At 43.2% G+C, this 288,358-nt stretch overlaps 12 protein-coding genes across 20 annotated transcripts; 7 read left to right on the top strand and 5 right to left on the bottom strand.

Annotated features, from left to right (window-relative positions):
• The first annotated feature begins 73,638 nt into the window (after positions 1–73,638).
• runx1t1 (RUNX1 partner transcriptional co-repressor 1) lies at positions 73,639–137,893 on the top strand. Of its 6 annotated transcripts, none has more exons than XM_029122939.2 (11): positions 73,639–74,415; positions 112,044–112,181; positions 114,102–114,349; positions 116,957–117,046; positions 120,662–120,846; positions 124,205–124,485; positions 125,753–125,838; positions 128,040–128,232; positions 129,116–129,187; positions 132,434–132,621; positions 133,148–137,893. In XM_029122939.2, the coding sequence occupies exons 1-11, from the start codon at positions 74,388–74,390 to the stop codon at positions 133,457–133,459; spliced, it is 1,821 nt and encodes a 606-aa protein (XP_028978772.2). In that variant the 5' UTR covers positions 73,639–74,387; the 3' UTR covers positions 133,460–137,893. The 6 variants fall into 6 exon arrangements, with proteins under 6 accessions (XP_028978772.2, XP_028978771.2, XP_028978770.2 ...); XM_029122938.2 differs by having other exon boundaries at positions 132,431–132,621; XM_029122937.2 differs by having other exon boundaries at positions 125,753–125,847; positions 132,431–132,621.
• A 22,642-nt stretch (positions 137,894–160,535) lies between these two features.
• On the bottom strand, positions 160,536–164,261 carry lrrc69 (leucine rich repeat containing 69). The gene is made up of 8 exons (XM_020050146.2): positions 164,005–164,261; positions 163,722–163,848; positions 163,503–163,575; positions 162,928–163,123; positions 162,518–162,589; positions 162,251–162,352; positions 161,781–161,960; positions 160,536–161,076 (listed from the first exon to the last, which is right to left on the bottom strand). Exons 1-8 carry the CDS (start codon positions 164,179–164,181, stop codon positions 160,966–160,968), a joined length of 1,038 nt encoding a protein of 345 aa, XP_019905705.2. The 5' UTR covers positions 164,182–164,261; the 3' UTR covers positions 160,536–160,965.
• Positions 164,262–164,927: 666 nt separating this feature from the next.
• Positions 164,928–168,903, bottom strand: otud6b (OTU deubiquitinase 6B). 2 transcript variants are annotated; one of them, XM_029122797.2, is made up of 9 exons: positions 168,660–168,903; positions 168,269–168,367; positions 167,686–167,840; positions 167,413–167,517; positions 166,967–167,114; positions 166,166–166,330; positions 165,858–165,919; positions 165,595–165,701; positions 164,928–165,442 (listed from the first exon to the last, which is right to left on the bottom strand). In XM_029122797.2, the coding sequence occupies exons 2-9, from the start codon at positions 168,336–168,338 to the stop codon at positions 165,298–165,300; spliced, it is 957 nt and encodes a 318-aa protein (XP_028978630.2). In that variant the 5' UTR covers positions 168,339–168,367; positions 168,660–168,903; the 3' UTR covers positions 164,928–165,297. The 2 variants fall into 2 exon arrangements, with proteins under 2 accessions (XP_028978630.2, XP_028978629.2); XM_029122796.2 differs by lacking the exon at positions 168,660–168,903 and having other exon boundaries at positions 168,269–168,615.
• Positions 168,904–169,051: 148 nt separating this feature from the next.
• On the top strand, positions 169,052–187,965 carry pip4p2 (phosphatidylinositol-4,5-bisphosphate 4-phosphatase 2). Of its 3 annotated transcripts, XM_034294753.1 has the most exons (9): positions 169,052–169,302; positions 174,226–174,374; positions 180,033–180,139; positions 180,847–180,970; positions 182,392–182,466; positions 182,974–183,026; positions 184,371–184,461; positions 185,335–185,448; positions 186,232–187,965. In XM_034294753.1, exons 1-9 carry the CDS (start codon positions 169,194–169,196, stop codon positions 186,310–186,312), a joined length of 903 nt encoding a protein of 300 aa, XP_034150644.1. In that variant the 5' UTR covers positions 169,052–169,193; the 3' UTR covers positions 186,313–187,965. The 3 variants fall into 3 exon arrangements, with proteins under 3 accessions (XP_034150644.1, XP_034150645.1, XP_012990904.2); XM_034294754.1 differs by lacking the exon at positions 182,392–182,466 and having other exon boundaries at positions 169,071–169,302; XM_013135450.4 differs by lacking the exon at positions 182,392–182,466 and having other exon boundaries at positions 169,072–169,302; positions 185,335–187,965.
• Positions 187,966–190,122: 2,157 nt separating this feature from the next.
• Positions 190,123–227,757, bottom strand: necab1 (N-terminal EF-hand calcium binding protein 1). Its single transcript, XM_013135444.3, has 13 exons — positions 225,422–227,757; positions 222,785–222,809; positions 222,154–222,262; positions 217,371–217,396; positions 216,809–216,906; positions 214,178–214,314; positions 206,925–207,046; positions 205,387–205,463; positions 205,244–205,297; positions 202,237–202,349; positions 192,418–192,495; positions 191,761–191,852; positions 190,123–191,638 (listed from the first exon to the last, which is right to left on the bottom strand). Exons 1-13 carry the CDS (start codon positions 225,509–225,511, stop codon positions 191,610–191,612), a joined length of 1,050 nt encoding a protein of 349 aa, XP_012990898.1. The 5' UTR covers positions 225,512–227,757; the 3' UTR covers positions 190,123–191,609.
• LOC105008406 (intelectin) lies at positions 211,607–213,312 on the top strand. Its single transcript, XM_013135445.4, has one exon. It carries the CDS (start codon positions 211,762–211,764, stop codon positions 212,767–212,769), a length of 1,008 nt encoding a protein of 335 aa, XP_012990899.2. The 5' UTR covers positions 211,607–211,761; the 3' UTR covers positions 212,770–213,312.
• A 250-nt stretch (positions 227,758–228,007) lies between the features above and the next one.
• tmem64 (transmembrane protein 64) lies at positions 228,008–242,676 on the top strand. Its single transcript, XM_010867703.3, has 3 exons — positions 228,008–229,568; positions 240,266–240,421; positions 241,645–242,676. The coding sequence occupies exons 1-3, from the start codon at positions 228,852–228,854 to the stop codon at positions 241,831–241,833; spliced, it is 1,062 nt and encodes a 353-aa protein (XP_010866005.2). The 5' UTR covers positions 228,008–228,851; the 3' UTR covers positions 241,834–242,676.
• An 11,555-nt stretch (positions 242,677–254,231) lies between these two features.
• Positions 254,232–257,179, bottom strand: tdp2b (tyrosyl-DNA phosphodiesterase 2b). The gene is made up of 7 exons (XM_010867702.5): positions 256,838–257,179; positions 256,400–256,530; positions 255,931–256,137; positions 255,651–255,742; positions 255,321–255,439; positions 255,059–255,229; positions 254,232–254,965 (listed from the first exon to the last, which is right to left on the bottom strand). Exons 1-7 carry the CDS (start codon positions 256,970–256,972, stop codon positions 254,678–254,680), a joined length of 1,143 nt encoding a protein of 380 aa, XP_010866004.1. The 5' UTR covers positions 256,973–257,179; the 3' UTR covers positions 254,232–254,677.
• A 92-nt stretch (positions 257,180–257,271) lies between these two features.
• On the top strand, positions 257,272–260,466 carry acot13 (acyl-CoA thioesterase 13). The gene is made up of 3 exons (XM_010867700.4): positions 257,272–257,434; positions 258,784–258,968; positions 259,438–260,466. The coding sequence occupies exons 1-3, from the start codon at positions 257,351–257,353 to the stop codon at positions 259,592–259,594; spliced, it is 426 nt and encodes a 141-aa protein (XP_010866002.1). The 5' UTR covers positions 257,272–257,350; the 3' UTR covers positions 259,595–260,466.
• On the bottom strand, positions 259,970–265,111 carry c10h6orf62 (chromosome 10 C6orf62 homolog). The gene is made up of 5 exons (XM_010867701.4): positions 263,601–265,111; positions 263,246–263,422; positions 262,683–262,808; positions 262,098–262,232; positions 259,970–261,345 (listed from the first exon to the last, which is right to left on the bottom strand). The coding sequence occupies exons 1-5, from the start codon at positions 263,727–263,729 to the stop codon at positions 261,220–261,222; spliced, it is 693 nt and encodes a 230-aa protein (XP_010866003.1). The 5' UTR covers positions 263,730–265,111; the 3' UTR covers positions 259,970–261,219.
• Positions 265,112–265,224: 113 nt separating this feature from the next.
• LOC105008401 (zinc finger protein 436-like) lies at positions 265,225–269,472 on the top strand. Its single transcript, XM_013135440.4, has 3 exons — positions 265,225–265,526; positions 266,899–267,312; positions 267,614–269,472. Exons 1-3 carry the CDS (start codon positions 265,349–265,351, stop codon positions 268,945–268,947), a joined length of 1,926 nt encoding a protein of 641 aa, XP_012990894.2. The 5' UTR covers positions 265,225–265,348; the 3' UTR covers positions 268,948–269,472.
• A 380-nt stretch (positions 269,473–269,852) lies between these two features.
• LOC106024466 (gastrula zinc finger protein XlCGF57.1-like) lies at positions 269,853–272,340 on the top strand. The gene is made up of 2 exons (XM_013135441.3): positions 269,853–270,134; positions 270,407–272,340. Exons 1-2 carry the CDS (start codon positions 269,948–269,950, stop codon positions 271,744–271,746), a joined length of 1,527 nt encoding a protein of 508 aa, XP_012990895.2. The 5' UTR covers positions 269,853–269,947; the 3' UTR covers positions 271,747–272,340.
• Positions 272,341–288,358: the final 16,018 nt, after the last annotated feature.

Below are 288,358 nucleotides of genomic sequence, written 5' to 3'. Positions count from 1 at the left end.
TGCTAACAAGCTACAGTAACAGTAACCAGTGTTTACAGCTGTTTGAATTCGAGTCAATGAGAGAAGCTTGCAGTGCAGTGTATGCAGTGTTCTTTAGCTGGCAATGGGACAGTGTTCATGTCTACTGTCTGAAAGGCACTCAATGCTTGTAGCTAATGAGAAGTTGATCCAGTCAGTTTGTTTTATGTTTTTTGGTTTTATGAAACTGATAATGGCAGGCTCATGCAGCTTGTCATTTGATTTTAAATCTAAAATAAGTTACTTTTTGATTCGGATCAAAGTCAGGGCTGAGAGCCCGCCCACCACCGTTTTTTACGTACACTCACTGCAAAAAAGCTAGCCAGCTTCTGTAGCTAGGCTCAAACGTAAGAAAACAAGGCTCGCTATTGGCTTTGAATTAGTGGCGTATACCTAGGCCCTCTAGAGGGCCTTGAGGCATCATACAATTGTCCCACCTATTACAAGACAATTTGTGATTGGTTGATTCTACTGTCATTACAAAATGCTTCTCTAATTGAAGTCAATGTCAATGAGGGATCAGGTTATTTCATAATTATAAAATTATGTCAATTTAAGTGTAAAGATGAAATTGTTAGGCTAAGGTTTAATGTTAGAGCTTGGTTAGTGTTGTGATTAAAGTTTGTTTTATGGGTAAGAGTTATCATTGGGGTTAAAGGTAAACCATGTTCTAATTTATTCTTGAAGCATTCAACTGTTAAAAATTCAAGCACCAATCACATTAACTTGTGCCTTCCGGGCAGATTTACCCCCATGGCATGTTTGAGTAAGTAAAACCCATGTGGAACCGGTTCTTCATCCAAAAATGACTAGAATCTGTTCTTCATCCATCTGATGACTACAACCTGTTCTTCATCCATCTGATGACTAGAACCTATTCTTCATCCATCTAATGACTAGAACCTGTTCGTCATCCATATGATGACTAGAATCTGTTCTTCATCCATCTGATGAATAGAACCTGTTCTTCATCCATCTAATGACTATAACCTGTTCTTCATCCATATGATGACTAGAACCTGTTCTTCATCCATCTAATGACTAGAACCTGTTCTTCATCCATATGATGACTAGAACCTGTTCTTCATCCATCTGTTGACTGGAGCCTGTTCTTCATCCATCTAATGACTGGAGCCTGTTCTTCATCCATCTAATGACTAGAACCTGTTCTTCAACCATCTGATGACTAGAACCTGTTCTTCATCCATCACTACCTGTTCTTTGTCCATTTTATAACTCAAACCTGTTTATACAGTATAATGACTTCAACCTGTTTCTCATCCATGTAATGGCTGGACCCTGTTCTTCATTTTTCAGCCTCAGTTCTTCATTGGACAAATTATTTGAACCTGTTCTTGGTCTTTCAGATCCTGTTCTTCATCCATCTTTTAATTGAACCTGTTCTTTATCACCAGCAAACATTAGATGTAATGAAATAGACTAACAAAGAATAGCATAGAGAAAAACCAGAAAAAAACAAAAAGAGTAATTGACAGAATTTACCACAATCCAGTCCAATATTATATGACTTACATGTATGCCAATAGAGGAGGATGGTGGCAGAAGTTCATCTGTTGCCAGGTAACACATTTAATTTGGTAGAACACATCAGCCAGCTCCTGCCTTAAGTACTTCCTGAATTCACTGTAACAGCTGGTAGGTGTTTTTTAGTTCATTGAGGACACTTCTTTCAAAGTGCTGGTTTGCACCTTCTATATTATCACTGTGGTGGGCTTTAAGGAAATGACATGATGCCTGAGAAAACCCTTACGGTCGCCATGTGTACAAAGGTTTAAATGGCTTGCATTTATAGTACAATGGTTTATAAAGGAAAATGGCAAAACATCGCTTGCTAGGTTAGTGTTGTGATGCAGCCACTATCACACAGCAGGTCCCAGCAAACAGGGATTTTCCTCAATATTCTCCTGACATTCCAGTGATGTACTAAAAGAACATTCTGTTTAGCACGGCACACCTCAGACTCTGTATGTCTATGGCCATCTTGTATTGGTCACTTTTCAATCAATCAATCAAATGTATTTATAAAGCCCTTTTTACAACAGCAGTTGTCACAAAGTGCTTTACAGAGACACTCGGCCTTAAACCTCAAGGAGCAAACAACAGTAGTGTTGGATTTCAGTGGCTAGGAAAAACTCCCTAAGAAGGCCACATTTTAGGAAGAAACCTAGCAAGGACCCAGGCTCAGAGGGGTGACCAGTCCTCTTCTGGCTGTGCCGGGTGAGATATTAAGAGTCCAATTGGACTAATTTATACATTTCTCGGGGCTAAATCCAGAGTCTATTTGATTTTAGACTAGGTCAAAAGTATGACCAGGTGGACAAGGACAGGGACAGCAACGGGCCACCCAAACCAGGTACTCCGCAGGTTTGGACCAGGACCTCATCTCCTCCTAAAATTTTAAACTGGAGGAGACTGAGAAAAGTTAGAAAGTGAATTCCTCATATCCCCAAGCACAATAATACAGCAGCGTACTGAGACTTTTATGTCTTTCTAAAGGAAAATTACAGGTGAATCTGAAATAAATATAAATATTGTTGAAAGATTTTTCCGTAATTGAAATCAAAAAGTGACACCTTCATATATTCAAGATTTGTTACACATAAAGTGAAACATTTCAAGCCTTTTTTGTTTCAATCTTGATGATTACATCTTACAGCTCATGGAAATCAAAAATCCAGTATGCAAAGCTGATTCAAGAACAAGGAGTGGACTGAGGCTGGAGTCAGTTCATCAAGAGCCACCACGCACAGACGTGTCCAGGAAATGGGCTACAAGTGTCACATTCCTAGTGTCAAGCCACTCCTGAACTGGACTTTTTCACTTAGGGGTGTACTCACTTTTGTTGCCATCGGTTTAGACATGAATTGCTGTGTGTTGTGTTATTTTGAGGGGACAGCAAATTTACACTGTTATACAAGCTGTAAACTCACTACTTTACATTGTAGCAAAGTGTCATTTCTTCATTGTTGTCACATGAACAGATATAATCAAATATTTGCAAAAATGTGAGGGGTGTACTCACTTTTGTGAGATACCTTAGATAACAACTAGCTAGCATGGCAATCTAACTATCGATATATAATGAGGGCTTTGGAATTCCCATTGTTAAAGCCTGCCTGGCTGGTGTGTGTGTGTGCATTTGACTGTGTGTTTGTGCGTGTCTGTGTGCACATCTGCCTGTGCGTGTGCATTTCTTACAGTGTACTATAAGTATGTGTGTGTTGGTGTGTATGTGTGTGAGTCAGCGTGTATGTGTGTGTGTGTGGATGTATGTGTGTGTATGTCACGCTAATGTGTCTGCCCATAGCTGGTGTTCAGCTTGACCTTTGCTGTATTACAGTCGAAGCACTGAAGCAAGAGGTGGGCATTGTACCTCACTAACTTGAACTGGCTGGCTCATTAGTCTTGTATGTGTAGCATGTAATTACGCCTACACAGGTTCACCAATTGCCTCATTGACACACACTCACACACACACACACACACACAGCCCTTTCCTTGTGTTGTGTGGGCTTTCCCAGCCAGGCTTTCAATACACAATCCCACTCGTAGGAAAACATTCTTTGACATTAGTGGAGTACATCATATGCTGTGGTTGTTCAGAAATCATAGGCCAATAGGAACAAAATGTTTGTGTGTGTCGGTGTGTGTATTCTGCACAGACCAGTTGGACCAATCTGATTAGTTCCAGTCTTGGGTCATCTGACCATAGAGCCTTGGTCTTCTGAAGAACACATATATTGAGATTTTTACCCCAGTGTCCTGGTTAAATTTCTAGACATTTATCACAGCCACCTAATCATCTCCAGCTTCCAACCAGCTCATTCATTTCCTCTCCTCCTCTCTGTAACCATTCCCCAGGTCACTGATTGGTCTCCTCCCCTCTGTAACCATTTCCCAGGTCACTGATTGGTCTCCTCCTCTCTGTAACCATTCACCAGGTCACTGATTGGTCTCCCCTCTGTAACCATTTCCCAGGTCACTGATTGGTCTCCCCTTTGTAACCATTTCCCAGGACACTGATTGGTCTCCTCCTCTCTGTAACCATTTCCCAGGTCACTGATTGGTCTCCCCTCTGTAACCATTTCCCAGGTCATTATTGAAATTGTGTTTCCAGTCAACTTACCTGGTAAATCTGGGTTAAATTAAAATATAACAAAATTTAAGTCATGTTTTCCTTCCGAGTGCTTAAAGTATATTGTGAATTCCATCGGTTTTGTTTTCATTCCAAATCCACTAATGACACGAACGTCCACACTAATATGGGCTCCAGCTGATGCTTTGCCTCAGTCTGAAATGCTGGTTTTAAGTGTGAGCTAATGTCCCAAATGGCACCCTGCCATCTCCAATAGGCTCCGGTCAAAAGTAGTACACTATGTAGGGAGCCGGGCTCTATTTGGGCCATGACCTGTTAGTGTAGACGGCCTGTTCATTATGAAGGGAAAGCATGCTGTTGCTCTAATCACCAAGTCTACCTGCCGTGTGTGTGTGTGTGTCTGAGTATGTACACCGTGTGTGTTGTGTTTTTCAGGTCCGTGTGTTTCTGCTCTACCTGCACGTCTGTCTGTCTGTCTGTCTGTCTACCTGCACGTCTGTCTGTCTGTCTGTCTGTCTGTTTACCTGCACGTCTGTCTGTCTGTCTGTCTACCTGCACGTCTGTCTGTCTGTCTGTCTACCTGCACGTCTGCCTGTCTGTTTGTCTACCTGCACGTCTGTCTGCCTGTCTACCTGCACGTCTGTCTGTCTGTTTGTCTACCTGCACGTCTGTCTGTCTGTCTGTCTGTCTACCTGCACGTCTGTCTGTCTGTTTGTCTACCTGCACGTTTATCTGTCTGTCTGTCTAAATGCATGTCTGTCCGTCCATCTGTCTGTATGTCTGTCTACCTGCACGTCTGTCTGTCTGTCTATCTGCACGTCTGTCTGTCTGTCTAAATGCACGTCTGTCCGTCCATCTGTCTGTCTGTCTGTCTAGCTGCACGTCTATCTGTCTACCTGCACGTCTGTCCGTCCATCTGTCTGTCTGTCTGTCTGTCTACCTGCATGTCTGTCCGTCCATCTGTCTGTCTGTCTGTCTACCTGCATGTCTTTTCCGTCCATCTGTTCGTCTGTCTGTCTACCTTCACATCTGCCCGTCTGTCTGTCTACCTTCACGTCTGTCTGTCTGTCTGTCTACCTGCACGCCTGTCTGTTTGTCTCTCCATTTCCTTCACTCGGTCTCTTCAACCGAGGCAGATGATGGATGGTTCACCCACTGAACAGGATATTTCCTTTCTGACGCTCTCTCTTTCACTACTTCTCTATTTTCTGATAATGGGCTTGGCTCCTGGCAGCAACTCCAAGCGAGTTTGGGAGTCAAAGTTCCCTGACGTGTCTTACTCCGGACACCTGCTCACCTGTTCTGCTTCTTGTAATGTGGCTCAGTCAACCGGGAAGTGGATTGGAACCAACACACCTGGCGTCACTGGAGCAGGACGTGGCAAAGAAAACCTGTCCGACCAGCCCAAACCCAGATGGTACCGAGACCATCTGCATCTCTTTTAGCTGGACTTCCTAGCATGGTCAGTGGGTCTCGGCCAAGAGATGATCCAGGGTTGTAATAGCATGACCGCATCACTGTACAAGGGAGACCCATATTTTCACAGCTACTTCTCAGCTGGCATTTATGTACATGACAATATCTAACTGTGAATCTTCTAACTGTGAGAATTTCTCACGAAGCAACCATCTCAGTCTAGCTTTGGCAAATGTGTAGTGACAAATGTTGGCTCTCCAGACGTTATCTGATGGCTGTGTGGCATCAGTAGCCAAGACTTGCTTGTGTTCTGACCAATGAGTGAGAAGAATGGGGCCGGCAGAACACACATCTTCTGTCCTCCCTTCCATCTCGCCGGCACAATCAGCAACAGCATCATGTATTGTGAAATCATTACTAAATGCAACACTTATCAAGCAAAGCCATAGCAGTCGCAAGGCAATTCAGAAGTCATCCAAAACCCTGCCTCCCAATATATTTTCTCCAGTTAGTTTGTTTTCAAAGCAGCCCAATTCTGTAGCAGTACAGGGGCAATGGCTAAACTGAACTTTATTATTGTGCTACTTGATTGATAGCTCACAGCTGAACTGCATTTTAAGTAGGCTGTCCAATCTCACACTGGAGTCCAATCGGAACAGTTCATTTTGAATAAATGTCCCACCCCCCCATTGCCTTCGCACACATAGGACAAAAATAAATATATAAATAAAAAATAAATATAGAAATAAAAAAATAAAAAATATCTAAATAAATGCATGAATAAATATGTAAATAAATATATAAATTATTGCATTTAAATATTTATTTAAGGCTATGTGACATTTCGTTTTCTTAGACATCACGGTTTTTGTGAAGTTCAGTCAGGCTTTACCCTTCTTGGGTTAATTGTGCTTCAGATGGGGCACACAAAAAAATGGTTGTACTTCTGCCAGATGCTGAACTGCCCTTTAATAGACTTCCTTCTGTCACTTACAGAGACCAAGAACCAGCCTATCTTCTACTCAGCTATCAGGAGCCATGATGGTAGACAAACAGACACACACACACACACACACCTGAGCAGATCAAAGATAGAGGGTCTATGTGATGGTCCCACGGGAGTGTTCAGATGGCCATGAGAACGGACCCTGACAGAGAGGAAGGGCAAGGAGAAGACAAAGAAGTTAAGGAACTACTTCGCTCTGGAACGAGAGCAAAGTAATAAGGGGATAATTAATGGATCTGAAGACACTGGTCCCCACTATTCCTTCCTCCTCTCCCTCCTAATACTTCCACATGATTCCTAAGATGATCCTTGCCTTGATGCTCCCAGGTCTGTCCAGGCCCTGAGGGGAGAAAGTGACCCCACTAACAGACCTCTGTATTCACAGGGAACTTCCAGCCTCCGCTCTCATTCTCTGCTTTGTGTCCTGAACCAGAGGTCACCCAGTGCTCAGTAGAGGTCACAGAGAAAATGATTCACAGTGACTGAGGGAACCGTAAAAGGAAAATAGCGGCCCTTTATGTTTTCCAATTTCCATTCTTCCTGTCTTCTCCTGTCAATTTATAGGAAAACTGGAAAAGAGGCTGTTCTGGGAAAAGAAAAGTTGAACACGAAGTTTTTCTATTAATGCCCTGTAGTTATGCTGGTCCACCATCTACACACAGGGTTTAGTGGTATCTCTATGTAGTTTAGTGTTGTCTCTCTATGTAGTTTAGCGATGTCTCTATGTAGTTTAGTGTTGTCTCTCTATGTAGTTTAGGGGTGTCTCTCTATGTAGTTCAGTGATGTTTCTATATAGTTTAGTGTTGTCTCTCTAATGTAGTTTAGCGGTGTCTCTATGTAGTTTAGTGATGTCTCTATGTACTTTAGTGTTGTCTCTCTAATGTAGTTTAGCGGTGTCTCTATGTAGTTTAGGGGTGTTTCTCTATGTAGTTTAGTGATGTCTCAATGTAGTTTAGTGTTGTCTCTCTATGTAGATGAGGGGTGTCTATATGTAGTTTAAAGGGGTCTCTATGTAGTTTAGTGGTGTCTCAATGTAGTTTAGTGGTGTCTCTCTATGTAGTTTAGGGGTGTCTCTATGTAGTTTTGAGGCGTCTCTATGTAGTTTAGTGGTGTCTCTCTATGTAGTTTAATGGTGTCTCTGTGTAGTTTAGTGGTGTCTCTCTATTTAGTGTAGAGGTGTCTCTATGTAGCTTAGCAGTGTCTCTATATTTTAATGTGTCTTTGTTAATTCTGCCCTGTTTCCATGTGTGCTCTCTCTGTGGTGTCTCTTTTTATTTAATCCCAAAACCCTTTCCATACAGGGGCCCCAAAGCCTCCTGCCAGGCCAGAAGTTGTTCTTAATTGACTTGCTTGTTAAAATAAAGCAGAATTATAAATACATGTAAAAATAAATGAATTAGCTATTCTGAACAGAATCTACATTTTATAATATATTATCTCCTTGCAGATATACATTTCATGAACATTTGCTACAGCAATGGAGACATTAAAAAGGATCCAGTCAGAAAACAGAGATGTAGAGAGTGATAAATAGAGAGTGTGAGGAAGTTGGAAGGAGGTGGTGAGGAGGAGGTGGGCAGGAGGTGGGGTGGAGGAGGTGGAGAGGTGGAGTGGATCTCATGATGCTCTCCTGCACAGCACCAGTTAGTGAAATGCAAGGCCATGGTTCCCTACCACCTACAGATCGCTTGTCTCTGGAGGCAGAGAGAAGGGGATGAGAGGGTGGTGCTTGGAGTGTGTGTGTGTGTGTGTGTGTGTGTGTGCACCTGTTTGTACCTGTTTCTGTTCTTTGTTGGTGGTTATTGGGGGTTATAATATTACCATTACGATGAATACTACTACCACTACAACATTACCACTATGATGAATACTACTACCACTACAACATTACCACTATGATGAATACTACTACCACTACAACATTACCACTATGATGAATACTACTACCACTACAACATTACCACTATGATGAATACTACTACTACTACAACATTACCACTATGATGAATACTACTACCACTACAACATTACCACTATGATGAATACTACTACCACTACAACATTACCACTATGATGAATACTACTACCACTACAACATTACCACTATGATGAATACTACTACCACTACAACATTACCACTATGATGAATACTACTACCACTACAACATTACCACTATGATGAATACTACTACCACTACAACATTACCACTATGATGAATACTACTACCACTACAACATTACCACTATGATGAATACTACTACCACTACAACATTACCACTATGATGAATACTACTACCACTACAACATTACCATTACGATGAATACTACTACCACTACAGCATTACCACTACGATGAATACTACTACCACTACAACATTACCACTACGATGAATACTACTACCACTACAACATTACCACTATGATGAATACTACTACCACTACAACATTACCACTACGATGAATACTACTACCACTACAACATTACCACTACGATGAATACTACTACCACTACAACATTACCACTACGATGAATACTACTAACACTACAACATTACCACTATGATGAATAATACTACCACAGCAACATGACCACAACTATGAATACTACTACCACTACATTATTACCACTATGATGAATAATACTACCACAGCAACATTATCACTACTATGAATACTACTACCACTACAACATTACCACTATGATGAATAATACTACCACAGCAACATGACCACAACTATGAATACTACTACCACTACATTATTACCACTATGATGAATAATACTACCACAGCAACATTATCACTACTATGAATACTATTACCACTACATCAGTACCACTACAATGAATACTACTACCACTATATTGCCACTAGAACATTACCACTACGACGCATACTGCTACCACTACATTGCCACTTGAACATTACCACTACAATGAATACTACTAACACTACAACATTACCACTATGATGAATCCTACAACAACTACATTGCCACTACAACATTACCACTACAATGAATACTACTACCACTACAACATTTCCACTATGATGAATAGAACTGCCACTATAGCATTACCACTACGATGAACACTACTAACAGTACAACATTACCACTATGATGAATACTACTAACAGTACAACATTACCACTATGAAGAATACTACTACAACATTACTATTTACTATGATGCATACTCCTACCAGAAAGAGAGTGTGGGTGCTGCTCAATTCAACATGTCTTTCTGTAGCTCCAACTGGATAAACATGGAATATGTATTTTATCAGCCCTGTTCTCCCACCTCCTCTCCCTCTCCAGCATTTTAACGTAGAATTCAGGTTAACATGTAGCAGTCATAATGAACACAACCCACCATAAAAATATAAAGAAAATCAGTGAATATGTCACATGCCGCCTTTTAGAATAAAATTGGTATGAGGCAGCAGGCTCAACGGAATGAGATGGAGAAGAAAATGAGGGAGTGAGGGAAAGAGAGAGGGGGAGAGAGTGGGAGAGAGAGGGGGAGAGAGCACAGTGTGTCACCACATGTGTCTCATTCACCTGCCTGTAATTGTGATGATTATGCTGCCATAGTATCGTCCTTAGTAAAATGCGGAATACAAAGGTTTAACAACAGTTGGTTTCCATGGTTGAACTTCACAATACAACAACAAAACAGGTGAAAGCACCGATCCATGATTCACCAGCTACCTGAAAGGGCATTTATGCAACCAGATGTAATCCTGTGCTGCTTCACAACAGAATCCTTCTGTCACCTGATGGCACGCAATTTCCAAAACTACATTTCCTATTATCTGTTGATTCCATTCTGCAGCTTCCTTGATCTGATATTATCTACCAGTTGTAATTACATTCATTCATGAAGCAATAATTCCTCTCACATGTACATTCTAGGGTTTATGGCAGTAAAAGTTGGATGTGTTTATGGTGGATGTGTTTATGGATGTGTTTATGGTGCTGGAAGTGGTCCTGAACATGTTTATGTTACTAAAAGTGGTTTTGAACATGTTTATGTTACTAGAAGTTATCCTGAACATGTTTATGTTACTAGAAGTTGTTTTAAACATGTTTCTGTTACTAGAAGTGATCCTGAACATGTAAATGATACTAGAAGTGATCCTGAACATGTAAATGATACTAGAAGTGGTCCTGAACATGTAAATTATACTAGAAATGTTCCTGAACATGTTTATGTTACTAGAAGTTATCCTGAACATGTTTATGTTACTAGAAGTGGTTTTGAACATGTTTATGTTACTAGAAGTGATCCTGAACATGTAAATGATACTAGAAGTGATCCTGAAAATGTAAATGATACTAGAAGTGGTCCTGAACATGTAAATGATACTAGACATGTTCCTGAACTTGTTTATGTTACTTGAAGTGGTCCTGAACATGTTTATGTTACTAGAAGTGGTCCTTAACAGGTTTATGTTACTAGAAGTGGTCCTGAACATGTTAATGTTTCTAGCAGTGGTTCTGGGCATGTCTATGGTACCAGAAGTGGTTCTGTATATGTTTATGGTTCTGGATTTGTCAGGGACCTTGTTTGTCTCTTCTACTTATCTATGTTACACTGCCAGTCATGCTCTGTGGGAGGAGCATGTCTGTTTACACAGGGCCACTGTCCACACCATTAATACGCCCCAAAAGAGCATGTATGTAAATATACACAAAAACCATTGACATTTTGCATGAAATGATACACAATCCTGAGGTCTCCATCTGGGGAAATCACACAGAGCCAAATTCATCTTCTGCTTCCCAAATTCCACCCTATTCACTAATTAGTGCATGTCTTTTGGGCTCATAGTGTGCTATAGTGTTAGGGTGGAATTAGCAATCCACAGTGATACACAGACGGTTTTCCTCATATAGCCAACTACTCCTAAATACCAATTCAATACACTAACAAACAGATATCAGCATAGTTTATAACTCTGCACATCAAATTTCTCCATTATAATTTGATTTGTTCTAGGTAATATATTGTTGTTGGTAATATATTCTTGTAGAAAATATATTGATCTAGATAAGTATTGTGTGTATGTGTGTGTATTTATGCTAATTTGTGTGTGTGTGTGTGTTATGCTTGTGTGTGTGTGTGTGTGTTCTAGGCCATAAGGGCCAAGGAGGAGGTCTGCTCAGAAGGGCTAACGAGTCACCAGACCAGACCAGACCAGTGTACGGCGTACTGGCTCCCACTGATACTGCCCACCCACAAACACACGCTCCCCTGGCCCGTGGGGTCGCACAGCTCTGGCAGGCAGATGGCTCCCCTCGCACGGTTGCCAGGAAAGGCATGTGAATTAAAGGTTATACCCGGCAGGTCTGAAGCGCTGCCAGCCCCGGCCCGGGTTGGTGCTTGGCGTAGCAGCCGCGGCCCCACCTGCCAGTCAGCCTGGGGACATCTGGCTCCACCAGCGCGGAATGAGCCGGATGCTGGGAGGGATCAGTGTCATCTGGCCTGTTCAACAGAGGCTGAAAATACACTGTACTGTACTGAGTGTACTGTGTGTGTGTGTGTGTGTGTGTCTGAGTGTATTGTGTGTGTGTATGTCTGACTGTACTGTGTGTGTGTGTGTGTCTGACTGTACTGTGAGTGTGTGTGTGTGTGTGTGTGTGTGTGTGTGTGTCTGTGTGTACTGTGTGTGTGTGTGTGTGTGTGTGTCTGAGTGTACTGTGTGTGTTTGTGTGTGGGTGGGGGGGTCAAAATGTTGTCTCTTCGGGATCCTGATGACGCAGAGGTTCGTTTTGAGGAGCTCAGCCCGATGAAACATGCACCTAACATAGAGTGGGATAGAGGTCTGCTCCGGCGTGGTCAGCGCCGCGGGCCTCCTCTTTGACGTAGCAGTCCACTTCAGTATGGTTAACTGGCTCGTCCCTCCTCGTGAATCCCTCCAGGTGTAATCACATGACCAAGTTGGCCATCAGGAGGGATCGGCCAATGACGATTAGAAGTATCCGTCAGGTGATTGCATCAGAATGCCACACTCTCTAAATGGGGATGTCCATGCTAGAAGGTGTCTCCTCCTAGATATGTTCTCTAATCATTTCTGTGGAATTACATAGCAACAACACAGCTGTCCAAGATCACCGGCATCTTTGGAGTTTGGATTCGTCAAGGACAGCAAGAACCAGAACTGGGTCCGCTGCCAGGTCTATTCGAACGGAGTCTGTAGACGCTAAGTGAAACAGACAACATCGTGTTGAAGGCTTAACAACGCAGCGTGTCGGAGAGGAACTTAATTCCTTCACAATATGGTCCCAATGTTTGTTGAAACAGGAGGACTCCGGAGTGGGTTCACAGATGTTCCAACACATTTCTAAACTCGGTAGCTCTGCAATCCTTTTAATGAAGTAACAAGCCACTTAAACACGTCCATTTGTTTGGCGTGAACGACGGCAACATGTGATTGTGATAAATTACTACTATAATTCTGCTCAACGTGCGGAGGTGAAGATAGCACGCTCATTGCGGGCATGCAGCGTCCGTTGTAAAGTGGAAAAAACATATATATGTTTTAAATAGCCCACAACATTTTTTAATATAAAGTGCTTTTTGCTTTCGGTTCAATGTGATTATTAAAGCAATAGTAGTTGTTGAGCACTGTTGTTATAAACCTTAAAGGCGATAAAATAACGACATGGCATAGTGGTTTTTTGTGTCCATTACTGCAGTGCATATTAGTTAACCATCATTGGTTCACATTTACGTCAATACAGTATTTCACCATTGGGTCCCTTTGACCCTTTCCCCAGATTCGTTTTTACTGTGGTATTTAACGGTATCAATGAAGAGATACTACCTCAATGCCTTCCACATCTTCTGGTGCACCTAAAATGGGTTAAGAGAAACCCCCACTAGATCTTTAAGCCCTTATCAGTTAAAGAGCAATTTCTAACCATGCTTTTGCCTCATTGACTTTTGAAGCACTAAATGCTCTTGCACCCATGTGCAAGTCTGACATGTTTCTAAGAATGTATGCCCTTTGGGACTGGCCTTTCAGTTGTTCTAAAGGTCAATACCAACAGAACCAGCAACAATGGTCCAGGCCTTCAGAACAACTGGCTGATATATCCAATTGCCCTCAGAAACTATTGACATTTTCAAAAAGATCTCAAGACACTTTTTTTGCTGTGGTTTTTAAAGAAGTGCTTTGATGTCTAGGCCATACGTGTCCATTTTATGTATACTTGTTCTGTTGAGTTTGTTTTACTATATTATAAATATATATACAATATATTTTTATTGCTGAAGTAGATATATATAATTATTCTGAAAGTATATATTCACTGTTTTTATTTGAGTGTATTTCTATGGTTTGCACTGGGAGTTTGCATTGGAAGTGAAAAAAATTATCCACATCGTCCACTGAAATCACAGATGTTCTTGGTTAATAACTATATAAGAACTGTCTGTATTAGACCAAATTCAGAGGAATATGTTTCTAAAGGCCAACCGGGATGTTAATGTAGGCTTTTCTCTATTCATCTGTTAAAAATCTCTACGGTGTGGTGAAATGTTTTAAAACATATTGCTCTGGTGTAATAGCTTACTGTGAGCCCAAGGTTGTCCAAATCAAGGTTTACATGTTTTCAAACTCTTCAGTGACAGCCATGTTGACATATCTCTGCCACCCTCATATAGCATACATCAATGCACTATACTAATGGATCTGGTATTGAATATCAGACTGTTTCGTTATTGTTTTGCAATGTAGTGTATTCGACAAGTTTCTTTGAGTCTTTGCTAAAAGAGAAAATTCTTAATTTTGTTCTTTGTCTTGTTTGTGTTGCAGTTGACTTGAATAGGTTTGATGTAGTTGCCATGGCGACCACTGATGCTCAACCATCATTTCAGCTATGAATGCTAGTTTGCTAGCTTTTACCTCTTTTAGCAAGTTGATACTTTGAAACAACAAGTTAATACATGAATGCGTATGTACATATTCATATCAGGAGTGAGGCTGGCATATTTTTATTTTTCCCTTTCTGTCCCTCTCTATCTCTTGCTTTCTTCACTCTCTATTTCTATCTTTTGTCCCCATTCCCTTTCTCACCCTCTGTGTTATTTACTGTACTTCCATCCCAAAGAAAAGAGAAGCAAGACTCAGTTTTCATTTCAGAGTAATGTTTATACCCTTTTCTTATTAAAATGAAATATTTACGGTAGTCGGTTTAACAGTCAACGCGCTCAGCGTTGTTCAGCGTTTTAAATTAAAATGAAACCAAGCTGAAGTTCCAAATCAACCACCTATTTCCTAGAAGACCACTTGTCCAGAGTAGTGCACTTGTTTTGGCTAGGTGGTGATTTGTGACCGGGCCTAAGGGTACAGAGTCAGGGCATGTGAAATAGATTGAGTTGCCGTGGTGACGGCCAGCTGTGAGCTGCTGGTTGGATCTACAGCGCTCAATAAGAAACAGCTTGAGCTACGGGGCCCCAGTCAGACAGCGCATTGGGAAAGCAGCTGTAAGATGTCTTGGATTTTCTTCTGCTGACTTATCTCTGGGAACCCCAGGGGGGGGAGGAAAGGTTTTATTTCTTTAACACACCGTGGGACAGTTCATGTGATTTATTTTAATTTTATTTTTCTAGTAAATCCTCTGAGATAGGAGCAATGGTTTTCCTTTGAGAAAGAGCAGTTCAGGACAACAGCTACATTTTATTCCTCATCCTGTTTGTGCACTGGCACTCTTTTTTTTGCTTTTAAGTATTTTTATTAGTCATGAACTGCGGATCAAAAACAGGAATTCAGATTTACAAACTTACAATTAATTAACTTAATCATGAATTAATTGTGTTCTTCTAAGTTTAGTCTTGAACACTCTGTTTTGAAAAAAGAACAGTCCAATTTTGTCCCACCTATGGGCTGGTGCCCCGCTCATTATTCCCAGTAATAATTGTGTAATAATAACCTGTGGAGTCTCCCTCTGTTGTGTGGCCTCTGCTCACATCTTAAAGCACATGATTCATGAGGTGTTGTGGAGCAGCGATGTGTTGACTCCTGCCAGCAGAGTTGTGGAGTCTTCTGGAGTCAGCCACAGTATTACTGTTGCATCGCTCAGACGCCATCCCAAATCACACCCTGTTCACTTCACAGTGCTCTTTTTTTCTCTGCATCGCCCACGAGGCGTAGCTCACAATGAAGGGCATAGGGTGCCCTCTGGGGCGGACTTCAGATTCACACTAGCTTAATGGGATTGTTATTCCGGGTCACACGGAACTGTCACTCAGCTCACAGGTGAGGGCTAACCTTCCCTCCGATGGTCTCCAGGGGATAAAAGTCAAATAGTGGAAACATACGAAAGAGCAATTTAGAGTTGAAATATGGTACACGTCCTGGTAAACATGAGCAGTAAGGTATGAGGAGATGTAGTAGACGGAAAAACCCCAGAGACGCTTGTCATAAACTGGTTAGCAAGACAATTGGAACCATACAAATGTGTCATGTCATGCCTGTGGCATATGTAGGCAACAAGGAACCAGCGGGCGGGGTTTATGGCCAATATACCACGGCTAAGAGCTGATGTTAGGCACCTAGCATTGTGGACACATCCCTGGACACAGCTCTTAGCCGTGGTATATTGGCCATATATCACAAGCCCCTCAGAAGCCTTAACGCACTTAAACAATGGTTACCGATATAGCAAGAGGATCACAAAGTGATGTCATTTGGGGAAGACTTGGGTTTTAAAGAGGTCTCTGATGGTTACAGGGCACCGGTCCATTTGGGGAAGACTTGGGTTTTAAAGAGGTCTCTGTTGGTTCCAGGGCACCAGTCCATTTGGGGAAGACTTGGGTTTTAAAGAGGTCTCTGATGGTTACAGGGTACTGGTCCATTTGGGTAAGACTTATAGAGCTCTGGACTGGCTGCAAATTACATTGATGTCTGCCACAAAATGAGGGACAGTGTTTGACTAGGGTATAGAATTGGGTATAGGTCTTGACCATAGGACTAGGGCATATGAGATGGGTAGAGGACTAGATAATAGGACTAGGGCATATGAGATGGGTAGAGGACTAGATAATAGGACTAGGGGATAGGACTTCGGTATCAGACTTCGGTATCGGGCTACCAGGGAACCAGGCTTTGATCGATAGGACTAGAAAAGGCAGCCTGGGGACGGGTTATCAGACATGGTAGGCTTTGGTATGCCAGGGATTAAGGGGTTCTGATCAAAACCAGGGACGGGATGACAACAGAGGGTGAACTGGGGAGGGATAGTTGAGAGGGTAGAGTCAGGACATTGGGGGTGGTCGGGTGTTGTGTCTGTCTGTATGTGTGTAAATTAGCAGGGAGGTTATTTATTCTGCTATTAGCCCTCGGTCAACCAGGGACCAGGATGGAACTCTGTTCAGCTACAGCACACATACACACACAAAAAAAGACATGCACACAAATATACACTCACAACCCAAACACACATTAGAACACTTTCTCAGACACCTTGAGGAGAAATCCACACAGCAGGCCGTTCTCTAGAGAATGACTGCTGAAACAATATTCCACAAGAGACTGACAGTGAAACATGGATTTAATACACTGAGGACAGAATAATACCTTCTGATTTAACTGATGGTCTGTGCTGACCGTGAAATGTAATTCTGGACATATCCTAGCAACAAGTGCCTGCCAACAGCCAACTGCTGTGATTCTGCAGAGCAAGAGAGAGAATGACAGAGAGAAAGAGAATCACACACACACAGAGAGAGAGAATGACAGAGAGAGAATCACACACAGAGAGAGAGAGAGAGAGAGAATGACTGAGAGAGAGATAAAGAAAGAGGGAAATCTAGTCTCAAGCTAGGTAAATAATAACAGTGTATCTGTTTTATTTCTGAAGCAGTGGCGTGGTTGATGAGACATAGCCAGTGCATTGATAAGTCTGATACTGAGACCATCTCGCATTGTCTAGCCAGCTGGCTAGCTCTAGCAAGTACACGTTGGGTGTGTCTGTGATGTTGTACTGGTTAACTATTCTAGTTTCAAATAATGTTTTTTTACATTATTTTTATTTGTTGCTACAGTCACAGGGGCTGCTTTGGGGGCGATATGGCCTCTGCTAGGTCACTTTCTGTGGACAGCGAACCTTTTATACGTTTTGATTGGATGTTTTTTTGTGTGCATATTTGTTGTTTCATCTTTATTTTAATGTACAGTGGCATTTGGGAGATTTCATGGTTAAACCTTTACACTCAAACAAATCATCTTCAACTAAGATGGCTACTGTAAGGTCTCGGAGGTGTTGAAATGTGGTATTCCATGTCTTGTTTTTTCTCCATTCTAGTTTGATGTATTTCTTTGCTTGGTTTTATTTCCTTTAGTCTTGATTGTTTTCACCTGTCAGTCCTTTGGCACACTATTTAGTTCTGTTCAGTCTGTGTATGACCTGAGGTATTGTTTGTTTCGTATACATTACTGAGCTGGTTTTCCTCTGTGATTGTTAATGTAACTTACTTGGGTTTTGGATTCTGCTTTTTTGACCTAGATTCTTGGCTACTCCTTTTGTACTTTTGCTTTTCTCTCTGGATTTTTGGATTAATTTGAAAAAAAATTCACCTTTGGATATTCGATTCAGTATGACCCTAGACATCCCTACCCTACCCTAGACAACCCTGCCGTAGACACCCCTTCCCTACCCTAGACATCCCTTCCCTAGACACCCCTACCCTAGACACCCCTTCCCTACCCTAGACATTCTTACCCTAGACATCCCTACCCTAGACATCCTTACCCTAGACATCCCTACCCTAGACATCCTTACCCTAGACATCCCTACCCTACCCTAGACATCCCTACCCTAGACATCCCTACCCTAGACATCCCTACCCTAGACATCCTTACCCTAGACATCCCTACCCTACTCTTGACACAAACCACCTCATCTTCAGTGGGTTGATCAACGGTTTCATAGATTTTTCCTTATTTTGTCATGGTCATACTTGTTTTTTGGTAAATATGCCCTTGCTGACCATCTGCTAAAAAACAGTCAAAAGACTTTGTCTAACAAAGATTTCTCTGACTTCATGCCAACAGACATAGATGTTTTCAATTTAAAAAAATGACCCTTCCAATTCTCTTCTTTAGAACTTTCAAAGCGGTATTGTGAGGCAAGATGATTCATTACAATGCTAATTATGTCTAATTAATGCAAACTGAAATGTAATTTTTTTTAATGTGACAATAGACCCCAGTATCCAACTATATGCAACAATGCTGATCCTTATAGCTCAATTTAATGTGCTTTCCACAGATGTATCTGAGTTTATGTTGCTATAAAGGGGTCGTATCACATATATGCTGATAAGGCAACATTATGGATGACTTGCCAATTCCATTAAGTGATTTGGATATCTGGACAACCCTCTGCATCTAGATGAAATAACAAGAGGTCTAAAATGAATACAAAGTGGCAAGGACCCAACTCCTCATGGCTTATCTATTTATCACATTTATTTAGATACATTTGCCCCGTTACTATTACATAAGTCCACTGACTGATAATCGCAGGGGTAGCATATCATCAGCACTTATAAATGCTGATGTTACACTGTTAGCTGAGGTACTAGCATTTTGTCTAGAAATCTGCCTCCCCAATATCATATCTGATCATCAAATAGGTTTCATCAACTGTTTTCCAATACATGCAGATGCAGCCTTTTTATCATAATGCTCTATATCTCTGTATTGTTATATGTCTTTTCATCGGTTGGAGTGGGGTCATTTATTTAATGTTCTGGGAAAATGTTGTGGGTCCAATTTCATTACATGGATATGTCTGCTCTGTTTTGCTACTACTGTGAGATTACACACCAATACTCAACATTCAAAGAGCTCCCTGCTCTCCAGAGGGACTCGTCCGGGGTGCCCTATGTCCCCACTCCTCTTTCCATTGATGATAGAAACGCTCCCCTTGACCTTAACATCATCACCATCATTCAAGCTGCTGCAGAACACTGTGTATCTCTGTATACAGATGATCTGCTATTATATATCACCAATGTGTGTACAGGTGTGTAATGAAACGCTCTCTGTTTAATCTCCCTAAAGCTACAGTGGATATAAAAAGTATACGCACCCCTGGGAAAATCCCAGGTTTTTGTGATGTAAAAGAATGAGACAAAGATAAATCATGTCAGAATATTTATCACTTTTAATGTGACATATTATGTCCATCCATCCATCCATCATCTTCCACTTATTCGGGGCCGGGTCACGGGGGCAGCAGTCTAAGACCAGACTTCCCTCTCCCTAGACACTTCCTCCAGCTCTTCCGGCGTTCCCAGGCCAGCCGGGAGACATAGTCCCTCCAGCGTGTCCTAGGTCTTCCCCGGGGTCTCCTCCTGGTGGGACGGCCCGGAACACCTTCCCGGGAAGGCATTCAGGAGGCATCCGAAACAGATGCCCAAGCCACCTCAGCTGACCCCACTCGATGTGGAGGTGCAGCGGCTCTACTCTGAGCTCCTCCCGGGTGACCAAGCTTCTCACCCTATCTCTAAGGGATCGCCCAGCCACCCTGCGGAGAAAGCACATTTCGGCCGCCTGTATCCGGGATCTTGTCCTTTCGGTCTTGACCCAAAGCTCATGACCATAGGTGAGAGTAGGAACGTAGATTGACCGGTAAATCGAGAGTTTCGCATTGCGGCTCCACTCTTTCTTCACCACGGCAGACCGGTACATCGACCGCATTACTGCAGAAGCTGCACCGATCCGTCTGTAAATCTCCTTTCCATCCTTCCCTCACTCGTGAACAAGAACCCTAGATACTTAAACTCCTCCACTTGAGGCAAGAACTCTCCACCAACCTGAAGTGGGCAAGCCACCCTTTTCCGATTGAGGACCATGGCCTCGGATTTGGAGGTACTGATTTTCATCCTAACCGCTTCACACTCGGCTGCAAACCGTCCCAGTGCATGCTGAAGCTCCTGGTTTGGAGGGGCCAACACGACAACATCATCCGCAAAAAGCAGAGACGAAATCGTGTGGTCCCCACACCTGACACCCTCCGGCCCCTGGCTGCACCTAGAAATTCTGTCCATAAAAATTACGAACAGAACCAGCAACAAAGGGCAGCCCTGCCAGAGTCAAACATGCACCAGGAACAAGTCTGACTTACTGCCGGCAATGCGAACCAAGTCTGTCCAGCTTCTTCCCCGCCATTTGATCCATCAGGTGGTGATCAGTTGACAGCTCCGCCCCTCTCTTCACCTGAGTGTCCAAGACATACGGCCACAGGTCAGATGAAACGACAACAAAGTCGATCATCGACCTACGGCCTAGGGTGTCCTGGTGCCACGTGCACTGATGGACACCCTTATGCTTGAACATGGTGTTCGTTATGGACAAACTGTGACAATTACAGAAGTACAATAACTGAACACCACTCAGGTTCAGATCAGGGGGGCCGTTCCTCCCAATCACGCCCCTCCAAGTGTCACTGTCGTTGCCCACGTGGGCGTTGAAGTCCCCCAGTAGAACGATGGAGTCCCCAGTTGGAGCACTTTCCAGCACCCATCCCAGAGACTCCAAGAAGGTTGGGTACTCTGCGACATTAAAGGAGCTGCAGGAATTTCTGGCAAGTACTGGCTGTGTGCTACATGTGACAACATAATCCCGTATTCTTCATATTAATGGGCTATGGGGTAGGGTGACAAGCCTTTTCTTACAAAGAAAAACATCCAAGCCTGGCTGAAGTTTGGAAAAAACAAACATCAAGTCCCCCAAAAGCACATGGGAATATGTGTTATGGTCTGATGAAACAAAGGTTTAACTTTTTGGTAATAATTCCAAAAGGTATGTTTGGCGCAAAAACAGCACTGCACATCACCCAAAGAACACCATACCCACAGTGAAGCATGGTGGTGGCAGCATCATGCTTTGGGGCTGTTTTTCTTCACCTGGAACCGAGGCATAAGTCAGGGTGGAGGAAATTATGAGCAGTTCCAAAGCCTTCAGGCGTCCATTAGAAGGCTGAAGATCAAGAGGAAGTTTACCTTTCAGCACGACAACGACCCAAAGCACACATCCAAATCCACAAAAGCATGGCTTCAGCAGAAGAAGATTCATGTTTTGGAATGGCCCAGCCAGAGCCCAGACCTGAATCCAATTGAACATCTGTGGGGTGATCTGAAGAGGGCTGTGTACAGGAGATGTCCTCACAATCTGACAGATTTGGAGTGCTTTTGCAAAGAAGAGTGGTTAAATATTGCCACGTCAAGATGTCCCATGCTAATAGACTCCTACCCAAAAAGACTGTTGTAATAAAATCAAAAGGTGCTTCAACAAAGTATTAGTTTAAGGGTGTGCACATTAATGCAACCAGGTTGTTGTGAGTTTTTTATTTTTTATTTTCCCCCCTCAAAGATTTCAGTTTGTTTTTCAATTGAATTGTTCACATTATAGGTCACATTAAAGGTGGAAAAAGTTCTGACATGATTTATCTTTGTCTCATTCTTTTACATCAGAAGAACATAGCATTTTAACAGGGGTGTGTAGACTTTTTATATCCACTGTAACTCTGCACGATTGGTCATACGAGTTAGAGTTTTTCATAAATGCTATTGCACTAAAACTCTTTCTATGAGCATTTTACACACAGCTCTTGCTAAATCCTATTTTGTTGAATCCATGAGCACCATATTGACCGTTTTTCACACAAATCTCTGTTCTATTCCCACTTTTTTCTCTTTTCTGTTCGCAGAACAGAACAGTTTTTTTTTCCAAAACAGCAACCCTCTTTGTAATGTACAACTGTCTCCATGTTGTCATGTAGAAAATCCTGCAAATCAACAACCAAATTCAAATCATTGCAATTCTGACACTCCCAACACGCGGTCGTCGAGGTGTGAAAACTAACAAGCATAGAAAGTCCAAAAGCAATCAGACAACTCTGGCTGGCATCTACACAATCAGCCCAAGTCGGTTATTTTGATTATTTGATGGGAAATGCTCATCTGATTAGTGAAAAGACCAATTAGTGGATCAGATCTGGACTGCCTGTGTTAACATAGTCTCTTGGAAAAGTGAATCAACTGTTTTTCAGAACTGCTGCTACATTTCTCAAACCTACAAAAACACTTTGTGAAACGCACACCATATTGACCAAACCACGGAAATAAAACCATTGAAAATGGCTTGAAAATTTATTTTGCCCTCAAATGTCAAAGACAATGACACTGCTGAACACTGGTTAGAAGAAGTTCTATTAAATAACATCTAAATAATTATCAAAATGTGTTCCAGAAATCCGCTTATGGAATTTGCTCTTTGCATGAAGTTACAGACTGTTAACTATGTTTATACATCAAATGTTCATTTTGTTGGGAATTTTACTGAACACTTGAAAATATAGCCCAAGAAGAAAAGAGAAAGAAGTGTTTTTAGACATGTGTAGAGTGATATTAATAAAAACAATTATTTATTCTACCTCCACCTGACAGGCAATTTAACCCCTGACTATAACACAGCAAAACTTAATAAATTGATGCCAGACACAAATGGTACATGTTCTAGATGCTCAATCTCTCCAGAAGACAGATAGGTCCATGGTTTATTCATGTTCTACTATCTAAGTATTAGGAATTCTCTCTCTAAAATCCTAGATATTGACCTGCAGCCATGTTCTGTGATAGCTTTATTTGGAGTACCATCTGTGTTACCTGGTCTCATCACAAGTAAAGCAGATGCTGCATAGTTTGACCGATCCCACTCAACTGGAAATCATCCAATCTTCCCAGTGTATCAGCCTGGTTCAGAGATCTAATGTCTTTTCTGCATTTAGACAGAAATAACAAAAAACTCTGAGAGGTTGTACTCAGAACTTTTTCCAGAGATGGCAAAAAAAAATTTACAATGGCCTTGTATTGGTCAATCAACTTCTATTGATCCAGAGGGAGAAATGAAGCCAGTGACAGATATTGGAGGCAGTGGGAGGAAGTGTTTTTAGGGCAAAAAACCTTGTCAATTGTAATTTATTTGTATATATTTTTTCATGTGTGTGTGCTTTTGTTGCTGAGGGTCTTGTCGGAATAAAAATGGGGGGATAAATGTTGTTTCTGTAGCAAATATAAACTGTATTTCTTTACATGCCGAATAAAATGTGTTTATTCTACTTCAGCCCCCACATACACACATACACTTAAACACACACACACATACACTAAAACACACACACACATACACTTAAACACACACACACACATACACTTAAACACACACACACACATACACTTAAACACACACACACACATACACTTAAACACACACACATACACTTAAACACACACACACATACACTTAAACACACACACACATACACTTAAACACACACACACATACACTTAAACATGCACACATGAACACATAGTTTTCATTGTTTCCTCTGAAAAATGTCAGAAATTGTGTTTGTGTGTTTTTCCGTGTGTGTGCACGTGTGTTTGCGTGTATGTTTGTTTGTCTGTGTGTTTGTTTGTCTGTGTGTGTGTGTGTGTGTGTGTGTGTGTGTGTGTGTGTGTGTGTGTGTGTGTGTGTGAAGGGCGGGGGGCACCGGCGTACCTTCGATAGATGACCCGGCTTGACTCACAACAAAAACATGTTTACCAGCGCCGCCGTGTTGAGCCTGGGAGCCGAGGCAGGAGCCTTTCCACCCAACCAACTCTGGCTGCATTCCTCCCCTATCACTGTCTACCCCAGACAGCACAGCCCAGCTGGGGGTGGCTGGTCTTCGTCAAGGCCTTGTGACAAAGGCAGAGTCGGGGTCATAGAGAGAGAGACAGGAACATGAAGACAAGAGAGAGAGAGAGGCAGGAACATGAAGACAAGAGAGAGAGAGACAGGAAGATAGAGACATTCAGGTCTGATCTGGTGCTCCCTAACAGTCCTAATTTGCCGTCGAGCTGAACAGAGCAGGGGTCTGGTTTGTGTTCAAACCTGCTGTGATAAGATGCAGGTTCTTTCCTTTCCACTTCAACCAGTGAGTTCTCGGGTGCCCCTCCACCCTTCGCCATTATCCCAGCGAAACACAGAACGGAAGATAAACGACTTTGACGTGACGCCTGCTGCTCTTTGACAATTCCCACCCAGATAGCATTGTGTTAGATAGAGTGTGTGCTGGTGAGCCGTTCTGGTGCTGCCCGGTATCCTGCCACAGAACCAAACTACGGGGAACCTCGGGGGCTTGGAAAGGAATATCACAAGGCGCTGCCCGTGTCGTGTCGAAGACTGTAGTGAATGTATGAAAACGTATGCATTCCCTACTGTCAGCTCTGGAGGAATGCTTTTATTAACTGTCACAAATTAAAATGTAGTAAATGTTTTCATGTTGTATTTAGGGACAAGGTTGAATGTGATAGAGGAAATAGGGATTTCACATGTTATGGTAAACAGAGATTGATTACAAATACTAGTTATTACATGTTCCTTTCACATGTTCTTTTTCATGTGTTTTCATGAAAAAGAACCTTAAAAGGGTTGTATACTAGAATATTTACCTTTTCTGATTCTGGCAGGATAGGAAACAGTTCCAATCATAAAAGGCCAGATTGGCTGACACAGTCCAAAAGATGTCTAGACTAGTCTTAATATGTGTCCGCAGGATTGTCCCTATATGTACTATATTAAGTCCAGCGTGGTGAAAAGTGCTTTTCTTACTTTCCAAAGCATGCTGCTGTAAGTGCAACAACATTGCTACAACAAATTTGAGGTCTGTACATCTCCATATTAATCAAGCCCTTAATCATTGGCAGTGGAGAACAGATCTTTCACCTCTAGTGTTTTCTAATCGTGGTTGATGAACTGGACCAACTCTGTGAAACCCGGGAATCGTGTTTTCCTTGGCCAGATTGACTGACTCTGGCCTTCATGATGAATACCATGTGTAAAGCCACTACGGCCTGCGTCCAGAATGGCAGCCTACTCTACATACAGTGCATCAAGTTCTGGTTGAAAGTAGTGTGCTATGGAAGGAAAAGTGAGTGATTATGGACGCAATCCAATTCTCTCTCAATTCCATCCAGGTCAGTCTATTATTTTACCAGGCTCCCTTTGGAGCGACTGAGAATAAAAATGTTCTGGTCGCCCATCGTAAATTCTGTATTTTAGAAACCCCTTCTTTGTTTCAGACTATGCCAGGCTGTCGATGAGAAACACAGGTCGGGGGGGAAGCCGAGTTCAGAGAGTCTCTTTCTCTAACCTTAACTTTACCGTCCCTCGATGAGAAACGCAGGTTGGGGGGAAACTGAGTTCATTTTCTTTCATTTACCACGCTCATGTACCACTCTTCTACCACTGTTCGCTGTTCTTCTGGTAGTTTACCACTCTTCTACTGGTCTTCAATGTTCTTCTGGTAGGTTACAACTCTTCTATCTCTCTTCACTGTTTGTATTTTTCACCGCCCACGTCCCAAGATATACCATATTCCCTACAGAAGTGCCCTACTTTTGAACAGGGTATGTAGGAAGTAGGATGTCATTGGGGACAGGGCCTATCTCTCAGATGTCCTCTGATGTGACCTGAGAGGAGACTGATGCCTGTTTCAACTCCATGTCAACACGTGTATTAAAACCAAGGAGACAGACTGAAAGGCTCAACAGAAATATAAAAAGGGCAGGTGGAAAATGTGGAAAAAAAGTATCCAGTACATATTAAGACCATTTCTTCTACCCAAACCATCTGTCAATGGGCTCAGCCATGAATCCCTTTTTGGATTGGATTTTTACTGCCATTGCAGAGACTCGCTACAGTCTGTTGAAGAGACAAGAGCCGTGGCCCTCATCGCCGTTAGCCTTGTCTCTATACCGCCTTAGCTGTTGCCCATTACGGCATTACCTGTGTCCCTCTACAGTGTTACCTGTGTCCCACTATGGTGTTACCTGTGTCCCTCTACAGTGTTACCTGTGTCCCACTATGGTGTTACCGGTGTCCCTCTACAGTGTTACCTGTGTCCCTCTACGGTGTTACCGGTGTCCCTCTACAGTGTTACCTGTGTCCCTCTACGGTGTTACCTGTGTCCCTCTACAGTGTTACCTGTGTCCCACTATGGTGTTACCGGTGTCCCTCTACAGTGTTACCTGTGTCCCTCTACGGCGTTACCTGTGTCCCTCTACAGTGTTACCTGTGTCCCTCTACGGTGTTACCTGTGTCCCTCTACAGTGTTACCTGTGTCCCTCTACGGCGTTACCTGTGTCCCTCTACGGCGTTACCTGTGTCCCTCTACGGCGTTACCTGTGTCCCTCTACAGTGTTACCTGTGTCCCTCTACGGTGTTACCTGTGTCCCTCTACGGTGTTACCTGTGTCCCTCTACGGTGTTACCTGTGTCCCACTATGGTGTTACCTGTGTCCCTCTATAGTGTTACCTGTGTCCCTCTACGGTGTTACCGGTGTCCCTGTACGGCGTTAGCCATTCCTTTCTGCTTCGTTAGCCGTGTCCCTCTTCGGCGCTAGCTGTGTGATTCTACAGTTTTGCAGCTCTGTCCATTGGTACAGCGCACCGAATGGAGCCGTAATGCAGTGGTTTGTGCAAAAAGGAAAACACAGACATTGAGTTTAGCTGCTGCCTGCAGTCATTCAGAAACAGCTATATTTAGGGGCCAAAGCCCAAGCATCCCATCTGGTTTCATTCTGAATCTAGTTGGAGTCACACATAAAATTACACTTGGCTGTCCACATTTTATTACTCAGCTTTGATTTACGACCTTGAAAGTACAAAAAATAATTGGCAGACATAGGCAATCTCTTATAAGCTGTGTTCAGGGGCAACTCTGAAAAGAGCCGGGAAATGATTTGAAACAGAAGGAATGCGATGACGTGATGCTATCCTGAGAAGGAGCAGACGGAGCTGGTTGGGGTGTCATTGTGTGTTTTTGTAGCAGATGCCACCTCGGCCAGTCGGTTCTCAGAACGCTGACGTATTCATGTGTACACAACACCAAACCAGGCCGCAGAACTAAGTCTGGAAGGAGAACTTCATCTGAAACTATGTCATGGTTGGCAATCAGGGAATGTATGGACACTGTGAGGAAATGTTCAGCCACTTTAAAGAACTAGGCTGCTGCTTAAACTGTACAGTGGTTGAAAGTACTTGAAAGAAGCGCCCCATTGAAGGACTAAGGTGGCCTTCGGGAAACAGTCCCGGATAAACACCGCTGTGTTTCGACTCGGTGTGACGGACCACAGATTCAATCACGGGTTGAAACAGCCTTTCCTGGCTGCATGGTGACCCGATCCCCCAGAATAACTCTGGGTTCTGTTGACAGAGACCTGTTGTCTTTTTCACTGCAGCCAACCCTCCACTGTGCCCTAACGTGGAGGGACTCAAGCTGCGTTCATGAAACAGCAAACAGCTTGTAGACTCTCTGATAGGCACCATTACTCACACTGACACGGGCTAGCAGTTCCAGGCCAATCTCCGTTTCAGAAGGTCTGGACTAGTTGAATGTTCACATGCTAGGAGCTAGCTGTACTTAACGAGTTGTATCAAGACAATTGCTGCAGAAACATACAGATCCACTAGCTGAGCTATTCTGAGCTGTTCTCTAAACTCATCTCCTGGAAACAGACACATGTTCACTCCTACAAATAGGATCAATATCTCTACACTCCAGTTAGGAGGATATGTCAACATCAGCACCCTCAGATTAGGAGGATGTGTCAACATCAGCACTATCCGGTTAGGAGGATGTGTAATCATCAGGACTATCTGGTTAGGAGGATGTGTCAACATCAGCACTATCCGTTTAGGAGGATGTGTAATCATCAGGACTATCTGGTTAGGAGGATGTGTAATCATCAGTTCTATCCGGTTAGGAGGATGTGTAATCATCAGTTCTATCAGGTAAGGAGGATGTGTAATCATCAGGACTATCTGGTTAGGAGGATGTGTAATCATCAGTTCTATCCGGTTAGGAGGATGTGTAATCATCAGTTCTATCAGGTAAGGAGGATGTGTAATCATCAGTTCTATCCGGTTAGGAGGATGTGTAATCATCAGGACTGTCTGGTTAGGAGGATGTGTAATCATCAGGACTATCTGGTTAGGAGGATGTGTAATCATCAGGACTATCTGGTTAGGAGGATGTGTAATCATCAGGACTATCTGGTTAGGAGGATGTGTAATCATCAGGACTATCTGGTTAGGAGGATGTGTAATCATCAGGACTATCTGGTTAGGAGGATGTGTAATCATCAGGACTGTCTGGTTAGGAGGATGTGTAATCATCAGGACTATCTGGTTAGGAGGATGTGTAATCATCAGCACCCTCCACCCTCTGGCACAGTGGACTGTTGCTTTAAATGTGTGTCCTTCCCACACTTACCTTATTAAGATAACAATTAAAAAACCAATAGAAGGTAAAGTACATCAGACCATAACAAACTTTAAATCAGAGGTACTCACCCCAGTCCTCAGGGATCCCCAGCCATTCCATGTATCTGGTCTATTCCAGAGCTAGCACACCTGACTAGACTTGTCAGCTAATCATCAAGCCCTTAATTTGCAAATCAGTTATCCCTGTTCAGGGCTACAAACAAATTGTGAAATGTCAGGGGTACCACTAAAAACGTAGACAACCCGACATCTGGACACAACTATTTTTGTCCATTCTTCCAGGCAAAGTTGCTCAAGCTCCATTGGGTTAAGATCTGTGCTTTGTTTGAGCTACTCCAAGACATTGACCTTTTTGTTTTCAAGCCACATTGGTGTCATTGTCCTGGCCACATTGGTGTCATTGTCCTGCTAGCAGAGGACATCTCACGAGTCCCAGGTCTCTTGTATACTTCAAAAGGCTCTATTTTGGTCTCATCAGACCATATAATCTTTTTCCACTTAGCCTCAGAGTCTCACACATGCTTTCTGCTAAACTGTAGTCAAGATTTGATGTGAACTTTTTTCAACAATTGTTGTTTTTTTGACACTCTCCTATGAACACCATTTTTGTGAAGCCCCTGGGCTGTTGTGACAATGTGAACCGTGACTCCCAGGTCAGTTTTGGAAGACGGAAGCTCCTTCAGAGTTGCTGTAGGCCTCTTATTGGCCTCGCTGACTAGTGCCCTTCTTGTCTTGTCTGTCTGTTTTTCTTGATACTCAGTTTCTGAGGATGGACAATTCGATTAACTATTTCCAAATGTTATTTTCTTTATTTTTGGATTTTTTGACATTACAGAGTTTTTGTGTTCATCAGTAGCAGAAAAGCCTAGTTAAATACATTTTCTATTTCATGTTGTAACACAATTAAACGGGTAAATATATTTGACAGCCACTGTATGTAAGGGTAGTGGTTAACTGCTCTACAGATTAACAGTATGGTTTCTCTGTGTTTTCATTTGATTTCAATGAAGACACTGCAACAAACATTTTTGGGGGTAACTACAGTATTTTCTGGCAATAATCTCTTTGTCAGATTTTATTATGCCTTTAATATTTCACATTTTCTTTCATATCATGGTCATTTCAGCCGTTGGAACAAATCAAGTTCAAACTGAAGGTTAAATGAATGGAAAGGAATTCTGTTCACAACAAAATGGGTGGATGATAGAATTACATTACACCTGGTAGAGTGGGAGCAAAGGCAGCTGTACCAGCTGTTTGCTCGCAGTCTCTGTCTTTCTCTCTTTCTTCCCCATGTCTCTCAATCTCTTCCCTCTCTCTCTCTTTCTCTTTTGTTCTCTCCTTGTCCTTGGTTAACCTCTGCTCTCCATAACCAGCACTGCATTCAATCAATGACAAAAGAGAACAAAACAGAAACCGGAAGTACAGTAGAAGATGCACGAAACACTGACAGCCAGGAACTCAAGTGTTTGATTAAAGATCCTTGCGCACACAGAGCGAAAGATAAGCAAGAGAGAGAGTGAGACACACAGGGAGTTCAGAGTTGGGTATACCAAAAAATATCTAGACTTTTTGGGGGGTTTTGGAAGGCAGCCTAAAAATGTGCCTGTCGCAGATGTTCCGACAGAAGGTGTTCGCATGCTGTTGGTTGATTCAGCGCCATACGGGACGCAGTATGACCACCGCAGCCACCAGTAAGCTGCGCTCTCCTCGAGCATGGTTCTGAGCCAACCCCGCCTTCTGGTTTAGGTGAGAACGTGCACCCTACGGATTGAGACACACCTCTATGATACTCCTGCGCTTCTCTGCCCACCAATGGTGATGGGAATACTAATGGTCATAATAATAATATGGGGCAAGAGGGTGTGGGGGAAGGCTGCAGGACGTTATGGGGCGGAGAAGAGAGTAAATCTTGTAGAATCTAATGATGACAATTGACTATAGTTGGGGGAGTGGCTATGGGTGGGGGGGTGACTATTGATGGGGGAGTGGCTACTGATGGGATAGTGGCTATGGAAGGGGAGTGGCTATTGCTGTGGGAGTGGCTACTGGTGAGGGAGAGGCTATTGTTGGGGGAGTGGCTATTGTTGGGGGAGAAGCTATTGGTGGGTTAATGGCTATTGCTGTATGAGTGGCTGTGGTTTGGGGGGGGTGGTCCTAGAAGAGAAAACCACCGGGGGTAGGGAGGGCTATCATAATCCTACACAATGAGACATCACTACATCCTTACATCACTGCATCACTACATAACTGCATCACTGTATCACTGCATCACTGCATCACTACATAACTGCATAACTGCATCACTACATCACTACATCACATCAATGCATCACTACGTCACATTACTGCATCACTACATTACTACATCACTGCATTACTGCATCACCACATCACCGCATAACTGCATCACAACATCACTGCATCACTACATCACATCACTGCATCACTACATCACATCATAACATCACTGCATCACTACAACACTATATCACTGCATCACTACATCATCACATCACTACATCATTACATCACATCACTACATCACTACATCATCACATCACTACATCACTACATCACATTACTACATCACTACATCACTAGAGGTAGAGCTCTAACAACCCCGGGAATAGGATATCATTACATCACTAGTGGTAGAGTTAGAATATTCCTAGAGAATGGGACATCAACACATCACTAGTAGTGGAGCTCTAATAACACTAAAGAAATAGACATCACTTCATCACTAGAGGTAGAGCTCTAACAACCCCGGGAATAGGACATCATTACATCACTAGTGGTAGAGCTTTAATGGAACGCAGCATCTGTTAAAGGAAAGGCATCACATAAGGGATTACTTAGATGTAAAGCACTTACAAACTTAGGAGGGGGTTTTCATTAATCCATCTGATTCAATTAAAGCAGATGAGGTAAGCTTTCAGCTAGAATTCAGAATGAAACCCCATTCCCTTCACAGAGCACTCATTTCAACCAGAGTCCTATTGGACCCCGGTATTGAGTGGCATCCTAAATATTGAACAGACTGTCATGTGTGAGGTATATCTCTGACCTGTTTAGTGTACAGATGTCATGTGAGAGGTATATCTCTGACCTGTTTAGTATACAGATGTCATGTGAGAGGTATATCTCTGACTTGTTTAGTGTACAGATGTCATGTGAGAGGTATATCTCTGACTTGTTTAGTGTACAGATGCCATGTGTTCTTTGTTTACCTCACCATGTGTCTTCAACACAATGCCTCTTTTCATTTCTGAACTGACAACAGTGGACAGTATCCTGATGCTTAAATTATATTTATTTAATTTGGTTTTCAAATGACTGTACTTCAACAGATCTATCAAAACTATACATATTACTATACATTATGATCGTATTATTGTTATATAATTATATTAATTGCACTATTATTATAATTATATGTATCGTTACTATTTATATACAGTAAAAATAATAATAACTATCAAGTACATAGAGATGTTTATCTGATTCTGGACAGTGGGAGGTCACTGGAAGGTCAATGGTTAGGGAGTTAGTATGTTTGTAGGTACAGGGTCAATGAAAAGTCAGTCAGGGTTCAGTATGAAGTGAATCGGCAGTGAGTCAGTATGTCTGTATGTAGGAGGTACGGATGTCATTGGGATGTCCGTTATATGACAGTGTTCTGTAATCTGGCATCCAGAATTAATTTTCCAGGTTTCCAGATCTCCAGGTCTCCAGAACTCCAGGTCTCCAGATCTCCATGTCTCCAGATCTCCGGGTCTCCAGACCTCCAGGTCTCCATGTCTCCAGATCTCTGGGTCTCCAGATCTCCAGGTCTCCAGCTGGCCCTGCTTGGTGTGCTCATGGTGGTGTATGGAAGGAGCTAGGCAAGGGGAAGTGTTCTGTTCTTTTTCACAGTCTATCAGGCTCTATATCCACTGAGACACTGAGGGGAAGCAGGTTGGGTGCCAGCTGGGAAGGCTCAGCTAAGCCAAGCTTTTCAGTGGAGCCTTCTGGAAGCCATTGTGCTGAGAGGAGATATTTGGCTGTGTTGAAAACCCCTAAAACTATTTCTCCTAAAATTCCCAGAAATTTCAGTTGGAATTTTTTCAGAAATGCAACGTGAAAGTCACTTCTAGGCAACCTAAGTTAGCAGGATGTTGTTTGGTACAGAGAACATCCAACCCATGTAGAGATGAAAACACAAGAAGCTCCCTTAAAATGGGTGCAGTGTTTGTTCTTTCCTACTATCTTCTGAAAAACAAATGTATCATTTGACATTCCATTCAAAGTTGACTGAATGCTGTCTGAAACCTACGTTTATTGAGCAGGGATATCGTATGTGTGAAAGTGGTGGCTGAGGCAGATTGTTTGAATTGGAGAAAAGAAATCCTCCTGCAATCTCCTGCTTATTGTGAATTAATTTATTATTTGTTTCACCTGTGAATAAAAATGTCCTTGAAAATTTGACATATTGCACATTTGTTTATCCCCTCCATTCATTCCTTTCATTGACTTGCAAATTATACAACAGGGAAGAAAAAATAAATCCTGTTATTAAAATTCAGGTAATGTATTCCCTGTTTCTGAATTCTATTTGAGAAACATTATTAATTTCATATATCAAGTTTGGAGGGACCATCTGTTCTATGTGCTCTGCTGCGCCCTCTCCATCTGCCCAGGCTGTGTTCTCTCCGCGCCCCGCCACCACTCCCGTGACGCTCCGGTGACACCCGCCACCGGGAGGTTTTTGCCCTGACTTTTTATTTGTCACTCATGGCCGTTTTGCCTCAGCCGTGTGTGACTGTGTGTGTGTGTGTGTGTGTGCGTGTGCGCGTGAGGGTGCGGGTGCGAGTGCGTGCACGCATGCATGTGACTGTGCGGGTGTGTTTGTGACTTTGTGTGTGTGTGTATGTGGCTGTGTGTCAGTCTGTGTTTATTCTCTCTCCTGGAGGGAGCTGGTTGTTTGACAGCATGTCTCCTACGACACAAGGAGGTGCTTCTATCCATTGTCCCCTTTCCCCTCTGACACCACATGCCACTCTCTCCTCCTCTTCCTCATTCCTCTTTCTCCTCCTTCCCTCTTTGTTTATTCCTCTTCCTCTATCTGTTTTTTCCCCCGGCTTCTACATTTCCCTCCCTCTCTTCCTTTCCCCTCCCTCTCCCCCCCCTCCCCCATTTTCCCCTGTATAGTTGAAGGCAGCAGATTGTGGAGTCGGCACAGTGAGGTGTGTCTCTGCCATAGTTAATTCAGCATCTGGGCCTTCATGAATATGAATACATTTACAAGTCTAGGATATAATTAGCTAGTGAAGTGTGGAGAGGGGCCACGGTAGCTCCAGGTGGGGGAGAGGAGGAGGGAGAGAGAGAGAGAGAAGCATAAAGTAAGAAAGAGCAGGGATGGAATGTGGAAAAAGTGGGAAGGAAAGAGGTGAAGAAAGGCCCTGTGAGGGTGAAGTGGGAGAGTAAGAGAATAGATGGAAAGAGAGAGAGAGAGAAAGAGAGAACAGGTAAGTAGATGTTGAACTGTCAGATGCATGTTGACCTCTACTGCTGAGCACAGCCTTTGCATCCATTAACAGGAACCTGACTACATAAATGGATGAGTTGGAGGGCTGAACCAACCGCTAGATGCTTGGAAAAGAGAAAATAAAGTTAAAACTAAAACAAAGTTAAACTAATTTAGCAATGTGCATTGAATACTCATGGTATGTGTGTGTGTGTGTGTGTGTGTGTGTGTGGGAGGGGTAAATATATGTGGAAACCAAGTGGTATTTTTCTTACTTTTGGACTGTTACCTGTTTGAAAGCCTAAATATGAAATATGCTGAAATCGGCAGACCAGAGGTATTCAAAGATAGGGTTTGCTTAAGCTATTGTTTGCAGAAACAAAGACAATGTGAATAGTATGTGTAGTCATTACAGACTCTCATTACCTTGGCTGGGATGTTGTCAGTTAAACGTGCTCAAGGAGAACCGACAAACGCTTCATTGCATTTCAGTCAGATGCTGTGGCTAAGGTAAGGCTAAGGTAAGGCTAAGGTAAGGCTAAGGTAAGGCTATGGTAAGGCTAAGGTGAGGCTAAGGTAAGGCTAAGGTAAGGCTAAAGTAAGGCTATGGTAAGGCTAAGGTAAGGCTAAGGTAAGGCTAAGGTGAGGCTAAGGTAAGGCTAAGGTAAGGCTAAGGTAAGGCTAAGGTAAGGCTCCATCTATTTTACCTACTAATTTTATCCCATTCGACAGCCAGGTATTACCCTTAAGCTAACTACCTTGCTAGCCACCTGACTAAAATATCAACTATTTACCTGTTGTACACAAATTCTCTGAAAGTCTTGGTTTTTGTTGCCTATGATTCAATTTCCAGACCCCTATCAACTAATGGATTTATATGGCTGGCTTGTATTAATCTATCATGTTATGACGTCTGACATCATCTCAACTGGCTTGGTCATCAATTTGCATGTCTTGAAGTTCATTCAGTTTTATGTACACTATGCATATCACAACTGTGTGTGTGAGATTCATCACTTGGTTATTTGGATGTCGGTTTAGTGTAAATTTGTGGTTCTTATTTAACTGCATCCCCAACCTCTCTGTACTAGAGGGACTAGCTTGTATCTCCTACCTCTGTACTTGAGGGACTAGCTTGTATCTCCTACCTCTGTACTAGAGGGACTAGCTTGTATCTCCTATCTCGTTACTAGATGGACTAGCTTGTATCTCCTATCTCTTTACTAGAGGGACTAGCTTGTATCTCCTACCTCTGTACTAGAGGGACTAGCTTGTATCTCCTATCTCTCTGTACTAGTGGGACTAGCTTATATCTCCTACCTCTTTGCTAGAGGGACTAGCTTATATCTCCTACCTCTGTACTATAGGGACTAGCTTGTATCTCATACCTTTGTACTAGAGGGACTAGTTTGTATCTCCTACAGTATCTCTCTGTTCTAGAGGGACTAGCTTGTAACTTTTACTGGTCTGTACTAGAGGGACTAGCTAGTATCTCTCACTCAGACAAACGTCTTCTTCTTACATGGGGCCCCACAGGTCCCAGTCACCTGAAGTGCACTTCACAGGGGACAGGGAGCCATTGAGAAGACATCCATACTCACCGTCTTGCAGTTTATTTACCGGGACGCAGCGTGCTGTTTCAGCCCAGGGGACGCTCATCCTCCACTGTGTTTAATGTTGTGTGGTTGAGCCATGTGCGATCACTTTATGGCAGCTGAACGCTGTCACTACACCTTGGTGTGTGTGTGTGTGCCATTACATCATGTGCCATTACACAGACAGTCAGATGGTCACCTGACCATAGGTTGTCATATAAACCGAACTCTGAGGTGCTGGTTGACTAAACGTTCATTGGTCAAAACAGGCAACATAAGTAATGCCAAGATTCCTAAACCATTCCTTTACATTTCATCACTAGAATACTTCCAGCAGGAAGTCACGAAGAACGTATCGACTCTGAATAGTTCCAGGAATATGACATCTCAAGTCCAGTCCCCAACCCTCAACCCAACCGAGAACATTCCCCAGACCTCAACCCAACCAAGAACAGTCCCCAGACCTCAACCCAACAGAGAACAGGCCCCAGATGTTAAACCAACAGAGAACAGTCCCCAGACCTCAACCCAACAGAGAACAGTTCCTAGACATTAAACCAACCGAGAACAGTCCCCAGACCTCAACCCAACAGAGAACAGGCCCCAGATGTTAAACCAACAGAGAACATTCCCCAGACCTCAACCCAACAGAGAACAGTCCCCAGACCTCAACCCAACAGAGAACAGTCCCCAGATGTTAAACCAACAGAGAACATTCCCCAGACCTCAACCCAACAGAGAACAGTCCCCAGACCTCAACCCAACAGAGAACAGTCCCCAGATGTTAAACCAACAGAGAACATTCCCCAGACCTCAACCCAACAGAGAACAGTCCCCAGACCTCAACCCAACAGAGAACAGTCCCCAGACCTCAACCCAACAGAGAACAGTCCCCAGACGTTAAACCAACAGAGAACAGTCCCCAGACCTCAACCCAACAGAGAACAGTTCCTAGACATTAAACCAACAGAGAACAGTTCTCAGATCTCAACCCAACAGAGAACAGTTCCTAGACCTCAACTCAACAGAGAACAGTGCCCCAGACGTTAAACCAACAAAGAACAGTCCCCAGACCTCAACCCAACAGAGAACAGTCCCCAGACCTCAACCCAACAGAAAACAGTCCCCAGATCTCAACCCAACAGAGAACAGTGCCCCAGACGTTAAACCAACAAAGAACAGTCCCCAGACCTCAACCCAACAGAGAACAGTCCCCAGATCTCAACCCAACAGAGAACAGTCCCCAGATCTCAACCCAACAGAGAACAGTCCCCAGACCTCAACCCAGTGGAACGTCCTGACACCTAGTAGAATCCATGACCTGAAAATGTCAGACTGTTCTGGAGACCCTAATGGTATGACCCAGTAGTAGATGGGTTCAATATACTGGACCCTGAGTGTGATATGCCCTATTCAATATTTAACAGAATAATCTAACTTGTAAACCAGGAACACAGAATCACAAGACAACATTCAAAACTAAAATGTCTTTCAGAGTGAAAAGGAAAAAACATCTTCAAGGTTGAAGATATTCATGTTGTATCCATCACAAAGTTTCTGCTTTTCTCAACGGGGGACGTTGGAAGATAATTGATTTTTGATGCAGTCAAGCAGAGGTGGTCCCAGCAAGAAAAAAATAAATAATAATTTAATGTCTGAAAGCTGCCAGGTGAATTAAATCAGTTTAATAAAATAAAGGTTTTAAAGACGAAGAGGAGATGTGCAATTAATGACTCAACAGACCCCTGCCGTCCTAATCTCTGCAGGGTTTGCTCACCTAAGATAAACTTTCAAACTTTTACTTTGAACAATGTTCAATGTGATTGAATAGGGCATTGATGTGCTGATTTAAATGGACTTACTTAAGCTCTCCTGGCTTTTTGTGGATTTACAAAATGTGGAGCCGGGATTCAACTTGTTAACCTGTTCATGGACATCGCATTCATGAGAGTTCCTCATATTCTGGATCAATTATAAATCCTATGTTGTTAACAAGGCTATAACACCGCTCCAATGCAATGAATGAATCTAGTCTGCTTCTCAAATGACCACAAGGAACTACTGTATAGGTCTCTGATCAATAGGAGCCTTACTTAAAACTAGGCTGGTAAACTGAGAATTTTGTGCCATGTGGGACACAGCGATCATGAATGTCACCTTGGTTTAATGGGGCGTTTACTGCAAAATGGTAATTTAGCGTCCGTAAGTCCTGAAATAAATGGCCTTCGTTTTGCAATTCTTACCATTTATTTACAAAACCAACATATACCCCAGACCCAAATGTCACACATGAGAGCCGACAGAATGGTAGGAGCAGAAATTCTATTGTGCTTGAACTGACTTTAATTTGCATCATGCAGCACATGATGTTTGTATTGAACAGCCCAGCAGTTAGAGACAGACAGAAAGACAGAGGGTCTTTATTGTATGAGAAAGTAAAACCAACAAACAGACAGGCTCTCAGACAGACAGACAGACAGACAGAGGGGCAGATACACAGACAGACATAGGGTCAGACAGAAAGACAGAGGGTCTTTATGGTAATAGAAATCAAGGCACAGCCAGAGTCAGACAGAAGAACATTGGAATGACCTCTAGCCACTTCCTGCTTTGTCCTGGCCAGGCCTTCTGTGTCTTGCCAAGTCTCCCGTTTAGGCCCTGTGTGTGTTCTGGCTGGCACTCTCACACACACTCATGCACACAGACAAAAACGTGCAAGCATGCACACAGAAACACACACATTCTGGCAGGGCCTCTAGCCTGGAGACGAGAGAGCCCGGAGATAGACAGAGTTCTGTGGGCCATCTGGGATGTCCAGAAGAACATTATCCTGATCAGCACCTCCAGGTCTGAAACAATGAATCTGACAATCTCCAACACCCTCCTCTAATCCCAATCTGATCCTGAAACTTAAAATCTGTAGCGGGGGTCGCAGAGATGAAATGTAGATTCACGAACAGCCTTTCAAAGAATTTCATGGCTACAGTAGATATAAAAAGTCTACACACCCCTGGTAAAATGCCAGGTTCTTGTGATGGAAAAGAATGAGACAAAGATAAATCATGTCAGAAATGTTTCCACCTTCAATGTGACCTATAACGTGAACAATTCAAAAACAAACTGAAATCCTTGAGGGGAAAAAATAAAAAATGTTAACTCACAATAACCTGGTTGCATTAGTGTGCACACCTTTAAACTAATACTTTGTTGGAGCACCTTTTGATTTTATTACAGCACTCAGTCTTTTTGGGTAGGAGTCTATTAGCATGGCGCATCTTGACGTGGCAATATTTGCCCACTCTTCTTTGCAAAAGCACTCCAAATCTGGCACATCGCCTGTCCACAGCCCTCTTCAGATCACTCCACAGATGTTCAATTGGATTCAGGTCTGGGCTCAGGCTGGGCCATTCCAAAACATTAATCTTCTTTTGGTGAAGCCATGCTTTTGTGGATTTGGATGTGTGCTTTGGGTAGTTGTCATGCTGAAAGGTGAACTTCCTCTTCGTCTTCATCTTTCTAATGGACGCCTGAAGGTTTTGTGGCAAAATTGCATGGTATTTAGTTCATAATTCCTTCCACCCTGACTAAGGCCCAGCTGAAGAAAAACTGCTGAAGGAAAACAGCCTCAAAGCATGATGTTGCCACCACCATGCTTCACTGTGGGTATGGTGTTCTTTGGGTGATGTGCAGTGTTGTTTTTGCGCCAAACATACCTTTTGGAATTATGGCCAAAAAGTTCAACATTGGTTTTATCAGACCATAACACACTTTCCCACGTGCTTTTGGGGCACTTGATGTTTGTTTTTTCCAAACTTCAGCCAGGCTTGGATGTTTTTCTTTGTAAGAAAAGGCTTCCGTCTTGCCACCCTACCCCATAGTCCATTCATATGAAGAATACAGGATTATGTTGTCACATGTAGCACACAGCCAGTACTTTCTAGAAATGTCTGCAGTTACTTTAATATTGCTGTAGGCCTCTTGGAAGCCTCCCTGACCAATTTTCTTCTCGTCTTTTCATCAATATTGGAGGGACATCCAGTTCTTGGTAATGTCTCTGTTTATGCCATATTTTCTCCACTTGATGATGACTGTCTTCACTGTGTTCCATGGTATATCTAATGCTTTGGAAACTCTCTTGTACTCTTCTCCTGACTGATATCTTTCAACAATGAGATCCCTCTGATGCTTTGGAAGCACTCTGCGGACCATGGCTTTTGCTCTGAGATGCGACTAAGGAAATGTCAGGAAAATCCTACTAGAACAGCTGAACTTAATTTGTGATTAATCAGAGTCACTTTCAATCAATCAATCAATCAAATTTATTTATAAAGCCCTTTTTACAACAGCAGTTGTCACAAAGTGCTTTACAGAGACACCCGGCCTTAAACCCCAAGGAGCAAACAACAGTATTGATGGCAGATGTAATGACTTCTATTTAAAATGAGTTTGAATGTGATTGTTTAATTCTGAAAGAAGCCACATCCCCAGTTATGCAACCAGGTTATTAAGGTTTTTATTTTTCCCCCTTGAAGATTTCAGTTTGTTTTTCAATTGAATTGTTCACATTATAGGTCACATTAAAAGTGGAAATCTTTGTCTCATTCTTTTACTTCACAAAAACCTGACATTTTAACAGGGGTGTGTAGACTTTTTATATCCACTGTACATACTGTGAGTAAACGTTTTAAACATCAGCTAAACATCAGGTAGAATGAGTTTGTCCAAAACAGTGGTCAAGCATGGGTCAGTGTTGCCAGACCTTCGCAGTGACACCCTTCAAGGTCACCATATTAACATCTGCAGGTATTCACTTTTACCTTCAACTTGATTGATTCATTGATTAACTTAACTAATTAGTTAGGATCTCCCCTCACCCGGTTGTCTGGGTCTTTACTGTTGAAAGACTGGTCCGACGGGTTATTTGTTCTTCAGTCAGCCAGACACTGTCCCTGAGCCTGGTATTATGAAACAAAATATTTTTAATGTAAATTCAGACATGAGCACCTGAAATGTCTGTTATTTATTACAACACAATCTTAAACCGTATCTGTCTCCAACCAAATAGTCTGTAGTCTGTGCTTCTGCCAACTGTGTATTGCAACATGCAAGTCAAAAAGTGTACTGTGAATTTGGACGAGCCATTTACAAAAACTAGTTGAAGATTGTATTCTAACTTCCCAAGGCTACAGATAGGTATCCTACCCAAACTCGTGTTGGATCTCAGGTGATTAGGTCCCATCTGGATCTGTGCAGAACTCCGGTGTGTGCATACGTATGTGTGTGTATGTCAGTGTGTTCGTGTGTGTGTGTGTCTGTGTGTGTTTGTGGGTGTGTGTGTGTGTTCAGGTGGTCGTGTTGCTGATCTACATTCTGCCTGATGACTCCAACTGGGTCTGCCCACGGCCCAAATGGTTACGTTGCTATTTTTGTTAGTCTTAACACCCGTTTAGAATAAGCCAACTGAAATTTTAATTAAAAAAAGGTCTGACTTTTTGGAAATCTCTTTAACCACTCTAATTATATTTTAACAGTTGGTTGTGAAATACCGGGTGACATTTACATGTAATCCTGAGTAGTGGGTATTTTTGACCCACGCCGGTCATTTTAAAATGTGAATATCTTCATAAAGGATTTCACCTGATTACTTTTATAATCCATGCCCAACACAGCCAGAAGACAAATGGCTGACAAGAACTTGGCTCCTCTCTATGTGATTACATTGTGATTTTAACAGAATTGGCTACTAAATGTGATTACATTGTGATGCTGACAGAATTGGCTACTAAATGTGATAACATTGTGATACTGACAGAATTGGCAACTAAATGTGATTACATTGTGATACTAACAGAATTGGCTACTAAATGTGATTATATTGTGATATTAACAGAATTGGCTACTAAATGTGATTACATTGTAATATTAACAGAATTGGCCACTACATTGTGATATTAACAGAATTGGCTACTAAATGTGATTACATTGTGATGCTGACAGAATTGGCTACTAAATGTGATAACATTGTGATACTGACAGAATTGGCAACTAAATGTGATTACATTGTGATGTTAACAGAATTGGCTACTAAATGTGATTACATTGTAATATTAACAGAATTGGTTACTACATTGTGATATTGACAGAATTGGCTACTACATTGTGATATTGACAGAATTGGCTACTACATTGTGATATTGACAGAATTGGCTACTACATTGTGATATTGACAGAATTGGCTACTACATTGTGATATTGACAGAATTGGCTACTACATTGTGATATTGACAGAATTGGCGGTAGCATCTTGATGAAACAGACAATTTAAACCTTGATTTACAGTGAATGACATAAGTGTGTCCCAAACAGGGACCCTATTCCTTACAAAGTGCACTACATATGAATGGGAACATTTCAAAAGAGGAGGCTCCCCGTCTGTCTGTAGCCTCTGATGACCCCTTTTACCCACTTTATTTCTATAAGGCACATTTGACCAAATAAAAAATAAATATTCAAAGGATGAAACAGAATATTTTAAATGCTAAATTCTCCGGGGACGGTTTTTGTGGTCTATTAACTGCTGTTTTCTTCTGGGGGGCTTTTGGTGCTTTGAAAAATTAATTTGCTTGAAGTTGTGATCTATCAAAGGAAAATGGGAGTGGAACACATCAGTGTTTGTCTGCGAAGATTAAAACATGTGATTCAGAGAACAAACAGTGGTGACAAAGGTTATGTTGACCAAAACAATGTCAACAACACTAGCTGGGTCGGTTGGCTCTGGGTAATGAATTCAGGCAATGTAGAAAAACAGCAACAACAAAAAAAAATAAACAATATTTTACAGTGTTGTGAAAATATATCTTTGGTGTTTGAAGCTCCAGGAGAAGTTATCATGTGGAGATATATAGCCTGAAGTACTTTGTTGCTTCACGCCATTCCTAAGTTCATCTATCAGCAGGATGTGTGTGTTTGTGTGTGTGTGTGTGTGCGTGTGTGAGAGAGAGAGAGAGAGAGAGAGAGAGAGAGAGAGTATAGCTACTGGTGGTGTTGAGTCCTTATCAAATCTGGGCAACACATTCCACAATAACAGAAATTAAATGAAATTATATAATCTAAAATACAGATCATGTCATTGTCTTTTTGAAATTACCTGTGGTGCTGATGTTTAAGGCAAGGCAGGTGTAACTTGTTTTTCCAGGGTTTGTGGTCTAGACATTTGGCATCTGGACATTGTTGGAAATCCATTATTTTGCACCTGTTTTATTTATTCAAGTTCTCAGAGCACAAAGGAATATGTTTGGTTGTGTCAGTCAACCAATGAAAAGGGAAAGGAAATGGGGGGAGGAATATGTTTGGTTGTGTCAGTCAACCAATGAAAAGGGAAAGGAAATGGGGGGAGGAATATGTTTGGTTGTGTCAGTCAACCAATGAAAAGGGAAGGGAAATGGGGGGAGGCAGAAAAACGAAACAGAGAGCCTTTGCAGGGTAATTCAGAATAATTCAGCAGGTGCATGTGATCATTTATGTTTGCATTAATTTATATTTTACAGTCTTGGTTAATTTAGCTACCAGTTTCATTTTCTAGTGAATTTTTAGTTTTTTCTACTTAAATAATGGATTGAACACCAGAGTATTAACTTGTAGTTTTTTAGTTTGGCTTTAGTTTAGTTTAGCTTGTTTTTTAAGGATAGGTTAGTTTAGAGTTAACAATATAAACATATCAGCTAACAGTTTAGCGGTAGGTTACCAATCTAACTAATTTGGTTAACTAACCCGCAAAAAATCTTGACAATTTTAAACCAACTGCTTTTGTGCTGCCCTGAATATAAAAAAAATTTTCTGTCATCTTGGGGTTGAGTTGCCTTATGTTGCTAAACTAGGTAGCTAAGCTAAACGTAGCAAAACAACCAATTGATCACATTAGCTACATTTTATTCATTAGTGGTGCTAAGCTAGAGCCACCATTTTTTAAGATCTGTTATAGTCACCTGGGTCTTCTGCTGTTTTAATCTTGTTTAGCTTGATGTTACCACTGTAAGAGTGCTGCGCAAAACATCCCCCCTTGGCCACCACCTCCCCCTCCATCCATCTCTCTCTCCATCTCTCCCTCCATCTCTCCCTTTATCCATCTCTCCCTCCATCTCTCCCTTCATCCATCTCTCCCTCCATCTCTCCCTTTATCCATCTCTCTCTCCATCCCTCCCTTCATCAATCTCTCTCCCTCCATCTCTCCCTCCATCTCTCCCTTTATCCATCTCTCTCTCCATCCCTCCCTTCATCAATCTTTCTCCCTCCATCTCTCCCTTCATTCATCTCTCTCTCCATCCCTCCCTTCATCCATCTCTCCCTCCATCTCTCCCTTTATCTATCTCTCTCCCTCCATTTCTCCCTTTATCCATCTCTCTCCCTCCATCTCTCCCTCCATCTCTCTCTCCATCTCTCTCTCCATCTCTCTCTCCATCTATCTCTCTCCCTCCATCTCTCTCTCCATCTCTCTCTCCATCTCTCCCTTCATCAATCTCTTCCTACATCTCTCCCTTCATCCATCTCTCTCCCTCCATTTCTCCCTTTATCCATCTCTCCCTTCATCCATCTCTCTCCCTCCATCTCTCCCTCCATCTCTCCCTTTATCTATCTCTCTCCCTCCATTTCTCCCTTTATCCATCTCTCTCCCTCCATCTCTCCCTCCATCTCTCTCTCCATCTCTCTCTCCATCTATCTCTCTCCCTCCATCTCTCTCCCTCCATCTCTCTCTCCATCTCTCTCTCCATCTCTCCCTTCATCAATCTCTTCCTACATCTCTCCCTTCATCCATCTCTCTCCCTCCATTTCTCCCTTTATCCATCTCTCCCTTCATCCATCTCTCTCCCTCCATCTCTCCCTCCATCTCTCTCTCCATCTCTCTCTTCATCTCTCCCTTCATCAATCTCTCCCTCCATCTCTCCCTTTATCTATCTCTCTCCCTCCATTTCTCCCTTTATCCATCTCTCCCTTCATCCATCTCTCTCCCTCCATCTCTCCCTCCATCTCTCTCCCTCCATCTCTCTCTCCATCTCTCTCCCTCCATCTCTCTCTCCAGTTAGTCTATCTCCAGTTCAAGGTCTATTGATCATGTAACAGCCTCATGCTCTGCTGGCTTCCCCTCCCAGGCTTAATGTACTCAATAATGGCCATGGTGTGATCATTGCGCCACATTAGACAACTGCAGCTCTGACCTGAGGGACTGAGCAGGAGGTAAGAGGGATGGAGGAGAGGGGGATGGAGGAGAGGGGGATGGAGGAGGGGGGGATGGAGGAGCGGAGGAGAGGAAGTTGCAAGCTTGTGGGGTCCCAGGGGTGAGGATATATGGTGTGTGTCTTTCCGCTCTGGAAGCGCAATGTGTGTGCGTGTATGTGCGTGTGTGTTTGTGCCTGTGTATGCGTGCGTTTGTGCGTATGCCATCCAATGTATTTTATAACAAATCACTTTAGAAGGCTGTATTTTGCGTTTTTCGACATTCTTTCCGACAGTGCTGATGGTAACAGTCCTCATTGGGGCATGGATCACTTGGATCATAATGCTGTCCAGTGTTGGTTGCTGCAGTATCATTTGCATGTTGATCATTTAAAATCCAGTGAGATTGACAGTCAATATAATCTAAGGTTGAATAACATACCCAGACCACAACAAATAAAAAATACAATATAAAAGATTTGTTTGTCTAAAGATATGCATGTGACTCTGCTGGAGACCAGTGTTCCAAGCTTGTCTCCCTTAAAGACTACGTCTCCTTTTAATCTGTCTCCCTTAACCCTTAAGTCCCCTTTTAATCTGTCTCCTAAACCTTTATGTCTCCTTTTAATCTGTCTCCTAAACCTTTATGTCTCCTTTTAATCTGTCTCCTAAACCTTTATGTCTCCTTTTAATCTGTCTCCTAAACCTTTATGTCTCCTTTTAATCTGTCTCCCTTAACCTCAACGTCTCCTTTTAATTTGTCTCCTAAACCTCTACGTCTTCTTTTAATCAGTCTCTCTTAACCTCTACGTCTTCTTTTAATCAGTCTCTCTTAACCTCTACGTCTTCTTTTAATCAGTCTCCTTACCTTTAAGTCTCCTTTTAATTAGTTTCCTTAACTCCTAGGTCCCCTTCTAATCTGTTTTAAGGTATGGAATCATTGCAATGGTTGGGAAAATACACAAAAAAAAGAGAAAGAAAAGCCAAGCACTACAGAACCAGTTCAATGTCTGGCGGTCTTTCCAGGCTGTAACCGTGTGTTACTGTGCTACAGCCCCATTTCCACAAAAAAATGTAGGCGCTGCGTAAAATGTAAATAAAAACAGAATGCAATTATGTGCAAATCCTATATTCACCAGAAAATAGTACAAAGACAATATATCAAATATTGAAACTGATAAATATATTCCAACTGAATTTGATGCAACAGAAGACTGGAAAAGTTGGTGGAATATTACACATTTAATTAGGTCAATTGGCAACAGGTCAGTACCATGATTGAATATTAAGAGATCATTCCAGGGAGGATGGGTCTGTCAGAAGTGAGGATGGGGAGGGTTTCACCACTATGTGAAAGACTGCGCAGGCAAATAGTGCAACACTATAAGATTGTTTCTCAACATAAAATTGCAAAGAGTTTGGGGATCTCATCATCTAAGGTACATAATGTCATAAAAAAATTCAGAGAATTAAGAGAAATCTCTATATGTAAGGGACAAGGCCGAAAACCAATATTGGATGGCTGTGATCTTTGGGCCCTCATGATTCTGTAGTGGAAATCACTGCATGGGCTCAGGAACACTTCTGAAAACCACAGTCTGTGAACACAGTACGTCGCTTCATCCACAAATGCATGTTAAAACTCTAACATGCAATGAAACCATATAGAAACCCTTCTCTGGGCGCGAGCTCAATTAAGATGGACTGAGGCGAAGTGGAAAACTGTCCTGTGGTGCCACTTGTAACATACACTGTACTTAATTCAACATTTTCTATTTGCCTTAATTGCACATTTAGTATTGCTATTTGTACTGCATTTGCCTCCATTGTACATCAATACATTCCACTTGTAATGATTACTTAATACATATACTTGTACATATATACTTGTACATTTTCTGCCCTCTTCTATTTGCACTTCTGGTTAGATGCTAACTGCATTTCATTGTACTGTACTTGTCTAATTGGTCTTCTTGGTTCCCAACCGCTTACGGAGTATTGTTGAATGGTGATGCAACACAGTGGTAAACATGCCCCTCCCCCAGATTCTTTATAGTGATCTAGTTAGTAGTTATACTTTGATTCCCTTGAATATGTGATCTGTGGTATTTGCAGTCTTTTTTATTCCAGTACATTGAGCTACAGGCCTACAGTCAGAAACCCTCTAACCAATAGGAAAAATGTTGCACCTACATGGGCATAAGTAGTTGGTGATGGGCCCATGAACCGAAAATAAATCCTGGGCCCCCGATCTCCTAAGATTCCCTAATATGCCCACAGCTGGAATACCAAAGATTCAATCTCCCCCATCCCCCAAAACTGTACAAACACACCATGTGTCTCATTTACGCTAATCCCAGGTGCGTTAAAGTCAGCCCACAAAACCGGCCTTGACAAGGTTTTAGTCGAGGGGACGCCCTGGGGTCTTGTAGGCTTCCCAACCTGGCGGTGTTCCAGGGATCCCCAACCATATTCCACGCCAGACAGGCCTACTCTGGCTCTAGCTGCTACACTGCCATGCTCCATCGCTTTAGGCAAAACAAAAAGTTGTTTTGTTGGTAGGTTTGTGCCAAAGAGGGGAGTAGCGAGCATGACAGTGGCAGACAGTTAATCAGAATGCGCACAGCGATACATTCAGCAGCGTAGCGAGGGATCGGCACACATGGTGTTTATCCCGCAAAGTCCTTACCAGGACCATCAAGCAGAAACACAGCGGCTAACCATGTGTCTGGGTATGATGAAAAGCACAGACTGAGGCTTATTTCCACATCAGCTGCTGCACAGGTCCAAGGGTCCACAAGTCCAAGGGTCCACGGGTCCATGGGTCCAAGGGTGCACGGGTCCAAGAGTCCACGGGTCCATGGGTCCAAGGGTGCACGGGTCCATGGGTCCAAGGGTGCACGGGTCCAAGAGTCCACGGGTCCATGGGTCCAAGGGTGCACGGGTCCATGGGTCCAAGGGTGCACAGGTCCAAGGGTCCATGGGTCCACGGGTCCAAGGGTGCACAGGTCCATGGGTCCACATGTACACGGGTCCACAGCAGAAACAACTGAACATTTTAAATCAGAAACAACCTTTCAAACTGAATCGGTCTTAGCAAGTCTTATGACACTGAGAGGAACGCTGGGATAAACACCTACTTGTGCATTTATGGCACATATATACTTTTTTTTCACTATTACACAATTATTAGACCTTGCTCTACACATTTTTCACTAGGTCTACAACAATCTCATATGGCAGGTCAGACATGAAATTACATGGCAACCACCAAAATACTGGGTCTCACCCGTTAATTTGTTCATTACCTCACTTCCTCAATGGTTTGGGGCGAAAAAACACGTTTTATTTTAGCCTTTTTTAGCACCACTTTTTTGCAGAAGGTAAGCAGCTCCAGAACAGACTGTCAGTGGTGGAGGAGTGTGTGTCTGTTTTTGTCTTGGGGTTCTAGGCAGTCAGTCTCTGGTGCATTGCTGTCTGCGCGGCACAGAGAGTAGTGCGTTTGACAGATCTGTCCCACCCCCCGCCTCCCCTCATGCCACTCTCTCTCGACCCCCCCCCCCCTCCCCCAAACTCCACACCCCCACCTTGCCCGGGTGCCCCCGAGGGTGGCGCCACAGATGGCATTATTAGGGAATGGCAAGGCAGAGAGGGAAATGCCTCCTTGATCAGCAGCTTCTTGCCAGCCTCCCCCTGCTGACACTGGGGTGAGTGGATGGAAGGCCTCACCAGTCCCTGGCACCCTGTTGGGTGTATTTCTCTGTGTTTCTGCGTTGTTCTCCTGCCACCCACCCTGCTGGTCGATCCTTATTTAACTGAACACGCCCACCATGCCAGGAGCATAATGGTTTGTATTAGGGAGGGGTTAAACCTGACTGGGTGGGTATTCAAGAGTGTTTGGAATGCCCAGTCGTTCTGCCCCTGAGCAAGACACTTAACCCTGATTGCTGAAAATTTGAATTTGCTCTTGGCATACTTACATGGTAACGTAAAATATATACCTTTGGGGAATCCAACCTGAGTGGTTGAAAGTACAGCCGCGGGAGGAGAACATAAAGGTTTTTGTGCTTGTGGTCTATGGTGTTCCATGTTGGTCTGTAGTTGTCTATGGTGTTCAATGGTGGTCTGCAGTGGTCTATGGTGGTGGTCTATGTTGATTGTCTATGGTGTTCCATGGTAGTCTGTAGTGGTCTATGGTGTTTTAATGGTGGTCTGTAGTGGTTTATGGTATTCCATGGTGCTGTGTAGTGGTCTATGTTGTTCCATAGCTGTCTGTAGTGGTATGGTGATGGTTTATGGTGTTCCATGTTGGTTTGTAGAGGTCTTTGGTGGTGGTCTATGGTGTTCCATGGTGGTCTATAGTGGTCTATGGTGTTCCATGGTGGTCTATAGTGGACTATAGTGTTCCTTGGTGGTCTGTAGTGGTCTATGGTGGTAGACAATGTGTTCCATGGTGGTGTGATGTGGTCTATGTTGTTCCATAGCAGTCTGTAGTGGTATATGGTGATGGTTTATTTGTGCTCCATGGTAGTCTGTAGAGGTCTATGGTGGTGGTCTATGGTGTTCCATGGTGGTCTATAGTGGTCTATGGTGTTCCATGGTGGTCTATAGTGGAATATAGTGTTCCTTGGTGGTCTGTAGTGGTCTATGGTGGTAGACAATGTGTTCCATGGTGGTGTGTAGTGGTCTATGTTGTTCCATAGCAGTCTGTAGTGGTATATGGTGATGGTTTATTTGTGGTCCATGGTAGTCTGTAGAGGTCTATGGTGGTTATCTATGGTGTTCCATGGTGGTCTATAGTGGACTATAGTGTTCCTTGGTGGTCTGTAGTGGTCTATGGTGGTAGACAATGTGTTCCATGGTGGTGTGATGTGGTCTATGTTGTTCCATAGCAGTCTGTAGTGGTATATGGTGATGGTTTATTTGTGCTCCATGGTAGTCTGTAGAGGTCTATGGTGGTGGTCTATGGTGTTCCATGGTGGTCTATAGTGGTCTATGGTGTTCCATGGTGGTCTATAGTGGACTATAGTGTTCCTTGGTGGTTTGTAGTGGTCTATGGTGGTAGACAATGTGTTCCATGGTGGTGTGTAGTGGTCTATGTTGTTCCATAGCAGTCTGTAGTGGTATATGGTGATGGTTTATTTGTGGTCCATGGTAGTGTGTAGAGGTCTATGGTGGTTATCTATGGTGTTCCATGGTGGTCTATAGTGGACCTTAGTGTTCCTTGGTGGTCTGTAGTGGTCTATGGTGGTAGACAATGTGTTCCATGGTGGTGTGATGTGGTCTATGTTGTTCCATGGCAGTCTGTAGCGGTATATGGTGATGGTTTATTTGTGCTCCATGGTAGTCTGTAGAGGTCTATGGTGGTTATCTATGGTGTTCCATGGTGGTATGTAGTGGTCTATAGTGATGGTCTATGGTGTTCCATGGTGGTCTATGGTGTTCCATCTTGGTCTGTAGTGGTCTATGGTGCTGGTCTATGGTGGTGGTCTATGGTGGTCTGAAGTGGTCTATAGTGATGATCTATGGTGTTCCATTATGGTCTGTAGTGGTTTTTGGTGTTCCATGGTGGTCTGTAGTGGTCTATGGTGGTGGTCTACATTGGCTATCATGGTGAATGTTTAGGGACATGGGAGATGTGCTGCACACGGCTTTCATCTCAATGAGCCGTTAAGCGTAATGGTGTGTAGGTGTAATGGGATGAACATGGAACATCTGCCCTGGGAGAGACAACGGGGAGAGGGGGAATGACATCAAGAAGAAGAGAGATGAAAAACGAGAAGGAGGCCCTATGAGTGTTCAGGGACAATGATTAAGAAGTGCTTTAGGGATTAGGATCTGGCCCAGACAATGAGCGATGGAAAGAAAAAAGATGGAAGAGAGAGGGAAGGAGTGATAGAAAGAGCAAGGGAAGGATGGAAGACAGACAACAAAAACAGAGAGAAGATAGATGGATCGGAAAGGCGTAAAGATTGGCTGACTAGATTAGACTGATTGATTGGCTGACTGACTAGATTTGACTGATTGATTGGCTGGCTGGCTTACTAGTTGTGACTATCTGATTGACCGGATGGCTGGCTTAATAGTTGAGACTGGCAGACTAGCTTTGACTGACTGACTGGCTGATTGACTGAATGGCTGGCAGACTACCTTTGACTGACTGACTGGCTGATTGACTTGAAGGCTGGCAGACTAGCTTTGACAGATGGACAGGCTGATTGACTGGATGGCTGGCAGACTAGCTTTGACTGACTGATTGTCTGATTGACTGGATGGCTGGCAGACTAGCTTTGACTGACGGACTGGCTGATTGACTGGATGGATGGCAGACTAGCTTTGACTGACGGACTGGCTGATTGACTGCTGGAAAAGAACAAAGGGTTGTCGTGTGGCTTCATTACTGTCTGGTCCATCTGCTGCAGCTGCAGTGAATGCTGAAAGAGACCCATCTTTCTCCTCCTTTCTCTCTCTGTCTTTCTCCTCCTCCTCTTCCTCCTTGTCTCTCCTTTCTCTCTCTGTCTCTCTCATCCTCCTCTTCCTCCTTGTCTCTCCATTCTCTCTGTGTCTCTCTCATCCTCTTTTTCCTCCTTGTCTCTCCATTCTCTCTGTGTCTCTCTCATCCTCCTCTTCTTTCAAATGCAGCACATCACTAGACTGATCAGACAAGACTCTGTTCTATGGCTCATGCCTGGACATTCCCTACACATTGCCTGGACATTCCCTAGACATTCCCTGGACGTTCACTAGACATTCCCTAGACATTGCCTGGACATTCACTAGACATTGCCTGGACATTCCCTAGACATTCCCTAGACATTCCTTTGACATTCACTAGACATTGCCTGGACATCCCTAGACATTCTCTTGACATTCCCTGGACATTCCAGAGACATTCCTTGGACATTCTCTTGACATTCCCTGGACATTCCCTGGACATTCCCTAGACATTCCCTGGACATTCCCTGGACATTCCCTAGACATTGCCTAGACATTCCCTGGAAATTGCACTGTTTGGACCACAGCCTTTTGGGAAATAGGGTTCCATAATGGGATCCAGGTTTATATAATCCAGTAACAGGCCGTGGCCTTCATGCCTCAACAGACTGAGATAATCATTTTTTGTGCTCTTTAATTAATTCATCAGTGTTGATATGTTGAAGAAAGAGTTTGACACTTATAGCCTATGAATAACAAAGCGTGGTGAGTGTTTGTGTGTGTTTGTGTGTCTGTGTGTGTGTGAGAGAGAGAGAGACTTAGGATTTTGAAACATCTTTATTAGGTCTAGGAGCCCAGAACACAATAAATATTCAAACAAACAAAAACATGTTTAAACAGACTTAAAGCACAACACCAAATCACTGTCCACAAAAACTGAACCACACCAAAAACGGAATGCCCCATATGCTCACGAACAGCTCCAGGTTTCTGACCAGTTAGTAATAGACATATTCAAAAACCATAAACACGAACCAAAACGACATAACCTGTTTCACTGGTGTTTACAACCCAGTGGGACGATTTTAGTCGAACTTCCAAATTTCCCAAAACACAACATCTCATGCTCCAAAAGCTCATTGGGAATGAAAGGTGGCACATTTGAAATCATAAAGACAGAGACTGAAGTGGTGTGACCTGAACAAACATTGCCTTGAAACACACACCATCTCAACCATTCGACAGACAAGGCGCTCTTCATTGAGAAAAACCACCACCGCCTTGTTCATCCACGACGCATAAGAAACATTTACACCTCCCTTTCCTCCTACGCTCCCAGGATCTCCTCCACCCTGCCAGTAGCTTCATCAACATGCCTGAAACCATGACGAAGAGACAAGGACGCCATAAAGAGGGTCACCATCCCCACCAAAACTTGGGCAACTCCAACAAGAAATTATTAAGCTAATTCTACCGCTGAAAATAACTAAATCATGCACAGAAAAAGGAAAAAGTAAAATCAAAATCAAAGAAACACAGGCAGCCCAACCCCACAAAGCACTCATGCTCACACACCCAACTCCCAGCATCCATAGAGAGAGACACGGTTCAGGGCGCAGATCGTTGGTGCTTATTGCAGCAGTTAGATCCTCACCGACTCATATACAGAACAATGGAACACAAGCACTGAGGAAAAGGTAGAAAAAGAGAGAGAAAAGAAGGAGGTAGAGAGAGACAGAGAGAAAGTGGTAAGTAGAGATATGGAGGGAAATTGGAGTGTGAGAAATATTATATAATTAAAATGTAATTGAGGGAGAGAGGGGTAGAAAGAATGAAGGGGTTTCAGAGGGAAGAGGATGGAGACAGAAGTGGAGAACTACTGCCCAGACAGGAAAGAAATCTGAAATAAAACCTAGAAAATATAGAAAATATGAGCCACATAATGTAACAGAGTCACTGAAGGGTTCATTTAGGAACGTTGATTGCATTTCACACCACGGCCAAGATAAATTAATTCAACCACTCGAGTTGCTGAAAAAAGAGCTTCAGCTCAATCAGGGATTTTACTAAGACAAGTCCTGGTTATTCTATTTTTCATAACATTTTTACCAAAGGTCAGATTAGTTTTTATCTACAGATGTGTCTTTTAGTTTGGTGTCTCGCTAGCTACTATTCCATGTACAATATTGAGAATTGTAAAACTATCTAATTCTGTTACTAAGTCCAGTCAGAGATGTGGAGGAGCTTTGAGAAATGTTGAATAATTGCTATAATATAATTTGTGCCAAGCTCCTTCGTAAATGGCTGGTGGAGTGTTATCACGGTACTTTGTAAAAGGCTAAATCTAAATGTCTCGATTATTTACCTTTAGCTGGAGATTTGTGCTCAATGTAAAGCATCTTACTTTGAACTGATGCTATTAACTAAAGCTACATTAGTTATGACTTAGTTTGCCACAGTAAACCATGGGAGGTAAAATGACACCACCACTTTAAGTAAGGGGATCAGATTTATAACTATGGTTAAGATATATAGAATCAATGAATGGGATCTAACCTCTAAAGCTTCACCATTCAACTATGAATGACTGAATTTGTGCTGCTGTGTATAGATTGTTTGAATTTTAGATTTATCCTGGGAAGTTTATTTCAGGTTGAACTTGACTTTGGTGGTGAACCCATCCCAGGTACCATGCTCTCCAGACGGAACAACTGAAGCCACATGGGTTGTGGGTCCAGATCCTTTCAGACAGGTTGGCTGGACTGTTGGAATCCACTGCTTCTGAGTCAGTTAAGATTTCCAAGTATTTTCTAAGTGTCTTCTGAGATAAAACAACAAGTGGGAACTTTCATTTTCTTACTCTAGCTTTTTTTTTTTATTGTCTTCGTGCAGTTTGAGTACAATAAGTGTGTGACAGATTTTTGTATGTTTTGGAAATTGTTAACACTGAGTAATTCCTTACTGCTCAGAACATAGGTCTTGATGTCCAGCTCCACTCTATTGTCACTACAGAATCAGAGACTGTTAATAATATATTTCCTAACAATTGTATTTATTCTAAATACATTCAGCAATAGAATGCCACTTCAAAATGCCTTCATAACCTATTGAAGGGGGGGGGGTTGTTTACATTTCACATGTGTAGCATGCATCCCAACAATATATTCTAAATATACTTTAAATTCAAGTTTTGCTTTAAATGTTTGTTTTCTGTGTGGAAAAGGTGACATGAGAGAGGAGAGGATTTTTTTACCGCATCTGCGTGAACAGCTGTTGCTACCAAACCAGGAGGAGAGAGAAGGAGAGACGAAAATAGCAGTATGAGTTGATGCCTGGCCAAGCGTATGTTGACCAATCAGAGGAGTTTCACAGTGAGTGTGTGTCTTCTTCTGCACTTCCTGCTTGAATCTTCCCGATGACCTCTCTTCCTCCGCGTGTCCGTATGTAAACCAGGTCCATATGCTGTGCAGCTGGTTTGTGGGTACAAGAATCTGTGCGTGTGTGTGTATGTTTACGTGAGAGGTGTGTGACAGGCTTGGTAAGTAAATCTGTTTGGTGTGACCATATGGACCCGTTTGTGTTTGTGGAATAATGTGTTGTATAGCGTTGTATCGGTGTTCGGGGGGTGTCTGCATTTCGGAAATTCGTGAATTGAATCGTTTGTTACGTTCCACTCACACTAGCCCCTCCCCCTTCTCTCTCAGGCCCGTCTGAGGTTGACCTCGTTTTGTTTATGTTCGTGCATGTTTATCTTACCAATAGGTCCTAATTACAATTCACAGCGGTGAGTGTAAATGTTGGATCTCGTCGCATTGATTCCTCCTCTCCATGGGTCAAACAAACATCCATCAAAAGTGCCACCACAGACTCACACATGCACACAACCAACTTGATAAAAGAGAGAAGCAAAGAGGACAGGAGAGGAAGGGCAGAGGAGAGGAGGAGGAGGGAAAGAGTAGATGGAAAAAAACAGACCAGAGGAACAGAATAGCTGCACCAAATCACCAGAAAATCAATACAGAACTACAGTGGCCTTGTAATGTATATGAAGAGTCAAGCTTTGTTTTGCACTCTACTCCAAAAGATCGTATTTCTGGTTAGTCAGGTGTGTTCTGTCAGATCTACTATGCAGGCATGAGGCAGCTCTCAGACTTAATTCATGACTCTGGGTGTTTGCATTTGGAGTCTCTTATTGACGTCAACATGAGGACCAAAGGGGTGTCAATCAAATACAAGAATGCCTCTATGATGATGACTAGTCTGAATAAACAGTTCCATGAAAAATTTAGGAGACCACGGCACCTTTCTCTTTCCATTCCAAAAAAGTGAGGAAAGAAGGGTAAAAATTAAGAGACCACTGCAAAGTAAACTCTTCTGTTCCTCACTCAAAACCTTTTCAACTTTTTTGGAAAGGAAAGAAAAAGGTGCAGTGGTCTCTTAATATTTCCCAGAGCTGTATATACATCCAAAACAGAAACACAGCAAACAAACATTCGAATTGCCAGTTCCAAACCCAATGAAAAAAACAGAAAGCCCTGGTGAGCTCAGCAACTGGAGATGGCCTGTTGAGGAAGACATCTGCAGTTGTTTACAGTGGACTGTTTAATAAAATACAATAAAAAATGTATAATAAAAACGTCTGACCGATCATAAACTCTCTCCAGGAGGTAGATGGGTCTGCCACCACCCTCTGTAGAAGACTTCCCCGCATTCTAGACTTTAACCGCTTGCTACCATTTAAAAAACAAGATGTTCAGGTTACTGTTTACTAACATGACCATATAAGAGCCTGCAGAGTTCTGGGAAACGGATGTGGACCGTTGAGACTGATAGCAGCATGCACCAGGGTGTTAGCAAGAGGAACGTGTGGAGAAAACCAGGAACTGCCTGCGATCCAGTCAGTGGGTCTCAATCTTCAAGCAGTTATTATTTCCAATTACTTACACATTCTTCAAAGTTTCCGCTATTTTTAAGTTTGTTCATATGGTCTGTACGCAAATTAGAATGAAAGGTTTGTTGCCAAAGAGAGAGACATTAAATATATGTTTAATACTGACAATCTATTGTTTTAGGTGGGTTAGCAAACATTTGGTATATTGGGCCAAGAAAAGGAAATGACTAGAGAGGGCCTGGTCAAACAACACGCTGGTCTATCTAGGGGGAGATTAAAGTCATATATTTCAGTGGTCAGACTGCACACAGTAGTGTAAATACAAACCTGTCCTGTAGCAAACTACATGTTAGATTGACACAAGAGGAAACGTTGTGTTTATTAAAAGCATTGAATTTTGAATGAAAACCTATGTGCATAATCACCTTTTGTTCTTTTTCAAATGTTAGTTCTCAAATTGAATAAAAACAGCAATTTCCAGCATGGCAACAGGAGTCCAAGAGGATGGTTGCACTTGGTTGTCAAACTGAGTGGTCAACCCTCCCCTCCTCCCCTCCTCCCCTCCTCCCCCTGTCCTCTGTTTCATCGACCCCCCCTCCCTGTGAGGAGGTGCCTGGGTGTATAGTGGTGCTGTGGCAGAGCTGTCTCACCCCTGAGACTACTACACAGCTGTTTCATGAACGCAATGCAAAGCTAAATCACACAAACAGACACACACCTCCACTCTTCATCTCTCTCGGCCCCCCCATCGCCCACCAGCTGTCCATGTTAATAATTAACAACCGCAGAGCCTCTTTGTAACCACGTTAAAGCCATGCAGCAGTGCTCTATTCTTATGGTATCTAGAGCTGTATCCTCACTCCTCAGGGTATCTAGAGCTGTATCCTCACTCCTCAGGGTATCTAGAGCTGTATCCTCACTCCTCAGGGTATCTAGAGCTGTATCCTCACTCCTCAGGGTATCTAGAGCTGTATCCTCACTCCTCAGGGTATCTAGAGCTGTATCCTCACTCCTCAGGGTATCTAGAGCTGTATCCTCCTGGTATCTAGAGCTGTATCCTCACGGTACCTAGAGATGTATCCTGATGATACCTAGAGCTGTATCCTCATGGTACCTAGAGCTGTATCCTCAAGACACCTAGAGCTGTATTCTCCTGGTACCTAGAGCTGAAGCTTCCTGGTATCTAGAACAGTATCCTCATGTTACCTAGAGCTGTATCCTCAAGATACCCATAACAGTATCCTCATGGTACCTAGAGCTGAGGCCTCATGGTACCTAGAGATGAAGCCTCCTGGTATCTAGAGCTGTATCCTCACGGTACCTAGAGATGTATCCTGATGATACCTAGAGCTTTATCCTCATTGTTCCTAGAGCTGAGGCCTCCTGGTACCTAGAGCTGAAGCCTCCTGGTATCTAGAACTGTATCCTCAAGGTAACTAGAGCTGTATCCTCATGGTACCTAGAGATGTGTCCTACTGGTACCTAGAGCTGTATCCTCATGGTACTTAGAGCTGTATCCTCATGGTACCTAGAGCTGTATCCTCAAGACACCTAGAGCTGTATTCTCCTGGTCCCTAGAGCTGAAGCTTCCTGGTATCTAGAACAGTATCCTCATGGTACCTAGAGCTGTATTGTATTCTCACGGAATCTAGAGCTGAAGCCTCCTGGTATCTAGAACTGTATCCTCATGGGTGATAGGACAATGGGTTCTGTGGATAATATCATGTATTATACTGATTCAGACTACCATTTCTGAATATTTGCAAGAAACAATCTTGTCATTCACCCCACTATGACGCAGCCACTCCTTTATGACATAACCACTACTCCATGTCATAATCACTCAAATATAACATAAATGCTACTCTATGACATAACCACTACTCCATGTCATAATCACTAAAATATAACATAAACGCTACTCTATGACATAACCACTACTCCATGTCCTAATCACTCAAAAATAACATAAACGCTACTCTATGACATAACCACTACTCCATGTCATAATCACTAAAATATAACATAAACGCTACTCTATGACATAACCACTACTCCATGTCATAATCACTCAAATATAACATAAACGCTACTCTATGACATAACCACTACTCCATGTCATAATCACTCAAATATAACATAAACGCTACCCTTAGACATAACTGCCACTTATTTGTAAATCAATAAATCCCAAAACAAAACATAAGCGAGGGAGGGATGTGACCTAGGGGGCTCGTCTTTATTATTTGGTAATTAATAGAGCATCACATGCATATCAGTTCATATCAATGCCCTTAGTGGCATAGAGCATAGAACAGCTTTATGTCATAGAGCTCTATATCTATGCCATAGATATAGTACTGCTCATAGGACTATATAGTGTAGTACATAAACATAGAAAAACTCTTTCTGGCATTAAATAGCTTACAGAAATGTCGTAGTTAGGGAACTCAAAGTACTTTATGGTCCGGGAAAAACGGTGCCTGTAATTAAAGCCCTTCATTCAATTCTACATCATTTTACATGACTGGCCTGATTGATTTAATACAGAAGAAATAATCAAACCGACAGACTGCTTTGGTGATAACAAATGGAGAATCCATAAAAACGGACCTGATCTTGAATCCAGTGATAGTCTGCTAGTCTGATAGCCTGATAGTCTAGGTCTACATATGTAGACATACTGTGTTATAGGCTAAAATAGGAGGAGGAAAGTATTGCCCTAATAAAATTTTCCTGCTGCATTGACTCAGTCCCTGAGGATGACAGATGAGCTCTTGTCAAAAGTTTTCCTCAGTATTTGACTTTGAATACAAAAGGCTACTGTTCGTTCAATCTGCCTCTTTGGAAGTTGCCAAAATCTTTTGGTGGATTTCAGGCTAGAATCTTCTCTTTTCAGAAGGAGACATTTGCTTTCCTACCTGGGATTTCTAGCAAATGTACTTGAATCAGTGTGAATGGGTTGCCTAGCCGGCATGTTGTCTTCCTACAGACTGGCTGTGTGTTCCTGAATGTGCAGGACTTACACAAAATTCATAGGTGGTTCATTTCATCACAGTAGGCTATTGATCTTCTGTGGCAAGAACAATAGGCTTGTTCATGTTCAATTACTCTCCATCAGGTCCATGTCTGTTATTTCCGAAGACAGGGGTAAGCCTGTTGTATAAGTTTGGCAAATGCATTTTAATCCGTCAGGAGTAACTACGGCAGCCTTGCAGTGGTTAGGAAAGAAATTACAAAGTGCTATGCTGGAGGGATGACAGTCGAGGCTTCGTGTCTCTCAGAAAGGGGTGGGAGGGAGGCGATTCAAACCTCATTAGGTTCCGCGGGAGATAGAGGCACACACGTTTGTCCCTCACCACGGCAACGGCGCGCTTCTCTGTCACCACAGCAACGACTCCAGTGTTTTGGAACACATCAGCTCCACCTAAATGATCAGGGAAAGCCTGGATATCTGAAGCGCTGACATTCGTTAAGGGTTAGCAGGAGGCAACTGAGATGTTTTTCACACCATGAGGAGACCTGGATTCTGTCCAGTAGGTCCAGGTTTGAAACATTCCGGAATTGCAGACGCTGGCTCCTGTTCGGGGGATGGTCTGGGCCTGTTTTGGCTGTGTGTGGAAACACATTTAATTCCTGTTACTTGTTACAGTTGAACACTGACAGTATGTTAGCTTCCAGACTAGGAAAGGTCTACATACATCTAAAGCATGTATCATGTTCAGGGAAAGACTCAGCTGGGGAACAGGATACCTAGGATGCACCTCCTTCTGCCACAATGAATAAGGTAGTGGAATGTGTGTAGGGGAGAATCAGAGGAGAGAGGAGGAGATGAGAGGAGGAGATGAGAGGAGGAGATGAGAGGAGGAGATGAGAGGAGGAGATGAGAGTAAAGAAGAGAAGATGAGAAAAGGAGACGATAGGAGGAATGAAGAGGAGTGAAAAGTGGAGGATGACAGAAGAGGAGATGAGAGGAGGAGAGAAGAGGAGAAAACTGGATATGAGGGGAGGAGAGAAGAGGAGATGAAAGGAGGAGAGAAGAGGAGAAAACTGGATATGCGGGGAGGAGAGAAGAGGAGATGAGGGGAGGAGAGAAGCGGAGAGGGTGAGACAGCAGATGAGAGGAGGAAAAAAACAGATGAGAGTGAGAAGCAAAGAAAACTAACACCTGTGTGTGAGCCAAAGTATCAGAAATACTATGAAATACATTGAGGGTGTGATGTGTTGCATATTCACCGAGCCAAACACGGCAGGAGGAGATCCGCTATATTTTGGTTCTGAACAGGTTAATGGTTTCCAGGTTTCATGACTGTTTGTCTTGGTTCCTTTTTAACTGCTGCAATTAATTTATAAGTGGGTGTGGATATTCCAGGGCAAACTGTGTGTGTGTGTGTGTGTATGTGTGTGTGTGTGTGTGTGTATGTGTGCCACACCCCCCCTCGCCAGACCCCCCCTCTCTCCCACCCCCCTCATCAGACCCACCCTCTCTCCCTCCCCCCTCGCCAGACCCACCCTCTCTCCCACCCCCCTCGTCAGACCCCCCCTCTCTCCCACCCCCCTCGTCAGACCCACCCTCTCTCCCACCCCCCTCATCAGACCCACCCTCTCTCCCTCCCCCCTCGCCAGACCCACCCTCTCTCCCACCCCCCTCGTCAGACCCCCCCTCTCTCCCTCCCCCGTCGCCAGACCCCCCCCCCCCCCCATCAGACCCCCCCTCTGGCCATTGGTGTGATCCAGATGTTCAGCCTTGAGTACAGATTGGCTCATTTAGTGTCCAAGAAACACTCTTCTCCCACCCAGATTTATGCTGTATGCACACACACACACAAACAAATTGAACAATTCATGAAGATTATATAATGTATGTGGAGAAGCAAACAGTCTGAAGCATTAAAAACCACACACTTGTCTGCCACAATAATAACTGACTTCCAGGAATCCCTAGAATCAATGCTCCTTCTGTGCCTCTGTGCCTTTTTTTTTTATCAAACCTGTGTGTGGTGGAGGAGTTGGTGGTGCTAGTAGTAGAGGCAGTATTGGTGAATGTTGGAGTGGTGTTGGTGGCTGTCATGGTGGTGTTGAGGGTTGTCATGGTGGTTGTCATGGTGGTGTTGGGGGTTGTCGTGGTGGTTTTCATGGGGGTTTTGGGGGTTGTCATGGTGGTAGTACGGATGGTTGTGGTTATGTTGAATAGGGCTACTTATTTCTCCAAGTGGAGACGTTCTTTCTGCCCCCTTTCTCTTCCTGTACATGTCTGGAATTCCAAGCTGTCAAATGTTACTTCATTCAGTCTAAACACTGTTTGACATCTATCATCCACCAGCTCCACTTGGAGGCTTTGTCAATGAGCTTGACACCTTCATAAGCTCATGTCCTTGATTGTCAATGAGCTTGACACCTTCATAAGCTCATGTCCTTGATTGACAATGAGCTTGACACCTTCATAAGCTCATGTCCTTGATTGTCGACCAAAAACTATACTTGGCGACTTCAAGATGGTCATGTGCTCCAATTGTCTCCCCTTTTCTTTCCTATCATACTTCCCATCTGCTAAATCCTCCTAACTCCTTCTTGACACTAATCTACTCCCCATCTACTCCCTTTTCTCTCTTCTCCAGATCATCTCTGGAGACCTTCTAACATTCCTCACTTCCCTCATCTACTCACCCCTGACCACTGGTTGAATCCCCTCTGACTTTAACATGGCCAGATTTCATCCCCCTCCTCAAGGAACAAATAGACCTCAGACCAGTATCCCTTGTGTTTTTCCAAAAGACTTGAGCATGCTGTTTCTGACTTCCTCAACCGTTACCTCTTCACAGACTGAGGAAAAGAAAATAGGCATACTGGTAGAATGCACATGAGGGGTTACTTTCGGCGTACTCAGTGCAGGGTTGCATCGAGTAACCGTAACTGAAAAAGGTTGGGAACCACCGACCTAGATCTATCCACTGATTTCAACACTGTGAACCATCAGATATTTGTCTCCACCTTCCTCCTGACTGGACGTATCAGGCTCTGCATATTTGATCCTGGTACAGTAGCGCACACTCAACCCCGCCAAAACCTACAGGAGGTCAGCTCTCATTCAACTCAGTCAAAACCTACCGAACAGCTCCCACTCAACCCAGTCAAAACCTACAGGACAGCTCCCACTCAACCCAGTCAAAACCTACAGGACAGCTCCCACTCAACCCAGCCAAAACATACCGGACAGCTGCCACTCAACCCAGTCAAAACCTACCGGACAGCTCCCACTCAACCCAGTCAAAACCTATAGGACAGCTCCCATTCAACCTAGCCAAAACCAACAGGAGAGCTCCCACTCAACCCAGCCAAAACCTACCGGACAGCTCCCACTCAACCCAGTCAAAACCTACAAGACAGCTCCCACTAACCCCAGTCAGAACTCTTTTCTGTTCTGGAACTCCAACTGTGGAACCAGCTTCTCCTTCAGGTTAGAACAGCAGAGTCTCCGTTCATTTCACTTCTGTATTTTCACTTCCAGCCTCTTAACAGTTTTAGGGTTAACCCTAACCCTAACTTCTATCTATAACAATTCCAAAGCCACCCCCCCAAACCCACCTCCCACCACTGTTGCCTTTTCAAGTGATGTTTGCTGTGTGTGTTTGTGTGGCCATTTCCAATCAGGCTAAGATGGATCTGGTCTGTTTTTTTCTCTGTAAACCGTGGGCTGCCCCCCCAACACTCCTGTACTCCGCTTATTAAACATAAGGAGCGTGAAACCTCCCGTCAGTAAATCTCTGCCGTGTCATTGGTCCCCAGAGGGAGGTCATGGGTCATGGGTTCAGACGGGCTGGATGGAGGGAGTTCATCACAACCAGACACCGGCTGACAGCTGCCAGAACTACACAAAGAGACACACACACACATTCACACAAACACACATATACACACACTCTTACGCAGCTGTGAGAACGCACTTTCATATAGATGTAACAAAAGGAACACTTGGAGAGAGATGGTCGTGTTCCTCCGTGAAGAACTGGTGTCATGGATTGAAAATCCATTCATATTAAACTACCTTAGAGGTGTTCTGTAGCGCCGAGTGCCATTGATTGCAGGTTGTCTTGGCAGGTAGAACACGTGCACATTAATAATCATCATTATCGCAGGGAGAAAAAGAGAGGGGGGGCAGAAAGAGGAGAGGAGAGAGTGAGATTTTTTTTTACCAATATACAGAACGGCTAAAAAGCTTTATTTATGTCTCATCTGACTGAATAACCTGGTTCTTCTTCATTGACTAAGTAAGAGAGATTAATATTTTCAGTCATATGGCTATTTGTGTACAGTCATTGGGTAATATACTGTGCCTTCCACGAATATTCACACTCTTGGCAACTTAGCAATATGGAATGTGAAACATTTCTATTTGTTTATCCTCTTGATTTGCATAAAAAATATTATAAAAATCTTACTTTTTTAATAACATCAAACATATGTTTCTCAAATGTATATATGCCACACTTATTGGCACCCCTTCATTGAATATATTGTTCAACTTCCCTTTGTCCAGATAACAGGTCAGAGTCTTATAATGCGTAATGAGGTTGGAGAACACGTGACAAGGGATCTGACATCATTCCTCAATACAGAATCTCTCCAAGGGATCTGAAATCTTTCCTCCATGCAGAATCTCTCCAAGGCATTGGAGATCACTCCTCCAAACAGAATCTCTCCAAGGGATCTGAGATCATTCCTCCATACAGATTCTCTCCAAGGGATCTGAGATCATTCCTCTATACAGAATCTCTGCTAGGGATCTGAGATCATTCCTCTATACAGAATCTCTGCTAGGGATCTGAGATCATTCCTCTATACAGAATCTCTGCTAGGGATCTGAGATCATTCCTCCATACAGAATCTCTGCTAGGGATCTGAGATCATTCCTCTATACAGAATCTCTGCTAGGGATCTGAGATCATTCCTCTATACAGAATCTCTGCTAGGGATCTGAGATCATTCCTCTATACAGAATCTCTGCTAGGGATCTGAGATCATTCCTCCATACAGAAACTCTCCAGATCCTTCAGATTCCAAGGCCCATATTGAGGACTCTCCTCTTCAGTTCATCCCAAAGGTTTTCAATGGGGTTTAGATCAGGGGGATGAAAATGGAAAAACCTGGATTCTGTGGTCAGAGAAACCATGTTTGTGTTGATTTTAAAGTGCGCTTTGGATCATAGTACTGCTGTAAGATCCAACCATGGCCCAGTTTAAGCCTTGCTGGCCGAGGCAGTCAGGTCTTGATTTAATGATGATACCACTCTCCATGATGATACAATCCCATGAAGATACCATCCCTGTGTTGAACAATCCCTCTGTCTCGCTCTCTCTTTCTTTCTATTTTACAAAGGCATCCAGTTATAAATGTTAGCGATGTGCTCTATGCTCATGCTGTGAGAGAACATTCTAAGTAGTTCCCTTTGCATGTGGACCAGTTTAAAAAAGAAGGCTGCCATTCCGGTCAAGGAACGTGCCGGATAAAATAAAGTCATAACTCAGCAGCAGTATTCCACTGACGATTAGACATCTTGGAACATCTAAGATCCTCAAGCAGACAGACTGGTTGTTGTCTTGTAACACAATCACAAGAAGGTACTGCTAAACATTGAAGATGAAATACATGTTTCATTCATTTCTCTCCACAGCTTCCAGCAAGCTTGTTTTCATTACCGTGAAAGGTTGATTAGACACATATGATCACGCAGACACAGACAAACACACACGTAAACACACAGACACAACGTGCGCAGACACAAGGGGAGGCTTGAAAAAGTGAAAGCAGAAAGTAGAGTACTATATTTGAAGGCATGTGGGAAGGAGGGATGAAGAAGAGGGAAAGACGTATGGAGTACGGAGAAGGGTTGAGGGACGGAGGGTGGAGATTACCAGACAGAGAGGGTTGGAAGGAAAGGGAGAGGACGGAACTGAGTGGGGGATGGGTGGGTGGAGGGCTAGAGGGATGAGGAGATGGAGGAGTGGAGATGGCTTGTGGGACAGGGAGTAATGGAACAGCACTGCACAAGGAAAAAGGTTAAGCAGTGATCCGTAACCAAAGAGCTCTTTTCCAAGCAGTTAAACACCAAAATCAGCTAATGGAGACACAAGGAGAAAGCAAGAGACAGAAAAAGAAAGACAGAGGGAGAAAGAAAGAGAAGCCAGGAAATGCTTCACTTTGGTAGAAAGAGGTGATGAGCATCAGCCATAGAGGAGGCCAGGTTGACGTACCTAGAAAGCGTTAAATTCACAACGATGTTTCTGTTCAGAATTGGGAATAAAACAATGTCCTTACAATGCATCAAATGTATTTGAAATGTGTACAGTGTTGGAGAAGTGCCATTGTCTAATGTTCCTAGTTATATCCATTAGTCTGTAATACACATAGTGTGAGTTGGCAGCTGCCCTAAAATAGCTTTACAGATGAGCACATAACAGTTAATCTGCCACTATACAGTGGGATGGTCATCATAAGTGATATAGAGTAGTGATGTGTTAAGGATGGTCATCTTACTGATATAGGGTAGTGATGTGTTAAGGATGGTCATCTTACTGATATAGGGTAGTGATGTGTTAAGGATGGTCATCTTACTGATATAGGGTAGTGATGTGTTAAGGATGGTCATCTTACTGATATAGGGTAGTGATGTGTTAAGGATGGTCATCTTACTGATACAGGGTAGTGATGTGTTAAGGATGGTCATCATTCTGATATAGAGTAGTGATGTGTTAAGGATGGTCATCTTACCGATATAGGGAAGTGATGTGTAAAGGATGGTCATCTTACTGATATAGGGTAGGGATGTGTTAAGGATGGTCATCTTACTAATATAGGGAAGTGATGTGTTAAGGATGGTCATCTTACTGATATAGGGTAGTGATGTGTTAAGGATGGTCATCTTACTGATATAGGGTAGTGATGTGTTAAGGATGGTCATCTTACTGATATAGGGTAGTGATGTGTTAAGGATGGTCATCTTACTGATATAGGGTAGTGATGTGGTAAGGATGGTCATCTTACTGATATAGGGTAGTGATGTGGTAAGGATTAAAGATAAAGGAGAATCAGAAAGAGTGAGAAGAATTCCAACCAAAGAGCCAGACAGAGATTAAAGAAAGAGAGAAAGAGTGAGAGTCAAACACAACGTGAGGAAGACAAGGAGACAGAAAAGAGATTGATAGACAAAGAGACAAACCAGGCAGGGGGAGGAATCTATGGCCACCTCAGTGTTTCTCTGCTGGTGAGCTGAGTGACCTCATTAGAGCCAATATACACATTATATCTCTGTAATTGTCTTTACTGACACATTACTGCTCTGACCCTTCAGGGCAGCCAACAAAATGACACCCTGGGCACTCGAATGAACACTACCTTTGTCCAGCTCGAAAATAAAAGGTGGCACCCTATATAAGGGAGTAGGGTTCCACTTGAGACACAGCAAAGGCTTCTACAAGCCATGACCCATCTCCCTACAGCACTGTTAGCCAGCTAATGACCACCTATGCTGCTGTGATGTGGCTGATGTTGGCCTGGTGTGTGTGTGTGTGTGTGTTTCTGTGTTCACATTTGTGTGTGTTCCCTGCCAATCATTTTAAAATACACCAAACGAAGTCATAGGCTATTCAACCAGAAAGGTCTTAAATAAAGAGATGTTTTGTCATTGGGTATGGTATTAGTGGTGGTGAAAACATTGCTTCTTACCAAAATTACGCCAAAATTACAGGTGGTTGCTGACAGATCCACCCAGAACACCACCCACCCCTTCCTACATTCACACAGAACATCACCCACCCCTTCCTACATTCACACAGAACACCACCCACCCCTTCCTACATTAACACAGAACACCACCCACCCCTTCCTACATTCACACAGAACACCACCCACCCCTTCCTACATTCACACAGAACACCACCCACCCCTTTCAATATCCACACAGAACACCACCCACCCCTTCCTACATCCACACATAACACCACCCACCCCTTTCAATATCCACACAGAACACCAACCCACCCTTTCCTATATCCACACAGAACACCACCCACCCCTTCCTACATTCACACAGAACACCACCAACCCTTTCCTATATCCACACAGAACACCTCCCACCCTTTCCTATATCCACACATAACACCACCCACCCCTTCCTACATTCACACAGAACACCACCAACCCTTTCCTATATCCACACAGAACACCACCCACCCCTTCCTACATCCACACATAACACCACCCACCCCTTTCAATATCCACACAGAACACCACCCACCCCTTTCTATATCCACCCAGAACACCATCCACTCCTTCCTACATCCACAACAGAACTCCATTCACCCAGACCTCCATCCACAAAAACAACCTCAATCTACCAATACCTTTCTCTCTTCTGGAGCTCCAATAATCTTCTCCACTCCTCCATCTCTCCCTCTCTCCTGAAGCTTCAGTAACCTCATCCATCTTTCCATCTCTCCTGTAGCTTCAGTAACCGCCTCCATCTCTCCCTCTCTCCTGGAGCTTCTGTAACCTCCTCCATCTCTCCCTCTCTCCTGGAGCTTCAGTAACCTCCTCCATCTCTCCCTCTCTCCTGGAGCTTCAGCAACCTCCTCCAACCCTCTCCCTCTCTCCTGGAGCTTCAGTAACCTCCTCCATCCCTCTCCCTGTCCCTCCCAGGCAGTGCCTGGCTCCGGTCCATCAGGGGGGCAGTCAGGCTAAGAGCCCAGAGCCTAGACACACACACACACACAGTGGGGGGACCCAGCTGCAGGCCATGCTGCCATGTTACTGCATGACGGATGTCTTCATATCAGGTGTTTAGATCAGCCAGTGGCCGAGCCGCCCCATCTGGTGAATTATTTGGGGTGTGTGTGTATGTGTGTGCATGTGTGTGTGTGCGTGTGTGCGTGTGTGTGTGAGAAGTGTGGAGCTATCTGGTCAGCCAGCATGATGAATGGACCAGAAGTGACGCTGTCAATCAGAGACTTGGCTCACGCTACTCACTCCATCTAAACTCTCTCCTTTCATTGCTTTCTGTTTTTCTCGTTCTCCCTTTGTCACTCTCTCCCTCTCTTTCTCCCTCTCTTTCTCCCACTCTCTCAGTCCCCTGGCTGATGTCCTTGTCTTTTCAATAGCTGAATAGTTGCTAGGTGGATGTCAACACACGTGTCTGTGTGCATATTTTAATCATACACAATACACTGGATTTGGCTTCTTTATGGAAGGACAGAATGCTTTCTAAGATGTCTCAAGCACACAGACAAACACACACACACTTTGCCTGAGTACACTTCCAGTTGTTAAAACAGAGCCCCTTCTTGGCAAATGAATTCCCTCTCTCTTCCCAAGTGGAAAATCAGAAGCTTCTGTTTTGACTTCTAAGTTCAGGGACCTTGATTTAAAAAGACCTTCAAGCGTTTCAAATCGACATAAGGGAAGATGGAGATGTGTTTTTCACGTGCACACATCAAAGGTCTCTACGATTTGTAGCTCCTACCCCAAAGGATTGTGGGACAGCCTCAGGTCCCAGCTCTGGAGCGTTGTGGAACATATAATATATATAATATATATATATATATATATATAATATATATATATATATATATCTGCCAATCCAGGCTGATTTACCCTAAAACCACCCAGCAGGGAAAAAGTCCCAACTCCACCTCAACCTCATTCTCACTAAGGGAGCTCTGTTCATTTGAAATGTGTTCTTAAAATCTCTTTTGTTTGAAGATAAGAAGGTGAGGAACTAAAGTTGTGTGAGAGTGACAGTCTGCTGTATGAAGTAACGCGCTCTTGTGTTGTTGATATATTGATTTGTGTTAAATAATTAAGCATAATTAATGTACAAAATGTTAAATGGTATCCTCTATATACTACACAGCCCTCACATATAATCTGTTTGTGAATTAATCAAATTGCAGTGTCATAGCTGAGTCCTAGTGCTCTTTTTTGGACTAGGGCCAATGGACTATAGAGATAAAAGGGTGTCGTTTGGGTAAAGAAGGAAGAAGCGCTTCCTTGTAGTCACGTCGATGTAACTACACAGAGTCCTCATTCTCATCTCTTCCCCGTGGTCATTGTTCACGTAACTGCTCAGAGTTCTACTAGTCAGATCTTTCCTGTAGCCATTTGAACCACTGACAAGCTACATGCCTCTGTAGGTTTCAACATGCGACATACAGTTCTGCACAAAAGTTTGCATACCCTTGGAGAATTGGTAAAATATGTACCATTTGTAAAGAGAACATGAGTGAGCAGGCAAAACACATATCTTTTATTTCTTATGGGATTCATAAAAGAATGGCACAATCATAAAACAAAACATGGCAACAAAGACAAAAATGAACGGACCCCTGCTCAAAAGTCTGCATACCCTTAGTTCTTAATACTGTGTATTGCCCCCTTTAGCATCAATGACAGCATGCAGTCTTTTGTAATCTCTGGCTTGTTGTTGTCTCTCTGTTGCGCACTTGTCTAATTGGGATGTACTCTGTTGGCAATACTCAACCCCCATCAAATTATTAATTATTCCAATTGGACTCTTAATCTTTCTCCCGGCACAGCCAGAAGAGAACTAGTCACCCCTCTGAGCCTGGGTCCTCTCTAGGTTTCTTCCAAAATTTCGGCCTTCTTAGGGAGTTTTTCCTAGCCACTGACATTCAACACTACTGTTGTTTGCTCCTTGGGGTTTAACTACTGTTGTTTGCTCCTTGGTGCTTTTGTAAAAGCACTTTGTGACAACTGCTGTTGTAAAAAGGGCTTTATAAATAAATTTGATTGATTGATTAATAGTTGTCTGTTAGGCCCCATATTCTTGCAGGTGGTGTAGCTGCCCATTTGTCTTGGCAAAATGCCTCCAGGTCATACAAAGTATTTGGTTGTCTTGCATGAACTGCACGTTTGAGATCTTCCCAGAGTTGCTCGATGATATTAAGGTCAGGAGACTGTGATGTCCACTCCAGAACCTTCACCTTTTACTGCTGTAACCACTGGAGGGACAACTTGGATGTGTGCAATGGGTCATTGTTGTGCTGGAAAGCCCAAGAGCATCCCATGCACAGCTTTCATGCAGAAGAATGCAAATTGTCTGCCAGTATTTTCTGATAGCATGCTGCATTCATCTTGCCATACATTTTCACAAGATTCCCCATGCCTTTAGAGCTCACACACCCACAAAACATCAGTGAGCCACCACCATGCTTCACAGTGGGGATGGTATTCTGTTCACTATAGGCCTTGTTGACCCCTCTCCAAATATAGTGCTTATGGTTGTGACCATAAAGCTCTATTTAGGTCTTGTCACTCCAAATTACAGTGTGCCAGAAGCTATGAGGCGTGTCAATGTGTTGTCGAGCATATTGTAAGCAGGCGTTTTTGTGGCACTGGTGCAGTAAATCCTTTTTTTTGGCAACTTGACCATGCAGCTCATTTCTGTTCAAGTATCGTCGTATTGTGCTCCTACAAACATCCACACTGTCTTTTTCCAGAGCCGCCTGTATTTCTCCTGAAATTACCTGTGGGTTTTTCTTCTGGCAGTTATGGCTGAAACCTTTCTTGGTCTACCTGACCCTGGTTTGGTATCAAGAGATCCCTGAATTTTCCACTTCTTAATAAGTGATTGAACAGTACTGACCTGCATTTCCAAGGCTTTGGATATCTTTTTATATAATTTTCCATCTTTATAAAGTTCCATCACCTTGTTACACAGGTCTTTTGACAGTTCTTTTCTGCTCCCCATGGCTCAGTATCTAGCCTGCTCAGTGCATCCACGTGAGAGCTAACAAACTCATTGACTATTTATACACAGAGAGTAATTGCAATTTAAAAAGCCACAGGTGTGAGAAATTCACCTTTAATTACCATTTGCACCTATGTGTAACACCTTGTGTGTCTGTAACAAGGCCAAACATTCAAGGGTATGTAAACTTTTGATCAGGGCCATTTGGGTGATTTCTGTTATCATTATGTTATTACTTAAAAAGGAGCTAAACAACTATGTGATGATAAATGGCTTCATATGATCACTATGCTTCAATACAAGTTTTTTGGCATGATCTGTCATATTTTCAAAATCAATGCCAGAATTTCACAATTTCTGCCAGGGTATGCAAACTTATGAGCACAACTGTAACTCCAGCCCATTCAGAGTTAGGATGTTGTGGGTACAGGCAGACAGAGGTGGGTTCTGATGTTTTATGTTGTTGGTCGTGAACATCAGGTGGAGGTCAAAAAAGGCATGTTGGATGTTGTTAAAGGTTTGTTGTATGCTGGACAACACTGTGTTGAATGAAGGGCCAGTCATTAACAAAATACATTTAATCGGCTTTCCATTTTGCTCCGGTCTGTTTTATTGATACCCAACTTGGCCTCCTACATGATGGACCATACGGCCAACTCAACCATGAATAATTATCTAAGTTAGTCAAAACAGATTTTCCAAAAGCTTTCAGGCTTCACATTAATAAAGCTTTATTTTATATGTAAAACAATCTATATTTATTTGTGGCGCTTCTACAGAGAAACAGACAGCATAGAGAGAGAAATCAGAGAGACAGAGCTAGATTGAGAAAGAGACCCAGAGAGAGAAAGACAGAGAGCAGAGAAGGACAGTATCATCTGCATGTAAACTAAGCTGTTTTCCCTGGCTGCTCATGGCTCTGCAGGCTGAATGACTTGCAGATGGTCAGGGGGACGTCTTTGCCTTGGGTTACTGCAAGCTGCCCTGCCTGCAGGGAGGGAGGGAGGGAGGGAGAAAGATAAGGAAAGAGGGAGAAAGAAAGTGAGAGAGAGTTGTTTCTCTGGCTCTGTAATGCAGATTACACCTAACCAAATTACGAGAGAACCAAAGCAACAGAACTAATTAACACGCAGAATTATTGATTCTTTTCCACAGCAAAGTGGAACGCTATCTAGCCCTAAACAGACAGTTGTTGAGAGTGGTCACCACAAGCAAGCCTAGCTGCAAAGAGAAGACATGACACTGTGTGCGCAAACTGGAAACTGAGCTGCACTTTGTGACCGCCAGTCAAATATAATTCTGTGCTAGAACCACAGTATAATGCATTTCCCAAATCACACAGAGCCACAATTTAAAAACCAATATAGCACCTGAAAATGTCCCTGTGTGAAAAAATAAGACCCGGGTGAAATGAGCCACCATTGATGCAGAAGAACATGGACAACGTAGTCAACCAATCCAATGCACTTGCTCCTGGTGCCTTCCTCATCCAATAACATGCCCATGACATTGTCTTGTCTATACGACTGGCCCTTTACTTAACACAGTGTCATTCACACCACTACAAAGCTTTGACAAAGTCCAACATGCCACCTATTCTTCAACAACAACAAAATGAAATGTTTGCTCTTACAACTCTTCAATCTGAGTTGGACTATGTCGACACCACCAGATATCTTGGCATATGGCTGGACTGTTCACTTCCATTCAGTACCCATAATGCTCCCCCTTTGTCTGAAGTTAAACCCAGAAATTGGTTTATTGTTCCACAACAAGCCATCTTTCTCCCAAGCTGTCAAATATATCCTATGAGATGATATGTTACAGTGCATTCAGTGTAGTTTGATTATTATGTCTATTTCCTCTTGAATATAGTGTTAATTTATATTCATATTTTCTACATTAGTTATGTGGTTCTGTATGTTATCCTGTCCTGTTGCATTTGTATGCCTTTGGGCACTATCCAGAGAATAGGATGGTTCTCAATAAACTGACCTATCTCTTTATTCATACCACCCTACTGTTCTGGTCCTACTGTTTACCACTTACACTAGTTATTTCATGAATCTATTTAAAATTTTAAATATTTTGGGACATCTTTGAGTGAAATGTTTACTATACAACACTATTGGCATTAGTTATTTTGTTTGTTCTCACTTGATAGGCTGTTGCTCATTTCCCCTGCTATGACAACGTAAACATAATTACGTTTCCAAAGCAAATAAAGCCCCTTCGGAATGCATCGACAATTTATAGATGGAGCTAGACAGAGAGGAGAGATAAAGAGTACGGGAACAGAAAGGCACGCACCGCCAGCGCATTTTCGCTGTCGACTTATGCTCTTTCGAGGTCAGACAGACAAAGCCTGAGCATTTTAATTCTAAACAACAGGGAGATAAAATAACCCGGACGACTGCTTCTCGTCGATAACACATCCTTCTTGTCTATTATTGTTATACTTCTTCTACTTGACCTCTCTAACCTGTTTTAGGACACAGCTGCCTCAGTCTGCTCTATCTACCTCTTTCCCACCGCTGGGATCCCGCCCACTCCTCCACCTCCCTCCACCTGGGTCTCAGAGCACCGCGGACCGGAGCTGCAGGCGAAGAAGCGCGATCACCACGGTTATATTCCTTGTTCCAAAGGCAACCGGCGGGCGCGCGACACAAATGACCGTGACAGCAGGGCAAGGCATCTCCTCTTTTAACCTAGGCAGTACTACACCTAAAAGCAAAACGAATCCCAATAGTGATCTTTGAAGAAAACAAGGTTTCAAACGAAGGAAAGCAGAACCGACGTGGTTGCCTATTTTTGCGCTTCCTTCAAAACGTTGCTCTCTCTGTAGCTGCGCGCGGCTCGAACAGCCGTTCAGTTCAGTTCCATCCAGAATCTTCTCAGCTGAATGAAGAATCATTGCAACCCTACGGTGCTGCTTGTATGTTCTGGAGTTCCGACGGACCGTTTTGACTTCTTGGAGTCGTATTCGTACTGACTGGACTGAATAATATTCGTCATCTAACATCGTTGGGAGAAGATTTGAGTCTAAGACTGGAAATAATTTAGCACTGAACACCGTAACGCATGGTGGGAATTTCTGCCTCTTTTCAGTGTGAGTGTCATTGGTTTATTCGTTTTTTACTCACGTTTCTGTTTTATATTGCAACCTTTGGTTGTAGAGAGGTTGATATCTGGTGGGACTTTAGCTATTGGGTTATAGCCGTGGTGAATTGTATCCGATGAAACAAGGGTGCATGCTAAACTGGACAATGGCTGTTGATTGAAAATACTTTGTCAAAATACTATGCACATAATATTTTGAAATAATCAATGATTTAAGGGGTTGCAGTGTAAAGTCTGTCAAAAGCTAGGCTGTTTCTGGAACAACACGCGCGTAAAATAAAGCGAAATGTTATGAATCAAAGCTAAAATAAAAAATGAATCATTGTTTTAATTTTACAGGTAAAAATTTAAATTTAAGAAAATTATCTCTAACTAGATAAACCAACTGGGTAGGAAAAGTGGTTCTTTCTGTGTGCCTGTGTTTTTATTCCAATGGGATTTTGGTCCTTACAACAGACACTACTGTGTTGTAATGTTTGCGTCCATACTTCCATTAGCATTGTTTTAATGGATTGTTTTTACAGGTTGAGTAACCTACTGTTCAATAGTGCAATTCATCCTATGCAATGGATAATTCAGCTCTGATATTAATTACAGATACACTGCCCGCGTTTGTCCTTTTAATATACAACATTTCAATTGACATTTGAAATAATTTAAATATAAATTATAAAAATGTAGGCTATCAATACTATTCATTCACAATATACATGTCAGCTGTCGGTCTGAATGCAAGAAATATATAAATGAATGTGTTTTAAACGAGGTCTTTATGACGGGAGCGGGATGCTTTAATAGGCGTGTGAACTACAATTTATGATATGCCAGCCTGTATGCACTCTGTTTGCCCGACACGCACGCGCACACATATACAAACACACATATACACGCACACACACACACACACACACACACGAATGCATACACTAACATGCGGAGATCTGGCGCATCCCGTTTAACCCCTTCAGGTACATGGCTGGAGTCTTGGAATATGGAGCCAGTGAACCCGATTCATTGACTGGTCTCACCGGCGCGCTGTGTACAAAATGTGTGGCGCGCACGTGTTCGTGTTTTTCTGCGAGTCTTTGTGTGAGTGCGCGTGCGTGCGTGTGTGTGTGGCCACCTGGCCACACCAAGCGCCAGTCAGATACCGTTAAAAGAGATCCGTCGTAATGTCCCTGACTCCACCCGCTGCCACAGGTCCTCCTCCCCAAAAAGTCCCGAGTTGAAATGGGATTTGCTTTATTTAGTTGGGATGGCGGTGGCCAACCGTGGCTGGGGAAGGAGCTTGAAAATGTAAATTAAAGGGCTGGTTTATATTTTTTCCCTAGCTGTGGGAATTTGGTCTTGATGGCAGTCAGCTTGTCTTCTGGGCTGAGTTGGAGCCGACACTAGCAGACACTGGGGAAACTGCTGTAGAGAGTCTATATTGTTGTCCTCAAGCCCTGGGTTATAGTGAGAAAAAAAAAAAACTTCACCATGAGCTTTGATCTATTTGTAATCATAGCATGAACTTTTCTTTGCTGTTTGATATTTGCCAAAGGTGAGCATGAACATGGGGGAGCAACCAATTTTCCTCGTAAGATTAGAGTGGTTTGTTGGGCAGGCTAAAAAGTAAAACTAGCTTTACAATTGCTACCTTATGTGTGTGTGTGTGTGTGTGTGTGTGTGTGAAGACTTAACAAGACTCATAGTAGTAACTACCATCAATTAACAGCCTAATGGATTTATGTTTAACGGCCGAACAGAGAGAGAGGAAAGCCAAGGCCATCAGAGTGAAATAAGTAGCTGCAGGTCAGGTAGAGGCCAGGTAGAGGCCAAGTAGAGGCCAGGTAGAGGTCAGGTAGGGGGACTGTAAACCACAGCGAGTAACAACAATCACATGGTACGTTCAGTTTTAAATAAGTCCCTGATTGGGGGTTGAAATTAACAAAATGGAGTTCAACTGGCTTCGAGAGTTAGATTTAAATACTGCTGTTCAATAGTGTTCAGGAGCAAATATGGACAAGGTACCAAGCATACTTTAGTTTCAGCAGTGTTAGCAAACGTATCAGGCTAAGTAAATTCCTATTGGTGAAGAATTGTTCTGACTTTAAAAGCACCTGAACACTTCCCACCTCCAACATGAGCATGAGTTTTGGCCGAGCATGTGAAGCAAGCCTAACACTGAATCACCATCATTGCACCACAACCTCTGGCACATATTAAACAAATTCTAATATAGACCTTTTCATTCCTAAATAAAAGCAAATCTAGAAATATATTTAATCGGGGAACATTTTCACCTGGTTTGACACCCCTACCAAGTGAGCAGGTTATCCATGTTATCAGGGACTGACTGACAGCTGGTATGTTTGACTGGTTGTCTGGCTGGTCTGAATGACTGCCTGTCTGTCTGTTTGGTAGGGGCCATCTGCCTGACTAGATCCAGCCAACATGGCTGCCTCACACCTGTTCTCTCTCATCCAAGATACAGGTCAAACACATCATCGCACCTGTTCCACTCTTCCCTCTCTCTTCCCAGTCTTTCTTCCCTCCATGTCTTCACTCTCTTTCCCTCTATTCTCTCTCTTCATTGCTGTTCTCTCTCTTCCCTCTCTCACGTACCCAGGCATTGGGTCAAACGCCCGCTCCACTCTCTCTTTCCCAGGCAGTGGGTCAAACACATCTGACCACTGAAACCAGACACTGCCTTGTGAAATGATGGCAGGCAGCCAGGCAGGTTTTCTCTTGTCCAGCTGGAGCTGGGAATGACTATTGCTTCAGAAGTGTGTAGTGTTATGCTAGATATGAGTGAAGTGGTGTGCTGCTGCCTGTGTGTGTGTGTTTGTCTGTGTGTGTGTGTGTTGTTTTGGACATTCCTTTGACACCACTACTTAGTGAACCAGATGTGTTACCATTATGTCATCAATAGCCACTGTGTACTTAGAACGCATGGACGTGGTTTTCATTATAGATAATTTGAGCCAAGAATGAAATAGTTTTTTGATGCTTTAAAAAGTGTAAATGCATTGCTACATAGAATACAGTGTGGAAGACCCCAGTAGACAGGGGGGGGAGATGGGGAGAGAGAGGGAGAGAATAAAAGCTGAAGGATGAGTCACAGAGAGCGAGAGAGGTTTTTAAAAACGTTAGCCTCTCGAAAACAATACAGACCTGATGGCATCCTGAATCATATGCTCAAATTCACCAGTGCAACATATCAACTGGCTGTATTCAAATTGTTTCACTTAATTTCCCTGACATCTGGAACCAAGGACACATAACCCCAATGTCACAGAACAGAGAAGAATGTGACCCAAAATGTTCCAGGGGTGTTTGTTTGAACAGTAAACAGATAATGTTTCTGTAGTATTACGAACTAACAAGTTCATTCATAAGCACAGTGTGCTTGAGTGAAAGCCAAACACAATTTCTACCAAATCATTGCACAAATTATCCAATGCACAAGCTACACACCCTGATAGAAAGAAATGTCCACCAAAACGAGATAAACATCTATACTTGCTTTAAAAAGAATTTACTGTAATTTGTCACACATTTGGCTCTGACAGAGATGTGCATTTCTGACCAATTGTCTGAAATATAAAACAATTAGAGAGTATAATTTGCCCAAATTTGAGACCATTGTTCAATGTTTCTGGGACCTTTTTAATGATAATCATCTAACCCATCAACCGCTTTTCACTGGCAGTACGCTGTGCTTCATACCACTACATGGGCAGTCTGACTGACTAACACATCATTCTTATGCAACTTGTATTTTTATACATGTTTGTTTTTACTTCTCTTGATTATTGTTCTAATTTGTGCCCTGTTGACAGTCTTTATTGATACAATTTCTTTAATGATTTACTGAATCATTTATTTATATATTTTAGTGAAAAATAATTATTATTCATAGAATACGCATTGGCAGTGTTTGCTTGGGAAGCCAGGCCAATAATGCAATTAAAATGAAAGAGTGAGAGACAGAGTGAGAGACAGAGTGAGAGACAGAGAGAAATTAGAGAGTGAGAGAGATTGTGTCAGAGAGAAAGAAAAACTGTGAGACAAGCGAAAGACAAAGAGAGAATTGGTGAAATAATTATTCTGCTTCTTTTGAATGATAAAGTGCAGGACTGTTGAGTTGTTGGACAACAGCCGTGTGTGATATCAGGATCCTGCACAATGTAATTAATGATAGCACACTATTACTCAGTCCCAAATCCCCCCTTTGCCTATGCTGTTCACTTCAAGTGCATTATATAGAAAATAGGGCTGCATTTAGGATGCACACGATTTTGAACTTGCAAGGTTCTCTGGATCCTTTCTTATCAAGTCACGTGTCTTATCTTAGATCCACCAGGTTTACAATTATCAGTTATCTGGCTTATCTTGGATCCACCAGGTTTACAATTATCAGTTATCTGGCTTATCCTAGATCCACCAGGTTTACAATGATCAGTTATCTGGCTTATCTTGGATGCTCACTGTTTACAATGATCAGTTATCTGGCTTATCTTAGATCCACCAGGTTTACAATTATCAGTTATCTGGCTTATCCTTGATCCACCAGGTTTACAATTATCAGTTATCTGGCTTATCTTGGATGCTCACTGTTTACAATTATCAGTTATCTGGCTTATCTTAGATCCACCAGGTTTACAATTATCAGTTATCTGGCTTATCTTAGATCCACCAGGTTTACAATTATCAGTTATCTGGCTTATCCTAGATCCACCAGGTTTACAATTATCAGTTATCTGGCTTATCTTAGATCCACCATATTTACAATGATCAGTTATCTGGCTTATCTTAGATCCACCAGGTTTACAATTATCAATCACCGGGCTTATCTTGGATGCTCACTGTTTACAATTATTAGTAGGAATATCACAAATATTGTCTTACCTAGGCTCTGCTGAAAAAAAACGAAATATAAATCAAAATCCAGTGATACAATTTTTACTTGAATATCCCATCTCTCTTCAGACAGTGTTTGTTTAGTGTTTTGGGTACTCAATTTATATGTGCGGTTGGTGTAATTTAAATAAAAATTGGTTCACTTTAGCTAAAATTGTCCCCCATAAGGCTTTAGCGGGTATGCATTGACAAGGCTTCAGCAGTTCTGATGACTCTGTTTGGGCTTTCGACCTTGTGCTACCTCACACTTTGTTTGGCAGTTGTCAGCTTCTCTCGTGTGTGACGGTGTGATTTGTGTGTGTTGTGTGTGTGTGCGTGTGTGCGTGTGTGTGTGCGTAAGTCAGAGGGTCTAAAACCCCTCTCTGTCACTGATGCATTTCAACATTACTTCACCTCAAGAGAGCAGAGACTTGTGTCCCAAATGGCATCTTATTCTCTTTATAGTCTTTGGAGGAGGTACTGCACTATGAAGGGGATAGGGTGTCATTGTAGACACAGTGAATTAAAAATAAATGAAGAAGACTAGCCAATTGTGGGCCCAGATCCTTTAGATTGATAAAAGCTTTGGTGGATACAGATGTTTCAGGAAAAGCATATTGAATACCATAACCTACCAAAGAACTGCATGGACTAAAAATGGAGAAGGAGGTGTTTTACTGTAGCACTTTACTAGATCCAATAATAATGTCAAGGAAATATTTAACATGGCCAACTGAATTTTATTTGGCCTCTTGAGTTTTATGACATTTCTGAAAGGAAAACTAAGGAGTGGGTAAATGAAGAACATCAATTGTATCAATTGATCCATAGTTTGTACAGTGGATATAAAAAGTCTACACACCCTTGTTAAAATGCCAGGTTTTTGTGATGTAAGAGAATGAGACAAAGATAAATCATGTCAGAACTTTTTCCACCTTTAATGTGACCTATAACGTGAACAATTCAATTGAAAAACAAACAGACATTTTTGAGGGGGAAAAACAAAAAACAATAACCTTGTCGCATAAGTGTGCACAACTAATACTTTGTTGAATTGATTTTATTACAGCTCTCAGTCTTTTTGGGTAGGAGTCTATTAGCATGGCACATCTTGACGTGGCAATATTTGCCCACTCTTCTTTGCAAAAGCGCTCCAAATCTGTCAGATTGCGAGGACATCTCCTGTGCACAGCCCTCTTCAGATCACCCCACAGATGTTCAATTGGATTCAGGTCTGGGCTCTGGCTGGGCCATTCCAAAACGTTAATCTTCTTCTGGTGAAGCCATGCTTTTGTGGATTTGGATGTGTGCTTTGGGTCGTTGTTGTGCTGAAAGGTGAACTTCCTCCTCATCTTCAGCTTTCTAACACAACCAGGTTATTGTAAGGTTTTTATTTTTCATTTTTCCCCTTCGAAGATTTCAGTTTGTTTTTCTATTGAATTATTCACATTATAGGTCACATTAAAAGTGGAAAAAGTTCTGACACAGTTTATCTTTGTCTCATTCTTTTACATCACAAAAACCTGTCATTTTAATAGGGGTGTGTAGACTTTTTATATCCACTGTAGATCCGTGTTCAGTAAATCCGTGGTCATTAGTTCCGTAGTCAGTAGAACCATGGTGAGTAAATCTATGCTCAGTATGTCTATACTCATAGATGCACAATGAGTTGATCCATAAACATAACTTGCAATTTAATTGATAATACTAAATGTTATAGAAATATATTTTTCTTCATTTTATTACATCTCAATTTTTTTACTTAAAATGTCTTGACGGTTTTAGCTAAATGCATCCAGGAAGTAGGTCCTAAATTGTACTATAATAAAATGTTGTTGATTTGAATGTAAGATGTTGTTGTTTGTTTGAAGTTTGTTGATAATATCTTTATTTAATCAGCTTTAAATCATAATTGGATTATGTAACTGGATAGAGTAGGGATGTGGTTTTCCATAGATAGTATGTAGTCTAAAGAAGGGCAGTTTTATTGCTTCTTTAATCTGCACAACAGTTGTTGTTGTGCTGACATAATTGCAAAATATTTTTTTTATGAACAATTAGCCTTTTAAAATTATAAACTTGGATTAGCAAACAAAGTGCCATTGGAACACAGGACTGATGTTTGCTGAAAATGGGCCTCTGTACACTTATGTAGATGGTTTATTAAAATCATCCAGCTGCAATAGACATTTATAACATTAAAAATGTCTGCACTGTATTTCAGATAAATTTGAATGGTAAGGCATAATGGCTATTATACTGTAAACACTGTTAATACTGTAAACATATGCAATGGAAAACCTAGATTTACAACAAAATTCTATATCCCAACCAAGTGTTCCACATTTCTTTTATATATTATATGGGTGATAACTGTTCAGGGCTGATTAATAACTGTTCAGGGCTGAGTGATGAACCTTTAGGGCTGAGTGATAACTGTTCTGGGCTGAGTGACAACTCTTCAGGGCTGAGTGACAACTCTTCAGGGCTGAGTGATAACTCTTCAGGGCTGAGTGATGACTGGTCAGGGCTGAGTGATGACTCTTCAAGGCTGAGTGACAACTCTTCAGGGCCGAGTGATAACTGTTCAGGGCTGAGTGATAACTGTTCAGGCCTGAGTGATGCAGGGCTGAGTGACAACTATTCAGGGCCGAGTGATAACTGTTCAGGGCTGAGTGATAACTCTTCAGGGCTGAGTGATAACTCTTCAGGGCTGAGTGGTAACTCTTCAGGGCTGAGTGATAACTCTTCAAGGCTGAGTGATAACTCTTCAAGGCTGAGTGATAACTCTTCAGGGCCGAGTGATAACTGTTCAGGGCTGAGTGATGCAGGGCTGAGTGACAACTATTCAGGGCCGAGTGATAACTGTTCAGGGCTGAGTGATAACTCTTCAGGGCCGAGTGATAACTGTTCAGGGCTGAGTGATGACTCTTCAGGGCCGAGTGATAACTGTTCAGGGCTGAGTGATGCAGGGCTGAGTGATGACTGTTCAGGGCTGAGTGATAACTCTTCAGGGCTGAGTGATAACTGTTCAGGGCTGAGTGATAACTCTTCAGGGCTGAGTGATAACTCTTCAGGGCTGAGTGATAACTGTTCAAGGCTGAGTGATAACTATTCAGGGCTGAGTGATAACTCTTCAGGGCTGAGTGATGACTGTTCAGGGCTGAGTGATAACTCTTCAGGGCTGAGTGATAACTCTTCAGGGCTGAGTGATAACTCTTCAGGGCTGAGTGATGACTGTTCAGGGCTGAGTGATAACTCTTCAAGGCTGAGTGATAACTCTTCAGGGCTGAGTGATGACTGTTCAGGGTTGAGTGATAACTCTTCAAGGCTGAGTGATAACTGTTCAGGGCTGAGTGATAACTCTTCAGGGCTGAGTGATAACTCTTCAAGGCTGAGTGATGACTGTTCAGGGCTGAGTGATAACTCTTCAAGGCTGAGTGATAACTGTTCAGGGCTGAGTGATAACTCTTCAGGGCTGAGTGATAACTCTTCAGGGCTGAGTGATGACTGTTCAGGGCTGAGTGATAACTCTTCAAGGCTGAGTGATAACTGTTCAGGGCTGAGTGATAACTCTTCAAGGCTGAGTGATAACTGTTCAGGGCTGAGTGATAACTCTTCAAGGCTGAGTGATAACTCTTCAGGGCTGAGTGATAACTCTTCAGGGCTGAGTGTTTGGTCAGTGGGTTTGCAGCACCACACTCACAGCTAACAGGTGGCTCCTTTCACAGTGTGCCTGTCGTCTCCCACTCCTCTCACCTCCTCCTCTCTGTCTCCCTCTATCTCTTTACAATGAACGTCTCTCTTTCCTTTTCACTTACTCTGTCACATATATACACACACTCCTCTTATACTCCTACTCACAATATCTCTCTCTCTTTCTCCCTAACTCCCTCTCTGTTTATTTTGCTGTCTCCATCTGGTGCTAGCTGATATTGTAATCGGCCCAACACACATTGCCTTCTACTCAGACACACACAATGTGCCATCCTGACGGGGGACAGGGGGGTTGAATACAAAGATGCTGCTGCTGTGTGTCCCTGCGCTCTGCCCTGGGGTGATCTCATTAGATGCACTCTACCCGAGGGTGATCTCATTGGATGCACTCTGCCCGGGGTGATCTGATTGGATGGGTGCTTTTTAATGATCCACTGTCTTGATAGCAATGCTATAGAGTGAAGATGCAGGGTGTAGATAGCAATGCTATAAAGTGAAGATGCAGGATATAGATAGCAATGCTATAGAGTGAAGATGCAGGGTGTAGATAGCAATGCCATAGAGTGAAGATGCAGGATATAGATTGCATTGCACCAGAGTGAAGATGCAAGGTGTAGATAGCAATGCTATAGAGTGAAGATGCTGGGTATACATAGCAATGCTATAGAGTGAGGATGCAGGGTGTAGATAGCAATGCTATAGAGTGAAGATGCAGGGTGTAGATAGCAATGCTATAAAGTGAAGATGCAGGATATAGATAGCAATGCTATAGAGTGAAGATGCAGGGTGTAGATAGCAATGCCATAGAGTGAAGATGCAGGATATAGATTGCATTGCACCAGAGTGAAGATGCAAGGTGTAGATAGCAATGCTATAGAGTGAAGATGCTGGGTATACATAGCAATGCTATAGAGTGAAGATGCAGGGTGTAGATAGCAACGCTAAAGAGTGAAGATGAAAGGTGTAGATAGAGTTATTTACCACGTTCCTCTCTTTTCCCCTCCCAGGATTTGCATGTAATAATAGACTGTAAAAGGACACGAGATTCAAGGTGGTGAAGGTGTTAGAGATGGAGGGAAGGTGCAGTAATAAAAAAGAAGCCAAAAGTTAGTTTAGCATTTACAAATGTCCTGATAGACCACAGAACACCTGTAACAGTGGATGACCAAAGAACGCTCACTACAGTATTATAAAGAAATACACCAGAAAGACCTGGTCGACAGATCAGGAACACTCCCCAGGACATGGATGGACACAACCGTTTGCAGAAGACTTCACCAGGTTTATGTCAGAGGCTAGACTGCAGGGTCCCAACAATGAATGAATCTCAAAAACAGGATGGCCTGAAAAACACCAAAAAGAGCCTGCAGAGGTATGGAAAAGCCATTTCAGACTTATGAAAAAAAAAAACATGTGAACCAGAATGATGGCCAGAGGAACGTGTGGAGGGAAAAAGTAACTGGCATTCCAGTTCATCTGTGAAACAAGGCGGAAGTGGAATTATGATTTGGGCATCAATGGCTGCCCCTGGAACGGGCTCACTTTGATAATGCTGTCAGCATCAGTGGGATTAATTTTTAAGTGTACCAAAACATCCTGATCTGATAAGACAAAAATGCCTGCAAACGTATTGGAAAGCACTTCATCTTGCAGCAGGACAGTGATCCCAAACATACTGGTAAAGTAACCAAGTAGTTTTTGGGGCCAAAGAGTGGAATGTTCTTCACTGGCCTGGTCAGTCTTTGACCTGAATCTAATTGAGTGTTTAACTTAATGAAGGCAATACTGATGGCGAAAGTTCTCCAAAACAGAAGATGGCTGCAGTACTGGCCTGACAGAGCATCATCATGAAAGATACCCAGGGTCTTGTGACTTCTATGGGATGTCTATCAAATGGAATGGATTTGGAACGCTGTACAAAATATGACAACGTCATTGAAGATTATGTTAATTTTGTCTCATTACTTTTGGTTCAAAAATATATATAAAATATGTATTGAAATAAAAAATAAAAAATTCAGATTTAAAGCTGACAGTGAACATTTAAAATGTCTTAGTCACTGGTTCATTAAAAATCCAAAGTGTTAAGTACAGAGCCAAAACAATACCTTTATAGGATCTTAACTCCAGTCTGAGATCCTGTGTGCTCTGGTTCAGATTCTTCAAGGCCCTTTCTCTATTTTTCTTTGTTCGTCCTTCCTTCAATCCTGACCAGTCAGGTCCTGTTGTTGAGAAGTAACCCCATAGCATGACTCCCCCACCACCACACTTCACTGCAGGGATGGTATTAGCCAGGTTAGGACCTTGTTTTCACCAGTTGTAGTGCTTGGCATTCAGGCTTAAAAGTTCAGTTTAGGTCTGACCAGACCAGAGAAAATTGTTCATCATGTCCTTGGGGGTCTTTATGCTCTGTTAAGAGAGGGAGAGACAGCATAGAGTGGGATAGAGAGAGATACATCTGCCTATCTCCTCTCTGTCATGTGATGTGGTTTTAATGACATTAGCAGGCCCATACCATACTTCCTCCATAAAGGTTGACACTTCTCTCTTGTGTTAGAATGTATCATTTATTTATTTACTGATCTACCAGGAGGCACATCAGTCTGTCTGGCCTCTTCTGATATTGGATTCACAAGCACATTCACCGCCATTTTAATTTAGTTGTATGGATTCTGATGCGCAGATGAAAAGGGCAGATAGTGGATTTTGGATGTCTGCAGTATAGAGAGGGGGCAAGGGAGGCGGGGTGAGCCGCTTTGGATCAATATCCATGCAGACAGAGCAGAGGCATCACACATGATTGCCTTTAAAATTGAATGTTTTTCCAGATTGAAAATTCCTTTCATGGCTTTCTAGCCGGCGGTGGCTACATTCTGCTGAGGTTTGTTGAGGCTTGTTTACTTTTAGTTTCAGCAAGTTGAGCATGGGAACCACCCAAGAACATCTAAATCTGAAGTGAATGTGTGATATCTTATTGCACAGAGACAGTACTTTCCAGAAATGGAGGCAGAGAGAGGCCAGGGAGAGAAAGCAAATCATTTTTTGCTCAAACTGTGTGACATCATACACCCTTATATATGGGATTTTGTGCCAAGCTAAACATCAGTTAATTAAGGTAGAATAGCAGGCACTCGAAACACTCCAGAGCTTTGCTGAAACCAAAATGAATCCAAATGAAACCTGGCAGCAGCTTAACATTCTCTAGCAAGCATCTTCAAAAACACACACACACACACCCACAAACACATAAACAGCACGTCCCCACACACACCCACACACACACACACATACACAGCACACCCCGGGACACACCCACACACACTTAGCAAGATAGTATGTATTTTGAGTGGTGTTTTCTTCTTTCTCTTTATACGCCATTCAGCTGGAATTGGCTTAATATTGCGTACTTCAAATAGGTGCCTCCTGTGGTTGGCAGGTAGGCAGCTTCCCGCTGGGGCCCTGGTCAGAACTAGTGCATTGTGGGAGGCTGCAGGGGGCCATTTGGGATCCTGGCTTGGTGCTATAGACACGGGCGAAGGACAAAGGGACGGCGGGCGCCACGTTGAGCCGATAGATTGGGTTGTTGTCAAACCATCAGCAGGCGCCTTGGAGATAAAGGACCAGTTTCAATTATTTTGAGTAGAGACAGTGAGATGGGGGATGCAGAGGGAGGTAGGGAGAGAGAGAGGCAGGGACAGGTAGTGGGAGAATTACAGAGAGAGGCGGGGACAGGTAGTGGGAGAATTACAGAGAGAGGCGGGGACAGGTAGTGGGAGAATTACAGAGAGAGGCGGGGACAGGTAGTGGGAGAATTAGAGAGAGAGAGAGGCGGGGACAGGAAGCGGGAGAATTAGAGAGAGAGGCGGGGACAGGAAGCGGGAGAATTAGAGAGAGAGAGGCGGGGAGAGGAAGTGGGAGAATTAGAGAGAGGGGCCGGGGACAGGAAGCGGGAGAATTAGAGAGAGAGAGGCGGGGACAGGAAGCGGGAGAATTAGAGAGAGAGAGGCGGGGACAGGAAGTGGGAGAATTAGAGAGAGGGGGCGGGGACAGGAAGCGGGAGAATTAGAGAGATAGAGAAAGGTGGTAGGAAGGCTTGGGGGGGAAGGCTAAAAGAGAGAGATAAATTTTTTTATGATGCAAGAAATGAAAGCGGCATTTTGTTTAACTGTTGTTGCATCTATTCTGTGGTTCCGTGTTGGATGGGTTGAATGGAACACAGCAGCCCTGGTAGAACCCTGGTAGAACCCTGGTAGAACCCTGGTACAGTGTCAAGCCTTTAAAAGGAATTGTACTCAATGGGACAGAGATAATGGGCACTGCCTCCCATAGTTTTACCATATGACATTGAAAGGCATCCTACAAACAAGAGAAAGATTAACTGCTAAATATTACTTCAGCCTCTCTGTCTATCTCTCTCTGTCTCTCTTTTTCTCTGTGTCTCTTTCTTTTGTCTCTTAACTTCTGTTCAATTCAAGAAGGCGTTTTTCACTTGAGAAACATTTGTTTACATTACCAAATGAAGTGGAAAATAAGAAACAATTAATAAAAAAATATTTAATGACATGAGCAATCCCCACATCAGTTTCAGAAGCTATGAAAAGTGATATACAGGTGCTGGTCAAAAAATTTGAATATCATCAAAAAGTTCATTTATTTCAGTAATTCCATTCCAAAAGTGAAACTTTTGACTGATATATTTCAAGTGTTTATTTCTTTTAATTTTGATTATTATACCTGACAACTAATGAAAAACCCAAATTCAGTATCTCAGAAAATTAGAATATTGTGAAAAGGTTCAATATTGAAGACACCTGGTGCCACACTCTAATCAGCTAATTAACCCAAAACACCTGCAAAGGCTTTTGAATGGTCTCTCAGTCTAGTTCTGTAGGCAACACAATCATGGGGATGACCACTGACACCTTGCACAAGGAGGGCAAGACACAAAAGTTCATAGCTAAAGAGGCTGGCTGTTCACAGAGCGCTGTGTCCAAGCACATTAATAGAGAGGCGAAAGGAAGGAAAATATGTGGTAGAAAAAAGTGTACAAGCAATAGGGATAACCGCACCCTGGAGAGGACTGTGAAACAAAACCCATTCAAAAATGTGGGGGAGATTCACAAAGAGTGGACTGCAGCTGGAGTCAGTGCTTCAAGAACCACCACGCACAGACATATGCAAGACATGGGTTTCAGCTGTCGCATTGTGTCAAGCCACTCTTGAACAAGACACATTGTCAGAAGCCTCTTGCCAAAAAGGACTGGACTGCTGCTGAGTTATGTTCTCTGATGAAAGTACATTTTGCATTTCCTTTGGAAATCAAGGTCCCAGAGTCTGGAGGAAGAAAGGAGAGGCACAGAATCCAAGTTGCTTTAAGTCCAGTGTACATTTTCCACAGTCAGTGATGGTTTGGGGTGCCATGTCATCTGCTGGTGTTGGTCCACTGGGTTTTCTGAGGTCCAAGGTCAACGCAGCCATCTACCAGGAAGTTTTAGAGCACTTCATGCTTCCTGCTGCTGACCACCTTTATGGAGATAAAACCAACAGATTTCATTTTCCAACAGGACTTGGCACCTGCACACAGTGCCTGGTTTAAGGACCATGGTATCCCTGTTCTTAATTGGCCAGCAAACTCGCCTGACCTTAACCCTATAGAAAATCTATGGGGTATTGTGAATAGGAAGATGTGATACGCCAGACCCAAAAATGCAGAAGAGCTGAAGGCCACTATCAGAGCAACACCTGAGCAGTGCCACAGACTGATTGACTCCATGCCACGCCACATTGCTGCAGTAATTCAGGCAAAAGGAGCCCCAACTAAGTATTGAGTGCTGTACATGCTCATACTTTTCATGTTCATATTTTTCAGTTGGCCAACATATCAAAAAATCATTTTTTTGTATTGGTCTTAAGTAATGTTCACATTTTCTGAGATTCTGAATTTGGGATTTTCATTCGTTGTCAGTTATAATAATCACAATTAAAATAAATAAACATTTGAAATATATCAGTCTGTGTGTAATGAATGAATATAATATTCAAGTTTCACTTTTTGAATGGAATTACTGAAATAAATCAACTTTTTTATGATATTCTAATTTTATGACCAGCACCTGTATTTATGTTTACCCCATCTCTATATACTTCCCAACATCTCTATATATTTACTGCATCTCTATATACTTCCCAGTATCTATATATACACTGAACAAAATTACACTTTTGTTTTTGCCCCCAATTCATCATGAGTGAACTCAAAGATCTAAGACTTTCTCTATGTACACAAAGGGCCTATTTCTCAGATTTTTTTCTCTCACAAGTCTGTCTAAATCTGTGTTAGTGAGCACTTCTCCTTTGCCGAGATAATCCATCCACCTCACAGGTGTGGCATATCAAGATGCTGATTAGACAGCATGATTATTGCACAGATGTGCCTTAGGCTGGCCACAATAAAAGGCCACAAAAAAATCTGCAGTTTCACTGTATTAAGGTGGTCCGGGGGGCCTGAAAACCAGTCAGTATCTGGTGTGACCACCATTTGCCTCACACAGTGCAACACATCTCCTTCGCATAGATTTGATCAGGTTGTTGATTGTGATCTGTTGAATGTTAGTCCACTCCTCTTCATTGGTATTGGCAGGACCTGGAACACTGTCGTATACGCCGATCCAGAGCATCCCAAACATGCTCAATGAGTGACATGTCTGGTGAGTATGCTGGCAATGCAAGAATTGGGATGTTTTCAGCTTCCAGGAATTGTGTACAGATCCTTGCAACATGGGGCCGTGCATTATCAAGCTGCAACATTAGGTGATGGTCGTGGATGAATGGCAAAACAATGGGCCTCAGGATCTCATCACGGTATCTCTGTGCATTCAAAATGCCATCAATAAAATGCACCTGTGTTCATTGTCCATAACACACGCCTCCCCATACCATAACCCCGCCACCACTATGGGCCACTCGATTCACAACGTTGACATCAGCAAACCGCTCACCCACACAACGCCATACACACTGTCTGCCATCTGCCCTGTACAGTGAAAACCGGGATTCATCCATGAAGAGAACTCCTCTCCAAAGTGCCAGACGCCATCGAATGTGAGCATTTGCCCACTCAAGTCGGTTACGACGATGAACTGCAGTCAGGTCGAGACCCCGATGAGGATGACGAGCATGCAGATGAGGATGACGAGCATGCAGATGAGGATGAAGAGCATGCAGATGAGGATGACGAGCATGCAGATGAGCTTCCCTGAGACGGTTTATGACAGTTTTTGCAGATATTCTTTGGTTATGCAAACCGATTGTTGCAGCAGCTGTCTGGGTGGCTGGTCTCGGACGATCTTGGAGGTGAAGATGCTGGATGTGGAGGTCCTGGGCTGATGTGGTTACACGTATTCTGACAAAACGGTAGCAGGGCTTCGTATTGCCAAATTCTCTGAAATGCCTTGGGAGACGGCTTATGGTAGATAAATAAAAATTCAATTCATGGGCAACAGCTCTGGTGGACATTCCAGCAGTCAGCATGCCAATTGCACGCTCCCTCAAAACTTGCAACATCTGTGGCATTGTGCTGTGTGATGGAACTGAGTGGTCTTTTATTGTGGCCAGCCTAAGGCACACCTGTGCAATAATCATGCTGTCTAATCAGCATCTTGATACGCCACACCTGTGAGGTGGATGGATTATCTCGGCAAAGGAGAAGTGCTCACTAACACAGATTTAGACAGATTTGTGAACAATATTTGAGAGAAATAGGCCTTTTGTGTACATAGAGAAAGTCTTAGATCTTTGAGTTCAGCTCATGCTAAAGTGTTGCGTTTATAATTTTATTCAGCGCATTTACTGGATCTCGATATATTTCCCAACACTTCTACATATTTACCCCATGTCCATAGATTTAACCCCATCTCTATATATTTACTGCATCTCTATATATTTCCCAACATCTCTATATATTTTCCCCATGTCTATATATTTAACCCCATTTCTATATATTTACTGCATCTCTGTATACTTCCCAAAATCTATACTCATCACACTGATTTGGGAGAGTCAGACAGCGCTGGAGTAGAGCTGCTTGAGGATCCTGAGGCTGAAGCTTTGTGCTTCCTTTCTTTTCTCCAGCGCTGGAAGGAAAGACATGGCTGTCACCTTCTCAGTTCAGTTCATTTCAAAGTGGCTTTGTTGGCACTGGAAAACTGAGTTGACATTGTCAAAGCAAAGGGAACATAACTATTATATAAAAACAAATCACTGGCAGTACTTGGAGGCACCAGCATATTGTGACAAGGAAATATGGCAGTTTTGGAACAGTCTAGAACAGAGGACAAGGATGCGATCTCACAATCCCAATAAAATGTTCTTGGTTCTACGAGCGAGCCATCTATCTCTTTCTTATAAGGTCTGAAATGTTTAAAACAGTTTTAAGAGCTTTTCAGTGTGACAGTAATGTCTTCCCCATATGTCATGGTCTCTTTATCAACATCTGGATATGTTCAGCAGTACCAAAAGCAGCGGAGAGGGAACCAACACGTATTCCTTTATAGGGTGAGTGTTCCCAGCCAGCTAGGGTGGACTAAGACAATCCTGCAGCCCCGACACACACGTATGCTAGCCATTACTCCATACCATTCATTCAATTACTCTAACTTTTTCCATAACTGTTAATCCATTTTTTCTCATTTTTATTATTTCTCCCTGGTGAAGGGCCAAATGATTCTGAGCCTGAATGTCTTAAGCAAAAAATATCTGCCTGTCCGCAGCTCCTCTCCTCATTTTCACCTCCTCCCTCATTGCTCCTCCTCTCCCTGGCTCATTCGTCTAGTTCTCTCCACCTCTTCTGTCCTCTTTCTCCCTTTTTACCCTTTCTCTCCCCCTTCTCTCCAGCCTCTTGTAACGTCTCCCCCCTCTTCTCTCCTGCCGTCTCAACTTCTTCCTCTCTCCACCACCTTCCTTCATGTGTGACATTGTGATAGTGTTATGACTTCCACCATATGTCCGCTTTGGAAGGGTGGAACAAGCTGTGTAAGAAACTAAGAAACACTGAGGCACTAGAGGAGCCTAGAGGAACATGTTAGTAACTAACACTGAGGCACTAGAGGAGCCTAGAGGAACATGTTAGTAACTAACACTGAGGCACTAGAGGAGCCTAGAGGAACATGTTAGTAACTAACACTGAGGCACTAGAGGAGCCTAGAGGAACATGTTAGTAACTAACACTGAGGCACTAGAGGAGCCTAGAGGAACATGTTAGTAACGAACACTGAGGCACTAGAGGAGCCTAGAGGAACATGTTAGTAACTAACACTGAGGCACTAGAGGAGCCTAGAGGAACATGTTAGTAACTAACACTGAGGCACTAGAGGAGCCCAGAGGAACATGTTAGTAACTAACACTGAGGCACTAGAGGAGCCTAGAGGAACATGTTAGTAACTAACACTGATGCACTAGAGGAGCCCAGAGGAACATGTTAGTAACTAACACTGAGGCACTAGAGGAGCCTAGAGGAACATGTTAGTAACTAACACTGAGGCACTAGAGGAGCCTAGAGGAACATGTTAGTAACTAACACTGAGGCACTAGAGGAGCCTAGAGGAACATGTTAGTAACTAACACTGAGGCACTAGAGGAGCCTAGAGGAACATGTTAGTAACTAACACTGAGGCACTAGAGGAGCCTAGAGGAACATGTTAGTAACGAACACTGAGGCACTAGAGGAGCCTAGAGGAACATGTTAGTAACTAACACTGAGGCACTAGAGGAGCCTAGAGGAACATGTTAGTAACTAACACTGAGGCACTAGAGGAGCCTAGAGGAACATGTTAGTAACTAACACTGAGGCACTAGAGCAGCCTAGAGGAACATGTTAGTAACTAACACTGAGGCACTAGAGGAGCCTAGAGGAACATGTTAGTAACTAACACTGAGGCACTAGAGGAGCCTAGAGGAACATGTTAGTAACTAACACTGAGGCACTAGAGGAGCCTAGAGGAACATGTTAGTAACTAACACTGAGGCACTAGAGGAGCCTAGAGGAACATGTTAGTAACTAACACTGAGGCACTAGAGGAGCCTAGAGGAACATGTTAGTAACTAACACTGAGGCACTAGAGGAGCCTAGAGGAACATGTTAGTAACTAACACTGAGGCACTAGAGGAGCCTAGAGGAACATGTTAGTAACTAACACTGAGGCACTAGAGGAGCCTAGAGGAACATGTTAGTAACTAACACTGAGGCACTAGAGGAGCCTAGAGGAACATGTTAGTAACTAACACTGAGGCACTAGAGGAGCCTAGAGGAACATGTTAGTAACTAACACTGAGGCACTAGAGGAGCCTAGAGGAACATGTTAGTAACTAACACTGAGGCACTAGAGGAGCCTAGAGGAACATGTTAGTAACTAACACTGAGGCACTAGAGGAGCCTAGAGGAACATGTTAGTAACTAACACTGAGGCACTAGAGGAGCCTAGAGGAACATGTTAGTAACTAACACTTAGGCACTAGAGGAGCCTAGAGGAACATGTTAGTAACTAACACTGAGGCACTAGAGGAGCCTAGAGGAACATGTTAGTAACTAACACTGAGGCACTAGATGAGCCTAGAGGAACATGTTAGTAACTAACACTGAGGCACTACAGGAGCCTAGAGGAACATGTTAGTAACTAACACTGAGGCACTAGAGGAGCCTAGAGGAACATGTTAGTAACTAACACTGAGGCACTAGAGGAGCCTAGAGGAACATGTTAGTAACTAACACTGAGGCACTAGAGGAGCCTAGAGGAACATGTTAGTAACTAACACTGAGGCACTAGAGGAGCCTAGAGGAACATGTTAGTAACTAACACTGATGCACTAGAGGAGCCCAGAGGAACATGTTAGTAACTAACACTGAGGCACTAGAGGAGCCTAGAGGAACATGTAGACACACGTTGACAGCACCGATCTGATCTTAATGGCCTATTTCCTTCTGCACTGTATTAAATTGTCCACATAATAATTCACAGCTGCAGCACATAATGATGCAGCTGCAATTTTATGTTTGCAAATCTAACTGTCCTCCATCTCCCCTCCACACGCACACACACACGCATGCACACGCTCACATGCGCACTCACGCGCATGCATGCACACCCGCACGCACACACACACACACACGCACGCACACACATCCTGGTGCCATATGGGATGTGATGGATTATGGGTAGTAAAAGGATTCTTTAGTCTATTAGAGACTGGCACCGTATTTCTGTTGATGTCAGATTCAGAACACGCGTGTGTGCCGGTCTCTCTTTGTGTGTGTGTGTGTCTGTGTGTGTCAAGAGAAGGCTTTTATCCCTAAACAACTATTTGCTTGTCATTAACATATGAAAAGAAGGGGCTTGCCGACATCAGAAGCCCATTAGCCTCTGGTTTGGTTCCAAAGAATCTCTTTCTTAACAGGAGCTGCAGTGAATCCAAGGACAAAGTTTCTGTTCACACCTCGGTGGCCATGATCCAAAATGTCTAGTCATCCAGTATCATCACATGTCAAAATGAAGTCTGATTCCCATTATAGGTGGACTGGCTCGACTCTCTGGGATTTAGTCAAACCTCTCTACTTTAGCGTCTAAGCCAGTGTAACGGCGTGTTTTTCCCCGCTGGTATTTTTCATCCATAGGGGAGAAGCAGGCTATCTGATGTTATTTATAAAAAGCGTTGTGGCGTGGGCAAAGCCTTGAAAAAAGCTGGGATTCGCAGACATTTAATACATTCATAAATGTGTAGAACCTATTTGGAAGGCGGAGATTTGACCGCTATGTAAATATAACTATGATGGAAATCTTGCTTGTGCTGCTGCTAAAAGCCCCCCACCAAAACAGGTAGCTTTGGTCTCTGTATCCATCACAGATCAAAAAGCAATTGTTGATGACCTTCATGGCTACTTTATTGCGGCAGGCATTTTTTTTACTCTACACCTTCCCTGAAATGAGAGAGGAATGTTAAAGTGAGGAAGGATAAAGGAATGAATGGAAATCAATTAATTATGCAGGAACATTAATATTAAGAGCCACAGTTTTTTTTTTGCTGAGTCTGTTCCCTGAAAGATTCAGTGATTGATTCTTTGCCTGTTATGGATGCTAGGAAACCCCAGGGGCTGTTTAACTTGATTCAGTCTTGTGGGTAGGTGCTGTAGCATGTTACTCTGAGGCCTATATTTTATCTTACATCCCTAACTTTTTTGAATTATACTGAAAATACTGTCTTCTCTAATTACCCAGGTGACAGAACACAGGCTATTGTAACTGACAGGGTTCAATCACATTTTCTTGTTGTTTATAAAGCAGTCCTTTATTGTTCACTTCATACATAAATTATACCTGTTAATCTGTGAGAAATGTTAATTTGAATTTTTCTGATGATGACTCATTATTGTATGTTGTGGCTCCTTCTCTTTCTCAAGCTGTTATTCACCTGCAGTCTGACTTTAATCTATTAAAACATTAATTTTTGGATCTTGGGTTGGTGCTAAATACAGATGAAACCAAGTTTATGCTATTTTGTAAGTGACAAAGTCTACTCTTGGATGACTCTGAGTCTCTTAGTGCGAGACCCTGTACTTGGATGCAGTTCTGCTGTGATCTCTAGTGTGTGACTGGACAGCATGATGCTGAGGTGATGCTGAGGTGATGCTGGGGTGATGCTGGGGTGATGCTGGGGTGATGCTGGGGTGATGCTGAGGTGATGCTGGGGTGATGCTGGGGTGATGCTGGGGTGATGCTGAGGTGATGCTGGGGTGATGCTGGGGTGATGCTGAGGTGATGCTGGGGTGATGCTGGGGTGATGCTGAGGTGATGCTGGGGTGATGCTGGGGTGATGCTGAGGTGATGCTGGGGTGATGCTGGGGTGATGCTGGGGTGATGCTGAGGTGATGCTGGGGTGATGCTGGGGTGATGCTGGGGTGATGCTGGGGTGATGCTGAGGTGATGCTGGGGTGATGCTGAGGTGATGCTGGGGTGATGCTGGGGTGATGTTGGGGTGATGCTGAGGTGGTGGTGGGGTGATGCTGATGTGATGCTGGGGTGATTCTGAGGTGGTGGTGGGGTGATCCTGAATGATGCTGAGGTGATGCTGAGGTGGTGGTGGGGTGATTCTGGGGTGGTGGTGGGGTGATGATGATGTGATGCTGGAGTGATTCTGGGGTGATGCTGAGGTGGTGGTGGGGTGATTCTGGGGTGGTGGTGGGGTGATGATGATGTGATGCTGGAGTGATTCTGGGGTGATGCTGGGGTGATGATGATGTGATGCTGAGGTGATTCTGGGGTGGTGAGGGGGTGATGCTGGGGTGATGCTGGGGTGATGCTGAGGTGATGCTGGGGTGGTGGCGGGGTGATGTTCCCACTTCAGGCCCTGATTCAGCCAATCAGGAACATTTCCCACTACAGGCCCTGATTCAGCCAATCAGGAACATTTCCCACTCCAGGCCCTGATTTAGCCAATCAGCCTACTGTGACTAACTAGGTATTACATTCCTGGAGGTCACATCTCTGGAGGTCACAATCCCGGGAGGTCACCAGGCTGGCAGTTCAACATGTCACCTAACTGTCCTGTGAATTCCACAGTAGTTCCCTGAATCGGAAGCAAATGACCGGCCAAGCACGTAGACTGGGCTGCTTTTTATCATTTCCAGTAGGGTCAATGATTCACTGCGTGTGGAAAAAGAAAAAAATTACACAAATCAGTGGCACTTTTAACTCTTGGCTGGATCAAATGTGAAATGTGAAACAGAGTTCAGGCAAGTTGAGCTCGGTGACATTTGATTGATTAAAAGTCAGATCACTCGATGCCCTTAAAAACGTTTCAGGCGACAGCACTTCCAACCCCCCCCCCCCCCCTTGGAAGCACTGCTGACAGATCATCAAGCCTCGCGAAGTATCATATCAATAAGATCTACACCAATCTAAATATCACGAGAAATACGATGTATTTAGCAGTTCTACTGTGTGGAGAGAAGTACAAAAAAAGAACAGGTTCCTCGTGTCCCAGATGTAGAACGTGATGATTCTGCTGTCGACCTCCTTCTGGAGATTCAGCTCGGTGGGACAGCGGGATCTGCAGTGGTTGGCCGTCGTCATGGAAACAGCATCTGCAGACGAACCTCCAGAGCACGTCTCTGTTCTAATCCTCTAGTCAGACCGAGGCCCAGAACCCGGCCCCAGAGCCTAGAACCGGGCAGACAGGTGTGCGGGCGGACAGACTGGGATGGGTTTTTGAGGAAGTCAGATGTGAGGTCAGTGTCAAGGCCGGGACATAGGGTCAAAGGCGCCCCCACACCCTAACCCCCTTAAATATGGTTTCTGACTTTCATTAACTGAGCAAAACATCCTGAACAAACTCACACAAACACTCACATTGAATGAAAGGAACCAAGAGCCCATCTGAGATAAACTGTCAGGAGCCCGGATCTCCAGGAGGGACAGGGTCCACCCAGCCATCCCGGCCCAGCAGGATGTAGCTATAGTGGGCTGGGCCAGCCAGATATCCCCCCTGTTGGCCTGTGGTTCCTTCCATTGAGCAACCATTGTGTCGGGCAGTGCTGGGTTCAAGGTCTCTTGGTTCCTGTTGGTGTCGTTGCTCTACTTTACCCACTCCTCTTCTCCTCCTTCCTCCCCTCTCTCCCTCTCCCCTCCCCCATTCTCTCTCTTCTCACTCTCAACCTTCCAATTGCTCTATTCTCTCTATCCTTTATCCCTTTTTCTCTCAGGACCGATTCATTCAGGTCAGATTCAACAGTAATATGCCACCATACTTAGAAATGTATCTGTTTTCTCTGAAAGAGGATGTTGTTTATTTGGTTATTAGTTGATTACCCGTATGAGCAGCTGAGACCTGATCCTAACCCTAACCTTTTTTATTAGCCCTGACCCTAACATGAACCTTTACGACCTATCTTTTATGCCTATTCTTAACCTAGCCCTTCAGTAATAAACTTAAAGTATACCCAATTCAAACAATATGCCCAATTACAGGTTTTTGCCAAACCTGACAGATAAACTGGAAATCTAATTTTCCCTAGTGGGGACCTGCCCACAAAAACGTGGGGGACCGATTTTACCTGTTTTATTCCCTTTGTGGGGATTTCAGGACCCTGCATGTACACACAGTCCACACACACACACAAACACACACACACAGATCCCGATCCTTCCAGCTCATACTGCATCACAGAATAAAGACAGGCTTTAGGCCAGACCAGTTAAAGGAAGGCCTTGATATATAACTGCGGAATGGATTCAGGCCAGACCAGTTAAAGGAAGGCCTTGACATATAACTGCGGAATGGATTCAGATCAGATTCAATCAGAACAGAGAATAATCCTCCAGCAGCCGGACAGTTTTACATTTTCGTGGATTAAAATAAATGGGTATTTCTTGTAGGGGTTGATACATTTTTCATTGGGGCAAATCTGGTTTGACTTTCAACCAGACAATAGGAAGTGGCTCAGTTCGTTAAGCATGATGCTTACAACATCAGGGTTTTGGGTTTCACTCCCAAAGGAGACTGCAGTACAAAAAGTATAAGCATGTGTGACTCACTACTGTTAGTCCCATAAGCAATGAGGCACAAGGAGATGTGGTATATAGCCAATATACCACAGCAATTAGGTGTCATTTTGTCATTGAATGGTTTGTAGATATGATTGGGTTTGGTTGTGTGTTTGCCACAGCTGAATGCAGCTTTAGGGTGGCAGTGTAGACTAGTGGTCAAATGGTTTGGGTCAGTCAACAAAAGGTTTAGAACAATCTTTCTCTGCTGAGAAAGACAGTTAACATTAATTGCTCTCAGGTCACAGCTAAAAATAAGGTCATAGTTCTCTATCTCCCAATAACTCACTCTCTTCCTATCTATTCCTCTGTGACTGTCTGTGACTGTCTGTGTCTATGTGACTGTCTGTGACTGTCTGTGTCTGTATGTGACTGTCTGTGTCTGTATGTGACTGTCTGTGTCTGTATGTGACTGTCTGTGTCTGTATGTGACTGTTTGTGTCTGTATGTGACTGTCTGTGACTGTCTGTGACTGTCTGTGTCTGTCAGTGACTGTCTGTGTCTGTCTGTGACTGTCTGTGTCTATCTGTGTCTGTCTGTGTCTATCTGTGTCTGTCTGTGACTGTCTGTGACTGTTTGTGTCTGCCTGTGACTGTTTGTGTCTGCCTGTGACTGTCTATGACTGTATGTCACTCTCTGTGACTGTCTGTGATTATCTGTGACAGTGGGATTAAAATAGAAGGCAACAATGGGAATACAAAGGAGGGGAATGGTGAGATTTAACAGAAAACAGTCAAATTAAAAGGGGAACAGTTGGATTTTAAATGGAACAGTGGGATTAAAAGGGGAACGGTTGGATTTAAAACGGAACAGTGGGATTTTAAGGGGAACAGTGCAGTTAAAAAGGGAACAGTGAGACTGAAAAGGAGAACAATGGAATTACAGAAATATGGGAACAGTGGAACTAAAAAGGAGGGGAACAGTGGAATTAAAATGAAGGGGAACAGTGGAATTAAAGACGAGGGGAGCTGTGGAATTTAAAAAGTAAATGTTTCTATATGTAATAATAATAACATAATAATGTGAATATATCTATATATAATAATAACATAATAATGTGAAAGTATCTATATATAATAATAATAACATAATAATGTGAAAGTATCTATATATAATAAAAATGACATAGTAATGTGAATATATTTGTATATAATAATAATAATATAATAATGTGAATATATATATATATAATAATAATAACATAATAATGTGAATATATTTATATATAATAATAATAACATAATAATGTGAATATATCTATATATAATAATAATATGTATGTGGGGGTGGGGAGGTTCCAGTCTCTAAATCTTAGATTAATACATGGTTCATTGCATCATGCTAAATCATTGAGTCCCATGAGGCCCATTGACTTGAACAGGGGAGGAACCCATCCAGCCCTTTCAATGCCAATGAAGCTGGGTCCCCAACCCAGCCCTCTCCATGCCAGTGAAGTTGTCTCCCCCATCCAGTCCTCTCCATGCCAATGAAGCTGGGCCCCCCTATCCAGCCCTCTCCATGCCAGTGAAGTCGTCCCCCCCATCCAGTCCTCTCCTTGAAAATGAAGCTGTGTCCCCCCATCCAGTCCTCTCTATGCCAATTAAGCTGGTTCTGGGTTTGGCTGGTAGAGTGAAGGATTGGTAATACAATGTTTTGGACTGCTACAACTGTAATTACAACTTGGCTTTTGTTGTTGTTGTTTGATTTCAAATTGGCAAGCGAATCCCCAAATTATCTGGGTTGGCAGCAGGATACGTGATGAGACCATCGCCATGGTGACTGGCTCAGGAGGGTTTAACCCAGGAATAGAGTTAAGTGTGTGTGCTTAGTGTGTGTGTGTGTGTTTGAGTGTGTCGGTCGTTAAGAGTTTGGGTTTGTGTGAGAGGTTGCGTGTGTTTGCATGTGTAGTATTTGTTTGTGTGTGTAGTATTTGTTTGTTTGTGTGTGTAGTATTTGTTCGTACGTGTGTGTGTGTGTGTGTGTGAGCCTGCTAGACTGAGCAGCCTGAACAGTGGCTGTTTGCCAGAGTGGCTAAGAGCTGTGTCTCTGGGGAACCTGCCCGCCATCGCTGTTGTTTATCTGCAAATAGTCACAATCAGTGCGTGCACACACGCACACACACACACATACATACACACACACATATATACAATACACACTCATACAGCATACACACACACACACACATACATACACACACACATATATACAGTACACACTCATACAGCATACACACACCATTCGTGAAGTTGATTTTGACACTAATGACAAATAAACACACACACAAATAGACAAACACATTAAAAAAAGACACAAAAACACAAAAAAAAAAACAACCCCATTTTTTTATGCTTGTCCAGAGGAGATAGATTAAATGATGGTTGAAATTATTTTCAGGATATATTTTTTAATGTATTTAGTTAGAGTTTAATGGTTGAGGTTAGGGTTTTATGGTTATGGTTTTATGGTTAAGGGTTAATATATTCTGGTTAAAATCAATGGATATATATTGTTTCAATGCCAAATTACCTATTTAAGGTTTGGAAAAGGCTCAACACAAAACATCTACAAGGATAAAAACGAATTGCCTTTGTAGGCAGAATCAGTGGCGTAACGGGAAGCCTGTTTAAATAAAGCAGCTCTCACTACTGCCTCCATGGTTCTCAAACTACATGTACATGTCTAACCTATCTGGATACATGGATCTGACAGAGGCAAAGAGAGAAGCAGAGAAAATGGCAGAGCAAGAGTGGCAGAAGAAGGAGTGAGAGGGGAAGGACAAGGGAGAGCGATGGTAGGGTGGGTCTCCAGAGATACAACAAGGTTGCATGCTGAAACTGATCTAGGCCTTATTATAACAACACAGCAGCTGAAACAGATAAAGGCCGTTTTTGATGGTTTGCAGACTACCTCGCAAATAGTGACGTAGGATGTGACCCTGGCAGTGTGGTGATGAACGTGGTCGTTATTGAATATTCCCCAATCTGTGGTGTCAAGGAAGTCCTTTATCTCCCAGATGGCGTTGTCGACATTCCACACGACTGACAGGATAAGTGTGAGCGAGCCTGGTGGTCATAGGTGGCCGTGTGTTATGACTCATTCAGTAGTCCTGTGTAAACACGGGACACGGTTTTAGACGCAGTTCCTAGACACGGCAGCGAGGCCTGAGCTCTGGTCAGAAATTGTCTGCGCAGTGGCATAAAGCCTGGCCTTCCCGACACTGTCTAGGTAGAAATGAATGGTTTAAACTCTGACAGGTTTGTATGATCACGCGTTTGTATTTTCATAGTTACCCATTAATCAACATGAAAACAACGCCACGTGTGCATTGTGAGCATATAGCTGAGATGACCGATATTTAGAGACCCCTCTGCGTTTCTAGTTTTGTTGCATTTAGGGCATTGCCGCAGACATATCAAGCATAGATGGGACATACAGTTCTGTACTGGGTTATAGGGGCTCTGTGACATCAGCCTATCTAGTATTCTATTATCTATGGCCACGTGTCTCATTCCAGAGCTGTCGTTTTAGGTGATCCACGTGCAAACCTCCATCAAGGGGGTGTTGTTTATTGCTGTGTTTTAATTGGGGGAAACCGTGATGACTGAAGGCATCCAGACAGCTGGTAGGCTGACGGATGGGGGGTAGGCTGCCTCCAAAGTGGTTCCCTATTCCCTGTAAAGTGTCCCAGTGTGCCCGTTCAACACTGGAACCTATTTGGAGCCAGTCGTCATTTGGAACACACTTTCTGTAGTTTAAGTAAATAGGCCAAAAACATTTTGGGGGGGGGGTCTAAACACTTGCATCTGAAAAGTGTACTTCGTAAAGTAGCCCAGTGACTGTTTTAGAAAAGACCACAACATCTTAATCCAGCACATCATTGATAGTAGTTAATTGTATCACACCTATGGGTGAACAGCTTTATCACTGTTAATAAATCATGAGCCCTGTTATTGGGCTTTTATTAAATACCAGCGCATCTGCAGAATCCCCCAAACGCTGTCTAGTTTAGTATCATCTGTCCATTCATTGTCTGTGGTGGTTTTAAGTTAATTTATATTTAAATAACAATAGTATTTATATTGTTCTTTGTGTTGTTTCTTCTTGCAATTGAATGTCCTTGGCCAGGGTGTCATTAAATATTTAAACGGTCTCTCTATTGACTTGATAAAATAAAGGTACAAAAATGAATAAATTAAAAAGATCTCTAGATAGCATCACATCTGCCAGGCTGATGGGCTCCGGGCTCTGATAGGGTTTTGCCTTGAACTCATCTTTAATCTCCAATCCACAGGACGGAATATAATATAGAAGTAGGATGGATTCAGAGTCACAGACATGACACATAGTGCTTCCATATTATAATGTGTCACATCAATCAAAACTTTTTGAAACATTCAGATCAGCCTACGTCATTACGATTTAGCTTGGAAGACCATGTCTGTACGTGTGTGTGTTTGTGTGTGTGCTTGCGTGTGCGTGTGTGTGTGCGTGTGTGTGTGTGTGCGTGTGTGTGTGTGTGTGTGTGTGTTTGCAGTTCACCCCCCCCCCCCCCCCATACAGGAGGATGCAGCTGTGACCAGCAGTGTGTGAACCAGGTCAAACACACTAGAGAACTCATACACACACACACACACACACACACATTCACACTGGGCCACCCATCTGCTCTCTAGCTACTGCTCCTGTTTCTGTTCCACCGTGTGTGTGTGTGTGCGTGTGTGTGTGTGTGTTTGTGTGTCCTCCATCGTTAGCCAGACGAGGAGTTACCGTGGCCAGCTATGCCTTTGTTGCCTCAAGCGATGCCTCAGTCCCTTCCAGTCAAAGACATTAGCTAAACTAAGGTCACTACACACACACACATGCACACACACACACACACACACATCTGGCCTGACGTGAGGTCACACACTACCCTCTCACTCTCTACAGCTAGCCAGATGTGGTGCACAGGGGGGGGGGGGTTGAGAGAGAAAGAGAGAGAGAAAGAGAGAGAACGAGCGAGAGAACAAGAGAGAGAACTAGAGAGAACGAGAGAGAAAGAGCGAATGGTCAACTGGTGGTGATAATGGTGATGTAGGTGATAATGGTGATGTAGGTGATAATGGTGTTGTAGGTGATAATGGTGATGTAGGTGTTAGAGTAAAAGGGAGGTTGTGTCTCAGTCTGGTTCTACTTACTAAATGTCCTGGGCCGCATTTCATAAATTACCAACATCTTGATGTTATTCTCACTGAAGTAGTTTTTTGTTTGGCTCTATACTGTAAACATTTTAATATGAAAACCAAAACATTCTATGATGTTAAAGTGGATTTTCAGCTTGTATTTGAAGCTGTTTTAGTAGTTAATTTAGAAGTACTGAAACATCAACACTGTATACATAATCTACCTGTTTTACCAACAATTGGGAAATATGAATGTAATGTTCTTTTAGATATAACTACCTGTTTTGAGGTCTTTTATCAGCCTCCCCTCATCTGTCAGCCTCCACCCTGTCTGTCTGCCTCCACCCTGTCTGTCTGCCTCCCCTCATCTGTCAGCCTCCACCCTGTCTGTCTGCCTCCACCCTGTCTGTCTGCCTCCCCTCATCTGTCAGCCTCCACCCTGTCTGTCTGCCTCCACCCTGTCTGTCTGCCTCCCCTCATCTGTCAGCCTCCACCCTGTCTGTCTGCCTCCACCCTGTCTGTCTGCCTCCCCTCATCTGTCAGCCTCCACCCTGTCTGTCTGCCTCCACCCTGTCTGTCTGCCTCCCCCATCTGTCAGCCTCCACCCTGTCTGTCTGCCTCCACCCTGTCTGTCTGCCTCCACCCTGTCTGTCTGCCTCCCCTCATCTGTCAGCCTCCACCCTGTCTGTCTGCCTCCACCCTGTCTGTCTGCCTCCCCCATCTGTCAGCCTCCACCCTGTCTGTCTGCCTCCCCCATCTGTCAGCCTCCACCCTGTCTGTCTGCCTCCACCCTGTCTGTCTGCCTCCCCCATCTGTCAGCCTCCACCCTGTCTGTCTGCCCGCCCCATCTGTCAGCCTTCACCCTGTCTGTCTGCCCGCCCCATCTGTCAGCCTTCACCCTGTCTGTCTGCCTCCACCCCTCTGTCAGCCTCCACCCTCTCAGTTAGCCTCCACCCTGTCTGTCTGCCTCCAACCTCTCTGTCTGACTCCACCCTTTCTAACATTCTCCACCCACTCTGTCAGCTTCCACCCTGTCTGTCTGCCTCCACTCACTCTGCCTCCACCCTCTCTGTCTGGCTTTACCCTCACTCTACCTCCACCCCCCCTCTCTGGCTCCACCCTTGCTGTCTCTCTCCACCCTCTATTTCTGACCACCCTCTCTGACTCCACCCAGTCTGTCTGCCTCCACCCATTCTGTCTGCCTCAATCCTCTCTGTCTGACTCCACCCTCTCTGTCAGCATCCATCCTGTCTGTCTGCCTCCACCCTCTTTGTCTGGCTCCACCTTCTCTGTCATCCTGCACCCTTTCAGGACTGCATCAGTACAGTCTCCCCCTGATATCTCTATTATCTGTTAACAATCAATTGCCATGTGGCACTTATCATTATCAGTTCTGTTGGATCTGACCCAAGGTAGCTTCAGAGATAATAATGATACATTATTCAGCTTGTATAGCACTTTTCATTACAAAAAATCATGATTTTAAGCCACCGGAAACCAGAGCTAAAGTCCAGAACCCTCCACACATATTTAGAGGGAGGAGTCAGTCAACGTGAGGGGAGGGTAGAATTGGTCATTTGATGTCAGGCAGACAACACACCTCACTCTCCATTGAAGGCATCTGTATGTTGCAGGCACCAACATCTGTAACTTCTCCTTTGCTGTTCTATTTTTGTAGTATGAGATGTTCTTTGGTTTGTCTCAACTTTATGGTGACACTTCTCACAGTGTTGGAGGAATCTTCAGACTGCCACTGCATTCCTCCTCATGAGGTAGGAGACTGGAGCCTCAACAACCAAATACAGTGGTGTAACTAGGTTGTTACAATCATACAGTAGAATGTGTGGTGAGGTATTATATGGTGTTGTCGTGGATACAGTAGAATGTGTGGTGAGGTGTTAAATGTTGTTGTCGTGGATACAATAGAATGTGTGGTGAGGTATTATATGGTGTTGTTGTGGATACAGTAGAATGTGTGGTGAGGTGTTATATGGTGTTGTTGTGGATACAGTAGAATGTGTGGTGAGGTATTATATGGTGTTGTTGTGGATACAGTAGAATGTGTGGTGAGGTGTTATATGGTGTTGTTGTGGATACAGTAGAATGTGTGGTGAGGTGTTATATGGTGTTGTTGTGGATACAGTAGAATGTGTGGTGAGGTGTTATATGGTGTTTTTGTGGAATACAGTAGAATGTGTGGTGAGGTGTTATATGGTGTTGTCGTGGATACAGTAGAATGTGTGGTGAGGTGTTATATGGTGTTGTCGTGGATACAGTAGAATGTGTGGTGAGGTTTTATATGGTGTTGTCGTGGATACAGTAGAATGTGTGGTGACAGGGTGGGATAAAAATCCAGTACCAGTGTCCTTATCTGAGCCCATTGACTCTAAAGTATTAGAGGGAGTGTGAAGGTGTGTGTTTTTGTGTGTGTGACCTCTAAGTTGGCAAATGTTCCTACCAGAGTGTGTAAACTCATTCCATTGGACTGAAAGACACACACATTGGATTCAGCTCTGACTGGTTACTTCTGAGTCCTGTGAATGTTTAGCCTGTTGAGTCTCCATTGGGGTGATGTGATGTCAACTTTTGTAATAAAAACTGGCTTCCACTGACGTGTTTCCTGGCTAGGAGACACTCACATGTATGTGTTGTACGTGTGTGTATGTGTGTGTGTGTGTGCGTGTGTGTGTGCGTGTGTGTGTGCGTGTGTGTGTGCGTGTGCGTGCGTGTACGGAGTATATGGTTTGGGTTCTCTCTCTCCCACTGTCTCTCTCACGCACCGCTGTTGTACTTCCACACACAAACAAACACACTGCTTTGGTGTTGTGGTGGGGGGTGGTTTTGTAGTGGGGGGTATCGTGGGGGGTGGTGTTGTGGTGGGGGGTGGTGTTATGGTGGGGGGTATCGTGGGGGGTGGTGTTGTGGTGGGGGGTATCGTGGGGGGTGGTGTTGTGGTGGGGGGTGGTGTTGTGGTTGGGGGGTGTGGTGGGGGAATGGTGTTGTGGTTGGGGGGTGGTGTTGTGCTGGGGGGGTGGTGTTGTGGTTGGGGGGTGTGGTGGGGGGGTGGTGTTGTAGTGTGGGAGTGGTGTTGTGGTGGGGGGTGGTGTTTTGGTGGGGGGGTGTTGTGGTTGGGGTGTGTGGTGGGGGAGTGGTGTTGTGGTGGGGGGTGGTGTTGTGCTGGGGGGGGTGATGTGGTTGGGGGGTGTGGTGGGGGAGTGGTGTTGTGGTGGGGGGTGGTGTTGTGCTGGGGGGGGGTGATGTGGTTGGGGGGTGTTGTGGTGGGGTGTTGTTGTGGTTGGGGGGTGTGGTGGGGGGGGGGTGGTGTTGTGGTGGGGGGGGGTGTTGTGGTTGGGGGTGTTGTGGTTGGGGGGTGTGGTGGGGGGGGGTGGTGTTGTGGTGGGGGGTATCGTGGGGGGTGGTGTTGTGGTGGGGGGTGGTTGTGGTTGGGGGGTGTGGTGGGGGAGTGGTGTTGTGGTGGGGGGGGGGGTGTTGTGGTTGGGGGGTGTGGTGGGGGAGTGTTGTTGTGGTGGGGGGTGGTGTTGTGCTGGGGGGGGTATAAAGAATATGGTGCAGGTTAATGTACTTTCTATTCTAAAGAGGAGAAGGAGGAGGGGGGTACAGCCTACAGACAGAGAAAGAGGAGAGAATCAGAGGGAGAGACAGAGATGGAGAAAATGAAAGGGACAGAGACACAAATGCCTCCCTCCCTCCCTCTGCCTCCCTCCCTCTGCCTCCCTCCCTCTGCCTCCCTCACTCTCCCTACCTAACTCTTCCCTCCTTACCCTCTGTGACCTTTCAACCATGATCAGAAGGTGGCTGTAACCCCCCCCAAGGTTCTGTCTGCCTCTCTGGCTGTGTTGCTAGCATCTTGACTGTATTAACGCTTACTTCATTGGCTTCACGTAGCTGGCCTTGCCAGGGCTGTTTGTGTGTATTGTGTTTGGTATTTTTCACATCAACACCAAGTCATCCACAGAAGACGGGGTCGCCTTGCTTCATGGAGCAGATCAGCAGCAACGACCTCTGTCCCTCGGTCTGGATGATTCGACTGGTAATGGTTATCTGACTCATGGATTGCTTTTGAGACGTGTGGATGCCTTCAAAGATGGTTGATGAATAGCGTGATATGACACATTTCAGTTTTTCGGATCCAGCACCGTGGAAAGTATTCAAACTGCATTTTGTTGTAATAGACTTAATTTATAAATTATAGTTTTTGCCATAAATCTATGCACAATTTGTTTTATTTAATTTGTATTTTGGGGAAAAAACGTCATGTAACGTCATGTAAATGAGGTATTCAGACCTTTCAATCAGGACTTTGTAGAAGCTCCTTTTGGCATTGATTACAGCCTTACCGTCATCTTGGGTTTGACTTCTCCAGCTTTTAGTAGTGATTACAGCCTTACCGTTGTCTTGGGAATGACACCACCAGCTTTTGGCAGTGATTACAGCCTTACCATCGTCTTGGGAATGACACCACCAGCTTTTGGCAGTGATTACAGCCTTACCATCGTCTTGGGTTTGACTTCACCAGCTTTTGGTAGTTGATTAAAATAAGTATAAGTATAACACACACATTTTGGCCCTACACCAAAACAAGGAATGATGAAATATCAACAACCATATATCAATGTCTAACATTATTTTACTATTTCATTAAGAACAAGTTGTTAGTAGTATTTTGGACACCTGTCTGCCATTACCTCCCTAGAAGATGTCAGAGGACAGTTCCCATTTACCTGCTGTCATTAAAAACCTTATTAGCAGAGAGTTGTCGTGTAGAGAAGGGAAGATCACTTGGCCCAGCCTTCAATTTAAACGCATTAACTGGTTTTGACGTGGCTTGTCCAGTGAACACCACCAAAAGAGGCTAGCCTAGTGAAGACTTCCAAGCGTAGCTAGGCCAGTGAAGATTTCCAAGGGTAGCTAGCCCAGTGAAGATTTCCGAGAGTAGCTAGCCCAGTGAAGATTTCCGAGAGTAGCTAGCCCAGTGAAGATTTCCGAGGGTAGCTAGCCCAGTGAAGATTTCCGAGAGTAGCTAGCCCAGTGAAGATTTCCGAGGGTAGCTAGCCCAGTGAAGATTTCCAAGGGTAGCTAGCCCATTGAAGATTTCCAAGGGGTAGCTAGCCCAGTGAAGATTTCCAAGGGTAGCTAGCCCAGTGAAGATTTCCGAGGGTAGCTAGCCCAGTGAAGATTTCCGAGGGTAGATAGCCCAGTGAAGATTTCCGAGGGTAGCTAGCCCAGTGAAGATTTCCGAGGGTAGATAGCCCAGTGAAGATTTCCGAGGGTAGCTAGCCCAGTGAAGATTTCCGAGAGTAGCTAGCCACTGAAGATTTCCGAGGGTAGCTAGCCCAGTGATGACCTCTATGCAAAGCCAGCCCAGGGAAGACTTCCGAGCGAGGCCATCCCAGTGAAGACTTTGGATGAGGCTCATACCCACACCGAGACACACATAAGGACAACTAGTTGTAGAGTCCTCTATAACTACACCGTGTGTGTGATAGAGGACTCCGAAGCACTCATTCCTCCTTTGAGGGGACCACTTAAGGATGCATTCCATCAACAGCGAGGTAACCACTAGCTACGTCACAATCCATCTTCCACACCCGCCGGCCAGAACATCGTTTATTTGTTCCATTGCTGTGGTCACTTAACTCTGCCTTCCGAGAGGCCTGATCAGCTACCAGACACAGGTCGCGTCCCAAATCCCCTTCTATTTCCTATCTAGTGCACTACCTTTTGCCATAACGTAGGCTCTGGTCAAAACTAGTGTACTATTTGTCTCCAGGGGGTCATTTGGGCATCATCACAGCCTGTAGATGTGCATTAAGACTGTGACGAACATTATCACAAGCTGTACATTAAGGCAGTGGTGAACATTATCAAGCTTTGAGACATGAAGCCTGGTCAGGCTGAACTTTGTTTTCAAGGCTGTTTAAGATAGTGTTATCGATATATATTATTACGGCTCTGAGCTATGATGGCTTTTAAACTAATGCTTCATCGTTGTGGGGCTAATGCAGAGCTTAGTTGTGAGTGTTTTATTGCGGTTCTAGTAACCTGGTTGAAAGTTTATTTATATTTTTTGAGGTTATGATTTTGTTTTCGGGTCAGGCTTTAGAGTTAGGGGTTAGGTTTACAGTTAAGGTTTTTTGAGTTAGAGTTGGGGTCACAGCAGAAAATAGGAATTTTAATTGTTTTATGTCCCCACAAGGATAGAGCTACTAGTCTGTGTGTGTGTGTGCGTGCGTGTGTGTGTTTACATGGAATATATACTAGCCTGTGTGCGTGTGTTTGTGTGTGCGTGTGTGTGTGTGTGTGCATGTGTGTGTGTTTACATGGATTATATACTAGCCTGTGAGTCACTCCTCCATCTTCCAGGTCTGAGGAGGAGTTTCAGTTCTGCCTGCAGTGTTGGATCTCCTTCTGTCCCTGCAATGAACTACAATCCAATCATGACATTGACAGGGTTAATCCCCACCACACACACACACTGTGGAACACACACACACTGTAGAACACACACACACACACACTGTGGAACACACACACACTGTGGAACACGCACACAAACTGTAGAACACACACACACTGTGGAACACACACACATACTGTGGAACACACACACACACTGTAGAACACACACACACACTGTGGAACACACACACACATTGTAGAACACACACACTGTGGAACACACACACACACTGTGGAACACGCACACACACTGTAGAACACACACACACTGTGGAACACACACACACACTGTGGCACACACACACACACACACTGTAGAACACACACACACTGTGGAACACACACACACACTGTAGAACACACACAAACACACACTGCCAGTGTTTAGCTGCAGCTTGCTGTGTTATGAGGGATTACTGTGAAGATCCCAGGCCATTCCTGGTGTCAAAAAACACATCATATTCCTGATGGAATAAATCATATGCCGCAGTCCACGTTGAGTATTAGGGCTGGTGTATTGGGGATGAAGTTGGAGTATTAGGGCTGGTGTAATGGGGATGAAGTTGGAGTATTGGGGCTGGTGTATTGGGGATGAAGTTGGAGTATTAGGGCTGGTGTATTGGGGATGAAGTTGGAGTATTAGGGCTGGTGTATTGGGGATGAAGTTGGAGTATTAGGGCTGGTGTATTGGGGATGAAGTTGGAGTATTAGGGCTGGTGTATTGGGGATGAAGTTGGAGTATTAGGGCTGGTGTATTGGGGATGAAGTTGGAGTATTAGGGCTGAGGTTGAAGTATTGGGGATGAAGTTAAAGTAATAGGACCTCTCTCTGTCTCCTCGTTCCCTCCTCTTTCTCTCCTCTTTCTCTCCTCTTTCTCTCCTCTCTCTCTCCTCTCTCCAGCTGTGTTAGAGCTTTACACACTGAGGGCCATAGTCAGTCTAATGGATGACATTATTATTTGGCTCAGTAAGTTAAGTGATGTTCATCATTATAGTGATGGTTATACTGATGGTGATAGTGATTGTGGGTGGTAATAGTGATTGTGGTAGTGATTGTGATAGTGATTGTGATGGTGATTGTGAGTGGTGATTGTGGTAGTGATGGTGATACTGATCCGGTTTGTTATACTTTTGGTGATACTGTTGGTGGTACTGATGGGGATCTTGTTTGTTATGTTTTTGGTGATACTGTTGGTGATTGTGATAGTGTTGGTGATATTGATGGTGATACTGATGGTGATAGTGATGGTGATAGTGATGGTGATATTTATGGTGATTGTGATGGTCATAGTGTTGGTGATATTGATGGTCATAGTGTTGGTGGTAGTGATGGTGATATTGATGGTCAGTGTTGGTGAAACTGATGGTGATACTGATGGTGATATTTATTGTGATTGTGATATTGATGGTGATTGTGATGGTGATACTGAGGGTGATATTGATGGTGATACTGATGGTGGTATTGACGGTGGTATTGATGGTGATTGTGATGGTGATATTGATGGTGATACTGATGGTGAAAATGATCCTGATGATAATGGTGAGAGAATTTGTGACAGGTATTGTTTCCTCTTTTTTGCTCAGCACAGCGTGTGTCACTGTTGATGTTGAAAGAGCTGTGAGTGGCTTTGGATGTCTTCCTGGACTATATCTAAAACTCTACTCTGGAACTGGATTTTGTATGAAGCTGTGCTGGACTATATCTCAAACAATCTTTGTCCTCTTACTACATGAACACATAACCTTGGACATTTCTGTGACACTATCTTTCTTTGTCAACAGATCGTACTGAGAAGCGAAGCACCATGCCCGACTCACCTGCGGATGTGAAAACACAATCCAGGTTGACCCCGCCCACTATGCCTCCTCCTCCAACCACGCAGGGAGCCCCCAGAACCGCCTCCTTCACGCCCACCACATGTGAGGACTGACCCGTGCACAGACACACCGCTAACGCACTGACATAAGATAAACCATATCCAACTTTTAAAATATACTCAGTTAACATGATGAACAGTCATACATTTGCTGTTACCGGTGGCTGCCTGGCTCAATATGAATGCCCCCACCCACATGAGCCACACCCCCTGAAAGCAACCTACTCAACAAGCCTCGGTGGGTGAAAGGCAAACTCTTCCTGGTTGCTTTTACAGCAACTTACAGACTGCAATTTAACTCAAGAAGATACAGTAGTCAGGGCTCAGACTCTGACCCAAATGCAGACACAGGAGGCAGGATAGTTTGAACCCCAGGTATGTATTAAAGACAAATATAAAGCAGTAGGTTGAGGGCAGGCAGAGGTTCTGTAAACTGGAGGCTGGTGATGGAATGTACGGGCAGACGGCAGGCAGATTTAGGTCATGGAAGATATACAGGTTCAATTCATGGACAAGTCCTTAGAAAATTGAAGAATATTGCTCATTACCTTCTGTTTTCAGTAGTGTTCAACTGGGATTTCTAAAACAAAACATTTTAGGGGGGACATTTTCTAAATTCTGCAAACCACACAACATGTCAAATTATGCTGGTTTACAAAGTCTTGGGTAATTCCTGCGTTAACATGTATAACAGATGTAATTCGTGTTAAATTCACATTGAGCGAACAGTATTATATATACAAATAATCTTTTCAGTAACAGTCATAGCAAAAGAAGAATGTCAACAGGACAGTCAGTTAACATAAATCAGACCAAAGTGGCTCTTTTTATCCCCTCAACTCCCTCTCTGCCCCTCCCCCCATTTTCTGATGTCAGAATCCCTGATAACAGATCAGTTGGACTCGGTAATTAACCCAAATAAAATGTTGTCTCAGAAGCAACGAGTCTTTAAAGCAACACAATGTTTTCACTGGGCTACACACTGGAGGAAGGCAGACTGCTTTGATTTCCCAGCTTGGTGTAATTGTCACCAGATGTAACTCAAGTGTTCTGTTCCCCCAGTATTGGAAAGAAGCCAGGGATGTAGTGTGTTCGTGTGTGTGTGTGTGTGTGTGTGTGTGTGTGTGTACATAAGCAGTGTTGGACAGGCTTATATTATTAGTCAGTGCACTCTTGTGTCTTGCATGTCTTTGTATAATTCCTACCCAAACACACCACACAGATGCTAACAGAGACATACACTAAGGTGATGTTCCCTAGCCAGTCAGTCTAAACATTATCCTGAAAAACAATCGATGAAGATGAAGAAAAGTATTATTTTATTAGCAAAAGAGCCGTAGTCCAATTCTTAGTTCAAGCCCACTAGAACACCCAAGCACTAGAAACCCAGAACACAAACCACAGCCACACCTATTGTATTACACAGATTACACAACCCACACCCACACCTATTGTATTACACAAACCACACCCACACCTACTGTATTACACAGATTACACAACCCACACCCACACCTATTGTATTACACAAACCACACCTACTATATTACACAGATTACACACACCACACCCACACCCACTGTATTACACAGATTACACAAACCACACCCACTGTATTACACAGATTACACAAACCACACCCACTTTATTACACAGATTACACAAACCACACCCACACCCACTGTATTACACAGATTACACAAACCACACCCACACCCACTGTATTACACAGATTACACAAACCACACCCACACCTACTATATTACACAGATTACACAAACCACACCCACACCCACTGTATTACACAGATTACACAAACCACACCCACACCCACTGTATTACACAGATTAACCCTTTTGGTAAAAAACCTATAGTGAATTTAATAAATTTCACTAAATAGCAGTTCCTTGCTGTCTTCAACCAGGTTTATTTTCTGGTTTTTTCCTGTCATTTTCTCTCTCAGTAACCAATGGCAACAACAGCCACTCCCCCACGGCATTGAACGGGGCACCATCACCACCCAACGGCTTCAGCAACGGGCCTCCTAGCTCCTCCTCCTCTTCCTCGCTGGCCAATCAGCAGCTTCCGCCAGCGTGTGGTGCCCGGCAGCTAAGCAAACTGAAGCGATTCCTGACAACGCTACAGCAGTTTGGCAACGACATCTCTCCGGATATCGGAGAACGGGTCCGCACGCTGGTCCTGGGGCTTGTGGTGAGTAGTTCTGAACGTGCCGCTGATAATGTAGCAGAAACCAGATAATGAAGCCAGACACAGTACAACACTACCTCAAAGGCTACGATGAAGTTAAGGCGAAAGAGTTAACTTTTTTGTCCTGAGGTTCATTTGATATAAAGGAAATGCACTGGGAGGTAAAGGAAAACAATATGCGATTTAAAATAACAGAAATTGCGTACCATGGACGAAGAGGAGGGGTGGGAAAAGGAGGACGAAGAAGAGGAGAGAAAGTGGGCGAATGCGGAAGAGGGGGGGAATTCTAGCCTAATTATCTAGTCAAAGCCTTCTCTCCTCCCGGTTCTTTCTTGTTTATTTTTATCAGTGTGTCTACACACACACACACACACCCCCACATACAGACACCCCCACATACAGACACCCCCACATACAGACACCCCCACATACAGACACCCCCACATACAGACACCCCCACATACAGACACCCCCCCACACACTTCATTCCCTCCCTTATGGAGAAGAGAATGACACAGTTAATTAGCAGAGTGGGAGTTGCTGCTGAGAGACTGGCAGACCTGTCACAACAAAGGAATGCTACACACACACACACACACACACAGTAACATGCACACACACACAACCACACACACATACTCGCATGCACATGCACGCACACAAAACCACACACACTCACATGCACACGCATGCACACACAACCACACACACACATACACACATGCACACGCACGCGCACACACACAACCACACACATACTCACATATGCGCACACACAACCACACACTCACATATGCGGACACACACACACACAACCACACACACACATAGTCACATATGTGCACAGAGAAAGAGACTCAGGAGGTTCAGTAACTGTCAAAACAGCATCTCTGCAATCTGGCCTAACAGATGTACAGCTATTGGAATTAAACTCAGGTCTGGGAAATAAGATGGGTTCTATTCTGGAGTCTGTTCTGCTCTATACTTTAATTGTAATATTTTATTTCTCTCTGTTCTTTCTCACCCTCCCCCTTTTCTTGGAAAGTATCATTTCTAAATTGAAAATCTCTCAGTGTCTCCTTGTCAGGCTGCCAGGAGATATAGGAATGAAAGAGGAAATTAGTAATTAAAAAAAGCGATACGAAGAGCCAAATTAAACACACACACACCCACACACACACACACACCAACACACACCAACCACCCACCAGCTGGAGGGCCTAATCTGTGCCAGCACCATGGAGAACAGAGAGAATGTTCAAACCCCATGTTCAGCTCAACACACGATGGATTTATACTGTTCATAATGTGGTCCATAATAAAGGGTATTTTAGTCAGCGACTTATCTCACTGGACGAGAGGGACATATCCATATGTATGTAATAAACAGTATGGTGAAAACTGTATTGTGTAGACCGTAGACAGTATACTGTAAACTGTATGGTCTAGACTGTAAATTGCAGACTGCGTGGTGTAGAGTGTAAACTGTAGGGTGAAGACTGTAGACTGTATGGTGAAGACTGTAGACTGTAAATTGCAGACTGCATGGTGTAGAGTGTAAACTGTAGGGTAAAGACTGTAGACTGTATGGTGTGGAGTGTAGACTGTATGGTGAAGACTGTAGACTGTATGGGGTAGACTGTAGACTGTATGGTATATATTGCAGACTCCATGGTGTAGAGTGTATACTATATGGTGAAGACTGTAGACTTTAAATTGCAGACTGCATTGTGTAGAGTGTAAACTATAGGGTAAAGACTGTAGACTGTATGATATGGAGTGTAGACTGTATGGTGAAGACTGTAGACTGTATGGTGTAGACTGTAGACTGTATGGTATATATTGCAGACTCCATGGTGTAGAGTGTATACTATATGGTGAAGACTGTAGACTGTATGGTGTAGATTGCAGACTGCATGGTGTAGAGTGTAGACTGTATGGGGAAGACTGTAGACTGTATGGTAAAGACTGTAGACTGTATGGTGTAGATTGCAGACTGCATGGTGTAGAGTGTAGACTGTATGGTGTAGACTGTAGACTGTATGGTGTAGATTGTAGACTGCATGGTTTAGAGGGTAGACTGTATGGTGAAGACTGTAGATTGTAGACTGCATGGTGTAGAGTGTAGACTGTATGGTGAAGACTGTAGACTGTATGGTGTAGATTGTAGACTGCATGGTGTAGAGTGTAGACTGTATGGTGAAGACTGTAGACTGTATGGTGTAGATTGTAGACTGCATGGTGTAGAGTGTAGACTGTATGGTGAAGACTGTAGACTGTATGTAGACTTTGCTGTTTAGGACGTCATGGCTCATGTAGTTTTGGTTGTTGTTCTGGTCTTTGTAGTGCTCTACTTCACAGCAGGACCTTTAGTATTACAGCACTCTGGTGAGAGCAGTGCACTCTGCAGGGCTGTTCTTTAGGACTCTGCTTTGGTACACATGCTTTCCATTAAACTCAAATCATTTCATCTCTGGCAGGCAGAATATAAGTTTGCTTCCAATAAGTAATATCATCACATAATCGGTTCCGTATGTATTCATGTTTCACTCTCTCCTCTCTTTCTCTCTCCGACTCACTTTCCTCCCCCCCTCTCCGTTTCTCCCTCAGAATTCCACGCTAACCATAGAAGAATTCCACTCTAAGCTGCAAGAAGCAACCAACTTCCCTCTGCGACCTTTTGTCATCCCATTCCTGAAGGTATGTCGTATTGCACCAGCCACCCGACCGGCCCACCACAGATCTGGAAATCATTTAACCAGATCTTAAACACAGATGTGCATATTTCTTTTGCCTGCTTTCCCCTTCTTTTGTGGATGGAATAAACACTGTGTGCAGGGCAGGCTGATTCTAAGGGACCACATGCTCTCCCCATGCGCCAAGAACCGTTGAGTATCCTGATCTATGGGATTTCATTTCATTTTATGTATTTATTTCCTCTCACTCTTAACTGAAAATATATCAACGCTCACTATGAACTAATTCAACTTTCATAATGAATTTTGCCCTCAGTCTGAACTAACTCAACTCTTTGGATCTGTCTCTAATCTGATCTGGTATTATCTGATCTAGTCTTGGCTGATGTGTGATGATATGGTCTTCTCATCTGGGGTGATCTGGTCTTGATTAATCTGATCTGGTCTGATCTGGGATGTTCCCATTAGCAGCTACAAATATATATACAGTTCATTTCAAAATAAAAGAAGCAGATGTAGGCTTGTCCTATGAAAATCCATCCATCCAATTGCGCCATAAGACCAGCTCTTTACAGACATATTTACTGAAATGTTTTTTAGTTAAGCAGAAAGTCTTATAGGGATCAGGAATTCCTGACTCAGAAAGCGGAGACTTCACATTACTGTGACTTCACATTACAGTGACTTCATGTTAAAGAGACATCACATTACAGAGACTTGACATTACAGAGACTTGACATTACTGTGACTTCACATTACAGTGATTTCACATAACAGAGACTTCAGATAACAGTGACTTCACATTACAGAGACTTCACATTACAGGAACTTCACATTACGGAGACTTCACATTACAGTAACTTCACATTACAGTAACTTCACATTACAGTAACTTCACATTACTGTATCTTCACATTATGGAGACTTCACATTGAAGAGACTTCACACTACCCTAACCCTACCAACTCAACACTTAACTTCAAGTTCATTTATTTTCATTTAGCAATCTCACCTTCTCCCTCTATTCTCGCTCCATCTCACTCCATTTCTCCCTCCTTCTCTCTCTCTGCTCCCTACCATATGGTAACTGTATCATTGTGTTGGTAGGGAGTTTTTTTTCTAATTTTAGCACTGCCCCTCTGAGGGGTCCTTAATGCCAGAGTCCATATGGCTTAGAGCAAGGAGGAGGAACAGCAGCTTTTATAGGTGCCTGCTGTAGACATGTTGTACCCCTCCTTTCAAACCCCCCCCCCCTCCCCCGTTTGGAGGAGAGAGATGAGAGAGAGACAGGGAGAGGAAGAGAGAGAAAGAGAGGAAGAAAGAGAGGGACACAGAGAGAAGGAGAGATGGGGGAGGGTGAGAGACGTGTTTAGTGTAGTGGTAGGGGGTTAGAATACATATTGTACAAGCCAGTGATGTAATCTGTTGTTTCAACTGGTGCCAATACAAGAAAGCTGTTGTTACTGACGCTAGTCATTACCAGCTGTTCTGTTGCCCCTTTTCTAATTAGTAACTAGACAGAGAGACGGAAAGGCTGGACATAGAGAGAGAGGGACAAGGAGAGGAGAGAGAGAATGAAAGAGAAAGATGGATTACAGCTGGATGACAAGCTATGTGTTTCAGATGGCACCCTGTTCCCAAAGGACTTTTTTTTCAGTCAGGTCCCTTTGGATTCCAATTAAATATATAGTGCACCAGGACATAATGGGCCCTTTGGATTCCTTTTAAGGTATAAGACATAGTGGGCCCTTTGGATTCCTATTAAATGTATAGTGCACCAGGACAAAGTGGGCCCTTTGGGTTCCTTTTTAAGGTATAGTGCACCAGGACATAGTGGACCCTTTAGCTTCCTTTTTAAAGTTTGATGCACCAGGACATAGTGGGCCCTTTGGGTTCCCTTTTAAGGTATAGTGCACCAGGACATAGTGGACCCTTTTGGTTCCTTTTTATCAGGGGCCTGGCATGGATTAAAAACCTGGAAGGTCCACAGAGTTTCGTGGAATTAGACTGACAGGTAGACAGGCTGCAGGATAACAGAACCATGGGATCATTAATAATGAGGCTGTGAAATGTAGAGTCTCTAAATTGATTTTAGCAAAGTGAATGGTGAGAGAGGAGAGTAGAGAGACTGAGAAAGAGAGGGGGGAGAGCGGGATGTGAAGCAGAGGGGGGAGAGCGGGAGGTGAAGCAGAGGGGGGAGAGCGGGAGGTGAGAAAGTGACTGAGAGAAAGAGCAAGGGAAGAAAGAGGAGGAGGAGAAAATGAATGAAAAAGGGTGCATAGAGGAGTGTAGAATTACTGAGCAGGGTGAGGAGAGAGAGAGAAGAAGAAAGAGGAGAGGGAGGCAGAATGGGAGGAAAAAAGCGGAAGACATGGAAGGAGCGAGAGGAAGTGAGGGAGGCAGAGAGGGAGGAAGAGAGAGAAAGTGGGGGAGAGGAAGAGATAAGAAGAGTGGGAGGAACAGAGATGAAGAATGAAAAGAAGAGAGAGGTAAAGAGGGAGGAAGAGAGAGGGAGAGAGAGAGGAAGAGAGGACAAGGACAACGTGAAAACAAAACCAGGAAGACATGAAACAGAGGAAGGTGTTCCAAGTGTCTCAGTCCACCGCAAGCTGCTCCAGGAGAAATGGCCTCCCTCCAAACCATTCATCTGTCCAACAAACAGTCCTTCAGGAGTCTGTGGAGAAACACAGACTGACACAGGGCCAGAGATATGTCCCAAATGGCACCCTATCCCCGTGTGGTTCACTACTTCAGATGTAGGCCCTTTGATTAGGCATGGCTATGTCAAATGTAGTTCACAATATAGTAAATATGGGGCTGTTTGGGACACTGTCCAAAGGCCTTGGAAGATCAGCCTCTGTGTCTTTATGGGGACGGAGTGAGTGAGATTAAATAGCACTGATTTTATGTCTGGACCAGCCCTTTGGTGGGAATGCCTGGTGGATCTCTGCCTCTCCTTCTCAAATAGCAGCACGCACACAACATCATGCACTAATTATGACCAGACTGCAATGGGCCCTGGTCAAAACTATAGCACCACACAGGGAATATGGTGTCTTCTGAGGCATTATCTGTTGTTGGTTTCATTTGGAGATTCAGGGTGAACCCTGTGAGGACTAATGCATTATGGGTCCCAGGTAATGGACCACTTTGGACCTGCCAGTGTCTGTAAAGGTGTGACATCTTTTTAGGTTGCTTCAGGAGGTGCCTCAAACTGCCCACTCAGAACCCCAACAGTGAACCAAAGGGTAGTACATCTTTTTAGGTTGCTTCAGGAGGTGTCTCAAACTGCCCACTCAGAACCCCAACAGTGAACCAAAGGGTAGTACATCTTTTTAGGTTGCTTCAGGAGGTGTCTCAAACTGCCCACTCAGAACCCCAACAGTGAACCAAAGGGTAGTACATCTTTTTAGGTTGCTTCAGGAGGTGTCTCAAACTGCCCACTCAGAACCCCAACAGTGAACCAAAGGGTAGTACATCTTTGGATAATGGAAGGTGGACACTGTCACGGTTATTTCATGCCTCAGGGACAACACAATCAGTCCAGCTCAGTGTGTTGTGTGTGTGTGTGTGTGTGTTAGAGATCATCTCAGAGGTTGATCACTATCTCTCCCTACAGGCCAACCTGCCGTTACTACAACGGGAGCTGCTTCACTGCGCCCGGCTTGCCAAGCAGAACCCCGCCCAGTACCTGGCCCAGCACGAACAGCTACTCCTCGACACCTCCTCCACCACCTCCCCAGTCGACTCCTCAGAGCTCCTTTTGGACCTCAACGACAACGGCAAGAGGAGAACCCCAGACCGGTATGGTTCCCATCTAGCACTGCAGCGCCCTTAAATCCCGGATGTGATATATATAAACCACGCTGACATAAATCTATGATCCGACCATTTGCTAACTTCTAGTAAAAGCACTGTCTTTTAGCCTGTCAGAGACATCTTGTCTACCAATTCAACTATGGCTGAAGTGAGGGCGCTCTGCAGTCATCTCGTTTCCACCCCCAAAAAGACCTGAACAAAGTCAGCAGCCAAACCACCTTGGTTTAACTTGTAGCAATATAGGTTTTCTATTCACATCCATGGGTCGCCCCCAAAGCACTTCCAGACAAGCAGTTCACACACGCAAAAAGAAACAGACACACACACACACACCTACTTTACCAGGTAGCTGTACTCCCCACATGCTGAAAATTACTGCACTGTAGAGTGCCGTTTGAAACATGACCCCATAAAACAGTGGCCCACATCAGGTCACAGTGGCCAGAGATGGAGGTGTGTGTGTGTGTGTGTGTGTGTGTGTGTGTGTGTGTGTGTCAGCTTCTTTGAACTTTAAGGACACATCCCTTGGAGGAGCAGCCCAGGTTTTTTTTTTTTTTTTTTATTGCAGAGGAGAGAAAATAAAATGACTGAATCTTAGTAGATGAATAATTCCCTGCTCAGATCCCCAGGAGGACGGTGTGAAGTGAGGATGAAATGATATCTTCTTTGAAATACCTGCGTATTGTGCTGCTCCTGTGTTATGCGTAAGGTGGTGGGGGGCGTCCCAAATGACACTATAGGTGTGCTCTAGTGCACTACTCCTGTCCAGGCCCACGGGCCCCTACGGTGGGACCAGGGTGTGGTTTGGAAGGCGGTCTGAGTCTGGGGAGTGGAACAGAGGGAGCGAGCTAACACGTACAGATGAGACTCCTGCATGGATACAGCTGTGCTAAGCTCTTCTCAGACACGTTCTGCTTAGCCAGCCACTGCTGCTACCTCCTGATTGGTGGACAGAAATGGAATATCGGAATGGGAATGATAGAACACTGGACCTTTAATCACAGAATAATGCAGTCCTGCGTTGTGTCTTCTATTGTGGTTAATTTAATACAATGCTGCGTTGTCTTCTATTGTGGTTAATTTAATACAATGCTGCGTTGTCTTCTATTGTGGTTAATTTAATACAATGCTGCGTTGTGTCTTCTATTGTGGTTAATTTAATACAATGCTGCGTTGTGTCTTCTATTGTGGTTTAATACCAGAGCGGTTGGAGAATGTATTATGTATGTTAATGTTGATTTGTTGAGGAATGTATAGTGTGTGATAATGTTCATATTTGGGGACTGCATGATAATGTTGCAATGTTGGGGAATGTGTGATGCATGGTCATTCTGAATGTTGGGGAATGTATGACGTATGCCAATGTTGATATGTTTGGGAATGTATGATTTATGATAATGTTGGTATGTTGGGGAATGTATGATGCATTATAATGTTGATATGTTGGGGAATGTACTGTATAATGTTTGGTAATGCTGAATGTCGGGGAATGTATGATGCATGATAATTTTGATATGTTCGGGAATGTATGCTGTATGGTAATGTTGATATGTTATTTTTTACAGTTCTGCATTTTTTAAGTTGAACGTACAATATATCATTGTTACAGTCATCATAAAAGCACAGATACAATATGATCAACAAGAAACTACCTATGAGGAGAATGGAGAGAGGAGAAGAGACAAGAGAGGAGAGGGGGAGAGGAGAGATGGGGAGAGGGGAGAGGTGAGATGGGGAGAGGGGGAGAGGAGAGAGGTGAGTAGAAAAGCAGGGAAAGAAGAGAGCAGAGAGATGAAAAGAAGAGAGGAGAAGTGCAGAAAGAGGAGAGGGGAGTGGAGTAGAGGGTCAGAAAAGAGGAGAAGAGAGGAGAGAAAAAAGAAGAGAGTAAAGACGAGAGGAGAAGAGCGGGTGAGACGAGATGAGAGGGGAGGAGAGGTGAGGAGGAGGAGCAATTAGAAAAGGAGAGGGAGAAGAGGAGGAGGGTTAGCCTTGTGGGTCTGTGCGTGTTGGTGCGTACATTAATGTGTTTTTGTGTGTGTGTGTGTGTGTGTTGGTGCGTACATTATGGTGTGTGTGACTGTGGATGTGTGTGTTTGTTGATGCGTATGTTAGTGTGTGTGTGTGTGTGTGTGAAGCATATGGACAAAGATGGATGAGCATTAGAAGCCCATAAAAACATCTCATTAGGAAGTTCAATCTGTTCCTGTGGTGGTGGGGGGGGTGAAGGGGGAAGAAGTCCGTTAGACAGGGGATGATGCTGGCTGGGGGGGGGGCTTTAATGACACACACATGTATACACACACACATACACACACATACAAACACACACATACACATTCACACACATACAAACACACACATATACTTGGCAATGTTTGTATCTGTAATAAATGACAGATTTATTCATTTTTACTGTTATTTTACCAGGTTGACTGACGACACATCTCACCAGTTGGGTTTTTGTTTAGAGACAGAACACCTGGGTTCTTTACCTTGTCAGCCTGGGATTAGAACCAGCAACCTTTCATACTGATTTAACACAGGATAAAAGCATTATAATTTTATCTGAATTAGTCTCTCTGTACATTTATACTTTCCCAGTCAGTGGCAGATATTATATAGTATATAACGAATATAAAGGGTTAGGGTTAGGAGAGATAATAATGGTAAATATTATATTGGGTTAGTGACTGTCAGTGGCAGATATTATATAGTATATAAGGAATATATTGGAGCTGTCAGTCGTAGATATTATATACTATGTAGGAAATGAAGTACTGTGTATATAATGTAAGCAACCCTGACTAAATTACTTCAGTAAGGGAAAACATTTTCAGGGGGGTAGGTCTGTTCAGATTGACAGCTCTCTTGACAAATCACATGGAATATGTGCCAGTCTCTCACAGATTGAAAGCAAAGTTTGTAGGCTAAACCTTTTCGGTGTTTTCCAATATTGAAGATTGTTTACCCAAACTGGCCACTTGTGAAATGCTCTCAATGTTTATAAATCACTTGTCTGCAGTGTCCGTCTTGCTAGCCACCATTTCGTTTTATTCCAGCGTAAATGTAAGGTAGTGACATAAGCAGTGATGTAATTCCTCTTCATCAAAGTCGTCAAAGACATCAAAGACTCTGATATCAGCTGACTAAAACTGCCTCTCTGTCTTCACCCCCCTCCTCCTCCTCCACCCCCCTCACCTCCTCGTCCTCCAACCCCCCCCTCGTCCTCCACCCCCCCATCCTCCACCCCCCCCCATCCTCCACCCCTCTTCGTCCTCCATCCCACCTCGTTCCAACCCCCCCCCCCCCCCCTTCATCCTCCACCACCCACAACGTCCTCCAGAACCAAAGAGAACGGCTTTGACCGGGATGGGCCCCTGCACCTGGAACACCCCAGTAAGCGAGCGTGCACGATCAGCCCAACGGGCCCGCGGTTCAGCCCTTCCAACGGCCTGTCGTACCAGCCGAACGGCCTGGCCCACGGAGGGCACCCCACGCCGACCCCGCCTCCCCCCGCGCAGCACTACCGTCTGGACGACATGGCCCTGGCGCACCACTACCGGGACTCGCCCCACTACAGGCACTCCAACCACAGCCACCGCGACGCCAGACCCCGACAACTAGGTGAGGAGAGAGAGTGGAGAGGAGGGCACATTCTGAGGGTAATATTCATGCATTCATCACACCCCTCTATTAAAATACCTTCATGCATTCATCACACCCCTCTATTAAAATACCTTCACGCATTCATCACACCCCTCTATTAAAATACCTTAATGCATTCATCACACCCCTCTATTAAAATACCTTCACGCATTCATCACATCCCCTATTAAAATACCTTCATGCATTCATCACACCCCTCTATTAAAATACCTTCATGCATTCATCACATCCCCCTATTAAAATACCTTAATGCATTCATCACATCCCCCTATTAAAATACCTTCATGCATTCATCACATCCCCCTATTAAAATACCTTCATGCATTCATCACATCCCCCTATTAAAATACCTTCATGCATTCATCACACCCCTCTATTAAAATACCTTCATGCATTCATCACACCCCTCTATTAAAATACCTTCATGCATTCATCACACCCCTCTATTAAAATACCTTCATGCATTCATCACACCCCTCTATTAAAATACCTTCATGCATTCATCACACCCCTCTATTAAAATACCTTCATGCATTCATCACACCCCTCTATTAAAATACCTTCATGCATTCATCACATCCCCCTATTAAAATACCTTCATGTATTCATCACATCCCCTATTAAAATACCTTCATACATTCATCACACCCCTCTATTAAAATACCTTCATGCATTCATCACATCCCCCTATTAAAATACCTTCATGCATTCATCACATCCCCTATTAAAATACCTTCATGCATTCATCACATCCCCCTATTAAAATACCTTCATGCATTCATCACATCCCTCTATTAAAATACCTTCATACATTCATCACACCCCTCTATTAAAATACCTTCATGCATTCATCACATCCCTTTATTAAAATACCTTCATGCATTCATCACACCCCTCTATTAAAATACCTTCATCCATTCATCACACCGCTCTATTAAAATACCTTAATGCATTCATCACACCCCTCTATTAAAATACCTTCATGCATTCATCACACCCCTCTATTAAAATACCTTCATACATTCATCACACCCCTCTATTAAAATACCTTCATACATTCATCACACCCCTCTATTAAAACACCCCTCTAAAGAAATATAATGCATAGGCTCTAAACGCTAATTTTGTATATTTTGGTTGGAGGGAAGCATGGAGGGCACTCATCTCTTATTGCACAGCCATTTACATTTCCTCTCTCTGCCTCTCTCTCCTGGCTGTGATGAAGGTATGCACGGGGCTCGTCAAGAAGAGGTGATTGACCACCGGCTGACAGACAGAGAATGGGCGGAAGAATGGAAGCACCTTGACCATGTAAGAAAAGTAATAACATTTTTATTACTATACCAAGTGTACAGTCCTGCATTGGTGTGTTTTAGCTTACCTGTGTTTCAGATTGTGTGTGTTTTTAAATGCCTGTGTTTCAGCATACAGTGAGGGAAATGTTTTTTTTATTTTGTATGTTTGCCCCCTGACAAAAAAATTATCAGTCTATAATTTTTATGGTAGGTTTATTTGAACAGTGAGAGACAGAATAGCAACAACAAAATCCAGAAAAACGCATTTTCAAAAATTGTATAAATTGATTTGCATTTTAATGAGTGAAATAAGTATTTGACCCCTCTGCAAAACATGACTTAGTACTTGCAGGAAAAACCCTTGTTGGCAATCACAGAGGTCAGACGTTTCTTGTAGTTGGCCACCAGGTTTGCACACATCTCAGGAGGGATTTTGTCCCACTCCTCTTTGCAGATCTTCTCCAAGTCATTAACGTTTCAAGGCTGACGTTTGGCAACTCGAACCTTCAACTCTCCCCAGATTTTCTATGGGATTAAGGTCTGGAGACTGGCTAGGCCACTCCAAGCCCTTAATGTGCTTCTTCTTGAGCCACTCGTTTGTTGCCTTGGCCGTGTGTTTTGGGTCATTGTCATGCTGGAATACCCATACCCATCATTTTCATTGCCCTGGCTGAGGGAAGGAGGTTCTCACCCAAGATTTGATGGTACATAGCCCCATTCATCATACATGCAGTGAAGTTGTCCTGTCCCCTTTGCAGAAAAACACCCCCAAAGCATAATGTTTCCACCTCCATGTTTGACGGTGGGGTTAGTGTTCTTGGGGTCATAGGCAGCATTCCTCCTCCAAACACGGCGAGTTGATTTGATGCCAAAGAGCTCGATTTTGGTCTTATCTGACCACAACACTTTCACCCAGTTCTCCTCTGAATCATTCAGATGTTCACTGCAAACTTCACACAGGCCTGTACATGTGCTTTCTTGAGCAGGGGGACATTGCGGGTGCTGCAGGATTTCAGTCCTTCACAGCGTAATGTGTTACCAAATGTTTTCTTGGTGACTATGGTCCCAGCTGCCTTGAGATCATTGACAAGATCCTCCTGTGTAGTTCTGGGCTGATTCCTCACCGTTCTCATGATCATTGCAACTCCACGAGGTGAGATCTTGCATGGAGCCCCAGACCGAGGGAGATTGACAGTTCTTTTGTGTTTCTTCCATTTGCAAATAATCGCACCAACTGTTGTCACTTTCTCACCAAGCTCCCTTTAAGAGTGTGCTCCTAATCTCAGCTCGTTACCTGTATAAAAGACACCTGGGAGCCAGAAATCTTTCTGATTGAGAGGGGATGTAATACTTATTTCACTCATTAAAATTAACTTTTTTGACATTGGGTTTTCTGGATTTTTTTGTATTTATTCTGTCTCACACTGTTCAAATAAACCTACCATTACAATTATAGACTGATCATTTCTTTATCAGTGGGCAAATGTACAAAATCAGCAGGGGATCAAATACTTTTTTCCCTCACTGTCTGCGTGTTTTGAAATACCTGTGTTTCAGCATATGTATGTTTTTAAATACCTGCACAGCAAATCCAGACAAGAAAATGTGACACCCTAAGTTTCCAAATTAACACTTCCCTGTGTGTACATGTTGGGTAGAACATTTGACATTATAAAATAGTTCATTTGACATTTTAAATCTATCATAGAGATGGATTTGAACACATTTTCAAGTACTTTTTTTTGCATACATCCCAAATGTGAGAAATAACCACCCATGAGTGTGGATACATGAGGATACAAGAAATGTTACACTTTTACACCACAATTTTAACTCTCTGGGATTTACTGCATGTGTTTAAGGATACCCACGTTTTTAAATACCTGTGTTTCAACATGCATGCGCTGAAACACACGTTTATCCGTTTTAACCCAAGCTTTTATATGTGTATCAGTATGTCTGTGTTGTAGTAATGTGGCCTAACCGTTATTAAATGATGATTGTGTGGTAAATATAAGCATATCCTTCGTGTTGCTGCGTACGGAAACACAATGTACGTGCCTGAACAACACAGACATCCTGGGAAGCATCTCTGTGTTACCTCACGACGGCCATTTTGATATTTACAGTTGTGTTGTCTACCGGGATGGGTGTAAATTAGGCTTTATGCGTCCGTGCTCGTTGTGTGCTCGCACTCAGCGCCTTGCCCCTCCTCAGCTGCTGAACTGCATCATGGACATGGTGGAGAAGACACGACGCTCCCTCACAGTGCTGCGCCGCTGCCAGGAGGCCGACAGGGAGGAGCTCAACTACTGGATCAGGCGATATAGCGACGCAGAGGACCTGAAGAAAGGAGCGAGCAGCACTCAGATCAGGCAACAGAGTCCCGCTGCACAAGACAACACTCCAGGTATCTGTGGGTCCTTATAGGACAGCAGCTTTCAGACAGACAGGGTATCTTTCCAGTTAGATTGGGCTTCACATGGCTGACGTTTCTTGCAGGCATTGGGCTACTTGGGCTGTTTGGGTTTTGGGATGTCGTCACTGGTAGGATACACGTGGAAGGTTTTTCATCACTAAGCTACCAGATAGAAGAGTGGTCTGTATTAGGCTACCAGTTAGAAGAGTTGTCATCATTAGATTACCAGTTAGAAGAGCTGTCCTCATTAGGTTTCCAGTTGGAAGAGTTGTCCTCATTAGGTTACCAGTTGAAATAGTTGTCCTCATTAGGTTAACAGTTGAAATAGTTGTCCTCATTAGGTTACCAGTTGGAGGGGTTGTCCTAAATTAGGTTACCAGTTAGAATAGTTGTCCTCGTTAGGTTTACAGTTGGAGGTGTTGTTCTCATTAGGTTACCAGTTAGAAGGGTTGTCCTCATTAGGTTACCAGTCGGAAGAGTTGTCCTCATTAGGTTTACAGTTGGAGGTGTTGTTCTCATTAGGTTACCAGTTAGAAGGGTTGTCCTCATTAGGTTACAAGTTGGAAGATTTGTCCTCATTTGGTTATCAGTTGGAGGGGTTGTCCTAAATTAGGTTACCAGTTAGAAGGGTTGTCCTCATTAGGTTACCAGTTGGAAGAGTTGTCCTCATTAGGTTACAAGTTGGAAGATTTGTCCTCATTTGGTTATCAGTTGGAGGGGTTGTCCTAAATTAGGTTACCAGTTAGAAGGGTTGTCCTCATTAGGTTACCAGTTGGAAGAGTTGTCCTCATTAGGTTACCAGTTGGAAGAGTTGTCCTCATTTGGTTACCAGTTGAGGGGTTGTTTTCATGACAGTGTTGTGTCTGTGTTCCAGAGATTCACCGGGAACATCTCCATCGACCTGGGACGACTGGATACGTACCAGAGGAGATCTGGAAAAAGGCTGGTGAGTTTCTCTTTTTCCTTTCTGTCATATAATTATATGGCAGGATGTTTCCCACGTTCATATGATGTCATATTGTACACTTAATAAAGATCATCAACTTGTTCTTTTTACTGTATTGACTGCAAATAAATGGCTGCTTTGTGTTTAAAGTAGCAGAGTGGACAAAGTAGGATCTGCTGTCTCTCACACTGTCTGTCTCTCTTTTGCCAGAGATTACGGTAAAATGGCACTGAAGGATTTGCATCTATTTCTTTTATATAAATGTGTTGCTGGCATCAAATTCAAAGTGGGCATATACACCAATTAGCCATAGCATTATGACCACTGACTGGTGAAGTGAATAACACTGATAGTCTCGTTATCATGGCACCTGTCAGTGGGTGGGATATATTAGGCAGCAAGTGAACATTCTGTCCTCAAAGTTGATGTGTTAGAAGCAGGAAAAATGGGCAAGTGTAAGGATCTGAGTGACTTTGACAAAGGCCAAATTGTGATGGCTAGACGACTGGGTCAGAACATCTCCAAAACTGCAGCCCTTGTGAGGTGTTCCTGGTCTGCAGTGGTCAGTACCTATAAAGAGTGGTCCAAGGAAGGAAAAGCGGTGAACCAGCGACAGAGTCATGGGGACCAAGGCTTATTGATGCACCTGGGGAGTGAAGGCTAGCCTGTGTGGTCCGATCCAACAGACGAGCTACTGTAGCTCAAATTGCTGAAGAAGTGAATGCTGGTACTGATAGGAAGGTGTCAGAAACCACAATGCATCTCAGTTCCGTATGGGGTTGCGTAGCTGCAGACCAGTCTGGGCGACCATGCTGACCCCTGTATACTGCCGAAAGCGCCTACAGTGAGCATCAGAACTGGACCACAGAGCAATGGAAGAAGATGGCCTTGTCTGATTAATCAAGTTTCCTTTTACATCGTGTTGATGCCCGTGTGCGTGTGCATTGCTTACCTGGAGTGGCTCCTGGCAAGTAGGCAAGCCAGCGGAAGCAGTGGGATACTTTGGGCAATATTCTGCTGGGAAGCCTTGGGTCCTGCCATTCATGTGGATGTTACTTTGACACGTACCACCTACCTGAGCATTGTTGCAGACCATGTGCACCCTTTCATGGCAACGGTATCCCTGATGGCATTTGCCCCTTTCAGCAGGATAATGCGCCCATTCTTTAGACCTTCTTATGAACTCCTTCTTTAGACCTACTTCACTTATTTCTTTAGAACCACAACCACCTTCCTCTTTAGATCTACTACCATCTCCTTTAGAAATACTAACACCACCTTTAGAACCACAACCACCTCCATCTTTAGACTGACCTGCACCTCCTTCTTTAGAAATACTCTTTCTGCATTACTACCACCTCCTTCAAAACTACTCTTTCAGCATTACTACCACCTCCTTCAAAACTACTCTTTCAGCATTACTACCACCTCCTTCTTCAGAACTACCCTTTTAGCATTACTACCACATCCTTCTTTAGAACTACCACCACCTCTTTCTTAATGACTACTACCACATCCTTCTTTATATTTTTAACTACTATCACCTCCTTTACATTAAGCTACTATGACCTCCTTATCCTCACATACTGTGTCTGTAATCTAGTCATGTGTTTGTCTTTTATACTGACCCTGTCTTTTCTAGCAGGCTTATATATCAAACTGAAAGCAATTTCCATGACTGCAGTGCAGCACCGAATAATAGATAAAAAGTATCAAATCTACAAAAAACACACAGCTTTAACTATTCAGTTAAATCAGATTAAAGGATGTTCTTCACATTTATAATACCATACATGTTTCAGTTTATGGGCAAATGTTTGTGGATACCCAGTGCATAACATGAAGGTTTTTTGTACCATTCAATGATTCACTTGTGCTCTTGAAAGATGCGTAATCATACTGGCATTATCTCCAGAGTTCTTAACGTTTTTCAATTCATCATCCTGTTTTTGACAAGATTTAATACTCTTATTTGAGAATCGTGGTTCCAGTAACATATGTTTCCACTGGAGGAGGGAGGCCATGCAGGCTGTGGTATGTGAGTCCTGGAGGAGTACAAATAAATAGATTTCTATAAAATGGAGGATTGTCAACCAATACATCTGTTCCAGCTGAGCTGAATTTTTATAGTTGCTGATATACCTCCACCCCCACCCCGCCACACACACACACACCACACACCACACACACACACACACACACACACACACACACACACACACACACACACACACACACACACAGTAGTTCCCTGCCTCCTCCTGTTCTCTGCTGGGCCGTTGGGACAGGACAATAGAGATGCATAATTTAAATATAAATTGCCTTATTTGCATACACAATTAGTCAAGTTACACCCTTGATGAAGGCAAACAAAAATTAACTGCTGCCTCACTTTAAATGTTCAGTTGTAACTGCTGGAATTCCACTGGAGTCTGGTGTGTTTAAATTTACCTCCCACATGGTTACGGTCTGAGGCGGCGCCAGGACAATAGGTTACAGTTAGAATTAAAATTGTACGAGAGAAGTAACTTCCAAGACGTTACCTTAGATGAAATACCTAATGCTATAAAAAAATGCTATACACAAAAAAATCCAAAACTTCAACACTGAATGTTTTTATCCTCTTGTTGACTATTTTAACTCTTTGTCTTTATCAAATCATCAATCAGTTGTCATGATCAATCATGTGTATATAAATCCTTATAAACACCAACATCATGGATCTGCTCTCCTGTGGATAAAAACAATTACATGAACATCACATCATTATTTGTTTTTGAAACTAAGCAATTAGTACGGCATGTTGATGGACAGTCATTTTCTTACTGACAATTCAACACACAGTTGATCATTGCTTCTGAAAATCCTAAAAACATGCATATAATTAATATGGTTATACTTCAAGAATACATGTGAATGATGAGAGCCATACAACTGCTACAATATTCAGAGGCTAAATGGATTCATGTGATAAAGGGATATAGATGTTCACATATTTTTTTAGACTTATTAGATCTAAATGTAATCAGTAAATAATTAGATATCGTACAGTACATTTATTGTTAAAAAGGATTCCCAGTTGTCAGTAGTGACTTTAAACTAGTTTAATCAGTTTGACTTCCAAGTCAGACAATTCGGGGCGGGCCCATTATTTGAGCTGTCCAATAGTTAGGGGGTGTGGGTGGTACTGTGTTCCGTTGGCAGTGTTATGTGTCCTTGAGGTTGTCTCTGAATGTGTTTCAGAAGAGGCCGTGAATGAGGTGAAGCGCCAGGCGATGTCAGAGCTCCAGAAGGCTGTGTCAGAGGCGGAGAGGAAAGCCCATGAGATGATCAGCACGGAGCGCTCCAAGATGGAGCGCACGGTGGCGGAGGCCAAGAGACAGGCAGCGGAGGAGGTGCTGACAGTCATCAACCAACAGGAGGACTCCAGCGAGGTAGAACACACCCTATTGATTATCAATATACTCTTCATTAATTACATTGCTTCATTTAGGTTGCAAATCAATTTGTGTTCTCTAGACTTTAACGAGGTTGAACACATTGTATTGATTTATGATGTACTAGTTTACATTGATTATGCATATGCTGATTTTATTAGGACCTATTTCTGTTGATTCCACTAGGCAACTTGTTTTCAGTGGATTATTTTATATTATGTCCAACACTGTTCTGGACATAATCGTTTTATATTATGTCCACACAGTAGCTGGTGTTCCCCAAGTGGATTTAACAGTCTAAAACTGTCCTATTTGCCAGCCTACTCCCTACATGGACTACATGCTGGTCTATGTTATGGTGGTCGATTTAGTGATGGCCTATGTAGCGTGCATTTTAGACCTTTATTTTGAAATAAGACCTTTTATTGTGAAATATAAGCGCACAGTGTACTGAATCATTATTTTCATAGATTTAACTAAGGATGTAATCATTAAGTCTCTGTCTATGTCTTCCTCTGTGTAGAGCTGTTGGAACTGCGGGCGTAAGGCGAGTGAGACGTGCAGTGGCTGCAACACGGCGCGCTACTGCGGCTCTTTCTGCCAGCACAAGGACTGGGAGAAACACCACCACGTGTGTGGCCAGACCTTCCAGGCCTCCCAGGCCAGCCAGCCGCAGGGGCAGCTGGGTAAGGTCCCGGAGGTCCCCGCTCCCGTCAGCTCCTCCACCACACCCAGCAGTGGGGTGGCAAGCCCTGCGGGGACCCCCCCTGACTCCGCCACGCCACGCTCCGCGACCCCGGGGACCCCCTCCGCATTGGAAACAACGTCACGCTAAACACAGAGCCCCCCGGCAACACCCCCCGGCAACACCCCCCCTCCCCCCAACCCCAGCACGGCTGTCTTGCTCGCCTGTCTCGCGTCACTCAAAGATGCTAAAAGCTAATGCGCTAGCGCCACAAAGGGAGATGAAGACGTATCCAGGAGTAGTGGAGGTTCCACGTCACACATGAGGTTCATAATGTTTATCGGGTCATATTGACTTAGAATCAAGAACACAAAGATATTCTTTGTTTGAATTCTTATTGTTGTTGTCATCAATGATCTTATTGTTACTATTGTGTTCGTCATTGTCGTCCACATTTGTTGTCGCTGTTGTTGTTGTTGTTGTTGTGTATCGTTGTTGTCGTTTCTCTTATGTTGTTTCCTGTAAATATGAACTCCAGACAAATACATCTGACCTCCCCTTTATGACCTCCAGACATGTGCATCTGACCTCCCCTTTTTTCTTTTTTTTCTAAAGGCTTTGTTCCTAGGAAACAATATAATATGATATGAAACTAGTTGACCTCATGAAGACACTTTACCAAACAACATACCAATGGAACATTACTAAAGTGAAATATGGTTGAAAAAGCAAAGACACCACTAATCTTTTTATGTAATGACTACAAATACAAATGCAGACTTAAAGGGGAGTGTATGAGTAGAGTATTGTATCTCTCTGTAACCATCTCAGAAGGAGAGCAAATTTCAGATGATCAGATGTGTTGACAGATTAATGTACATCAGATCTTAAAGGACCCTTGGCTTTTGCTGATGATAATATCCAGGTCAGTGAACCGACAAACACAAACATGTCTCACTTACTGAGGAAGGATAATGGGAAGGACCTAGAGAGAACATAAACAAAGAACATGGATGGCTGGTTACATCACTTTACCGGGCCTGGCTGCAGCACATGAAGAGGATGTCCTCTGTCTTAAAGCATTTTACACCACACTTCCTGTCTCACTGATCCAAACCAGGACATGAACAGGAAGTGATCGTTCTGCACCGGTAAGAGACTGTCAGCTCCTCACTATGGCAACCACCGGTAAACAAAGGGCTGAAAGGAAAAACCTATGACGCTCCCTCCCTCTCTGTCCTGCCCAGTTTGATCCAGCCACCTCCTACATGTATCCTCCTCTTTTATTCATCTTTGGTCGATCTCTTGATGTTCAACACTTCTGTACCTTCCCCAGTGGATATTTATTGTCTGTGTTGGATACTGGCGAAGACACGTTTTACTTCATGAAGTGACATTTTCACCAGTGACTCTTTGGCAAAAGGAGAAACGTCATGTTTCGGGGTGGATCTGCTTCCCCATGTGTATGTATCAGTGGTTCTTACCCCCTTGTACAATTAAGAAGGACGATGCATTCATTTTGTTTTTATCCTCGAAGACACACCCAAGCTATCATCTCAGAGCTGCTACTCTAGTAACTATATGGCTCTTTCATGACTCTTCTGAGAGCTAGCATGTTTCGCGGAATGCTAACCTAAATGTTTTGTACCAGCAACGTACATCCATGTATTTGCACTGTCACAAAGGTTATTTCGGCATGCTTCTTTTGGCAAACATTTTCATTTTTTCCAGTGTAGATGCATAATTTACAGTTTTTGTATGTATGTATGTAGTACTAGAGTATCTATGTCTTTCCTGTGTAGGTTAAATGTGTTGCTAAAACACCAACATCTGAAACTGTTTAATTGATGAGCAGAAACAACACCACAGTCATAAAACACCATTTTTGTTTAACTACTTACATCCAGGCAGTGCATGAACATTATTGGACGTCGGTTAGGTATTTGTTGTGGTTTTGTTTATTTTTCCAAAAAAAAGAGAAAAATAGAAAAGGCGGGGGGGGGGGGGGTTTACAAAAAAATCACTAAACAACTAACTTTCCAAATGCAGAGTTGTAGAATAAAATCAGCTTTAACACAGATTGTCCAGCACCAGGTATATCACCATCATTCAAGAGAATTACATCAAAACACATAAGACAGCCAAAGACATATACACAATGTCCACATCCAATAGAGAGCCCTATTACTGCTTAGTGTACAACAGGCCAAAAGTGGTTCAATAAAGAAAATAGGTTACCATTTCAGACCAAGCTGGACCAAACCCTGACTCCTGAAGGTTTCTAAAAAGAGGTTCAACTTGAATGTCGCCTGTATCGTTCTGTTAATATGGTGTTTTTTGGGCCAAACCAGTTCCAGTCATGTTCTCATTTTCAATGATGTTCCATCCACTACTGGGAGACTAGGCTGGCTTAGCGCTGATATGGAGATGGTCACAATGCGCTGGTTTGGAGATGGTCACAATGTAGGATAGGTGACTTTCTTAACTGGAAATCCAACTTTTTTTTTGTTTTGGATTACACAGACTGATTATGTTTGGATTCCAGGCTGCAAAATAGGAGCAATAATCACTTATATTGCACATAATTGCTAAATCTGTGGGGGAACAACACTGTAAGGTTTCCCATCTGTAAGTGAAATCAGATTGTTTCTATTAGTCACAGATGTCATTATAGTTTGCGTTCCCTGCCTTTGGGGCATTGTTATAAGAAGTGCACTCCTGTCTAGGTGTTAGGGTACCGTTTAGGATGCTTACTTCACCTCACAACCACTTTAATCAGTTCCGGGTCATGACCCACAAATGGGAAGCATGTCACTTTGCGGCTAGACCATACCACTGCTGGATGGCTTTGTTGCATCAGTTCATCTCATGTTCAAGTCATTTGCAATGGTTTTAACCGTGTCTAAATTTCCTCAAACCATACAGCAACTGAAATTCCAGACCATTTACGACTGATTGAAGAGCACTTACCACTTACCAGATCCGCAAAAGGCAAAATACTCTTCTACCCACAATACCCTGGTGCTAATAGAAACACATTTGACTTTTGACCTCTATGAAGGGGGAGGAGTTGTTACGTTGTTTCCACGGTGTTCAGCAGGAAGTTGCTGTTGTTGTTGTTCTCCCTTATTTCTTAATCAACCTGGCTGAGATTCAATCTTAGCACATTTGGTCAGCAATGTACATTTTAGAGGAAATGTCTCAAGCATTCGCATAGGCCATGAGGTCATAAACACTGCGTGTAAGTCTTATTGGAAATTACAGCGTCCAAATACGCGATAGGAATGAATCTGAGCACTCCTCTTGTGTTGCAACCTGGTCTCATTCTGGACTCTAAAGGGTTTAAATAAATGATCCAAAAAGGTGTCTGACACCCATCTCCTCATGTCTCCTCAGAAAGCTGTGAAAAAGCAGCTGAGCTGTTTGAACACTTGTGTATGATTCATGTATTTAAAAATGTATAAACCACACATTGGTGTTTTCATTGTTATCAGGGTTGAAACCTAGATAAGACAAAATAAAAAAAAATAATAAGAAAAATGTTACAGCTTAAAATAATTTCATGCAAAGCGCTACTATATCCACTTGATCTCTTCAATCTTCTCTCCTCCCAGATTTCTATGTCTGTTTTGCTATAACCTCCTCGTGGCAGATTCTACCTCTGACAGCAGAAACAAGCACCAGTCGCCGGGCCGACACTGGGGTAGCCACCAGTAGCCAGGCTGACACTGGGCTAGTCACCAGTCGCCGGGCCGACACTGGGCTAGTCACCAGTAGCCAGGCTGGTCACTGGGCTAGTCACCAGTAGCCGGGCTGACACTGGGCTAGTCACCAGTTGCCGGGCCGACACTGGGTTAGTCACCAGTAGCCAGGCTGACACTGGGCTAGTCACCAGTAGCCAGGCCGACACTGGGCTAGTCAAACCAAATGGGCACAATATAACAAAACAGGAATATACCCAAAGTTGAAGCTCATACAGCTGCAAAACCATATCAATACTTGGTAACAATGCAGACCTCATAAATAAATAAAAAACGTAAACGATTGAGATAAAGAAAAACGTGTGTTACGTTCCTTTTTTGCTTGTCACGTTTGTATTAGCATTGAGAGTTTACTTTGTTAAACGATAACGGATCAGATTTAAATTGTTGTTGCTGGTTTTTAAAAGGTTGTTATTTTGACTGTTGTATGATCGGTCAAGCAGTGGTCGGTTGATGAGAAACCTCATGCCTCCTCCTCCCATCTCTGTTTGTCACATGCTAGAACGCTTGTCAGTGTTGTTCAGGCTGAACTCTTGGGGTTTCAATTACAAAAACAAATTGAACAACACTCGAAAAATGAACAGCTTGTGAATTTTACCCTTTCCTGTTTTTGACACTGTTGTATCAGGAGGGAAAATGTCAAAGGTCCTTTTTATTTTCCTCTGTGTAAAAACATGTTAACAGATAAAGGGAACTTATAGATGACATGATTTAAGGAGTGGGGGATTGGAACGGGGTCTCTGAGACTATTTTATTGTGAAGAAAATAAAAAGTCAAAGTATTTGAAGTTATTGTGCAATACTTAATAAAGACGAGGGCACTACATGTTGTGACGTACTGGTAGACTGAGTCTGACTGGGAGGGTGTCTGGGACCGAGAGGGCGTCTGTGACCGGGAGGGCTTCTGGAACCGGGAGGGCTTCTGGAACCGGGAGTGCGCCTGGAACTGGGAAGGCGTCTGGAACTGGGACGGCGTCTGGGACTGGGAGGGCGTCTGGAACCAGGAGGGCGTCTGAAACCTGGAGGGCGTCTGGAACTGGGAAGGCGCCTGGAAATGTGAGGGCGTATGGAACTGGGAGGGCGTCTGGGACGGGGAGGGCATCTGGGACTTCGTCACAGCGGTGGGTTCTTCATTCTTTATTCCCTCTCAGTTTTGTTTTGTTTTTGTTTTTTATTTCCTTTGGGCTGTAATCTATGGTCAGTCAGTCTGTGAATCTTTGCAGTATAATTCTAGTATTGTTGTTCTCTTTATTGTGTAATAAATATGTTAATACATACATGCTTCGGAGTCAGGCGCTGTGTTTTGTTGGGCCTGCTGGAAACATTGTCTTTGTACAAGCTAAGCATGTCTATGATGTACGGTTGTGTTTTCCTGGGAAAACCAATCTTCATTAAACAACAAACTTCATAAAATACTTCTGTTGCTTCTACAGCCGTTTCATGCTCTGTGTAAGTCATTCTCCAAATATCAATGTGGGCATATCCTGCTCTCAGCACGAATGCCCTGTCTTGTACTCATTACTGTAGCATTATCAGACTCTGCAAATTCACTGATTCGGTGACAAAAAGAAAATGTTCCTTTGAAAGCCACTCGTTACAGGCTGTGGGAGGTGCTCAAAAACATGCCCGTCTTCAGAATCACCATCCTGATATCTGTGACCTCAAAATGTTGTTTTCAAAGGCTCTCTTCAGTATTGTATAAATCCTGAGAGTCTTTGAGCATCTCTGCTTGTGACCTGTCTCACCTGTTATTTTCTGCTCGGCTTGTATCTCAGATCAGAGAAATAATAACATATTAGAGATAACAGATGCCGACGGCTGTGTCCCAAATGGAAGCATATTCCCACAACATTCTGTAAGGCTGTGGTCAGAAGTAAGGCACAATATAGACACTATGGCGCCATTTAGGATGCAACCTAAGGGCTTCTAGAAAGTATGACCACTGAAGACAGACAGTTTGTAGGCCTGTGATTCACAGAGGGCCTTTGATCAGTTGCAGAACAGATTTAACATGCTCACAGACATACACACACACACACACACACACAAAGACAGACAAAGTATTGTGCCCTTGTGTTTTATTTACTTGGCGCTAATATTTCTATTCTTGTTGCACTGTCATGAGGGAACTGGATAGAGACCAATTAATTGAATGCCATGAACTGGCAGTTCAATGCCTTGAGTTTCCTGTTCATCTCACAATTAAGATGTGAAAGACACACATACACACACACTGAAAATACTTTATTTAGATCCAGATATTCAACTGTAAATGTTAAAGAAGAATCCAAAAATCTCAATGGTTCCTGAATGGTTACTGACAATAGACTATAACAGTAATAACAACATCTCCTCTTCATTAACTGTTAACACCAGTCTTCCCAGGGGTGTGTCCCTAGTCCTCTGCTTTATTAGCTGACTCTTAACACTGGGGCGTGTCCTCAGTCCTCTGCTTTATTACCTGACTCTTAACACTGGGGCCCCCCAGGGGTGTGTCCTCAGTCCTCTGCTTTATTACCTGACTCTTAACACTGGGGCCCCCCAGGGGTGTGTCCTCAGTCCTCTGCTTTATTACCTGACTCTTGACTCTTGGTGTATACAAGGAGGAACCAGGCAAACTGGCATTGGGTTCTCCCCTCAGTGTTATCAGTACAAAGGAGATGATTGTTGACTCCAGGATCCAGCAGAGGGAACCCACATTTACAGGGTGCTTTTAAGTTCCTGAGGGACCACATAACCCAGGATGTCACGATCCGTCAATGCCACCAGTGTTCCAGTTGGGTACCAGAGCAGCACTGCTCCCTAAGACAACTACAGGCACGTCGTCCTGGGTCCTGACAGGCAGTACACTGGCATGTTTGTAGAGACTGGATGGACCGAATCAGCACACAACAACTAATGTCTATAACAACAAACACACGCTGCCCTGTACGCATTCCCGATTCAGTGAAGTGTTACAAATTACCCTGCAACGCATCTTGCCTCGTCCGTGGACATGGATTGAAATAAACAGGCTTATAGGAGATTCAGGTTTGATTCCAGTATCTTTGGCTGCATTAAACTTCAAAGAAACAGACCTATTTTTTTGAGTCTGTTGAATTGAGAAATAAATTGTTTTTTTTCAGCTTTCTATTCTCCAGAGCCGTGTTACAGCAGCGCCTCGACACATCAGGTCCTTCACCCAGGGATAACCCTGTCACACATAGTTAGATTTAGAGAGGAGAGAAAATTAAACCATTTATAACATGACAGAGCTCTTGTTCCCTGGAAACTCCCACCTCTTCCCTCCCCTATCCTCGCAATCATCCCTCCATACCTTCATCCCTCCATACCTTCGTCCCTCCGTTCCAAACACTGGAAAGTTAATGTATTTCTAATGTTATCTATCCCAGGCCTTTTATCACACGGTTCAGCAGCATTTTCAAAAAGAGCTTCTGTGGTGGGATAAAAACTACGGACACTCCTTCAAACTCCTCTCCTCCATCATCTCTCCTTCTCTCCTCAACCTCTCCTCCATCATCTCTCCTCTCACTCTCCACTCCGCTCTGCCTCTCCTCCTCCTCCCTATCCTCTATCATCTACCCTCCTTCTCCCTCTCCTCCTCCTCCTCCCTCTTCTCCTCCCTATCCTCCTCCTCCTCCCTCCCCTCCTCCCTATCCTCTATCATCTCTCCTCCTCCTCCCTCTCCTCCTCCTTATCCTCTATCAAGGGGACAGAATACAGTCCTATCCCCAGTATTACAGGTTTTATCTCTTCTTCAGCAGCCTGCCTCAGCACTGGGCCCCCTGACGTCGCTCCTGCAGGCTGCTTTACCACTAACCTCTTCCTTATCAGACACTCAGCACCTCTGCCTGTGATCAGAGAGTCAATTAAAGAAGCAGGGAAAGGTGAAACATTCAAATAATGGAGACAACTGTTTCTCTCAGTTTGAGAAAATCCATTTGTATTGTTATCTGGCAACACCAGCTTTCTAGACCCTGGCGCTTCATTTAAGCCCCCGTCTCATTCTCCCTTCTGCAGCTTGACAAAGGAAAGAGAGGGGGAGGGGAGAGAGAGAACGAGAGCCACGAGCCGGCCTCAACAAACTTACCCAGGAGCAGCAGGAATATCAGCGTTCTGCCATACGTGAGCCTGCCCATCTCCAGTCTGGCAACACAGAAGCTGCTTCTCGAAGCTCCAAAATGCCCCCCCCCCCATTCCCTATAGGTTGCCATTAAGAATGTTGGGCTTCTCAATGCTCGTTGACAGACATCGGCCTTGAAAACCTGGGAGTTATCTGTGATTGGGTCAGGGCAGCACGGCCAATTCCAAATGTGTTTAAGTAGCCCGTCAACATTGCTAATCTAAACCGCTGTCAGGAAACATCGTCAATGTCTCAACTGTGTCTGTTAAAGCGTCTTGTTGTCTTTGTACTGCCGCTGATGGCGTTTCTCCATGGCAGGTTTGGGCTGGTTCCTATCATGGAATGTATTGTTTTTTTCCTGTTGTTGCTAGCTACATAGCATAACTTAGCAGATTAGCTACTTAGCTTTTGGGTGGGGAGTATAGACTTCAGAGCGAGTGTGAGGATAGAGGCACTTTGAGGAAGGGGGGGTCAGATGCTCTAAGTGAAGTACAAATAATTATAGTTTCAGATGAATACAGGAAAGAATTAAGAGACCACTGCATTTTTTTCCTTTCCTTTCCACAAAAGGAAAGTTTTGAGTGAGCATTCAATTTGCAGTGGTCTCTTAATTTTAACCCTTCTGTTCTACACTCAATACCTTCCAGCATCTGGTCTCCCATCCAGGGACTTTTTGGGAAAGGAAAGGAAAAGGTGCGGTGGTCTCTTAATTTTTTCTGGAGCTGTATATGTAAAATACATGTTTTAACGTGTTTTGTTTTTGTAGTGTTTTGTTAGTTTGGTGTATTTGATTTTTATTCTCTGTGTATGTATACAGAATCAATTAGAGATTCTGTCATTTTGGCCAAAAGTTTTTCAGTTTTAACCCTCATGTTAGCTGTTTTGAGAAAAACTAATTCTTGTTTGATAACTACTGTATGCTCCACCATGGAGACAAACTTTATCAAACTTTAAATAAAAAGGGTGTATCCCAGAAAAAGAAACTAGTTCCACAAAAATAACATAAACATATCCCCTCAAAATCGCCAGTTTCCTACATTCAGCACTACCTCAGACAAGAGACAATGTTCCCCAAATAACCCCCTGATTCCCACCCGTTTCCTCCTGCCTCTTCTTCTCCTCCCACCGCCCAGTTCTCCCTCTTCGTCTCCAGTGGAGCGAGGGATGGAGCCAGCCGAGCGGAGGAGGGAGGAGGGCACGGAGTGGAGGAGGAACAGAGATGAAGAAATACAAGGTGAATAAGTGTGTCTGATGAGAGGAAGAGTGGGGGTTCACACCTGAGCCTCAGGAAGATGATTAATACAGGGGCCAAGATGCAACTGACACACACACACGCACACACACACAAAGACACAAAGACATGCACACACAAACACACACAAACATGCACACACACACACACACATAAAAATGCAAAGACATGCACGCACACACACACAAACACACACACAGAGCCTCTGAGATGGAGTTCCAGGAGTTCCTGTGCCATTTATAGCCCCCTCTGAGGCCCTCCTCCCTCCCTCCCATCCCTCCCCCCTCCACAGGCTTACCCAGCTGTTGTACACCTGGACTCAGGCCCAGGAGAGAGAAGGGCTATCCATCTCTGGAGGGCAGCGGGAGGAGTGCTGGTCCGGGTCGGAGGTAGAACCTGACAGGTGCTCTCTGGAGGCGTGGTGATGGAGCAGTCAGAGTTAAACAGTGATGCGTATAATGCTCCCATAGATACATGCACATATATATACATACATACATACACACACACACATACACACATAAATACATACACACATACACACATACATACACACGTGTCCATCCTGTTGTGTGGATACCAGTGTTATACAGCCCTGGTGACATATTAAATATAGCACCACCAGTGTTATGATATTCCTGTCTACATTAAACTCCAGTACTATGCTTCCAGAATATGTTAGCGTTGCGAGGAGTCATATCTACATTTCTCACGAGAGCCATTATTTTCTGCCTGTTGGCTTTTATTCCATCTGTTTGGCCTGTTTGTCAGTCAGCTGAATATTTCATTAATTTCTGCTGCTCCTCTGAGAATAAATGGGACTTCTGGACAGGAGGGAGTGGAATATTTATTTACAGTAAACACTGACTGATGGGGTCTCTACAGAGATTATTAAATATGAATGAGGATGCAACCCAGTCTGTCTGTCAATCCTCATAAGCTGACACTTAGTCTGATTATGATACCGGTTTTAAGTTCTATGTAGAATAACCAGAACATGTTGCTAAAAAAAGTGTGTGTGGGGAGCTTGGGGCCTCCGGAGAGAGTCAGTCCAGTGTTGTCTGTCATCAGGAGGCCGAGACGGATCTTATGTCTTTTATTTTCATATTTCCAAATGAATTTACCACAACATGGACATCTATAGATACCACACACACACACACACACACACATACACCTACACACCACACATACACACACACACACACATACACCTACACGCGAGGTGAAGTGCATAGGTTTTTGCAATGTTTTTATTAGTTTTGAGACTAAAGAAAATTATTTCATATTTAGACCAGAGGAAAGAGTGCCCCCTACTGGCCCTCCAACACCACAGCATAGAACACCCTGTTCCATGTAGAGTGTGAGGAGAGGTGGGTCTTTATGGAGGACATTTACAGTCAGTCGAATGTGACGTTGGCCACATATCATATCTGTGTGTCGGCGTTCTACACCATCCCGATGCGTGCCGAAGGCGGTGAAAAAAATGGCCATTTTGATGTACCATATAAAAATCACCCTTGGAAAAACTGGGGAATTTCTCTGCATCTTCACATGCTGTTGTCATGCTGTCACCCGCTCCGACTCCTACAGAAACACTCTGATGTGGGGCCTGTAAGTCTAGTCATGGCATTGATTCTTCTGAGCCAGTAAGATGTGTTGAGACTCTGACAGAAATATATACACCAAACCCACGCCCACCCACCCACACACACACCGGCACAAACACACAAACACATTGCCCCATCTGACAACAGAGAAGAGGTGGATGTATGTTAAACAGCCTTGAAATCAAGGTAAAACTGTGTAGCCTGCATAAGCCCTGAACCTTTTCATTATGGCCTTATGTACAGCCCATGGTCCAGTCTAAAGGGCTCCTTACATATAGTCTACATGTGTGAATAGAAGCCCCCTAGATCTCCAGAAACAACTTAGATGAAGAACATCTCCAGAAACCCCTTAGATGAAGAACATCTCCAGAAACCCCTTAGATGAAGGACATCTCCAGAAACACCTTAGATGAAGGACATCTCCAGAAACCCCTTAGATGAAGAACATCTCCAGAAACCCCTTAGATGAAGAACATCTCCAGAAACCCCTTAGATGAAGAACATCTCCAGAAACCCCTTAGATGAAGAACATCTCCAGAAACCCCTTAGATGAAGAACATCTCCAGAAACCCCTTAGATGAAGAACATCTCCAGAAACAACTTAGATGAAGAACATCTCCAGAAACCCCTTAGATCAGAGGTCTCAAACCGGTTCCACAGAGGGCAGAGTGTCTAGAGGTTTTCGCTCTCTCCTTGTACTTAATTGACTAATTAGGTCACTAATTGGTTAGTTTCTACCCCCACCTGGTTGTTTAGGTCTGAACTGGGAACCAATTTAAAGGAAAACCCCAAAACCTGCAGACACATGACCGGTTTGAGACCTCTGCCTTAGATGAAGGACATATCCAAAACCCCAAAACAAAAGACATCTCTGGAAACCCCTTAGATGAAGGACATATCCAAAACCCCAAAACAAAAGACATCTCTGGAAACCCCTTAGATGAAGAACATCTCCCAAAACCCCTTAGCTGAAGACATCAATGTCAACTCAATGTCAACTTTATTTATAAACCAAATTTAAAACAACTGTCATTGACCAAAGAGTACAGGACAAAATATCAAAGTATACAAAATATATGAAATTTACTGGTAAAGATTTACACAGATACACATAACAAGACACAGACAAAATAGCAGCACAGACTTTTAATGCCAACTCAGCTAAGATTCAAAGCCAGAGTAAAAAGGTGCGTTTTTAGCAATGATTTAAAAGTGTGTAGTCTGGGCATTTCGATTATGCAGTGGTAGGCTATTCCAGAGGATGGGATCGCCCACCGCGAATGCTCGATCCCCTCTAGTCTTTAACCTGGCTTTTGGGACAACTAGAAGTAGCTGGTTAGCTGACCTCAGTGCTCAGGCTGGAGAATGACGAAGTAAAAGTTCAGACAGATATGAAGGGGCCAATCCATTTAAAACCTTAAAGACTAACATTAAAATCTTTAAATCAATCCTGAAATGAAAAGAAAGCCAATGGAGGGAGGCCAAAATTGGAGTTATGTGCTCCCCTTTTCTTTAACGGTTAAAAGTCGAGCGGCGGGATTTTGTACTACCTGGAGTCGATTTAAGGCTTTGTGATCTACCCCTAGGTACAAGGAATTACAGTAATCTAGCCGAGATGTAACTTTCTCAAAATAGGAAGATAGACCTTAAACTTTGCCTAAAGTCTTAGCTGAAAGAAGCTAGATTTCACTACTAGACTACTGGGCCCAACCGTATCAAAAACATATCTTAAAAGATGAGAGGGAATGGAATCCAGGGGACAGTTTGTGGGGCGCATGGTACGAACTACCTTTGTTAATAATGAAAGTGATACAGGCTCAAACTGATCGAAGACAGCTGAGAAAGTAGAAGGAGTAGAAGGAGTAAAAGGAGTAAAAGGGCGGAGGAAGTTTTTAGAGCAGCAATCTTTCCAATAAAAAATGCTTTAAAATCCTCACACAGTTTGGCTGATGGAACAATATAAGCCACGCTACTGGGGTTTATCAGAGAGTTGAAGATAATCTAAGACCTATAGTTATTGTTGGAAACAAGGTTTGATATAAATTGAGCTTTTGTAGCTTTAACAGCTCTCTGATAGTTAGTACAGCAGTCAAAACCCTGGAGTTTATCCTTCTTCCATTTTCTTTCAGCTCGTCTAAGTAAACATCTGAGAGTGCAGGTACTGTCGTTTAGCCAAGGCTCTAAAGATGGCTTTGCATGTTTAGATTTGAACGGCGCAACAGAGTATAAGATATCAGTGCAAGTGGAATGCATGAGACTGTAAAATCATCAACGCTAAGAGCACAGCTGTCATCTAGATTACAAAACATTGACTTGTTAAATGCATTAGAAAAATGCAACAAGGTTTAGGGGTTAATCGCAAGCAATTTACGTGCAGGAACACAATTTTCAACCTTAGAGCAGGGAACTGTGACCGTGAACAAAACAGGCAGGTGATCTTATATACAAATGTCTGTGACGTGGACACATAAACCGTAAGACAACACAAGGCCCAGGGTGTGCCCTTTTTCATCTGTCGGACTAGTTACTGACTGAACGAGATCAGAAGGAGTCTGCCAGCATTTTAAAGTGGAATTTAACACAGATGCTAGCCCTCCACCCCTGCCAGTAGTCCTAGGGGAGCTGAGGAAATTACAATCAGGAGGAAGAAGTTCTGAGAGAGGAGTAAACTCACCAGCATGGAGCCAGATCTCCGTCAAAAACAAGAAGTCCAACTCACGAGTATTGAAAAAGTCATTGAGCAGGAACGTCTTATTTGCTAGCGATCTAGCATTAATCAGAGCCATGCGCAGCACACCCTCCCCACTGATCAGTGAAAGGGCACGGTTCAGAGGACGAAGGTTCCCGTGATCCACGCCGCCTCTGCTGGCCCGTGTTCGCCGGATTTGGGGAGCCTCAGCCAGTAGACACGGAATGACAGGTCGGATCCAGCGAACCTCTGGAATCCGGTAGACACCTGACTGCAGGAACACGGTACCATCCACCGCCAGGATCAGTCGTATGAGGACATCGGGTAAGCTTTCAGTCTCGCCAGCACACCTCCCCGGTTTCACCGTCTCTTCAGGCGTTTCTTAAAACGATTTCTTGGAGAGTAAGCACAGGGTAGGCGACGCAGGTCTACAGGTAAATTAGATGAGAAGGGAGGGAGATCTGGAATCTGCTCTCCCAAGTTGTGCTTTAGCAGCACCAATTCAACTGTGCCTTGGTTGCTAAAAAGAGCTTGGCGATCATAAACGAATAATGAAGAGACATTACAACGACAAATACATAAAAACAAAGTAACAGCAAACACAATACTGAGCAGACGATTCCTGCAAACACTGGCGCCAGTCTCCAGGACATCTCCAGAAACCCCTTCCATGAAGAACATCTCCAGAAACCCCTTTCATGAAGAACATCTCCAGAAACCCCTTCAATGAAGAACATCTCCAGAAACCCCTTCCATGAAGAACATCTCCAGAAACCCATTAGGTGAAGGCCATCTCCAGATTCAGAAACAGGTGGGCAGAGCCGAGGTCCATCAGAACCTACAGTAACAGTGATATGTTTGGACAATCCTGCCAGTTCACTTTAATAGTATACTATAAACGTAAAGTATAGAGGCCCATGGGGTCTGGTTATAAGTAGTGCACTATGAAGGGAATGAGGTGCCATTTGTGATGAAGCCAATAACATCTGGTCAACACCTCAGGGCCCTCTGCCAGACCTGTCTGTCTGATGGGCTGGCCCTGATCCAGACCCGTCTATCTGCTGGTTTGGCACTGATCCAGACCCGTCTGTCTGCTGGGCTGGCCCTGATCCAGACCCGTCTATCTGCTGGTTTGGCCCTGATCCAGACCCGTGTGTCTGCTGGGCTGGCCCTGATCCAGACCCGTCTATCTGCTGGTTTGGCCCTGATCCAGACCCGTCTGTCTGATGGGATGGCCCTGATCCAGACCCGTCTGTCTGATGAGCTGGCCCTGATCCAGACCCGTCTATCTGCTGGTTTGGCCCTGATCCAGACCCGTCTGTCTGTCTGATCTCTGATAAGTTCTGGACCTCTGGTGTTGCTGCAGAGCAGGCCAGTTATCTTCATCTTCCAAGCCCTTCCTCCTGCTCCCACGGAGAGACACCTGTCCACTGTTTCTCACCTCTTCTGTTTGCATCTGGGAATGAGCATTGTGGGGGATTGACCATCTGCTGTCACCTTTCATTGTGACAAAGGGCGGAAGAATAAGTGGAATGAACATGATGCATTGTGGTCCCGTACACACTCAGCTTGAACACCAGATGTGCGTTTGACTTGGCGGTTGTAAAACAGAGAGCTTGTCCGGGCCAAAAGAAATATTGCACAAACAATGTAGAAACTTCACTCAACAAAAGGGTGATTTTGCATATACCTTCGTCGAGTGAATCTGCTTAATCGTCAATATGGCGGAATGAGCCAGAAGCTGTGTGACTCCATATTCATTTATCATGTCCATGATTGACAGGCTGCGATATTGGACCCCAGCACGGGTCACATGGCCTGCCGTCAGAGCATGCTCAGTGGCACTGGCACCAGGCTGGGGCATCTGGGGGGGGGGGCTGTCTAGAGCACACAGAGCCCAAGGCATCCAAGCTCCAGTGGTCAAACATCTGTCTGTGATGCACGCACTCACACCACACCCTGACATACACTGACGCACACACACACACACACACACAGATACAGACAGACAGAGAGACACACACACACAGATACAAACAGACACACTCACACACACATACAGACAGAGACACACACACACACACAAATACAGACATACAGAGACACACACACACACAATTACAGACAGAGACACACACACAAATACAGACAGACAGAGACACACACACACACACACACACACATACAGACAGACACACACACACACACACACACACACACATACAGACAGAGACACACACACAAATACAGACAGACAGAGACAGACACACACACACACACACACACACACACAGACACACACACACACACACACACACATACAGACAGAGACACACACACACACACACACACACAGGCTGGGGGGAGAACGTCCTTGAGGAATGTACGGGTTATTATCATTAATATCTTTCAGTCTCACAATAACTCTCTCCCTGTCTCTCTCTCTCTCTCCCTGTCTCTCTCTCTCTCTCCCTGTCTCTCTCTCTCTCTCCCTGTCTCTCTCTCTCTCTCCCTGTCTCTCTCTCTCTCTCCCTGTCTCTCTCTCTCTCTCTCTCTCTCTCTCTCTCTCTCTCTCCCTGTCTCTCTCTCTCTCTCCCTGTCTCTCTCTCCCTCTCCCTGTCTCTCTCTCCCTGTCTCTCTCTCCCTGTCTCTCTCTCCCTGTCTCTCTCTCCCTGTCTCTCTCTCCCTCTCCCTGTCTCTCTCTCCCTGTCTCTCTCTCCCTCTCCCTGTCTCTCTCTCCCTGTCTCTCTCTCCCTCTCCCTGTCTCTCTCTCCCTGTCTCTCTCTCCCTGTCTCTCTCTCCCTCTCCCTGTCTCTCTCTCTCTCTCCCTGTCTCTCTCTCCCTCTCCCTGTCTCTCTCTCCCTGTCTCTCTCTCCCTCTCTCTGTCTCTCTCTCTCTCTCCCTGTCTCTCTCTTTTTCTCCATTTTTATATTCAAATGGCTTCACTGCCATTGCATTGACAAAGTCTACTTGACTGTAGTTATTTACTAATATAGCAACACTAACGCCAGCGATAGTGATCAACATCATTGACACATTGTAGAACAATAATCACATCTAAAAAACAACACACAATGACAACCAAATCATAAGACAGTGTGCTGGTCTGCCAGACTCGTGGCAGACTGCATCGTAGTGGGTTGGTCTGTCAGAGACACTGTCTCATTTTGTGGCAGGCTGCATCGTAGTGGGTTGGTCTGTCAGAGACACTGTCTCATTTTGTGGCAGGCTGCATCGTAGTGTGTTGGTCTGTCAGAGACACTGTCTCATTTTGTGGCAGGCTGCATCGTAGTGGGTTGGTCTGTCAGAGACACTGTCTCATTTTGTTGCAGGCTGCATCGTAGTGTGTTGGTCTGTCAGAGACACTGTCTCATTTTGTGGCAGGCTGCATCGTAGTGGGTTGGTCTGTCAGAGACACTGTCTCATTTTGTGGCAGGCTGCATCGTAGTGGGTTGGTCTGTCAGAGACACTGTCTCATTTTGTGGCAGGCTGCATCGTAGTGTGTTGGTCTGTCAGAGACACTGTCTCATTTTGTTGCAGACTGCATCGTAGTGGGTTGGTCTGTCAGAGACACTGTCTCATTTTGTTGCAGGCTGCATCGTAGTGTGTTGGTCTGTCAGAGACACTGTCTCATTTTGTGGCAGGCTGCATCGTAGTGTGTTGGTCTGTCAGAGACACTGTCTCATTTTGTTGCAGGCTGCATCGTAGTGTGTTGGTCTGTCAGAGACACTGTCTCATTTTGTGGCAGGCTGCATCGTAGTGTGTTGGTCTGTCAGAGACACTGTCTCATTTTGTGGCAGGCTGCATCGTAGTGTGTTGGTCTGTCAGAGACACTGTCTCATTTTGTGGCAGGCTGCATCGTAGTGTGTTGGTCTGTCAGAGACACTGTCTCATTTTGTGGCAGGCTGCATCGTAGTGTGTTGGTCTGTCAGAGACACTGTCTCATTTTGTGGCAGGCTGCATCGTAGTGTGTTGGTCTGTCAGAGACACTGTCTCATTTTGTGGCAGGCTGCATCGTAGTGGGTTGGTCTGTCAGAGACACTGTCTCATTTTGTGGCAGGCTGCATCGTAGTGTGTTGGTCTGTCAGAGACACTGTCTCATTTTGTGGCAGGCTGCATCGTAGTGGGTTGGTCTGTCAGAGACACTGTCTCATTTTGTGGCAGGCTGCATCGTAGTGGGTTGGTCTGTCAGAGACACTGTCTCATTTTGTGGCAGGCTGCATCGTAGTGGGTTGGTCTGTCAGAGACACTGTCTCATTTTGTGGCAGGCTGCATCGTAGTGGGTTGGTCTGTCAGAGACACTGTCTCATTTTGTGGCAGGCTGCATCGTAGTGGGTTGGTCTGGTTCCTCTGGACAAATAGGAGAATATAATAGAACTCTGGACACAGGATTGCAATGTTTCTATGTAACACTGAGTGAAGTCCACTAAGTGGAACCCAAACCACATTGGCATAAAGAGATTCAGTTACAGTGGGGAGAACGAGTATTTTATACACTGCCGATTTTGCAGGTTTTCCTACTTACAAAGCATGTAGAGGTCTGTAATTTTTTATCATAGGTACACTTCAACTGAGAAAGACAGAATCTAAAACTAAAAATCCAGAAAAGGTAGCCAGTCTCTAGACCTGAAACCAATAGAACATCTTTGGAGGGAGCTGAAAGTCTGTATTGCCCAGCGACAACCCCGAAACCTGAAGGAAAAACCCGCAAAACCGGCAGTGTATCAAATACTTCTTCTCCCCACTGTACATATTTCAATTAGTTTTAGAGATATGTTAACAGGCAAAGAGACTACATAGGATAGTTTGTACCATAAAAAGTAACTCCAAAGATAACTATCTATATTATACTGCCACATCCTGCCAGCATCTTCCGTGGGAGGCAAACGAGCCGGTCCTCCAGAAGCACACATCTCTGCTCATGAGATACAGCCTCTACGAAGCAAAATGAAAAACAACAAATCATTAAAAAGTTTTGCTAGAAAGAAACATTAGTCACAGAGTACAATAGTTTCTTCTGAACCATGTTAGCAGTTTCACCAGCAGCCCACAGGACATGAGGGAGAAGAAACCGAAAGCTAATTATCTGTCAGAAGCTGCTCTTTCCCTCTGCAGGTTCACTTTTCCCAGCGGAGAGGTCTAAACACACACATACACAAGCATAAACACACATGTGCACACACACGCATGCACATACACACACGCATACACAAACACATAGACAGACAGTCATTTCTGGAAAAAAGCCACAGAAAGTTTCGAAGAGTAAAGACTCCAAGATTAAAGCTTATTTGTTCTTTCAAGTTTTTCCTCAGTGCTTCTGTTTTTTCCTTCCTGTAACAGCATAGTGTTTTGCTGCTGAGGTGGATGACCCATTAATGCCACATTTCACACAGCAGTGACACAGAAGACCTGTTTACACCAGGTTCTAACGTGTCCTCGGTCGCAACCTGATTGTGGACACATTTTTCGACGGGTGTAGAACTTTAAAAGAGACACATTGTCACCTGACTGTAGAACTGGGCCAGAGTCCTCCAATAATGGAATCTCAAATGCCAGTGGAATTTTTTTATTCCACCAAAAGATTTAATGAACCTGTTGCAGCCTGTTGGACTGTGATTCACCTCTTTAAATGTTTAAATCCTTTTTGAAGATATATTTCCAAAAGCATTTTCAAGGCTTGCATGACCATAAGATGTGTTTAACTACAACTAACTGTACTGATATAAAGAATATATAATTTTGTAGTAATCCTCTGTGTATGAGAGGTGTAACATTCCAGCCAATTTGTGAACCCAAAGCAGAGGTTGTCTTTTACACCAAGCCCAGGGACCTATATTAGCATTCTCGTGCATCATATGCAAATCATCCAAAAGTACTTTAATTGTATTGTGAAGCTAAGACATTAGGGATCCTTTTAAAACGACATGCATACAACTACATCTGTATCACAAATAATGTGGCATTTGTGAAACAAATCCCATTTAAGTAATGTTAGCAATATAGAAGAATATTTCACACATAATTTTCCAATCCCTGTATGGGAATTTGTTGAGCCTCACAATCAATTACAGGTAGTCTATGGACTTGGATAGGATTTGTGCCTCAAATGCTAAAATGCTAGCATGTTGATACAGTGACACTAAACTGAAGCATGTATTCCACATTTCTCCATAGACTGATTACAGGTTAAGTACGCCAACGTGGCCTTTTGTTATCTGGGTGAACTATCCCTTTAATTTGTGATAATCTCATTTGCTTTTATAGATTTCATTGTTCAATTTGGACGTGTCTTTTCGCCTCATATAACCTATCAGTATTCTTGACATCATTTTAACGCTGTACTGTAGCAGCATCTGAATTCCACTCAGGCCCAGTTTTGGTGCTTTTCAACCACGGTGGAGGGTGGACTGCTTCACGGAGAAGCACAGTGCCCCCTGCTGTCCACCACCAGGGGGAGCCATGAAGAAATGAAGCCTGATAGACTGGGCCGCAGTCACACGGACCGACAAAGCCCTGATACTGAGCCAGCAGCTCTAAACTGGACGTGTCATACAGACTGACGGGAGACAATAGATCCTAGTTGTCTTCCAAAGGCCATTGGACTACAACTCCACTGAGTTTACTGTGGGTCTGGGTGAAACATACTGGCCTGTATAGGAGGGGCGTCCACTTGGGATGAACATCTATTCCAGTGACTAGAGGGGCCAGACAGGGACAGTCAGTCAGTCGGTCAGTCAGTACGTCAGTCGGTCAGTCCGACGGTCAGTCAGTCGATCGGTCGGTCGGTCAGTCAGTCAGTCAGTTGGTCAGTCAGTCAGACAGTCGGTGGGTCGGTCAGACGGTCGGTCAGTCGGTCGGTCGGTTGGTCAGTCGGTCAGTCAGGAAGTCAGTCGATCGGTCAGTCGGTCGGTTGGTCAGTCAGTCAGTCAGTACCTCAGTCAGTCAGTCAGTCGGTCTGTCAGTCCGTCCGTCCGTCGGTCAGTCAGTCAGTCGGTCAGTCAGTCTGTCAGTCGGTCAGTCAGTCGGTCAGTCAGTCGGTCAGTCAGTCTGTCAGTCAGTCATTCAGTCAGTTGATCGGTCAGTCAGTCGGTCAGTCAGTCGGTCATTCAGTCAGTCAGTCCAGTAGCTGTCTGTCCTCTCTTCTTCCCTTCCATTCATCCATACAATTTAGTCATCACAGGTAATCATCCATATGAATCAGCAATTACCCCTAATTGGAAATTGAACTGTTTTAAGTCGGAGTTACTGTGGATCATGTAGCATTTACATTGGGAATTTTAGGACCTATTTACTGAACGGAATTACAGTCACATTTCTGCTGTTGTGCATAGAAATTAACTGCAGCCTACATAAGTAGCACAGCATAACAATCATTTATTTAAAATGTTTTCTTTTGCAGTGCAAAATATATTCTTCATTAATCTCCACATTAATCTTGATTTCAGAAAAAAATAAACAAGGCAAACATATTCCCTCAAGATTCAGACGAATACAACTACAAACAAATCTATTTATAAAAGAATTCCGCAGGAGAGACAGTTGAGAGCAGATACACTCCATTCTATTACGAGGGCCACAGTTTACTACCTATCACAAATATCTTTCTTATCTGTGTATGTTCTTGTGAACCAAAAGGTGGCATGTCTTGACCAGTTCACTTGATCAATATTGATGTGTACCCAGACCTTCTGAACCTCCTACATATGGGCTCAAAACTATTGCAGAGTTCAGGCATCTAAAGATGAACGGCACAGCCAAAGAATGAAACGCAGCAACTATTTCAGTCCAATTTGAGCACTGAGGATAGTGTATAATGTGGATGTGTGTTTTTTTATAAATGTGTGTGGCTGGTGTATTCAAGTCTACAACAAGCTTTAGAATAGTCAGTGGCTCCTCAAACAGCTCTATGAGAGAGGAGGAGAGAGTAAGAGAGTAAGAAAAAGAGAGAGCGAGAGAGGCAGAGAGTAAGAGAGTGGGAAGTTAATGGTAGGAAAGGAATAGAGACTGGGGGAGAGAGGGAGAAAGGTAGAGGAAGTTGAAGGTAGAGAAAGAGAGGGAGGGAGACCTCCCCAATGACATGATCAACCCCAGCCAAAGAGCAGTGTGCAGCTTAACCAGCATAGGAAGGAGCGCTCCAATAGATCACGCTAAGTTAATCTGTCATGATCCCTCTAACACAGAACCAGTTAATGAACATTTATGCACAGCTACTTTATCACTCCTCACTGTACTTTCCCCACCAGGTAGCTCAACAACATGAATCATTTCACCATAGGCAATATTGCAATTATATCAGAGACACTACACACACACACACACTACACCCCCACACACACTACGTGAACATATAAAGTACAGTGCAGTCCATAAGTACTTGGACAGCAACACAATGTATTTGTTATTCAAGCTCTGTATTCCAGCTCTTTGGATTTGAAATGATAAAAACGGTGGGCTTAAAGTTCAGACTTTCAGTTTAAATGACGGTATTGTCTTCCATATTGGATGGATCATTTCAAAATAACAGCACATTTTTCACAGTCTCCTTGATGAAGTGACCTACCTCTCCACTCTCCCGGGCAAAAGACCATTTAAGACGACCAAAAGTATTTGACAAATTGGTTTCACAGCTGTCTCATGTTAGGCAGCTGTGTTTGTCTGCATCCTTAGAGCATGAATGAGACAACTGTGAATGTCTAGACTTGATTCTTGACGGAGTGGGTTAGTGGTGTCTGACCGCACGAGAAACTAAGTATAGTCAACATAGCCATTATGATGCAGATAAATCAGAATACATCAATATAAGAGACAATAAGAAAACAATACATCAGTCGTGCCAAATCAAAGGTCTGGTACATTAAAAAGAAAGCAAGCCCTGGTGAGCTTAGGATTTACAACCAAGGACTAAATATGAAAAGTAAGATGTAAGATAATTTTTTGTGCCAAATGATTTTTTGTGGGGGTTGTGCATAAAATAAGTCATGTCAGACCTGACTGTCTGAGGGTCTCTTAGGGAGGTTCAAATCCAATGTGCTGGAGTACAGAGCCAAAACAACCAAACACATGTCAACATCCAAATCCTTATGGACTACATTATAAAAGAAAGGAACCATTGAGTCCTCTAGTCAGGACGAGTTTGTCCCTGTACACATTTTTTACCAAGCTAGACTCTCCCTGTATGGATTACCAGGCTAGACTCTCTCTCCCTGTATGGATTACCAGGCTAGACTCTCTCTCCCTGTATGGATTACCAGGCTAGACTCTCTCTCCCTGTATGGATTACCAGGCTAGACTCTCTCTCCCTGTATGGATTACCAGGCTAGACTCTCTCTCCCTGTATGGATTACCAGGCTAGACTCTCTCTCCCTGTATGGATTACCAGGCTAGACTCTACTCCCTATATGGTTTCCAGGTTTTTGTATAATTCACACTTCTAATATTATCAACCAGCGAAAATATGCATATTGACTTGAACAGAATGTAACTAATCTTTCCTGGAGGAAGTTAATTTACTTATTTTTATTATAATAATAATGCCAAATGAAGGGGGGAGTAGGCAGGAGGGGGGAGGGGGGGTATTTCTTTTATAAGTGGTCTTAATGTGGAGCCATGTCCAATTTCACCTTATTCCTAACAAAGTGTCTGTTTTCTCATGTAGGGTTCTCATGTAGGGCTCTATATACTATAGGGAACAGCAGAGAAACACAACGTGTCTGTGTTCTCATGTAGGGTTCTCATGTAGGGCTCTATATACTATAGGGAACAGCAGAGAAACACAAAGTGTCTGTGTTCTCATGTAGGGTTCTCATGTAGGGCTCTATATACTATAGGGAACAGCAGAGAAACACAAAGTGTCTGTGTTCTCATGTAGGGTTCTCATGTAGGGCTCTATATACTATAGGGAACAGCAGAGAAACACAAAGTGTCTGTGTTCTCATGTAGGGTTCTCATGTAGGGCACTATATACTATAGGGAACAGCAGAGAAACACAAAGTGTCTGTGTTCTCATGTAGGGTTCTCATGTAGGGCTCTATATACTATAGGGAACAGCAGAGAAACACAAAGTGTCTGTGTTCTCATGTAGGGTTCTCATGTAGGGCACTAAATACTATAGGGAACAGCAGAGAAACAGTGGTCTGATACCTGACAGGCTGTGCTGCTACCGGACATCTGCTACCTGCTCTGGAATAACGCAACATGTTCATCTGTCATGGCCGTTACACACACACACACACACACACACAGACAGACACACAGACACACACACACAGACACATACACACAGAAACACAAACACACAGACACAAACACAGAAAAACTTAAAAATACAGAGAGACACACACATACACACGAACAGACAGACACACACACACAGACAGACACACAGAGACAGACCCATTCATCTGACCTTTCAGATGAGCCAGGGCAGAGCAGTGAACTGCCTCTAACTCTCCCGGGCAGGGAGCTCTGATGGAACACAACACACACACTCCCATATCCTAAACACACACACACACACAGAAACACACGCAGTGACACAGACACACACTGAGACACACACACACAGACACACACTGAGACACAAAAGCCTTGTCTTTGGGTGGTTGTTGGCCTCCACATCACTCCAGTCTCAGTCCCCAGGCTCCATGCTGTGATAGTCTGTGCTGGTGGGACAGGTGTGAAGTGGCTATGAAAGGCTTGTCAGTTTAGCAGACATTTGCAGCGAAATATCAGCAGCTCTACATACCTGAAATAGTTTATCTGAATCCACCACAGAATGGGCGGATATTCCCAGGTCTGCCCACAACAACAATATCTGGAGATTACATCCTCATTAACATCAAACTCAAGCATGAATGTTTAAGGATGTCTGCGGTTGATGAGAATACCTGTCTCTCCTCAGTAGTTGTAAGATGGTCACATCTCACAATGTACAAGTCCTTATAGGAACGGCCGCTACTCCCCACAGGAATAAACAATAATTTTGGCATAAGGGGACCACAACAACATTTAGAATGTACTTTTAGCTAGAACCTGTAACCTCGTCTGATTGGTTAAGATGACAAGGTCCTCACCAACTGAAGCATTCGGGTTTATAGAGAGACGGAGTGGGTTAGAATCGTTAAACTTATACTGCAGTAGCATGTTCATCATAAACACCCTCCCTTTCTATTTTGTATATCCTGTTTACTTTAGCTATCTTTTTGGCGTTTTTTTAATCAGTAATTGCATTTTCTCTTTTCTTTATATTCAAGTCACTTTATTTAACAGACTGCATTGTTTGGAAATCGAGGCATAAGCTATTCACTACACCCACAGCGAAATCTGCTGGTCAGCTCATTCCAGAGCAGTGGGTCCTACCAGCCGTCTGAGGCTGCCAGCTTCATCCACCCAAAATCAAAGAGATTCTGGATGAAGCCTCCCATCATGGGTGACAGAAGCCTCTGCAACACAAAGTGGTCTGCCATAAGTGCATCAGAGGCAGTCATTGGATCAACGTTCTGTTGGTCAGTATTCATCTGAGCTCCAGTCCAGTTGAACATGTCATTGAGATCTGGCCAGTCTGATCAGACTCCAAAGCCAGCGGTTGTCCATTTGTCCTCAGTATCTGTGTCCAGCAGAACCTTCTTCAGTATCTGTGGCCAGCAGAACCTTCTTCAGTATCTGTGGCCAGCAGAACCTTCTTCAGTATCTGTGCCCAGCAGAACCTTCTTCAGTATCTGTGCCCAGCAGAACCTTCTTCAGTATCTGTGCCCAGCAGAACCTTCTTCAGTATCTGTGTCCATTGGAAGATTTGTCCTCCATACATCCTGTGAGACAGAGGTCTAACTGTTGCATTGTCTCACATGTTGTTTAGCATGTTCAGCAGGTGGTTCAGATAGAGGGTCAGTCTGGTAGCAGTGAACACTGACCTACAGGACAACACACACTCTTCGACTCAGAAAGTTAATGTCACCTGGTGTGTTCGAGCTTAGCCACTCGACCAATGCTTGAATAGCGTTGTTATTCCACTCCCTCTGGTTTTGTGGGACATTTATTTCAAGTCACCAACAACATTCACCCCATGTCCAAGACATCAGCAGTCATCATCAGTTTTCATGATGAGGTCACGCTGATTGGGTGATTAATTTGTGTGAATGTCAATCAGATGTAATATTGTACCAGTGGTTGCCTCTGATGTCTTTCATAGAGCACTGGACATTTAGTTTCTCTAACCTCTAACCCAGACCTTTTCAGAAAGTAAGCTGTTCGAAACAGCCCGTCTTTGACAACAACGCCTCTCTGTCCCACAATGAGAGGGACAGCTTTAGTCAGTTGTCAATCACTTTGGTTCCTGCGACAGCAGCATGTGTGCTCTAAGTTCTCCCTAAGTACTGTTCTCTGCCTTGTTTTGCTGAGAGTACAATCCAAGGAATTCCTGCTGCTAGCTGAGCATTAGGAAAATGTCACTTTGGCAGGAAAGTGAATGTCCATGTTAACAGCTATGGTTAAATATAAAATCACTGAATTTAAAATAGTTTATAATGTCAATGTGTTCTTTCTGAAAGCTATTATAAATGACTACAAACCTGACAGGTTTTTCCCCCAAACTGGACATCCTCTCCCTCCACTGTCATGGCTCTCTCTCATAAGTGCCCCTTCCCTCCCAGCCCGACTACAGCACTTTGGGATTGATTGAAACAAAATGTCACAATTATGCCCTAAAGCTTTGAGCTCCGAGAAGTCCTTCCATGCACGGCCTTAATTATTCATCAATTAGCGAGCTCCTTTTTTCCAAACTGATTTTTCATTCAGTTTGCAGAGATGGATGTTCCCCCTGCTGTTACCGGTCCAAAGTCATTAGTTTCTGGGTTTGCAATTAAACCTTATGCATAATTCATGAGCCAGGACCAACTCTGTCTGTCTCCCTGTAGAGTGACTGCATCCCAAATAGTACTTAGTGCTGTATCAAGTGCACTACTTTTCACCAGGTTTCATAGGGCTGCAGTCAGTAGTACTAAAAAGCAGTGCACTTCATATGCAATAGGACGCCGTTTGGGATGACGCCACTGTAGACTTCCACAATGAGTTGCGCTTTCTACTCTGGAGGCAGAGATGAGAAATTAATTCAGAGGAGTGAAGTTCTGTCTCTCTCAGGTTGGAAGAGAACAGATGCCATCGGCCTGATCGAGACTGGAGGAGATGGAAATGAAGATGAGCTTTTGGAGAGAGATAGATCAACGACGCTGATGACAAGAGAATAGGGATGGAGAGGAATACACACTGAGGTAATGAAGATATAAAAATCTACCAGCTCATGTTTAAAATATATTTGAGGAGAAATATTTTTGCAGGGAATTTTTTAAGAGAGGGGACTGTCCTTATTCTTAGATTTTAGATGGTTCCTCACCATGAAAGTAGTTTACAGTTTGTTGTTAAATTTTCTTTAAAACCAGCCATTAAACCTCAGTTTAATGTAGCCACCACTATTAAACACACAGGAAGTGGGGGTCAGCCTGGCTAGTTACCATAATGAACACTCTGGTCAATTCACTCTGGTCAATTCACTCTGGTCAATTCATACACAAAGTTGCTTTGTTCAGATGTATTTGCAGTAATATTAATATCAACATCCAAATTATTTAGTATTTTTACTGTTATTTCTTTATTAATTCTGTTATTTTATTGTAGGTAATTACCTACAATAAAATAAATTCTGTTATTTTATTGTAGGTAAACACTCAGAACATCCCGTGTATCCTGTTCATAAGACAAACACCACTTTACACAAACTTTTAGGGTAACAAAACAATCATTATCTTTTCTTTTTATTTAGATTTTAGTAATGAAACCCAGAGCGACTTACAGTACTGCATGCAGACACTATCGTGCTGGTCCACTGAGGGAATCACACCCCACAAGCACCAAGCTCTACCACCAAGTAAGCAAGCCCATGGGAGACATGCCCCTTTACTCTCACTGGTGTTCAGCTGCCGATGGTGAAAGCAAAATGAAGAATAAAACGTCTGTTTAAAGAGAACCGAACAGTGATTAGAGTTTCATCTCGGTCCACAGACTATTTTCAGGTTGAGAAACTGTCTAAGAAGTGAATAATTGTCTGGCCTCGTGGAACGGTCCTCTGCTGACCCCTGGTGGATGTTCACATAACACACATTAAAAGGACAAGGCCGGTAAAAGGACAAGGACATTCCCAAAACAGAGCGTTTAATGGACACGCCTCTTCAGAAAGATCCAATGGCATAGTACGGATGTCCAGTCTGGTTGAAACACCGGTAGGAGCAGAGGAGAACGCGAACCGGGATCGTCGTGTGAGAACTTCTCACCTTCATTTCCTGTCAGAGAAAGGTGGAGTAAATCCAGACTAACCAAATGATCAAACACTTTCAGTTGATATCCTGCTTGTGTGTGCTACTGTGATGACACACCACCAACCTACAGACACAACAGGAATTTGTTTAGGAGACAGACTGTATTTTTGTCTTTATCTGTCTTACTGTAGCATATACAGCATTCATGTGTCTAAATAAGCATCATAAGATCAGCGCACAGCTAGCTTATAATGTTCCCGATATGGACCAGGTTCATAACAGGTTAGCACATCAAATCTCTGACAAAAAAAAAAAAGGAGAATTGGACAAAGCTCACAGAAAATTCAGCAGCAGCAGTATTATCTTTGGGTTTTTGCCTTTCAACAGATCAGGACTGGGTGCCTAAACCGGGACCGTGATTTTAGGCCCGTGTGTGGACGATAAACAATTTCGAAAGTAAAAATTTTATTTATTGTAAACATTCGTAAATACAAACATTTATATAATTAATGGTAGAATAAGTTAAGGGGCGGGGTTTGACAGATCATTGCCATTTAACAGAGATAAGACCTCACTTCCTTTTCACATCCCTAATCCCAACCATTGACCTTATTCCCAGTAAGTAATGAAGGAAAGGGTTCCCTCAACCGTATCGTGAGCGGTGGGTGCCGCGGTCAGGGGGCAGCCAGCATCGCCCATCACCTCAGTTTCTCCAGCATTCACGGTACCTTCCGGAGGTTGATGAAGACCACACACTCCAGCCAGGTGGTGAGGAAGGGTTGGAGGCACAGGGCACAGCGACCCCACTCGGACAGCATCAGGGCCAGCTCAGGGTAGTGGACCAGGGCTTTGTGGACCTTTGAGAACCTACTCCTGCCCTCCACCAAGATGAGACGGGCCGCCAGCTCCTGGACCAGGGACACAGGGGCAGGTACCGGGTCAGTACTGGTTGGTTTGGGTCTCGATGTGGACCGTGTTGTGTCCTGTGGTACTGTCTAAAGCTTGTGACTAGGCTGACTGGTCCTGGGAACATGGATGTGATGTCCACAGTCACAACTAGGCTAGCTTGTCTGATTTCGACAGCATGCGCTGAAACCAACGATCCTATGATCCTAAGGGCAGTTGGGTTCAAAGGGCAGGATGCCTTGCCATGGTTTCAACTGCTGTTTCTGGCTTTAGTAGAGAATTAGTTGATTACCTTTAATGACAGCACCTCAAGAACTTGAACAGATTCCATCAGCTTGCACTTCACAAATGGGTTTCCTTCACAGAGGAGCTCGGTCAACTTTAGATACTGGAACTGTAGATATTAACATCATTACTGCTACTGCCAATACCAAAAAGATCTTGCAGACACTATTATCCAAAGACAATTCTGTTATCCACTGTGTTCAACAGGGTACAACATTGATCTTAATGTCACACCCTATTGTACTAATATTGTGGCAAACAAAACTGTACTTACATCAACAGGAAATATGGATAAACGGTTTCCAGCTACATCCAAAACCCTGAGTTCAGTGAGCGCCACAACACCCTGTGAAATGGAGGAAGGAGCGAAGCCTCAGGGAAAGCAAAGAAACACAAGTCATACAACAGTAGCATTTGGTAAGACTGCTAACGTATGAAGCTATTAGATTCAAGATTAGATTAGATTCAACTTTATTGTCACTGAATAAGCACAAGTGTGTCTAACCAGAAGTGCAAATAGAGTATTAGGGATTAAGTACACGTGGGATTAATTGTTATGCGGGTACAAGCGGAAATTCTAAAAGAAAAAGAAGTTGAGTAGCTTGTGCAACTGAGGAGTGAACATCACTTTAACAACGTAAACATACAGCGCTAAATACAAAAGCCTGAACAGCATCCACCCACCTCTGGAAGCTCTGTGAGCTTGTTCCTGGCCAGGTATAATCTGGCCAGCTGGGTCAGCCTGGACATCTGTTTTGGCAGTCGCACCAGGCTGTTGTTGGTCAGATTCATCTCGATCATCTTTGAGAGAAAGCCTATCTCCACAGGAATCTCCACCAACTGGTTGTCCAGGAGACTGAGTGTCTCTAGGTTACAAAGACTGAGAAAACGAAACATGCAGTCAAGAGATATGTCGGTAGGTTAACCCACCACTAAATCTGTATTTTGGTCCAATGCTGGTGGTTTTATACTCCACTTGCTGTAAATATTCTCCCCAAGTTTTCCCATCAACCAGCTCTTCCGCTCACACCACTAGGAAACACAGCTTTCAGTGCTACCCGGGTTATTCTACAGCAACTGGGTTGGACATCTTATCCAGATAACTTATTAATAGTAATCAATTACTATTAATGGAGTGTACGTACTACTACTGTGTAGTGTGCTCTACCTAGAAATATATGCATTAAGTCGCTACGGGTGAGCGCATCGGCTAAATGCCTTAACTGAAAACTGTACAATTTTCGATAAATATTTGGCACCTTTTGATCTCCGGCGGCAGGACAGCAATCTGATTGTGGTTCAGATTGAGGAGAACCAGTTTTGAAAGTTTTTCTGTAAGAGACAATATAATGAAGTGTCTCTTCGTCTCTCATTATGTTTGATTAGTGATTATCATGGCACTGTACAGCAGTGAAAGCCCAGTAATGGCCCTCGGTTCTACTCATAACCTACAGTACATTGACAGCAGGACATCTTACCCAAGACGTCCGGTGGTAAGTGGGTAATGTGGTTGCCAAATAAATAAAGTTTTCTCAAGGAGTTCAGGTACCTCAGTACAGACGGAATCTCCTTCAGGGCATTGTTTCCCAAATTGAGTTCTGTCAACTTTGAAAGATCATAAAAATGGACAAAAAAGCAACACAGCTAGCTAGGCAAAACAAAAACATAGTGAACATAGCACAGACAAGTCACACAAGGCATACTGGCTAACATGGTTTTTGTATGGAATTTAAGCATGTCTGTCTAGCTAACGTTACTTACGTGTTTTAAGGACTGCAATTCCATGGGCAGCGTTGAGAGGCAGTTATTGCTCAGCTGAAGGTTCAAAACATTTGTTAATCTGGCAACGGATTTGGGAACGTTGTGCATTTTCTTTGAGCTCAAGTTAAACGATTTTGCCTTAGCCCGCAAAGCTCCGATTACTAAATTGTTAGCCATTGTTGGATACACTGACAGCCCCCACACCGGGACACGTTCCCATAGAAACAAGATGCTTTTCGACGGACCAAAATCCAATGAACAAACCTTTAGTGACCTCTTGTGGTGTCTCTTGAAACATGTATTACAAAATATTACTGGACATTACTTAGTCAACTCTCATGTCCCTAACGTAAATTGTACACATTGGAATTGAAAAACCTATCCACAGTATAATTCAAAAGTTTGGACACTCCCACACATTCAAGCTTATTTCCCCCTTTCTAATTTCAACATTATATAATAACACTGAAGACATTAAAACTTTAAAAGTACACGTATGGAATCACTGAAGACCAGGTTTGTACATTCTGCATTCTCTCAACCAGCTTCATGTGGTAGCCACCAGACTGCCTTTGAATCAGCAGGTGCCAGTTAGAGTATGTGGAGATTGAGACGGGACACAGTATATCTATATATAAACAACTGGACACGGGATCTGAGAACACCGCCAAAGCAAGGAGCCAGCTGGTGTAGACTGTCAGAAGGTATCTGAGGGAGGTTGCTGTGATGTTTCATCATGAACAGACTTAGGTTCTCTGGTGGCAATGTCAGAGATGTACCACATTTAAGATTTAACACAAAACAGTCATAATTTAAATAGTACAATATAAATCATATCTAGATAATATTTCTATGCATTGGACATTGGTCACCAATTAATAAAAGACAATATGTTGTAAAAGTTTTGGAGTTGAAACAGCAAGAAAATATTTTGATTGGTTTATTGTACAAGACAATATTGACCACCAGCAGCAAATAAGATCACCTTTTGATGGTGCGTTCATAAAGACACATCACCAAATGCATTACAGGGAACATTTTCATGATGACATCAGGAACATTCACAAGCACTGGTGAGATTTGTTCAAAGTGATTTTCAATTCTTCCTCAGCTCCCTGGGATGGTGTCTTCCCTCATTCTCCACCAGCTAAGTGAAGTGCTGCTACGCCTACTGACTGTCCCACAGATTCTCACACACAAACACACACATGATGACCATAACAATGGATCCTTCGGGGAAATAGAGGGACAGCATTCCAGGAGTAAACTCAAGTTGATGTTTGACACTGCGATTTAAAAGTCTCGACCATGATGTTCTTCAACATCCATCCCTGCTCCAACAACCATCTCATTAAAGTCAGCGACGGCTTCAGCTGTCCTCTTCAGGGGCTGAACAGAGTTGTAGTGCTCTCCAAGTCCATAGGCATGACGCATGTAACTGAAACAAGAACATTTACAGGCACTATTTAGCTTTTAAACAAATGGATTTCAATAAAACTGAAGAACAGGCTTGAAGCGTAATGTAAATCCAATGCCTAGTCTGAGCTACAAATATCAGTGTGGGTTAGATGTTTCCTGAATGGTTCTTACATAAGAGTGATGGGTGGCTTGTCAAACTCCTCTCCAATGATTATATCTGGAGAATCTGCTTGGATCACCTCTATTGACAGTTGGAGGACCTGTGTCAGAGCTCTGAGCTGTTGGGGAAAAAATTAAGCATTACAACATTACGCCAGATTACAAACATCTGGATCGCATAAAGTACCAGATCACCAAACAATCTGCCTGACCACAAACTAACGTGGTAGACCACCAGACCAAGTTCCAGAGGAGGAAGTAAAAGTGTTGGGTACCTCAAGCTGCCCCCCCCAAGCGGCGGTGTCTTCTACATCACTGCAGTACTTCTCAAATTCATCTAGAGACACACACACAGGGATTTCAGCACAACTTGAGGAACAACCACGCTATTCACCGAAGCACTTCAAGCACTAAACCGACACCAAAACACAAATAAATATCTGACAGAAGCAAGAGTGACTATACAGAAGACCCCAACTAGAGTTAAGTCACAGCAACAGGTGGACGTGACAAACCATAAAGAAAACCTTGCATACATCCACACATTCCAACCCAGTAGAAACAGAAAGGCCTCCATCCCTACCAGATGAGTACAGGTCCCCGGTGGCGCTGCTGGTCAGGAAGGGGAGGAAGTTGTCCACGTGGCTCCTCATGTGCTGTGCGGTTTGGGCCCGGAGCTCCTTCAGGTTCAGACCCAATCCGCGCTGGGCCAACTGGTCCTCCACAGCACGGTACATACAGTGACCGTCTGAGCAGCAGGAGAACAGTAGAGTCGTCCGTTATCTTGCAGAGAAAAGAAAATGTGCCCTAATGCAACTTCATGCTCAGAGCCCAAAACCTGACACACACACACACACACACACACACACACACACACACACACACACACACACACACACACACACACACACACACACACACACACACACACACACACACACACACACACACACACACACTGCAAGGGGAGTGAAGCTCTGGGAAGATTGTAGTGCAACACTCTCAGAATAAGAAACAACGGAAATTCCTTGCTCAAGGGCACAACGGCAATCTAGAATGATACCACCAACCCTCATTCTCATCACCTGACTTTCCACTTGAAAGTGGGATTGGAACCTGCAACATTATGTCAGAGTTGGGCTGTGTCTCAACCAGAGGGGCCGCCTACCTGAGGTACATTATGTCAGAGTTGGGCTGTGTCTCAACCAGAGGGGCTGCCTACCTGAGGTCCATTATGTCAGAGTTGGGCTGTGTCTCAACCAGAGGGGCTGCCTACCTGAGGTACATTATGTCAGAGTTGGGCTGTGTCTCAACCAGAGGGGCTGCCTACCTGAGGTACATTATGTCAGAGTTGGGCTGTGTCTCAACCAGAGGGGCTGCCTACCTGAGGAAATCTCCTTGATCTGTAGCTGCCGTGCTGCCAGCTTCTGGGCCAGCTTCAGCCCCTCCTGGTGTCTCAGGCCAGACAGGTTCTCCACCTCAGCCTCTGCTATACGACTCTCTCTCTCCTTCTCAGCAGCGGCTTTCTTGTCCTGGGAGGGAGGGGAGTGAACACGGAATCTAAACCAGAGACATCCTCTTGTCTATTTGTGATGTGATATAAGGTTTCAACCAGACTCCGTGATCATTTCAATAGAAAACCATCATTTGAAAAGCAAAATGATGGGGAGTGAATAGGCCATGAAAAGGGCCTTATAGATCATGTTCATGAGTGAGTGGTTTTGATGACATGGGGCAGGTATCAGAATAAACGTAAAAGTACTTTTCAGAAAGTCGTTTTGGCTCAGCAGCATTATTTCAAAAATCCCTTTAGAGGACTATACAGCTCACCCTTCTCTTCTGAGCTTTGGATGGGCCTCGTCCTTGTTTAGCTTCTCTCAGCTCCTCTTCTCCTTCCAAAGCAAGGAAGTCCACTCCATTCACAACCTCTTCCACCTCATAGGAAATATACATCAATGTTATTGAATACAGCAAACAATGTATGCCTGACTTTAGGATTGGGTCAATAATGATCACACAGAATATCAGAACAAAAGAACACAGCGTTTATCACAATCGAGTAGTGCTACTAACATCCTTTGCATTTATGTAAGCAACAGTTACCTTTTCTCCTCCAGCACTTGAAGAGTTCAGTAGTTTGAGTTCTTCCTCGTGTTTTTGATTGAGTTCAGTTTCCAACTTAGCAATGTCCTCGGCCAGCTGTTTCCGCCTCTTCTTGTCATTTTTCGGAACAGCATTTTTCATGCCCTGGATTTTTGCTGAAACATGTGCAAGTGGTTTGAAAAGTCCCACTTCAAAATAAAGTAATAGTCTAAAACAGCTGTAACAATAAGCTAACAGTTATCTATGATGCCGTTTTCACAATCTATCTAGTTGGATGTATTAGCTATCAGATAATGTTAGCTAGAATAACACCAAACTATTATTATTTTTACCTTACAAATAAATACTAAGTATTCATGAAAGAGAAGTTATAAATACCAATAAATAACCCCGAGGTATAAGACTATTTTCATATGTACATTATTAGAACCGTTTAATCAGTTAGCTAAGCAAATTCCAAGCAGTAAGTAATGTGTTCATTCTGAGAACCAAACTCTAAAACTCATATTCCCTCATTATAAGAACCTTGTCATTTCAGTCTCACTTAGGGTGCTAAGCACTAGAGTCAGGTACTGTACAGTACCTTGCAGGTCCTTCTTTTCTTTTCGATGTTGCTTGGTTAAAATCTCCTCAGCTGACTCTACTTCTTCCATGACTCGAAACAATGTTTATTTTAGAAATACTGAAACATGTAGATAAATTAACGTTATGACTGCGCTGGTATGTAAAATCCGAACATTATTTATTTTATATCAAAGATAAAATGTAAGCTAGCCATCTCAGCTAGCCAGTAAGCTATCCATCCATTAAAACGTGCTGAGTACAATACTTCCGTCTACTGAAATATCGCGATTTCACTGGTCATTGCTTCATAACCGTTTCGTTATTTGATTGGTTAGTTAGTTTTATCTTCTAGTTGACAAATTGGATGCGTTCAGTGTGTCTTCATGTTCGGGAGTAGGTTATAGACTTACCAATGTTAAATGTACGTGAAAAAAAACATTACCTAGATCTTTCCACCGATACATCAAATCACTCACAAAACGATTTAAAGGCTGACACAGATCGTACAGATCCGACATCAATTGGTACCCAATGACTGATAACAGTAAAGGTTATTATGAAAAGAGCAGCATCTCAAATCTTGAATAATGGATCCTCTTTTACAATGACAAAGACACGGAATAAACACAGAATATAATAACTAATATATTAGCACAGTAAACTGTTTTGCACTACGGGGATATGTCGGTAAGGGAGTCTCCTTGCTTCGCTCTGCACAATGACGTTTAGGCTCTGCATTCCACTGCTGTCTATGTCCCTCCCTCCCTCGGTTCTGTTTACGTGTCCTAGCTCCTCCTCCAAGGAACAGCCCTCGCGGTTGCTGGAGCAGTGCCCCTGATTCGCTGGGAGCCTCTCTCCCAAGGAAACGCTGGCCCGAGGAGAGCCACCGCAACCACTGTCCTGTCCGTTGTTTATCTGTCTAGTTCGGCTAAACCTCTGCAGTCATGGCCGACGAAGGCACGGATGAACGGTCCCCGCTGCTGTCAGCCCCGAACTCCGGGAATGTCACACCGTCTGGACCGCCGTCGTACTTACAAGATACAAGCCCAAGAGGTAACCTAACGTTAGGCTCCCCGATGCATGCTGAATCATTTTGGGCGTATCGTGTGTTGAGCAATGTTTTGCATAGTGCGTAAAATTAGAGCCTAACAAGCAAGCAAAGGCCATCAGTCAAAAATCTACCAGACCGCCCGAAATCAGAAATATAAAGGAGGAGCTGTATTGAGAAGAGCTGGAAGAAGGCCTAGTCGAATGCTTTAAGAATATTCCAGTTGCCGTTTTGTATTCTGCAGATATGCTCGGTCTCACGACCTGTGATTGTTGCTGGGTAGGCTAATGTTTACGTCCCTCATCTAGGAAGATATGATACATTGACAGAAAACATTACATTTACAGGAGATTAAGGTTTGGTCAGGAAGAGCATATGAGGATCCAGGTATAGCGCACAGATCCTGAAAAAGCTCTTCTGAAATTTGTGTTTTTGTGTCCATTACACACATCACTAATACCCTATAGAACCGTCTATTATATAAATTATATAGTCAATTAGCCTGCTAGTGTATTTTAAGTACTTATTTCTATTCATTTAATTTAATTGGATTCTAGACATGTATTAAATACATGTTTAGCATTCGTACATCTTCCGTTCATAAAGACCAGACCTAATAACCAACATGTGGTTGGGGATTATTGTGTTACTATTGACACACATTAACCCTGTAAAAGATGTACTATTCACATATTGTATTTTTGATTAGTTAGGCCTTTGTCTGAACACTCCATTATTCACTGTTCCACTGATACGTTTCCCCTTCAGATGGTACATTCTCCCGTGCGATGTCTGAAATTGACTTCTACACATCACGTAAATATACACAGGCCCATTGTGAGTTCTGCATTCTCTAAAATCTTAGCTGGACCAGACCGTTTATACATAGTCAATAGTTGTCAACGTTAGTAATGTCAGTAATGTCTCCACCCTGAATCACAGAAGCTGCTTTCCTCGCTGTAGGAATATCTCATGAGACCAATGTTGGATACAAAATATGATATTTAGCAGTGGCAAGAGCTTACCAGTCAATATCACTTTACACTAAATTTAGTAAATGAAGGAGTCCCAGCTTCATTAAAAAAAAAAAAAACTGCAGTTCACTTGACTTAAAGTGCTGGGAATGGCTTGGATTTGCTCCAGCTCAGGGATCACTTGAACAAAATGATTCGGCCATGCCAGTTTTATTCAACAAAACCAGTTATTCTTCAGCAAAGGGAGTGTAAACCGATTTATTGACCCTGTCCCATATAGTACACCATTTCCTACAGTGCACTACTTTACACCAATACCCTATTGATCCAGGTCAGAATAGTGTACTTTAAAGGTAATACGGTTCCATTTGGGACCTGTTAGAATATCCCTAAGGCACATTCTGGAACACACAGCAAACCAGCGACCATATGTTGAAACTCAGTGGGCATTATCTACCTCTGTACACCAAGAGACTTAAATCGGATGTTTAATCCATATTTCACCACTGGATTAACTGTAAACATTGAATATTAATGATGTAATAATACTGGAAAACGGGCTGGGCTTTTCTTCCTAACCGACTCCACCAAGCTGTTGTTTTCTGTTGTGTGAACCTTTTGTTTGTTTTAGGTTTTACTTGACCACAAGACCTTCAAGGCTGAATCATACAGCATGTTTCAAGGAAATGCAGTGGTCTGTTGGTTATTGATGCAGAGCTGAGATTGTTAGGTGGACCTTCTAGTTAATGGTTGTTGTTCTACACCAGTACAGAACACAGCATGCTGTTCATTAGGCTGTACCCAGCGTGAGAACCCCTGTTCTGTAACCACCATGAGAGCCCCTGTTCTGTACCCAGTGTGAGAACCCCTGTTCTGTACCCACCATGAGAACCCCTATTCTGTACCCAGCATGAGAACCCCTGTTCTGTACCCAGCATGAGAACCCCTGTTCTGTACCCAGCATGAGAACCCCTGTTTTGTACCCAGTGTGAGAACCCCTGTTCTGTACCCACCATGAGAACCCCTGTTCTGTACCCAGCATGAGAACCCCTGTTTTGTACCCAGCGTGAGAACCCCTGTTCTGTACCCACCATGAGAACCCCTGTTCTGTAACCACCATAAGAACCTGTGTTCTGTACCCCGCATGAGAACCCCTGTTCTGTACCTACCATGAGGGTGGCAGCTGGCAGTACACTGGGGGGAAAGCGCCCATGTTATCAACGTCACAGTGTAGTCAGATGGCCTCTGCTGTCTGGTATTGCATGAGTCTGGATCTGGGCAGCGTCCCTTGATGCCATTTTGGCATGATTCAATCTGACTGGCAGGACTGAATGCAGGTCGGTCTACAACTAAACCTCCCCACTGTGGAGTAGACCTACCTACTATGGTCTACCTTCTATCAACTAGACCTACGTACCATGGAGTAGACCTACCTACTATGGTCTACCTTCTATCAACTAGACCTACCTACCATGAAGTAGACCTCCCCACTGTGGAGTAGACCTACCTACCATGGAGTAGACCTACCTACTATGGTCTACCTTCTATCAACTAGACCTACGTACCATGGAGTAGACCTACCTACTATGGTCTACCTTCTATCAACTAGACCTACCTACCATGAAGTAGACCTCCCCACTGTGGAGTAGACCTACCTACCATGGAGTAGACCTACCTACTATGGTCTACCTTCTATCAACTGGACCCAACTACCATGGAGTAGACCTCCCCACTATGGAGTAGACCTCCCCACTGTGGAGTAGACCTAACCAGGATTGCCTGCTTATCATGGAGTAGACCTCCCCACTATGGCATATACATAACCAGTATGGAGTAGACCGACCTACTATGGTCTACCTACTATGGAGTAGACCAACCTACTATAGTCTAGGCCTTCCAATTACAGTGGTGATAAATTGACCGTCTTCATATTAGATGCACTGGCAGTTTCATTATACAACAATGCTTCTTAATGGGATAATTCAGTACACTGACCTTTATCTACTTCCACAAAGTCAGATGAAGGCATGGATACCATGTGTGTGTATCTGTGTGTAGGTCTTTGGTCTAAAGGAAAATTGACCACCGTGTCCCAAATGACACCCTATTCCCTCGTACCTTTGACTCACAGAGCATTGCCTTCTGGGATGTGATCAAAGCTGTGTTCTGCTGTGCAATGTCTGTCTACTCACCTGCCTTTGCTGATGACCTGACAAGGATAGCAGTTTTGTTATTACAACAACTTTTTGTTAATTACATAGATATTACAGTTGTAACTGACATTAGCTTGTGTCATGTCATAGCACTACGTAGCGAAACAGAACTGCACGTTTGCACGGAATATGCAGTTCATTATCTGTTCATTCTTCGGGCTGCTGTGTCATCTTTCCTCTGCGAGAGGCAGTGTCTGTGTCTCGTTGTGCGTGCGTGTGTTTGTGTAGAAGAGTGACTGACAAAAAGAGAGAGACTGACGTGCGGTTGTAGAGTTCGTCAGAAGGGAAAGTAAAATGGGTCTCAGGTCTGAGCCAGCGCTTCACATCACAGCTAATGGTGCAGGAATCGACAGACCAGTGGGTTTAATGACGCTGAAAGTAAGAGAACTAGAAAGTAGACGAGGCAGAACATGCCGGAAGGAGAGGAGAAGAAGGGACAGAGGGAGGGAGAGAAAAGGAGTAGAGACGGAGACTCCTACCTCATCTAATATCTGACTTCACAGCAGGAGTCAGTGAGAGCCTCTGGGCCACTGTTCAGTTGTTGAACAACCACATTGACACAGCCGTGCTCACCATGGTTTCAGAGTTTAAAGACATTTTGACCATTTAAGACCTGGGCTTGTTGAAACGTGCTTTAAGGTTGTTTGCATGAGTGGATGACCATTGACCATATCGTTAGAAAAACTCATCAACATGAAGCATTATCATAACATTTCAAACCCAGTCCTGTCCTGACCTGTAGCCAGTAGTCTGCTGTTCTGGCCTACTGGGGAGGCCTTTCACTGAGACATCAGCGTCTTCAGGGTTGTATAGGTTGTTAAGGGGCATGTGTCTGGCGAATGTATAGACAGTCACATGGGGCGGAAGACGTCAAAGCCTAAGAAAGGTCATGTGGTAGCTGATGTCACAGCAAGGTTTTTGTGGTAAAGGGGGGGAAAGGGTTTTGAATGATGGCAACCTTGTGTCCCAGACTTACAGAAGTCATGGGACTTAGTGATGCCAGTCAGTCAAGTCTCCTGGTCAGATTATCATTGTAGCCCTTCACCCAAATGAATGAACACTGCATTGTGGACCTCTGATTAGAAAGGCCAGAGGAGAGGTACTGGTATTACTGGTAATAAAGATAGAAAGGTTAGAGGACACTGAGGTACTGGTAATAAACATAAAAAAGGTCAGAGAATACTGAGGTACTGGTAATAAAGATAGAAAGGTTAGAGGATACTGAGGTACTGGTAATACACATAAAAAAGGTCAGAGAATACTGAGGTACTGGTAATAAAGATAGAAAGGTCAGAGGATACTGAGGTACTGGTAATAAACATTAAAAAGGTCAGAGGATACTGAGGTACTGGTATTAAAGATAGAAAGGTTAGAGGATACTGAGGTACTGGTAATAAACATTAAAAAGGTCAGAGGATACTGAGGTACTGGTAATAAAGATAGAAAGGTCAGAGGATACTGAGGTACTGGTAATAAACATTAAAAAGGTCAGAGGATACTGAGGTACTGATAATAAAGATAGAAAGGTCAGAGGATACTGAGGTACTGGTAATATACATTGAAAGGTCAGAGGATACTGAGGTACTGGTATTCAAGATGGAAAGGTCAGAGATTACATAGGTAATGGTATTTAAGATTTGTTCTGAATCTTATTTCAAGGCTTCAGCTCTTGGCTAGCTTCTAGTTCTGGGTTAAACCAGATGAACGTACAGCATTAACCAGATGATTTCCTCTCCACCAGCCGAACTACCTCCTCCCTACACCGCCATAGCCAGCCCTGACGCCGGGGGGGTTCCTGTCATCAACTGCAGAGTGTGCCAGTCTCTCATTAACCTGGATGGGAAGCTACATCAGCATGTGGTAAAGTGTACTGTGTGCAACGAAGCCACGGTAAGACTCCACTCCTATCACTGCCTAGTCCTCTGTACTAACACTCCTATCACTGCTTAGTCCTCTGTACTAACACTATTATCACTGCTTAGTCCTTTGTCCTAACACTCCTATCACTGCTTAGTCCTCTGTCCTAACACTATTATCACTGCTTAGTCCTCTGTCCTAACACTCCTATCACTGCTTAGTCCTTTGTCCTAACACTCCTATCACTGCTTAGTCCTCTGTCCTAACACTATTATCACTGCTTAGTCCTCTGTCCTAACACTACTATCACTGCTTAGTCCTCTGTCCTAACACTATTATCACTGCTTAGTCCTCTGTCCTAACACTACTATCACTGCTTAGTCCTCTGTCCTAACACTACTATCACTGCTTAGTCCTCTGTCCTAACACTCCTATCACTGCTTATTCCTCTGTCCTAACACTCCTATCACTGCTCAGTCCTCTGTCCTAACACTCCTATCACTGCTTAGTCCTCTGTCCTAACACTACTATCACTGCTTAGTCCTCTGTCCTAAGACTACTATCACTGCTTAGTCCTCTGTCCTAACACTACTACCACTGCTTAGTCCTCTGTCCTAACACTACTACCACTGCTTAGTCCTCTGTCCTAACACTCCTATCACTGCTTATTCCTCTGTCCTAACACTCCTATCACTGCTTAGTCCTTTGTCCTAACACTCCTATCACTGCTTAGTCCTCTGTCCTAACACTCCTATCACTGCTTAGTCCTTTGTCCTAACACTCCTATCACTGCTTAGTCCTCTGTCCTAACACTACTATCACTGCTTAGTCCTCTGTCCTAAGACTACTATCACTGCTTAGTCCTCTGTCCTAACACTACTATCACTGCTTAGTCCTCTGTCCTAAGACTACTATCACTGCTTAGTCCTCTGTCCTAACACTACTACCACTGCTTAGTCCTCTGTCCTAACACTACTACCACTGCTTAGTCCTCTGTCCTAACACTCCTATCACTGCTTATTCCTCTGTCCTAACACTCCTATCACTGCTTTGTCCTTTGTCCTAACACTCCTATCACTGCTTAGTCCTCTGTCCTAACACTACTATCACTGCTTAGTCCTCTGTCCTAACACTCCTATCACTGCTTAGTCCTCTGTCCTAACACTACTACCACTGCTTAGTCCTCTGTCCTAACACTACTATCACTGCTTAGTCCTCTGTACTAACACTCCTATCACTGCTTAGTCCTCTGTACTAACACTATTATCACTGCTTAGTCCTTTGTCCTAACACTCCTATCACTGCTTAGTCCTCTGTCCTAACACTATTATCACTGCTTAGTCCTCTGTCCTAACACTCCTATCACTGCTTAGTCCTTTGTCCTAACACTCCTATCACTGCTTAGTCCTCTGTCCTAACACTATTATCACTGCTTAGTCCTCTGTCCTAACACTACTATCACTGCTTAGTCCTCTGTCCTAACACTATTATCACTGCTTAGTCCTCTGTCCTAACACTACTATCACTGCTTAGTCCTCTGTCCTAACACTACTATCACTGCTTAGTCCTCTGTCCTAACACTCCTATCACTGCTTATTCCTCTGTCCTAACACTCCTATCACTGCTCAGTCCTCTGTCCTAACACTCCTATCACTGCTTAGTCCTCTGTCCTAACACTACTATCACTGCTTAGTCCTCTGTTCTAAGACTACTATCACTGCTTAGTCCTCTGTCCTAACACTACTACCACTGCTTAGTCCTCTGTCCTAACACTACTACCACTGCTTAGTCCTCTGTCCTAACACTCCTATCACTGCTTATTCCTCTGTCCTAACACTCCTATCACTGCTTAGTCCTTTGTCCTAACACTCCTATCACTGCTTAGTCCTCTGTCCTAACACTCCTATCACTGCTTAGTCCTTTGTCCTAACACTCCTATCACTGCTTAGTCCTCTGTCCTAACACTACTATCACTGCTTAGTCCTCTGTCCTAAGACTACTATCACTGCTTAGTCCTCTGTCCTAACACTACTATCACTGCTTAGTCCTCTGTCCTAAGACTACTATCACTGCTTAGTCCTCTGTCCTAACACTACTACCACTGCTTAGTCCTCTGTCCTAACACTACTACCACTGCTTAGTCCTCTGTCCTAACACTTCTATCACTGCTTATTCCTCTGTCCTAACACTCCTATCACTGCTTAGTCCTTTGTCCTAACACTCCTATCACTGCTTAGTCCTCTGTCCTAACACTCCTATCACTGCTTAGTCCTTTGTCCTAACACTCCTATCACTGCTTAGTCCTCTGTCCTAACACTACTATCACTGCTTAGTCCTCTGTCCTAACACTCCTATCACTGCTTAGTCCTCTGTCCTAACACTACTATCACTGCTTAGTCCTCTGTCCTAACACTCCTATCACTGCTTAGTCCTCTGTCCTAACACTACTACCACTGCTTAGTCCTCTGTCCTAACACTACTATCACTGCTTAGTCCTCTGTCCTAACACTCCTATCACTGCTTAGTCCTCTGTCCTAACACTACTATCACTACTTAGTCCTCTGTCCTAAGACTACTATCACTGCTTAGTCCTCTGTCCTAACACTACTACCACTGCTTAGTCCTCTGTCCTAACACTACTACCACTGCTTAGTCCTCTGTCCTAACACTCCTATCACTGCTTAGTCCTCTGTCCTAACACTCCTATCACTGCTTAGTCCTCTGTCCTAACACTACTATCACTGCTCGGTCCTCCATTACTATACAGCATTGTCCTCTATCCTAACCCTCCTCCATGATTACTGTTCCTACATCTCCCCTGCCCCCATTTGTTTGCACACGTTCTTCCACTCTGGTTGACAGGTGGGTAATTGACCTGTTCGTCAATGGAGCCTGGGGAAGATGACATGCCAGAACCGAAAGGAGAGTAGAAGTCATGCTGTCAACCTGGGTGTAAAATGTCACTTTAAATTGGAAGTGGCTATTGGTCCTTATGAAAGCTGGCTTATACAAGTATTTGATACACTGCCGATTTTGCAGGTTTTCCTTACAAAGCACGTAGAGGTCTGTAATTTTTATCATAGGTACACTTCAACTGTGAGAGAAGGAATCTAAAAGAGAAATCCAGAAAATCACATTGTATGATTTTTAAATAATTAATTTGCATTTTATTGCATGACATAAGTATTTGATCACCTACCAACCAGTAAGAATTCCGGCTCTCACAGACCTGTTCGTTTTTCTTTAAGAAGCTCTCCTGTTCTCCACTCATTACCTGTATTAACTGCACCTGTTTGAACTTGTTGCCTGTATAAAAGACACCAGTCCACACACTCAATCAAACAGACTCCAACCTCCCCACAATGGCCAAGACCAGAGAGCTGTGTAAAGACATCAGGGATAAAATTGTAGACCTGCACAAGGCTGGGATGGGCTACAGGACAATAGGCAAGCATCTTGGTGAGAAGGCAACAACTGTTGGCGCAATTATTAGAAAATGGAAGAAGTTCAAGATGACGGTCAATCTCCCTCGGTCTGGGGCTCCATGCAAGATCTCTCCTCATGGGGCATCAATGATCATGAGGAAGGTGAGGGATCAGCCCAGAACTACACGGCAGGACCTGGTCATTGACCTGAAGAGAGCTGGGATCACAGTCTCAAAGAAAACCATTAGTAACACACTACGCCGTCATGGATTAAAATCCTGCAGCGCACGCAAGGTCCCCCTTCTCAAGCCAGCTCATGTCCAGGCCCGTCTGAAGTTTGCCGATGACCATCTGGATGATCCAGAGGAGGAATGGGAGAAGGTCATGTGGTCTGATGAGACAAAAATAGAGCTTTTTGGTCTAAACTCCATTCGCCGTGTTTGGAGGAAGAAGAAGTATGAGTACAACCCCAAGAACACCATCCCAACCGTGAAGCATGGATATGGAAACGTCATTCTTTGGGGATGCTTTTCTGCAAAGAGGACAAGACAACTGTACCGTATTGAGGGGAGGATGGATTACAGACCTCTACATGCTTTGTAAGTGGGAAATCCTGCAAAATCAGCGGTGTTTCAACTTTGACGAATAAGTGTTGGAAAATGGGGCACATTTAAACTGAATTAGCACCTTATTAACATGTTGCTGGTTACCTACTAATGTGCTAAATGCACTTGCATTGTCATGCATTACTGTTAAGGTGCAGTCTGGGAATTTTGGGAATGCATTTTGAAAACCTCCCATTTTGAACTGGATGTGTAATAATGCTGTTTAAATGTCTAAAAGTCTTTAAGTAAGAATCAATATCATACATCTTTTAGCTATGAAATTCCCAGTTTGAAAGTGACTTTTTTTGATGACATGGGGCACATATTTGCTCATACATGTATTAGTACACAATTCTCGGGGCCCAGTTGAGATCGACTGCACCACTTTTGCTACTTGCTGCCAAAACGTCCTGGAATGCATCTTTAAATCAAAAGTGGTTCCTCAATCCACCTGTGAAGATGGAAATTCAACATAAATCAATCCGACAGTCCATCCATGCAGGCCGGGCCTGACCTCCACCATGTTTCAGTCCTGTATTGCCATGTTATATCTAGGCCCAACCTCCACCATGCATCAGTCCTGTACTGCCGTGTTCTATCCAGGCTCGACCTCCACCATGTATCAGTCCTGTACTACTGTGTTCTATCTAGGCCCGACCTCCACCATGCATCAGTCCTGTACTGCCATGTCCTATCTAGGCCCGACCTCCATCATGCATCAGTCCGGTACTGCCGTGTCCTATCTAGGCCCGACCTCCACCATGTATCAGTCCTGTACTGCCGTGTTCTGTTTAGACCCGACCTCCACCATGTATCAGTCCTGTACTGCCGTGTTCTGTCTAGACCCGACCTCCACCATGTATCAGTCCTGTACTGCCGTGTCCTATCTAGGCCCGACCTCCATCATGCATCAGTCCGGTACTGCCGTGTCCTATCTAGGCCCGACCTCCACCATGCATCAGTCCTGTACTGCCGTGTCCTATCTAGGTCCGACATCTACCATGCATCAGTCCTGTACTGCCGTGTCCTATCTAGGCCCGACCTCCACCATGTATCAGTCCTGTACTGCCGTGTCCTATCTAGGCATGACCTCCACCATGTATCAGTCCTGTACTGCCGTGTCCTATCTAGGCCCAACCTCCACCATGCATCAGTCCTGTACTGCCGTTTTCTATCTAGGCACGACCTCCACCATGTATCAGTCCTGTACTGCCGTGTCCTATCTAGGCCCGACCTCCACCATTTATCAGTCCTGTACTGCCGTGTCCTATCTAGGCCCGACCTCCACCATGTATCAGTCCTGTACTGCCGTTTTCTATCTAGACCCGACCTCCACCATGTATTAGTCCTGTACTGCCGTGTTCTGTCTAGACCCAGACAGTGACAAGAGGCTGTGTTTGACATGATGTAATCATAGGTATGACTCATCAGAATTTAGACCAATCAGGAAGTGACTGGCCTTGTCACAAATTTCCAAGACCAGTCCCAGTGAATAACCATGTTATTAAGTTGTACTGTTTCATGTCGTTTTATACTGATGTTAATATGCAAGGAAATGTTACATCACAGGAACCTAATGTACGGTTTGGGAGGCCGTAGTAACCTGGCTATTTGGTTTCGATAACAAAGGGGATTTTGAAAGGTTGTTATTTTTCTTTCAGCCCATCAAAAACCCACCGACTGGGAAGAAGTATGTTCGCTGCCCTTGTAACTGTCTCCTCATTTGCAAAGACTCGTCTCGAAGGATAGGATGCCCGCGACCCAACTGGTAGGTCAGAGTTCACGGCAGGCAGCTGTCGCTCGGTGTTCCCAGCAGTTCCTTCATACCGCACACAGACTCCTTCACACCGAGTCCACAGGCTCCTTCACACCGAGTCCACAGGCTCCTTCACACCGAGTCCACAGGCTCCTTCACACCGAGTCCACAGGCTCCTTCACACCGAGTCCACAGGCTCCTTCACACCGAGTCCACAGGCTCCTTCAAACAGAGTCCACAGGCTCCTTCACACCGAGTCCACAGGCTCCTTCACACCGAGTCCACAGGCTCCTTCACACCGAGTCCACAGGCTCCTTCACACAGAGTCCACAGGCTCCTTCACACAGAGTCCACAGGCTCCTTCACACAGAGTCCACAGGCTCAGTTTCTTACGCTTGTTAGTCAAAGACTAAGGGTTCAATTCCCGCTGGGACAACCCACACATAAAATGTATTCCCACATGACATGAAATGTACACCCACATGACATGAAATGTATACCCACATGTATTCATTACTTTAAGAGAAAAAAAAAAACTGATCAGAAATAAACTGACAGTAGAGTGAGATAAAACGTGGGGTTAAAAGTTAAAAAGCCTTTAATAAGTCGTGTGGGCTAAGTCACTCTAAAAATACACAGAACATTGCACCCGGAAAACTCAAAATAGATCTAGGTCTAGATGTTAACTCCTCCCCCAACTCTGTGCCCCGCCTCCACAGCAGACGCATCATCAACCTGAGCCCGGTGATGGTGATTCCGGAGGAGCAGCCGGCTCAGCCAGCCCTGCCCGTCCAACCAGAGGGCCTGAGGGTGGTCTGTGGGCACTGTGGAAACACCTTCCTGGTATGTCCTCCTCAGATAGAAGGATGTTACGTGGCCCGAAAGGTCATGTCCACCCGGCACCGGCAGAAGTGTCCGACACCTCCGGGTTTTGTCTTAGATTTGACCGTTCTAGGGAGTTTCTTCTAGCCACTGTGCGTCAGTTGTTGTTAGTGATTTGTCTCTGCTTCGTCTCAGGCTTGATGACTGTAAAAGCACTTAGATACGACTGTTGTCGTACTTCTTTATAAAATCAATTTGATTGATTGATTGTTATGTAGATAAACATGCCTATCTGACATGTAAAAAATAAAATATATATATTAATATTAGTTCTAGTCTGTTAAAATTGTATCTGCGTTGTTCAACAATGTTTGACTACTAAACGTGGTCGAGTAGTCGGGACCGTTTGACCAATCAGAGCCTGGACCCAGACATTCTGACCAATCAGAGCCTGGACCCCGACATTCTGACCAATCAGAACCTGGACCCAGATATTCTGACCAATCAGAGCCTGGACCCAGATATTCTGACCAATCAGAGCCTGGACCCAGATATTCTGACCAATCAGAGCCTGGACCCAGGTTTGTTTCTGGTGTATTTGGAACAACCCTTGACAGTAAGAGTTGACGAGACGGCAAAACCACTCTAGTAACCAACCCAGTAAGGGTTGTCTTTCACATTGTGTGTAGTGGGTTCTGTCTGTTGGGTCTGTGTGTTGGTTCTTTGGGTCTGTGTGTTGGTTCTTTGGGTCTGTGTGATGGTTCTTTGGGTCTGTGTTTTGGTCTGATGTGTCTGTGTTGGTATGTGGTCTTTTCTCCAGTGTTTGTTGACTAATAGCTTTATAGTAGCAGGGTGCCAACCTAGAAGTACCCTGCTGTGTTACGTATTGGCAGTAGTGGTAATATGTGGTAGGGGAGGGGACAGTATGGGAGGATAGGGGAGGGTACAGTAGGGGAGGGGAGGGTACAGTAGGGGAGGGGAGGGTACAGTAGGGGAGGGGAGGATAGGGGAGGGTACAGTAAGGGAGGGGAGGATAGGGGAGGGGAGGATAGGGGAGGGTACAGTAAGGGAGGGTTCAGTAGGGGAGGGTTCAGTAGGGGAGGGTACAGTAGGGGAGGGTACAGTAAGGGAGGGTACAGTAGGGGAGGGTACAGTAGGGGAGGGTACAGTAAGGGAGGGTACAGTAGGGGAGGGTACAGTAAGGGAGGGTTCAGTAGGGGAGGGTACAGTAAGGGAGGGTTCAGTAGGGGAGGGTACAGTAGGGGAGGGTTCAGTAGGGGAGGGGAGGATAGGGGAGGGTACAGTAAGGGAGGGTTCAGTAGGGGAGGGTACAGTAGGGGAGGGTTCAGTAGGGGAGGGTTCAGTAGGGGAGGGTTCAGTAGGGGAGGGTTCAGTAGGGTAGAGTGTTAATCTGTGCCCGTTGTGCCTCTTGGCGTCTCCAGGGTAACGAGGACGATGCCATGGCCCAGCCCCCATCTGGTCTGGCTCTCAATGAAAACACCACTTCAGAAGACCAGGTCTTTATGAGAAGGGGTTTCCACAGCGCTGCCCGGCCTCCAGTAAAGCCTGGGCCCTAAATGAATAACAATAATAACCCTAATCATAATAGTAATAGTAAAGAATAGTAAAACAGCTATTTACAGCTGTCATCTAACTCCAATCAATCAACTCTAATTGATGAGCAACATTAAATAAATTAGCACTAATGTTTAACATGTTTCGGGTAGAATGTGACGTTTTAGCTCTGAAATGTTTCATCAAACAGAGTTTCTGTTGGACAAAGTGTTGTCTATTTGTCAAACACAACCTAGCTGAATTTGATTGAAACGCTGTTTGATTAAATGTTTTGTAACTGGAGTCCATACTTCTGTTACGCCTCCCACTCAGCCGAAAGATGGAGAAGTTTATGGACGTTGCTGGAAACCCACAGCCCTTCTGGTTGACTTCTTAAATGACAGACTGCAGAGTAGAAAGATGTATGTGTGAGATGTATCTAACAATTATTGTTGTCTTTTCGTCCACAGTGGATGGAGCTCAGATTCAACACGCTAGCCAAGTGCCCCCATTGCAAAAAAATGTAAGTCCTTCAAACCTCACATCACTCAAAGTTGCCGGACCAAACTTGTTCTGTCCAGTATCGTTCAACGATCCCGGGAGGTCTCTTCAGTTTACCCAGACGCAACCAGGGTCACTTGGCTAATCCATTTGTCTTCCCTGGCTTTCAGACTCTGTAGTCTGCAGTTAATCTAGACGTGTGACAGGTATTAATGGTGGAGTTTTGGCCTCAATCGCTTATTCTAATCCAAAAAGTAGGAGCGGGAGAGATGTAAGAATACCAGTCTGTCTCAAAACCAGGAGTCTGAGTGCCAGAATTCATCCTGGCTGGCTGAGAAAACAGAGATTGGAAGCAGCTGTTGCCACTGATAAAAGTTGCATTGCTAGAAATAGATGTACATTCGCACCTTCAAAGAGGCGTGAAGCCGCAACGTCTGTGAATCTGCCACTGTTGTGTGGGAAAAATAAAGGAATAAACGTAAAATCACTCGCTACATGAAGGAAGCATTGTGCAACTTTCTGAGTGCCAAGCCACTGAATGCATAATAGGATCGTAGAAAATGAATTCATTTAGGCAACCAGATACATTTGAGTCTTTTGGCATCTGAGCCAGACGGCATAGCACAGATCAGCCCCAAGGTCTGTCTCCTGGTCAGACTGGTTGGGGTCCATAGTCCCGTCCACTGAACGAGAAGATGGCAAATTATGTTCCCCACCACTTTGGACAAGAGCAAATGGTCTTTGGTGTAAAGTCGTGCACTCAGGACAGGGGAGGAAAAGTGAGGTGGGAGGAGAGGTGAGTGAGGAGGATTAGGGGGTGCTCGAGGGCCTTCTGGTTTGCAGTGATTCCCCAGGAATGTTTCTGAACCCAGTCACATGAGGACCATGTGAAGGCCAGTGGAGACTTAGGTCGAACGCACACACACAGCTGGGCATGTGACATCCATGACTCCTGACCCCTGCCAGCCAATCAGGACACGTCTGGCTCACAAGATCATCTGGGCACCCGGTGGAAATAGATCAGCAGTCGTTTCTTTAAAGCACCCCCCCATTTCTCCCTTTCTCTCCCTCTCTCTCTCCCTCTCTCTGTCAAAACCCTTATAACACAATGTGTATGGATGCTGGTAATGCTATGTACAACTAGTCAGTAGTAGAGAGTTCATCCTCTGGCAGGATGTAGCCATCAGAGAAACCCAGCAGCCCTGTTGGCTGTTTCTCCTAACCCAGAATAGTTCCAATTTGTTTCTTGACGACACATTATCTTTGCTTGGAGTATTTCTCACCACAGAGAGTAACGTCTTACTGGGAAAAGTGTGTTATTTTACTATTAAATAGTAACAGTGTTGTGTCCTGCCCTGCTTCCCAGTTCGTCTGTGGGTAGTGCTCTCCCTAGGAGGCGCTGTTGTGCCTACATCACCGTGGGGATGATCTGCATCTTCATTGGAGTGGGGTTAACTGTAAGTACCCTATTCCTTTTGTCGTGCACTACCCTATTCCCTTTGTCGTGTACTACCCTATTCCCTTTGTCGTGCACTACCCTATTCCCTTTGTCGTGCACTACCCTATTCCCTTTGTCGTGCACTACCCTATTCCCTTTGTCGTGCACTACCCTATTCCCTTTGTCGTGCACTACCCTATTCCCTTTGTCGTGCACTACCCTATTCCCTTTGTCGTGCACTACCCTATTCCCTTTGTCGTGCACTACCCTATTCCCTTTGTCGTGCACTACCCTATTCCCTTTGTCGTGCACTACCCTATTCCCTTTGTCGTGCACTACCCTATTCGTGCACTACTTTTCACTGGGACCTCAAAGGGGAACACCAAGCAAATTGGTTCTCACCAAAAAAAATAAAAAATCCCTCAATTGTAAATATTACAATTATTTGTGTGTGTTATAATGATGGGATAACATGTTGGTCGTGTGTTATAATGATGGGATAACATGTTGGTTGTGTGTTATAATGATGGGATAACATGTTGGTTGTGTGTTATAATGATGGGATAACATGTTGGTTGTGTGTTATAATGATGGGATAACATGTTGGTTGTGTTATAATGATGGGATAACATGTTGGTTGTTTGTTATAATGATGGGATAACATGTTGGTTGTGTGTTATAATGATGGGATAACATGTTGGTTGTGTGTTATAATGATGGGATAACATGTTGGTTATTTGTTACAGAGACAACGCTTGAGTTAGTGACATCTAAATATTAACCTGGCCCCTCTGTGCTATAGGACAATCCACATGTTAATTACAACCAGTAACAATGTTAATTTAGTAATATATTAATTCAATCATTTGTCTGCCCCCCCGCCTCCCTCCAGGTTGGCACTCAGGACTTTGCCAGTCGCTACCATGCCACCTACGTGTCCTGGGCTTTTGCCTACCTTCTGGGTCTAATCTGTCTGATACGAGCCTGTTACTGGGGGGTCATCAAGGTCAGCTATCCAGAAAACAGCTTCGCCTAGACAGACACAAGTGGCCATTCTACTGTAAATCTCTGTTGTAGATGTTCATGTTATTATTCAGATCAAAGGTCAGTCCGTTCTGGTACAGTCACTCCTGGTCCAAGAGGACAGAATTCCAGACCTGGTTTCACCACTGAAATCCATTTTAATAAAAGGATCAACGCTGTAGATATTTATAATTGTTGAATTGGTTTGATAAGTTATAAAGTGTGACTGACATAATTTACACTGAAAAAGGACGATAATTATGACAATGATTATGACGTGAATACGATAAAAAATATGACAAAGAATATGACGTGAATACGATAAAAATTATGACAATGATTATGATGTGAATACGATAAAAATTATGACAATGAATATGACGTGAATACGATAAAAATTATGACAATGAATATGACATGAATACGATAACAATTATGACAATGATTATGACATGAATACGATAAAATTTTTGACAATGAATACGACGATGATTATGACGATAAATGCGAACTATGACGATGATTTTACTAGGAAGCCAGACTGCGGGTTTGGGTCTCCTGGACCAGGTATAAGTACTAGCTGGCTGTCTGACCGACTGACTTTTTTTGCCGGGCTGAATTGCTGGCTGATTGACGGACATGGTACCCATTTTACGTACTGCATTTTGTTACCGACCAGACCAAATGAGAATAATAACTTTTATTGAGAACAGTTTTGCCCATTGCACTATAATTATATGCAATTATTTTGTTCTGTTGCTGCTAGTTTCCCCAGCTCCAAAAGCTGTCTCCTGTCCCAAACATCCACCCTGCCTGTACAGAGTTGCTCCTGATTTTAATACTTTGAAATGATTGACAACCTCCCCCTTGGACCTGTGATTACCAACTTTGTATTGTACTGTCTTGTTAGTCATAGTATTTCAACATGCTTTATGCTTCCACTCGCAGTAGAGCATTAACCTCTGGTTCTGTGTGGAAGAAAAGGCTAGATTACATGTCATAGCCACTACTGACTCACTGCATATATACTGCCTTTTCATCACTGGTGGGAGAATGACATTCATTTTCAAGCACACCTGGTCTATAATTGACATTTCAAAAGCCAACTTTTTTCTCTGCTTCAGAATCCACTTCTCCTATTTGAAATGGCAGAAGGATGAATGTTCAGTGTTCTGTTGTGTTAACCTGACACTCTGCCCTAGACTGAAACGACCAAACAGCTCATGATGATTTTCTTTAACAAATTCAGCCTTAGATTTGAGACTTTCCTCTTCATCAACTATTAGTTGGCCACCAGAGGGATATTTTGTTTACTTTTGTTCAGCTTGGTCCTTCTCATGTGTCAGTGCCTAATTTTTGGTTCGTAACTAGTTAGCTACAGGTTCCCAAATGGCGGAGCTCTCTTATGGTATTGCATCCCAGTGCAACTGTGCCATTGCAACAGGGATTTGTGTGCTAGGGGCATTATCTTATGCCCAGGAGTTCCGCAGAAATGTGGTGCAAATTGTCTGAGGGGGGCGAGGGACTAGTGTTAGCCACTGATGTTAGACAGTGGACAAAAGACACATTTATGCACAAATGACAAAATCCAACTTTTTTTTCACACAAATACATGTGGTTTTACGGATTATTTTGAAAGGGAGTCCATTGAACATTACTGTTTACCTTCCATTATCAACATAAGGTTAGAGGTCCTAATGGAGTTGTCAAACGGCTATAATTCACTGTAGTTCAGCTCGCTACTCTGAGGTATTCAGCGGGCTGCTAGACAGTATTTTGAGGGGTCGAGGCAATGCTGTGGGGTTTCCTCACATTTCAGAGGAAAACATTGTTCACTGTTTTTCCTCTGCTCAGTTTAAGTAAACACATGACATAGTAAAAGATCATATTTAAATGTATACAACATTTTGAAACGCCAAATGCCTCTTTTTTTGTTGTTATTGGTTGATAGATGTTTTACAGGAAATGATCATGCCCAGTTTGTTTTGTTATTTATGCTAGGTTATCTGATGGAAAAAGCTACAATAATGTTATGTTGCACATGCAGATTTTAAGACTGAGAAAAAGGATGTTAAAGCATTTTTATTTTTCAAGTTTGGACTCATTTATAGAAAGTTGCATGTTGTTGTCTTTGTTGTTTTTCTAACCGACACCAGTGTTACATTTTCCTAAGAAAGGAACGGTCTCGTTTCAGTCTTCTCCACAGCTCTCCCTCCTGTGTTTCTGGAATGTAACCTTCTTCCTGCTTTGAGCCTGTTTCTCTCCTAACTCCAGGAATACCTAGATAGCATTGCAGTAGATCAGCAATCCTGTCCCAAAAGAAATGGGTACATCTCCTAATTAATACTGTTCAGAATGTGATGATGACACAGTCTCTCTTTGTACATAGTCAAGTCAGCAAATTAAAACAAACTGTAGCTTGAAATACGTTGGAATATGAAATGGCTTGGGTCTTTCTAAAAATTATAATTTATCAATAAAATAAACAAATGTGACTCTTGCTGTTGTTTTTTGGCACTTCACAGTAATAAATATTTAAGGTACTTGATGTCAGTAAAGGTTCATGCGATTGGCCACGAAGAACAACATTCCCCAAATGGGCATGATGAATGAGTCCCAAAGGGAACCCTATTCACTTCATAAAGCACTACGTTGGACCAGAACCTATGGGATATATGGCACCATGAAAACCCAACATTAACAGTTAGTGCTTAGGGGATTATAAAAGATTAACATTGACAATGACATGTTCGGTGCCCTCCAGTCTCCAATTCACCATCAACTATTGGAATAAAATCGTGTGTGTGTATTCCAAGGTGTGTGTATGCTCTCTGTGTGTATTCCAAGGTGTGTGTATTCTCTCTGTGTGTATTCCAAGGTGTGTGTATGCTCTCTGTGTGTATTCCAAGGTGTGTGTATGCTCTCTGTGTGTATTCCAAGGTGTGTGTATGCTCTCTGTGTGTATTCCAAGGTGTGTGTATGCTCCCTGTGTGTATTCCAAGGTGTGTGTATGCTCCCTGTGTGTATTCCAAGGTGTGTGTATGCTCCCTGTGTGTATTCCAAGGTGTGTGTATGCTCCCTGTGTGTATTCCAAGGTGTGTGTATGCTCCCTGTGTGTATTCCAAGGTGTGTGTATGCTCTCTGTGTGTATTCCAAGGTGTGTGTATGCTCTGTGTAAATTGTAATCTCTCTGACATTGTTGAAGTTAATTTACAGGTCTGTCAGTTAACTGCGGACCTGATGACTGCAGAGATTGGACGCACCCCAAATGACATCGCCCCATCTATAGGGGAAGGTGGACGACGTGGTCTTGACTTGACAGGATGTTTGACTGGAAGACAGCGTAATTAAGGACGACGACAGACCACGAATGTTCCCCTTGGACCTGAGTCCTGATGCTGGACAGGTGCTGGTTCAGTCGTGCTGTCACATCTCTGCTGGCGTGTGGAGGGTGTGAGTCTGTCACTACACCGCAGATTTGTAGGGAATATTAACACGAGGAAAGCAGTCTGTTCCCAGGCTAAACCACAAGAGCACGCTGAAGGAAACGACATGCCTTTCCTTTACAGGGGCTTGTGTTTCTGGTGCCCACCAGATGGCTGTGTCGCGGGCTCTTTAAATCATTGGCTGAATGGTTTGTGTGGTTTCCAGTGTTCCTACGACTGACCTTTAGGTTAGAGTGACCAGACGTCCCGTATTTCAGTCCGTCTTTAGTTGTCCGGATTTGTCCCGTATTTTCACTTGGTCCTGTTTTTTCATCGGTCCGACATATTGCCCATTCAAATGTGACTGGTTGACAACATGGTCCGACGCTGTCAGTCTTACATTTCCTTATTTTTTACAGAATATGATCCAATCACATTTCAGTTCTCACAAAACCCAAGTACCCGTGGCGTGTGAAATCCCACCTCGCTGTGACAACCGTCCATGAAGGCACTGTCATTGGTTTGAGTAGATCTGGCACTAAAGTGCACAGCTTTCTATGACAAACGTATTAAAGACAAGAGAATGATTGGCTCATGCGAAAAGTACAACAGGCCACCAGACTCCACCCCCCCGGATCTAATTAGTAAAAGTGAGTAGGCATAATTCTGTTACGTTACTACAGTTGCTGTGTACACCTGAAACATGGACCGGTTTCATTTTTCAGAGCTTAATGTGTTCATGTTATCCAGAGTGCAAACACCTATTTTGTTGTTGTTTCAATCCAATTAATTAATTTGTCACGTATGCAATATATTTGTTATAGTACAGCTTTTAACAGTTGAAACTGTTCCATCTTTGCCAGAGTCACGCAGTGTGGTGTTCTGAGTGAAACGCTCTTTTGTTGCTTCTATCCAATTAATTCGGATTAAAAACACAATAATAGACTGTATTTGCGTATTGGATAATACAATTTGACGTGCTGTAAAATAGCAGGCCCTACTTTGCTGTGCATTGTGTGTGTGTGTGTGTGTGTGGGGGGGGGGGGGGGGGGGTAACTGTCCCATATTTCACCCTATTGAATCTGGTCACCCTTCAATAGGTGGGAGGTGATGAGAGGGTCATGTTTTAGCCTCAAATGGTGAGTGGACAGTACATGCAGACGTCTTGTTTTGAGATGTCTCCACTTAATAGACCTCAAATGTGACAGCGAGCGAACCAACGACTCTAAATGTGTGTTTGAAATGCTTCAGAGCTTCAACATTTTATTGGTTACATCAGACTTTGTCACAGTGTGGTGAAATACCTCTTTATCAGCTCCTGAACAAAGCACTATGCTAAAGAATGTAACTTTGACATGTACAAATTACAAATCTACCAATTGTACACATTTACAAATCAATAATACAAATAGGAGAGTGTGTGTATGTATATATATATATATAAAAATCAGTCAAAGGAGCATTATGCAGTTATACAATACTCTGCTTTGCCACTATTCAACTGCATCTTCTAAGTCGGCCGACACTCTTCATATCCTACTCTGGGGGTGGTACTTTTTTGATCTATGGGTGCCGTCTATTCCTCACATCGTTATTTTAGGAATTATGAGAAGAAAAAAAAAAGAGATTATGAATTTTCCGTATGAACTCATCAGTGTTTCAGATGCGGCTCCCTCATTCCACCACTAGGCTCTGTGGGTTCAGACACATGTAGGAACGCTCTCAAGCAGACGCTGACACTGCTGAATCCCAGTTTGCGTGGTTATTGCGTGCATGGTTTACACACAGGTAAGTGTGTACGTATTCTGGGGTTTAGCGTTCCTGGTGGTGTCTATCAGGAGTCCAACCCAATGAGTTGTGGCTCTAATTAGTCCCTACACCAACCTTTTGACCTCTTTGTCCCTATACTGACCTTTTGATCTCTTTCATAGCTTTGTAAAGACCATACCTGGTCAGTTTGTACTCAGCCAAGTCTTCCTTCACCTCACAGTTTGGTAATATGGTACAATGTTAGACATTTCCGTTAGCCTATGAAACCATACTGGGTTCCCCTCAATCTATCAGGTTCAAATTATGCAACTATGAAATACCATCAGATACAGGGAGAAACAACTGGGTAATTATCTTAGCACAGATAAAGCAGATCGACACATTAAAATACATGAAATATTGAGAGGCCATTTTGTTCTTGGCATGTATGTCAACCAGTTGGTCTGCTCCTCCTAGGTCCTGCTGCTACGCATGTGTACAAAGATCTCTGACGAACTCATGCACGCGTGCCCGCACACGGAAGCACGCGCACAGCTAATTTACAACCACATGCCCACATTGAGGAGTCATACACTTCCGTGGACAGCCGATGTTGTCATGTCACACGCAGTGATGATGTCACCCATCAGTGATGATGTCACCCATCAGATCCTAACACCGCTGGCTGACAACTGCTGATGTCATTGCTTTAGAAAGGTGAATATCAAAACAAGTAACATCCAGGAGTGTGGAACACAGATCATAATGAAGGGAATACTAATCCACCATGATTTCACAGTACAAGTAGACATTGGTGTGTGTGAGTGTGTGTGTGTGCATGCGTGCATGTAGTATTGTGTGTGTGTTCTTCTTCGTTACTAAAATGTTGATAATAAACTCTTCAAACTATGTTCTGCTTGGTCCTGGTCTGTAATGTCCTTAAACCAGCAATGTGGGTGGTCTGACATTTTCAGTTGTTGTTCAAGACCCACCAGGAGGCTTGGAGAGAAAAGAGGAAGAAGAAAATGAAGAGAAATTGGATGAATCGCCCTGATTCCTCTGATCTACTCTCCTCTTCTTATTTGACAGAAACAGAGGGCGTGTGTTGTATGTGCTCTTACCAGGCACCAGCATGGTAGTCATGATCTCTGGGGTCTCCAGGAAGTCCACGTTTCCTCTCTGAAATGTCTTACTGTAGTTGGTCTGCAGATGGCTGAACAAAGAAACAGTTATGAAAGCTTCACAGAGCATTCTTAAGGCTACATAGAGCATTCTTAAGGCTACATAGAGCATTCTTAATGCTTCATATACGGAATGTACGATTGAACTCATACTACAGGGATTATATCTGGTGTGTTGCCAAAAGTGGCATAACATTTTCAGCGAAACCTTGAAATCTCCTTACTAACTCAGTTAAAAAACAATAGTAATTGTTAAAGACCTTGTGGGCAGATACTCTAGGCAGAAACTCTAGCCAGGACACTTGCTGAGAGCTAGCCTGGTTTCTGATGCTGTTGTGCTGTCTTACCAACTCCCCTGTTGTCACAGAAATCAGGGACGACAGTGCAAACAGATCTGAGAGCAGGCCACATAGAAACTGGGCACGTCAAAACATGTCATGTTCATTGAATTTTTAAGTATGCAAGAGGAAAAGTGCGTACCCCAAATAGCAGTCTAGTCCTTGTGTAGTACCCTAACTTTGACCAGAACCCTATGGTCAAAAGGAGTACACTTAGTAGGGAATAGAGGGACATTGGAGACACAGACAGAACACTTACTTCTTCCAGACATTGTTTTGCTCCCAGAACTCATAGAGGATGAATCGAGATTCATTAGCGAATCGCTGAACTGCAACACTGCCGTCAACAAGACAAGGGGAAAAAACCCAAGCAGATAAGGTAGTCAGTGACTGCAGAATGTATGGTAGATGAAGATGTAGTGGAGTGTAATCTGTATTTTTACTCCTATATTCCTATACACTGTACAGTACATGAAGATGTAGTGGAGTGTGGTCTGTATTTTAACTCCTCGACACTGTACAGTAGATGAAGATGTCGTGGGATATGGTCTGTATTTGAACTCCTTGACACTGCACAGTAGATGAAGATGTAGTGGAGTGTGGTCTGTATTTTAACTCCTCGACACTGTACAGTAGATGAAGATGTCGTGGGATATGGTCTGTATTTGAACTCCTTGACACTGCACAGTAGATGAAGATGTAGTGGTGTGTGGTCTGTATTTTAACTCCTTCGACACTGTACAGTAGATTAAGATGTAGTGAAGTGTGGTCTGTATTTTAACTCCTCTACACTGTACAGTAGATGAAGATGTAGTGGAGTGTGGTCTGTATTTTAACTCCTTGACACTGTACAGTAGATGAAGATATAGTGGAGTGTGGTCTGTATTTTAACTCCTCTACAATGTACAGTACATGAAGATATAGTGGAGTGTGGTCTGTATTTTAACTCCTCGACACTGTACAGTAGATGAAGATGTAATGGAGTGTGGTCTGTATTTTAACTCCTCTACACTGTACAGTAGATGAAGATGTAGTGGAGTGTGGTCTGTATTTTAACTCCTTGACACTGTACAGTTGATGAAGATATAGTGGAGTGTGGTCTGTATTTTAACTCCTCGACACTGTACAGTAGATGAAGATGTAGTGGGGTGTGGTCTGTATTTTAACACCTTGACACTGTACAGTAGATGAAGATGTAGTGGAGTGTGGTCTGTATTTTAACTCCTCGACACTGTACAGTAGATGAAGATGTAGTGGGGTGTGGTCTGTATTTTAACTCCTTGACACTGTACAGTAGATGAAGATGTAGTGGAGTGTGGTCTGTATTTTAACTCCTTGACACTGTACAGTAGATGAAGATATAGTGGAGTGTGGTCTGTATTTTAACTCCTCTACAATGTACAGTACATGAAGATATAGTGGAGTGTGGTCTGTATTTTAACTCCTCGACACTGTACAGTAGATGAAGATGTAATGGAGTGTGGTCTGTATTTTAACTCCTCTACACTGTACAGTAGATGAAGATGTAGTGGAGTGTGGTCTGTATTTTAACTCCTTGACACTGTACAGTTGATGAAGATATAGTGGAGTGTGGTCTGTATTTTAACTCCTCGACACTGTACAGTAGATGAAGATGTAGTGGGGTGTGGTCTGTATTTTAACACCTTGACACTGTACAGTAGATGAAGATGTAGTGGAGTGTGGTCTGTATTTTAACTCCTCGACACTGTACAGTAGATGAAGATGCAGTGGGGTGTGGTCTGTATTTTAACTCCTTGACACTGTACAGTAGATGAAGATGTAGTGGAGTGTGGTCTGTATTTTAACTCCTCGACACTGTACAGTAGATGAAGATGTAGTGGAGTATGGTCTGTATTTTAACTCCTCTACACTGTACAGTAGATGAAGATGTTGTGGGGTGTGGTCTGTATTTTAACTCCTTGACACTGTACAGTAGATGAAGATGTTGTGAGGTGTGGTCTGTATTTTAACTCCTTGACACTGTACAGTAGATGAAGATGTAGTGGAGTCTGGTCTGTATTTTAACTCCTCTACACTGTACAGTAGATGAAGATGTTATGGGGTGTGGTCTGTATTTTAACTCCTCGACACTGTACAGTAGATGAAGATGTCGTGGGGTGTGGTCTGTATTTTAACTCCTCGACACTGTACAGTAGATGAAGATGTCGTGGGGTGTGGTCTGTATTTTAACTCCTCTACACTGTACAGTAGATGAAGATGTTGTGGGGTGTGGTCTGTATTTTAACTCCTTGACACTGTACAGTAGATGAAGATATAGTGGAGTGTGGTCGGTATTTTAACTCCTCTACACTGTACAGTACATGAAGATATAGTGGAGTGTGGTCTGTATTTTAACTCCTCGACACTGTACAGTAGATGAAGATGTAATGGAGTGTGGTCTGTATTTTAACTCCTCTACACTGTACAGTAGATGAAGATGTAGTGGAGTGTGGTCTGTATTTTAACTCCTTGACACTGTACAGTTGATGAAGATATAGTGGAGTGTGGTCTGTATTTTAACTCCTCGACACTGTACAGTAGATGAAGATGTAATGGAGTGTGGTCTGTATTTTAACTCCTCTACACTGTACAGTAGATGAAGATGTAGTGGAGTGTGGTCTGTATTTTAACTCCTTGACACTGTACAGTTGATGAAGATATAGTGGAGTGTGGTCTGTATTTTAACTCCTCGACACTGTACAGTAGATGAAGATGTAGTGGGGTGTGGTCTGTATTTTAACACCTTGACACTGTACAGTAGATGAAGATGTAGTGGAGTGTGGTCTGTATTTTAACTCCTCGACACTGTACAGTAGATGAAGATGCAGTGGGGTGTGGTCTGTATTTTAACTCCTTGACACTGTACAGTAGATGAAGATGTAGTGGAGTGTGGTCTGTATTTTAACTCCTCGACACTGTACAGTAGATGAAGATGTAGTGGGATATGGTCTGTATTTTAACTCCTCTACACTGTACAGTAGATGAAGATGTTGTGGGGTGTGGTCTGTATTTTAACTCCTTGACACTGTACAGTAGATGAAGATGTTGTGAGGTGTGGTCTGTATTTTAACACCTTGACACTGTACAGTAGATGAAGATGTAGTGGAGTGTGGTCTGTATTTTAACTCCTCGACACTGTACAGTAGATGAAGATGCAGTGGGGTGTGGTCTGTATTTTAACTCCTTGACACTGTACAGTAGATGAAGATGTAGTGGAGTGTGGTCTGTATTTTAACTCCTCGACACTGTACAGTAGATGAAGATGTAGTGGGATATGGTCTGTATTTTAACTCCTCTACACTGTACAGTAGATGAAGATGTTGTGGGGTGTGGTCTGTATTTTAACTCCTTGACACTGTACAGTAGATGAAGATGTTGTGAGGTGTGGTCTGTATTTTAACTCCTTGACACTGTACAGTAGATGAAGATGTAGTGGAGTCTGGTCTGTATTTTAACTCCTCTACACTGTACAGTAGATGAAGATGTTATGGGGTGTGGTCTGTATTTTAACTCCTCGACACTGTACAGTAGATGAAGATGTCGTGGGGTGTGGTCTGTATTTTAACTCCTCGACACTGTACAGTAGATGAAGATGTCGTGGGGTGTGGTCTGTATTTTAACTCCTCTACACTGTACAGTAGATGAAGATGTTGTGGGGTGTGGTCTGTATTTTAACTCCTTGACACTGTACAGTAGATGAAGATATAGTGGAGTGTGGTCGGTATTTTAACTCCTCTACACTGTACAGTACATGAAGATATAGTGGAGTGTGGTCTGTATTTTAACTCCTCGACACTGTACAGTAGATGAAGATGTAATGGAGTGTGGTCTGTATTTTAACTCCTCTACACTGTACAGTAGATGAAGATGTAGTGGGGTGTGGTCTGTATTTTAACTCCTTGACACTGTACAGTTAGATGAAGATATAGTGGAGTGTGGTCTGTATTTTAACTCCTCGACACTGTACAGTAGATGATGTAGTGGGGTGTGGTCTGTATTTTAACTCCTTGACACTGTACAGTAGATGAAGATGTAGTGGAGTGTGGTCTGTATTTTAACTCCTCGACACTGTACAGTAGATGAAGATGTAGTGGGGTGTGGTCTGTATTTTAACTCCTTGACACTGTACAGTAGATGAAGATGTAGTGGAGTGTGGTCTGTATTTTAACTCCTCGACACTGTACAGTAGATGAAGATGTAGTGGGGTGTGGTCTGTATTTTAACTCCTTGACACTGTACAGTAGATGAAGATGTAGTGGAGTGTGGTCTGTATTTTAACTCCTCGACACTGTACAGTAGATGAAGATGCAGTGGGGTGTGGTCTGTATTTTAACTCCTTGACACTGTACAGTAGATGAAGATGTAGTGGAGTGTGGTCTGTATTTTAACTCCTCGACACTGTACAGTAGATGAAGATGTAGTGGAGTATGGTCTGTATTTTAACTCCTCTACACTGTACAGTAGATGAAGATGTTGTGGGGTGTGGTCTGTATTTTAACTCCTTGACACTGTACAGTAGATGAAGATGTTGTGGGGTGTGGTCTGTATTTTAACTCCTTGACACTGTACAGTAGATGAAGATGTAGTGGAGTCTGGTCTGTATTTTAACTCCTCTACACTGTACAGTAGATGAAGATGTTATGGGGTGTGGTCTGTATTTTAACTCCTCGACACTGTACAGTAGATGAAGATGTCGTGGGGTGTGGTCTGTATTTTAACTCCTCGACACTGTACAGTAGATGAAGATGTCGTGGGGTGTGGTCTGTATTTTAACTCCTCTACACTGTACAGTAGATGAAGATGTAGTGGGTGTGGTCTGTATTTTAACTCCTTGACACTGTACAGTAGATGAAGATATAGTGGAGTGTGGTCGTATTTTAACTCCTCTACACTGTACAGTACGATGAAGATAGTAGTGGGAGTGTGGTCTGTATTTTAACATCCTCGACACTGTACAGTAGATGAAGATGTAAGTGGAGTGTGGTCTGTATTTTAACTCCTCTACACTGTACAGTAGATGAAGATGTAGTGGAGTGTGGTCTGTATTTTAACTCCTTGACACTGTACAGTTGATGAAGATATAGTGGAGTGTGGTCTGTATTTTAACTCCTCGACACTGTACAGTAGATGAAGATGTAGTGGGGTGTGGTCTGTATTTTAACTCCTTGACACTGTACAGTAGATGAAGATGTAGTGGAGTGTGGTCTGTATTTTAACTCCTCGACACTGTACAGTAGATGAAGATGTAGTGGAGTGTGGTCTGTATTTTAACTCCTTGACACTGTACAGTAGATGAAGATGTAGTGGAGTGTGGTCTGTATTTTAACTCCTCGACACTGTACAGTAGATGAAGATGTAGTGGGGTGTGGTCTGTATTTTAACTCCTTGACACTGTACAGTAGATGAAGATGTAGTGGAGTGTGGTCTGTATTTTAACTCCTCGACACTGTACAGTAGATGAAGATGTAGTGGAGTCTGGTCTGTATTTTAACTCCTCTACACTGTACAGTAGATGAAGATGTTGTGGGGTGTGGTCTGTATTTTAACTCCTTGACACTGTACAGTAGATGAAGATGTAGTGGAGTCTGGTCTGTATTTTAACTCCTCTACACTGTACAGTAGATGAAGATGTTATGGGGTGTGGTCTGTATTTTAACTCCTTGACACTGTACAGTAGATGAAGATATAGTGGAGTGTGGTCTGTATTTTAACTCCTCGACACTGTACAGTAGATGAAGATGTCGTGGGGTGTGGTCTGTATTTTAACTCCTCTACACTGTACAGTAGATGAAGATGTTGTGGGTGTGGTCTGTATTTTAACTCCTTGACACTGTACAGTAGATGAAGATGTAGTGGAGTGTGGTCTGTATTTTAACTCCTCACACTGTACAGTAGATGAAGATGTAGTGGGGTGTGGTCTGTATTTTAACTCCTTGACACTGTACAGTAGATGAAGATGTAGTGGAGTGTTGTTCGTATTTTAACTCCTCGACACTGTACAGTAGATGAAGATGTAGTGGGGTGTGGTCTGTATTTTAACTCCTTGACACTGTACAGTAGATGAAGATGGTAGTGGAGTCTGGTCTGTATTTTAACTCCTCTACCACTGTACAGTAGATGAAGATGTTATGGGGTGTGGTGGTCTGTATTTTCACTCCTTGACACTGTACAGTAGATGAAGGATATAGTGGAGTGTGGTCTGTATATTAACTCCTCGACACTGCTACAGTAGACGAAGATGTCGTGGGGTGTGGTCTGTATTTTAACTCCTCTACACTGTACAGTAGATGAAGATGTTGTGGGGTGTGGTCTGTATTTTAAACTCCTTGACACTGTACAGTAGATGAAGATGTAGTGGAGTCCTGGTCTGTATTTTAACTCCTCTACACTGTACAGTAGATGAAGATGTTATGGGGTGTGGTCTGTATTTTAACTCCTTGACACTGTACAGTAGATGAAGATATAGTAGAGTGTGGTCTGTATTTTAACTCCTTGACACTGTACAGTAGATGAAGATGTTGTGAGGTGTGGTCTGTATTTTAACTCCTTGACACTGTACAGTAGATGAAGATGTAGTGGAGTCTGGTCTGTATTTTAACTCCTCTACACTGTACAGTAGATGAAGATGTAGTGGGGTGTGGTCTGTATTTTAACTCCTTGACACTGTACAGTAGATGAAGATGTAGTGGAGTCTGGTCTGTATTTTAACTCCTCTACACTGTACAGTAGATGAAGATGTAGTGGAGTGTGGTCTGTATTTTAACTCCTTGACACTGTACAGTTGATGAAGATATAGTGGAGTGTGGTCTGTATTTTAACTCCTCGACACTGTACAGTAGATGAAGATGTTGTGGGGTGTGGTCTGTATTTTAACTCCTTGACACTGTACAGTAGATGAAGATGTTGTGAGGTGTGGTCTGTATTTTAACTCCTTGACACTGTACAGTAGATGAAGATGTAGTGGAGTCTGGTCTGTATTTTAACTCCTCTACACTGTACAGTAGATGAAGATGTTATGGGGTGTGGTCTGTATTTTAACTCCTTGACACTGTACAGTAGATGAAGATGTAGTGGAGTCTGGTCTGTATTTTAACTCCTCTACACTGTACAGTAGATGAAGATGTAGTGGAGTGTGGTCTGTATTTTAACTCCTTGACACTGTACAGTAGATGAAGATGTAGTGGAGTCTGGTCTGTATTTTAACTCCTCTACACTGTACAGTAGATGAAGATGTTATGGGGTGTGGTCTGTATTTTCACTCCTTGACACTGTACAGTAGATGAAGATATAGTGGAGTGTGGTCTGTATATTAACTCCTCGACACTGTACAGTAGACGAAGATGTCGTGGGGTGTGGTCTGTATTTTAACTCCTCTACACTGTACAGTAGATGAAGATGTTGTGGGGTGTGGTCTGTATTTTAACTCCTTGACACTGTACAGTAGATGAAGATGTAGTGGAGTCTGGTCTGTATTTTAACTCCTCTACACTGTACAGTAGATGAAGATGTTATGGGGTGTGGTCTGTATTTTAACTCCTTGACACTGTACAGTAGATGAAGATATAGTAGAGTGTGGTCTGTATTTTAACTCCTTGACACTGTACAGTAGATGAAGATGTTGTGAGGTGTGGTCTGTATTTTAACTCCTTGACACTGTACAGTAGATGAAGATGTAGTGGAGTCTGGTCTGTATTTTAACTCCTCTACACTGTACAGTAGATGAAGATGTAGTGGGGTGTGGTCTGTATTTTAACTCCTTGACACTGTACAGTAGATGAAGATGTAGTGGAGTCTGGTCTGTATTTTAACTCCTCTACACTGTACAGTAGATGAAGATGTAGTGGAGTGTGGTCTGTATTTTAACTCCTTGACACTGTACAGTTGATGAAGATATAGTGGAGTGTGGTCTGTATTTTAACTCCTCGACACTGTACAGTAGATGAAGATGTTGTGGGGTGTGGTCTGTATTTTAACTCCTTGACACTGTACAGTAGATGAAGATGTTGTGAGGTGTGGTCTGTATTTTAACTCCTTGACACTGTACAGTAGATGAAGATGTAGTGGAGTCTGGTCTGTATTTTAACTCCTCTACACTGTACAGTAGATGAAGATGTTATGGGGTGTGGTCTGTATTTTAACTCCTTGACACTGTACAGTAGATGAAGATATAGTGGAGTGTGGTCTGTATTTTAACTCCTCGACACTGTACAGTAGATGAAGATGTCGTGGGGTGTGGTCTGTATTTTAACTCCTCTACACTGTACAGTAGATGAAGATGTAGTGGAGTGTGGTCTGTATTTTAACTCCTTGACACTGTACAGTTGATGAAGATGTAGTGGGGTGTGGTCTGTATTTTAACTCCTTGACACTGTACAGTAGATGAAGATGTAGTGGAGTGTGGTCTGTATTTTAACTCCTCGACACTGTACAGTAGATGAAGATGTCGTGGGGTGTGGTCTGTATTTTAACTCCTCTACACTGTACAGTAGATGAAGATGTTGTGGGGTGTGGTCTGTATTTTAACTCCTTGACACTGTACAGTAGATGAAGATGTAGTGGAGTCTGGTCTGTATTTTAACTCCTCTACACTGTACAGTAGATGAAGATGTTGTGGGGTGTGGTCTGTATTTTAACTCCTTGACACTGTACAGTAGATGAAGATATAGTGGAGTGTGGTCTGTATTTTAACTCCTCTACACTGTACAGTACATGAAGATATAGTGGAGTGTGGTCTGTATTTTAACTCCTCGACACTGTACAGTAGATGAAGATGTAATGGAGTGTGGTCTGTATTTTAACTCCTCTACACTGTACAGTAGATGAAGATGTAGTGGAGTGTGGTCTGTATTTTAACTCCTTGATACTGTACAGTTGATGAAGATATAGTGGAGTGTGGTCTGTATTTTAACTCCTCGACACTGTACAGTAGATGAAGATGTAGTGGGGTGTGGTCTGTATTTTAACTCCTCTACACTGTACAGTAGATGAAGATGTTGTGGGGTGTGGTCTGTATTTTAACTCCTTGACACTGTACAGTAGATGAAGATGTTGTGGGGTGTGGTCTGTATTTTAACTCCTCTACACTGTACAGTTGATGAAGATATAGTGGAGTGTGGTCTGTATTTTAACTCCTCGACACTGTACAGTAGATGAAGATGTAGTGGGGTGTGGTCTGTATTTTAACTCCTCTACACTGTACAGTAGATGAAGATGTAGTGGAGTCTGGTCTGTATTTTAACTCCTTGACACTGTACAGTAGATGAAGATGTTGTGGGGTGTGGTCGGTATTTTAACTCCTCTACACTGTACAGTAGATGAAGATGTTGTGGGGTGTGGTCTGTATTTTAACTCCTTGACACTGTACAGTAGATGAAGATGTAGTGGAGTCTGGTCTGTATTTTAACTCCTCTACACTGTACAGTAGATGAAGATGTTGTGGGGTGTGGTCTGTATTTTAACTCCTTGACACTGTACAGTAGATGAAGATGTAGTGGAGTCTGGTCTGTATTTTAACTCCTCTACACTGTACAGTAGATGAAGATGTAGTGGAGTCTGGTCTGTATTTTAACTCCTTGACACTGTACAATAGATGAAGATATAGTGGAGTGTGGTCTGAATTTTAACTCCTCGACACTGTACAGTAGATGAAGATGTCGTGGGGTGTGGTCTGTATTTTAACTCCTCTACACTGTACAGTAGATGAAGATGTTGTGGGGTGTGGTCTGTATTTTAACTCCTTGACACTGTACAGTAGATGAAGATATAGTGGAGTGTGGTCTGTATTTTAACTCCTCTACACTGTACAGTAGATGAAGATGTTGTGGGGTGTGGTCTGTATTTTAACTCCTTGACACTGTACAGTAGATGAAGATATAGTGGAGTGTGGTCTGTATTTTAACTCCTCTACACTGTACAGTAGATGAAGATGTAGCGGTGTGTGATCTGTATTTTAACTCCTCTACACTGTACAGTAGATGAAGATGTAGTGGAGTGTGGTCTGTATTTTAACTCCTCTACACTGTACAGTAGATGAAGATGTAGCGGTGTGTGGTCTTACTGTAGGCAGCCTGTCTGGGCGCAGGCACACTCCATGTACTGTCTGAGAGCCAGACGAAACTCTTCCAACTCCTCCTCCAACACACTCAGCTGTCTCTGGACTACCAGAATGTGCTGTGAGGGGCAAGGACGACAGGGTCTTTACTTTTTTTATGTAGCTTATGACAGGAAAGTTGGGAGCATAGCTTCAGAGGGAAACAGTTATGTAGAGGCAGACAGGAAGGAAGGACACAAGAAGTGGGCCAGGCCAGGACTAGAGTGAATAGTGACCACAGTCAGGTTGATAGCCAAAGCTCTGAATGCCAGGGCTGATAACCTATGGCATTAATGTTTAATATTTATATATCTATTATCTTTTTTATATTATAATGTTGCATTTGTTTACAATAACAAACCATGGTATTAAAGGCCCCTATAGTTTGGGTTATCATTAAGTAGAATAGTTTGTGCTAAACTCATGAGATATAAGTTACATGAGAATGAATGTGTTTTATTATAGGTCTTCAAAACCTATAATAAAAAGAAAGCATGCAGAAACTATAAATTGTATCTTTAAATAGCTCATTAAGGAATCATTTGCAAAACAGTTTTATGAGCAATTTATTTTTATAAAACATTTATTAAAGTAAGTGTATTAAATGTGTATGAAAATGCAGTGAAGAAGGATGGACCGTGCTGCAGGTGTCTGCAAGAAGCTGGTGGGTCACTTCTCTCACAGCTGGAAGGCCAGAAGTGCTCTTGAAAGAGCCCAGAAGGAACTCAATCTACCTTCACATTCCCTCATATCAGAATGCCAAACAAGATGGCGTTCCAGACAGAAGATGATCAGCAGGATACTAGAGCAGCAGAAGGCTTTAACTCAGGTCCTGTCTGAGGACACGAAGACACGGCATCTAATTCCAACCTGGCAAGATATGGATGTCCTGGAATCTGTCAGTAAGTCACTGGGCCCACTGCTGGACGTCACAGTCTCTCAGGGGAAGACTACTTTAGTGTCTCATATGTGAAGCCAGTTTTCACCACTTCAATGCTGCAATGCTGCTAAGAGGGAGACACAGACCTGACCAAGACCTTGAAAACTGAGATGTTGCACTACATCACTGAGAAATATAAAGTTGAAGCTACTCAGGAGCTGCTAGATGCGGCTTCTTGTTTGGACCCCCGGTTCAAGATGGACTTCATCAGTGAAGACAACAAGCCCCAAGTCAAGGCCAGAGAGGCATCAGAAATGAGAGAATGCCAGGAGACATCAAGCAGCAGCACTGAAGTGGAGCCTGAAGTTGCTGATAAGTCCCAGGCAAAGAAAGACAAGAAGTCCTTGGGAAGTTTCTTTAAACAGAGTGGAGCTGCAGCAAAGGGTGATTCCTCTCTGACCCACAAGGATGCTGTGGAAGCAGAATAAAGCAACTACCTGCTAACACCTTCCATAGACAAAGAGGAAGATCCACTTGCATGGTGGAAAACACAGAGTAAGCTTTCCACATCTCGCCAAGCTTGCTTGCAAGTATCTATCCACTCCCACTACAAGTTCCCCTTCAGAGAGGCTTTTCAGTACAAGTGGTAACATTGTCACTTTTCAAAGGTCATGTCTCAAGCCTGTAATGATGAATAGATTGGTATTCTTGGCCAAAAATCTTCAAGTTTGAGTGAGCAATGTATACATGCTTACAGTTAAGTTATTATATCTGAATATTTAGATTTACTATATTATTCTACAGTTGTGAGAAATACATTTTTTTTACTAGGTACTCTGTCTAGGAAGAAAACAGATTATTTACAATTGAAAAGTTACATTTAATCAGCATTTGTCTACCCATGATGATAAACACTGTTTTCCTTTGGCACTGTTGCTAAGAAAAGTTTGTGAAATACAATGGTTCTGTGTTGATATTTGCTATTCATTTTAAGTTCATTGGTATTTATTACAAGTTAGGTTCAACATACATTATTAATATCATAACTTGTTAGATCATTGACTTTAGCCTGAATTGATAGAGGAGTATTACATGAATACAATGGAACCATGGTGAATTAAACAGTGTATTAATTGATATAATAAATTAAACTACCCAAAATATGTCAAAAGGTAAAAAGTCATTTTCGGTTTCTTTAAAAAAATAAAAAATGTCAATGAAGATGCAGTTCCCTACAAAATCACCCCAATCATTCAAGAATAATTCATAATTCTCAAATAGAGCTTTTCAAGTAATCTGGTGAAGACATCCTGTATTTTTTCATATCGCAATATATATCGCAGAAAAAAAGAATATCGCAATGTCAGTTTTTTCTAATATCGTGCAGCACTAGTCCTGGTCAGTAAAATTGAATAGTGGTCCTGGTCAGTAATATTGAATAGTGGTCCTGGTCAGTAACAGTGAATAGTGGTCCTGGTCAGTAAAAGTGAATAGTGGTACTAGTCAGTAATATTGAATAGTGGTCCTGGTCAGTAATTGTGAATAGTGGTCCTGGTCAGTAACAGTGAATAGTGGTCCTGGTCAGTAGTTGTGAATAACGGCCCTGGTCCCAGCTATTACGTAGTGGGCTGGCTGTTAGCTTGTCCAGAGACACGTTTGTTTATAGAAATAAAAGGGGCTGATGGGTACAGGAAGTGAAAGCTTTCTCCCCTGGGTCCATGGTGACATCTGAGCTGGCTTTGTACTGATCACACGTAGCGCATGCATGCACACACACACACACGCATGCACACACACACGCATGCACACACACACACATGCACACACTGAAGCAGCTCTGTGTGGACCGAGTCCAAATGACCAAGTCCAAATAAAGTCCATCTGAACTGAAGTCTAAATAGACAGAGCGAAGAACTGAGTTCAGCCCCACTGTTTCCCAGACAACCGTCTGAGGCAGATTCTCAGTGTTCCATCTCTTTCAGGTATTTTTTCCCTGTCTGCCGCGATAACACACACACACACATGCACACTCATCAACACAGCAGCAGACGTAGGAAAGGTCCGGCAATCATAGACTAATGAATGACGAGTTACCGATTTGGCTGTGCCTTCCAGGATCTCCTCTTCGACGGGTTCCAGGCGAAGTTCCTGTGAGAATAAATACATTTTAAGTCACTATACAGGTGACTATTGGTCTATTATAATTCCGATGGTTTTGTCCAGGGTTGTATACCAACCTTCTTCTCCAGGCGATCGATGAGCTTCTGGAGTCGATTGACCTGGATCAGCCACTGGTTGTCCTCCTCGTACAGACCTGACAGAGAACCCTGTAGTTAGTGTGTGAGGAAACGGTTTGGGACACGCTCAGTGACTTTGATAAAGACAGCTTTTCTTTCAGTTTCAAAATTATTTTCAAAATGATTGAACTCATAGGGTCTCAAGACAAAATTTGTGTGAGACTGTGTCCCAATTAGCACCCTGTCGGGGCCACAAGCTAGTGATATGGTCATCCTGTCAGTGAGTCTCATCAGAATGAGTCCTTTTAGAGTGGTTCTCATCAGAATGAGTCCTATTAGAGTGGTTCTCATCAGAATGAGTCCTATTAGATTGAGTCATATCAGAATGACTCCTATTAGAGTGAGTCTCATCAGAATGAGTCCTTTTAGAGTGGTTCTCATCAGAATGAGTCCTATTAGAGTGAGTCTCATCAGAATGAGTCCTATTAGAGTGATTCTCATCAGAATGAGTCCTATTAGATTGAGTCTCATCAGAATGAGTCCTATTAGAGTGGGTCTCATCAGTATGAGTCCTATTAGAGTGAGCCTCATCAGAATGAGTCCTTTTAGAGTGGTTCTCATCAGAATGAGTCCTTTTAGAGTGGTTCTCATCAGAATGAGTCCTTTTAGAGTGGTTCTCATCAGAATGAGTCCTATTAGAGTGAGTCTCATCAGAATGAGTCCTATTAGAGTGAGTCTCATCCGAATGAGTCCTATTAGAGTGAGTCTCATCCGAATGAGTCATATTAGAGTGAGTCTCATCAGAATGAGTCCTTTTAGAGTGGTTCTCATCAGAATGAGTCCTATTAGAGTGGTTCTCATCAGAATGAGTCCTATTAGATTGAGTCATATCAGAATGACTCCTATTAGAGTGAGTCTCATCAGAATGAGTCCTTTTAGAGTGGTTCTCATCAGAATGAGTCCTATTAGAGTGAGTCTCATCAGAATGAGTCCTATTAGAGTGAGTCTCATCAGAATGAGTCCTATTAGAGTGATTCTCATCAGAATGAGTCCTATTAGATTGAGTCTCATCAGAATGAGTCCTATTAGAGTGGGTCTCATCAGTATGAGTCCTATTAGAGTGAGTCTCATCAGAATGAGTCCTTTTAGAGTGGTTCTCATCAGAATGAGTCCTTTTAGAGTGGTTCTCATCAGAATGAGTCATATTAGAGTGAGTCTCATCAGAATGAGTCATATTAGAGTGATTCACATCAGAATGAGTCCTATTAGAGTGAGTCTCATCAGAATGAGTCATATTAGAGTGATTTCTATCAGAATGAGTCCTATTAGAGTGATTCTCATCAGAATGAGTCCTATTAGAGTGAGTCTCATCAGAATGAGAATGAACAGAAGAAATGTCTATTGTCTGATATTATGGTAATTATACAAGGTTCCATCTAATCAGTAATCAACACAGTGTCTCTCACGGTTCTCTGAACCGGGATCTGCATATGTAAACGGATGTGTGTGTGTGTGTGTGTGTGGTTGTGTGTCGCTACCAGAGTTGACGAGGCTGAGAAGTGGGTTATTAGGAGACAGACTGTTGTTCCTCTGAAGTCGTCTACTGGATCGCCGGCCAGCCCACTGGATCGACAGTACCTCTGGCTTCACAGGGCCCTTCCTGGAGACACACACAGGGGTCAGTCATGTATGGGAATGACCCCCAACCTTTCCCCCGATACCACATGTATGAACGGGTACACACAAACGCACAGAGACAGACACAAAACAGTTACACACAGACACACGCACCCAATCAATGGGCTGGTGTACCTAATTAACTGACCTCTGTATAATTCCCTTAAGACATACCTGGCTGTGATTGCAAGGGTTACTTTCTGACAGAAAGCTGTGATCGGAGGGCTAAATAAACCTGCAGCGGAGAGACTCTTGGAACAAATGGATGTGTCCCGAAGGGCACCCTATTCCCTCTATAGTTGAGCCTGACTACCGGACTTGCCAAGGACCCATAGATTGAAGACATGGTGCCATTTGGAACGCAGGGACGGTCTCTTGGCTTCCTACCTCAGACAATCCAGCAGTGACAACAACACCTGTCAGATCAGCCCTTCCTTAGGCAGCCATACTGCTGGGATGTAATTGCACTGCAATTGGTTTCTGCTCTGTCACAGGGTTTCAGATTCAGCCATGCCTGAGATCTCAAACCACATAGAACTGAATCCTAGTACACCATCACAGAAAAATTGCAGAAACATTACAGAGACATTATGGAAATATTCAGGAACATTAGAGAAATATTACAGAGACATTACAGAAAGAGCATTAACTGTACCTTTACACTGAAGATGCCTTATGCAGCATTTTCCATTTCAAATATCCAATAATAACTCTTACATATCATTAACGTGAAAAAACAGTTTCTGGCAAAGTGTCAGGACTGACACTACCCCACTGCCATGGTTGAGAGCAAAACATAGAAGGCCGGGACGTTCATAGGCATGTACATCCTTGAAGGTGTGTGAAGTGTAGACCAATGACAAGCTTTGTTTGGGTACGTGTAGGCCTACATCGTGCGCTCCAGAAACAAAAATATACCGAAGAAACGCGAACCTCAAAGCACAAAGTAAAACAAGTGTGAATTTGGATTTGGCATTTATTATATTACATGGCAAGAGCTGAAGTCTGTATGAACGGTGTTGCAGAGATGGCTACTTTTCTACTTGACAAGGTTACATTAGATACCTAATTTAGATTTAGTCTAGGAAAGCCATGTGCAAGTTACTAGATTAATGATGATGGAGAAACAATTTTTCGACATAGAAAATCATTCAATGTTTTATTTGTATGAGAGCAGAAATGTTTTAGGAAAGTCTTTGGTCGAGACGATAAGCTAACTTTAGCTAGCTAAGTTGTGTCTGATCAAGCAGACTCCTTGATTCCATATAGCTGCTGGAAAATAGTTACAATCTGGTGTTCTCTGCAAAAGCTAAAAAGAAAAACTAACATGCATTCTAGGTTGTTTGACCAAACCTAATACATAAGCAACTATTGCTTGGAAAAGCAATTACATTGCCTCTTAGCTAGATTTAGCCTTGTGCAAACTGGTCAAAACGCGAATATTATTGTTCCAGCTAGCGCCATCTTGCACGATTATGGTTTCATGTTTGTTAGCTAGACATCGAGTCTCTGAAATATGGCAATGCAGCTAACGCAATAGATAGCCCAACTGATTGGTTTAGCAGTTTAATTTGTTTATTGAGTGTTTCGTAGTATTGGAAAGGATCCATTAACTTTGAACCCAAAGTCAAAGATCAAAGTTCAAATTAAAGTTTATTAATCAAATGCACCGAATAACGTACAGCGTCATCCTGCACAATGAAATTCTTCTGACATGGCACACGGTACGTAGTAAGAATGAAGAAATATGTATAACAAATATGCCAAAAAATAGAGCATATATATATATATATATATATATATATATATATATATATATATATATTAAAAAATATAAACTAGCAGCAGTTTTAAAAATAGTAGGGAATATGAAAAATATGGGTAGAAGTATTGAATATTATAGGTACAATTAGTACAATATGAGTATACTATGCCTATGAATGTTACATACAAAAGAATACTCTAATGTACATTGAATGTACATGGAAAGACATCACAACATCTGCAATGTTAATGTGTGATCAGTATGATCATGGATCCGTGTTGCTGATTGAAGAGCTTTATGGGCTCAGGGTCGGTGAGTCTGGAGGCGCGTGCCCCAATGCTCCGTTAGAGTCTACCAGACGGCAGCAGTGTGAACAGACTATAGCCTGAGTGGCTGTGATCTATGATGTTGTTCCGTGCTTTCCTAAGGCATTGTGTATGGTAGATGCCTTGCACAGAGGGGGGATGGCGGCGATGACACGCTCGTTTTCACAGCCGGGTTCGCTTGCCTGGACCAAGTGAGCTCATCTTTGATGAACACACCGAGAAACGTGAAGTCGGACCCATCTAAAATGAAGGTTTGTGTTCATTGTTCCAACATCGTTGCTTTGAGTTGACACTGCTTCAGGCCAGTCAGTATGCTCATAGTCATGAGAATGTCAGATTATAACAGAGTTATACAACCCATATTCAACTGACTGCCGATAGGTGGCATAAAAACATTCATAGTGCACCTTAAAGTATTCCTACATATGTTAGCAGCCAGGTAAACAGGTACACCCTATATTGCAGCCAGCACGGATGTGTTCCTAATTAGTCTGTTTCTTTTATTAGACCGATGGAATTACAGTTATTTAATAATGGTTGCTATAATGTGTCCACTATGGCCCAGGTGATGCCGGATAATATAAACATATTAATATGGTGTTTATAGTTAGAAACACACTGCTTGTTCACATATTCAAATGGTGTTTAGTTAGAAACACACTGCTTATTCACATATTAAAATGGTGTTTATAGTTAAAAACACTGTGCTTGTTCACATATTCAAATGGTGTTTATAGTTAGAAACACTGCTTATTCACATATTCAAATGGTGTTTATAGTTAGAAACACACTGCTTGTTCACATTTTCAAATGGTGTTTATAGTTAAAAACACTGTGCTTGTTCACATATTCAAATGGTGTTTATAGTTAGAAACACACTGCTTGTTCACATATTCCAATGGTGTTTATAGTTAGAAACGCACTGCTTATTCCCATATTCAAATGGCATTTAGCGTTAAAAACGCACTGCTTATTCACATATTCAAATGGCTTTTATAGTTAGAAACGCACTGCTTGTTCACGTATTCAAATGGTGTTTATAGTTAGAAACACTGCTTATTCACATATTCAAATGGTGTTTATAGTTAGAAACGCACTGCTTTTTCCCATATTCAAATGGAATTTAGCGTTAGAAACGCACTGCTTGTTCACATATTCAAATGGTGTTTATAGTTAGAAACACTGCTTATTCACATATTCAAATGGTGTTTATAGTTAGAAACACTGCTTATTCACATATTCAAATGGTGTTTATAGTTAGAAACGCACTGCTTATTCATATATTCAAATGTTTATAGTATGGATCGCTGGGCAGGTCACATAGCAGTGAGGATGACGGTGGAGGGATATATATATAACATTCAGACAGCGCAGTGGCACCACGCAAACATCCAGGGGGTCAGATCAGTGCAGCTAGCATGACGAAATACGGTCTCGTGTTGTCCGAGGCAAGAGAGGAAGTCATCCCCCACCATCCCCCTCTGAGTCCCAAATGATACCCTTTCTTATACAGTGCACCACAGTCAGTAGCAGGAAGCCTTCCTCCATCTTAGACCAGCAAATGATTAGACTAGAAAACTAAACTAATTAGAGGTTTGAGCATTACGCAGACACAGCTATTGGACACGCTTCAGAGGCTGCCTACCCGTCCCAAATAGTGCCCATTACTCTATTTAGTGCCCTACTATTAAACTGAACCCTATGGAGCATAACCACAAGTAGTGCAATAAACAGGGAACAGGGTGCTACTTGACATAGTTGGTACATTGGGGACTACTGCATAGTGATGAATCTACTTACAGTGAAGCGAGTCCAACAACACATCAGTACTCTCTCTATCTATGGGATACGGCTGGGCAGAGACAGAGACATTGAGAGGCCACGCTGGGGTTGAGTTCATCTGAGCAATCTACATCATTTCATCCTACAGCCACTCATGCACAGCACAACACAGTGAGCCTGCCAGGAGACAGTTTGGCGGACAAAGACAGAAAGACAGACAAGCAGAAAGACAGGCAGACAAAAAGACAGAGACAGACAGACAGGCAGGCAGAAAGACAAACAAAAAGACAAACAGACATGCAGACAGACAGACAGACAGACAGACAGACAGCGATCTTTAGCTGAATGGCCTGAATACAAGTCACTCTGGATAAGAGTGTCGGCTTAATGACCAAAATGTAAACTAGTCAGCATTATTCATTGTTAACATTTTACGTGGTTTTCATCTTATGTGAGTTTATTAGGTGTGGTAAGACCCTTTTTCCAACATTAAACCCTTTGACTGGTGTGTCACATAGTTGGTACGAAAAATAGGGTTGCAAAATTCTGTGAACTTTCAAAACATTCCCTGTTTTTCCAAAATCCTGGATGGAAGATGGACAGAATCAGGACTGAATAAGCAGGACATCTGGATCCTCCAACCAGGATTTCTAGAAAACCAGAATTGTGCAACAGTAGAAAAGAATCCTTTGTTTCGACACATCCCTTATTAGCTGAGCTTTCTGCTCATTCAGACATTGATATCAGGGCAAAGGCTTTTAAATACCAGAAGAAAGCACATTTCAACAGACCTCACAGAAGCCTGACAACCGCAGAACAGACAAGATGAATCGGGTTCTTCTCCTTGTTATCTCTCTGGTAATGACGCAGCACACATCAAGCACAAACACATCAAACACCTCACTGCTCGGTTTTGTAAAGACCAGGCAGGTAAGGACTCCAGAAGATTCCAAAGTCAGCTTGGACCGTCTTGAGGAGTTAAAAAAGAGAGCTGTTTTTGTTGCCCGGAGCTGCAAGGAACTTCGGGAGAGATATCAACAGTCCGAGGACGGCCTGTACTACCTGATCACGGCCACAGGGGTGGTCTACCAGACCTTCTGTGACATGACCACGGCTGGCGGTGGCTGGACTCTGGTGGCGAGTGTGCACGAGGACAACATTTATGGTAAGTGCACGTTGGGCGACCGCTGGACGAGCCAGCAGGGCAACAACGCCAACCGGCCGCAGGGGGATGGGAACTGGGTCAACATGAAGACGTTTGGAACCGCGGAGGCCGCCACAGCTGACGACTACAAGAACCCCGGCTACTACGACATCCAAGCAGAGGACATGTCGGTGTGGCACGTGCCCAACAACAGTCCCATGAACCACTGGAACCTGGGCGCCATCATGCGCTACCACACGGAGAGACGCTTCCTGAGTCTGTATGGCGGAAACCTGTATCAGCTCTTCCAGCGCTACCCAGTGAAGTACAACGCCGGAGCTCACCTGGCCGACAACGGACCCTCCATTCCCGTGGTGTATGACCTCGGGAACAAAGAGGCCAGCAAAATGTTCTATGGCCCAGCCACTTGCGGGGAGACTGAGGGAGGCTTCCTGAGCTTCAGAGCCATAAACGCGGAACGAGCCGCCACAGCCATCTGCTCCGGAGTCAAGCCCAAAGGTGGAGAGGTAGACGCTTACTGTGTGGGGGGCGGGGGGCACTTCCCCCAGGGGGACCCTAACCAGTGTGGGGACTTTGTGTCCTTCGCCTGGAATGGTTATGGGACGCATGTCAGCTGGAGTGCAGCCAAAGAAATGCTTGAGTCGGCTGTGCTCCTCTTTTACCGCTAGAGCACTGCCCTGTAACGTTTGATTCATTGATTGGTTTATTGAAACTAAGTTTTAAACAGTTTAGTTATCAGGGCATGACACCTAATGCCAGAGTTGTAAAATGCATGCATGACTGTAAAGTGCTTTGAATAAAAGTGTCTGCTGAAGGGCATATATTATTCAGGTAAGGGAGTTTATTCATTCGATTACTATAATGTGCAGTATATATTTTAAGTGGATGTATCGATAGATACTGTATGAAACCTGTACAATGAATGCAGTCTTGGCTAACAATGGGATATTGCTTAACATTTTAATTGGGCTTCAGCATTGAAATTCTGTAATGCAGATTAAAAAGAGCTCTTATCAGGAAGCGAGACAGAGAGGACTGTCTTGACTGATGTCCAGAGGGGTCCCCTTGAAATATATCATACAGCATTGCTGTCAAAGTCAATTCCTCTGTCCCTGGGTTTTCTTACTGATCATGTTGCCTGACTCTTTTGTTGTGTCTGACCTGTTCTGTTTTGATTTATTTTACCACACTGGAATAAATCAATAAATGTCTACCTATTTTTGATTCTTATTTTATTACTCAAACCTAATGAAAGCCAGGATGAATTAGTCTATATATGTTTGACACCCCGTTTTAGAACATTGACATTCCAGTTAAAGCAACTCTACAGTCCACAGTTAGGAAATTATCAAAGAGAAACAATAAGGTCAACCACATGAAAGCAAAATAAACAATAGGATCCAAAAGTGTAGTGACCCCGACATAGTGAAACAGAGAGAGAAAGAGAGGCAGTAGAAGATGACATCTGACCTCCTTTCAGACAATGCGTCTGATGAGCCACACAGAGACAGCTTGTCAGTCTGCTTAGATACTGTACACACACACACCATGTCAGACTGCTTAAATTCTGTACACACACACCATGTCAGACTGCGTAAATACTGTACACACACACACCAAGTCAGATTGCTTAAATACTGTACACACACACACACACCATGTCGGATTGCTTAAATACTGTACACACACACACCGTTTTAGACTGTTTAGATTCTGTACACACACACCCCATCAGACTGTTTATATACCATACACACACACACATACACCTAATCAGACTGTTTAGATACTGTTCCCAAACACACCCCATCAGACTGTTTAGGTAGTACACACACACACCCACACCCACACACAGGAGCTGAGAAAAGATACCAATTGTGAGGGGCTAGTAAATAAATGGGTTAGTAGCCTGGTTGTTAATTTCCATCATAAACGTCACCATCCCCTTCAGTCCAAAGTTGGTCCACCCTTGCATTAACCAGGGCCATATGGCGCTACACAGCCCTAGGGGACACATTACACCAAGTGAATAGGATGCCATTTGGGACATGAGTGTAGCGACATGAGTGTACTTGCCTCTCTTGGCGGGTCTGCTCTGCTGTGGTCTCCATGGCACACTCCAGCGAGCTCTGCAGCGAGTGAAGCTGATTGGTTGTCTCCTTCAAAAGGAATCGTGTCACAAACTGCTCCAGGTGAGTAGCTTCCTGGTAGTCCTACAGAATAGGAATGGAACCATAGAGATGGCTAGAGGTCTGAACTAGTATAGATGTGTTGGTGTTTGTGGCAGGTGTAGATGTGTTGGTGTTTGTGGCTGGTGTAGATGTGTTGGTGTTTGTGGCGGGTGTAGATGTGTTGGTGTTTGTGGCGGGTGTAGATGTGTTGCTGTTTGTGGCGGGTGTAGATGTGTTGCTGTTTGTGGCGGGTGTAGATGTGTTGCTGTTTGTGGCGGGTGTAGATGTGTTGCTGTTTGTGGCGGGTGTAGATGTGTTGCTGTTTGTTGCGGGTGTAGATGTGTTGGTGTTTGTGGCGGGTGTAGATGTGTTGGTGTTTGTGGCGGGTGTAGATGTGTTGGTGTTTGTGGCGGGTGTAGATGTGTTGGTGTTTGTGGCGGGTGTAGATGTGTTGGTGTTTGTGGCGGGTGTAGATGTGTTGCTGTTTGTGGCGGGTGTAGATGTGTTGGTGTTTGTGGCGGGTGTAGATGTGTTGGTGTTTGTGGCGGGTGTAGATGTGTTGGTGTTTGTGGCGGGTGTAGATGTGTTGCTGTTTGTGGCGGGTGTAGATGTGTTGCTGTTTGTGGCGGGTGTAGATGTGTTGCTGTTTGTGGCGGGTGTAGATGTGTTGCTGTTTGTGGCGGGTGTAGATGTGTTGCTGTTTGTGGCGGGTGTAGATGTGTTGGTGTTTGTCACGGGTGTAGATGTGTTGCTGTTTGTGGCGGGTGTAGATGTGTTGCTGTTTGTGGCGGGTGTAGATGTGTTGGTGTTTGTCACGGGTGTAGATGTGTTGGTGTTTGTGGCGGGTGTAGATGTGTTGCTGTTTGTGGCGGGTGTAGATGTGTTGCTGTTTGTGGCGGGTGTAGATGTGTTGGTGTTTGTGGCGGGTGTAGATGTGTTGGTGTTTGTGGCGGGTGTAGATGTGTTGGTGTTTGTGGCGGGTGTAGATGTGTTGGTGTTTGTGGCGGGTGTAGATGTGTTGGTGTTTGTGGCGGGTGTAGATGTGTTGCTGTTTGTGGCGGGTGTAGATGTGTTGCTGTTTGTGGCGGGTGTAGATGTGTTGCTGTTTGTGGCGGGTGTAGATGTGTTGCTGTTTGTGGCGGGTGTAGATGTGTTGGTGTTTGTCACGGGTGTAGATGTGTTGCTGTTTGTGGCGGGTGTAGATGTGTTGCTGTTTGTGGCGGGTGTAGATGTGTTGCTGTTTGTGGCGGGTGTAGATGTGTTGCTGTTTGTGGCGGGTGTAGATGTGTTGTGGTTGCCGGGATGTCTTTTCAGTTGGTACACAGTTTGGATGCAACAATTTTTCTCTTCGGTGTCCAAAATATACCTTATTTGATGATGGTCACAATTTAACGGTTAAATATCACCTTGCTGCAGAACAGGGACTGGCTCCACCCCTTGCTTTTCTATGATTATAAAATAAATGATGTACCGATATATGCTGTAAAACAGCAAGCATATTGCAATGGGATCAGATAAGGAGAAGTATTGTTTGGGATCAAGGAAGGTGCTGTAATTTTTCTAGGAGTGGGGAAGGTCAGGTGAGGTTGAACACATCAGAAAGGCTTTTACTAAGACCTCTAGTCAGACATTCAGACGCATTAATAATGCCTCATGTATCCCCAGAGGAACAAACACATACACTTCTCTCTCCTTCACACACACACACACACACACACTGCCCAGCCGTTCAACACACCATTGGAGAAAGACAATAATCCATTTCACTCCAGGTGGTGTCATATTTTACTGGGACCCTTATTGTGGAGGCAGTCCTTTAATATGTTGTTATTTCTATCATCTGTCTCCAGGATTCTGCTGGTCGTTGAAGTGAATCTCATGGTTATAAGCGTTCATTTGGTGGCTGCATTGTATCGCACTATTAATGTTTGTGTTGAGACATTGATCCTATGTGGTTTGTGTTGAGACATTGATCCTATGTGGTTTGTGTTGAGACATTGATCCTATGTGGTTTGTGTTGAGACATTGATCCTATGTGGTTTGTGTTGAGACATTGATCCTATGTGGTTTGTGTTGAGACATTGATCCTATGTGGTTTGTGTTGAGACATTGATCCTATGTGGTTTGTGTTGAGACATTGATCCTATGTGGTTAGTGTTGAGACATGGATCCTATGTGGTTTGTGTTGAGACATTGATCCTATGTGGTTTGTGTTGAGACATTGATCCTATGTGGTTTGTGTTGAGACATTGATCCTATGTGGTTTGTGTTGAGACATTGATCCTATGTGGTTTGTGTTGAGACATTGATCCTATGTGGTTTGTGTTGAGACATTGATCCTATGTGGTTTGAATTTGTCGAGGACACCCCACACTGCATATTAAACAGGGTCTGTTCCGATTTAATTAACGTGGGTGATTGATTGAGGCAATGTCTCACAGTGTCACCAGACACCCGTTTATGTTGCTTAAAGTATTGCTTTACAGCAGAAAATAAATTATGATTTATTTCTGAATGAACGTGACAGCTGACTGACCTTTTTGGTTTTGTCCATAGCCTTCAGTATTGTCATGTTCAGGTCCTCTAAGGCTGCCAGCACATTCTCATACTGCCCAAGATGCTGGGAAAAATACTCTGAAACAAAAGATGAAACTTCTTTAACTGAAAGAAAATAATACAAACTGTTCATCAGACACTTAGTCCACCACGGCACACAAACAACAGCAACTTGCCCCAGAGAGAATGAAACCCACAGTCCTGATGTTACCAGCATCATGGTCTACCAGCTGAGTCACACACAGAACAGAGATGTATTTTTAGAAATGAACCAGAAAGAACAAGGACCCCAGGTGTTTATTGTGCTTATCCAATGTTTCACCTGGTGCGCTAAATGACTGTGACAAACCTAGTTTTTTTTAGCTCAGTTGAACAACGTCTAAATGGCAACATGCCCTTCTGGTTGTGTGTGTGTGTATGTGTGCGTGTGTATGTGTGTGTGTGTGGGGGTGGGGGCAGGGGGGGGGCATCCATGTACTCAACAGCGGAACACTGAATATTTATTCTGTTTTCTAGGTAAATTTTTACTTTTTCTTACTTACCACAGAGCTCATCTGTGTCCACATTGCTGAAAGACAAATACCATAAGAGGTGATTAGTGCCCTGGTACAGATAAAACATCTCAGGAACTCCGAATTTTAAGGGTTTGCATTGTTGACGAAACTGACATATTGAGCCGAACTGCTGTTATGAACTGGAATCCGACATCATTAGAACAGCAAACCGTATATTTTTTGTTACACCTATGGTATATGGTCTGATATACCGCAACTGTCAGCCAATCAGCATCCAGAACCCAATCCAATCTACACTGAACAAAAGTATACACGAAACACTTTTTGCCCCCATTTATCATGAGCTGAACTCTAAGATCTAAGACTTTCTCTATGTACACAAAAGGCCTATTTCTCTCAAATATTGTTCACAAATCTGTCTAAATCTGTGTTAGTGAGCACTTCTCCTTTGCCGAGATAATCCATCCACCTCACAGGTGTGGCATATCAAGATGCTGATTAGAGAGCATGATTATTGCACAGGGGTGCCTTAAGCTGGCCACAATAATAGGCCATTCTAAAATGTGTAGTTTCACTGTATTGGGGTGGTCCGGTGGGGTCCGAAAACCAGTCAGTATGACCAACATTTGCCTCACACAGTGCAATACATCTCCTTGATCAGGAGAGTTGATCAGATGGTTGATTGTGGAATGTTGGATGGTTTATCTCAGCAAAGGAGAAGTGCTCACTAACACAGATTTAGACAGATTTGTGAACAACATTTGAGAGAAATAGGCCTTTTGTGTACATAGAGAAAGTCTTAGATCTTTGAGTTCAGCTCATGATAAATGGCGGCAAAAACAAAAGTGTTGCATTTATAATTTTGTTCAGTGTAGTTTCAAATTGCACATCCCTGGCTCAGGATTGATACAACTTTAATGGTGTCATCACGGATGGTCAGTCCATTTATCAATGTCCCTCTCTATGAATACAGGTCAGCTGCACTTCTCCAGCCCCATCCCTCGCCTGTTTACCCAAAAGCTCCAATAGCCCCTTTACCATGAGAAACCAATGGTCCCCGCTTTTACAACATAGCTTTAACATGCATCGATCCTCAAATAAATGTCTCATGAGAGTAGTTTGACTGTTGTAATAATCAGAACAAAAACTGTAAAATTATTTCACTCATCTTGATGTTGGCAAATATACACAAACTATTTTGCATGTTCAGCCCTTACCTTGCATAGCACTGCCTAGAATTCTACAGCGTCATCCATCAGCTTTTTACAGAAACACGGGCTGGGATAGAATGCTGTTTTATGGTTTAACCCGCAGAGTTCGGCTTTAAGACGTGTCACAAATTGACACTGAATCTCTGGGTCAGTCTGAAATGGCTTAGGGAGTTGCTGCCATGGAAACCAGGATGACTGAAGTGACTTGGAGATGTACAGCTACGGGGATGGATGGAGCCAGACAGAGTGGCCCACACTCCTGACATCACCAGGCATGTTATAAATATCAACAGCTCTGGGAGGCAGTCTGACACCACGGGCATCATCTGTTCAGCTCATGTCAAAAACCAATATGTCTCAATATTTCTCTTGGTAATTCTCAGTAATTCGATCCATCTTTGTGCCTTTTACATTTTTGTTATTTAGCTGATGCTTTTAGCAAGAGATAATTACACATTTAGTACCAATATTAATTTCCAATAACTTTTCTTTAGTCGGGGGGTCTTCTCACTCCGGGGGGTGCATGTTTTCAGCCTCTTCAACACGACTGTCCACATGGTCCAGGATTTAAACGTGTCTCACAGGGCATGTCACCCATGGCACCCGTCTCTACAAAGACCTTGCCTCAGTCTTGTCTGGCCGAAATCCTAAACTGGTGGCCAATGTAGAATGTGGCATCTCGCTCTTCAACCCCAGCAGTCTGGTAAACCAGCTGCTCTGTGGTCTCGCCAGTACGCCGTGAACTGCGGCCAAAATGGCCAAGCAGAATTCCCAGGTGTATAGAAAGGTTCGCAGTGGATGAAAATTAGATTCCAGGTTTCACACCCTCCCCAAAAGCACAGAATATAAAATCCCCTTGGCCAAACAATTTGACCCTGTGGAGAGGAGTTTGTACACATTTTCACACATACATCAACATTACACAGATTATAATAATTTTGATCCCGCAGATTCACTTTTCACCATCCAGCCAACAATTTTACAACACTCCCCAGGGGATGATTTCCTCTCATCCCTTCATGGGAAACAGAGAAAATCAAAACATAACAGTTTAATCCGCACAGCTACCAAAATTTTAATTCCAGTTTAATCGTGATTCACACCTCCAGGGGCCCACAACATGGTACGTGGGGGTCTTGTTCCAGGGACAAGGCGTTCCTCGCGATTGGAGACAAATGTTCAAATAGTGCCCCTGGAAAGTAATTAACATGACACCGGGCCTGTTGGGGACTACCTGTCGTAACAAGTGTCTTCACACTCCGGTCTTCATCCCAGGACACCACCTTTCATCTCACTACACAGCATAGAGGGGACACACAGGAGGTACGCACCACACAGAGAACACCTTAAGCTCTTGTTTCTGACAAACACGGCAGTTAAGCTGACGCCACAGCGCTCTGTTTCCTTGTTACGTGAGCCACGAGACTAACTAGCAAGTTAAACCAAATCATGAAACACTGTGTGATTTTCAAAGAAACAACAAGGGTAAGCATCTTAATGTGACCGGTTACATTCAAATCTGTTTTATATCATAAGGTATAGCGCCGGTTGACCACAGCAATTTACTTTAATAATCATGAGGATTATTAAAAACAAGCTCTATGGAGTTTTCTATTGAACTTAATTTTTTTGTCCTTGACTAGGCTTGATCCGTGTCTGTGAAACTGGACCCATATGTCTTGATGCATTTAAAAGGTGCTACAGAACTATACTGTGCTCTGTGCTCAGATCCGAAACTCTTGGTTTACTGTGTTGGTGGATCCCCTGACTAGAAAGACATCACAGGCAAACTCAGGTTCACAGTGTCCATCAGTTCTGGAAGGAAAACTCTGGTCCACCCTGTCCATCAGTTCTGTAAGGAAAACTCTGGTTCACCCTGTCCATCAGTTCTGTAAGGAAAACTCTGGTCCACCCTGTCCATCAGTTCTGGAGGGAAAACTCTGGTTCACCCTGTCCATCAGTTCTGGACAGAACAACAGTAACCTAGACATCCGTGGCAACAGAGAAAGACCAATCCCTCAGGTAAAGGGTTCATTCCTCCTCGGTCTCCCATTAGGACCAAGGCAATGTTGTGCACTATATGGTCCCTCAGGGAAAAGGGCACCTTCTGGGAGTTGTCTCCGGGTGAGTGCCTTCTACACTGCGAGTTGGGCATCTATTCAGCAAACTAAAGAGTGCAGTAGCTAACGTCAGTCTTCGAAAATAAACCAAAGTATAGATTGCAGCGCAGACGGACAGGTTACGCCCCCGTAGCTATGCCAACGGTGATCAGGAAGAAATCCTGTTCAGCTCACTGCGGTGCAGGTTTCTATGCAGGACGTACAAACCTGAGCTACAGGTAGAGGAAGTGACATTTTATAAGACAATGTAGTAAACAGAAACACTAACATGTTTATTTTAATATTTGCTCCTTTTTTCGTTAAATATTTATTAGTAAACGCAGTGGGGAGGGGGCGGGGGGGGCTTGTTCTAGAATAATAATGGGCTGATTCAGACACTTGCTTACTCATGTAGGTGTGCATCAAAGGCAGCAGTTAAGACCATTAGATTTCCCTTAGGACACATCTACCGCTGATACAGAAATTTGTCTTGATTCCAGCCCTCCAAGACTCACTTTTTTAAGAGTGACAGTGAAAGAGAGACATGGAGAGACAGAGGGATATACATACAGAGTGACAGAGGGAGAGACATACAGAGTGACAGAGGGAGAGATCTGCGGAGTGACAGAGGGAGAGACATACAGAGAGACAGAGGGAGAGACATACAGAGTGACAGAGGGAGATACATACAGAGTGACAGAGGGAGAGACATACAGAGAGACAGAGGGAGAGACATACAGAGTGACAGAGGGAGAGATCTGCGGAGTGACAGAGGGAGAGACATACAGAGTGACAGAGGGAGAGACATACAGAGTGACAGAGGGAGAGATATAAGGAGTGACAGAGGGAGAGACATACAGAGTGACAGAGGGAGAGATATAAGGAGTGACAGAGGGAGAGACATACAGAGTGACAGAGGGAGAGACATACAGAGTGACAGAGGGAGAGACATACAGAGTGACAGAGGGAGAGATATACAGAGTGACAGAGGGAGAGACATACAGAGAGACAGAGGGAGAGACATACAGAGTGACAGAGGGAGAGATCTGCGGAGTGACAGAGGGAGAGACATACAGAGTGACAGAGGGAGAGACATACAGAGTGACAGAGGGAGAGATATAAGGAGTGACAGAGGGAGAGACATACAGAGTGACAGAGGGAGAGATATAAGGAGTGACAGAGGGAGAGACATACAGAGTGACAGAGGGAGAGACATACAGAGTGACAGAGGGAGAGACATACAGAGTGACAGAGGGAGAGATATAAGGAGTGACAGAGGGAGAGACATACAGAGTGACAGAGGGAGAGACATACAGTGACAGAGGGAGAGATCTGCGGAGTGACAGAGGGAGAGACATACAGAGAGACAGAGGGAGAGACATACAGAGTGACAGAGGGAGAGACATACAGAGTGACAGAGGGAGAGACATACAGAGTGACAGAGGGAGAGATATAAGGAGTGACAGAGGGAGAGACATACAGAGTGACAGTGATACCTACTCTGTGTTGTGAGTATCGATTGTGTGAAAGAGCTCCTTCAATTCATCTGACGTTAGAACTCCATCTTGGAAGTAGGCTCTGAACTCGTCAAATGACAGCTTCCCATCATCTGAATCAGAGAAGCACAATAGATAGATGAAATACAGTAGAATACCTCACACACACACCAACTACCTCCTCCCCACACTACTCTGTGTCTCACCCACACAACCAATCTCCCCTCAAAACATCCTAGAAGACCAATTTCACAGGTCTGGTAGAAGATATAGGGCGTTTAAAGGAAATTAAATGTTTAAATAGTCCGGGAGTCACCCTCTCTGTGCCTAAAAGCATTTCAAATATTGAGCTGTCATTTGGGAGCACGGGAACGGTCAGTCGGCCCTGGTGTTTCCATGACAACAGTAACAAGCAACAGCATCAGAGTGAAATAGAGTGTTCAACCACCACAGAGGATAGACTGAAGAAAGTCAGGAAAGGCCTTAGATACCTCTTGGGAGGAGGTTGGGAAAGATGAGATGGAAAGAGAGAGAGAGGCAGATGGTCTGTACGTGATGGAGGGAGAAGGAGAGAGACAGAGGGGAGAGTGGGGAAGTGGGTGTGTGTGGGAGAGATGGTGTGTAGGAATTCTTACCGTTTTTGTCCGCTCTTCGTAAGATCTAAAACAGGACAAAGCAGAGGGAAGAGCGGTTATGACGGCGCGTCGTTTTGTGGGGAAGGCATTTAGTAGAACGTGTTCAGAGACACTACAGCCGTGAATTATGAATGGGTCAGGTGACAGGTCCTGAACACCGCACCAGGGGCTGAGCAGAAATGTCCCAAATGCCACCCTATTCCCGACATGGCGCAGTGATATTCAACAGGGCTCGCTGTGAATCATGTAGGTGAATAGGGTGACATTTGAGACCTAAACAAGATGAAAGGTCCAGGGACGAAAGCTGGATTAGCTTTGAAGGGCTAGCTGGTCCCGGAGCCAGCCGGCCACTCAGACAGCCCCCCTTAGAGCACAACTTCCCCTCCAAACACACAGTGATTCATTTAATAGACTCTGCTTTTCAAACAGACCATGTTATTATCAAGTATTTAACTGAACATAAACTCCTTAAAGGAGGAATCCAGGACTGCGACATCCATCTTCAGACGTTTAAACCTTGCAGAGATGACAAACGAGATGTCATTAACTCCTCTGTTGCTACAACCAAGCAAATGAGGGACATTTGAGAGTTACCATAAACCACTGAACTGCTCGGCTTCAGGAGCTTAATTGTACAAGAATAAAGAGCAGCACTCAGAGCTCTCGTCATTGACAAAGAGTTTGTGTGTTTGGAATTGAACAACAAGTATTACATTAGAGAAGCTAAAACTCCACCTTTTTAAATTCTTCGGTGGAACACTGGTCCTGATGACCCAAAACACTTCTGGTTTTCATCCCTCCTGCTGATCAGGGAGCAAGCCAGATCTGAGACACCAATGACCGAGTAGGTAGAGACAAAAAAAACAGAAGTGTTTTTGGTCCCCAGGAGTTCAAACCATTGATTTGAGGTTTGAGGAAAAAGCAGCACTTCTAAAGCATCCAGCTTCAAGAGCAATACAATGCAATGAATTATTTTGGGGCCAAATTCGCGGACAGAGTTCATGCCTAGTCTGAGAGTTAAAACATCAAAGGTACATAACATCTAATCCTAAACCTATGCTTTTTACGTCATCTGTTGCAGGGAAAATGTTTACGATGTTATAACTAGGAAGAAAGCCTTGACAGCACTGATTCTCTGGCAGGCAAGTCTACTCATCTTCAGCCTTCAGTGAGACGCTCTGACTGAGGGCATATTGTCATGTACAGCAACAACCTTGGGGCAGTTAGTTATTAGATCAGGGTATAGAAAGACACATTTCTCACCTTGGGGATTTGATCAAACAACCTTTTTCTTGCTGGTCACATCATTTAACCCTTAAGCTACATGTGTCCCTTCTGGTGAAAGATGGATTGTGTTTTTATTTCAACTTAATTAGGAAAACACACACAATGGTGTTCTGTATCATTTCTACAATATTCATGGCATGAGGAAAATAATCTATAATCATGACTTGGATAAACCCATCAAACCACGTCTCCTTAGGCTCCCACAGTAAAGACCGTTCAAGGCTTTTGGAGGAACAGAGACACTTTCATTAGCAGCTCTGACATGTAGTCAACAATAATGACATAACAGTTTGATATCAGTCTTTACCAACTGCCTAGTGAGTTAACAGTCTATCAGACAGGTACGGTCTATCAGACAGGTACGGTCTATCAGACAGGTACAGTCTATCAGACACAGCTCTGTTAGAGCCCAGTTGATTATACATTCATACGGAGTGTTGATTAAAGCATCACTTTGTCTTTCATCATGAGAGGGTCGCCAAAGGGATATATTTATCAAATGTATCTATGAAAGACTATGGATCAAAGCATACGGCATTATTCAAATTATGCAAATAGCCTACAAAAATTTTAATTATACAGCAAAACAATAAATTGTGAAGATCTCAAAGGATCCCTGTGAAATCAATTAAGCTAATTGAGTAATATCTCGGGAAACAATTCGTATGGTTGGTTGGTACATGCACGAACACAATTAAATGATTCGGGGAAAGGAAAAACACTCTAAACTACGGTCGCCCAACATCCATATACACTCAGCTCAACTGCAGATAACCGGGGAAGAAAAGTAAAGGTCAACCATTTAGCATTCAAAAAGGCAGCCTTTTTCATATAGAGTGCACTACGTTTACAATGAGTTACAATGGGCCTTGGTTAAATTTAGTGCACTGAGTGGAGAATAGTACATGGCGTGTCAGCACGGACTAAAACATTGTCACGTGCATTCGTTTCTAACACCGTGGTGTGGACCGAGCGATTCTTGGAGTAGACAGGACAGCCGATTCAAAATGTTATATTTACAGACTTCCAGGACTAGAACATTAAATTAATGTATGTGATATTTAGCAGAAAAACGTGTCTCTATTATTTGCACAGGACTTACTCTATACGTGTCATAACAATGACCACGGAGGACGTATTGAAACCCTCTTAATGTCTCCACGTTAAGTAAACAGCATTTGTCAAGCATATTCAGGCAGTGCAGTAATGTGGTCAGTTTGAAATATAGAATCTATCAAATAATAGCCTACTCAAAAAGTTATTTGAACTTTCCCAAAACGGAATGGCGTTGCATGCCATCAGACTGATTAAGCCTGTTTTACAACCTAGTGAATATCAAGTCATACTTACATCCTGAAATATGGACATTCCTTTTTTTAATTCCACTGGAGTGGTGGCTTCTTCCAAAAGCGACTGCACCTCCTCGGTAGAACAATCCATTTTTAGAGGAGATCTTAGTGGTTAAATATATTAATTAATTAGTTTCTGGATTTGATGCAAAAGTCCGGAAAAAGGACCAAGAGAACAGGTGATGTGATCCAACAGAATTCACTCGATTGCTTCTCGGCTACTGCGGTGGTGCACGTCCAAACTCGCGCGCGGCGTTGTGCAGGTTGTGACTGTGACGCGCGTCTCGACGGGTAAAGGAACGCGTTTTACGGTTGGATTAAGGTTGAAAAAAATATATTATTGTGTGGCTGCAACAAAAATATATATATAAAAATATCTGTTTGCGTGCATCGAATTCACTTGGCTATGAGGCCCATGTTACGTTAAAAAAAGGGTCATTTATATAGGCTAATGAAACGGGGAGATAATGGTGGATACTTAGGTTATGTTCGCTTATTTTTTTATTCAGGATATTTATTACCTCTATTTTGGGTGTGATTTTGTATCTCAAAATTAATGAAGGAAAAAGACATTATAGGTTCATAAACAACCTGGCTGATCTGAATATTCTCAAGTTAGAAATCACCACACTAAAACCAAATAGAGATTTGCACACATGGTTTTGTCAGAACACATAATTTAGTTATTTGTTAATAACAGACATTGGTCATGGATTTTAAAACATTTTATAAATTTAACAATTGGCCTGAACGTTGTTGTAATCTAGATAATTGGACTGTATCATATGATGCGTTATTTTCTGTGCTTCGTTCATTTGTGTTGTTTTCCCCGAACGACCAGGATTAACTGATAGAGAAGGACGCCTCTCTATTTAATATTTATTACGAGTTATTTGTTATTGTGAAGTACTTGTGATTTCGCAGATGGTGCCATTACTAATGTATTTAAGTAAGTGGGATTTCCAACTTCATCCTTCCTGATGAATTGGTTTTAAACATAGATTTTTCTACTTCATTTCAACTTCATGTGATGTATTTAATAAATTGTCCATTTACATCAGCAGATTTCACAAATAACTTACGAATAACAAGCCTTAAACCCAAAGAGCAAACATCAACAACAACAGTTATGGGGCTAGGAAAATCTCCCTAGTAAGGTAATCTAGAGAGGAGCCAGACTCCGAAGGGTGGTGTGTCCTTTTCTGGCTGTGCCGGATGAAGATTTATAAGAGTACATGTCCTTTTTGGGCCTCATCAATATTTTTGCATGTACAGATGACAAGTCATTTAATAATTTATGTCAACTGAGAACCAATTACATTTGTATAGATGTCTAGGCAACAGGCATTCAAATACAAGAGGACAACACAGAACCACATAAACCTGGTTATGGATCAAGAAATCACTCAGTTGAACATGTTAAGCTACACCAAGAAATCACAGCTAACTTTGGACTGAAGATAGATGATAGGTGTATTGAATGAAACTAAGAAGGACTCTAACCTTCTCCATGGTGGGAGTAGGCGGGAACGATGCAACAGGACCCTCTAGTGGGCATAATACTTAATCCCCACCAAACGCTTCCTTGATTTGTTACCCCACATCCATTGTAAAACGGTTTAATCCAACACCTATGGTCATCGTGGGTGTAGAGTTTTCTTACTTCTTTCAACAAGGCTCTTGTCAGTTCTGAACAGGGAATATGGTGCTATTTGTGGAGGATGATGTCAGTAAAACCAACACAACCATTACGCAAGCTGTCCTTTTTAATGTGGTGTAATTTTAATTAGTTATGTTTTATATTTAGAAATCTAAACATTACATCAGTTCATTTGACTGCAGACACATCTCTCGGATGGTTTCCTACAAGCACGGTAACTATTCTGCATCCCCAGGGCATCCCATCCCCTGGAGGACCTCGGTCAAAGGGAGTACTGCTGTCAAATTACTCACTTAAGGCAATTACCGCATTTACTCAGACTCATTACGTTTGGGTTGACGGGGTAGACTAGTCAGAGCATTAGACCAGTAACCAAGAGGTTGCTAAACTGAGTCCCCGAGGTGGCAAGGTGAAAAAAATATGTCCCTGACAACAAGTGACCGTATGTGGTTCTTTAACCAGATACGCTAATCCCCATTAGGTTTCCATAAATACACGTTCCTGTTACTTTAAGAGAGGATCTACAGTACAAAACATGCCAGGGTTTACTTTACTGGGAATGAGAGAAGTGATAGTTCCGCAGATAACGACAGAACGTAGCCACTAAAATAACAAACGCAGATCTTGTTGATAACAATGCTGCAATGTCTGGTCCTGGGTGTGGTTGTGGTGTCGTATCTGAGCTTCAAAGTGCATTTGATAATGGAAAATGAACTCTGAACATATAGGATTGAGGAAAAAAAAAACGCGTATAGGGTTTTCAAAGACAGAAGAACTTTGTTGACTGCTATGTACTAGGGGCAAAAATCGACTACTCAGATAATGTTCTGTTCTCGCGATGGACGAAGGACGCTCTCATTGGGCCAAAACGGCAGGAGCAAAGAAGGTAGTCACATGGGTCAGGTACTTGGCATTCTGGGAAACAAACAGAACACTGGCTCTGGTATGAATACCGTTTAGCGTCAACAGCGTTTACTATTGTGGGCAAAGCAAGAACCGAGGCGCAGCTGCCTTTGAAAACAAGACGTCTAACAGACTCTCGTTGTCACATCGCCCGGGGAATAGAAAAACGTTAGCTTTTGTTGACCCACGCGTTTGAGCGATTTACTGGACTTTGGGCACGCATCAGCTAGCCCAAGTGGAGTAGCCACCACTGCAACGTTTTATGTTTAACTGAACCAAGGAGTCGGACTGTTTGGACCTGCAGGGATTTGACTTCTGACCGTTTCGTATCTGAACTAATCGTAGACACCAACTTAAGACTACCGATACTTTCTGGCAATTTGTTATTGCCCTTCCACCCGCCGTGACATTTTAATCGATCGACGCTTTCAACACATTGATTTTGTGATGACAATTGATGTAAGTATGGCGTTTACATCTGACTGGACGCGACGTGAAGACGCTGTTCATAAGTCATTGACCTGGCATGTTTCCCAATTGGCGTATCCAAGATAAATACCTCGCACGCTGGATACTCATTTCTATAATGACTACACAGATTGGAAGAATTTCCCTTGGAAGCCAAAGTAAGCAATTGTCTTGTGTGCTGAAACAGAACTGTGGGTCATTAGCAAAGAAGCCACCAATATCCTATCAGCACAAACTGTCAGCACGTGTGACCCTAATAATAATTTACAGTTGACATTGTTTAAGTACGAGCCTTGTCGTTTTTACAAGGGAAACGATCGTATTCGAGTAAAGACGCCTATCGTCAAGCTGACAATCAGTTCGATTGGGAACCATCCCGAGACATCATTGTAGGACAACCATGTGGAGCGCTGGGTCGCAACCGTCCCTGCAGGTGTTCATAAAAGTCCTGAAACACGCTGCGGCCAAAGGACAGATCCAGCTGAACCGCTGGCTGCAGAGATCCTCCACCGACGACTGCGATAAATTAGACCTTCTGATATGCAACGCCTTCGACGAGAGAGGGGGCGCCGTCGGCAAGTCTGACGGAGACCTGGAGAGCATCAGTGACTCCGGAGTGTCATTCACCGGCACCGCTAACGGCGACTTCCGTAACCCGTGTTGTATTACCACCTGTTGCTTTAAGAGTGCCCTTTTGGCGTGCATTCTGACGGCTGTGTGCTTCTCCTCTGTTGCCCTGGTGCGACAGTACCTCAAGGACCTTCTGCTCTGGGTGGAGAGCCTGGACGGCGTTGCTGGAGCGTTGCTGTTCATAGTGGGGCTGATAGTAGTGTCCTTTCCGTTCGGCTGGGGGTACATTGTTCTCAACGTGGCAGCGGGGTACCTCTATGGGTTTGTGCTGGGAATGGGACTAGTCATGGTGGGGGTTTTAATAGGGACCTTTGTAGCTCACCTGGTGTGTAAGAGATTGCTGACTGACTGGGTGGTCAGCAGAGTGGGGAACTCTGAACAGCTGGGTGCCGTCATACGGGTTGTGGAGGGGGGCAGCGGACTGAAAGTTGTGGCCTTGGCGAGACTCACGCCCATACCTTTTGGACTCCAGAATGCAGTTTTTTCAGTGAGTATTGTTGGATGTTTTTCAATTCTTGCATGTTACCTTTAGTTCTTGATGCTGTCATTGTAAATGTCTTTGTCTCTGAGGGCCTGGTGGATGTGCAGGGTTTTGTTCCAGGTGTGTCTGACCAGGCCTGGAACAAACCCAATTCGGACCCAATTTAAGATATCCCAACCTTATTCTTGACAAACATGGCTGATTGCTGGCTGAAGATTAAGGACAGTTCCAGAAATAACCCAGCCCTTACCAATACATCAGCCTCACTGTTACCATGGTTACTCCATGACAGGATTCTAACAAGGCCTAGCTGAGGCCTGGTCAGAACAGTTAATTAACTCTGCGAGCGGCTATCGCATGATAGGCTGAACGGAAGACATGTAGAGCTGCACCTCGTCCGTTTATCTCTGTCTTGCCAGTGCATAGTGGCTGTCCAAAGGACAGCAAGGGCAAGTCATTTTATAGTCATTCCTGTTTGCCGGTCAGATTTAAAAACTTTCCACATATCCTCATACAGGCAAGCCTTCATACCACTTCCCCAGCAGCAATATTTGTGGCTAGTGTTTACACAAACTTTAAAGAGAGTGTGTGTGTGTCTGCTGCTTGGACTGTAATCATCGCTCACTAGGACCGCCTTACTGAGAATTCTTTGTGCCAAGGACCCTTTTTCCTCTGGTGTTCACTTTGGCTGAAACGCTAGTGACCACCATCGCCTTTGAAACACATGTTTCAATGGCATTAATGACATGTACTATCCTAACACTCTAGACCTACACCACCCTAGACCGTGTCAACACTCTAGACCTACACCACCCTAGACCGTGTCAACACTCTAGACCTACACCACCCTAGACCGTGTCAACACTCTAGACCTACACCACCCTAGACCGTTTCAACACTCTAGACCTACACCACCCTAGACCGTGTCAACACTCTAGACCTACACCACCCTAGACCGTGTCAACACTCTAGACCTACACCACCCTAGACCGTGTCAACACTCTAGACCTACACCACCCTAGACCGTGTCAACACTCTAGACCTACACCACCCTAGACCGTGTCAACACTCTAGACCTACACCACCCTAGACCGTGTCAACACTCTAGACCTACACCACCCTAGACCGTGTCAACACTCTAGACCTACACCACCCTAGACCGTGTCAACACTCTAGACTTACACCACCCTAGACCGTGTCAACACTCTAGACCTACACCACCCTAGACCGTGTCAACACTCTAGACTTACACCACCCTAGACCGTGTCAACACTCTAGACCTACACCACCCTAGACCGTGTCAACACTCTAGACCTACACCACCCTAGACCGTGTCAACACTCTAGACCTACACCACCCTAGACCGTGTCAACACTCTAGACCTACACCACCCTAGACCGTGTCAACACTCTAGACCTACACCACCCTAGACCGTGTCAACACTCTAGACCTACACCACCCTAGACCGTGTCAACACTCTAGACCTACACCACCCTAGACCGTGTCAACACTCTAGACTTACACCACCCTAGACCGTGTCAACACTCTAGACCTACACCACCCTAGACCGTGTCAACACTCTAGACCTACACCACCCTAGACCGTGTCAACACTCTAGACCTACACCACCCTAGACCGTGTCAACACTCTAGACCTACACCACCCTAGACCGTGTCAACACTCTAGACCTACACCACCCTAGACCGTGTCAACACTCTAGACCTACACCACCCTAGACCGTGTCAACACTCTAGACTTACACCACCCTAGACCGTGTCAACACTCTAGACCTACACCACCCTAGACCGTGTCAACACTCTAGACCTACACCACCCTAGACCGTGTCAACACTCTAGACTTACACCACCCTAGACCGTGTCAACACTCTAGACCTACACCACCCTAGACCGTGTCAACACTCTAGACCTACACCACCCTAGACCTACACCACCCTAGACCTACACCACCCTAGACCTACACCACGTCACCCTAGGGGTTCTATGGATTGGGGTGGCATTTGGGACAGACAAGGCCTCTCTCTCCCTCCACACCACAGACGTGCAGTTCTTCCCGCAGTGGTTAACTGAACTCACCCTTGACATCCAGGCTCTGAATAATTAATCAACCATGATTACTCACATCTATCAACGGAATCCTTTCTTTTTCTCCCCAGCCCCCTGAATTATCCCAGATGGATGGACAGGGGTGCTGGTGTGCATCTGTAATTAAGTAACCGTTGACCTTTAAATTAATATGTATGCTTGAAGTTCCCAAATTTCTAGAATTCCTTAAGTGCAGGGATCTTCGAGGTATTCAGATGTTTTCACAAGAATTTGCTGTTTTGGTTGGGTCCTACTACTACATTAAAATAAAGTGACTTTGGGTGTAATTTCAAGAAAATCACATTTGGCATGAGGTTTAAATTCAAATGGGGAATATTATTTTATATTGCCTACAATATAAACCTTCCTTTTGCCATTTATCTGTGCAAGATGTCATAAAAGGATCATATCAGGAATATGCTGGTATCAGCATGACCACTGCCTTGCCACATTGATCCTGGGTTGTGCCTCAACTGTGTAAGGAGGAATCTGCTTTATGGTACCGTTTGGTGTTGGTTAGTTTTTGTAGATGAGAAGAAGTTTCGGCGCGTCTCACAGTGTGGTTTCAAACAAAGTTGCAGTACATATGCCAGTGTTGTTAGAAGGTGGGGCAAAGTTTGTTGTTTGCATCATCCAAACTTCTTAGTTACGGTAATATTCCAAACAAACATGTCCTTTTCACCATACAGATATACATCAGAACACCTGCTACTAAGTAAGTAGCCCGACAACTGCAGTTCTTGACAAACCAGATGGACTAGTTAACAGTGATGATAATCATCTAGTTCTGATCAACAGAGATGCGCATAGACACACTGATTTTCCAGACAGCCCGTGTTGTGTGGTTGTGAGCTGGCTGGTTGAAAGGGATTTGTTGTGGTGTGTGTTGTTATATTATTTACCAAGCCTTATATGGTCCAATCGCAATAGCGCCTTACATTTCTTCCCTTCACTAAATGTTTTGGTCTAAGGTGAGTGCTGACTTGGCATCGGGTTTTTCCTATAATTGTATCACTGCAGTCTAAAAGGTGAAACTGATGCCATCTGCGTTTTACCTGAAGCTATGTAAATGTCATCCACGGCTGAAATCACTACAGTGTCAGACAGTAAGATGTGCTCATAGCACTCCCTTGATTTTATTGTACACATCTTTCTTTGTTTTTCAGTTTCCGTTTATATTCAATGGGTTTATTGGATTGTGAAACTTTTTTTAAAATTCAGGTGGCAGGTGGGGCCTTTGGCAGCGATCACAGCTTGGAGTCTTCTTAGGTATGCCTCTACCATACCTAAGAAGCCTTTGCACAACAGGATCTGGGCAGTTTCTCGCCTACTAACATTTACATTTGAGTCATTTTGGCTGACGTCCTTATCCAGAGTGACTAACAGTAGTGAGTGTATATATATTCCCAACATGGTTCCCCATGGGAGTTCATACTCTCAAGCTCTGTGAGATTGGATGGGGAGTGTCGATGAACTGTAACATTCAGGTCCCCCCACATTTTCAGTGGGGTTCAAGTCCGGGCTTTGACTGAGCCACTCAAGGATATTCACAGAATTGTCCCAAAGCCACTACAGCTTTGTCTTGGCTGTGTGCTTTGGGTTGTTCTCAAGCTGAAAAAGTATTCACTCCAGTCTAAAGTCCTGTGTGCTCTGGATTGGGTTTTCTTAACAGACCTCTCTGTATTTTGCTCCGTTCATCCTTCCCTCAGTCCTGACCAGTCTCTCAGACCCAGCTGCTGAGAAGCATCCCCATAGCCTGATGCTCCAACCACCATGCTTCCCCGCAGGAATGTTATTAGCCAGGTGATGGTACCTTGTTTTCACAAGTCATAGGGGTTGGCATTCAGGCCTAATAGTTTGATTTTATTCTTATCAAACCAAGGAATCTTTTACCTCATGGTCATGTGAGTTCTTCAGGCTGAATACTTAAGTACATGAGATATTTCAGTTCTTCATTTTCAGTGTATTGAAACTGTTTTAAAATCAAGTTGTTTTTGCTTTGCCATTATGGGATATTGTGTGATTGATGGAAAACATACGTTTAATCAATTGTAGTCTGTAAGATGACAGTCTGAAGATGGTGCAGATTCTGAATACTTCCGAAGGCCCTGTGCATATGGTCTTATGCCATTTGGAACTGAAAACACTAAGTGGACTAGTCATTAGTACAATCCTTTCAAGTCAATTCCAAATACCCAGGCCAACACTAGTCGCCTTTGTGATTGATTGGCTTACGACTAAGCCAGTTGCACTGTTGCCAAATGTAGTGTACTTCATTTAGGTAGGCCTGCAAGTAGGCTAATCGTACTGTATATTCTATGATTGTCAATAGTGTTATTAGGTGAAAACGACAGTGTTTATTCAAGTTCCCCCACAACAGTGCTGTTCATTGTCACACAGGACTGTATGTTCTCAAGCCTGGCAGAAAGCAGGTTGAAGAGGTGCTGTGTAGAATCCTGCCACTAACGTTTCAGGACTGGGTCTAAATGATAACATGACATGTCATCTGCATCTTCCCTTAACGATCGAGACCACAGCAGTATTAGGTAGTCCAGAGTGCTTTAGGTTGGAGGAGACAGAATTGCTTGTGTCTAAAGCCAGTATGATGAGATTACAAGTCAATGCAAACCGATAGCCTTACTGGCAAAAAAAGTTTAAATGGTGAGTATCTCGGGCATTCAGCAATTATGGACAGAAATTGTATTTGAAACATTAACTTAAAACATTAGCTGCAGATGTCTTCTGGTCATGTGTGCTTCTATTTATGCTAGTAGTAAGGTAAACATCTAACATATGGCCCATTTAACATGCAGAAAGAATGCTTGCAGCTTGGAGCGTTATGCTGTTCTGTGGTTTCTAGGCCTGACTGAGAATGAAAATGTGTACCATTACCCATGTACTACACTATGTTTGACCAGGGCCCATATGTTGCTATTTTGAATGAATCTACATATTTTCAGATTGTTCTGGGAGTGTGTGGTATCCAGGTCTCCATTTCCTCCTCCCCAATGACTTTTACCTGTCTGACTTGGCTTGATGTTAATTCAGTGTCATTTTGTAAATCTACTCAACATTTATGTTTTAGCTTTAGGGGCCCAAAGATGATTACCTAAAATTGTATTTATTTTAATGGACAGTACGTATGAATACACATTCTTATATATGATACATAAATATATATAAAAACCTTGAAATAAAGCAACACCAAAAACATATCACAAAGAGGAACGTTTTGCTTACATTGAAGCTCTACATTAAAGGGCACAATGCATTCAAGACTGAGTTAATTTCTGGTGCCGCTCAGCCCACGTAAGCCTGTTAGATAAAAGTCTGATCCCGGGCTCTGAGCTATCTGAGACTTTCAAATGACATTCAGATTTCCCCTGTAGAAGCTGCTCCTCAGAGGTATCTGCTAATTCTGTAATTCGGTTGACTAAGCAGATGGATTCTAATAGTCTTAACACAATATAATGAAGATCCGCACTTCAAACTAAACCTCCTTGTCCATGGTGATCTCTCTGTCTGTCATAGTCTTCACCCCCCTGAGGTAATACTTGGTGGTAGCAGGAATTACAGCTGTTGGTCTGTTGGAAAAGATCCATATGAACTTTGCACACCTAGGTTTAGTAATAGTTGACCATTTTGTACAAAACTGTTTAAGCTCTGCCAAGTTCCTTGGGAAGCGTCGATGGACAGTAATCTTCTAGTTGTACCACAAATTGTTGATTGGGTTTAGTTTGAGGCTTTGACTGGCCTATTTGTGGACATTTACATTTTTATTTCTTAGCCACTCCACTGTAGTTTTGTCTGAGCAATATGGGTCGTTGACTCGTCATGCTGAAAGTTGTAATTACTTATACGTTATCTTTCTCCTGTTGTAGAGGACAGCTTTTTCTAAGGAAGTAGGTTTGAATGAAGTGCATAATGAACAGAAACAGGCATCTGTATTGTATTCAGTTTGATTAGAATCCTGCTTCACCGCTGTGCAAAATCCAGTGTAATAAATGGACTGTGTTAGATTAGGCCCAAATCTGCTTCAGACTGTTCACTGAAGCCAAGTATAGGCAAAGACCTTGGTCAGCAAGCCTTGTTCTTAGACGTGATTGTGGCCAGAACCAACTACGCCAGGCCTCAGAACATCTTATCTATGGCATAGCTACAGACCGCTTAAAGGTGAAGTTGCTTGTGTCTCTGGTTTTCCTTCCATTTGGGGCAGAACAGAAACGAATGGTAGCTCAGATCAGGAGGTCTGTTAACTTTGACCTAGAGCCATGGTTGCCATGACACTGTAGCGATCTCATTTTCATGTTTGTGTGACGACTTGTTTTCTTGCATTCATCTTGAGCAAAAGACATTATTTTGGGAACTAATATGGAGGGGTATAAAAAGGTAAAAGCAACAATGTGACTTCAGAACAACCTAAAGACCCTTTGTTTTGATTTGTCCCTCCGAGCCAACTGAATAAGACTTATTAAAATTGAAATAATTAGTGGTTATCTTGATTTGCAACGTTTCCAAATAAAGTGGACTTTTCCCACACTGCGTTGCTCCAATACTTTCCCTTTTATCATTAAGTGACTCCATTCCCTGAGCCTGCCAGACATTTCCATAACGTGATGCTTCACAGTGGGAATTATGTTCTATGGGCAATATACAGTGTTGGATTCGTGACAAATCCAGGTATATTATTATAATTTATTTTACATAGTTCATGAGGCGTGATATATATATATATATATTTTTTTTTTTTTTTTTGTGCTTTGTATATTACTATGAAATGCACTTCAACTGGTCTGTAGACAAATTATCATCTTGTTTGGGAGCTTAGAACATGCAAAAACCAAACCTAGTAAAATAATGGTAGTATCTGATCTTCCAGACAATTTTTAGTAAGAGATACAATTTGTGTAGTCTAGAACCAGAACCTGACAAAAACAGTACTTATGAAGGAAGATGAGATGGTTTGTTGGCTAGACAGAGCAAACCTTTGGTAGTTGCTAACCTTTATCAATGTGTGTAAATAGACCCAATTTATACAACAGAATCCTACACCAGGGTGTGTGCCTGCGTGTTATAAATAAAATACAAATGTTACAAATTTAATGCCTGAAAATCTAATTTACCAACAGACACCTGTTACCTGTTACCCTTAACATTTACAAACATTTTCATGACCATTGTTTTACCATATTTCTATTTGTTTTTTACTCAAGTAGGTAAAATAAATTGCCTTCAGCAATATGTTGTTATTCGGCACAGAGGTTTTGCGATGGCTGCAATGCTTGCAGATGAGTTTGGGTTGACATAAAACTTAATTCGCGACCATGGCACTTTTCAGGCTTTTAAATCCTTAGAGCCAAAGGATCAAACTAGACTGGAAATGGTCACCACAGACTTTTGGAAACGACCCCTTTATTGCTCTGGTGTGTGGTTGTTTACAAGTAAAACCAGAGAGAACCTCTTCTGTTGCTTCACCAACGTTTGTAGCCATTTGTCTCCCCACATTTCCAGTACAGCACCCCGAAAACCACGTTGACAGTGCACTCTCGCGGCATCTCTGGTCTGGTTTCGGTGTAAGAGTTAAAGTTGGACAGAACTGGTTCAGCCCATACATACCACTTGGTTGTCATTGCTGAAAGGGGGGAAAAAAAATATGTTCTTGTGGGAGCACAGCGGCCTGTTATATTTGGTTGAGAATGAATTGTCTCCTTTAGAAGAGGTTGAATCGGAAGGGCTTGAACCTTTGTATTGTGGGTTTGTCTCTTTGAATGGTGCTGGTGGGAAACTGCTTGTGAAGACACCGTGAGGCCCTGGTGCTGCCCAGCCCTTTATTATGTCCGACCCTTAACTGGAGGCCCTGTGTTAGTTCAAGGTGTGGAGATGGGTCTCATGGAAATGTCTTTGAATATGTGGCACTTTGATCTTGTTTCTGGCCTTGTGGTCATTGGACTGAGGCCTAGCCTTGGAAGAGGGATTTCTATTTTGGGCCACACTTTGGCTGGTGGGGAAGTTATGCCACATCCTGTAGTTTGTGAGGTGCCCAGTGTAGAGGAACACAATGGCTTATCATAGATAATACTGTGTTCTCTCCATGTGCTTTTACATGGGCTTGTTGAGAGGAAGTGAGAGCCTGGACCTCAAACCTATCAAATCTGTGGAGAGCCCCTCAAATTTTCATGAAGCTAAAATTCTTCTGTAGAGAAGAGTGGAATAAAATGGCAAAATCCAGGTCGGTTAGGTTGATGGAGACATATGCAAACAGACTTACTGCTGTGATCCAAACCAAAGGTGGAAAAGGAATATACTCAAAGAATACAAATAGTGAAAGTGTAGCCTTTACCACCGCTACTCAACTGTTCCCATTCCAGGTCAGGAGCATGCTGGTTTTCTGTTCCCATTCCAGGTCAGGAGCATGCTGGTTTTCTGTTCCCATGTCAGGTCAGGAGCATGCTGGTTTTCTGTTCCCATTCCAGGTCAGGAGCATGCTGGTTTTCTGTTCCCATTCCAGGTCAGGAGCATGCTGGTTTTATGTTCCCATTCCAGGTCAGGAGCATGCTGGTTTTCTGTTCTGTTTCATCAGTAATTGCGTTCACCTGGTGAGTCAAACTGGCTTCAAGGTCCAAGGTTGAGTTTGAGAAGCCTGTACAGTGTTCCCATATATTTAGTTTCATGTTTATTATTATAATAATAAAATACATCAAGAATTGAAAATTGGTGTTTTAAAGAATTGTTCTCCTTTTATTTTTTACTTTGGTTGTCCTATACCATCTTTTTAACCACTGTAGTTTCTATGAAGACTATATGCCATTTCTACCATGTGTTCCTATTGTTCCAGTTTTAGAACCGGTCCCATGTAAGATGGCTGAAAGATTTCTCCATTCTGTTGTGTAGGGGCCAGTGTCTCCAGCCTGTCTAGTATTCCATGTCTGTGATTACAGAGCTGGGAGCAGTTGCAGTGAGTGCCTGGGATATTGTTTGTGGCCGTGAGCCTGTGGCATTATTGTGTGTTAGGTCTCTGGTGTGGCCGTTTGTCCTTGACTAAGCACATGCTGTAGCCGAGGGGAGGCTTCATTTCACTGTGCCCCTGACCAGGCACTCAGCTGGGCTCTATTTTCTGCTGAAGTAGCCAGCTCTGGAGCATTGCCTTATAGGCTATAGGTAACCAAAAACGCCACAGTCTGCATGCTTAAGCAAAAAAAAAAAAAAAACGTTATTGAGGGCAAAGTACATATTCAGGATAGAACTGTATCACATTACAGTAATATGAATCGTCCCAAATGGTACCATATTCCCTATTTAGTGCATTTATTTTGACCAGGACCATAAGCTGTTACTAACACTAGAAATAACACTATATAGGAAACAGGTTGCCAATAAGAGGCAGAAACCTTTGGTTGGAATTGAACGGTAAAGCAAAGGTAAAATGAATCTTGTGACTCCAACAGGAAAGATGTTTCCTCAGTGAAGTGTCCCTGTTCAGTCACAATGGGTTTGTGGTTTCAAAATGAAACCATGCCAGACATCAGTTAACCTTCATGTGCCCATCCGCTCTCTAAAGAAAATGCAATATGTCCCAGTTTATGTGCAGTTGAATGTACTGCTTGTCTTGATCTACAAGAATAGCTGTTGTAAGAGTTATGCTTTGTAGATCCACAGAGGTCCGTTTGGTTGTGTCTTCTGACTTTGAGCCACATAGGTGAGAGAACTGGGAGAACCGATCTATCGCTGGGATTTAGCGTTTGATTGAATATTATCTATTCTGCCTGTCAATATTACAGAAGCTGTTTGGATTCTCTGTCGTCTCAAATAGCCTCTATCCAGGTCCTACGCCACCCACAGACCATGTCCCAAACCACGCCCCCTACCACGCGCAGCTCTTTTCACCACAGACCCGGACGAGTGTTCCATTTGGGACGCGGCCAAAACAGCTGCTGAGTATCCACACAAAGCGCTTTATATCTGCTGCAGTGTTTCATTCACGGCCGGCAGAGTCTCATGAAAGGGACGTCAGAGCTCTGCGTTCAGGACGGACTCGCTGTTTACGCACTGTGGGCCGGTCCCTGAGTTCAGCCCGTTCAAGGAGAAATGCCAGAAATATCTCTACAGTGGGCCTATGTAGCAGCCTGTGGACGTGTTTGTGTCCCTCTCCCAACCCCCTTCCCGTCTCTCTGCTGGTTTCTGCTCGGCCAGGGGATAACGCTGACATAACAGACTAGACAGACGTCCAAGGAGGCTACAGTCATCGTTCATGAGATGATGGAAACGTGTTTACATCCAGGGCAGTTATACGTTAAGTAATCAAGAGATCTCGAAGCACGGTGCCAAGCTAGCTGTGATTGCGTACGTTTCCATGGAATGGCAGCCAAAATATGTTTTTATCTTGGTAATGGCACCGCTAACAATTATTATTTAGAAACCAATGTATCCCCAGGCAACAGATGTCATATTTTACATTTGGGCCTAATCGATGTGACACAGTTCGTAGAACCCAGCAGATGGGCTGCTGTCCTATGGGCCATTCTGGCTAACCTTTATCTTTCATGCCATATGGGCCGTTCTGGCTAAGTTTGAGCTTCCTCGCCTCTCCCCGATTTCTCTCAGATCACGGATGTGTCGTTACCCAACTACCTGGTGGCGTCGTCCGCGGGCCTGCTACCCACACAGCTCCTCAACTCCTATCTGGGCACCACACTGAGGAGCATGGAGGACGTCATCGCGGAGCAGAGTGTCAGCGGCTACTTTGTCTTCAGTCTGCAGGTGAGACAGGGACACGCTGTCAGTGTTTAGTGGTTCAGCATGTACTGGACAGAGGCAAAGTATGGCTTTTATTAGCAGATATTTTGACTTGAGTACGACAGATTCAAATAGTTAGCGCTTGTAATAGAGAAAGAACAGTCATATTTGCTGCCGTATGTTAGGCTAGTTCAGCCTTAGTCTGGTTACAGATCTGTCTGGGTACAAACCCTCGGCTTTCTGCATTGTGAAATTGCATTTCTTTTTGTTTTAACGTTTGAAGAAAAAAATATACTTGGATATTCATTGTTCACAATCTTTTCAAGTGAACAACGCCTGTGCGTATTGCAGAGAGTGCCAAGGAAAATCAACTGGGTGGGCGTAACCCTGCCCTGTTTGAACCGTACACAGGTGTCCAACAGCGACACAATCCACTGCTACTGATGTGTGTTGCATATTTCATAATAGCAGCGATATCTTCTGACACTTAATTATAGCAACAATATCGTCTGACAAAGGCTTCACCTGTGCTTACATTTACATCTGAGTAATTTAGCAGAACTTTTATCCAGAGTTGCTTACAATGGTATGCTCATACATTTTTTGCATTTAGCAAACGGCAAGTGCTGACATTTAAGTCTTGATGTATTGTCATCTTGTCTACTTTAATTTATAATTTCTCAAGGTGCCGTCTGTTTGCCTGCCATCTGTTGGCAGACCTGGTTGCTGTTCCCTGGTTGCTATTCCTTCTCAGCCACATGGTTTTAAATTCATCAGTCCACTGGGATTTGGTCATTTTCATGTTAACAGTTGTTAGTTTAATGTGTGCATACTTACCACTGGCTGGTTGAAGCAATTTTAGAAATGCTTCAATAGAGGCATTAGGGTTTTTTCTCTCTCAAATACACATCAGAGCAACAAAATACTTTCTCATCTGGGACATGAGTTTGTAATTACAAAACCTCTTCAGTCATTGACTATTTTTGCCCCAGTCTTCTGAACCTTTTCTAGATGAGTCTGTGGACCCAATGCTGCTTAAGGTGAAGCCCTGTGGGTTTTAGGATAACCAAGTTCCCTAACCAGGCCATACCAAGGATGACCGTTGTCTTGTCCCCTCGTTGAAATCATCAGAACGTCCAGGCCTTGGAGGCCAGTCACTCCTTGGTTCCAGCCAGTTCAGTTCCATGTGATTTCATTACACAGACGTCACAGAACTAAGCCGTGTGTTTCCGCACCTCCCCTCTCAGATCGTCATCAGTATCGGCCTGATGTTCTACGTGGTCCACCGGGCCCAGATGGAGCTCAACGCCGCCATCGCTGCTTGCCAGATGGAACTGAAGACGTCACACGTGAATGGCTCCTCCACCAGTCAGAGTGGCTTCACCTACTGCAGCAAAAGGGCGTCGGCCGGCGGGGGGATCGTTAACATCGTCTGACTGTCCTGAACCCAATTGGACGTAAGCGAGTTGGATCGAACTGGAGCCCTTCGCTGATTGGCCAGCAGTTCTGATACCTGAGGTGGACGCCTTCCTCGGTATATAGTGACTGGGGAGAACCTCCTGAATGCTAAGCATGGTAATCTGTGGGGCTTTTGTCATAGCCGAGGGACGTCAGGTGTGTGGAAGACGTCCCATGGGCAGAATAGCTTGAAAACATGCATTTCTGAATGGAAGTATGTATTTTTGTGTGCATTTCTGCTGACCGGGCTGTCGTCGTCACGGACCTAGCTAGCCACAACCTACACCGCGTAGCTCACCATAAAGACTGACACGCAAGTCTGAATGATATTGGCACAAGTGGCTGTCAAGCTAAACATGTATGTTGAATTAATTTTGTAAGTGATGTCTTGTCACCTGAAAGAGATTTTGCAGTACAGTATGTTAAAATGACTTTTTTTTTTAATGCATTTGTTTTCTTGTTCTTCTACCTTTAGAGACACTACAACTTAGTGTACGATCCAGTTTAATTCAGCTCTGTTTCAGGAGTAGTCATCAAGGACATATTGTCAACGACTTCACCAGAGCCTGTGTACTTCCATATAGGCCCTGGTTAAATCTAGTGCACTATGAGGGGAATAGGATGTCATTAGGGATGCAGGAGGCTGTCAGGCACTACAGTATGTACAGAATGTACCAACTACCACTTTCTAAGGTATTTTTTTGTTCAAACCAATGCCTCCAGATACACCTCAGTGCATATTCCAATTATTTTGTTGTTGTGTGTGTATATATATATTAATACACACACACACACACACACACACTCACCTAAAGGATTATTAGGAACACCTGTTCAATTTCTCATTAATGCAATTATCTAATCAACCAATCACATGGCAGTTGCTTCAATGCATTTAGGGGTGTGGTCCTGGTCAAGACTCTCCTGAACTCCAAACTGAATGTCAGAATGGGAAAGAAAGGTGATTTAAGCAATTTTGAGTGTGGCATGGTTGTTGGTGCCAGACAGGCTGGTCTGAGTATTTCACAATCTGCTCAGTTACTGGGATTTTCACGCACAACCATTTCTAGGGTTTACAAAGAATGGTGTGAAAAGGAAAAACATCAAGGCGAAAATGCCTTGTTGATGCTAGAGGTCAGAGGAGAACGGGCCGACTGATTCAAGCTGATAGAAGAGCAACGTTGACTGAAATAACCACTCGTTACAACCGAGGTATGCAGCAAAGCATTTGTGAAGCCACAACACGCACAACCTTGAGGCGGATGGGCTACAACAGCAGAAGACCCCCCGGGTACCACTCATCTCCACTACAAATAGGAAAAAGAGGCTACAATTTGCACAAGCTCACCAAAATTGGACAGTTGAAGACTGGAAGAATGTTGCCTGGTCTGATGAGTCTCGATTTCTGTTGAGACATTCAGATGGTAGAGTCAGAATTTGGCGTAAACAGAATGAGAACATGGATCCATCATGACTTGTTACCACTGTGCAGGCTGGTGGTGGTGGTGTAATGGTGTGGGGGATGTTTTCTTGGCATACTTTAGGCCCCTTAGTGCCAATTGGGCATCGTTTAAATGCCACAGCCTACCTGAGCATTGTTTCTGACCATGTCCATCCCTTTATGACCACCATGTACCCATCCTCTGATGGCTACTTCCAGCAGGATAATGCACCATGTCACAAAGCTCAAATCATTTCAAATTGGTTTCTTGAACATGACAATGAGTTCACTGTACTGAAATGGCCCCCACAGTCACCAGATCTCAACCCAATAGAGAATCTTTGGGATGTGGTGGAACGGGAGCTTCGTGCCCTGGATGTGCATCCCACAAATCTCCATCAACTGCAAGATGCTATCCTATCAATATGGGCCAACATTTCTAAAGAATGCTTTCAGCACCTTGTTGAATCAATGCCACGTAGAATTAAGGCAGTTCTGAAGGTGAAAGGGGGTCAAACACAGTAATAATCCTTTAGGTGAGTGTATATACACACACACTTACACACACACACACGTAATGTGCAAAGGTCTTAAGCAACCTGAGAACGTGGCTAATGATTAGAACCCTAACTTCCACAACAGAAGTACAACCCTGTTTCCAAACATTTTAGGACGATGCATAAAATGCAAATAAAAACAGAATGCAATAATGTACAAATCATTCATCCCAAAGTTTACTTGAAAATAGTGCAAAGACAACAAATGTTGAAACTGAGAAATGTTATTGTTTTTGGAAAAATACATGCCCATTTTGAATTTGATGCCAGCAACACATAAAAAAAATAAAAACATTGGGACAAGGGCATATTTACCACTGTGTTGCATCACCTCTTCTTTTAACAATACTCTGTAAGCATTTGGGAACTGAGGAGACCAATTGCTGTAGTTTTGAAAGTGAAATGTATTCCCATTCTTGCTTGATATAGGATTGCAGCTGCTCAAGTGTTCCGGGTCTCATTTGTTGTATTTATAATTTCATAATGCACCAAAAGTTTTCAATGGGTGACAGGTCTGGACTGCAGGCAGGCTAGTTTAGCACCCGGACTCTTACTATTGTAAATAGTAAAATACTGTACTATAGAGCCATGCTGATGTAATATGTGCAGAATGTGGTTTGGCATTGTCTTGGTGAAATAAGCAAGGTCTTCCCTGAAAAAGACTTTCCCTGAAAAAGACAACCTGTATATATTGTTTAGCATTGTTAGAAATCGGCCGTTTCGTATAGTGGTTGTAATAATTAGCATACCCGTTTGTCAAGGGAGAGAGAAATTATATTATTTATTGCAGCATTAGAAAGTCTTGTTCATGAGGTTACGGACCTGGTCTTCCTTACACAACCTCAATCTCTTCTCACTGTAATGTTGGTTACAAGCGGATATATACATTGAAGGGTGTGTCTACCTAGCAAAGATCAGGTTTCCAAGACAGTTACCCCTATGCCAAATAGTCAATGTGAAACATTCCTGTGGTTAGTTGAATGCAACCTACAGAGAGATAATCTAAACAGAGAGGTTTCTGTTGTTCTCATTATGTAGGCACATTGACCTACAATGAAACTGACATTCACATTGTAATTGTTAATGCTCAGATTCCACAGCATTAATGGTGCCTTCACAGATGTGCAAGTCACCCATGCCATGTGCACTAATGCACCCCCATACCATCACAGATGCTGGCTTTTGAACTGTGTGCTGATAAGAAGCTGGATGGTCCTCTCCTCTTTAGTCCGGAGGACTTGATTCCCATAATTCCCAAAAATAATTTCTAATTTTGATTTCTCAGACCACAGGACAGTTTTCCACTTTGCCTCGGTCCATCTTAAATGAGCTTGAGCCCAGAGAAGACATCTGTGTTTCTGGATCTTGTTTATATATGATTTCTTCTTTACATGATACAGTTTTAACTTGCATTTGTGGATGCAGCGACGTACTGTGTTCACAGACAAAGGTTTTCTGAAGTGTTCCTGAGCCCATGTAGTGATGTTCACTACAGAATTGTCTGTTTTTAATGCGTTGCCGCCTGAGGGCCTGAAGTTCACGGCCATGCAATACTGGTTTTTGGCCTTGTCCCTTACATACAGAGATTTCTCTAGATTCTCTGAATCTTTTAATTATATTTGTCTTTTTAATCTCTTAATCATCTATTTATATAGATGATGAGATCCCCAAAACTCTTTGCAATTTCACATTGAGAAACTTTTTTCTTTGCCTGTGCAGTCTTTCACAGAGTGGTGAACCCCTCCCCATCCTCACTTCTGACAGACCCATCCTCTCTGGAATGATCTTTTAATACCCAATCATATTACTGACCTGTTGCCAGTTGACCTGATTAGCTGTGACATTCCACCAGGTTTAGTTTTTTAGCATTACACAACTTTTCCAGTCTTGTTGCCTCTGTCCCAACTTTTTTGAAACGTATTGCAGGAATCGAGTTCAAAGTGGGCATGCATTTTTCAAGAAACAATAAAACGTCTCGGTTTCAACATTTGATATGTTCACTTTGTACTACTTTCTATTGAAAATAGATTTAAAATGATTTACACATCCTTGCATTCTGTTTTTATTTCCATTTTATCCAGCATCCCAACTTATTTGAAAACAGGGTTTTAGTAGTCTGCTGCAATATCCCGTCCCTAACCCGGACCAATGACTCATTCCCAAGATGCCATTCTGTTATTTACCTGTATGCAGGCCGCTGACTGGCTTGACAGTTTTGCCATACTTCAGTCTTTTTTTTTACCCTGATTTTCCAAGTTAACTGAGAACACATTCTCCTTTACAATAAAGACCTGGGTAGCAATTAGGGTTAAATGAAAGACACTTGACAGACATTTGCTCTAACCATCAGGCTAGTTGATACTGTTGATACTTCCCCTCCACGAGCAGGACATGCCCTGACCAGGGTGGGGTGCGCCTGGCACCAAAATCCATTCCAGGCCCGAAGTTGCTTATGGCACCCGTTTTGATCATTGGAAGATTACGTCAAACCGCACCTGAATGCCTCAGCCTGGTTTATATGAGAACCCATGGTCATGTGACTGTCTGTAGGAGCGAACCATTGAGGAGCCTAATAACTGGTGTGCGTGCATGTGCGTACATTACGGTTTAAAGTGTCTTATTGTTTGGCATAGAGATGGAAGTGACCCTTGGTTAGCATATCCAGGCTTTGAGTGCTGGATCCTATTTATTCAGACAAACAGAACAAATACAGAATGTAACCCGTAGGCCTTCTAAATGAACCTGCCAATGGAAAACATGGTTTCATTCATCCATTGCAAAACATTTTGCGACGTGTTCCTTGATGAATAGCCTCCAGGTGGTGTCTGCTGGCTGTGGACTAGGAGAATGTCAGCTGCTTTGGTGTGGCTGTCCAATAAGAACCATTATGATTTGGTCTGGCGTGTCTTGTTCCGGCAAACAATTTCAGTGGCCCTACAGTCCTGCCCAGACCAGATGGAAAGGGAAGAGAAATTCTCAGCAGGAAATGTTCTAATGTTCTGCCAGGGAACACTGAGTACAGTGTGATGGGATGTCCTCCAGGGTAGCTAGTGATTCCATTCGGCTCCCAATCGGCCGCTGTCTTCTATTGGTGGGGGTGGTGGGGGGGGTGGGGCTGTAGCCTTGGCCTAATTTTGCATATAGGACTCCTGAACATTTTAACTGGAAAATTTTAAAGACGGTATAGACTGAAACTCAGGCTCCGGATGTAGATTTCTCACGTTGGAAAACTATTTTCTACTGTGAGGATAATGTTGTATGTTTCGATGGGCCCTGTTGAGGGGGCTTGTGAAAATAACTATTTATTTGTTTTAAGGAGGTTGGATTTGTCAGTGGGACACTTGTTATAGTGGTCTATTTTCGTTTTAACTATCTGATTATTATGATGGTGGATTTCTTTTTCTCTCCTGTGCAATTCAGCCACACAACCAATGGCATGATTGCCATAATTATAAGACTGCAGTTTCTGTAACCAAACTAAAACCAACTGCCCTCGCACGCACACACACACACTGTGTAAAGGAAAACACTGCAGAGCCGTGTGGTATCTGAGTTCATGCAGAGTGATCTTGACTTCTCATAATAGATGCTACTTAAGATGCCTGGCAACATCAGAGCTGTTATTTTCTATGTGCTGTGGTACAGTAAATATTCGTCAAATGGCAGCAATTTCACCCCATCCGAGTTGAGGTTAGGTGTGATTTATTGCCTGTTTAATTCTAGTATTCTATGTTTTACTTTAGATTTTTCATGACAACTGTTAGGTTTGCACAGTTTAAATATAGAGGAGACAGTATTTTCGTAATGTGAGCAACGTTGAAGCTGTACAGAGGTCTGATTCATGATGATGTCAGGGGTCATTACTGTGTCAAAGGGGTCTGTCACGACCGACAATCAAACGTAACATGGATGCAGAATGATGAATGTGATCATAATTATGTGCATACTTTAATATTAAATGTAAATCCTAGTACTTCTCAGATGGCAAAAGTCTGAGGAGATTCTGACAAGGGCTCTGAAGCATCGGTCACTGGTTTGATTTTGTCCCGGTTTCATTCACAAGCATGACCAACCCTGAGGTCGTCTTTGCTGTCCTCTTCCACCCATCAATTCTGTTTCCTCGTATAGTTGTTCTGAGATTGCAGTAGGAATACACACCAACACAGCATGTTGTCATTCTGGTTTCTCTTACCATTTGTCTTTCACCCACCCTCTATCAAAACTGTTAATTATTTTTATTTAATTTTTATTATGCTAATGTGTGTAAAAAAAAAAATTACATCTTCAGTATTTCTCAAAAAGAACGGGTCCTCTTCCTTTTAGAAGTTAGCAATAATATATTTTTTTATGTGCAGAAATGTGGACTGGACTATATTGATGTTGATTAAACCTGAATGATATTACTGATGGGCTGACTAATACAACATTCCCTGGCTTGTGCTACAACGTTATAGCCTGGATCTCAGATTGGTGTCTGCCTAGCCACCCTTGGCAGCCCGGTTACGTCAGTGTGTGGCGTCCTGTGGTTCCTATTTTGGCGAGACACAAAAGGACGAGTACCCAGGCTACGGCACCTGGTGTTCGTTGTTACGGTGACCGCTGGAGTTGACCAAAACGGCGCGACCAGATCTGAGACCCGGGCTTGTACGACCTGCCTTGTACTTCCTGTTGCCTGACCCGAACGGACGCATATTGCTGCCTGACGTTGTCGCCGAGATCTGGACGGACACTGCAGCTACCCAGCCCGCCCGCGTAAATATTCAAACTATTATTTACACAACAAGGTGGCGGTTGGGAATGTTTAATGCAAAAAAATATATATCAATACGCACGGACGATGAGAACTTGCGAACACGACAGACGTGACGTTGTATCACGTTTCATGACAGTGCTTCAGTTGGGACTTTATTCACAGAAAAACCTGAGAGAATATTATGAACTTTTTAGAAACTGGAAAGGGTTTTATCCACATCAAGAGCTTTGGTTTCCGTGGGTTTGTTAGCTCTGCTTAACATAGACCTAGTTATGCAACAATGGTTTGATATGGGAAGCCTTTCATAGTTCCACAGCGACCTTAGGAGTTGGCTGTAACAGAAAACTGATCTGTCAGGTAATCAGGCTTGTGATCATTTCCGTTCCAGTCAATTCAGAAAGTGAACCATTACCCCATTATTTTCAGGAGCTGCAGCAATCCTAAAAGGTCGCTGGTTTGTATCCCCAAGCCCTTGAGGAAGACCCCTAAATCAGTCTGTAAATTAAAGGACATGTGACAGTCTTAAATTTCTTCAGGCTGAAAACCTGTTTATTCATTATTGAGCTTTAAAACAGAAGAGTTGATCCTGAATACATAATCATGATGTTATCCTTCTATAACAGTGGTTTTGTACATTATTACAGGAACTCGTTCTCTTTCCTCATAACCCTTTGTTATCCCATTCTGGAACTGATTTGTCTGTACACAAACAAATCTGCTTATTGAAAGTTGGGATTCCTGAAAGGCCAGTCTCTTGATGGCGGTGATTAGGAATTGCATGTATTGAGATGTCTCAAGAGACTGGCCTCCTGCCTGGAAAACCTTCACTATGTTGACTACAATGTACAATGAAAGGTGTAGATCACAATTAGAATCGCATGCTTCCTGAATTGAATGGAATTGGACAATCACCCTAGACCTGTAACTGCACACTAAAACCCAGACTGGCTTCAGATCAGGTACTGTGAAATGCTTCCCCACCCCTGTCAAGTGCATTAAACATGTACTGTCTTTTTTAATACAGAGACTTTTACAGTGTATCAATTGATATGTATCGCTGTACTACGCTTGTTCAGTGTTATTTATAAAATACATTAAAAAAAAAAGATGTCTCTGTGTTTTTATTTAATAAAGATGTATGTGTGATTTATAAAGATGCCCATTCAGACATTCAGCAAAGCACCAAGGCAGTAGTGTCACAGTGACTAATAAACACAGCACCAGGTCAATGTCAAACTGACAAAGGTTACATCCCAATTGGCACACTATGCCCTAGTGTGCTAATTTTGACTAGAGCCCCAGTCATGTAGTGGACTATGGAGAATAGTGTGTAATTTGAGGTGAGAACATGGTGTCACGTTTGTTCTGAGTGCAACCTCATCTGTAACTGATTGACTGGGTAACTGATAAGAGTGATGTTGTGTAATGAAGATCCTTGCAGTATTTTCGAAGCTGATTGTCCACAGCATTGAACTCTGAGGAATATACAGACTCTGATAATGTTACACGTGTATCATTTTCACACAGAATGTCAGTGTCATAGTTGTCTTAGGTAACTTTACAGCCTGAGTTTGGACAGTACCCGTTATCGTCAAGAATCCGCAGCCTTTATAAGAGTTAAAATTAAGAGACCAAATTAGGAACAAAAGGGTTCAAATTAAGAGACCACTGCAAATTGAACACTTCTGTTCCTCACTCAAAACCTTCCTTTTCAACTTTTTTGGAAAGGAAAGAAAAAGGTGCAGTTGTCTCTTAATTCTTTCCGGAGCTGTAGATCAACACTACCTCATCAGTAAATCTTAGGGAGCACCAGTCCTTCTGTCTTCAAAAGTATTCAAGGTAGTTATTTAGGAGCAGCCAGTTGCGAAGCATACTTAACAGTGTATAGCATACTTAACACTATAGCCTGCTATTCTCTCTGAGGCAGCCATCTGATGACATGACTAGGTTGAGAAAGGGGCTTACCTGTTATTACAGTGGGTGTGGCTGGACCATGCACCTGGAAGACAGGAAACAGCCACTGCAGAATACTGGCCAACAGACACCAGACTCTGAACAGCAAATTGACTGCAAGGCCTACTGACTGACTCTACAGCGTCCTAACTGACTCTACAGAGTCCTAACTGACTATAACATCCTAACTGACTCTATAACATTCTGAATGACTGACTGATCAGCTCTACAGTAGCTCTAAATTTTAACCAGGGGCCAAATTGTTTTATACCGTCAAAAGTGTTTCTCTACATTGGGACTAGGGACACTGCCTAAATCATAAAAAGACAGACCAATACAGGCAAGCAGACAGACCAACATAATTAAAACATGCTCCTGGGCCCACTGTGTCCAAGAGATGTTGGCCTGTCCTTCTGATTGGTGAAACTCAGAGGTGATGAAGAACAGGGTTGACAGACTATCCCAAAATGGTTCACTATAACCAGTGTAGCTCAGTGCTTTTCACTAGGGAATCATAGGGCGTATAGTGAACTGAGTGGGGAATAGGACACAGCAGACTGATATTTAGGCACACCTGGGCTACAGCTTAAGGACACACATACCCAACCACAAATCTTGGCCTTTTGCCTTTAGTGACAGTACATAGCTGTACAAGGAGGGGTTGATATGAGAGTTTAGCTGTGTCTGTGTCTCTGTGCGTGTGTTGATGACAGTGACAGACACAGATCAAATTGGTCCTCAGTTGCGTGTTCATGTCTCTGTCCTCTGACCGATACAGATGTGAGGACTGGTTTAGAGCCAACTGCTATAATCGATTCTAGGATTAAAAGACACTCTGGGCTTAGCCCAGACCTGGGGATGTGAAGTGGGGCAGACAGACTGAACAGCAGCCTCTTGTTGCTTGTTTCTGAACAACATTCCAGCTGCATTAATTTCAGCTCGCAAAACATGCAGACAGCTTCATCTACATTTTTGGGTACTGGATCAAAACACCCAGGGCTATTCCACAATATAAGTACAGAGAATAAGTACAGAATACAAGAACACTACAAATTATCAATACACTATAGAAAATAAGTACACTACAGAATATACAGTGGATATAGAAAGTTTACACACCCCTGTTAAAATGCCAGTTTTGTGATGAAAAATAATAAATCAAACTTTTTCCACCTTTAATGTGACCTGTAAAGTGAACCATCCATCATCTTCTGCTTATCCGGGGCCGGGTCGCGGGGGCAGCAGTCTAAGCAGGGATGCCCAGACTTCCCTCTCCCCAGACACTTCCTCCAGCTCTTCCGGGGGGACACCGAGGCGTTCCCAGGCCAGCCGGGAGACATAGTCCCTCCAGCGTGTCCTAGGTCTTCCCCAGGGTCTCCTCCCGGTGGGACGGGACCGGAACACCTTCCCAGGAAGGCGTTCCGGAGGCATCCGAAACAGATGCCCAAGCCACCTCAGCTGACCCCTCTCGATGTGGAGGAGCAGCGGCTCTACTCTGAGCTCCTCCCGGGTGACCAAGCTTCTCACCCAATCTCTAAGGGATCGCCCAGCCACCCTGCGGAGAAAGCTCATTTCGGCCGCCTGTATCCGGGATCTTGTCCTTTCGGTCATGACCCAAAGCTGATGACCATAGGTGAGAGTAGGAACGTAGATTGACCGGTAAATCGAGAGCTTCGCCTTGCGGCTCAGCTCTTTCTTCACCACGACAGACCGATACATCGACCGCATTACTGCAGAAGCTGCACCGATCCGTCTGTCAATCTCCCGTTCCATCCTTCCCTCACTCGTGAACAAGACCCCTAGATACTTAAACTCCTCCACTTGAGGCAGGCACTCTCCACCAGCCTGAAGTGGGCAAGCCACCCTTTTCCGACTGAGGACTGAGTAAAGTGAACCATTCAATTGAAACACAAACTGACATTTTTGTGAAAAATCTTATCTGTATTATCTTCAGCTTTCTAAAGGACACCTGAAGGTTTTGTGCCAAAACTGCCAGGTATTTGGACCTGTTCATAATTCCCTCCACCCCGGTTCCAGCTGAAGAAAAACAGCCCCAAAGCATGATGCTGCCACCACCATGCTTCACTGTGGTTATGGTGTTCTTTGGGTGTTGTGCTGTATTGTTTTTGCGCCAAACATACCTTTTGGAATTATGGCCAAAAGGTTCAACCTTGGTTTCATCAGACCATAACACATTTTCTCACATGCTTTTGGGGGACTTGATGTTTGTTTTTGAAAACTTCAGCCAGGCTTGGATGTTTTTCTTTGTAAGAAAAGGCTTGCCACACTACCCCATAGTCCATTCATATGAAGAATTATGGGAGACTGTTGTCACATGTAGCACACAGCCAGTACTTCCCAGAAATTCCTGCAGTTTCTTTAATGTTGCTGTAGGCCTCTTGGAAGCCTCCCTGACCAGTTTTCTTCTAGTCTTTTCATACATTTTGGAGGGACGTCCAGTTCTTGGTAATGTCTCTGTTGTGCCATATTTTCTCTACTTGATGATGACTGTCTTCACTGTGTTCCATGGTATATCTAATGCTTTGGAAACTATTTTGTACCCTTCTCCTGACTGATATCTTTCAACAATGAGATCCCTCTGATGATTTGGAAGCTCTCTGCGGACCATGGCTTTTGCTCTGAGATGCAACTAAGAAAATGACAGGAAAATCCTACTAGAACAGCTGAACTTTGTGATTAATCAGTCACTTTAAATGACGGCAAGTGTGTAATGACTTCTATTTAACATTAGTTTGAATGTGATTGGTTAATTCTGAACACAGCCACATCCCCAGTTATAAGAGGGTGTGCACACTTATGCAACCAGTTTATTGTAAGGTTTTTATTTTTCCCCCTCAAAGATTTCTGTTTGTTTTTCTAACATGATTTATCTTTGTCTCATTCTTTAACATCACAGAAACCTGGCATTTTAACAGAGGTGTGTGGACTTTCAATATCCACTGTAAGTACACTAATACACAAAAATATATCAGAAATACCACAGTATCACCTAGAATTGTTAAATGGTTTATCTGATATGGATGAAAATACCCTCAAATTAGATTCAAGTTATAATTTCAAATATATTGCTGGAATACAGAGCTAAAACACAAATGTGTCACTGTCCGTTGGAGTTCACTGTAGGACATGAACTTGGTTTCTAAATTGTTGCCTATACAGTGTAGTGTACACTAAGTGAGAACTAGTAGTCACAAGGAGTGCCCTTAACCGGGAGAATAGGGTGTCATTTAGATCTCCTACGGTTTCCTTCAGGAACGTACAGCAGTTTTAATTGGATCCCACAGGAAACTGTTTACTATAAGGTTGGTAGAAAGCAAGGTGGTTCCTGACCAACCTGGCCAGATGTTCTCCACCACACTGCAGCAGGTCAACCAGAACCACCAGTGGAAGAGCACAGATGTTTACAGGTGTTGGCAAGACATGTCGGCTTAAACCTGTTGTTCATACAGTGGCTGTGATAAGATTGTCTTTCACTTAAGAAAGCAAATATATGTTACTGGAATGGAAACGTGCAACAATTGGAAACAATGTAAATTCTGTATAATTACTGTAATTTGTGAAACATCGCTGCCTAGTGGTCACACAGCAGAAGGCGTTAGTAAAATAAAACGTACATGTTCAAGCTTTCATAAAGTATTTTGAATGTGTTCATGAAGGTGCACAATACCATATGTTTATTTATTCAAACTGTTTTCAAGTGATTTCAAGCCACAATATTAAAACAGATTCAGCTTCTAAAACCAAACATTTTCTTATCGCACATTGAAATTAAAATGACAGCCACGGTCTCTGAAGACGAACTGAAGGGGAACAGTCGTTGAAGCTCACTGAAACCAGTGGATACCTAAGCTGTTAAATACTGGACTTATCTGGGCCAGGACAGGAGAGCTTTAACCGTCCACTATTACAGCACGCTCTACCATATACCTGTCCATTGGGAAGTTGAAACTGCTCAAAGCCCAAATTCCCTTCTAAGTCTTGCCGAGATCAATAAACCTTAAAATTCACTCTCAGTCAGTGTGCGTCCCAAAAGGCCCTGTAGGGCCGAACCCTGGGGTTGTGGCACCAGCACTGTACCACGACAGCATTGGAGAGCCTCAGGAGCCAGGGATGAAGCTACAGTAGATCCCCCAGTGATCACTGGTGTAGCGACCGCAGTCTAGCTTCTCCAGACCCAGCAGGGCCATGTGGTCCGGGGCCATCTGGGAACCCGGGCCCTCCTTGGCCGGCCGCAGGTAGATGCGGTCAAAGCGACAGCGGCTGACATACGGGACGCTCTTGTTGCTGTTGGCTCTCGTGTCCCATGTGTATCTGCAGTGTTCCTGCTTGCCCAGGCGCTCCCACACGTCACACACACCATGAGGAAGACCGCCCACCTTCACCACCTGAAGCCCGGATGGAAGGGAAGAGTCAGGCTTAGAGGGGAGAGGAACGTGTGTGTGGTAGAACCAGGGGAATGTAGGGGAGCAAAGCCTGACCTCTGTGTCTCTCAGGTTAGTGTCCCCTCCAAAAATGACAGTCACATTGGGGGGTGCCTCGTTCATCCTCTTCAACACCAGCCTGAGCTGTTTCATCCTCTCCTCTGCCTGGCCCTTACAGCTCTCAAAGTGAGATGTCATCACACACAGGTCCTGCTCCTTAAACTTCACCTGAAGCAGTACATGTACACACACACAAGCTAGCTAAATTTTAACAAGACGATTATCTTTATGAAGTATTTTGTCATAAGTGTGGAAGAACCTGAGCAACTAGCAGATTCCTCATCATCTGCGTTGATGGGAAACTGACGATCTCACTCTTCAGGAGTTTTACTCTGGACTTCTTCAGCATCAAACCAGTAAAGTAGCCCTCCTCACCTCCTTAATTGAGTCAGCAAAAGACATATTTCTGTCACAGTGTTAAAAGAAGAGGAATCACTGGTTCTTTTAGCCATATTGATACCTTAAAACTAATCCAAAATGATCTGATCCTCGTTATTAATTTACTGAGTAAGCAGTAAATGGTACAGTGGATATGAGAATGTAAACATTGTTTCCATGTTTTGTTTTGAGATTTTATTTTCTCAATTACCCTCAATAATGGTGTAGCTTACAGCCCTCTTCTTCAGGTATTGAACATATGGCTCAATGAGTTCCTGCAGCAAAACCACATCAGGGGTGTAACTGAATGGAAACAAAACAACATGTAGGGAAAAATACTCGCCAGAACAGTGGTGATTTGGCACTTCTCACCACTGGTATCCACTTCAGAATGCACAGCAAAATTCCAGTTTGAATTCTAATTTTAGCAAACAGTATTTCATATAGTCATATAATGACTGACAGCTAGCTAGCCTAGCACTGGGACTTACAGGGCAAGGTAAGAGCAGAGGCCTCTAGCGCGGTCACCCAGGTTTGCTGTGTCCAGACCGTCCACATTCCACGAAACCAGCGACAGTTTGCTGTCATCCGGGTCCTCTGAGCTGGTGCCTGAAGAGGAGGCTCTGGGTTCAACTGACTTGGAGTCAGTTACCCGTGCACTGCTGGCACATGCAGCCTCCTCATTGGTCAGGTCAATGCTACAGGATTCATAGATTGTTTTGATTAACACCACAAATGGCACATTTTTAATACAGTAAATTGAATTACAGTGCAATTAACACAAGATAAACATTTTACATTTACCTACACAGACTGATATGAAAACCATGTGCAGGTTTCATGGAAGCAGAGTAAGCACAATCCTAAACAAAAAAACGATTCTCCACTAGGGGCTTAAAATGTGTCCATGTGAAACCAACTCTTACTCAGAAATTCGTATAGTTAAAATATGTATGTTACCATTCCTCATTGGTCTGTGGTTTGTCCAACTTCTGTCTTTTAACTTTGGGTGGGCTACTGTTCTGCTCGGGTGAATCCTCCACTTCAAAAACCGCTTCCATATCTGCCTCAAAAAATGAATTCAGAGCTCTCTGAAAAGAAAAAATAAATGAATTTACAGATGTCACGTTCTCGTGTGTTTTTACATCTCAAAAGTGATCATTATCAATGCAACTAATTGTTTATTTGAGTCTGACACCATATTACCCCAGACATTAACTCCTATAGCTACAGCACATCCTTCCAACAGTTTTGGAGGCCTGAACATAGTCAGGAAAAACTTTGATGTTGACGTAAATGCTTAAGAACTTACGCTAAACCAAATACACGGACGGTAAGACACACTTAGTTTGGTACAAGTGAAAATGTCATTAACACATGTACTACTAAAGACTATACCTCCATTTCCCAGTCATTTTCAGCAAGGTAGCATTGAGCCACAGCGCTATCCGATCCTGTGAGGGACGCAAACTCCTCACAGAGACGAGTTCTCGTTTCTTCTAATGTCGTCACGGACGTAGGAATATTAGCCATGTTTCCTCTGTTTTAAAACGATGCTCAGTGTTTGTTAGCAACTTGCAAAGGCATTTCTGTTGTCGCAGATCTGACTTTCACCACTTTCTGTAAGAGGGAGCGTCTAAATATTCCGGGCTGACATGACTGTTTGTGAGGATGTTCATTAAATTGCAGGAAGGTAACACGAAATACCTAAATATATTAAACACATTAATATGCAATTTTTCACGTTCATAATGCCCTAGAAATATTTCATACGAAGAACAGAAAAACGGTATCAAAGCGGAATCTCGTTAAACTGGGAATGTATGATACCCGGATTACCTATCCGGCGGAACAATTTCCGGATTGGAGGAAAATCCACTTGTATACTGTTGACAGAATACAGCCTTAAAAATGGTTTCTATGACATTACACTCGTTAAAACAAATATTCCGGCATATGTTGGACACTCGGGGATTTGATCGAGTTTTAAGTAAGGTATGTCACAGCTATTTTTATATTTTTCGAACATCATAACATGTCAAGGTTGACATCAGTCTTCATCGACAACCTGCATATAAGTAGGAATGTGCATAAAAGAAGGTACAACAAATAAGTAAAGGTGGGTTTCCATTACTGTACATGTTTTAGCCACATTCAAATTCCACAGCCCCAAAGCAAGAATTAGAAACAGTTAACCTTTTAGTCTTGATTCAAGGTTAAGCTGCAGGTTTAGTTTGGTGTGGTGAAATTAAGTTTAAAATATCCAAACACTTAAACTTTTTTTACAAAAAGGGTGGTCTCACAACACCCCTATAATTAAAGACCCTACGTTGCCCATGTCTCCAAGAATAAATATAGTAGAATGGCCAACGTATTTCTAAGTGGCAAGAGGCCAATGATCATTGATTTTTATTCAGTCTGCCCACTGTGTACAGTTTATATTTAATCGCATGTGTATAATAATCCTATTTGAGTAGAAATCCAGGTAGATAAAAACATGTTGTTGGTAAAGTTAGCTTGATGTTTGATATGACAGATATTCGGACATTCAAAGCTCAATAACGACTTAACGGTAACGAGTTCGGATTAACCTTTTAATGAAACAAATAAGGTGTACAACACTGCACAGGTATTGTTTCCACGATTCCGACCCGAGTTTTAAAATGACAGAAGATATTTATGGCAACTTTGTAAGTAGGCCGCACATAACGAATACGTCTCAAGGGACCGCCAACGAAGTCTTCACCATTTTCATATCTCTAAAACTCTGTCACCTAACAACTTTTAACTAACTGTTCAGAAGGGGCGCGTGCTTCTAATGTTAGTGTTGTTGACATTTGTGCTGTTGACATTTTCTATAAACATTTTAAAATAGGCCTACAATACACAGATTAGAATGTCAATAACTGCCTAATCATATTACCTATAGATGCTTCAAATCAATGGTGTTCGTCAGAGGGAGGGGCCACACATTGCACAGATTTCGTTTTTACCATTGAACACACATATACAAATATTAGAAACTTTACATTTTTAAAAACTTTTCCAACATGTGACCAAGAAACAATTTTAATCTAGACTATACCCTACATAGGGGGCATGTTTGGTGACATTTTAAAACTCGGGTCGGAATAGGGAAAACAAGACTTGCCCAGTGTTGTACACTTTTTCTGTCATGACGAGACTAACCGAAGTCTGTAGCTGAAATGATTTGCGGGCTATTGAGCTTTGAATATCTGAATACCAGTCAAATAGGCTATTGAATCTCAGGCTAACATTACCACTGTATGTTCTTTTCATATTTTTTTTCAAGGGATAATGAATGGCTAGTTTCTGATCCTCAGGTGGACATCTTAACAGCCAGTCCGGGGAAAGTGGTGTGTGAGTTCAAAGTAGAGGAGGAACACACGAATCGAGGTGGCACCCTTCATGGCGGTCTGACAGCAACACTAGTCGACGTCATCTCCACCACTGCCCTCATGTACACGGAGCGAGGGGCGCCGGGTGTCAGCGTAGACATGAACATCACGTATGTTAAATGGCTTGCTAATATATGGACAGCGGTTTCTGTGTCAAACTCTGCGCCCGCCGGAGGCTGCCTGTCAACTACCTCTCATTGGTTTAGCCAGACATTGTGTAACAGTTCGATTTGGAGGTTATCGGGGAAATTACGGTACTTATGACAGTATGGTCCCAACATTCTACACATAATCCACCTGTATGGTGGATTGGAACAAGACAGAGCCATGATAGGTGGTTCTGATCAGCTATGGTAAAAGTTCATTTATAAAAATGTTGGCTCATTATAAAACATAAAGCTCAGTAAGTAAAAACTAGTTCCTCAAAAGCTGACGAGCACATATCAAGATTGTGGGAAAAAATATATAACTATTGATTTATTCCACTGTCCGTAGGATTAATCCAAAGCAGTCCAGTTTGTAGGGTTGGTCCTCATTTGGGTGACCACAACTAAATGGAGACTTTCTACTTACCAACAGCTACATGAACGCGGCCAAGGTGGGCGAGGACGTGCTGATCACAGCCCAGGTCCTGAAGCAGGGACGGTCCATGGCATTTGCTACAGTTGACCTCACAAGCAAATCCTCTGGAAAACTTATTGCTCAAGGACGACACACAAAGCACCTGGGGAACTAGAGCATCAGCTTTATAGGAATGCTGCCCCATGATTCTGATCTTGGCTCAGTTTTGCATTTTCCCCACTATTGGATTTTGAGGTGCTCCTAGACCAGTTTCCTAGGGTAGCCGTTGGTGGTCGCAATGACCCAACTGTGTGGTTGGAAGCTGGTTCTGTATTAGCCTGTCTCTGGGGGTAAATAAGTAACTGGTTGTCCACTTAAATTCTGCTGCAAATATTTGTACATATATACGCCAATAAAACACACTTTATAATTTCAGTTTGCACTGTATTAGATATGTTCTGCAGTGATGATTTTGATTCATTTCAAAATGAGGAATAAAACCCATATGAAAAATGACCCACCTTTCACCCACATTCAAATAAACATTGAATTAACAAAGAAAAACAAAATTTAATTTACTGACAGACTGTGCCCAGCAAAGCAAGCTTGCAAAAAACATCCCCTTTAAAAAAGTTAAGCACTGCACCAGGGCAAATGGATCTTAAGGATACATATGCCTGTCAAATTAAGAAATAAAATTTAAAAAAAAGAGCGATCCGTTAATTTCAACTCAACCTTTCCCACTGTTAGGTACATTAACTTTATAAACATTTGTTTTTCAAAATTCAACATCCTTGCCAACCCACACCTGGAAAATAAAATACATTTAAACATCAGATTTCAGTTGGTGAAACGCATGACTGGCTTGCTAGGTCACACCCTTCAGCATCTAACCAAAATATCACACGGTTGTGTGTGGGTCTGCACTAAGCGTTCACAACACCCTCCCATTAGTGAGAATTCACACATCAGATCTTATCAATGGCCTATTTCACAGGAAAGCAAATGACAGCCAAAAATAAAACATCCAGCAAAAAAAAAAAAAAAGGCAGATAAAAAGGAAAAACAAAGAAGCAAATACCTACACCAAATGATTGACATTCTTCCACCTTTGTCATCTTTGTTTAACAGGAGTTTACTGAACACCTTACACCCATCTCTAGTCTAATCATAAATTGTAGCTACAGTTATTCTGGAAATCCCCATGGTAGCCTTTCCTCTCATCCCCACATTTGAAATGACAGAAGCTGTTACAATCTGTTATGCATGACATGTATTGGACATTACAACGTATCTGTCCACCAGACGGAGAACCTGTGAACGTCAGGAAAACCTTTGTAGTTTGGTTCCTGCTTAGTAGCAACATGAAGAGTACCTTCTTTCAAAAACCGCCTGGTCTGTGTGTCTCAGACAGAGCAGCTCCAGGGGAACAAACAACCAACCACCCAAATCAATGTTCGTGCAGGTTCAAAATAATCAGGACAGACGGATGGGGTAAATGACAGTTGGTGTCCCGAAGGAGAGGGGAGGAAAAAGGGGTGAACCAATCCAAAACTTGTAGGAGGGTAGGCTTGGTAGGTACGGGAAAACAAAAAGATGGATTTTACAAATTGGCTTCAAGATGGATGAAAATTGAACGAGTGGTAAAATAAACGAAAGAGGCGATCCAAGCACAAGTTCAATTCTATTCAACGTAAGAAAGGATGTGTGGTGGATGAGATCAACTTGCTTCAGTGGCTTGGCGTTTAAGTAACAAGTCGTCCTGGCGGTTTGGTTGAAAGCGACGGAGGCAGGCCGACCCTAGTCAGGCATGTATGGGCGGAGATGGTCCTCGATGTCTCCCACGCCCCAGCATGTCAACTGATCCTGAGGGAGGTACAGGCAAAGGCTGCACAACTTGAAAACTGTGGCCTTGGTTTTAGGAGTCTAGGTGTGGAGGGGGGGTGGAGAGAGAGACATGAGAGCAGGGTTAAACAGGTGTGATGGTTCTAATGGTCCAAACACAGGCACATGGACCCATTCACCAGGTCCAACACCAGTATCAACGCTTTCCACTTCTACCGCCGTCAGAAATAAAGCAAAAAAGCTTCAAATTGACATTTAAAATCAAGCAATTAAAAGCAGAGGAAAGACGATTTCAAATGTGCATATCTTCACATTCATTTCCCCCCATTTCTTATGGAGAAAAAGGTTTTGTTTGAAGAGCAGTGGTTCAATTCAGACCCGTACTGCCAATGTGAACAAACCAGCAGCAGCTGTCAACACTACTGGACCACAGTACATTGTATTTCTGAGGGTAGGACAGACATAGCCCTAAAACAGAGGACGTTTTCCAGACCCCTTACATTAGTGCTACACCTTTACCTATACACTATCACAAAGACTAGCACAGTGGGTGGCAATAGACTCGCATTTGGGGGAATAAGCCTTCAAAAAATTATAATCTGACATTTACTACCACAGCCTATAACCCAGTACAAATTGTTTGTTTTCGTCAAAGTGCTGTCTGTCCATAAAGAGGAGCACTGACCTGTACGTGCTGTCAGTCCGTAAAGAGGACCACTGACCTGTACGTGCTGTCAGTCCGTAAAGAGGACCACTGACCTGTACGTGCTGTCAGTCCGTAAAGAGGACCACTGACCTGTACGTGCTGTCAGTCCGTAAAGAGGACCACTGACCTGTAAGTGCTGTCTGTCCATAAAGAGGAACACTGACTGAGCAGGGTTGTTCATCACCATTCCAGCCTTGTCTTTCCGTCCGGCAGCGTGCAGAAACTGCTTTTCATAGTCCCCATGGTGAAACTCAAACTTGGCCTGCGGTTGAGAAATCAATACAAATACATGGATATACAGAAACTAATTTAAAATTAGCTATAGAGGTTTTGTTGTAAACTATAGAACATGGAAAATCAATTAAATCACTCAGTGGGTAGAATAAAAATATTGTGGTTCAGAACTACTCCATTGCAGGTCAGAAACATTTTAAATGAAGACAAAGATGAAATAGATAATCAGCTATGACACTTGTGTCCCCTCACATGACAATAGCGTACGTTGCTAGGAAGCCTAAATAACAACGCTACTCTTTAAACAAATTCTGGCAAAAATGTCTTGCTTCAGTAACTGGAATGTGAGAAATAAAAAACTCATCATGAGTAAAACTATTGTGAGCTAAATTAACTTGTATTCTTTTTGGGAGGGTGGGGGGGGGGGGTCCTGAATAAGAACAACAACCTGACATCCTATGATGTCTTTAGGTTTTACCTGAACAGGCCTGAAGGGTTCGTCATCGCTTCCCTTCCACCTGGAGAACAGGAGACAGACTATCTTGTCTATATCGTTGCGCGGCCACAGGATGAAGTCCATTTCCTGGGTGCACCCTATGACATCCTGCAACCAGTGTATGAAAGAAATGCTAGTCACAAATCTGCATGTCCGCTCTGAGTTGTAATCAACACCATAATCCCTACATTGTGCCAATATTGTCAATCAATCACATGTATTTATAAAGCCCTTTTTACATCAGCAGTTGTCACAAAGTGCTTTTACCAAACACCCGGCCTTAAACCCCAAGGAGAAAACAACAGTAGTGTTGTCTTACATTCATATTCAGGCTCTCTCTTAATTTCCAGCATGTGCACTGACAGCCTTGTCCAATTACAGTAGATCTGTTTTCCAGAGTTAGGGCAGACTGACAACAAAAAAATTGACTAAAAAGCTGCCCAAATTTGTTGTCTAGTTCATCCAAATTTGTTTTGGACAAACTAGGCGACAATGTGTGATATTGTGGTTTGGTAACAGGAAACAGAACCCAGTCCATTGCCTACCCGGCGCATTGATTGGTAGCGTGGGGCGTGCAGCTGCACGACATCTTTTTGCAGAAGTTCTATGGAACTCTCCAGGGAGTAGCTGGAGTCCCGCACACCTTTTAGGATATTCTCTTCATAGTTGTTGGTCATCACTGGTACCACTTCAGCTACTTCAAAAAGTGCGGACTTCTTCTTCTATAGTGGAAAGGAAAAGAACAAGAGAGACTTATTCCTGGCACATACTTCAGCCGCACCAGAGAAACTGCAAGTCGCCGACAAAGAATGGATGGGACAAAGCTGATGCCTTATGGGAAATGTTTTTATAGTGTTGCATGTGAAACATAAAGTAAAGGCCTCCTTCCATTATGCTCACCTTGTCTTTAAACACAAAGGCAATGTAGATTTTGAAGTCGAACTGGTCAGCCAAAGATTCCCTTTTCTTCCGAATCTGAGCACGGAGCCGATTCCTAGTTTGGTTTCTTCTGGAGGTTGGATCCCCCATTGTTAGATTTTGATGGCAGTGTCTTTTACAGAATATTCTGACTATACTTTTGAGTTTTCTATTTACTTTGAGAGTAGTTAGCTACCCCTTACAGAAATGTGAAATCAAAAGATTCTACACTAGCTCCTAAAATACCTACTACCAACTGAAGGTGTAAACAAATTAAATGTCAAGCTATGTCATTTTTATTTTTTATTTAAAGGGGTTATGTGCAGGAAGGGGATTCTTAATGAATATGTGACTACATTTGTTTCGCTAATTACTCAAGACGCCATGTTGTGACATTCGAATTCGAGAACCTTTTAATTCAACACATCATTGGCCTACGATTAACAAATGAGTTAACTGAAAGACAAATAGAATTTAGGTTCACTTTTCCTTTGTTACTGACAACAGAAAGAGTAGCTATATCCAAAACCCATAACGACACGACTTCTTGCTAGTAAAAAAGATTACTGTACTACACAAACTAGCAAGCCGACACAATTCTATTGGTGACTGCTCAAGCTCAAGGCTTCGTCCATGACTGACGTTGTTCGTTTATTTCTCTGTAGAGATCGCGTTGTGACCGTTCTACTTAATGACTGGGGGTACAGACAAACATAATGGCAAGAAAATGTGGATGCCAGAATATGTTGGCACCGGGTTAACGTTACAACATTGAAGTTTACAGAGTAGTTTGACATCTCGGGGCTTATTGCCGTTGAACTGGCTCGCGGCCTTGTTTACTTCCATTGTCGATACTCATAGTCACGGGAGTATTTTAGCTGACTAGCTAACATGAGCTAGCTAGCTAGGCTAAGTATCATACACCTCAACACTAACTAGTTAGTGGACCAACTGGCTAGCTACATCTTATCTTTATCCTACTTGGAGTAATTGAGGCCTACTTTGCGGTTAGCTAGCTAGCTGACAGTCATGTTTGGTTTTACATTTCCGGCGAGTTCTATCTGGCTTGCTTGGTATGCAATGTCGAGCCTTCTATGGTTGGTTGGCTAACTTTTTTTGTTCGTCATTTTAAATTACATTTTTATTTGATATCATCTTGATGTTTAGGATTGCCGTTGAGAGAACCAACTTGGTTTCTACAGCCAACAAACGTCAAAATCTCTCACGCGCTCAAGTTCCGAAGTACTCGTTAGCTATCTGCGCTTTTTTTCGTGCTTTTCTTCAGTCGTCACAACCACCAACTAACTACATGTCAAGATAAATTGACAAACCAAATGAAATCCTCCGTTCTTTCAGACGACACACGACGTGGTTTGTCACCTGGCGGACCCATACTGAACGATTTTTTTGTTGTTGTTGCAAAACGGCTTTTGTTCAGTTCCTTTAAGTCTTCGGCCTGGTGTTGTTCTGTGGTAACTAACAGCCTTCCGTTGAACAACCTGCCCAAAATGGCTGAACAGCGTCAGGCAGCCACAAAGATACGACGTAAACCTGCATGTGATAGGCCCCCTCCCTCACCCACACACATAGACCACGCGATGTAACAGGATGTGACGTAAAACCATGATCGCTTCTGCCTGGCGCGAAAGTGGTACTGTGGATTCAAAGGCAAATCAAATAGTTTGTCCCAATGTTATTTTCGTAAATAACGGTTATTGAAATTGGCCGTCATGACGGTGGTTTGTTGTGCCATCGGATGTAAAAATCGCGTCGGAACGGAAGGGGTTCGCTTCCATCGTATACCGCAGGATTTAGACCGTCGACAAAAGTGGCTAGTTGCTTTGCGGAGGGGGGATTCTTGGTCTCCCACAAAGGACACAAGGCTGTGCAGTGCCCATTTCGTGTCTGGTGAGTGTGTACGATTGTATTCGAATTCCTAATTGTTTGTATCTTGTGAATTGTGTGTTCATGTTGTAATTGTATTTTTTGGGGTGTGTATTCCCCATACTGTGTCGATGCCTGGCTCATCTGCAAGATACATTTGGTCTCAGATTGACCTCCCCATCTAGAGTAAAGGTTAAATAACAATAAAACGTTTTCCTGTTACTAGAAACAAGTTGATTAGTTACTAGTACTTATTTCAAAACCACTACAATCTATTTTGTTACTATTCCGGTTTTTCTTGTCACAAATTTCCATCTTGCTATTTGAATTCTCACTAGTCGCTATTGCAACTTTACTAGTAACAAAGTTATGCTTACTAACTGGGGTTAAATTGTGATTCGGGAAGTGGTGGAGCCCTGCTTTCTACTTTTCAGTGGAATCTCAAATGTTAATCTGCTGGCCAGTGGAAGTACAGGAGCTCAGCCCCCCCCCCCCCCCATTTCAACTATGTGTGCAGGAACTCCTGCTTGCTCATGCCCAATTTAACCCCTGCCTACTACTGCTTATAATAAACTTGCAAACATTTCTAAAAATGACAGTTTTCCCTTGATCAATTTAATCAATTTTATAATGAGGCTGTAGCATAGCAAAATGTGGAAAAAGATACCGGGACTGAAGTTTTTCCGAATGCACAGAAGTTACTATATTGATGGAAAATCACAGTGCCTTAAAAATAAAAGAGACTAACAAAATGTAGCTACATGCTCTTTGCATTTTATCATGGTATTCATAAAGTTGAGAGGAGGCCAGCTAGCACCACTCCCCAAAGTGACTTGCGCTGCAGAGTGCAGGAATGCCATTTGTTACATCTGATACGTCGTACCCAGGCTTTTGTGCATGTGAGCCTGGTACACCCACCATTTCAAGTCTTTGTTGTTCTGCGGGGGGGTCAACTGTTCAGACGGCAGGATTCTCTGGTCATGATTGACCTGCACTGCCAGAGGATCATTTCAGGAATAGTGGGTAACCTGAGTAGGTGAGGTCAGCTATGGTCTTGCCTGCAAGCTTCCTTGCCCTAAACTGATGAAGTGTCTCAATGGAGGACCAGTGGAAGCCAGTGACCGGTCCTGTGGGACAGGCATTGCTTAAACCAGATGGCGGAGGTGAGGTTGATGATGCATGATGGGTAGGAATTGACCAGCACAGTGGTATGTCTTTTAGGAGATGATGATCCCTAAAAAAAAAAAAAAGATTAAACCAAACCCATCACTCTCAACCAGGGAAGGTGAGGGATGCATTTTTACACTTCTGCCTGTGTTAGTTATTTGGACCGAAGTTAGGTAGTGTAGGCAGACTAATGACAATGAAAATAACTGACTCAGGAATCTTTCAACAGGGAAAAGTGATAATCCCCTGAGTCCAGACTATGTGCCATCTCTCTTTGCCCACCTCACACCCAATCAGACGAACAAATGTCTCTACAACTTGGAGAAGTTTGAAATCAGACAGCTGATGAAGAGGAAAAGGACGAAGGCCCAGGACCTGGCAGGGGCAAAGGGCGGTGTCACGCAGACGCCGATGAGCAAGGCATCAGAGACGAGCCCCTGCCCACAGCAGGCAGGGGACAAACAGCTGGAATTGTTCAACACATATCTGACTGAACGGTTAATGGCAGCGGCGGTTGAGATCACCTCTGCAGTAGAGAGAACAGTAACCAACTACCAGGAGGAAATCTCCCGTATCAAAGAGGAGAACGAACGGCTGCGGCGGCTGCTGGAGTTCAAACCATATGAACAGTTACATGAAACAGGTGTGTGTGTCGACACTAAACAGTCTGTGAAGGATCATTCATCCTTTGTATTTTGCACAACCAATTTAGAATCATATTAACAACCTAATCTGTCCTTTCTTGGCAAACTGGCTTGGTTATTAGTTATCTAACTATTAATAAGCAAAATGTAATATTAACTAACTAGCACAAATATATGTATGTAAAGGTTAAGTTATTTAATATGCTTCTGAGAATGTGGGCTACAATTTTATATCCCAAACGCCTAACTTTAGCATTCCATTAATTATTTTTCTGTTTCCCTCTTTTTGTTTTAATCTAGACCACCAACAGCTCCCTCTCCTGGCGGATAAAGGAGCTCCTCCAGAGAAGCGTCACTGCCAGCAGGAGTGGCGCCCCAGTCTGGAGCCGGAGCCCAAACAGATTAAAGAGGAACCAGAGGAGATATGTGGGACAATTCTGGAGGGCAACCTGGTGTCTGATAACAAAGACATCCTAACTGTGTGTGTGTCGAGTGACTGTGAGGGTTTGGAAACACCTCAGTCCCCACAGCATGAAACACAAACTGTAGAGAGTAGAGATTTACTATTCAGTAACATACCTGGAGATATTCAGCCAGAGCCTAAGGTTGGGGAAGATTACATAGTCTACATAATATCAGAACCAAGCAGTCCTGCAGCTCAGAGTGAATGCAGTGACATCAGTGTGGAGATACCGGTTTCAACAGGGTCAAACCCACGGAAATCTCAAGGAAAACAAAGGGAGAAACCACTAACTGTTGAAGATAGTCATCCTTATTGCTGCAACTTGTGTGAGAGGACATTTATAGACCTGCTTCTTTTAGTTAACCACCAGAAAACAATACATGCTAAAGAAAGCTCTTCTGGTGTGTGTGAAGAAGTGTTGGACTCCAAATATAAGCTGCCAGTCCATTTGGAAACTCACACTACAGTGAAAGCTAGTACCCAATGGCAAGTCCACACTGTACCAAAACCTAGTCCTTACCAGCAAACGCTCAGCACAGAAAGGCCTGTTTCTCGACTACAATCTGCAGCCAAACATACTTGTCAAGTTTGTGGCATGTCTTTCCCTTACAATCATAATCTGAAACTTCACATGCGCACTCACACAGGTGAGAAACCTTTCAAATGCAAGGTGTGTGGGAAATGCTACCCATACAAAGGGTATATGAATGTACACATGAGGCTTCACACTGGAGAGAAGCCATTTCAGTGCATAGAATGTGGGAAGGGCTTCCCGTCTAAGCAATATCTGTCCAATCATATGATGTTCCACACAGGGGAGAAATCCTATCGCTGTAAGGACTGTGGGAAAGGCTTTTGCCAGAAAGAAGATCTGGATAAGCACCTGCCAACGCACCTACAGGAGAAACCATATGGTTGCTTAGACTGTGGGAAATGCTTCAAAGACGTTCATCATCTGTCTAGACATAAATTAGTTCACACAGGTGAGAGACCTTTCACATGCACTGTGTGTGGACGAGGCTTCAGCATCCAAAGTAACCTGAAAGTACACCAACGTATTCATACTGGAGAGAAACCATATCGGTGCAAACTGTGTGACAGACGTTTTACTAGTGATAAAGGTCGTAAATATCACTTAAACGCTCGCCACAAACATGACTTTGCCCTTTGATTTTTATATCTGTCAGAAGATTACAAAACAACTTTGTGACCTCATTTTATGTAGACTGTTTATTTTTTGCTGATGGTGCAGTAGGACACATCTATAAGATGTGGTATGCACGGAAATCTGTTTACATTCCAAAAACAAACGTTAATTCTAAAGGCTCCTCAATTCATTAGTTGGTTAGTTGATGTTTCTTCTAGTTTCCAATGGCAGATTTGAGATGAGAATACATGTTTTTAGCGGGAGCCACAGGTTATTTACTAATCCCACTTTGAGTTGAGTTCTGGTGATCAGGGAGTCTGATGAATTTGCTGTCACAGATAGGCCAGAACTCCAAAAAGGTTATCTAATGCATTTTTAATATTAAGTCTCTTTAAAACTCCTTTTGTTTATTATACCGATCTAAGAGTTGTTTCACTGCCCAAAAGAAAGGTCATAGTAAACAAACTGCTCATTCCTCTACAAAACTAGCCACATTATTATAACAAAATGCACTCAAAACTTTTTCCTCAAAAATAAATTTCATTCTAAAAAGCCTTTGTAGATTCATTTTTTTGATACCATTACAAAACACTTTGTACAATGTAAGAGTCTATCAATTGGATTGTGTTTCCAAATGGAAGACAACTGCATTGATAGGAAAACAACTGATTGGGATTGTGATTACTGTCATGACATTCGAACACAGTTGAGATTTTGAGATCTGAGAGATAATGGACTAGTTGCTATTCAACTGAAGGAATAAATGTATTTATGAGCCAAATGAAATTAAATTGTTGAGAAAATCCTAATGACACTTTTGATTGTATACCCATATAGACAATACTTATCTCTGGTGTACCACTCCAATCCAGTAGGTGGCGATAATTCACCAATGTCCGCACTGCAACCAATGTAAAAGAATGTTATAGGCTACTGTCGGTCGATGTAGCGTGTGGAAATTAGAGTCGACGTGCACAGAAGAAAACAAGAGTTTATAGAATTAATTATCGCTTCAAACGTTAATATGGCGAAACTGGAGTTGTTTAACACATATCTGACTGAACGGTTAATGGCAGCGGCTGTTGAGATCACCTCTGCAGTAGAGAGAACAGTAACCAACTACCAGGAGGAAATCTCCCGTATCAAGGAGGAGAACGAACGGCTGCGACGGCTGCTGGAGTTCAAACCATACGAACCGTTACCTGAAACAGGTGTGTGGACGCCTATCTGATATTTTAGGGAGGTAGCTAGGTGGGTAATTTATCTTCAAACTACCTACTAGTTGCTACTGACGTGTTAACTGCCTAGTGTAACAAGCTAACGGTAATATAATCATTCATCGCACTGCAAACAAGCAAAATTGGTAGGTTGTTAAGTCTTTGTAAATAGGCTGTAATGTGTTTTTGAGAACTGTCATTTTAAATTCTAAATGCTTAACTGTTCAGCTTATAATTCATTATTTTATCTTTTTGTTTTAATTTAGACCACCAACATCTCCCTCTCCTGGCGGATAAAGGAGCTCGTCCAGAGAAGCGTTACTGCCAGCAGGAGTGGCGCCCCAGTCTGGAGCCGGAGAAGCCAGTGCCCAAACTGACTAAAGAGGAACCAGAGGAGATATGTGGGACAATTCTGGAGGGCAACCTGGTGTCTGATAACAAAGACATCCTAACTGTGTGTGTGTCGAGTGACTGTGAGGGTTTGGAACCACCTCAGTCCCCACAGCATGAAACACAAACTGTAGAGAGTAGAGATTTACTATTCAGTAACATACCTGGAGATATTCAGCCAGAGCCTAAGGTTGAGGAAGATTACATAGACTACATAATATCAGAACCAAGCAGTCCTGCAGCTCAGAGTGAATGCAGTGCCATCAGTGTGGAGATACCTGTTTCAACAGGGTCAAACCCACGGAAATCTCAAGGAAAACAAAGGGAGAAACCACTAACTGTTGAAGATAGTCATCCTTATTGCTGCAACTTGTGTGAGAGGACATTTATAGACCTGTTTCTTTTAGTTAACCACCAGAAAACTATACACACTAAGCATGCTAAAGAAAGCTCTTCTGGTGTGTGTGAAGAAGTGTTGGACTCCAAAGATAACCTGCCAGTCCATTTGGAAACTCACACTACAGTGAAAGCTAGTACCCAATGGCAAGTCCACACTGTACCAAAACCTAGTCCTTACCAGCAAACGCTCAGCACAGAAAGGCCTGTTTCTCGACTACAATCTGCAGCCAAACATACTTGTCAAGTTTGTGGCATGTCTTTCCCTTACAATCATAATCTGAAACTTCACATGCGCACTCACACAGGTGAGAAACCTTTCAAATGCAAGGTGTGTGGGAAATGCTACCCATACAAAGGGTATATGAATGTACACATGAGGCTTCACACTGGAGAGAAGCCATTTCAGTGCATAGAATGTGGGAAGGGCTTCCCGACTAAGCAATATCTGTCCAATCATATGATGTTCCACACAGGAGAGAAATCCTATCGCTGTAAGGACTGTGGGAAAGGCTTTTATCAGAAAGAAGATCTAGATAAGCACCTGCCAACACACCTACAGGAGAAACCATATGGTTGCTTAGACTGTGGCAAATGCTTCAAAGACGTTCATCATCTGACTAGACATAAATTAGTTCACACAGGTGAGAGACCTTTCACATGCACTGTGTGTGGACGAGGCTTCAGCATCCAAAGTAACCTGAAAGTACACCAACGTATTCATACTGGAGAGAAACCATATCGGTGCAAACTGTGTGACAGAGGTTTTACTAGTGATAGTGGTCGGAAGTATCATTTGAAAGCTCTTCACAAACTCTAATGTTCCCTTTGAATTGCATTTATGTCAGAATATAACAATGAAACGTCATGGGTGTAATTATTTGTTTTGGGTGCTGTGGAATAACATTTATTCAAATGTGTATTCAAAAGTCCTCCTCAGTTCATTTGTAGGTTTGTGTAAGTTCCCACCACTTTCCAATAGCGGACTTGAAATTAGAATACGTGTATTTTATTAGCAGGAGCTACAAGATATTTACTAATCTCACCTGAGTTGGGTTCTGGTCTCTTATGAATTTGCTGTCGTAGAGGGGTGACAGCAATTATATCGCCCCTTTGCTGTCGCGGAGGGGCGATATTCAGAAAGGACTGAATATGAAAAAAAAATTCCCTACAGAACACAAAATGCTGATGACATTACACTTTTTTGTACTTACACTGTCCCCTACTGAAAATAATTTGCATTACACTAAAATTCTAGTTTAACTTCCGCTTTTTCTCAGGAGATGGCGACAAAGACAGTAATCCTGTTTTGAGTCTTTCTTTTTTTTCTTCAGATGCCTAATAAATAGACATTTGATGTAGGTGTTGGGCATTTAAAAATGTCTGGTAAATAAATTGGGTTCCATTAATAATCTCCTTAAATCAATTATTTCTTGATTGACATTTTCATTTAACCTTATAACAGCTTTTTCCAATAAAATGTTCAGGTCAGATAGCCAGGATATTTTTGTAAGACAGCCTTGTATCCAAATATCAGACAGTGAGGAGACAATGAAAGGAGAGATGTGGAATATATAGAAACATTATTTTTTTTCTTCTTCAAGGAACTGAAAACCAAATGTTCTAGTTATGTGGATTTGCTAGATAATTGGGCTGAGAAATGTGTGCTCTTTGATGGCGATTGAGTTTCCGTTAGATGAGTGGAGGGCTGCAGTGAGGGGGCTCTGTCATCGTGGGCATTGGGTTCTTTGTCACCTGACATAGGCCCTTCTTGCCTTATTACTCACATTGGGCATATGGCCTCCTGTTGGAAGACTGTTGGTGGTTCCAGATTTCCACTCAAGACATTATGCCAATGTGTTCCCGGGGACCTGCAATGCTGCAGTTCCCTTCTCCAGATCTGTGCCTCGACACGTAAACATTCACTGAGTTTTTGATAAAAAAAAAACAACTGACTCAATTCAGTTCTATATTTCATTTGAACAACAGTTTTGTTCATTCTAATGGCTTTTTAAAAAGAGCAATTCTATGCAATGTTTTGGGCCTGGTCATCTATGTTTAATATTCATCTTCAGTAATATACCATGACATACATGCTAGTGGATCCCTATGCAGTTCAGAGCCTTCAGTCTCTGAGAATCTCAGTATTTTTTGAAATGTAATTATCATTATATCTATATTAAATAAAAACGTCCAGCCCTATTATACCCGCCCTATTATACCAGCCCTATTATACCCGGCCCTATTATACCAGCCCTATTATACCCGGCCCTATTATACCCGCCATATTATACCCGGCCCTATTACACCCGCCTTATTATAATCGGCCCTGTTATTTCCGGCCCTTTTATACCCGGCCCTATTACACCCGGCCCTATTACACCCGGCCCTATTACACCCGGCCCTATTACACCCAGCCCTATTACACCCACCCTATTATACTCGGCCCTATTATACCCGCCCTATTATACCCGACCCTATTACACCCGGCCCTATTATAATCGGCCCTGTTATTTCCGGCCCTTTTATACCCGCCCTATTATACCCGCCCTATTATACCCGGCCCTATTATACCCGGCCCTATTATACCCGCCCTATTACAACCGGCCATATTATACCCGGCCCTATTATACTAGCCATATTATACCCGCCCTATTATACCCGGCCCTGTTATACCCAGCCCTGTTATACCCGGCCCTATTATTTCCGGCCCTTTTATACCCGGCCCTATTATACCCGGCCCTATTATACCCGGCCCTATTATACCCGGCCCTATTATACCCGGCCCTATTATACCCGCCCTATTATACCAGCCCTATTATACCAGCCCTATTATACCCGGCCCTATTATACCCGCCCTATTACAACCGGCCCTATTATACCCGGCCCTATTATACTAGCCATATTATACCCGCCCTATTATACCCGGCCCTGTTATACCCAGCCCTGTTTTACCTTGTCAGATCAGGGATTCACCCCCCCACCCCCCCACACACACACGTTAATGTTTATCAGAGCTTAATTTAATTTGTATGAGTGCCTTGAGTGATTTGGGTTGGGCACTGGTATGCTTCTTTCCCGTGGATTTTCCTGAGAACTCATTCTCACACTGTCTGTGTTGTGCCTCTTGTGTAGTGACGAATCATGCAGCAGTAGTGTTCCTGTGCATTCCAGTGACCCCTCACCCCTTACCTAGTACCCCTGTCAGACTATCACGTGTGTGGGTTGTTTGATTGCTTACAACCTGGATGGTAACAGTGTTTACTCGACCCTATTTGAACCGATCCGGTCCTACGCATCCATATGATATACGGAGGACGAGACTGGAGCCGTAGCCCTGGATGGCCCCTGAGCCACACTGCTAGCAGAGGAACCTCAGAACGCTGCTGATGTGCTGCAGGAGACAGTCTTCTGAAAGAGGGCCTGTGGCTTTGCGATGGTGTTTATTAAAAGCCCCAGTTAGCAAAAGACGCTGGTCAGGCGTGGGTGAAATCCTGCTTGGCATTAAGCGGAACAGATAATGTGAGAACAGTTGGAGGTCGGTGCGCAGCCCAGAACACCAACAACAGCCCCATTAAAGGGAGGAAAGAGGGTTTACAGATGCCCCCCCTCACCATGGCTGCCTACTCCCTACGTAGTGTACGACTGTGGTGGCTAGGGCCGGGTTAGAGTCACTAGGGTGTCATTTGGGATGCCAGTGGCCTATGAGCAGACAGTTCTATTTTAAATTGGTTTTCATTGGACACTTCCACCAGGGAGATGTTCGTACATGATGATGTAAGCAGTTCTTCACAATTGGAGGAAGATGGATGTTTTCTGGTCTCCTCAACATTGGGTAGAACTCGGATCTCATTTTACATTTGCTTGACCTTATAAGGTCTGTTTTTATATCATGTAACTGAAAGTCCATAATGTATCTGTGGTAATAATAGATTGGTAGTGTTTCAAAACATCTATGCAACAGTACTTGGATGCACGGAAAAGCACAACCTAAAATGTAAAATGTATATTGTTGTGCACAGTTAACTCTGCATTTCTGTGGAAGTGAGACAACAATAACTGAATGCTGAGCAGGGGAGCATTGATTTGAATCTATAATGAGGAGGGGAGCGTTGGTTTGAATGTATATTAAAGAAGGGAGCGTTGGTTTAAATGTATATTAAAGAGGGGAGTGTTGGTTTAAATGTATATTAAAGAGGGGAGCGTTGGTTTGAATGTATATTGAAGAGGGGAGTGTTGGTTTAAATGTATATTAAAGAGGGGAGCGTTGGTTTGAATGTATATTGAAGAGGGGAGCATTGGTTTGAATGTATATTGAAGAAGGTAGCGTTGGTTTGAATGTATATTGAAGAGGGGAGCGTTTGTTTGAATGTATATTAAAAAGGGGAGCGTTGGTTTGAATGTATATTGAAGAGGGGAGCATTGGTTTGAATGTATATTAAAGAGGGGAGCGTTGGTTTGCATGTATATTAAAAAGGGGAGCGTTGGTTTGAATGTATATTGAAGAAAGGAGCGTTGGTTTGAATGTATATTAAAAAGGGGAGTGTTGGTTTGAATGTATATTGAAGAGGGGAGCGTTGGTTTGAATGTATATTGAAGTGGGGAGTGTTGGTTTGAATGTATATTGAAGAAGGGAGCGTTGGTTTGAATGTATATTGAAGAAGGGAGTGTTGGTTTGAATGTATATTAAAAAGGGGAGTGTTGGTTTGAATGTATATTGAAGAGGGGAGCGTTGGTTTGAATGTATATTGAAGTGGGGAGTGTTGGTTTGAATGTATATTAAAAAGGGGAGCGTTGGTTTGAATGTATATTGAAGAGGGGAGTGTTGGTTTGAATGTATATTGAAGAGGGGAGTGTTGGTTTGAATGTATATTGAAGAGGGGAGCGTTGGTTTGAATGTATATTAAAAAGGAGAGCGTTGGTTTGAATGTATATTGAAGAGGGGAGTGTTGGTTTGAATGCACTGTTACTGTAATTCTGTAATTCAGCTAACGTCCACAAATAGTCAGCAAATTTGGGATAACCCATTTAAATGTTCTTTAATTTATGTTTCTGTGAAAGAGGTCTGTGCATGAATATGACAGGATTTATAACAGGTAATTGTTGCATCTGTGTGTGTGTGTCTACCCATCTTTTGGTCTGTACGCACTGCTTTTCATTTCATTCAGCTCATTCCTTACACAGTAACAGATGTTTCAGTGCTTGATAACATCTGCCTGCCAGTCTTGACAATTGTATTTCTCTACAGGCTTGGGTTTTGGCTCTGGGTGTGATTGTGAAATATAGGCCTGGATGTGTCTGGAGAGACCGCATGGTTCCTGTCGGGGGGGTGGGGGGTTAACTTTGGGGAGGTTTTTGGGGAAAAGTCCGACCAGGGATGATGTGACAAACTGGATCACTCCACTGGATCACTCCCCTGGATCACCCCACTGGATCACTCCCCTGGATCACTCCACTGGATCACTCCACTGGATCACTCCACTGGATCACTCCCCTGGATCACTCCACTGGATCACTCCACTGGATCACTCCCCTGGATCACTCCCCTGGATCACTCCCCTGGATCACTCCACTGGATCACTCCACTGGATCACTCCCCTGGATCACTCCCCTGGATCAGATGAGCTGACGCATGGAATTTTCATTTTAGTGATTGATGCTGTTTTTGAGAGAATCTGCTCAGAGGGCCCAAGCCAGATCAGATCAGACCCGGACCGGATCAGAGAAGCACAGATCCAAGAAGATTGTCCTGGACTGGATCAGAGCAGAACAGATCTAATAACATTGTCCTGGACTGGATAAGAGCAGAACAGATCAAATAACATTGCCCTGGACTGGATCAGAGCAGAACAGATCTAATAACATTGTCCTGGACTGGATCAGAGCAGAACAGATCTAATAACATTGTCCTGGACTGGATCAAAGCAGAACAGATCTAATAATATTGTCCTGGACCGGATCAGAGCAGAACTGATCTGTTTACATGGAATGGGACCTGTCTGAAATCCTCCCTCAATTCATCATTAGTTACTCTGAAGCAGAGGGAGAGAGTCAGTGCCATTTCCAGTAACTGTGCGTGCGTGCATGTAACCTCATTCAGGACTGTACATAAACATTCTCATAGCTGGAAGCCCAAAACAAATGGCCCCGTCCCAAACAGACGCCATATTACCTGTACGGAGACCATAGCTCCTGGTGCACATAATAGCCCAAGCAGCTGTTTGGGATGCAGCCTAGATCACAAAGTGTCTGGCTTGGATGTGATGTCTGTGTTTGAAACACATCAGTGTTGAGTTACAGACGCAGCACAGACACAGTTCTCTTAACGGCGCATTCTGTCATTTGGATTAAAGCTGTAACCTATTTAGTTTTGCCCTTTCTGTTGTTTGTAATCTCAGCACACAGTTCTTGCGGCGTATATAGAATATGCTGGTTTCTAAACAACTGAAGAACTTTTAGAACAGTCCTCTAGTTTCTTCCTCTTTTATTTTGAATGTGCCCCTCCAGTTTTCATTGGAGAATTGGAATGCAACTGATTGAAAACAGGTTTAAGGATAAACCGGAAAGTATTTGGAAAGTATTCAGACCCTTTCTTTTTTTGTTGTTTTACAGCTGTATTGTAAAATGGATTTTGAATTTTCCTTCATCAGTCTACACACATAACCCATAATGAAATGTATTCAGACCCCTTCACTCAGTACGTGGTTGAAGAATCTTTGGCAGTGTTTACATGCTCCCGTCTTCTTGGATATTATGCTACAAACCTGGCACCAAGCTAAGCCCCTGGTTGGTGGTTCCAAACATCTTCCATTTAAGAGTGATGGAGGCCGCTGGATTCTTGGGGACCTTCAATGCTGCAGATATAATTGGTACCTTTCCCCAGATCTGTGCCTTTGACCTCATGTCTTGGTTTTTGCTCTAACATGCACTGTCAACTGTGGGACCTTATACAGACTGGTGTGTGCCTTTCCAAATCATGTCTGATCAATTGATTTTGCCACAGGTGGGCTCCAATCAAGTTCAAGAAATATCTCATGAATGATCAATGGAAACAGGATGAACCTGAACTCAGTTTTGAGTGTCACAGCAAAGGGTCTTTTAAAAAAAAGATTTCTATAAACCTGTTTTGCTTGGTAAATATGTGGTAAGAAAATAGGGTTCAATTTGGGATGGATGTTTTTTGTGGCTTTTGAGTACACATCAGGTTGAAGCCAGCTGGTCTTGTGACTGTTCCCACCACTGAGGAATGCGGTTGTTCCCAGGCAACACGCGGGGGTTTGTCAATGCTTACTTACTGTTAACCCCAAACAACAGAAGAAAATAATACATTTTTGCATCCCAAATGAAACCCCATTATTTAAGGACCCTTGTCAAAAGTAGTGCACTTTATAGAGGACATATAGAAGTGGACAAAGTCAACGCGTGGGTTTGGGGTGAAGAGGTCACTATTTGAGGACATGTTTGGACACCTGGATGAGAGACCAAGGAGCCCGAGGCCTTTTCCAGATGAGAGGCTGACTTCACAGACACAGTTCATGTGAACGTTCATCTCCAAACAGAATTGAAACCGTTGCCTGAGTCATCTAGCATGACGTCATCCGCTAATTCACTGTTCTGGCAAAGCATGAAACAAATACACACACACACACACACAGTGTGCAGTCTCACGGATGAAGACACAAATGTCACATGGATCCTAACATACAAAAACCTCTACACACCTGAAAGGGTCTTTCCAATCCTTGTGTTGCTGTAAGGTTCCGCCAACAGAGACCAAGGTCGTGAGATGCCGACTCATTACAGGTTTTATAGAGATGCCGACTCATTACATGTTATATAGAGATGCTGACTCATTACAGGTTTTATAGAGATGCCGACTCATTACAGGTTTTATAGAGATGCCGACCCATTACAGGTTATATAGAGATGCTGACTCATTACATGTTATATAGAGATGCTGACTCATTACAGGTTTTATAGAGATGCCGACTCATTACAGGTTATATAGAGATGCCGACTCATTACAGGTTATATAGAGATGCCGACTCATTACAGGTTATATAGAGATGCCGACTCATTACATGTTATATAGAGATGCTGACTCATTACAGGTTTTATAGAGATGCCGACTCATTACAGGTTTTATAGAGATGCCGACCCATTACAGGTTATATAGAGATGCTGACTCATTACATGTTATATAGAGATGCTGACTCATTACAGGTTTTATAGAGATGCCGACTCATTACAGGTTATATAGAGATGCCGACTCATTACAGGTTATATAGAGATGCCGACTCATTACAGGTTATATAGAAATGCTGATTCATTACATGTTATATAGAGATGCTGACTTATTACAGGTTATATAGAGATGCCGACTCATTACAGGTTTTATAGAGATGCTGACTCATTACAGGTTATATAGAGATGCCGACTCATTACAGGTTATATAGAGATGCCGACTCATTGTAGGTTATATAGAGATGCCGACTCATTGTAGGTTATATAGAAATGCTGACTCATTACATGTTATATAGAGATGCTGACTCATTACAGGTTATATAGAGATGCCGACTCATTACAGGTTTTATAGAGATGCCGACTCATTACAGGTTATATAGAGATGCCGACTCATTACAGGTTTTATAGAGATGCCGACTCATTACAGGTTATATAGAGATGCCGACTCATTACAGGTTATATAGAGATGCCGACTCATTACAGGTTATATAGAGATGCTGACTCATTACAGGTTATATAGAGATGCCGACTCATTACATGTTATATAGAGATGCCGACTCATTACAGGTTTTATAGAGATGCTGACTCATTACAGGTTACATAGAGATGCTGACTCATTACAGGTTTTATAGAGATGCCGACTCATTACAGGTTATATAGAGATGCCGACTCATTACAGGTTTTATAGAGATGCCGACTCATTACAGGTTATATAGAGATGCCGACTCATTACAGGTTATATAGAGATGCTGACTCATTACAGGTTATATAGAGATGCTGACTCATTACAGGTTATATAGAGATGCCGACTCATTACATGTTATATAGAGATGTCGACTCATTACAGGTTTTATAGAGATGCTGACTCATTACAGGTTACATAGAGATGCTGACTCATTACAGGTTTTATAGAGATGCCGACTCATTACAGGTTATATAGAGATGCCGACTCATTACAGGTTATATAGAGATGCCGACTCATTACAGGTTATATAGAGATGCCGACTCATTACAGGTTATATAGAGATGCCGACTCATTACAGGTTATATAGAGATGCTGACTCATTACAGGTTATATAGAGATGCCGACTCATTACATGTTATATAAAGATGCCGACTCATTACAGGTTTTATAGAGATGCTGACTCATTACAGGTTACATAGAGATGCTGACTCATTACAGGTTTTATAGAGATGCCGACTCATTACAGGTTATATAGAGATGCCGACTCATTACAGGTTTTATAGAGATGCCGACTCATTACAGGTTATATAGAGATGCCGACTCATTACAGGTTATATAGAGATGCTGACTCATTACAGGTTATATAGAGATGCTGACTCATTACAGGTTATATAGAGATGCCGACTCATTACATGTTATATAGAGATGTCGACTCATTACAGGTTTTATAGAGATGCTGACTCATTACAGGTTACATAGAGATGCCGACTCATTACAGGTTTTATAGAGATGCCGACCCATTACAGGTTATATAGAGATGCTGACTCATTACATGTTATATAGAGATGCTGACTCATTACAGGTTTTATAGAGATGCCGACTCATTACAGGTTATATAGAGATGCCGACTCATTACAGGTTATATAGAGATGCCGACTCATTACAGGTTATATAGAAATGCTGACTCATTACATGTTATATAGAGATGCTGACTTATTACAGGTTATATAGAGATGCCGACTCATTACAGGTTTTATAGAGATGCTGACTCATTGCAGGTTATATAGAGATGCCGACTCATTACAGGTTATATAGAGATGCCGACTCATTACATGTTATATAGAGATGCCGACTCATTACAGGTTTTATAGAGATGCTGACTCATTACAGGTTACATAGAGATGCTGACTCATTACAGGTTTTATAGAGATGCCGACTCATTACAGGTTATATAGAGATGCCGACTCATTACAGGTTTTATAGAGATGCCGACTCATTACAGGTTATATAGAGATGCCGACTCATTACAGGTTATATAGAGATGCTGACTCATTACAGGTTATATAGAGATGCTGACTCATTACAGGTTATATAGAGATGCCGACTCATTACATGTTATATAGAGATGTCGACTCATTACAGGTTTTATAGAGATGCTGACTCATTACAGGTTACATAGAGATGCTGACTCATTACAGGTTTTATAGAGATGCCGACTCATTACAGGTTATATAGAGATGCCGACTCATTACAGGTTATATAGAGATGCTGACTCATTACAGGTTATATAGAGATGCTGACTCATTACAGGTTACATAGAGATGCTGACTCATTACAGGTTTTATAGAGATGCCGACTCATTACAGGTTATATAGAGATGCCGACTCATTACAGGTTTTATAGAGATGCCGACTCATTACAGGTTATATAGAGATGCCGACTCATTACAGGTTATATAGAAATGCCGACTCATTACAGGTTTTATAGAGATGCCGACTCATTACAGGTTATATAGAGATGCCGACTCATTACAGGTTTTATAGAGATGCCGACTCATTACAGGTTATATAGAGATGCCGACTCATTACAGGTTTTATAGAGATGCCGACTCATTACAGGTTATATAGAGATGCCGACTCATTACAGGTTATATAGAAATGCTGACTCATTACAGGTTTTATAGAGATGCCGACTCATTACAGGTTATATAGAGATGCCGACTCATTACAGGTTTTATAGAGATGCCGACTCATTACAGGTTACATAGAGATGCCGACTCATTACAGGTTATATAGAAATGCCGACTCATTACAGGTTATATAGAGATGCCGACTCATTACAGGTTTTATAGAGATGCCGACTCATTACAGGTTATATAGAGATGCCGACTCATTACAGGTTATATAGAGATGCCGACTCATTACAGGTTTTATAGAGATGCTGACTCATTACAGGTTACATAGAGATGCTGACTCATTACAGGTTTTATAGAGATGCCGACTCCTTACAGGTTTTATAGAGATGCCGACTCATTACAGGCTATATAGAGATGCCGACTCATTACAGGTTTTATAGAGATGCCGACTCCTTACAGGTTTTATAGAGATGCCGACTCATTACAGGTTATATAGAGATGCCGACTCATTACAGGTTATATAGAGATGCTGACTCATTGCAGGTTATATAGAGATGCTGACTCATTGCAGGTTTTATAGAGATACCGACTCATTACAGGTTATATAGAGATGCCGACTCATTACAGGTTACATAGAGATGCCAACTCATTACAGGTTATATAGAGATGCCGACTCATTGCAGGTTTTATAGAGATGCTGACTCATTGCAGGTTTTATAGAGATGCTGACTCATTGCAGGTTTTATAGAGATGCCGACTCATTACAGGTTACATAGAGATGCTGACTCATTGCAGGTTTTATAGAGATGCCGACTCATTACAGGTTACATAGAGATGCTGACTCATTACAGGTTTTATAGAGATGCCGACTCATTACAGGTTACATAGAGATGCTGACTCATTACAGGTTTTATAGAGATGCTGACTCATTACAGGTTACATAGAGATGCTGACTCATTACAGGTTATATAGAGATGCTGACTCATTACAGGTTATATAGAGATGCTGACTCATTACAGGTTATATAGAGATGCTGACTCATTACAGGTTATATAGAGATGCTGACTCATTACAGGTTATATAGAGATGCTGACTCAATACAGGTTATATAGAGATGCTGACTCATTACAGGTTATATAGAGATGCTGACTCATTACAGGTTTTATAGAGATGCCGACTCATTACAGGTTTTATAGAGATGCCGACTCATTACAGGTTATATAGAGATGCCGACTCATTACAGGTTATATAGATCGACAGCAGGATTGAGCGTTCATCCATTACAACACACAGACACACACACATACACAGACAGACAAACACACTCACAAACATGCAAACACATACACACACACATACATACACATTAACATGCACATTTACTCACACAGACACAGTGTGTTTTAGAATCGTTCAATGCTAAATCATTTTTCCTCTATCCTTCTACACCTACACAACTAAACCTCCATAACCAATTTGTATGCCGGAAACTAAACTGTGACTATTATCCTAAACCTAATTATTTTAAATTTAAGATGAAATCTCCATGCACACACACAGGGTTTGTGTTATACGACTGGGACACTAACGTTGATTTGAATAATGTTGCTATTGTTGGTCCATATGTGTTTCTATGGTTATAATGTACAGTTAGTTATTTATTACTGTCTACTCCCTCATGTCTCCTTGATCGCCCTTTCCTGCCGGGAATGTCTCTGTAACACTGCAGTTAGGACAGGCTTTTTTCTCCGTTCTCCACACGTTTCAATCAGAGGACATTAGGGGCAGCTCACACTGTTTTCCTGTTGCACTCTGCACACTACCATTCCATTCTTATTAGAGTGTAATTGAAACCCTCTGTGCCAGAGGCTGATCTCATATTGTCGGGTTTCATCTGACTGCCGTTGTTTTCACACCAACATTTAAGCCAATTAAAATCATAATGAGATATATCCCCTTCAGCAGTTGGATCATACAGACCACTCGGCTGGGGAGCATCTCAAATCATCTCTGGTCAGAAGTAGCTTCCTCTCCTGGCTTCCTAGGTCTGGGTCATATCCTGTGCTTGTTTCCTTTCCTCCATGGCCTCAGGGGAATAGAGAGTTAAGCTTGTTTACATTAATATGCTTCTTACCGCGAATGCTACGAGTCAGAGTACCACTCATAGAATATATAATCTGGAACAATATCACAGCATCACAAAACCTTGATGAACACCAGCTAACGGATAATATAACATGTATAATATAACACGTATAATATAACACTTTGTGTGCTGATGTTGGTAATGTGCTGTGCTGTGTGTGTGTGTGTCTGTGTCTGTTCATGTCTAACTGAAATTCCCCACATGGTCAATTGGCTTAAAAATGTTATGGTAAAGGTTACAAATACAAAAGCTGGGTAAACTATGAATTTCTCAGGAAAATTGTAATACGACAAAATCATTCATCGATATAATCGAACACGTCTTACATTTTTAAGCAAGCTTATTTAAATAGCACAATCCATACATAGAAGCAAGTCAGTTTGCTTTACAAAGAAAAATAATGAATGGATGTCTCAAAAAGTTTTGTTATCTCCGTCTGAGTGAGACCAAATGTTGCCGGCAGCGATTGCTGGTTCTATGCCGAGGTTTGGTATTTCTACATCGTCTGTGCACGGCGTGCACGCGGATGAGCAGAGTTTTCTGTTGGATAGATGAATCAGTGCCCACATGCAAGGCAAATCGAGCACGCACCGGCAAACGCGGTAATAAGTAGGTAAACGATTAATTGATTAGATGACAATGTGGGTAAACTCTATTTCACAAATAAAAAGGTGCATTTACATGCGTTTACCCTCCACTACAACCCTAGAGATTCCCAAAACATGGTTGTTAGTGTGTTTACATGTGTGACCACATTTTACGAACCTGGTATGGTCCCAGAATATTGGACATTTAGTTGGTTTTCGCAACGAAACAGGCTATTTCTGCCTTATGGGTTAACTTTGTAAAGGTTAGAAGTAAGACTTAGGTCAAAGAATGTCTTTATCTCTGTCTGTGACCGCTGGATCTTTTTGAAAAAAAGAGAGAACAACACACACACATATTGAATAGTTATAATTGACTATAACTCTGTCATTACCATTCACCTGTGTAGACGGGTTCTCCCTCATCTTTCTTCACCTCTTTCTCTTCCCTTTATCACCCTCCTTTCTCATTCACTGTTCTACCTGTTTTTTTCTTTCTCCCCTTTCCATGATTCTCTTTGTCTCACCCCCACGTCCCCCCACTATACTAACACACATATCATTATCCCACTCTGTCTCACTCACAGCTCTCGCTCTTACCATCCCCCATACCGTACCCCTACGCCCCCTCCAGCAGTCTCCCTCCTCTTCATCACTCTTCGTCAAGTCCTCCCTCCCACCTCCTTCTCTTCCTCCCTTCTCCCTTGATGAAGAGAGTGGCTAGGAGAGGTTGTGACGGATAGCCTGATGGAAAAGAACAGACCATTAAAACTATCATTCACAGAGACCTGCTGTAATGTGTCTGTCTCTCTTAATGTACTTGTGTATTTAATCAGAGATCCCAGACCAGGTCAGATCAGGTCAGGCCAGATCAGACCAGATTAAAACAAGACAGACCAGTCTAAAACGCCAGACTCACACAATGTCACCACCCCTTGGAAAGAAAACACGACACACACACACAAACACACACACATTATAATTAGCGTACTTGAGGGTTTTGAAAGTGGGTGTCCATCATAGCAGTCATCTTGTGGACATCTTGAGGCCCTATTATGGCCTGTCAGATCCCATTTAGTTCTGCTTTAAAGCCAATCCTTGATTAGGTTCCTTTTTGTTTGAAGGACAATATTTTTTGTGGTATTTCTTTGAGAACTTAACAGTGAGGAGCAGCAAAATAATTCCTTAACCCTAAAACACCCCATTACCCTAAACTTAATGCTAAACTTAACCCCAAAATCTGCAAAAAACAACCGTCAAACTATATCTGAACATAAACGAAAACTCTATATATCCTAAACCATATCCTGCTTTTGTTATAATTTAACGACCACACACACTCACACACTATGTTTCTGTGACCTTTCATGACATTGTCTTATATGCCCAAACCTAACAATAACCGCAACTCCTAATGCTAATGTGAACATGTAATGTCAGGACATTATGTTGAATTCTGGTCATAAAAACACAAGGAAACAAGTACATGCGTGCACACACACACACAACCACACACACACACAACCACACACACATGCACTCTCTGCAAGGATCTTTTGAGCAGGCATGCATACGTGCAATCAGTGTTTGTCAGGTGGTCTTTGAGAGTGGTGTTGTTTGAGGATGGTGTTGTTTGAGAGTGGTGGTGTTTGAGGATGGTGTTGTTTGAGAGTGGTGGTGTTTGAGGATGGTGTTGTTTGAGGGTGGTGGTGTTTGAGGATGGTGTTGTTTGAGAGTGGTGGTGTTTGAGGATGGTGTTGTTTGAGGGTGGTGGTGTTTGAGGATGGTGTTGTTTGAGGATGGTGTTGTTTGAGGGTGGTGTTGTTTGAAAGTGGCAGTGTTTGAGGATGGTGTTGTTTGAAAGTGGTGTTGTTTGAGGATGGTGTTGTTTGAAAGTGGTGTTGTTTGAGGATGGTGTTGTTTGAAAGTGGTGTTGTTTGAGGATGGTGTTGTTTGAAAGACGGTGTTGTTTGAGGATGGTGTTGTTTGAAAGTGGTGTTGTTTGAGTGTGGTGGTGTTTGAGTGTGGTGGTGTTTGAGAGTGGTGGTGTTTAGGAGTGGTGGTGTTGTTTGAGGGAGGTGGTGTTTGAGGGTGGTGTTGTTTGATGGTGGTGTTGTTTGATGGTGTTGGTGTTGTTTGAGGGTGGTGTTGTTTGAGGGTGGTGTTGTTTGATGGTGTTGGTGTTGTTTGAGGGTGGTGGTGTTTGAGGGTGATGTTGTTTGATGGTGGTGGTGTTGTTTGATGGTGGTGGTGTTGTTTGAGGATGGTGGTGTTGTTTGAGGGTGGTGGTGTTGTTTGATGATGGTGGTGTTTGAGGGTGGTGTTGTTTGATGGTGTTGGTGTTGTTTGAGGGTGGTGGTGTTTGAGGGTGATGTTGTTTGATGGTGGTGGTGTTGTTTGAGGATGGTGGTGTTGTTTGATGAGGGTGGTGTTGTTTGAGGGTGGTGGTGTTGTTTGAGGATGGTGGTGTTGTTTGATGAGGGTGGTGTTGTTTGAGGGTGGTGTTGTTTGATGGTGGTGGTAAACAGGGCTGGTGATTTTATGGTTTCCTGTGGGAGGCGACTGTACTGATGTATTTCTTGCTCTGAGGGAACACAACATATTAACGGAAGAGAAGCTGTACACAATATGTGACAGAACCATAAAAATCTGACATTACCTAACCACCGTCTAAAGCCATGCCCGGCACACCACAACACACCCACATGCACACACATCGACTGCATTCATTCTGTGCACGTGAAACACATTTATACCCTCACATTGGTGAGAGATGAAAGAAGAAATGGAAGCCTGAGGAAAGAGGAAACGGGTGGCTTTACTCCCCACGGTTAAGCGTCATTACACCATTACAACGAGTAGCGGTCTTCGTCTTCTTCCTCGTCATCCTTCTCTTCTTCCTCCTCCTCCATGTCATCTGTTCTTACTGTGTCAATCTGGCAAACAGCTACTGGTGGTGGAAACCCAAAGCTGTTCTGTAGAGCCCTTATCGTAGTAATTGGTTGCAAATGGCGCAATTCTAGAAAGGTTTTACTACAGCAAGCTTGATGTGAATAATGGACATTTGTGTGGTTTATGGAGCGAAGTGGCCATTGACAGTCATATAGAAAGAAGCTGAACGGAGAAATGCTGTCCCATCTTACTGTTATGAGGAGAAAGAGACACAGAGAGTGGGAAGAGGGAGAAAGTTTACGAGGGTTGTTAAAATGTCTATTTTACAGCTCTGCCACAAGCACTTTACTCAAGTATGTATTACATTCTTCATTACCCAATGCATTTCTTCATTCCAAACTCAAGAATATTATCAAATTATTTCTGAATGTGTATCTACGGGCGACCGGGAGCTTACGTGTCCATCTCCTACATACTTTATCAGCTAGATATGCTGTAAAGTAATGATCTTTATTTATTGCCGTGAGGCGATGTTTAATGCTCAGTAGTAAACAAGTCTTTGATCAGGAGATTATTCCCCTCTGGGAGGGGCCTGTGGTTGCCAGGGGTGAAACTACCCTAGATCAGGAACAACAAGGGCTTTTTTGACACTTTTCGCACTAATCCATTTATAGTGTGAATTCATAGTGGGCCCAGGTCAAAGGTCATCCAATAACTAGAACACGCATGCTCTTTACTATTCTATGTTTGGTAAGAGATGGCCTGGGACTTGCCACACGTCATTTTGGATGATGTCATTCTCTCATTCGTTCTCCGGTGCCTGCTGTATGTCTCTCAGGTCCCGGTCCTCGGAGTTCCCTAGAGGGATTGGTTCTCCATCAAAACACTCTCTTTGTCATTGTCTGGGAGGTCTATACCCCCATTTAAAAACAGGGCTTTGTATTGCTCTGATCCAGCTTGATTCAA

The sequence above is a fragment of the Esox lucius genome, chromosome 10 (assembly GCF_011004845.1).
Source record: "Esox lucius isolate fEsoLuc1 chromosome 10, fEsoLuc1.pri, whole genome shotgun sequence".
NCBI lineage: Eukaryota > Metazoa > Chordata > Actinopteri > Esociformes > Esocidae > Esox > Esox lucius.
The sequence above is the reverse complement of the archived record's forward strand: the minus strand, read 5'-3'. Positions and strand labels throughout refer to the sequence as shown.

Bases quoted from the DNA above. Each gene is read 5' to 3' on its own strand.
- LOC105008406 (XM_013135445.4), top strand. From the start codon at position 211,762: ATGAATCGGGTTCTTCTCCTTGTTATCTCTCTGGTAATGACGCAGCAC.
- pip4p2 (XM_034294753.1), top strand. From the start codon at position 169,194: ATGGCCGACGAAGGCACGGATGAACGGTCCCCGCTGCTGTCAGCCCCG. The intron at 169,303-174,225 runs GTAACCTAACGT...CCTCTCCACCAG, and splicing joins ACAAGATACAAGCCCAAGAG to CCGAACTACCTCCTCCCTAC. The intron at 183,027-184,370 runs GTAAGTCCTTCA...CCTGCTTCCCAG, and splicing joins TGCCCCCATTGCAAAAAAAT to TTCGTCTGTGGGTAGTGCTC.
- LOC105008401 (XM_013135440.4), top strand. From the start codon at position 265,349: ATGACGGTGGTTTGTTGTGCCATCGGATGTAAAAATCGCGTCGGAACG. The intron at 265,527-266,898 runs GTGAGTGTGTAC...ATCTTTCAACAG, and splicing joins CAGTGCCCATTTCGTGTCTG to GGAAAAGTGATAATCCCCTG. The intron at 267,313-267,613 runs GTGTGTGTGTCG...GTTTTAATCTAG, and splicing joins TGAACAGTTACATGAAACAG to ACCACCAACAGCTCCCTCTC.
- runx1t1 (XM_029122935.2), top strand. From the start codon at position 74,388: ATGGTGGGAATTTCTGCCTCTTTTCAGT. The intron at 74,416-112,043 runs GTGAGTGTCATT...CTTTGTCAACAG, and splicing joins AATTTCTGCCTCTTTTCAGT to ATCGTACTGAGAAGCGAAGC. The intron at 132,622-133,147 runs GTAGAACACACC...TCCTCTGTGTAG, and splicing joins AACAGGAGGACTCCAGCGAG to AGCTGTTGGAACTGCGGGCG.
- tmem64 (XM_010867703.3), top strand. From the start codon at position 228,852: ATGTGGAGCGCTGGGTCGCAACCGTCCCTGCAGGTGTTCATAAAAGTC. The intron at 229,569-240,265 runs GTGAGTATTGTT...GATTTCTCTCAG, and splicing joins TCCAGAATGCAGTTTTTTCA to ATCACGGATGTGTCGTTACC. The intron at 240,422-241,644 runs GTGAGACAGGGA...CTCCCCTCTCAG, and splicing joins ACTTTGTCTTCAGTCTGCAG to ATCGTCATCAGTATCGGCCT.
- lrrc69 (XM_020050146.2), bottom strand. From the start codon at position 164,181: ATGGCTAACAATTTAGTAATCGGAGCTTTGCGGGCTAAGGCAAAATCG. The intron at 163,124-163,502 runs GTGCCAAATATT...TCGTTTTCTCAG, and splicing joins CTGCCGCCGGAGATCAAAAG to TCTTTGTAACCTAGAGACAC. The intron at 162,353-162,517 runs GTAAGTACAGTT...TAATATCTACAG, and splicing joins TATCCATATTTCCTGTTGAT to TTCCAGTATCTAAAGTTGAC.
- c10h6orf62 (XM_010867701.4), bottom strand. From the start codon at position 263,729: ATGGGGGATCCAACCTCCAGAAGAAACCAAACTAGGAATCGGCTCCGT. The intron at 262,809-263,245 runs GTAGGCAATGGA...CACTGGTTGCAG, and splicing joins GCTACCAATCAATGCGCCGG to GATGTCATAGGGTGCACCCA. The intron at 261,346-262,097 runs GTCAGTGGTCCT...CTCCACACCTAG, and splicing joins TGGACAGACAGCACTTACAG to ACTCCTAAAACCAAGGCCAC.
- tdp2b (XM_010867702.5), bottom strand. From the start codon at position 256,972: ATGGCTAATATTCCTACGTCCGTGACGACATTAGAAGAAACGAGAACT. The intron at 256,531-256,837 runs GTATAGTCTTTA...TTTTCTTTTCAG, and splicing joins AAAATGACTGGGAAATGGAG to AGAGCTCTGAATTCATTTTT. The intron at 255,440-255,650 runs GTAATTGAGAAA...GACTCAATTAAG, and splicing joins AAGCTACACCATTATTGAGG to GAGGTGAGGAGGGCTACTTT.
- necab1 (XM_013135444.3), bottom strand. From the start codon at position 225,511: ATGGATTGTTCTACCGAGGAGGTGCAGTCGCTTTTGGAAGAAGCCACC. The intron at 222,810-225,421 runs GTAAGTATGACT...GTCCTGTTTTAG, and splicing joins GAATGTCCATATTTCAGGAT to ATCTTACGAAGAGCGGACAA. The intron at 192,496-202,236 runs GTAAGACCACAC...TGTTGACGGCAG, and splicing joins GCCCAGACAGGCTGCCTACA to TGTTGCAGTTCAGCGATTCG.
- acot13 (XM_010867700.4), top strand. From the start codon at position 257,351: ATGGTTTCTATGACATTACACTCGTTAAAACAAATATTCCGGCATATG. The intron at 257,435-258,783 runs GTATGTCACAGC...TCTGATCCTCAG, and splicing joins TTGATCGAGTTTTAAGTAAG to GTGGACATCTTAACAGCCAG. The intron at 258,969-259,437 runs GTATGTTAAATG...ACTTACCAACAG, and splicing joins AGCGTAGACATGAACATCAC to CTACATGAACGCGGCCAAGG.
- otud6b (XM_029122797.2), bottom strand. From the start codon at position 168,338: ATGGAAGAAGTAGAGTCAGCTGAGGAGATTTTAACCAAGCAACATCGA. The intron at 167,115-167,412 runs GTGAGCTGTATA...CCTCCCTCCCAG, and splicing joins CCAAAGCTCAGAAGAGAAGG to GACAAGAAAGCCGCTGCTGA. The intron at 165,443-165,594 runs GTAAGAACCATT...TTCTTGTTTCAG, and splicing joins AAGCCACCCATCACTCTTAT to TTACATGCGTCATGCCTATG.
- LOC106024466 (XM_013135441.3), top strand. From the start codon at position 269,948: ATGGCGAAACTGGAGTTGTTTAACACATATCTGACTGAACGGTTAATG. The intron at 270,135-270,406 runs GTGTGTGGACGC...GTTTTAATTTAG, and splicing joins CGAACCGTTACCTGAAACAG to ACCACCAACATCTCCCTCTC.